Raw genomic sequence first — 288358 nt, forward strand, 5'->3', positions numbered from 1 at the left:
TGGTGGGGGGCAGAGGGGCTGAAAGGCCAAAGGGGCGTGGAGAGCCGGGGCCTTAGTTTGATGATCCCTGATGTAAATTCTGTAGGCTACAGAAACAGGTTAGTGTATAGGATAAATGTTGATGATTTTTAAAGTTTTTTTTTTTTTTTTTTTTTCTTAAGTGTAGCAAGTGAAATAGAGTTCTCTCAAAATAACTGCTGTACTGAACTCACGAGTACTGTTATTATTATTGTTGTATATATAAATATATTTTTTCTCTGTGCTGTCCAAGTCATGTTGACAGTCATACTCTTGGCATCATCATTTGTAAATTAGGATGATTTCACTTCAGCCTAAACCCGTTTGGTCGTAGTTTTATGTGAAATGTTTGTGACAGTCTATAAAGTACATGACTCAAGAAAATAAACTACTAATACTACTATTAATCACAGTGAGAGATTTATTTGTATACAGTCTCATGGAAACACATCGTTACGGACAGTTTTCAGTTTTCAACAAAGCAACAACACTCAGAAGATCAATTCATTTACTCCAGATAATGTCCTTTGGTCCATAAAGTAAATAATATCTAAAAGTCTTACCTGTTTAAAGGGCCTGAACCCAGTTTTAAACCGTGGATCTTTGAGCTGTTGCCTCTTTTCTCACTGGTCTGATACAGTTACAAGCATTTGTCTCTACATGGTTTTCATCCACCGATATGTAGCTGGTTCTGTATAATTATCATTCCACAAAATTTCACATAATCTGAATGTTTCCATGGAATACACATACAGTATATATACAAGTTTAAATGAGCACTATATAACTTTTCTGATAGGGGGTCCACGGTCCTGTTTTTCTCGTCTATATCCTTAGAGAAAAGCACCACCAAGCTAAGCCAGGTCAGATCTGTGGAGAGGCCACAGTAAAAATGCATTTTATTTCATTTATTTAGTTTATCAAGGTGTTTTTGTGTACTATAATCACAATAAATGAATGAAACAAATGCAAAAAACTGCTTGTAGCCATACTGCTGAACTTTCCAGACACAGAAATATATTATTAATTACTAATTATATAGTACACCTTCAATGTGGAACTTTCCAGACAGGGAAACAACATATACTCCTGGGATCCTTGTTAATTTTATTATTATTTTTTATTTCTAATTTGTAACATGTCCTCTGTAATGGACGCCAGGGACATTTTGGTGTTAAATCCATTTGACGTAGACAACCTAACAATAACAACTTTTCTGATGACCAACATCTCTGACAAGCTTCTACAGTCGCCTCAAAAGTTTTTATATTCCCTTTTCATTTTTTTTATGTATTATTTATTTATTTTTTTTTATCATAGTGCAGCAGCAAACTAACTCTTATTGAGTAGGGTGACTAGACGTCCCTATTTGTCTGGGACAGTCCAAGTTTTGAGCTCTGTGTCCCCTGTCACACCAGATTTATACAAAACCAGTGATTCATCCCAGGTTTACACAAGAAATGTCCCAGCTGTCCCTATTTTTGACCAGTTTCATAGCTGCCAACAGTACAGACAGGCATAAATTGTCATTTGTTTACTAGACTAGCGCCTCCACTCAACTTCATATCTCTCCAGCGACTAGGTCAGGAATCAGAATACACTAGATGGTTTGCAAGAACCCCAGAAGTGCAAGTCTGGACACCAGCCAATCAGCAAAGAGACATATATTCTGTGTTGGCAACGATTCCCGAGATCGAGGATTCAAGGCCGGAACAAAGAGAATGTTTGGTGAATTTTATCAAGGGGAAAGACGTTATTGCCCTTCTTCCTATAAGATTTGGGAAAAGCTTAATATATCAGTTAGCCCTGTGGTGCATTAGACACGTCACGACCAAATAGCAACGATTGGTTAAATTAAAAAAAAATAAATTATAAAAAAAAATCTCCTACCGTCGAGAGATCAAATCCTAATACTGCACGGAGTGAAACTGGCTGATGAATCAGGCTAGTAAAATACAGTAAAGCTGCTTAAAAATGACCAAAACACAAAGAAAACATGACTACACTGACACATGTTAGTCATGAATGGGCCAATTGCAGAACAATTCTCCTTAATTACGCACAACCAATTTTTTATTTTGAAAATCTGGTCACCCTACTATTCATTTTTTAATACTGGACATAATAGTACCCTATAATCTCTAGCCCTATTTAAGCAGAGGAATCTAGTCCCCCCATTAAGAGTTTATCTCAAAACACTTAAAAGATAGACTGGTTAAGTCAATGTCCACTATAATGGACACAAAAGAATGGGCTGGGTCTCAGAAGGATATTGAAGGTTGGTGTACCCCTCACCAGAAAAGTTGCATAGTGCATCTTTAATGATTGTGAAACATCTCCATGGAGACAAGAAAATTGCGAGTGTGCTCCTTTAAAATCTAAATGTTATTAACCTTGAGCACATGGAGGTTGCTGGAGGTGAGTATGTACAGTCTCTCGTTGGTGGCTCTGAATCCCAGGATGGGCCGGTCCGAGTCCAGACTTGACACCTGCTGTTTGGCCACCTGCCCCACCTGCCGCCCCTGCCGCCTGTTGAAAAGCACAGTCTCCACTGGGGCGGGCTGTCGGTAGATGAAGGCTCTGCGCAGGCATTCACACAGAGAGGCGTACGAGAAGTTTGGAGCACAGGTGGCAAATTTCTTATCCCGTTTGGACGCCTGGACGTAGCCTTGAAGAAGAAGAGAGAGATGATTTGAGATCAGCTGATGAGGCTAATTAAGAGAACTGGCAACTTATATTAAGAATGCTTAAACCTCTCCAAAGGAACACAGCAGACTAGCACAGTGGAGAGTTTTTAATTATAGTTAATTCAGTTTGAACATACAGTCAAGTGTAAACAGACAGTTTAAGAGAAACCGATGTCGTTAAAGCATGACACTGAAGTCTGTGATGATTACACTTAAGCGAAAAAGTGTCCTCGTTGTAACTTAATACTGTCTGAGTGAGGGTTGTCAAAGGTTTTTCTCTGTGGAGATGTTATTGCTTTGTCTGGAATATTTCACAGTATGGCATTAAACCTTTCTATCATGGAGACCAAACCAGACCAAGTTACAGATCAGATCTGTGGAGAGTCAACCCTGCTTAAGGCTGTGTAATTAACTGAATTTTGATCGCAATTTTGATTTGTGTGTCAAACGATCTCCAAACTCATATAAACGAGTTGAAATGATAAAGATTCACAAAGTTTATTTTGGGATATTTTTAAAAATAAAAATAAGTATATTTATTTTCTTTTTTAAATATAGAGGTTTTAGAACAGCTGGATATATAGTTTATTTTGGATATATTTATGTTTAAATGTATATTTAATTTATTTTATGTTAAATACATTGAAAAACTGCTCTAAGGTTCATATTTTTAGCCTATATTTATTTGTTAAGTTTTCTATAAATGATCAATAACAAACAGCTTTTTTTGAGAGAGCGAAATGCTGAATAAATGTGTAACTAAAAATAATTGTTTGAATAATCAAGGCTTCAATACTAACCAAAATAATCGCGATAATCGAGCAGCCCTAACCCCGCTCACAGTCAGAATGCCTGTTTTCTAGGTATTTTTGAGCTATAAAACCACCTGTAATTTAATAAATTTGAGGTGGAGATGTTTAATGACATCAGCAGTGACATAAACAAGCAGGTGACCCCCAAACAAAAGGTTACATAGTGCACCTTTAATGTACACAATGCTGTACATGACTTTTAAAACCAACATTTCATAACATTAGTAGATAAGTAATTATAATATGAATACATTTATTTATGAAGAAAAGATACCCAAGGTCACTTTACAAAGCAGCATAAAAACACAATTTAAGTGGCATTGAATTCTCTTTTGTTTTCCCCTCAACTGTATTAAAGCAATTTAAGGCTCTGTTCGAACCAAGTTAAAGTTAAAGAACAAAAACCCCTCTTACTTTCTTGACCAGTCTCATGCCGTCATCCACAAAAAGCACCTTCAACTTAAGGGTCAAAGAAAATGAAAAAGTTAAATGTTAAAACAGCCTGAATAAATCTGTTTGACTTCTCAAAACCGAGCCCAGGTCCCACTGAGGTAATTTAGTGAGTGTGATGAAGTCTGTGCTCTCTCAGACGGAGCAGCAGCAGATGGACCAAAAGCTTTGAGTTAAAAAAGAGAAAAGAAAATGTCAGAACAGTTATGGAGGAGATGGAGGAGAGACAGGAGCAGAGGTGGGTAAATGTCTTTTCAGAGCCACTATATGTAATCATATTAACAGATAAGTGACACTGGAGTCCTGGTTTAACCTTCAGCTGTACCAAGGCAATTTATATACAGGCTCTTTCACACCGTCACCTGCCCAGTTCAGTTTCTCTCAAAAGTGCGGCTCCTCATTACTTACTTATTAATTCTCTAAGATAAATTAGCCGAGTCTTGCTAAAATAAATCCATATTTAAAAGTTAGGATGCAGACAGCAGGTTACAGATGGATAATCACAGACAGCGTGTTAAGACCTTCACTACGATGTAAATACTTCACTGAACCGTGTTTAGAAAAATAACAAACTGACTATAATTATCCAAGCGAAAGCTGCTGTCTGCGTCCTGATATTTAAATATTGATTTATTTTAGCAAGGCTCGGCTAATTTATCTGAGAAAATGAATAAGCGAGGACAGCAGCTGGAAAAGGGCGCCGCTGGGCATCGATTCAGAGCACCGTTACATGTTTTCACGTAAAAAATGTAAATGTATGGAGAAGGGTCTTTAAAATCATTGTTGTGCAATTGTAATCTATATACAGTACTGTGCTTATGTAACAGATAATACTCCCTACAACTATACAACAACTCACCCTTATGTAACAGATAACCCTATGTCCTGTCAATAACCATATCATTGTTGCACTGTCTTCCTATGACCTCTTGTATAAAGCTGTGATTTTTATATTTTATTATCCTTCAATTTTTTATAGTTTATATTTATTACTTATTTTTCTATTTTATTTTTACTTGCACATTTACAATTATGTCTTATTTGACACCTGTCTCTTGCTATTTAGAATTATTTTACCATTTATATTTTTGCCCTTTGTTGTTATATTTACTGTGATGTGTGAGCTACTGTGTCCAAATAATTTCCCTTGTGGATCAATAAAGTTTGTAAGTCTAAGTCTAAGCCTTTTCCTCAAGTGTTGAAAATGAGTTTCAAATTTTAGATCACAAAAAATCTGGGGAATATGGATAAACCTGATTAACAAATAAAAGTTTAGAATAACAGAGGCCCTTGAAAGGTGCACTGTGTAACTTTTCTGGTGGAGGGTCTGCTACTACTTGTCTCCACAGAGATGTTATTGCTTTGCCTGGAATGTTCCATGGTATGACATTAAACACATCCATCTAGCATTTAATTAGTATGAGTTTCTATTATTCAAAAATGCAAATCCTTCTGTGAATAGGGGCAAGTCTCCACAGATGTAAACTGTAGTGTAGTGCTGTAACCTGCTTGTCTGCCTCGTGATAGATCGGTTTAATCTATACTGTGGAACAAGCAATAACATTTCCATGGAGACAAGCAGGTGACAGACTCTCTAATACAAATGTAGAGACTGTAAACTGTCTTACCAAGTGCGTTGAAAGTGGCCACGTGCTCCCACATGTGTTCAGGCTGTTCAGGGCGCGGCTGCCAAACCAGAGCGTCCACGTCGTGTCTGAGGCAGAGGCAGGGCATCTGGGTCGGGTCGGACTGCACCGTGAACAGGTACTGGTGACTCCCCAAATTAACCTGTGGAAAAAAAAGTGTATTTACAATCTACAGTATGATGCAGGATGGTCAAGGGATTTAATAGCAGAAGCATACACTGTATATGTAAATGGACATAGCGAGTGAGTGAGCATGAGGGCATCAACTCTGGCTCCATTTGACTTAAGATTGAAAAATTGTTGCCCCTCTCTCTGTAACTGCTGCAGTGATCCTCATTATTTTGGTCTTGAAATGTTTGTATTACCCCAGTCTACATGATCCTGGTGTTTTTATTTTGGTATTTTGTTCTGCTAGGATTGTGAGCTTCATTTGACTGGTGCCAAAATCTGTGGGTGACCTCACACTCCCTTAACCTTGGTATCCACTACACGATTTCTTTCATCTTATTTGACTGGATATCACACAACACAACAAGAGGAATTAAAATAGTACAACATCACATAGCCACACTGTGTGATGGTGCACACGATCAGTCATAGTTAAAATGAAAATTTCTCTGAGCGAATATCAAGGTCGCGCTCCGTGTGGTAGCGTCTCGGTTAGCTGAGGGTTGCCTTCCGTTACATAAAATGCCTAATCGTTCCATAATTGGAAAGTAAACCTGTGTTTTTTTAGCCTGATTCATCAGATGGTTTCACTTTCTGGAAACTGTCTGACCTTGCAGCATTAGGATTCATTCGCTCGACGGTAGGCAGGTACTTTTTTATTTAACTAATCGCTGCTATTTGGTCGTGACGTATGTAATGCGCCGCTAACGGGGCTAACTGGTATATTAAGCTTTTCCCAAATCCCGTAGGAAGAAGAACAATAATGTCTTTCCCATTGATAAAATTCACCAAACATTCTCTTTGTTCCAGCTTTAAATCCTCGATCTCAGGAATCGTAGCCAACACAGAATGTATGGCTCTTCGCTGATTGGCCGGAGCCCGAACTCGCACTTCCAGGGTTCTTGCAAACCGTCTAGTGTATTCCGATTCCTGACCTATTCACTGGCTAGTGGTTTTTGTGATGTTAATGAAATTTCCTAGTTTAATGAATGATATTTCTGAATGAATACAAAACTTCTCTGAACGTTGCTGCCAAGAGAGCAGCTCCAAGCACAAAATATCCCTCTCCCAGAGGTGTCAATCAAAACGCAGATGTGACCAAGCATTACCAACACGTTGCTCCCTGGGTCTGCTATAATAGTGTTAAGTAATAAAGCTTTTAGTATATATGTAACCGTGTAAGAAAGATTTGAAAAAAATAAACAGTTATTATTTAAAACTGTGCAATTAGTTCTTCACAAAACATAACTATGCCTAACTATGATTAAAATGCATTATAATAAAATAAATGTGAGTGACATAAGCACAAAAGGCCCAATGCAGGACATGATAAAATCCTGTTACGGTTCATTGCCATCGCCTAATGAAATCTTGATAATCTAACCTCCAAAACAGCTATTGCAGTACATCTATTTCTGAGTTTGGCAGTACACTGAAGGCCCCTCTCGTCACATGTACTTCACTCTGCTGCCTGGTCTGTCTTATAAAACCTATGGGCAAAAAAGTGTAAGAGAAATATAAATATAGCTAAAATCCAGTCACAGTGTCCAGGGCAAAGACTGTAGAAAGAACTATATCATTTACATATATATTGAACTTTGGATGATACTTTGATAGTTGGTAGGAACTTGTCGGTTTATGATGAAGGAAGTGACTGAAAGTTTTAATCTGACGCCAACTTTGTAAACAGAATATGATCGATGAGGTAATTAAACATTATACATCTCATCTGTACAAACACTTAATCTCCCTGATTTATAAATTATACCCTGTTAATTTAATATAAAACAAGTTAAACTTTCTTTAGATCAATCTAGCTCCAGTTTTCATAACACTGTGAAATACTCTGGACTCTGGGCTGATTACACAGAAGCTATTTTTGTTTTCTGACACAACACCTTTGTTTTTCTGTTGATTCAGTTCAGGCTCTTTTAGCTCGGACAGTGTCAGGTACAAACTCTGAAGTGTGAACAACAGAAATACTTTTCAAACAGAGAAATCCAAGACAACAAGACAATATCAGGGTGACTGCCACCATGTATATGAAATTCCTGGCATTGTAATTGATCCTGAAGCTAAGACAGGGGCGTCAAATAGGGGTCCCTTCATTCAATCTGTAATGTGCATTTTTCATTAGACATTCATTAGTATTTTCTGATCCAGGATCCACAATTTTGGGGTACACCCATGAAAAATTGTCACTGAAGTCCAGGCTTTGTCGATCCATCCAGTGACTTCCAGGAATGTTGCACGGTGCACCCTCCCGGGTATCGCAAGTTTCTCGCTCACTCCAAACTTTATTTCTGCTGCTTGATTACCGTTTTCGCCTGCATGTTTCACTACCTGCATCTTGTAATCTGCAAAATATGATTTTCTTTTTGGGGGCACTTGTGTCCAGTCTTCTCAGTTCTCTTTATAAGTTTGTTTAAATTAAAATTTTCAGTGGTACAAGAGTAATAGGAGTAGCAGATACTGACACACAGCCTAGAGCGCCCTCTTGCAGCTGTCAGTGAGAAAATTTTTATATATAAATCGCAACAGAGTATAAGTTGCAGGACCCCCCAAACCATGAAAAAAGTGCAATTTATATAAGTTGCAGGACTACTCAAACCATATAAATGTGACTTATAGTCCAAAAAATATGGTAGTTCTTAAATGGTTAAATCTTTTATACCAAACTTTAACCTCCAAAAAAACCAAGCAAAAAAAAAAAGTTGTGATTTAGTTAAACGGCCAAAACTAAAACTAATAAAACCATAGCACCCTTTTAGGTAATGTTTTGCGAGTTAAACTGAAATTGAAGTGCTGACCATCGTTTCTAGTAACGAACTTGCCTTGAGTATTGAGTTTGGATAGTAGAATCAATTTTAACAATGCTGATGGAAGCCCAACGGGGACAAAATAAACTGTCCTTTCAGCAAAAAGTCAAAAGCTCTGGAGTCTAAACCCCGTGTGTCTGTGGCTGTTCATTTGAAGCCATTACCTCCATCTGAAGACGTAGGAGGATTTCTCAAACTGTCATCGATCTTCACCTCTCCTCCCTCTAAATCTCCCCTCCACCTCTCCTCCTTTCCACCTCTACATCTCCTCCCTCTTCTCTCCGCTTCACCTCTCCTCCCTCTTCTCTCCATCGAGGACTCTGCTTTGCCCCCTCTGTTTCTGATTATATCACAATGTCAGCCTTTAACAGCTCATCCCTCCCTACACTCCTCTCTACCTCTCCACCTCTTCTCCACTCCACCTCTCCTCTTCTCCTCCCTCTTCTCTCCATCTTCATCTCCATCTCCACATTTCTGATGGTTTCACGGTGACAGCCTTTAAAAGCTCATCCCTCCCTACACTCCAAACCCCATTTACTGACACTGCACTTGATTCAGACCTCAGGATAACGACTGCAGGGGAGAGATGGAGAGACACAAGTGAGAAATACATTCAGGACTATAAAACTAAATGGGACACCCAAGCACTGGGTTTTAAATGACAACACTCTGTCATTATTAAAGTGCCCATATTTTCTGATTTATGTTATAATATTCATCATCACAAACAGACCTGGAGTTGTGTTTTGTGTCATTCACACATTTAACGCACAAACTCTGTGTATTTTGTCTGGGTTCTTCTCTCAAACAGACTCCACCTTGTGATATCATGTGGTAATACAAGTGCTCCACTGTGTTTTTAAACTCTATACACGTTCACTAGAATCATTTGGTTAATTTCAGCTCTCCTGAAAGATAAAAGAAAACTACCACTACCTGATATCACAAGGTATAACAGAGCATTTTGAGCTTTGGAGATGTAGACAGTAAGGGTGGGTATCAATAAGAAGTTGCTGATACGATACATACCTTGATACATAGGCCACGATACGATGCATAGCTCGATACAGTGCACTTTCAATATGATATATTTCAGATAGATTTGATACGGTTCAATAAAAAATAAAGACTCAATTGTGGCTGTGATACTAAAAGTCTATGTTAAACCACTTCTTGTGCAAAGTTCATATGAAACACAAACATTTAATCATCAAAACTGTGAAAATGTCAAACATGTCACATAAACAAGTTTTCTTCCTCTAAAGCAACAAAAAAAGCAACAAAACTGTAGCGCTGTAACAAAATAATTTAGTAAAATATACCAAAAAATACTCTTGGCGATATATTGATACAGCAGCCCACAATATCAATACTGTATCATCACATCAAATTTTTGCACACCCCTAGTAGACAGACTAATAATACAGGATTATTCAAAAATATGTGAATGAAACAAAACACAACTCTGGATATATTTTTGAGGAGGTCACATACAGTATATGATGGCTTAAATCTCACAAGAATCAATTTTGTGTAATATAGGACCTTTAAAAGCTTAATTTTCCATAAGGTGTGAAGTACCCAGGCTTATTTACTCTAAAATATGAGCTACAACACTTTCCTTTTGTGTGGTCATAATATTATGGCTAATGCGTGTGAACCTCCTGACACTGTTTTTCAAAAGAGGCCAGTGAAGTGGATTTTTCATTACAGCTGAAAGCAGGCGTCCATTGATCTTGTTTATTAGTTTCTCTGCACCAACGAAACAAGAATGAATCAAAGTTTGGACATAAAATATGTTTCAGAATGCTGACGATTTATTGACGCCAAGCTGTACAATCCCGAAACACAAAAACCTTAAGAAAATATTCTACTTCTCAATGCCTTTTCACTGTCTGTTGTGTAATCTTTGTAACTAGACACTGACCTTGAGGAAAAAATGCTTTGCAAAAAAAATGCTGCAAATGTGCACAAAGCTAAAAGACTTCATTCACTAATCACCAAACAAAATAATAATTAAACTCAAAATAAGAAGTAATTTTAGAACAATTGGAAATGTACAATTAGTAGTATGCTTTAAAATCACCCCTACAAGCAAAACAAAGATTCAAATTATGTTGTTCTCTCATCAAAAACATGCCCAAAGAGGATTTATATGTCATCCATGCATGTTTGAGTAATTTAGCGATCTCTCCCTGGCCTTATTTGACCCTCTTTACACTTAGCAGTAAGATTCAGTACAAAGGTCCGCCCACAAGGCTACGTCTCCCATGCTCCCACACGACAGTTTTCCATAAATATACAAAAACATGATAAAAAACAATGCACTACGACTTCATAAACATGATGCGATGCGTAGTAGTTTCATTAGCAGGATGCACGCTAATTGTATTTATTACATTAATTGAAATTAGCACCGCGAGGAGAGGTGGTGGTGGTGGTGGGCTCAGGGTCAAAAACAAATTTCAAAACAATGAAAGATAATGAGATGATCTAAATATGTTATGTGTAGGTGGTTAATACCCCATAGAAGTGTAACAGCCCCTCTTTAAAGGCACATTGTGTAACTTTTTTTTGGAGATGTTATTGCTTTGTCTGGATTGTTTCACAGTACGGTATTAAATCAAGTTACAGGTCAAATCTGTGGAGAGGCAACCCTGCTCACAGTCAGAATGTTTGTTTTTCTAGATATTTTTGAGCTATAAAACAATCTGTAATTCAGATTCAGATCCAACCTGTAGCTCAGGAGCCTTCCAAGTAGCTCGCGAAGGGATTTCTGAATTATACTTATCGGGCTGAGTAACTCAAATTTGATTGATTAAATTCCTGTTCCTTTGTAAATGTATATTTTTTATGCCAAATGTCATACACTGATATCTAGGTAATGGGTTACGTTTTATAGACACCTAACTCTACCTCTCTCATCTTCAGCTTACTATGGTGCTTTTATTTACAAAATTTCTGGTGACCCCCAAAATTAGTAGCTCTCTAACATTTTGGTTTTACAAAAAGTAGCTCACAAAAACAAAAAGGTTGAAGACCCCTGCGGTAATTTAATAAAAGTAAGGTAGAGCTGTTTAATGTCATACTGTGGAACATTCCAGATAAAGCAATAACATCTCCATGGAGACAAGCAAGTGATGGATCCTCCACCAGAAAAGTTGCGCAATGTACCTTTAATGTTTCTGCTTACAATACATTGTTAAACTTATAATAGATATCATAGATTTTTTGCCAAAACTGTACAGGATAATATTAAAGTTGTTGCACACATATAAAAAAAACAAAAACATATGACTTCTTTTATGTGTTTTCAGTTTCTCTTGTTGGACCAGAATATTGCAGAGAATTGTATTAAAGTGAACACAACAGAACAGAGATTATCAGAGCTGATAAAATACATCTTTGTGAAACCTGCCCAAAAGCCTCTTACACTGGAGTCTATTTGATCGGACCACACTCTAAAACACATATCTGCAAACTTCAAATAAAGGAAGAGAAATGTCATGACCAGATGTAGCTTCTTTCTCAAACAGTTGGAGCTTATTGGAGATTATTTACTTTACGGTACTATACGGTTGTATAAAGTCCAGGAGGAAGTCAGATGGTGTACCAGGCAAATTCTTATTGACACTGAAATAAACAAGAGATTAAGCAATATTCAGTGGTGGATGACATATAAAATTTTGTTACTTAAGTAAAAGTATCATATATAAAAATCTACTTAAGTAAAAGTATTGAAGTACCCATTTAAAAATGTACTTTTAGAGTAAAATGTAAAAAAGTAGTTCACATATTACATAGATTAAGAGAACTGTGTATGTGTTAAATGTAGTGATACTGATAAAAAACTGTGCAGATTTTTTTTTTCCTCAGGAGTAACAATTTAATAACTGTTCTGTGGAATTGAATGTAAATATTTAGTTTGCTCAAAGCGGACTTGAACTCAAAACCTTTTTCACTGACAAAATTTCAAAACTTTTCCTTGACTTTTTCATGACCTAAAGTGAATTTTCCATGACTTTTCCGGCACCTACATGTGTAGAATTGATCATACTTTTAGGGCTAAATATGAAATGTTAACCCTTTCCACTCACCTTATGGTTTGGTATTATAGTTTTTAACATTCAAAATACTGTCAGTGCATTTATTGTCGTCTCTTTTAAACAAAAGGTGCATACATTTAGAAATAATCATAATAGCCTAATGAGAATTTAACAGAACGCTGTAGTAGTGTGAAAGAGATAAAATAAAAACTCAAATTCCATTACTCTTTCAGGCCTGGAAAATGAGATTTAAAATTTCCATGACTTTTCTTATGACTGTGGGAACCCTCACAACAACCACTCAAATCACATAAAAAGCACTTTTTGCTTTAGCATCCAGTTAAAAAATTTACTGGAGTAGAAAGTGCAGATACTTCAATACATTTTAGATCAGGTAACAGTAAAAAGTGTCCACTGTAAAATTCAGTTAAGTAAAGCACAGATACCTAAAAATTTTACTTAAGTCGAGCACTTTTACTTTTGTACTTTTTTACTTTCCACCACTGCCAATATGAGAAGTGGTGGGTTATGTGGACATATGTAGCACTGAAAAGAAAAGCACTTATTCACAACAAAAGCCCTGCAGATTGGCTGATCACCTACTGTTTGCCTGTTTTATTTTTATGATAACAACATTGTATTTGAAAAGTAAAAACGCTTGGGTTATAATTAATCTGTTTTGACTGAAGAGGAATTGGCTGTGAAATAAATCGTCTACTCTTCACAGTATTTGCCGCCTGTTAATTTTCTCATTTTCTGATTAGGCTGAATGTCAACATGGTGAGATAAGAGGCTCTCCAGGTTTATCAGGCCCAGACGCTGTAGTATGAATGGTGTTCTAAAGGTGTGAGAGACTGGAATAATTAACAGATAAACATATGGCACGAGAGAGTAAGGATAGAGTGAGAGTGATTTAAATACAGGGTCAAATGGTCAGCAGTTTATAGATATCGTGCCATGGAATAATATCCTAATATATTGACTTTTCTACTTTTCAAATGACGTGTACATTTATTAGCACAAAAAGAAAGAAAAGAAAACTCCGATAACTTACTTGTGAGCAAGAGGGGGTGCTATTCTAAAGTATGGCATTAAACTTTTCGATCTCTATAGAAACACGCAGGTGATGCCAACACGACAATTTACAGGTGAGATCTGTGTAGAGGTGACTCCCTCACAGTGAGAATGCATGTTTGTAAAGATATTTTAGAGCAATAAAAACCTTTAAGTATTATTTAGTTGTTGATTACTGTTGGAACTTGGAACATAATGTACTTTAACATTTATTAAATATTCAAATAAACATGTTTTCATTATAATCTGTAATCTGTACACTGTAGATGAACAGACTGGCAGCCTTGCTAGTGTATCACCACGGGAGTGAATAAGTAATGCCATGTGACGAACATTGGGTGTCTTATGAGATGCTATACAAAAGCATTTCTTTAGAATCTGTGAAAGAAAGAAATCTGTCTATTACTATCTGAAATTACTTCAAATTTCTGCAATTCACTCAAAGATTAAATTCACATTTATAGAGCACTTCCAATGCACACTCAAACCATTGCACATAAAGAAACCAATCTTCCACTCGTACACACATTTACACAACCGTTTATGGAGAGACTGAAAGGACATAATATATATACACAATGCACTGGTATGACCGTCAACCGATATATCAGCCTGTCTCTAACACCGACGCGTTTCTATCACATGAGTGGTCTTCTTTGGGGCAAACAAAGATTTAAAAAGCAATCAGATGGCCTTAAATATAATATGAGGTGGTTATGTGAAAATCCCTGGAAGTGTGTTTTGTTTCATTCATACGTGTTTGAGTAATCCTTTATTATCACTCTACATCTCCAAAGCTCAAAATGCTGTTCCACCTTGTATTGTCATGTGTTGTAAGGGTAGTTTTCAAGTTCCCTTTTACAGCTCCCTTTTACATTTTGTTCAGTAGAGATTGACAATTCCTGGCCTGAACGATCCAAATTATTCTACTGAAGGTGGAGTGGAGTTTAAAAACACAATGGAGCACTTCCTGTATAACCACATAATAGGTGGAGTGTTTTCTATTTGAGAGAAGAAATCACACATCACACAACCTAAACACACGTGTGAAACATGTGTGAATGAAGCAAAACACAACTCCAGGTATGTTTTGGAAGAAGAAACAACATTATAATAACCTAGATCAGAAAATGGCGTAATATGGACCCTTTAACATCTAGCACACTGAAAGCCCTCCCATAAAAGTAAATTACCAGTTCTACTAGCAGTCTTCTACTCTCTCAATCCATTAGCAGTGTTTGTCCCTGGTATCCTCCTCACAAACAGCACACACACGAGACAGACCGAGTAAGTGAAAGTTCATACGTATTTCTCTCCGGATGTGAGCGCTACAAAAGCAGATGTTACGAGATGTCTGAAAATGCCAAACTCCCCTCAGTCTGTGTCATCCTCAGCTTCCTCTGGCTCTTATTCACAGGAAATAAAACCCCGTTCACTCACACAGACACAACTCAATACGCAAGGTCAACTTCAAAATGAGGAAAGAACCACAACGGAACAAGTTTAGTTTATGGAGTAAATTGGATTTCATCTTTCTTTTTTTTAAAGCACTCATATTTCATCATTTTCTGATCTGTTATAATGCTGTTTTCTCATCAAAAGCACACCTGGAGTTTTGTTTCATTCACACATTTAACACACAAACCCTGCATATTTAGGCTCAGTTCAAACGGAAAACACCCTGTTCCACCTTGTGATGTCATGTGGTAATACATGAAGTGCTCCACTGTGTTTTTAAACTCCATACACCTTCACTAGAATTATCTGGATGATTTCAGACCTGGAATTTCCAATCGCTACTGAACAAAAGGTAAAAGGGAGGTAAAAGTGAACCTGAAAACTACACATTCATGACATCACAAGGTGGAACAGAGCACTTTAAACCTTGTAGACACTGACAGACTTATAATAAAAGATTACTCAAACATGTGTGACTGGAACAAAACACAACTCCAGGTACGTTTTTAATGAGGTAACAGCATTCATCAACATGTGTTAAAGCTCAAATAGTCAATTTTGAGTAATATAGGACCTTTAAGTATCATTAGGCCATCAATGTAAAAGTACAAATATTAGTGCAATACTGCTACTTAGGGATGGATTGCAAAATATATATGTATCTTGATTTTTGTTAAACAACTGTTCCAAAATACATTTGAATTAATAAAGTAAAATAAAAAACTGTGATTATGTGCACAGAAAACCATTAAAAAATAAAAAAAACTAATGTCTTTCCAGAAAATGGCGGATCCTTGACTACAAAAGTTGCACAGTGAACCTTTAAATAAACAAAACTGTGCCCATGCAGCACTACTTGTTTCAACAAAGATTACCATATAAATCAGAGCACACACACTTGGGTCATTTGAGGAATACAAATTAAACAACAAGCTTCACTGAGACCATAACCTTCAATGTATAGATTCACATCACATGGACGGACATGTGCAAACTGTCCTTCAGTAGTATTATCCACAGAGAAACACTGAAGTCCATTTATTCAGTTCGGTTCAGAGCAAAACACTGCACCTTATACATAACAGTCATTAAAAGCCTTTCATTAAAATCAAAGGGTGAGAGTGTATTGACGAGGAGTAATTCTAGGGGCATAAAAACAGAAATGAAACAGCCATAATGGATCTGAACTGTGGGACACCTGAATACTGTCTCATCACACTGACTCCTATTGAAAATATTGTCTAATAAGTCCTAAAAAGATAGATTGTGTAATCAGATATGTTTACAAGAAACCGAATATTACATAAGAAACAAAGTGTGGTCCTGCCTGTAAACTGATGACGCAAAATGAGAGACTGGAAGTTCATAGGGATGTGGTTACTTATCCAAAACAGAAGCTTATATTTCCATTGAAATATATAGAGCAGGAATCCAAATCTTTTTCACTGAGAGACGCGCATTGAAACTTACATAAAGCGAACGACCTCAGATGACAGGACAATGAAGTGAATCATTCAAAATGTTATATTTGACGTAGGTTTGACTGAGTCTTCACATCCTCAATACAGTTTGATTATTTGTGTTAGGCTTATATCACATCAAAATGTTTGTGATGCATTTTTCTAACTTTGCAGTAAATGGTACTACTTTTGTAGCCTAATTCATCAGACGGTTTCACTTTGTAGAAAGCATCTGACCGTTAGAATTCGTTCGCTCGATGGTAGACGGGTACTTTTTTTCATTTAACCAATTGCTGCTATTTGGTCGTGACATTTGTAATTAATAAAATTCACCAAACATTCTCTTTGTTCCGGCTTTAAATCCTTGATCTCTGGAATCGTTGCCAACACAGAATGTATGACTGTTTGTTGATCGGCTGGTGCCCGAACTCACACTTCCGGGGTTTTTGCGAATCATCTAGTGTATTCTGATTCCTGACCTAGTCGCCGGAGAGAAGTTAAATTTAGCGGCGGCACTAGGTGACGCCAGCCTGGCTACTACTTTCGGCCATTAGGGACAATTGAGGACCAAGAAAAAAAACTGGTCTGAGGGCCTCATTTCATCTCTGGGCCATAGTTTGGACACAACAGACATAGAGGCTGGCTATATAGACGCCTTGTAACATTGAAAACACAACTAACCACAACTGTTTTGCAGTGCTCTAATGAATCGTGAATTGCTGATATTCCCAAAACAAGAGATTTATTGAGTTCATTTCATTTATTTATTTGTTGAGTTCATGCTATAAACTGTAAATGGACATAGCTTACCCGCTACCCACCTGCATTCCAAAGAGGAAGTGAGTATGGGGATGTTTCTGGCTCCATCGACTTCTACCCCAACTGACTTGAAAAATTGTCACCACTCTCTCTGTAATTAATGCAGTGAGCATCATTATTCTGGTCTCAAAATGTTCGTATTGACCTCTACATGATCCTGGTGTTTTTATTTTGCTATTTTGTCCGTAAATAAACTTGAGCCGAACACTGTGGGTGACGTCACACTCCCCTTAGTCCACTTCTTTATACATTTCATAGTTCACACCAAAGGATAAAAAGCCAACAGTGCAGATACTATGAGTCTAAATTGAATTACATGTAAATCAGAAGCCTGGAGATATGCAGAGACAAAGCTTTGACAGAAAAGGAGATGACTCATTCTCACAAATTAAAAGTGCGCTCCCTTTGTAAACACAGATTACAGACTGAAATTAGCTCGTCTCCTCTCTCAGTAATCAAGAAAAGGTCATCAATCCTCAGCAGCTCAGGTTCAAATGAGTCGCCTCCTCTGACAGACAAAGCAAAGATACCACCATTTAAAGGTCCTATATAATCTGAAATCAACTCTTGTGAGCTTAAAACCTTTAGTTCAGTAGAGATTTGCAATTCCAGGTCAAATTATTTATTAATTTATCATAGATTATCCAAATAATTCTAGTGAAGGTGTATGAAGACAAAACACAACCCCAGGTATGGTTGTGAGGAAAGAACATTATAACATAGATCAGAAAATAGTGTAAATCAACTGTTTTCAAAAAACATATGATCTTTTATTCATCGTACTGAAGATATTTTCCTGTGTGTTTGTAAAATTATGTCGACCTTTTTCCTAAGAAGCTAAAGTTATTTCCAGCTGCATCCGACACATTCATTCAGGGTCATTTTGATTTGCAACCCTGGGATTGCATTTGTGAAAGACTACATTCGCACGCACAGGCTTTCAAAAGTCTGGTATTTCTATGTATATCAGACATTTTGTAACAGGAAATAAGAAAAGGCAGACTGTTCAAAGTATGGCAGCAAATACATTTACAGGAGTTAGGGTCTACTGTTATAGCAATATGAAAACCATTCTGATCCTTCCTTTGTTGCCATTGAAATGTTATAATTTTGCCTAGAATGTTTCATAGTAAAGTATTTAACCTATCAGTCTTCATGGAGACAAGCTGATGACATCAATAGGCTCTATTCACGCTTATGTCACAAACCAGGGAGACGTTGTTCTGTCTGTTCATGGTAGTAAGTCTAACAAAATCTAGGAAAAATTAGACAATGGCCCAGTTTTGTTCATCTAAATGTCATTGTAGCGTTCTGTTATGTTCGGCTAATCAACAATTAAAACCATACCTCAGTTTTCATCATTTCCACTGATGCACAACTCAGAGCGCACTGGGTACATGCGATTAGAAGAGCTGAGGGCGCCAAATTCAAGATGATTCCAAACAGCACATACGTATGCATGTTACTAGGTTCTTTTTTCAGACCAAGAGTTTGTTTTCATACCTGACAGTTTCGACTGCTCATTAGTGGTCTTCCTCAGAGTGGTCACATGACTCTCTGACACCTTGAAGAAAGAACCTAATAACATTAATTATCGCAAAACCAAATTAACCTCATTGGATATATGTATGCAGTCTTCATTTTACCGCTGATGACAATTACTGCAGTGAGTTTTATCACAGTCAGTCAGCGAGTCCAGTGTCAGTAACTACACCGAAAGTTGTCATCTCATGTTTCCAAATGTCTTCCTGGTTTGTGATGTAATTGTGAATAGAGCCCATAGGTCAAGATATGGATCTGTGGTGAGGCATCCCCATTCACACTAATAACAATATACTATACTGTACTATAATGGTATATACTATATAATACTATAATAATAAAATACGTAAGATTTAGTACATGTCAATAAAGCAGTTTAATGTCTTGTACACAGTGGAACATTCTAGGCAAAGCAAGACAATATTTTCCTTGCATTCTATAGAGAGATTCTTCTGCTGAATATGAAACACAATTATATTGTAGATACTAAATTATAAAATTGTTGAATAAAAGCATTAAAGTTGTTTAAAAAGGCTGGAAAATAAAGGCTAAACATAAAAACAACATACATGCACAGTGCTATCTTTTAAACAAGGATATGAAGTCTTCTTTCTAAACTTTTGAGGCAAGTATTAGAATTCATTCACTATTAATTGTACAGTACTTATCGACATATTCAGGCATGTTTTCACACATTTCTAGACGACCATAATATTATCTGAATATAGTCATTTAGACAACTCCCCCAAAATATCAAGATATACATTTTCATCATGTTCACCAGTTTACTTTGTTCTTTTTAATGTTTTCAAATCTTTTTAGCTCCATTTTCCCCATCTTTGACATAGATTTTGGTTCTGAGATATGAACACTACAACATTTGTTAACACAACCCGCTGTATAACCATCATGTGTAAGTAAAATATTGTCCTATGTTCTTTAGAAATTCCAGATTGAATCCTGTTCTGATTATTTATGAATGAAATTACGTAGTGAGTTGTAAGCTGTGGCAGTCTGAATGTGCAGGAGCCTGTTATCTTTATGAATACGTTTGTACAAGGGGCCATAAAGCACACAGGACACAGGAGGAGCTACAGAGAGTTTTATCTATGTGTGAACATGTGCACAAGCTGCAGGCCTTACTCACAACATGTTGTCCCTTATATAAATATATGTAGCACTGATACAAACAAGTCTTAATTTTAACAAATCCCCCTTTCTCTTGATTTTTGGGGTGAAGAAACCAGGATTCTTTGGGAAATTATAAACAGAAGTATATATTTAAATGCAGTCTCAGTACTACTGCAGTTACTCAGAAACCTGTCATAAAATCTTAGGTCTTGCAGAAGCAATTTTAAAGGATTTTCTCATGCAATAAAATGGGACATTTTAGCTTTGCCTCTGCATAGATATATTGTAAAAGCAGTTCTTGGGGAAAAAAATGAAGCCGCCGTGTACTTATACATATCTCATTATAAAATGTATTATTCACAAACCTGGAAGTGAGTTCACATGCTATTTCTTAGCACTGTCATAATGATAAAACTCAGCTCTGGCCTCTGACAATTGGTCAAATAAGGCTGTTGTGGTGAATAATTTGTATGATAGGAATGTGTCAGGAAAGTGAGTTAAGTTTTTTTGTTTTGTTTTTTTTAACATTTTTAAGACAGTGCAAATCAAGTACAGCACATTTAAGTTACCCAAGTGCTTAGAATAGACTATAAATATAAACGGACATAGCTCACGCACTAGCCACCGCATTACAAATAGAAAGTTAGCATGCGGGCGCTTCTGGCTCCTTCTGACCCTGGCTCCCATTGACATTGGAATATTGTTCGTATTAACCCGCTCTACATGATCCTGGTGTTTTTATTTCACTATTTTTTTTATTAAAAAATCCTATTCCTAATATGAACCTGGCTCTAAATTTGCTCCTGTAACTGCTAGCATCATGAGCTTCATTTGACTGGAGCCGAACGCTGTGGGTGACGTCACACTCCCTGAGCCCACTTCTTTATACAGTCCATGAATGTGATGAAATCAAATTGCCATGCCTGAGCACATTTGGGAAAAACAATCTTGCGAGAACAGAGGAGCTGGTCCAGTTTTAGTCTTATAATTTTAATAATCAAAAATTAAGGGTAATGGATATTGAGTATTGAGTACATTGTAATAATCAGTAGTGATGCATGTAGAGATTTACACTGCAGAACTGATGTTTAAAGCTTAAAGAGTGTTTAATGCATTTAGGCCATTTAAAACATCAAGAAAATGACTTGATTTTGCTATTTTTATAACTATATCAACACATAAAACACATTCACGACATCATATAGCTTAGGGAAAATAAACCAATTAAAAATGATGTCACCAAAATTGTGAACGGATCCAGTTATTATAAATTATTTCAAAATCTCATTCGTTCTCATGGACCCTACCTCGTGTCTCATCTCATCCTGCCCCATTAGCATACATCTCACTTGTTGAACCTGAATAGTAAATACCAGGTCCAATGGGAGAAGAGAAGAGGTCTGACTCACCACCAGAGTAGGCTTCATCGTCTCTCCATCAAAATAAACCAGAGAGGAGCTGTCATCAGGGAAGCCATCGCAGTCTTCCAGCTCCTGTGAGTTAACTGGCGGTTTGTCCAGGTCTGAGGTCGCGATCTGGTACGGCAACAAAGAGAGGCCAAACTCAGGAATTCATTTGCATTAATTAACATGTAAAAGCACTCTGATTCTGCGTGTCTAAAGTGGGACCTGGATTTAATGAAGAGGGGCAGGCTAAAAATACCCTGAGCAGGTGAAGGAGCTAAGAGACCATTGTGACAAAGGAGAGATGGAGAGAGGGCCCAGAGGAAACAGGGCGTAATGAAATGTAAATCTACAGACTTCACAAAAGGAGGGCTGCTGGGAAAACAAACAACTCAAATTGAATTGTCTTTCTGTGAAACACAACCACTGAATTGTAAAAGATTCCAGGTAATGCGGGGGTTGGATGAGGACCTTTGTAACCATGTATTGAAAGGAGCTGTATAAAGAGATATGTTCATTCATCTGTTTTTAGAAAAATTATATAATTACTGTCTCTATAGTAAATGATATGATAATATATTCAGAGAGTAAATGTATTTAAATTCCTCTCCTCACCAGATCCTCTGAGGTGAGGTGTTTGAGTCTTTCGTGGATCTGGGCCGTCTGCTCGTCACTCATCACTAACTCTCCTCTTCGATCGCCCATCACCAGCTCAGGCCACAGTGCCCCCTCACTGCGCTTCTGCAGTGTCACCTCCAAACTGCACACACAAAAACAACAAAGAGCTGAGCATCCGAGCAAATGTTGACATCGATATAAATACAATGCATTTCAAGCATAGGGAAGAAGGACTTAAAGGAGCTGTACCCAAATTTTAGAACTTCTAATTGACACTTTGCAGCTGATGTTAATAAACATTTACCCAGGCTGACATCACCAGGTGCCCCTGCTCAATTTCATTTCTCTCCAGCGACTAGGTCTTTGGAATACAGTAGACGATTTGCAAGAACCCTGGAAGTTGCAGACCGCGCAACGGCCAATCAGCGAAGAGCTGTGAAGCCATGACGTCAAACTCAAGCACCTGTCTGGGTCCTTTTTGTGGTACAGCACAACAGTAAACAAAGCTGGCAAGATGGATGTAGATGAAGCCATACATTCTGTGTTGGCAACAATTCCCATGACTGAAGATTTAAAGCTGATAACAAAGAGAATGTTCGGTGAATTTTATTTTATTTTAAGAGGAAAGACATTATTGCCCTTCTTTCTACAGGATTTTGCGCAATACATACGTCACCAAATAGCAGTGATTGGTTAAATAAAAAAGTACCCTCCTGCCGTCGAACAAACGAACCCTAATGCTGCGAGGTCAGACGGTTTCCATGAAATGAAACCGGCTGATGAATCAGGCTAATCAACATTATCTGAGGGTGTGACTCTAAGTGAAGGTACTACTCAATCTGAAGCTTTGTTACTCAAGTTAGACTTTAATCTGATCTTTATTTTAACACAATCTGGCATCAAAGAACTGATTTAGCTGGAACTACAACAGGTGAGCTAATTTGTGCTATTAAAAGTTTCTCACACATACAATTATGGTCACAAACTACCTAAGTTGTCACTCTGCCCATTTTTGTTGAAAATCAAACACCTAAACAAAACCATGAATGTTCGTATTGATCACAGGCTCCTGAAAATGTGTGATTAAAATCCATTTTGTACTTCTTTCTTTTTCAGACAATGTTTTATGTGTGCATTGTGTTACCATGGAACACACACAGCACTGATCATCACATCCTGATTCTTCATGAGAAGGTTTTTTTTTTGTTTGTTTCACAACTTTGCTCATGGTTATAGTAGAATAAATGTCATTTTAGATGTATTTATTCAATAGCATTTTTGTACTAAAAAGGTTCAGGTGGTAAGAAACAAGAGCTGTAAATGTTTTATGAGTCTATTATTAAGCTTATTAATCATTGCTGCATTATTCGGTCTACTTCACTGTACCACATCACACAATAATCAGCTTAGCAAAACACAGAAGACCTTGGGCTCAAAAACTGGTTCAAGCTCGTTACAGTGTTAAAAGGAAATCTACTGGTTGTGATATGAGGTGGCTGTAGTTAAGATTACTTTAAAGTACACTTATAATCCCTGTATAGCACCTAATGACCAATCTCCGGATCTTGAGCTAGGTTCATAAGACAATTTAACCTGTTGATCAGTTTGTTTTGGTTAGACTACAGGATACAGGAGTGGTTCAATGTAGAAGAGGTCTGGAAATCTGTTTTTGCAATGTAAACGTTTTGGCTCCCATCCATAAGCCATTATCAGTTTGAGAGCAATGAAAGCCTTCTCTACTTAGACTAAAAGGTTAATATTTGTGAAGTTATTATTAAACATAAACTAATATATTTGCTTTTTTCACCATATCAGGTATCCGCTTTAAATCTCAAGCAACAAAGGCCAAAATTTAGTTTTGGCTGACCTGTTTTCTAAAGAATACACATAAAGCTACACAAAAACTACACAAAAAATGACTACAACTCTCTTATAGGTTTGTGGCTGTGGGTGGGTTTGAATTTGGGCAAAATAATCAAAATTGCGCCCACATATGAGTCAAAAATATTGGCGATTGAGTTCTCTGGATTCTAAGCAATCGATATCGGCCATGAAACAAACCCATATCTGTCGATTTCTAGTTATTATATTGAAAACCTACTGATATATGTCACTTTAAAGGAAAGACTCAGCTCTTTAGAAACAAAAAAGGAACATTTTCTGAAAATCTCTTTTAGGCCCGAGTCTGGAAACTTTAGCGAAAATGGTTTGATAAAGACACAATCGGCATAAACATCCAATCAGCCTCAGGGGAGCGGAGAATGAGAGAAGATGAGAGGGAGAGGTCAGAGGAGACAGAACAAAGATGGTCCAAACTCACTCACTCAGAGGCACCAGATAAAGGCAAAATAAAACAAGAAATCACTGTGGATGTTTCTCTTCCAGCCAGTTTGTGTCTATAGCAACAGGGTTCACGGCCAAATCGAATTCACAATAGAAATGGTCACAGACAGCTCACTGCACAGGCTGTAGTTTGGTAGACAATATTAAATCATCTTCAAACACAAAACTATCCTTTTATCTTTACACTTATAGCCTCTTGAATTTATATTTTTAATGTATAATAATGAAATTTAATGCTATTTGAGTTGGGGTGTGCAAAAATATCCGTATATCATGATACTAAATTTGGTGATACAGTATATTTATCATGGGCTGCTGTATCGATATATCAGCAAGAGTATATTTTAGTCTCTTTTAGCTTTTTTTTGTGACTGCTCTATAGTTTTGTTGCTTATTTAGTGTAAAGAAACTTGTTTATGCAATACATCTAACATATTCTGTGTGTGTTTTTTTTTTTATTAAAATAGATGCATTTCATATCAACTTTGCACAAGAAATGGTAAGAAGTAAAAATAAAAAATTTGCTAAAAAGGGGTGTGCAAAAATATTGAAATAGTGATATATTGTATTGTTTAATGTGATGATGCAGTATTGATATCGTGGACTGCTGTATCAATATATTGCCAAGAGGATCTTTTGGTATATTTTACTAAATTATTTTGTTACAGAGCTACAGTTTTGGTGCTTGTTCAGAGGAACTAAACTCGTTTATGTGACGCATTTGACATTTTTACTGCTTTGATGATTAAAATCTGTGTGTTTCATATTAACTTCACACAAGAAGTGGTTTAACAAAGACTTTTAGTATCATTGATTGAACCGCATTGAATAGATTTGAAATATATCGTATTGAATCAAAAGTGTAATGTATCGAGATATGTATTGTAATATGTATCGTATCGTGGCCGACGTATCGAGGTATGTGTCGTATCAGCAACTTCTGAATTATACTCATCCCTATTGCTAAAATGTATTTGGTTCCTAAAAAACAACAATAGATCACAGAGTATCATGTGCAATATATCGATTATCACATGTATCACCATATCGTGATAATATTGCATCGAGTATCGTGAGAATTGTGGAGGACCCTGTGATTCCCAGCCCTATCTATGAGTGAGAAAAAATAAATAAATCAAATAGCCAGAACCAAATATAACTTGCTTTGTGAGAACACTGTGGTCTGCGAGTTCATTGATCAAAAGGAAGCTTATGCAACCATTTGATCACATAAATCAAAACGCCAAAAAAATCTCCCTCTTCAAGACAAACTACCACAGTGTTCAACATAGAAATAGATAGAAATAGTTCTTATATTCTAATCTATTTTTCCTTTTATTTCACATGAATAAAATTACCGTACAGCCTGTTCCATCACGGAATCAACACATACGAATACTTTTCTACAGTGCATCTGATCTAGCCATTCCAGGGGTCTGTCTCCTTTCTCAGCTCGCGCAAATGATCCTAATGAACAATATGACCAGACATGTACAGGGAATGCAGAGAAATCCTTCATGCATTAGTAGAATATCTGAATGAGATTTGATTGCTTGTGTTCATTATTTTCTTCCATACAATTGGGCTAAAGCTCAATATTAGATTTGACAGGCAATTTCAATTACTGTCTCAACTAAACAACATGTGCAATCTGGTATGATAAGAGATCCAAGGTCTCTAAACAGACCTTCACATTAGTCATTAAAGATTTCACAATACATGTTTATGGTTGAATCAAATGTACATACAGCTTCCTGGGATAAAAAAGGGCATGTTGTATCTGTGTGTTTGAAGGCTGTCTCTAATACACAATACACATAAAAGACGAAGTAGTAGACTGATAATTTAGGTCCTATATTACACAAAATTTACTCTTGTGAGCTTTTAGCCAGGTCAGAATGTTGTTACCTCATTACAACATGCCTGAAGTTTCATTCACACAAGTTTGAGGAACACGTTATTATTACTCTGTCTAAGGCTGTGCAATTAACTGAATTTTGTTTGTGATTTTGATTTGTGTGTCAAACAATCTCCAAACTCATATAATCGAGTTAATAAAGTTTATTTTGGGATATTTTTTATATAAATAAGTATATTTATTTATTTTTTTTATATAGAGATTGTAGAACAGCTGGATATATAGTTTATTTATGCTTTTCTATGCCTTATTTCATGTTCAAACTATATTATATTGATTTTATATTTTATACATCACAAAACTGCTCTAATATGCATATTTGTAGCCTATATTTAATTTCAATTTGAAAGTTTTGCGTAAATGATCAATAATAAAGTGTTCTTTTAAGAGAAAAATGCTGAATAAATGCATCGTGTAACTAAAAAATAATCGTTTTAATAATCATGATTTCAATATTGACCAAAATAATCATGATTTTTTGCATAATCGAGCAGCCCTAACTCTGTCTACATCTCCAAAACTCAAAATGCTCTGTTTCACCTTGTGGTGTCATGAAACAGTAGATTTCAAGTTTCTCTTACCTTTAGTTCAGTAGAAATTGAAAATTCCAGGTGTGAAATTATCCAAATGATTCTAGTGAAGGTGTATGGAGTTTAAAAACACAGTGGAGCACTTCCTGTACACATGGAGTGTTTCTGTCTGAGAGAAGAACTCAACCTAAATATGCAGGTTTGTGTGTTAAAAGTGTGAATGAAACAAAACACAACTCTAAGTACGTTTTTGATGAGGAAACAACATTATAACATAGATCAGAAACTAGAGTAATATGAGCCGTTTAAACAATGAATATAAAAATATGAATCTATCTTTGCAATTGACTATTTCTGATTACACACTGACCACTATCTATTCAAGTCCTGATAAAGCAGCTAAAATCCATGAAAGCCTTTCAATGGGACTAAAATATTAAAAAAGCACCTCGCCTAAAAATATCTCTTTCGTTGATTAAGACCATGAAATACATTGAAGCGCTTTCGTCACCTCCAGCTGCAGACCAGAGCGCCTCATATTTTATTATCCTCGTAGATGTCATAACACTGCTTTATTTGGACTCTGATGAAAAGATATGAAGCGCACACAAAAGACAGGCTTCTTAATTCATTTGGGGCCCACAGTGTAGAGATGGTGCTCAGCTGTTAGTCTGAGAGAGCTTTGAAATGGAAAAATATGGTCAAACTAAAAGGATTTCTCATTGGCATTAGAAACAGATGTTGTAAGAATGGATGTTTTTTTAAGATATTTTTGAGCAATAAATAACACCTTTAGCTGAATAAATGCAAGGCAGATTAGTTTAATACCATAATTCGGACAATTTTAAAACAAAGTATTAACATCTCCATGGAGACAAACAGCTTGCAGACCCCCTCCAGAAAAGTTACACAGTGCACCTTTAAGTATGAGGCCTGTGCTCTTACTGTTTTGCGGTTTACTCATGGAAAATCAACTTTTTTTCATTATTCAACACTAAAACGAAAATACATCATTATCAGTTTTTACATTTTGGTTTTGGAGACAAATAATGGAGAAAATTTTTGTTTTTTCATTTTATTATTTTTGGTTTTATTTTGAAAAACACATGAATGAATGATACGCAAATTTAGGAACCTCCATAATTAAACGCCCTCCATTTCAGCTTTAGAACTGGCAGCCCAAAGAGACTCATGTGAAGCTAATTTGTTTCTTGAGAACCAAAACATCAAATTATATCACTGATAAATTGTGCATGATTTTATAATTAAGAGTAAATCAGCGATACAGTCATCAGCAAAAGCAATATCTGATTTGAGCATGTCTTGTATCTGGGGAAGCAGGTCTTGTGTGCAGAATTTAAAATACAAATCTTACATACAGCATAATTGCCTAAGTCTTTTTTTTTTTTTTTGGCCAAATTGTGATGTCTGCCTAGCTTTACTCTCCTATCACTGCTGCATCACCCTGCCTTATTGCCTATGTCCTCAACCTATCAGAACGCTTGTTAGAGTCTAAAATCACTGTCTGCCTTAATCATCTCTATACAACATCAATAAAAAATACCAACGTGCTTGCTAAAAAATGTGGGTTTTTTTTGTTTTCCGAAAACATTCAAATATGACTTAGGAAACTATGCTAGGTCCCCAGTATCAGATTATTGTCTTCATTGTTTGACTTGATAACAGTTTTATGCATGTTCAAAATAAATAACTAAATAAAAGTCCAAAGGATGTCTTAATTTAAAGGGATAGTTTGGATTTTTTGACATAAATCTGTATGGCATCCCCGTCATCAGTGTTGTGCATTCACACCGACTTACCCCCGAAAGCGTCCGATGAGCCGAGATACTGGCCCGTTTTGGTGCTGAGGAAAGTAGTTCGGCAAGTTGTGTGGGGACTGTATACTAAAGCGTTTTTCTTCTCAAAGCAATATGTGTTCAAAAGAGTGATACATTTGCATCACAAAACCATCGTCGCCAAAAAGTCAGATCTCATAATCGCTTGGCGCTATTTCCTCTCTCCGTACGTACCACTGCGCGCGGCCGCCAGGTGACAGCCGCGCACGGATCCATCACTTTCTTCAGTTGTTCGGCAGTGTTTACATGCGCAGACCGCCGCCACGCGAGAGAGCTAACGAGAGAGCTAGAGCCATAAGTATATGAGCTTGTATAAGATACATATGAATATATCTAAAAAATGGTGCGAACTCTTGATTATCCAGGCTGTAATAACAAAAATCTGGCTGAATCTCCATGCACATTTCACTGTTTTCCTGTCACGGACTTTGCGCTGAGGAAACTTTGGCTTCTTGCCTTTGGCTTCAATGTGGAAACCAAACCAGGTAAGAACGAAGAAGTGCTGCTATGTTTACAAGAGAACAGGTTCAAGAATCAGCTGTAACTCTGTGTGCAGTAAATCACTCAGTGTCATATCACCAGTGAAGCTTCTACAAAACGTAACTTTATAAATCGACTGTTATTACAATTGTAAATGTCACGTACACTATTGGCAGCAGCTACGTGGACGTGTGAATGATTCTATGTTTCTATTAGTCGTCCATGCTTCAGTCACAGTGGAGGCTCTATGTTCGCTGTATACGAGTTTATAAATGACGTGATGGTGATTATCGCTCACTCGGTCTCTCACGGCTCCAGCTTCAACTTGTACCACTTCTCTGTCTTTTCTCTTTCTCTGCCCGTTCTAACTCCATCTGGTGAAATTCGGCATCAGTATATTCGGGTTCACAAAGATCTCCCCTTGGGTTTGTGGTAAAGGCAAAGTCTTTATTGTCGGTGTCATAATCAGACATGTTGTCGCTAACATTCCGAGCAGTAAACAAAGTGAACCAAGCTCATATACTTCTGGCTCTAGCTCTCTCGTTAGCTCTCTCGTGTGGCGGCGGTCTGCGCATGTAAACACTGCCAAACAACTGAAGAAAGTGATGGATCCGTGCGCAGCTGTCACCTGGTGGCCGCGCGCAGTGGTACGTACGGAGAGAGGAAATAGCGCCAAGCGATTATGAGATCTGACTTTTTTGGCGACGATGGTTTTGTGATGCAAATGTATCACTCTTTTGAACAAATATTGCTTTGAGAAGAAAAACGCTTTAGTATACAGTCCCCACACAACTTGCCGAACTACTTTCCTCAGCACCAAAACGGGCCAGTATCTCGGCTCACCGGACGCTTTCGGGGGGTAAGTCGGTGTGAATGCACAACACTGATGACGGGGATGCCATACAGATTTATGTCAAAAAATCTGAACTATCCCTTTAAGGACTATTGAACAGTGTAATGCCATACTGTGGAACATTCTATCTAGACAATAATCTGCAATAACAGCAATAACAGAGATGAGCAGATGGGCGGACCCTTCGCTCTAATATTTGACAGTATTGTAAAATTTGGATTAGGCTGCACTGATATCACCAACATTACATTTAGATTCCATTTAGACACCTAAACAATAACTTGAAATAAACCAGAAAAAGCTATTTATTTCTAAAGGACTGGAGAGGCCGAGATTGGTGATGAAATGGACAATTCGATCTAAGTATTTCCTCTAGAATTTCCTCTTGCCACATTTGCAGCCCTATATGGTGTAAAAAGCCAGCAACATCTCAAATGTCCATAGCTACCTCCTCCTGGTTACATGCTGACATGCTATTCTGACATGCCGCAATTTAGACATTGACGTCTAATTGTCGGAGGTTTTTTTTTCATTGTCAGAGTAGCTGTGTTTTACTATTTTTCAAACATTCCGCTTTTCCAACATGAATAATATTAATGTGATAGCCTATTAAACTTTGCGCTCCCACGTGTCCTAAGAGAATACAGCGGCCACAGAGGATATCAGACAGTGGGAAAATGTCCTTACTGATAGCTGTGGGAAATCATCAATCATCATCAATCATTATGCATTTTCAAAAAGATGTAGGCAATCTTCAGAGAGCACTATATGGTATATGACGTGTTGGAACAGCGATACTAAAAAGTGTCGGCAAACCGGCACGTCTAAATAAAGATATGTCGTAATGAAGGGATAGGAGGCGGAATAGGCGGCGGACCCCCTCCTTAGTTATCCCCTTAGCTAACCTCTTGCACGGTCTTCTTCTGTTTTGTTTAGTTTTGGTCACATCATTGAAAAAGTACTTGAGGCTTTAATGAATGGGGCAGGCTCTTCAATAGAGATCTCTGGGTCTTTGAGATTGCCATTTCAGAGACAGACAAAGACCACCTCACACAATTTACACCCTGGATAACATAACTGTCCAAAAAGTAGTTTCATTCATTAGCAAAACATACAAGCAGCATAAAAGCAGCTTGGGCAGTTGTCATATAATTTTCCTTTACTTTCTTCTCTTCTATTTTCCTCTTTGGTTGCATTAATTTTGGAGAGATACAGTAGGTAATATGAGTGTTATATTACCTATTTATATACTATTTATATACTTTATTTATTTATAAGGACCTGCATCCAAATGTTGTATGCAGCTTGTGAGGTCAAAATAAGTGTGCTGACTGGATCTGATTTTATTGTCCTATAATCAGGAAATGCGCTGTTAGCAGGCTAGTGGTTTTCAGCTTAATTGTCACAGTATAACATATGAAAAACACTTATAAACTCATCGCAGAGAATAATTAGGATGCTATAAATTCATACGTCAAAAAAGGAATAATTGTTCAATGAGGTTTTGGTCTTTTAATCGCGAGGAATAACTTTGTTCCACTTCAAACCATTTCAAATGAACTAGTTAAACCAGAAAAAGTTGCACAGTGCACCTTTAAGTTTCCTAATTAACTGGTGAGCTTTCATTTAATTTGATTCATGTCATTAAACCTGTTTTGTTTAAACGTTTTCACACTGTGGTTTGTTTGGATGGTGAAACCTCCTTGGAGCACAGTCTTGCATTTAAAGTTGTATTTTTCTTAACAATGCTGCTCTGCTGGGAAAGAAAAGCCAGTTTGTATTCCATAAAAGTGTTTTGATAAAATATGGCGTGAATATAAAACACTGTATTAAAAAGTGAAAAATGCTAATTTAATTGAGTGTTAGGAGACAAAATATATTGTGCAACTTTTAAAAGGAGGGAATTAATACAGTTAGAGTTTTAAATTAGTCTGTGGTTAAAGTTATTGAAAGATCACCTTACATAATAAAAATGACTAATTGAAGCACTTTAAAATAACTTAATGACTCTTATATGTAACAATTTGTACAATTTTCACTGTATTTTCAGGTCATGTTTGAAGGTACAGACTTTCATTATGTAAAGTTATGTTTTTAGTGAATTTGTGATGCCAATTTTCTATTATGGACATTCAATTAAAAGGGCCAAAACCATGAGGGAAGAACATAGTATCTTGTCTCACACTGATGTTGAACCATAACAGAGGAGCTGTGTGAGAAAGCCCCACACAGTTGTTCCACATGGTCCAAAAGAATGATATTTTGAAATTTACAGGCATTATTCTGTATACATTTTTACATATGTCTGCTCCGTAGATTATATATATTGTATGGAGTAAAAAGGTACAGGGCCTGGGTGTTGAGGGTGCACGATTAAAGCCTTTTTCGGAGGAGTTTCTGCAACTATTTTATCTAAATGGAGATGTTCTTTTTTTGCCTATAATGTTCTACAGTGTATTCCTTCACAAGTGTTTTTATAGCTTCAAAATATACATTACTCTCCAAACACCTGACCTGTAACTTGGCCCGGTGGCGTCACCAGCTTGTCTCCATGGAGACAGATATGTTTAATAAGCAAGGAAATAACATGGTAAATAGTCACATTTTTATACAGAGCTTTTCCACCTTCAAGGCACTCAAAGCGTTTTACAGCAACACTCCCCCACTCACACAGACACACATACACCAGAGTACACAGACACTGGGGACAGGGTGGGTTACGTGTCTTGCCCAAGGACACAAGGATAGTATTCATCTGAGGGAGCTGCCAGCCTGTGGGTCAGTTGATCTAACTGCTCTCCCAATGTTTATGTTTATGTCGAGAGCAGGTTTCGAAGCCCCAACTTCTATCACTGGACCTACTGTCGCCTCAATCTCAAACTGTAGAACTAAGCAAGGAAATAGCATCTCCATGGAGACGCCCTGGTTCACCTTACACTGTAAATGTTGCACAGCACATGAGTAAGAGAGCAAATAAAATGAAGCCTAAACACCAGAGAAATTGTTTGTAGAGATTATAAAAGTTTTCAGTTCAGAGTAAGAAGTTGTGTCCTTCACTCTCTCATTGAAAAACTTGTCAGGACACAGATTTCTTGTAAAAATGTCCTGGAGAAAACATTTTGTTCCAGAAGTTTCTTGTTGATTTTTGCGGCACTTTTATGACCCTGAACACTGAGCCCCAGCTCCAGAACAGCTCCTTTATGCAACTCTGAAAAAGGTTCAGATTAATTATTCTCTGGCTTCACACACAAAAAATATGTTGATTTGTTTCATTAGATAGAACTACATTTTGTGAATATATTCTATTTTGAGGGATACATGAATCCATAAGACCACTGTACAGAAATCCAATTTACTTTCACAGCAAGGGCCTATATTATTTTCTGATCTTTGTTATAATGTTGTTTCTTCATCAAAAACATACCTGAAGTTTTGTTTTGTGTCATTAACAAGTTAAACATGCAAACCCTATACATTTAACCTGAGTTCTTCTCTCAGAATGAAAACTCTGTTCCACCCTGTGATGTGTCATTTGGTAATATAGAAAGTGCTAAAAACAAAAGCACCTTCACTACAATCATTTGGATGATTTCAGTCTTGGAACTGTCCATCTCTGCTGAACAAAAGACAAAAGGTAGTGGATAACTTAAAAACTACCACTACATGACAAAAGAATCCATTTTGTGTAATATAGGACCTTTAAAAAAATAACTTCCACAGTTTTTGAGTCCTTTCCGAGTTCGTTGAAGCTGGTCTTGTCAGTACTAGTTGGGACAGACGTCATACAAAAATAAAGCCTCATTTTTACACATTTTCAAAACAAATATTGCTTCTGAGGCTCGGAGCTGTGTTATATTGTTTTACTGTGTAATGTTATTCTGAGCTTTAATAACTACCACTTGGTTATTGTATTTTCTGAAGGAATTAGATTACCATATTATTTGGGTCAGATACATGCCTTAGGACTCAATAATCTAATTGCGTTGACCAGATCATTGAAGCAAGATAATTTTGAATGGATGCAAAAAGAAGCAGTTGTTTTGTGAAAGATAAACCGAGGTGGCCAGGAGATTTAAGTTAAGTTATGGTTTAAATCCAAAAGTCACATTTAAAACGCAAGATATGGCAAAATGTTTTAATAACGTCACGGAAACAGATTAGAAACAGATTAAAATTCTGATTAGTTCTGAGCAAGCCTTCAAATTTGTAAAATTTTTTCGGAAAGTCAATGGGGAAAAATAAATGAGAAATTTTATTACGGAACCAGGGGAGTGGGCGTTGAATGTTGAGCTCTTCTGGATTAATCACTTTTCAGTCACTGCTGTCTCTGACCGCATTCAAACTAACTGTGTGATTCTACAATGTTGTGTCCATTCCTTTAACTGTATATATGAATGGACATAGCTAACCCACTATAGCCAGGCTGATGCCACCTAGTGTCTCTGCTCAATTCCATTTCTCTCCAGCAACCAGGTCAGGAATCGGAATACACTAAACAGCTTGCAAGAACCCCGGAAGTTGTAGACCACACATCGGCCAATCAGTGAAGAGCTGTGAAGCCATGACATCAAACCTGTTATGGCCATTTTTGACCCACATTGGTTCAAGGTGTTTGGGGTGGAGCCTTAGGGGTGGAGCCTAGTGGCTCATAGCCAGGTGGCCTTTGTGGCCTGATTATTCTTTGTGTGGAAGCTGTAGGGGGTTGAGGCCATACAGTTTTTTGACCGTGTGATCAGGATATTTTGTGTATTCTTCAGTTATGGAATCTGCATCTACAATTAAACCTCATAATCAATATTCTGTAAGTTTGGACATTGAATCTTTCAGTTTTCATCTTAGACACATGAGTCAAGCTAAAGCCACACAGCCCTCACAGCTATAGTGGCAGACTGGAGTTAAACTGCCACTACAAAACCCAAGCGCCTGTCTGGGTCCCTTTTGTGGTACAGCACAACAATAAACAAAGCGGTCGAGATGGATGTAGATGAAGCCATACATTCTGTGTTGGCAACGATTCCCAAGATCAAGGATTTAAAGCCTGAACAAAGAGAATGTTTGGTGAATTTTATCAAGAGAAAAAACGTTACTGCCCTTCTTCTTACAGGATAACATAAGTCACAACCAAGCAGCAGCGACTCGCTAAATAAAAAAAGTACCCGTTTATCATTGAGCGAATGAATCCTAATGCTGCGAGGTCAGACGATTTCTACGAAGTGATACCAGCTGATAAATCAGGTTAAACCCACTAGCCTCCGCATTCCAAATAGGAAGAAAACATGGGGTCACCGATCTCTCTGCTGCTGTGAAACTCGTCGTTTTGATCTTAAAATGTACATGATCCTTGTGTTTTTACTTCACAATTTTGTTTGTAAATAAATTCTTAACCTGGAACTGTCTCCAAATTCGCCTCTATAACCACTAGCCTCGTGAGCTTCATTCGACTGGAGCGCTCTGGGTGAAGTCAAACTCCCTTGGCCCACTTCTTTATAAAGTCTATGAACTAAAAGAGAGTCTCCAGTGTTGTGTTCAAACCTCTTGTTATCTTTAATAAACCAGGCGCTGCCCTCAGGGTCCACGGCGGCGTACAGCTGACCGTGGAGCAGAGGAGAGAATCCTTGGACCCCGATGCTGAGGTGGTCCGGCGTCAGACTGAACATCACATCATCTTTGGTCACGCCCTGCGGCAGTCTCACGCACACGGTCAGGTCCTCGGCGGTCTGCTGCCACACGTAAATGGGATCTGAATACAAATGAAATTCCAAGTTTGAGAGGAGATAGGAGAGCTCATACATAACACATGGTATATACTGTCTGAGTGGTGGAATCACAGGGGATTATTCAGATACTAAGCAGAAGGGGACATGAGAGGAACAAGTGAAAATAACCGGATATTAATACATGGTCTGATACATATTAATACAATGGCAGTAACAGAAGGTAAGTGTTATTTGTATTTTAGTAGCTCTGATAATAGTAGTAGTATGTGTTTTGTTTGAGAATTGTTTGAAGATTATTTTGAGAAAACACAGCGATTTAACAATGATTCAGTTATTGACACGATAAGCAGACAACATTGAAATCATCATATTTTCTCTCATTTCTGTTTGCCTAATTAATATCATACCATTTGTGTAATCCAGTGTTTCCCAAATTTTTTTTCTGGGGGCCCATATTTTAAAAGTCACAAACCTTCATGAGCCAAGTCAACAGACATTATTCGTAAATCACATAATAAAGGTGGATTTGACCATTACTGAACATTAGTAAGGATATGTTATTGATATGTTATTGAATGATCGTGTCTCTCTCAACAATTAGTATTACTCAAGTTTTAAACAATGAAAAAACAGTAATTTAACCAACAGTAAAAGATATCCATAAGTTGCCTATTTGGACATTAGTAGTCCATTTCTTTTTCTTTGCAACATTCAATTGAACCAGCAGTACTGGAACAAAATAGTCTGTTGAACTGTATATTGCAGACCTAGATGCAGATCGTGACAAGGCGCCCCCAAAAAATATCTTGCGACCCACCTGAGGGTCACGACCCAGTCTTTGGGAAACAATGGTCTAATCTGTGACCAGCTTTGTGAAATAAAACTTTCTGAATGATAAAGGTAAGTCAATGTGACATGAACAGTCAGAAAAACACTTCAAATGTTAGCTTTACTTTTTTGGAGCGCTGACATGAAATTGTGTTCTAAAGTGGTCAATAACTCACTTATTATAATCTTTTAGTTTTTGTATGCCATATTTTGACATGAATAATAATGATGATTGATTTCCATAATTCTAACTAAAAGTAAAACTACGCTGAGTTAAGACTTTCAATAATGTTAAAACGTAGTGATTGTAGTAGTAATAGTACTTGACAGTGGCAGTAGAAATCGCAGTATTTACCATATTAGTTACAAGTAGTATTAGTAGTTTTGATGGTAGTTGTAGTTATTCAAGTTACATCTGCAAAACATCATAGTACAGCACTTTATAATAGGGCGAGGAATCAGAGGGTCCTCATGATACCGTATGATACATGGCTCAGGATACCATATTATCACGATATGACGATAATCCATATATTGTAAGAAATTCTGATATTTTGCTGTATTTTTAAGAGCCAAATACATTTTAGCAACAATATTTCTTTGTTAAACCGTTACTTGTGCAAAGTAAGCAACAAAATTTTGTACAGTCACAAAAAAATACCTAAAAACATACCAAAAAATACTCATGGTGATATACGCCTGTATCATCAAATTTAGTATCGCAACATAACGGTATTTTAATATTTTTTCATGCCCCTACTTTATAATGTACTAATTTGTTTGAGTTTATCTATAAGAGCAAATTCTACAGTAACAGTATTTTCCTACTTGTAAAAACCGGAAAATTTCTCACATCTAATGCTTTCTTAAACATATAAACATCTGCAAAAGAGCGTCAAGTTCACCTCCATCGGTTTAAAAAAGCTTTACAGAACACATTAAGAGCATTCTTGAATAATTGGACAAGAAATCATTGCGTCTGAGTCAGCTTTCCATCAACATCACAAAAGCTGTTGTTAGCCATTAAACAACCAGAGATGGAGAAATTATTCAACTCCGATGAGACTTTATTGATCTCAACATTTTAACAGCTACATTTGCAGGTCTATCAAAATACAATCCCAACGTCTTTTGTCCAGGTTTTATTTCACACACGTCACTGCTGCTGTGTTATTTGTTAAACCACTCAAGCAGTTGGAAGTTTGCGTCACGTTTTGAATCTAAACAGAGTCCTGATTGATTTTCCTCCGTGTCTTGAGTAAATAAGGTTCTCTTGTCATTATGGTGGATAAGAGGAACATGCAGTCTCTTTATCAGGGCTGTTGGTAAATAGATACTATAGATAGAGATGTTTGAACTCTCTCACAGTGTCAATACAGCTGTGCAAAATACATGATTGGATTGTTATTTTACACTGCAATTGTTATGTAATGTAAAAATACAACTTTTTTACAATATGATTATGTAGAAAAACAGATTCATGCAACTTTTTATTCATATTTGAGGTAATTTACAGCAACACTAATCAACAATCATCATCAGGTGGATTACATTTGAACCAAGTGGTCACAGGTCTGAGGCTATGTTTATACGACCTGAACAGAAGACGTAAAAGTAGCGTTGCGTCTTCACTTTATTCTGTGTTAAGATGAGAATCTGCATGCATATGGTGACGCAAAAGTGTGTGGAATTCGATTGGGTATGCATGCCATCGGACATATTTGTTTCTGCGTACTGTATATGACGTAAACACGTACGCGACGTGAGCAGATCTGACCAGAGTTTTGTGTCTTGGGCAGTGTAGATGGAAACGCTATGGTGGAGCATGTTCAACTTTTCCACTCTGGAGGGTGGTTTCAGATTTTTGCACTTTTAAGCCACAAAAATGCTGTCACCATCTAAATGAAAGACACTTCCGGTAAAATATTTTGTCGTTTTTACCCGCAAGTGTTCTCGTGTAAACAGGCCCTAAGACTGGGCAATAGGCTGTATTCATGCTTACATCACAAACTAGGAAGATGTTTGGAAAGATCACAATTTATTAGATTACAACTTCTGGTGTAATTACCGACAATGGGCTCTAACATGGATCTGTTAAAACCGAGTGTGATAAAACTCACTGAAGTAAACGTGATCAGCTGTAAAATGAAGACTGTATACTTATGTGCTTTTTCGAATCATCTGGAATTTGTCGCTTTCATCTCTTCTATGTACATGTCACGTGTTCCCAGTGCGATCAGAGTTGTATGTCAGTGGGGAAATTATGAAAACTGAGGTATGGTTGTAATTGCTTGATAAGCCAAACATAATGCTAAACGGAATGCTACAATAACATGTGAATGAAGAAAACTGGGCCTGGGAAGCTGTAATTGCATCTTTCCAAATGTCTTCCTGGTTTGTGATTGATCAAAATGGCAAATCAAATGTGAAGTTCAAATTAGATGATGTGGGTTTTCATGGTCAGTGCCGATACTGATTGTTTAGAATTAAGAGAAACGAATGGCCAATGAGCTCTGCTGATATTTTTGAGTCAATATGTGGGGCAGATTTTGTGTGCAAATAAAATTTTGCATGCACTGTACTCTTTATGCAGCAGGTCAGCCAAAACAAAATATCAGCCTGTGCTGGAGCTTTTAGGCCAATAGTCAATGTGCTAAAATGTGCCAATCTATATATATATCAGTCTACCTCTAGTTCAAATACATTTTCAGCACTTTCTGGCATTGGAAATTACTTTTAAGTATTTTATAAACTGCTTTTTTTTTTTACCAGTTATCTTCCGGTCTCTATCATTTTAAACCATTATTACCAAACCTGAACTGCACTGGCCTTCAATAGCCAGACGAGCTGCATTATGTAAGAAATGTTCATGTTACATATTTTAATAGTTTCCTCCTGTGTTTTGTGTTATTTGAATCACTTTACGTCCCTCTTGTTTGACGCACTTTGGCCAGCGCTGGTTACTGTAATCATGTTATAAAAAATGAACTTGACACACACTTCAAGTCTGCAACATTTTCTTCCTTGACATTGTTCACTGAAGTCTCTATTATCCAGCTATACATTCTTTTCATACTTCAGCAGCCCTTGAATCTCAGTGAGTGCAGCCTAACCTTCCACATAGCCTTTTATAACAAGGACAGAATCAGCAGCATTTCCGGTTAGATTTTTTTCTTTGGCTGAAATCTGTTCTCACTTTTGCCCACATTGTTCACAGGCTCCTCATTCCTCGCACTCAGCAGCAGAAACAGACTTCCGCTCACAACTCAGCGCCACACTTCTTATAACTATAATAGTACTATGCCAATCAAGACTTTTTGTAACAAGCTAAAAATTACACACTTTTTAAAGCTGTGTAGTTTTGATTGATGATTTGAAATGATTGAATTTCAAACTCAATGATCAGCTTTTTAATTGTCTGCTGTTAATAAAAGCATGTTGTTCAGACCAGAATAAAAAAAAAAAAAAAGAAATCAAATAAATAATTGTGATTGATCAATTTCAGGAAAAAAAAAAAAAAAAACTGTATTGCTAAGTCCCCCATTTTTAAAATACCTTTGTTTTCTCATTGTACACATTTGCAAAAGCTGATAATTTGAGATATTTCTTTTTTATTGCGATTAATAGTACTGAGACAATGAGGTCCCATATTACTTATTATTTTCTGACATCTGTTATAATGTTGTTTAATAATTAAAAACATACCTGAAGTTGTGTTTTGTTTCATTCACACATGTTTAACACTCAAACCCTGCATAATTAGGCTGAGTTCTTCTCTCAAATGGAAAACAACCTCTTCCACCTTGTGATGTCATGTGGTAACACAGGAGGGGCTCTATTGTATTTTTAAACTCCATACACCATCACTAGAATCATTTCAGGCTTAAGAATGCCAATCTCTACTGAACTAAAGATAAAAGGCAGTCGTTAACCTGAAAACTACTACTTCATGACATCACACGGTGGAACAAAGCATTTAGAGATGTGGAGATGTAGAAAGACTAATAATAAAGGATTACTCAAACATGTGTGACTGAAACAAAACACAATTCTAGGTATGTTTTTGAAGGAGTGACAACATTATAACATATCTTAAAGCCATAGATCGTATATAAAATGGACATAGCTAACACACTAGTCACCGTGTTCCAAATAGGAAGTTCGCCAGGAGGCTCTTCCGGCTCCTACTGACCCTGATTCCAATTTACTTACTGGAATATTGTCGCCCCTCTCTCTGTGACTCCTGCTGTGAGCATCATCATTTTGGTCTTAACATGTTTGTATTAACCCACTCTGCATGATCCTGAATTTTTCATTTCACTATTTTGTCCCTAAATCAAGATATGAACATAAATAACTGAACAATCAGACACCTTCATTCCACGAGATTGCTCCCGCTATGTTAGCAACAGGTTTGATTGACAGCTAGTGCGTTTCGTTGCTAAATAAACCCCTTTCCGCTTTTTGGTGAGAAGGGCGAGCACATTTAACAACCTCAGTCATGATTGGCTCTTGTGGTTGCAATGATACTCACGGTCGGATTTCCAAATATGGACTTGGCTCCAAATTCGTTCCTGTAACCGTGGCATTGGGAGCTTCATTTGAGTGGAGCTGAACGCTGTGGGTGATGTCACAGTCACTTAGTCAACTATTTTATACAGTCTACAGCCACGTTCCAAATATGAAGTTTGCATGTGGCTCTTCCAGCTCCTTCTGACCTAGGCTCCAATTGATTTACATTGGAATATTGTCGACCCTCCCTGTAACTGCTGCAGTGAGCCTCATTTTGGTCTTAAAATGTTGGTATTAACCCGCTCTACATGATCCTGGTGTTTTTATTTCACTATTTTGTCCGTCAAACCATCAAACCTGTAACCGCCAACATTGTGAGCTTCATTTGACTGGAATCGAAGGCTATGGGGGACGTCACACTCGCTTAGTCCACTTCTTTATACAATCTATGATCACAACAGAGTCAATTTTGTGCAATATCAGACCTTTTAAGCATTCACTCACAGACCACATATAGAGCATTAACAAACAAGAATCACATGTATTTCAGAACTGTTAGAGGTCTAAAATTACAGGGTTAGTGACTGTTCTTTCACATATTAAAGACCACGGGGGAGACAGAATATTATCCCATTTACAGAGGATATGAAATTGGCAAATAATGAGAACTATAATGATTTACTAATTGCACCGATTTAAATTGGACTTTGATTAGATTGTAATTAATCTTTACTCCCCATTATGAAGAAAATGGAAAGATAAAAAGATGCACAGACTATTAAATATTTATGGTGATATTAACAGGATTTTTAATCACTAGAGGAAACATTGGCAGCTACTCCAACTGGAATAAAATCAGCAGGAGCAGTTTTAAAGGGCTCATATTGTGCAGTTTTTTATGTTATCATGTAGTCACAAGGTGAAACAGCATTTTAAGCTTTGGAGATGTAAACAGATTAATAATAAAGGATTACTCAGACATGTGTGAATGAAACAAAACACATCTCTAGGTATGTTTTTGATGAGAACAAGACTTAAAAATCACAAGAGTCAGTCTGTGTAATAAATGAAGACCTCAGACAAATGTGACAAACACTGCAAGAACAGACAGAGAAGGTTTAAGATTTTAAAAACAGATTTTCACTTTTGTATTTTTATCTGTTTGTGATCAAGGCTTTTGACGCGCCTCTGTTTGTTTTCTTATCTCACTCATGTCTGCACAAGGTCAATGACGCTGTCAGTTGGCTTCATCAGTCTTATCGGCTTATATTGAACCTAATCTGTAGCTTCAGTTTAAAAAGTAAAAATAAAAGTAACATTTGGATCATTGAAAAAGATTAAAGACAACCATAGAACTGTATTTATTATCATTATTTAGTAAAGATTTGTTTCCATTTATGTAAAAAAAAAAATCTGTCATCTGTAGGGCTGTGCAGAAATATCAAAATACCGTATTGTTTAATGTGATGATACAGTATTGATATCGTGGGCTGCTATATCAATATCAATATATCGCCAAGAGTATTTTTTGGTATATTTCACTAAATTATTTTGTTACATCACTACAGATTTGTTGCTTGTTTATATGACACATTTGACATTTACACTGTTTTGATGAAAGACTTTTAGTATCACAGCCATGATTTAGCCTTTAATTTTTTATTGAAGCATATTGAATCGCTTTAAAATATATCGTATCGAATCAAAAGTGCACTGTATCGAGATATGTATCGTATTGTGGCCTATGTATTGAGGTATGTATCGTATTGGCAACTCCTTAAAAATACCCAGCCCTAGTCATCTGTTGTATTGTTTTATTCTCACTTGTTTGAGTAATGCATTATAACTGTCTTCATCTTCAAAACTCAGAATGCTCCATCACTCTACCTTTATGAAGTGGTAGTTTTCAAGTTAACAACTTCTTTTACATTTAGTTCAGTAGAGATTATGAATTCCAGAGCTGAAATCATCCAAATGATTGTAGTGAAGGTGTATGGACTTTAAAAACACAGTGGAGTCAAAGTGGAATACAATGTTTTCTGTTTGAGAGAAGAACTCAGCCTAAATATGCAGGGTTTGTGTGTTAAGCATGTGTGAATGAAACAAAACACAACTCCAGGTATGTTTGTAATGACAAACCATTATCATATTAAATCAAAAACTAGTGTAATGTGGGGGGCCCTTTAATGTATAATTGAAGATACCTGGTGAGTGGAGGCACAGCAAATTTTAGTCTGCAGTTTTAATAATTATATTATCAGTAACTATTCACAAAATTTTCAATAAATGACCTCGTTTGAATATTTCAGAGTAAAAAACACTCACTAAGCACTTAGAAAATGCAAAGGTTACAAAGATCTTTATAAAACCAGAAGTGAATCATTGGGTTGTTGGGTTTGGTTTGAACCTGGGACCTTCATGACACCATGAATTCAAGAACTACCAACAGGAAGTCAGATATGTGTGTAGGGCTGGATGATTTGGGAAAAACATCAACTAGTAATTCCAATTTTTCAAACAAGTATTTTTATTAGATTTGCGATTGTGATTTATAAACCTTAATATGCAATTATAATTTTATTATAGTCTAATTTTGAACACAATGTGCTTGTCATTTGAAAACTTAGTCAAGATTGAATGTCCTATGAAAATGGGGCAAAAGTCTTATTATTTTGACTTTAAGAACTGCTTCTACAATATCTATCTGTACTGGGAGAAGACTTTGCTCAGATACATGGAAAAATCAGGTACAGGGTATGGAAGACAATTTTTTTATCAGATTTTGAATTTTAAATGTCTATGAATTTCTCACTTCAACTCTGAAAAAACTTTTTTTTTTGTTGTCTGTTGTTGTTGTTTTTAGTTGTCGAAATTTTAAGTGTACATTTTCAAAGTGTTTCAAATTCAGTATAAAACAATAACCTTCTAAATACTTAGCACAAATATTTTCAAGCCCTCAAATTGTAAGAGTGTAAAAAAATTCTTCCTCAAGCACACATGATCAATTGTTTCAGCCTTGGCATCTTGGATCTTTGTTGTGAAATTTTTCAGCGCAAATTTTACACTCTGAATTTTGACCGTTGAATTTGAGGGTTTGAAAAAATAAGTGAATATTTAAAAGGTGACATTTTCAGAATGAATTTGAAAAATATTGAAAAATTACTTTAAAAATTAAAAGTGAGGTATTTAGGTGCTTTATTTAAGTGTAGTATTTAAAATCCAAAATCTAATTGAACAGATGATCTTCCATACAGGGCCTTTAATAGTTTTTATTACAAACAAAACTCTGTATTCAAATGTTGCATATCTACAGATCAGTTGCAATATTATATTTATTTTAACATCTCCCAGCTCCCAGTTACTGTTAATAGCACCTAAAAAAAAAGAGATTATATAGTGTTGTTTTGAACTCAACCCTGTGTCCGTATATTCTGCATCTTTTCTATTGATGCAAAATAAAGTCTAACCTGCTCTTACTGCAGTTTCTTATACTTTCCTCCATCACTTACAGAGCTCTCATCTCCCACATCTTATCTCCTGCATCTCCAAATGGACCGAGCTCTAAAGGTCTGTCCAAAAAGCCCCATTACTTCCATATATAAGACACACACACATATGCACACACTCAAACACACATAGAAGGACACAGACACACACTCACACACATCTCTGGCCTCGTGTGGACCGAGCAGGTTGATAAAATCTCGTTTCAAAATGAGTTTCGACTTCTATAGTTATTTTTGAAAGTGGAAAAAGTAGCATCAGGTAGGGTTCTGTTCAGGTCCAGTGGCGTTTCTATGGTGAAAACCCCTAAGCCACATGAGGACGATGTTTGTCAATGACGTTAATCAAAACTGACAATTCACAACAGGCAGCAAAATACCCAGAATCCAGAGCGTGTCAGAGTTAAAGACCCCAGGAAAGGCCTTCTAATAAAACGGAATGAGATTTGTCTGCATGTTTCACAACAATTATTCACTTAATATATTAAAAAACAAGCAGAATATTTGTAGAAAAAATGGCTAACAAATAAAAGACCCAAATAAGGCGTGCATATGAGCAACAAAACACAAAGCAGAACAGGAACAACTCAAAACGGCGAGAACCACATTATGGACTGGGACGGAGCAAGCATCATTGGATGGAAAGGAAAACAAATGCCAGTGGATTAAAGAGGCAATCGAAATACGGAAACGTGACCACGGGACTATAAACCTGGACGAGGGGACTTTTTTACTCTCACACACCTGGGATACTGTCCTGAGGAAGTCGGACTGCAGATGGCTCTGTCGTCCTGCCTTCACCGGTAGGAAGACAGCGCCAAAACCTGTATACATCAGCTGACCAAACAACGTCACAGCAACATCATGCGACCACTCTAAGGAAGACCGCTAGTGAGCAGTCGAAACTGTCAGGTATGAAAACAAACCCTTGGTCTGAAAAAGAACCTCATAACATAAACAAATAAGAACCTAAATTGCAATAACCTTCATCATTTAAAGTTCTATATTACACAAAATTGACTCTTGTGAGCTTGAAGCCATGTTGTCATGTTGATGCCTTGTCAAAAACATACCCAGAATTGTGTTTTGTTTCATTCATGCATGTTTAAGGAATCCTGTTTACATTTCCAAAGCTCAAAATGCTATGTTCCACCTTGTGACGACATGGAATGGCAGTTTTCAGTTAAACAGCTCCCTTTTACCTTTTGTTCAGTAGAGACTGGTAATACCAGGTCTGAAATTATCCAAATGATTCTAGTAAAGGTTTAAAACACAGTGGAGCACTTCCTGTATTACCACATGACATCACAAGGTGGAACAGAGTTTTTCCTGTTTGAGAGAAGAACTCAGCATAAATATGTAGGGTTTGTGTTTTAAACGTGTGAATGAAACAAAACACAACTCCAGGTGTGTTTCTGATGAGGAAACAACATTATAACATAGATCAGAAAATGGCATATTATGGGACCTTTAAAGGAGAACTTTGTAACATTTCTGGGGAAGGGTCCACCACTTCCATATCTCCAAGTTCCGCAGTATGGCATTAAACCTATAGCTGGAAGCAGGTCATTCTACCAGGCCAGGTTACAGGTGCTCACAACATGAATACAAGTTTACTGGCAATAAAGCTGACATAAAATGGGATTTTTAACATTTAAGGCCATACCGTGGAACCTTCGAGCAAAGCAATCACATCGCCATGGAGACAAGCTGGCGGCAGACCACTTATAACTGCATGTTTTGTTGCAAGGCCAAAAATGTGAAAAATCTGAGTAAGTGGTATTTTTCACACTAGGTGGAGGGCATTAATATTGAAGAAAGAGTTTTGGGTTCAGAAAGTTACGAATAACACAGTAACACTGATCATTTTCACTTCAGTGGTTTTCTATTAGCCTATCCTAGTCAGTAATTCTAGTGGTTACAAAGGTCTTCCCGCAAGCAAGCAAGAAACTTTTATTATTTTATTTCGAACAGAAGACGAGCAGAAGAGACCTCGACATGGTGCGAGTCTCTGCGGTAACGGTCCACTCGGGTGTTTCTATGGTGACCACCAAGAGTTTCTGCTTCAGTCTTTTAACAAGCAGCAGAAGTAAAGGACAGTGACACGAATATGAGAGTTAATATAAATAAATCATGCGAGCGAGTGCAATGAATGCTGTCAAAACGCTGGGCAAAACGTCACTTTTTATGAGAATTTCTTTTTCCTTTGCACTTCAAATTTGCGCTCAAGGTTAAACTCTAGTCTATGAACAGGCAAGCTACTGATACTTGCAGCTGATGTTGTCCACATTCCCTGGGGACGTGTGAAGCTAACTGGGAGCACTACTCTGTCTGAAGCTCTGTCACTCGAGTTAGGCTTAATGTGAGCTTTCTTTTAACTCAATCTGACTAGAAAGAGCTGATTTAGTTGATGTATTCAGTCTCTCACACATAAAATTACAGTCAAAAGTCACATTTACAGTCACATTTTTGTTGAAAACCAAAAAGCTCATAATGATCATAAGCTCCTGAAAATGTGCTGTTTAAATCCATGTTGTATTTTTTTCTCAAGTTTTCAAACTATCTAATCCGTGCATTGTGTCACCATGGTAACTGCTGAACACTACGCCAATAAAGATGCATTGTAGAACAGCCCCAGTGTGTAGGTGTACGCCAATATAAGACACTACTGATCTCAATCTCAATCTCTCCCATCTCTAGCTTCTGAAATGTTCTGAAAAACTGAAATATAAGCACTTTATCATAAGTAGGCATGTAACAATAACCAAAATATTGGGATATTGTATCGTCGAAAGTCTCACAATAATATCGTAAACCATCATAATATCAAATTAGAAGTTTCTTTGCTTAAATTTAAATTTATGGTGCAGGAATAGCTTAAAAAAAAACAAACTGAGAACTACATAAACCATGATCCTTTGGTGTTGTCAATAGAGACTTAACATTAATAACACTTTTAACAACATCAACAGTATCAATGTTTTTTAAAGAAGTAAGTACCATATTCACAGTTTTGTTAGCCTTCACAAATGGTGAGATATATAGTTACATTCCTCATCACAAGTAATAGGTTGTCGGATCAATGGGGAGACACAGTTAGGGTGTTGGTCCATAGAGATGTTATCACTTTGCCTTGAAATTTCCACAGTATGGCATTAAATGTATATATGTTCATGGACGCCAGCAGCTACAGGTAAGATCTGTGAAGTTTCAAATCTGCTCACAGTAAGAAGTTTGCTCTTTTTTTTTTTTTTAATCTATAACAATATCTGTATAAAAAGCAGAAAATATATATATTTTTTTTTTACATTTTTGAACTTTCTATGCAAAACAAAACATTGTCAGGGAGACAACAGGCAGACTACTGTCAAACATATCATCACATTTTTATATCTTATCCCTTTTTTTTATATAATATATCCTGTTAAGATTGTAAATGGATTTTAAAGCTGCAATATGGAACTATATGTGATTAAAGTTTAGCAAGCAAAAATAAATGACTAGTTAGATGCATGACAAAGTATTATTCGTGTTCAGGAGTTACCATGGTGACACAATGCAACATAAGTAATAATATTAAAAGTTTTAAGCTAGTCTGAAAACTGAAGAAAAACAGGTAGGAGATATGTGAGTTTTTTCATGTTTTGGGGCCATAACAAAACCTGTATAAAAAACACAAGCCAGATTTAATGTTTTTACATTTAATACCATACTTTGGAACCTTCTAGGCAAAACAAAACATCGCTATGGAAACAAGCAGGTAGGAGACCTCTTATCCTCCCACATAGTGCACCCAAAAATAACTGTTGTTCAAAAATGGGAGAAGGTGGTATTTTTCACACTCGGCTGAGGCCATTAAAAGTGAACAAAGTTTGGTGAGTCGAGTTCGGTCCTGATGTTCTCTTTAATACGATCCTCTTCTTGTCCTTGGTTTAGTCCTGGTCTAGTCCAGGTTTAGTTTCAGATTTAGTCCTAGCTGTGGTGTTGTGTGGAACCTTTAAAAATTCTAAAACAAAAAAAAAAAATCTGTCATTGAGGGAGCTGGACGCAAAAGTCAAGTGGAATATAATGTGATTTCAATAAAAAAAATTGGAATTAATCACAAAATATCACAAAATATGAAAAATCACGGGAAAATGAAATCCACTCAGATACACGAGAGTGATATCAAAGCCAAGTTTAAAACCATTTACAATTGTGTTTTTCATTATTTGTTCATTTAAGAAGAGGTTATAATACCCACTAAGCATTTTTGACAAAGGAAGAATCTTAGTTTTTACTGGACAAATCTTCACAAAAATGTTGAGACCACAAATTTCATCATAAATTATACTTTTTGTGAAGCTCAAACAAGATTTTGAGGTTAGAACATTTTATTTTTCCATCCTTCTTAACAGAGAAGCAAATTATCTAATATGTGTACCCTCAAAATCCAAAATTGCAGTTTATTTTTTGTTATAATATTTTAAAACCATGAAAATATATTGTGTCTGCTTTACTTTGCCTCCAGTTTTCTCCATTCCAGATTTAAGAACATTCTGGTGACTAAGATTTTATAGGGTCTATATGGTCAAGTCTGAACACTGTAGAGTCTCTATTATTTCTAAGGCAAAGCTCGGCTCCAGACTAGTCGCTGAACCTGTTCATTTTGGATGTGGCATCACAGCTCCTCACATTTCCCCAGTGAATAAAATAACTTTTGTTTTTTGAAGTTCCAAAAAGTCTAGACAACAGACAATGCTCGAAACTTTTGAAACTTTGACTTTACTCTTGCCTCTGTAAGTATTCATCAATAAACTAGAAAATAATGAGGCCATACAAAAATTTAAACAAAACTGAATCCTGACTCATGTATAGAAATAAGAACTGAATCGTGACACAACAGAATCAGAACTGCTATGGTCTATTGTTCATGCAAATAAAGGTTCTGAGCATTATTTATATAATTATGCCTTACCGGACACCTGACTCTTGCTATATTTTTGCTACTTATTTAGAATTTATTACTACCATTTATATTTTTTACTCATTGCTATTACATTATATTGTGATGTGTGAGCTGCTGTGTCCAAATAATTTCCCTTGTGGATCAATAAAGTTTGTCTAAGTCTAATTAATCACAGTGACGTTATTATTATTTATTTATTAAATATTAACCATATATATTGTGCTTTAAGGTAAGACATTTTGTTAATTTAAGGACGCTATGAATAAAAATAGAAATAAAAGAGTCTAAAATTGAGAATCGAATCATGACTTCAATGAATTGTCACATTCCTAGTATTGATCAATAAACGAGGAAATGCCCAGGCAAACCAATTCCTTTCTACTGTAGTTAACAAGAATAACTCAGAACTGACTTTTTCTAATCCTTTTTTAATAATACATTCTGTTAAGACTGGAAGTATATAGATTTTAAAGCTGCACTATGGAACTTTTATGGCAGAAGTCAGCAAACAAACAAATGACTGGTTAGATGCATGAAAAAGTATAATTCTTGTTCAAGAGTTACCATGGCGACACAATGCACACTGCACTACCAATAAAGGAAAATAAATAAAATAAAATAAAGATGGATTTAACCAGCACATTTTCAGGAGCCTGTGATCAATACAAGTGTTCATGGTCCTGTTTAGGTGCTTGATTTTCAACAAAAACTTGAGAGTGACTAAACCAGTTGTGTTAAAACAAAGCTCAGATTGAAGAAAAATTGAGTAAAAGAGCTTCTGACAGAGTAGTGCATTCAGTTAGTATTATACCCCCGGGACAAGTTCAAGGTTGATTTTTATTTCCCACACTGCGTTATACTATTGCTATACCGTGACCTCTTTCTCTGCTTCCTCCGCTTGTGTGTTCACAGAAGATTACCCATGAGCCTTTGCAGTGACCCACCTGTCTTCTCCACCTCCATGGGCTCTGGCTCCGCTCGCTCTATGGGCAGCCCGTCCAGGTGTGTGAACGTAAAGGGTTTCTCAGAGGCCAGCATCAGCCCGGTCCCGTGGGGCTCTAGTGCGGCGTAGTGGGGCACGGTTTTTCCTCTCAATGACCTCCTCTTCCTCAGTGAGTAAGACTTCTCCTGACCTGAACAAAAACCAGAGAGAGACGGGCACAAAGGCCAAGGTGATTCACTGTGCGGAGATATTCAGGAAATACTCAGAGGAATAAACATACACTACAAACATAAGAAAAAACATGCACATGAACGTAAAGCTGGAATAATAATTTCTCCATCTTCCCTTCTTTTTATTGATACTTTGCAGTTACATCGCGCTGGGGGTGTTCTACAAGCAGGGTTCCCACTCTATTTCACTGACAAAATTTCAAACCATGACTTTTTCATGACCTAAAGTGAATTTTCCATGACTTTATAGCACCTACATGTGTAGAATTGATCAGACTTTTAGGGCTAAATATGAAACGTTAACCCTTTCCACTCACCTTATGGTTTGGTATTATAATTTTTTAACATTCAAAATACTGTCAGTGCATTCATTGTCGTCTCTTTTAAACAAAAGGTGCAGTCATTCGGAAATAACCATAATGAACACTGTAGTTGTGTGAAAGAGATACTAAAATTCCATGACTTTTCCAGGTATAGGAAATTATATTTTCAATTTCCCTGACTTTTCCAGGATTTCCATGACCATGGGAACCCTGTACATTTATGTGTATTGGCGGAATGTTCATTGTTCACCAGTTACCATGAAGACACAATGCACATATTCGCAAACACTGCCAAAAAAGGTCTTAATATAGTCTGAAAACCCATGAAAAATACAAAATGCATTTAAACAACACAACTTCAGAAGCCTCAGACAGAGCAGTGCTTACAGTTAGCATCACACGCTCAGAGAATGTTGATGACTTCAGTTGCAACGTATCAATATCTGAAAAAACATGTATCTTACAATAAGTGGGCACACCTCTCCATAGATCAGACCTGTGATTTGGCTTGGAGGCATTACCTACTACTGAGATCATCAAGTATAATGCCATACTGTGGAACATTCTAGGCAAAACAAGAAAAATACACCATTTACCCTTTATTTAGTTTGAAAAGAAATTATAGGCCACACCATAGAAATAGGTAATGTTAAAATTATCAATGTAAAGTCAACCCTGTGACAGTGAATCTGCCATTAAAAATTACATTTACTGACATTCAGAGCACCAGAATACAGACCAAATGAAGTGATATTATAATTTTCCTTTAGGTCTTAACACTAGTTTTAAGTTAACACACACATATTTTGATACAGACAAATTTGGTATGCCATGTGAATCTCAAAAAGCTATAGGTTATAATATCTTTCTTATATTTGTACTATTTGATTTAAATGTGAAAATTAAACCCAGGTCATTCTGAAAGACCTGTAATGATGGTGACCCAGAGCTTTTAAAGAACAAAGCTAAAAGGCAGATGAATCAAAAATAGGCTCAAAGCATTCAGATGGCACAATTATGTTTAATCACTTCATGAATTCTTTGCATCAGAATTACAGATCAAGAGATGAAAGGAAGTAGCCATTTGTGATCTTCTTCTCCGCGCAGTACAGAGAACTGGGCAATATTGACAAAAATATAGTAGTCGATATAGTAATTCTGCGTATCTCAAACCCGTAATAGCAGGCTTTTTGACTACAGATGAAATGTAAAGATGTTTGTTATGGAACATACCTGTTATACCGTATTTTTCGAAATATAATTAGCACTTTTTTCATGGTTTGGGTGGTCCTACGACTTATCCTCCGATGCGACTTATATATTAAAATTGTTACACTGACAGACACAAGAGGCTCTGGGCTTGTGTGTCAGTATCTGCTACTCCTGTTACTCCTGTACCACTGTCACTTCACTCTACTGCGCATGTCTCCTGCAGAAAGAGCCACTGTCCTGCTGCAATTCGTTAAATATTCAGCCGAAAACGATAAGCGAGCAGCAGAAAGTTTGGAGTAGAGCCCGACCGATATATCGGTTGGCCGATATTATCGGCTGATATGGACAACTTTAGGCATATCGGCTATCGGTCGATATGCTTGCTGATAGGGGCCGATATTTCACGTGGGCATGTTATACCTCGTTATAAAGCTTAGACTCTCAACATTCTGTTCATTTAATCCAATTTACAGACAGATAAATGTCCTAATATGTGGCTCCACATCAGTATTTATCTACGGAGTCATTTGTGTGTGTCCGTACTGTCCCTGAACACACCACAGAGTCGTGTCACTCACGTGTGTTGTTTACACCTGCAGACACAGATCCAAACACTGAGATTATATTCTTTTTACGGACAATCGATTTGAGTCTGGATTAAAAGGACATTTATTAGTGCAGATGTGTGATGTGAGGAGGAGCCTGTATGAGCGGTGAGTGTTGGAAATATGTCGACTCTGAAGCTAGTTTTTGTCATTTGTTATGGGTTAGCTGCTGTAGCTCCCGCACATAAACAGACTGTTTTCTATTGGTCTGTTCTAAAGTGACTATATTGGCCATATATTTGCTACTGGACCTGCACTGATATGTAAATGAGCTGTGAATAGAGGTGTGAATTATGACATTTGCGCATATAATTAATTACCGCGGCGCGCACGTATTTACGGCTAAAGGCTAATAGCGCTACTTTCTTGAGAGGGGTCTGGCTGCAGACCAGACCGTCTTGCTACTTTCTTTACTAGTTATGGGTCCGTCGCGAACGAAATGACTCTTAGAACCGGCACTTTGAAGGGAACGACGGGAGACTGATCCTTATTGGGAGCCGTGTTTTCTCTTTTCTCTCACATTTTTTTTTCTCTTCACGCCGCGTGCAGATTCGTGGTTTGACAGCGGCAGCGGCTAAAAACGAAACTTTGAGAAATTTGCGTGTACGTAGGATTAAAAAAAATAAAAATTAAAAAAACGAGCCTATTTGACTGTAGTTTAGCATAAAATAAATAAGTCCCGGTTTAGTCCTTTTTCAGTCCTGGTTTAGACCTGGTTCAGTCCTGATTCAGTCCTGCTTTAGACGTGCTTTAGTCCTGCTTGCAACAAAACAATCTGAAGAGCCACTTGGGAGCCAAAAGAACCAGCAGCTTTTAGTGAGCCGAGCCAAAAGAGCCGGTTCTCTAAAAAGAACTGGAATACCCATCACTAGTGTCTAGAATGTGATGCAAAAATGCCATTAAGCCAACCTACTGTCTGTAAATATGATGTAAAGAGGCAGAATAACAATAAATGTTGCCCAAATAAACCCAATTTAAAATCCACCAGAGCCAAACCTAAGTTTTTTAAACAATTCAACATTTATAGGGAATTTTTACATCACTAAATATATCGGCGATTATATCGGCTATCGGCAGCTCCAACTCCCATTATATCGGTTTCATATCGGCCACTGCAAAATCCATATCGGTCGGGCTCTAGTTTGGAGCAAGCAAGAAACTTGTGAGGGACTGGCGGAAAACAGGGATGGAGAACAGAGCTTCATGGCAACAGAGAGGGTGCACCATGCAACTTTCCTGGAAGTCATTGGATGGATTGACAAAGCCTGGACTTCAGTGACAACCGAAACCATCCTGTCGGGATTCAGAAAGGCCGGAATAACTGGAACTGGAACTGATGCTGAGCCTGAAGACAGCTACGCAGAAGAGGAAGGGCACTCCGTTTACCTCTGCAGGTTGTGGAGTTGCTCCGAAGTGACACCAAGGATGAAGAATTCAATGGATTTAGTGATTTGGAGTCAGATGGAGAGATTGGTAAACTTATGTTATGTTGTCAATGCTGTAGTTATCTGAAGAACTGTTCATATGTGACGTTAACAGTCTGTTGTTCTCTGTTCTGTTGTTATTACAAAATAAATTTCCCCCAAAAAGTGCGACTTATAGTCTGGTATGACTTAAAGTCCGAAAAATACAGTATTCACCATTTTGTATTTCATATTAACTTTGCACGAGTAGTGGCTTAACACAGAAATATTGTTACTAAAATGCGTTTGGTTCTTAAAAAACATCAATATATCACAGAGGATCATGTGCAATATATCAATTATCACATTTATCACAATACTCTGATAATATCGTTTTGTGAGACATGCATTTTTGTGAGGGACCCTGTGTACAAATATTTAAAACAGAATCATTAATATGTTTGAATATTTTAAGAATAATAACAGTGGCTAATTAGCTTTATCAGTATACATGCATTTGTCGGTGTAATTAGGACAAAACCGGACATATCTTAACACCTCTTGAGATTTGCTTCTGGTCTTTACATCATTAGTGTCTTTTCAGTGTCTTCAGACAAATGAATGGAGCGCACTGGTGTCTGCTGCACTACACAGAGCGTTAAACTAATTAGCAACACAATCATTTAACTCAATTAGTAGCCAACCATGACTATTTTCTCCATCTCTCTGTGAGGTTAATAGAAAAATGCACACCCAGTGGAGATAAGACCCAGAAGTTGAACATTAAACAACTATATTAAAAGAGTTATTCTGATTCATTTCTGTGTTTTAATTAACTGTCACATATGCACACAAGTAGTCAGGACTCTAATGTAGTACAGCACGCAATTACTCGAACATGAATGAATCAAAATCAGAGACTGTATATAGACATAGCTAACCGCGAGACACTGCATTCGCAATAGGAAGTGATGATGGGAGTGTTTCCAGCTCCATAGACTCTGGCTCCAATTGATTTTACATTGAAAAATATGAAACTGCTGCTGTAAGTCTTGCTATTTTGGTCTTAAAATGTTTGTATTAACCCGCTCTACATGATCCTGGTGTTTTTATTCCACTATTTTTTTAAGTAAAAGTCTAGCCTCGTGAGCTTCATTTGACTGGAGCCGATTGCCATGGGTGGTGTCAGACTCAGTTAGTCCAGTTCTTTATATAGTCTATGATCAAAATACAACTCTGGGTAAGTCAATAGTAAGGTAGAATCTTTGTGACATCATAATATTGAAACTGCTTTATGCTACTCACACAAAGCTGGAGAATCACAGTAAACCAATTTTTTAAAATCAATATGATGAATCAATAATTAGCCATAGAAGTTATTTATTCAACGCTCTACAGTTCAAATATTATTGTATTACACCAAAGAAAACAATCATCCCTCACTTTTGCAAAGAAAATGTACATACAATTAATAATGAGCTCCGAAATATATTGTTCCGGCTTCACTATATTGAATGACAAGGTGATATAGTAATTATCGTGACAGGCTTAACCAATAGATTCAAAGTTCACACCTCTTCTCTATGTGAAATACTGTAGTGATTGGTGTAGGTAGTACCTTTTTCTGCAGTGTTGGAGACAGTGATCCACTCCAGGCCCACGTAGAAGCCGCTGCCCTTGGTCTCCTCTGGGTCTTTCTGGACTCTCAGGACCAGGACCTCAATGCTGTGGACTCCGCCCTCCACATGAGACACGCTGTGGAGGATCACAAATGGCTCCCCAATCGATTCACTGAACAATGGCTGTGGACAGAGGCATTAACTGTGGGTGTACAGTTGATTTTCCTTCATGGATAATGTATAGGTTTGTTAAGTCTTGACATTTTGTTGTCTCACTTCCAACTAGAACAAATGCATTTATTTAAAGAAGACATATTGTGACTTCCGTGTTCCAAAACTGTGGTCCCCAGTGGGAGCAGACATTAGTGTAAACATCATCAAAACAGTCTGCACCTTCAGTGGATAGCTACACATTACAGTACTGAGAAGTGGATTTTTTTCATTTGTACCAAAATAACTACGCAACACTGTTGAATCCTGCAGGTGTCAATGATTAAGAAAATAAAATAAGTACAGAGCAGTGGGCGTACGTAGGTGGCAGTGAAAAGAGGAGTTGATCTGCAATATGGCAGCTTGAAAATAAACAGTCAAACATGCACAAATTACTCCAAATACAACTTCAAGAGGAGAAATGAGAGGGAGAAATAACAATAACATGATTAAAATCTCTAAAGTCTATTTTGCATAATAGATCTAATTTAATAGGGACTAATCAGTAAATATGTTTTGCAGTGTACTACTCCAATTAAACCTGATGTTTGTAATCAGCAGTACAACATAGTCACGTAGAAAGTGAACCCCATTAGGATTATGATTCTTTTATTGGCATATACATCATTTAACAACCTGTCCAGGGACTGAAGGTGGAAATGAGCAATTTTGTTATAACCTTGCACAAACATAAGATTTCTTTGTGTAGTTCAATATTTTTATGTGCATTGTCCCTGATAAATAAACAAATAAATTAAACTAACTAAACTAGTGAAGATGTAATGTTTTCTGTTTGAGAGAAGAGCTTATGATAAATATGCAGGTTTGTGTGTTAAACATGTGTAAATGAAACAAAACACAACTTCAGGTGTGATTGTGATGAGAAAAAAAGCATTACAAGATAAATCAGAAAAAGTATTTTAAAGTATTCAAAGAGTGATCTGTTTAAAGTGTCTAAAGTTAAGTTTTGTCAATGCTGATTTGTGAGTGAAATTGTTTTCTCTCTTCATTTTATAGTCTTATTGAATCTGCCTGAAGTATGAACAGTTACAAATAATCTAGTGTTTGTTTAGCTCTGAGATTTGAACTTCAAATTACAGCGCTGAAAGTTGCAGACTCCTGGGTCTTGTGTCTTCATTACAGATTCCTCTCTTGAACTCCACTGCCAAACTGCATTGAGAGAGTCGGTCCACTGGGGGAGCTCTTATTTGTAGTATGTCCAAGAACAAGAGCCCAGAGACATGTCGTATCAAAGAGCTCCACACTACCACTGGCCTCAGCTTCTATGAACACTTTCCATAGCGCCTAATCAAATACTGAATTTAAAAGTTTGGGGGAATATACATAGACTGTATATAAATGGTAGGGATGTAACGATACCCAAATCTCACAGTACGATATTATCACAATATGCATCTCATGGTACGATATTTATTGTGAGGCTAATGTAATTGTAAATGGGACACTTTTTTGCTTTTAAAATACCTTGACAAGATTTTGGTGTAAATTATTTCCATCATAATCCCAAGAAATCAAGTAAAAAACATATTTCTTCATGTTGTCTGCACTGAAATGAATAATGGGATATGTAATTCCTGATGTTTATTAGCTGTTCCTACTGTAAAACATGCATTTAAGCAAAGGTACTTATGATTCGATATACTGTGACAGGCCATGATATTATTGTGAGACATTTGAGGATAAAATATCATGATATGCTCCAAATAGGAAGCGATCATGGGGGCGCTTCTGGCTTCAACAACTCTGGCTCCAGTTGACTTTACTTTAAAAAATCGTCACTCTCTCTCTCTGTAACTGCTGTTTGGTCTATTTGGTCGGTAAATAAATTCCTATTCCTAAAAGGATTTTATTTATTTATTTTTTTTTTTTATTGTGGTATTAAAACCTATATTTTACGTGTATTTTCCTTAGTATTTGAATATCTTGAAATTGTAGTATCATGATGACACTCCAGGGGGCAATAATCTTAGCATTTTTGATATCGTGAGCTGTATATGTAAACAGATCAGCACTTACTGAGTTGTAACTTTTGACTTTAAGATGTCCTTTTACATCTCCATTATTATAACGAAGCTCATTTGGTCATTTGTCTGCCCCATTTAGTGACTCAGACATGACGTGACGGATGCAGAGATGTTCTTTTTCTTCTTGTAAACATCATTACACACAACATTAAAACTCGTCAAAATTGGCCTCATTTAATCATTCAGAGGTGATCTAAATGTCACTGCTTTACGTCATCTTCAAGTGGAACAAAGAGATTATAAATTGAAAGAATGAACTCCTCTCTTGGAAAAATAGGCCAACGAAAAGGTACGTAGGTGAAAGAAGTCAAGAGCTACTTTGGTTCACATGGGCCAGTTATAAGATGGTGTTGGTTTTGTAATGAAATACATGTTAAAGGTCCTATATTACGCAAACTTGATTCTTCTGAGGTTTTCACATTGTTAAAATGTTGCTACATCCTCAAAAACAAACCTGGAGTTGTGTTTTGTGATGTCATGTAATACTAGTTTTCAGAGGTTGGACCAAGTCGTTGTTTTGAGAGTCTCAAGTAAGGCTCAAGTCTTTGACCTCAAGTCTGAGTCAAGTCCCAAGTCAAATACAGGCAAGTCCAAGTCGAGTCTCAAGTTACTGGTCCATAAGTCCAAGTCAAGTCCAAGTCTGCTTTGAGCTTCAAGTCATTTCAAGTCTTTAATCAAAGTAACAAATATAGCTTAGATTTGTGCAATTTATATAATTTTTTAAACTAAATTCTTCTTAAAAAGTCATGGTATATTTATGATTATTTATATAAGAGTTGTAGAAATGCTAATTTTTCCTTTTTAAATGTCTTGACAAGAGAGCGAATTATTACTGTCAGAACAGAAAGAGTTAAGATTTAAAAGTGCTTAATAACAGCTAATATGTCAACTAGTCTAAGCGTCAAATCTTCTCAAGTCACAAGGCTCAAGCCCAAGTCAAGTCCCAAGTCACTGACATTCAAGTCCAAGTTGAGTCCTAAGTATTGGTCCATTTTATCCAGTCAAGTCTCAGGTCCTAAGAATAGTGACTCAAGACTGATTCAAGTCTAAGTCACAACTTGCAAGTCCCCACCTCTGCTAGTTTTCATGTTAACAGCTCCTTTTACCTTTAGTACAGAAGAGACTGGCAATTCAGGGCTGAAATCATTAAAAAAAATTCTAGTGAAAGTGTATGACATTTAAAAACAAAGTGGTGTACTTCCTGTATCACCACATTACATCACAAGGTGGAACCGAGTGCTTTCTGTTTGAGAAAGGAACTCCTAAATATACCTAAATATACAGGGTGTGTGAATGAATAAAACAAAACCCCAGGTATATTTTTGATGAGGAAACAATATTAGAACATGGATTAGAAAATAGCATAATATAGGCCCTTTAACGCCAAAGTCTCGGCATCGGTGTCAAAATAAAAAAAGCTGGATCGGAGCATCTCTAGTTCCACTTCTGAACACTGACCTCCCACTTGTTGTGTGAGCCGTTTCCTCTCTTGCCAGTGCGGAGCAGGTGCAAAAGCCCCGTTCCGTCTGAGAGCGCCGCCCACGTGGAGGAGGTGAGGCTCAAAGACGCACATAGGCGCCCATCACAGGAGGTGGACTCTGGGTCTGTACGGTACACCTCCCGAGGCTTCCCCAATGCTGTGTCCTGAAATACAAACAACACCATTAAATTATACTGCTGGTTTAATTGCAATCGAATCGCAATTTGAATGGACAGAATTTTTTAAGGGTCCTATATTACACAAAATTGACTCTTGTGAGCTTTTATCTGTGTAATAATGTTGTTAAATTATCAAAAACAGACCTGGAGTTGTGTTTTGTTTCATACAGTCATGTTTGAATAACCCTTTATTATTAGTCTGTCTACATCTCCAAAACTCAAAATGCTCTGTTCCAGTTCCAGAGTTAACAGCTCCTTTTACCTTTTGTTCAGGAAAGATTGGCTAAAATTATCCAAATGATTCTAGTGAAAGTGCATGAAGTTTAAAAACACAGTGAAGCACTTTCTGTATTATCAAATTACATTTTCTGTTTCAAAGAAGAGCTCTTAACCTAAATATGCAAGGTTTGTGTGTTAAACATGTGTGAATGAAACAAAACACAACTCCAGTTATGTTTCTGATGAGGAAACAACATTATAATTTATATCAGAAAACAGTGTAATATGGGTTATTTAAGTACCATCATTTCCACATTTCTACATACAATAAAAAGTTTGGTCTTATTCCATATAAAAAACAAACAAACAAACAAACAAACAAAACATCTAAGTGTAGTTTAGATCACTACAAACAATGAGATTCTTGTATTAGTTTGTCACTTCATATCTCAGTCTTTTTGTCAATTCTTCTTTTACAATGTAAACTTTGAACAGAATCCTATTACTAAAATATAAATTGCAAATCTAATCACAATTGCAATGCTTATTAGAAAAATCTGATAAAGGTGCACTGTGTAACTTTTCTGGTGGCGAGCTGAAAACCTGCTGGTCAACACGAAGCTGGAAAATTCAACTTCATGTCAATAAACGAGTCTGTCTCCACGGCAACAATCAGACGACGTGACGCTATAAGGGCAAGAGATAAAGGTCAGGTCTGTGAAGAGGGATAAAAGGACCTCTAATTGCAAGTCAGACAAGTTTAATGCCATACAGTGGAATATTCCAGGTATAAATAAAATACAGTGATAAGGAAGCAGACAGAGAGCTGGCACTGAGCAATAGAAGTTTTCAGTCAAATTATTAAAGATGATTAAAGGTCTTATATTAGGCAAAATTGACTCTTAAGAACTTTAAGCCATGTTATAATGTTACCTCATCAAAAACATACCTGGAGGTGTGTTTTGATTCATTCACACATGTTTGAGTAAACCTTTATTATTAGTTTGTTTACATATCCAAAACACAATACGCTCTGTCCCACCTTGTGATGTCATGTAGTGGTAGTTTTCAAGTTAACAGCTGCCTTTTTACCTTTAGTTCAGTAGAGATTGGTAATTCCAGGGCTGAAGCCATCCAGCTGATTCTAGTGAAGGTGTATGGAGTTTAAAAACACAGTGGAGTACTTCCAGAATTGCCACATGACATCACAAGATGGAATAGAGAAAAACTCTAGTCTAAATCTAAGTCTAAATATGCAGGATTTGTGTGAATGAATAAAACATAAACACAACTGCAGGTATGTTTGTGATGAGGAAACAACACTGTAACATAGATCAGAAAATATTGTAATATAGGCCTTTTACAGATGCACTGTGTAACTTTACGGGTGGAAGGTATACTACCGGCTTGATGGACATGTTGTTGTTTTGCTGGGAATGTTGGACAGTACTGCATTAAATGTTTCTTTCTAACAAAAATGCATTGGAAAAAACTTGTATTATTGTCAGTGGGGTTGCCATTCCATTGATCTGACCTGTAACTTACATATTAGTTTAATACCATACTGTGGGACAGTCTTAAGAAATGCAATAACATTTCCATTGAGACAAGCAGGTTTCACTTCATGGAAACCTCTGACCTCACAGCATTAGGATTCATTCGCTCGACAGTAGGCAGGTACTTTTTTTATTTAACCAATTTAACCAATCGCTGCTATTTGGTTGTGATGTATGTAATGCGGCAAATCCTATAGGAAGAAGGGCAATAACGTCTTTCCCCTTGATAAAATTCACCAAACATTCTCTTCGTTCCAGTTTTAAATCCTTGATCTCGGGAATTGTTGCCAACACAGAATGTTTGGCTTCATCTACATCCTTCTCAACTGCTTTGTTTACTGTTGTGCTGTACCACAAAAGGGACTCAGACAGGTGCTTGAGTTTGACGTCATGGCTTCACAGCTCTTCGCTGACTGGCCGGTGCGCGGTCTACAACCAGGTTCTTGCAAACCGTCTAGTGTATTCCGATTCCTGACCTAGTCACTGGAGAGAAATGAAATTGAGCGGAGGCACTAGGTGGTACCAACCTGGCTAGGTGCCGGACCCCCCACCACAAAAAAGTTACTCATTGCTCCTTTAAAGTCTAACCTTGTACGTTTCTGTCTCTATCTCTCTCTCATTTTTCATTAGTTTGTAAAGAAAAAAAATACAGTGGCCATTGAGCTCTATATAAAACTGAAGGTCACATTGTACTGCAGCTGAGAGTAAAAATACTGTGGACTCCTAAATAAGATGTTTCTTTAAAAGTGAACAGCTGCACATGTGACTGTGTCCTACACACGTGTATCCCATTCATAAAACACTCCGACTCACTCAATAACAAAACATATAAAACATGTGGCTAATGGACAGAAGGAGGGAGCCGGAGTGAGTCAGTGCATGAAAAACAAAAATATCATCTGTACCATTTGGAATAAATTTAAAAAGTAACATGATGTCCTTACTAGTCTATTCAAGACCACATCAGATATTTTGTCCTTGCCGTGGATTCTTGTTCTTGTTCATCAATTAATTTTTCAAAAGTAAAATGTCTGTGTAATCCCTCAATCGTCCAGGTAGAAAAAATAAAAAATTAAACAAAAAAATACAAATTGTTAACATAATTGAACTCCACTTTTGTTTTTCAAAAGTAAATAATTTTATTAATACCAGAAATGAATCGATATAGTAGTAGTAGTAACTAAACTTGATACTTGTTTGAACAGAAGTAGATCACAGTAGTAGTTTTATGTTTATTTAATATAATTCCGTCTTGAAAATCAACTGACCCAAGCCTTCATATTCCGAACGATTTATTGATATAGGAATTACCGTGACAGACCTACTTAGAACAGTGTTTTCGTTCTCATTTTCAAAGAGCACCTACGTACAGCAGAGCCATTGAAATGTGAACCTTTTATGTTTTTCCTGTATAGGTTATCCCATCAAGTGTGCAATGATATGAAAATCAGTACAATACTCATCCATGTGCCTGCCTTTTACATTCAGTAACCTCCTGGATTCATTACTAATACACAGATATACCTCAACATGAGCCTCTATTACCGATGCTGAGAGCTACTGTCTATTGAAAAGCCGATGCTGTAGTTGCCATGGAGCGTGATACTTCTTCTACATCAACAGCTAATGCACCAACACAGTATTAACTTATAAATCTTTATGGAGAAGCAACCCTGTGCATAACAACAATGTATATATCAATTTAAAGGGCCCATATTATGCAATTTTTTGATATAAGTTATAATGTTTCCTCAGGGCAAACATTCCTGTAATGCATTATAAATGTAATGAATTACTGTCATCCATTGGTTTTTGCTGTCACGCAGTAATGTAAGCCATTACAGGGAAAAAAATGTAATATTTTACTTGCGTTACAATGCTTTTTCAACCTAGATTGAAGTGGTGGTTTTTTTTGTGTTTTTCTTCATACAAATTCGCTAAAATCACCGCAATATCAGCAGCAGTGAAACACCATCGTTACGGTTCCGAGTGTTAGGACGGGTCTGGAGGTGCGCCCATGTAGACCATTGGGTGACCATGGCTGAAAGGACCGACACAGAACTCTGCACTCCATGGAGCTAATCACAGCTGATGCCCAATCACACTTTGTGGAGGTTCCACGGGCTCAGGTTTCTCTCAGGGGCGGTCCTAGATTCCTGGTTTAGTCCTGGTTTAGTCCTGGTTTATCCTGGTTTAGTCCTGGTTTAGACCTGGTTTAGACCTGGTTTAGACCTGGTTTAGACCTGGTTTAGACCTGGTGCAGTCCTGGTTTAGACCAGGGTTAGTCTTGGTTTAGACCTGGTTCAGTTCTGGTTTAGTCCTGGCTGAGTTCTTCTCTCATGTGGTAATACAGGGGGTCCTCCACTAGAATAATTTGGATGATTTCAGCCCTGGAATTGCCCATCTCTACTGAACTAAAGATAAAAAGGTAGCTGTAAACTTGAAACCTACCTCTAAATGACATCACAAGGTGGAACAGAGCATTCTAAGCACTGAATATGTAAACAGACTAATAATACAGGATTATTCAGATATGTGTGAATGAAAGAAAAAACACAACTCCAGGTGTGTTTTTGAGGAGGTAACAACATTATAATGTGACTAAAAGCTCTCAAGAGTCAATTTTGCATAATTTTGGACCTTTAACAATACAAATTAAATAAAAATAAAAGTTGAGTATATAGGCAAAATACAATTAAAACAAAGCTGGAACTATAATTTATGTCCCTATATCTGTCCTATAGAAAACATGAGCCTGTATTATTGATGGTGAGAGTTACTGTCTATTGAAAAACCTTATGCTGTAGTTGCCATGGTGTATGACACTGCATCACCATTGGCTAATGTACTGACACTGAGACACCTTTAGACTTCCTGTACACTTGCTTTCACCTCGTTAAACAAGCTCCAAGCAGCCACTTACCTGCAAATGTATACAAAAGCTCCATCTGAGGAGAGTAATTATGTTGTAATAGTAGTAATTAGGACCAAACCAACACATTTCTGCACAAGAGTAAATTAACATCAGTCACATCTGAAGGACTAGAGTTAGAATTTTCAAAATGATGAGCTGCTGTGGTCCTCTTCCCTCTAGGAAAAAACACTAGTGCAGCAGTAATTATGTGTAATCATCTTCACGGACATGAAAGGAGTCTATGTAAAAAAGGTCATTTGGCTCGTTTGGCTCGTCTCACTGCAGATTTTAGGTATAATTAACAAGAAATGCAGCTAAAAGAGAGGAAAATTTAGGAAAGAAACAACTGTTGTTGATGGAGTGCTACGTCACATAAGACAATGCACTAAATTACTCTGAATTTGAATAAAGGTAATAAAATATGTTTATGACTCATAGAGGTTTGAAATATTGCAGGAGGAGATGGTTTTCTGGAGTTGATTCTGGGGCAAGCAGGCGCTCAAGCGCTAGAGAGGGGTTTGGTCGCCCCCTACTGGAGTGTCAGAGGATAAAGGGATTTAACAAACAATTCTTTGGCCAAAGTACGAGCAGTTTAACCAGGACAAAGTACAACAGCACTTCTGGGTTTTCTGCCTGCATCCTCCCTGAACAATATTTACCAAAATGTATATTATAATTTTTACATTAAAGGTGCAAAGTGTAACATTTTGGTTGGGGGTCCGTCACCTGCTTGTTTCTATGAATATGTCATTGCTCTGCCTGGATTGTTTCACAGTATGACATTAAACAGCTCTAATTTACTTTATTAATTCTAGGTGGTTTTACAGCTCAAAAATATCTAGAAAAACATGCATTCTGAATGTGGGCGGGGTTGTTTCTCCACAGATCTGACTTGTAACTTGGTCTGGTTTGGTCTCCATGGTGATCGAAAGGTTTAATATCATACTGTGAAAGATTACAGAAAAAGGAATAACATTTCCATGGAGAAAAGCTGTTGATGGACCCTCCACCAGAAAATGTACGCACCTTTAAAGATTATTATACATTAGATCCATCAGAAAAAAGATAAAACCTGCATGTGCATTTCTTTGTTGAGATTCAAGTAAGTGTACAGTAAAATTAACCAGAAAATACAGAAATATCTTTTACGATCAACTTCTTTTTCAAGTTTTTTCAACTTTTTTAATATATCACCTGTACCCTGCTCTATTATATAATTGTAAATGGCAACACATCACAAAGCTGTCTGAATGAAAAGAATTAACAATGCTCAATCAGGTGTTAGCTAAACCAACTAAAACCACCTGTTGTGCAGAAGTCTACTATCAGAAACAATAGAAAAGCAGGAGGTCACTGGCCCTTTTCAGCACCGCTTCCATGGCAATTGGCAACTCAAAGCAAAATATTGTATTATATGTTTAAATGGTCAAAAGCACTCAAAAATAACACGTATAAACAGGAAGCTGAAACCAAAGAATAGTTGATTAATGCATTTGTTCTTACCAGAGTGACTGTGAGACTGAGCACCCGTCCTTTACAGTCGACAAACAGAACGCTGTCCTCGTACCAGGGGTCTAAATGCAGGTAGTTAAACATGCCAAACGCCTGCATGTGCTCCAGAGTGTACTGAGAGTCCTTCAGCTTCAGCTCCTCCACAGCTGCACAAACACAAATACAGAGTATAAGTGTAACAAATAAAACAGCTGAGATATATTTATATTACAATATTTCTATATTTTATTTTAACTTTATATAATTATGCCTTATTTGACACCAGTTGCTAACTCTTTTTGCTACTTATTTTGAATATATTATTACCTTTTATATTTTTGCTCTTTATTATAATTTATTGTGATGTGTGAGCTACTGTGACCAAAAAAATTCCCTTGTGGATCAGTAAAGCTGGTCTAAGTCTAAGTCTACTACAATCTAATATAATACTGAGGTAAGCCACACATTTTAACTGTCACAACTTGTACCAAAGTAAAGTGTTTGTCTCCACGAAAGTTATTACTTGAGTATGATGAGATGCAGAACAGTGAACAATGAGAACGCACATTTGCCTGTATCAGTTTGATAATACAAACACTTGAAAATTGAATAACTGTAGGATATATATGAGACTAATGTCATACTTAGACTTGGACTTAGACAAACTTTATTGATCCACAAGGGAAAATGTTTGGACACAGTAGCTCACACGTCATAATATAATATAAAAAAAGAGCAAAAATACAGTGAAATAGAAGCAATAACCTTAAATATACTATTTATTTTAATTAATTATTACTGTGAACTGTGAGCATGTAGATAAATGCTCAAAACACTGCCTGATTCAAAGATCTCTACTAAAACAAATGGAGTAAAGTTATTAAAATATGACCATCAGTGAAGGAAAGGAAAATGTTCACCATAAACATACGCACTTCTTCTTATTATACCGCGTTTATAATATTCCTGATAAGAAATAACTGCGTTTTCCACATAGCATGAAGCAATTGAGCATATGTTTAATTTATTATAGTTTAACATCTAAACTGTCAGTGTAGTGGCTAAACTAAACTTCAGCTAGATGCTAACAACAGTAGCTCCTCACCTGCATCCAGCTCTATGGTGTACGTGGGAATGGCGTCCAAAGACAGTCTGTAACTTTCAAAGTGTGGGTCCAGGAGGTCTCTGTTCACTTTCAAGGAGTAGTTTGACACCGCCATGGTTTGATTTATAAAACTAAATAATGCTGAAGAAGATGCTGCAAGAGTGGTACACGTTTCCCTGCTTGAGTTCAACACGGAAACGTTTTACAGCGGACCGAAAAGCGGCGGGTGCTCATGGGAAATGTAGTTTTATTAAATTTATGCTATCAAATCACTGTTTAATATTTACATAAACAGTTATATTGATTGAATTCTATAAAAAGAACAATTTTATGAACAGAAATTACATTTTGACACTTTTTTTGTAGAGATTTGGCAATATGTACCCAACACGCGGAACCTTTGAGTCTTCGTTTACAGCACGAAACCAATTCAGAAAGGGACCGAGTGCTCCCCAGCTGATCCGCCTCGACAAAGGTATGTATTTTTGTTTTTATTTGGTAATTGTGATTCAAATATCGCGTGTTTTCTATCATTGCATCCGTCGCTCTTTATTTTCAGACAGATCATGAGCAAAGACTCACAAATGAGGGCAGCCATTAACCAGAAGTTGATAGAAATGGGCGAGCGGGAGCGGTGAGTGGTCCGTTTTTTTGCGGCAAATCAGTCTCAGCTCATTATTTACGCAAAACAAAATGTGAAAATACTCTGAATACAATGTAAACATGCGGTAAAACAGTTTTGCATGTGCTCCAGGTTAAAAGAGTTGCTCAGGGCGAAGCTGGTGGAATGTGGGTGGAAGGATCAGCTGAAAGCGCACTGCAAAGGTTGGTAATTGTTGTGAATCTGAATTGTTTTTTGTCTGTTTTACAACTTGTTTATGTTCTGCTCAGATGTGATCAGAGAAAAAGGACTGGAGCATGTCACAGTGGAAGATTTGGTAACAGAAGTCACACCAAAAGGCAGAGGTAAATTAATAATTCTTACAGCAAAGCCTGAAGATACAGATATTTTAAGTTACTTCAGATTCCAAGGCACAAATTTAAATAGATGTGGTTGATGCTTTAGTCTTATATTAGTTTTCTGGTTCTCAACATTGCTTTACGATTTTGTGCAGTACTCATTTGGTGACTAGATAAATGTAAAATAGTAGGGGTGTAACAATAACCAAAATATCGTGATATCGTATCATCAAAAGTCTCAATAATATCGTTGGCTGTCACAATATATCCAATCACAAGTTTCTTTGCTTAAATTCATTGTTATGGTGCAGCAATAGCTAAAAAAAAAAAACAGAGGGAACTACATCGACCATGATCCCTTTGCTTCGTTTTGGCGCAAACTACATGAAGAAATAGCAGTTCTAAGCACTTTTAAATCATAGTTCTTTGAATTAAGTCTTGTCAAGGCATTTTAAGAGGAAAAAGTAGTATATTTTGTTAGCCTCCACAATATATCACAATAAATACCGTACCGTGGGATGTATATCGTGAAAATATTGTACCGTGGGATTTGGATATTGTTACATCCCTAATGAATAGGCACACACCTGAGTTGGGATGGTCGGTATGAATCAGATAGTAAAAAGGCTGCATGAACGTTGTCCATTCTCGACTTGCTTGTGTCAGTCATAATCTGAGGCACTTCTGTTGGTGCATTTTTTCTGACAAATATGGTTTTCTGTATTTTAGCTAAACAGATATACAATATATTTCCCCCTTTATCGTTGGTGGGGATCAAATTAGTTAAAAATAAGGACATCTTGGGCATTTCTTGTATAAATCTGGGACAAATCACTTGTTTTGAATAAATCTGTTGGGATTGGGAACACATGACTCAAAACTGGAACTGTCCTGGGTAAATAGGGACATGTGGTCATAAATATTCATGCATGCCATACTAGGTGGTGTTTTGCTACTACTACCACAGCTATCTTGGGGTACACAAACACACACGCCACATTAATACACAGACATACAATGACGTTATGCGCCGGTCTGATTGAGTGTTATATCCCTGACCTCGGATTGGTGGAAAATGGCTGTAACCCCTGCAGCCCAAAAGCAAAAATTGCAAAAAAGTAGTAATGTTTCTAATTCTTTATACCAATTATGCCATATAATACAAATGTTATATGTCATCCTCTGTTGAGAACTAAATCTAAAACTTAACTAACTCTGGATTTTTTTTTCACTTTTCTATTTCAACACAATTGCAATACTTAAAATTACATATTTTCTCATAATGAAAAAGAATGCAACTGTATAGTGCAGTAAAATGTGTGCATGTGTGTATAGTTCAGTTTATGAAAGCTGGAACAATACTTTTTGGGGGTCAATAGGGATTTTTTTGTACTAGTGAGAATATGTGGGTTATTTTTCTGTACCATGATGAGATTCAAGCTGTAGTAAACTGAATTATTAACTTTTATGAACCATTATGGATACAAAGTAATTGCTTAAGTGTTCGGTTCTGTACTTTAATTTAATAATATTGCACATTTGAATTACATTTTTGGGGATAATTCTGTGTTATAGTTTGGTTTCAATATTATCCTCTATGTTTACTTCAGGAATCCATCACACTTCAAAATGTGTTATCCTGACAGACCTATGTAATTGTACTTGTTACTAAGAAGTCCTTTAGAGCAACTTGCGTGATGTCTCAGTTTAATCAAATGGCCCTGTATTTTTATGTTTTCCTTGTTCTTTTGCCCCACAGCTTTGGTTCCCGACAGTGTAAAGAAAGAGCTCCTCCAGAGAATCAGAGCCTTTTTAGCTCAACACGCCACATTGTGAAGACGGCAGCTTCTGTGTAGACATTTTCTATTCATTATTACAGTCACAATTACAACCTCATTGTTCCACATTGTGAGCCACGACAAAGTGTTATTTTTTATTTTGTATTGTGTGTTTTCATAATAACTTGAGTTTGTGATGCCGTAGGTTTGAGTATTGAATAAAATCATGCCTATTTTTGGTGACTTGTTTTTGAGTCGTCTCTCATTAAAGGTGCACTATGTAACTTTTTAGTTGAGGGTCTGTAACCTACTTGTTTCTATGGAGATATCATTGCTCTGCTTGTAATGTTCCACAGTATGACATTAAACAGCTCGACCAAAAATATCTAGAAAAGCAGGCATTCTGACTGAGCGGGGTTGCCTCTCCACAGATCTGACCTGTAACTTGGTTCGATTTGGTTTACATGAAGATAGCAAGGTTTAATACCGTCCCGTGAGACATTTACCAGGGTCCAGAGCAGGGAGGGGCCCTTCCCAAAATCTGTAATATGTAATTTTCATACAGAGAACATCAGTGGTGGAACGTAACAAAGTAAAAGTAGTGAAGTACTTGTATCTGTACTTGTGTGGATACTTTTTTACTTTTGATATGTCTTAAGAGCAGGTATCTCTACTTTCTATTCCATTATATTTTTGAACTGGACTGAAAAGTAAACACATTTTTCATTATTGTTTGAGACCCGCTGAAATGGCTGAGGGGATTATTTTTAACACATCTTGTAGTTTGAACAAACACAAATACACACACACACAAAAAAAAATGTTACAATAAAATGATCAGTTCAATTGTTTGTTGAACAAAATGCCACACAAATCTTTATCAAACATCACTAAGTTTGAAACTATTAGATGTCAAAATCTGCACAAAATACTTTTACATTTTACTCTTTGGGTACTGTATATTTTTAAACTTGAATACTTTTACTTAAGTAGATTTTTTCATATGATACTTTTATTTGAGTTTTTTTTTTTTTTTTTTTGCTCTGGTATCTGTACTTTTACTTAAATAACAAATTTGAGTACTTCTTCCACCACTGGAGATCATGTAATATAGACCTATCAAGATGATTTGTACTCAGGGCCCGGAAATGGTAAATGAACCAGTCTTATTGTATGTGAGACACCTGATCTCAGAGCTTTGAACCCTGAAATATCTGTGAGGATTACAACCTTCAAGTGAACCTATGTTTGTTTAGTGCATTCTTTAAATGACAGAAACACAAAACAAAATGATTTTGAAGACAAAGTTATTTTTTGACAATGGAATAGACGTATAATTTGACAGCATGTCTAACACTGTATCTATTTTTGTTTTGTAATTGTAGGTTTGGACTGTACATTACTCGTAAATATTATCTCTATGCATTCATAACTGTCAGCTTTGTTAGGTGTGCATATTAACTTGTCAAAATTCAGACATTTTCTCATCAACAAAATGCCTGTTAAATGTATGTGTTCGGGGAAGCTACACTAAATGATGAGGTATTATTTGTAATTGCACACTGTAATGGGATGTCTTAAGTATCTTCATCATTATTTTTTATGTTTTTTCATTCACACACATGTAAAATGATGATAGAATTACTACGGCTTGTTCCTGAACACATTTAGCTCAATACATTCTGACATGGTCTTGCATTCCAGGGCTGCTTTAGCTGTAATGAACATGAAAAAGCCTGACGTTCATTGAGATCTTATGTAAGTATCTTCTCTGCAGGTAACGTTTCCACATAGACACTAAAAACAAAACAAACAATGGCGTAGTATTTTCAGCTCAGTTATCACCGCACACCCACAGTCCATATGTAACATGCAGTAAAGACGGCACATAAAAATACACACAAGACCACCTGGGTACTAGAAACCACAAACCAGCTCAGTTTTTGTCTTATTTATTTATTCTTACAAAATACAGTTCACAGAAACAGGTTTGACAGCCAAACAGTAAAAAAATGCATTTGTATAATGAACAAAAGTTATCATGTGTAAGGGAAAGGTAGAAGCCAAAAAGTCTTTTGAAGACAAGACATTTTTCATCATCAAAGATCAGTCTTAGTCTTTAGTCAGCTTTACTCCTCACAGATCGACCACTGTGAAGAGATGTCTAAAATTATTAATCAAATTTTGCTGTTTAAACTTCTAATTTAGACAGTATAGTTGACAATGATAGAAAGACAGCATGGTGGCTGAGTGACTAGCACTCATGCCTCACAGCAAGAAGGTTCCGGGTTTGATCCCCGGGTCGCCTGGGCCTTTCCGTGTGGAGTTTGCATGTTTCTCCCTGCTCCAGTTTCCCCGATCAACCCAAAATAGGTGTCCATGAAGAACAGTTGATAGGTTGGTTGAATACAATCAATCAATGAACCTACCCAGGGACGACAGGTGGAAATTAGCACTGATGTTACAACCTGATACAATGTGCATCTCTCCTGTAAAGGTTAATGTAAAAATTATGTGCTGTCTCATTAAATACAAAAAAAAAAAAAAAGATGATTTTCACAAATATGACGTCCAAATAAGATCTAACAAAAACACTTAAAATGTACAAACAATATAAATGTTTTCTATTATAAATTTGTATGCCAAATATTGCAAATGTTTATTTTAAGACATGCTAATTAACATATATGACTGTTTAATACCGTTTTACTCAGTTGGATGATAAGAGGCTTTTAAATTAGCCTCTCATTATTAAAGGTGCACTATGTAACTTTTCTGAAGGAAGGTTACCTGCTTGCCTCCATTGCTGAAATATTTCATAATATGGCATTATTCATATATACTGCATTTATTCAACTACAGGTGGTTTTATCGCTATAAAAAAAATAATAAAAAGAAAAAGAAAAAACAAACAAAAAACTTTAAAACATGTTCTGTGAGCGGGCTTCTCTTCCCAGATCTGGCCCATAATTTGGCCTGATTGTGCAACCTGTGACTCTACTGAGGTACATACATACCTTAGACTAGACTAGACTTGGCAACATTATAGGTAAAAATAACTATGGGCAAACGCAGGCGAAACGTTACTTTGTGCACCTTTAATTTGGCCGAAAGTGAGAATAATATTCAATAAAGTTACATGACAGCTGCTGTCTGTTTAATTCAACAAACGGAGCTATTTATGAAAATGGCGCGTTGACTTGAGGACTTGACTGTTATTTAAAGCACGTAGGTCTTTACATCTTGTGCCTCCAATAGACTTTAGCAGTTTATTATAATATGGCTTTATTAGATCGTTTTGCTTGTTGCCTGTAGCTAACTATTAGTGAAAAATAAATAAATAAATAAATAATAAAATAAATAAAAATTGTGGCGCTGTGCGTTAGTTCCCAGCGTTACCTAACAATGAGCTAATCACGTGCGTCTCCTTTTCTCATAAGAACTTTGTCACTGTTCTTGGTTTTGTTGGTGGGCCGGGCCTCGATGTCCCTCTCGTGCTGTCTCGTGTCTCCTCCTCTCCGCCCCGAGGCACGTGCGTGCGTGCGTACAGGTGCGCGCCAAAGAAAAGCTGCCCACCTGCGCCTCCCCGCCTCACTGTGCGTCTGGATGACTTCACTGATCTTCTCCAGCAGGTAACATACTTTTCTACTCTTCTAGTGTACGGCGCGTGAGTTTCAGAGAAACAGTTACAGCTTGTTTGTGAAATTGTAAATATAAAGTTTTATCACCATACTTATTTTAATAAGTTTAGGCCTATGTTTTTTATAACGTATAATAATAATAATAATAATAATAATAATAAATAATAATAATAGTGAAAACGCTTCTGTCTCCATTCTGGAAATAGATTCTGAATTTCTCCTTCAGTTCATAGTGTGTATGAGGTGGGACAGCGGGGGATCCTGGGACACCTGCAGGATGAAGACGGTGTCCAAAAATCTCCTTATTTGTGTGACTCTGCTCTGTGGACCTTTGATCTGCTGCTGTAAGTACAGTTAAATCTAACTTTGGTCAAATTTTCAAGTTGCAAGAAAGTACAGTTTGAAAACACCTTTATTTTTCAGATGCACAAAAGGTCTTTGGAGTCAGTCCTTCCATAGGAAGCAAAGGTGGGGCCACAAGGCTGACCATTTCAGGAGAAGGTATGTTATTACTATATTATTATGTTATGATATTATATTATTAATTTGGATCCTAAGCATGATTTTCTCAACAAACCCAAGGAGAGACTTGTTTAAAATGTGTTTTTCTGCAGGTTTTGCTCAGGGATCCCAGTTTCAGCTGAACCCGGCCAACAGTGACTTTGGGAACCATGTGACTCTGGTTTCAAACACAATGTCATTTGTGTGTGACGTCGAGAGAGACTCCACACATGGAGACCAGATCCAGTGTTACACCAGGTACATCCTTCACTTCAGTTAGTTTGAGTCGTTTGACCACTACACACACATTGTTAAAATGACAATATTTTACATTTGTAATGCGCTTTACAAGCTTGACAAAGCCTCTCAAAGCACTAGATAGACAGACAGATAGATAGATCGAAAGATAGATAGATACACTGCAGTCATTAATTCATTCATTCATTAATCAATCCTGGCATTACAAAGCGCTTTACAGTTCATTGTTCGTTCATTTCACACTCAGTGGTAAGCTTCTTGGGTTCCACCCGGGTTCTGCCCTGGGTGGAACTGACTGACATTGTTAGATAAAAAGAAGCCTCCTATGCTTATTTTGCTAGTTTATGTTTCCTTTTAAAAGTCGGTCAAAGTCAAAAATGACATGTGCAGTAAAATGATCATAGAGAAAGTGTGTGTTGATAAATTGATTTTTCCTTTTCCCTGCAGAGCTATGCCTTATGGAGGATATTATGTCAAAGTCACAGTGGACGGTGTTCCCATTCCTGACAGTAACCTCTGTGGGGGCAAATGGTGGAGCTCCGCTTGTGTTTACCTTGTAAGTGCGTCTACATTGGACTAGTCATATATTTCTTTTATGCCTCAATATCTTTATGCTGATCTTCAGGTTCGATGGTCTCGCACTCCACTTATAAGATCATTGGATGAAATCAGTGGTTTGCCAGGTACCTTCTTTCATAAATATAACCACAAATACATAATTCTCAATTTCAGTATAATTACATAAACATAATTACATTTTAATTTTCAAGGGACTTTGTTGACCATCAGAGGAATGATCTTTACTGACGCTTTTGGAAGCAGCAATCGCACAAACACCAATACTAATATCGACAGCAGAATTCTCAGGTAAAATTATTGTTATATTACATTATGTTTAAAATGACCTACAGTATATTATTCCTTATTTTAGTTCCTCCCATGTGCATATGTCAAAAGAATTCCACAATTTTTCTATCTTTTGGAAGTAACTTGGAGGTTTTTAGAGTCACATTACCCAGCCCTAGAATCTGTTATCTGTTAGTGACAGTATAAAGTACTAATTTTAAGAAACCATCTTTGAATATCCATAAAAGTGCTCTATAAGGTTGATGCATATTATTATTTTTATGAAGATTTTTTGCTTTCCCAGAGCCTACATTGGAGGAATGCCTTGTGAGCTGCTTAAACCAAATTCAGATGAGCTGTAAGTGATATAATGTTGGAATAAAAAGTGAATACATTAAATACTTAAAGAGCCCATATTAATCTATTTTCTAATCTATGTTATAACATTTCCTCATCAAACATAGACCTGGAGTTGTGTTTTGTTTGAGCTCTTCTCTTACTCAAATATGTGTGAATGAAACAAAACACAACTCCGAGTTTGATTTTGAGGAGGTAGCAGCATTATAACATGACTTAAAGCTTACAAGAAGTAATTTTCTGTAATAAAGGACCTTTAATTGTAATATATTTGAAGGTATCGTTTGGAGCTGGACAGTGAAACGGCGACCTACGGCCACATGAGCTGTAAAATGACAGGATCCTACATTGGTAAGAATCAATACATCGCATCTGAAGCTCTCAGTTACTTAGAGTTAGATTTAGTTTCATTAATGTTTTCTTATTTCTTTGTAAAACAGGACACCATAACCTGAGCTTTATTTTGGATGGTGAATATGGAAGGTAAAGTATTTTAGTTCATAGTTTTCTGTTCATACTTTAGTAATCTGTAAGTGTAATTACAACCAACTCAAATGTGTAGATTATTTTTCAGTTTAGATACAAATTCTTAAAACACTGGCAAATTTCAAATATAATAGAAACAAGAATATATTTATAATAATGAGACTACTTTTAGTTGTTCAGCATTATTACATATTATTTATTATATGAAGCTATTTCTTACGATTACAATATCTATGAAGCGCTCCACTCAAAAATGTATAGATTATTTTTAAATTAGTTACAAAGAACTTTAAAATTCTTACATTTTTACAAATACTGGCAAATGCAAAGTATAACAGAAACAATATAATGACAGTATTTGTATGTGAAGCTAGAATTACAATGTCTATGATTTGCTCCACTAAATTTCCACATTTTTTTAGGAGTGTCCCTGAATCATACTTGTACCGAGCTTCTGCTTCAAATAAATTGGCGATGTTTCAGACTTTTGCCGGTATGTTTTTATCTATAAACAAAAGTCACATGTTTCTTTCAATGTCAAGTTTAAGACTAATATATTCAACGTTCACTTTACTCAGAGGTGACCGGAGTCTCACCGTCCCAGGGCAGCGTCAAGGGAGGCACCACTCTCACCATCCACGGACGCCATCTTGGGGACCAGACCGACTATCCTGTGCGGGTTGTAGTTGGAGGTGAAGTTTTTTCATTTGATGTATTTTTTATTTGTCATTTAAAGGTGCATTATATAACTTTTTGGTTGGGGGTCTGTCACCTGCTTGTCTCTATGGAGATGCCATTGCTCTGGCTGGAATGTTTCACAGTATGACATTAAACAGCTCTACCTTACATTTATTCAATTACTTAGAAAAAAACATATTCTGACTGTGAGCGGGGTTGCCTCACCACAGATCTGATCTGTAACTTGGTCTGGTTTGGTCTCCATGAAAACAGAAAGATTTAATGCCAAACTGTGAAACAGAGGTGGGACCAAGTCATTGTTTTGTAAGTCTCAAATAAGTCTCAAATCTTTAACCTCAAGTCCGAGTCAAGTCCCAAGTCAAATACAGTCTAGTCTCGAGTCACTGGCCCATAAGTCCAAGTCAAGTCTTTAGACCAAAGTACCAAATATAGCTTAGATTTTTGCAATTTATATGAATTTTAAGATAAATTGTGCTTATAAAGTCATAGTGTATTTATATATGAGTATTTATAGAGTATGTAAGAGTTGTAGAAATGTAAATTTTTCCTTTATAAATGTCTTGACAAGGTCTTAGTGTGAATCATTCTGGTCAGAACAGAACAAATTCAGATTTAAAAGTCACAGGCTTCAAGTATGAGTCAAGTCCCAGGTCAGTGATCTTCAAGCCCAAGTCGAGTCCCAAGTCTTAGTCCAAGTCTCAAATCATAACAATACTGACTTAAATCTGACTCGAGTCCAAGTCATGACTTGCACGTCCCCACATCTGCTTCCAGACAAAAGAATAAAATCTCCACAGAGAAAAGCATTTGAATGACCCTCCACCAGAAAAGTTACACAATGTACCTTTAAGCTGTTGTTAAGGTCAGGGAACATGTTTGTAGGTAGAATTCATTTATTGTGAGCTTCCAGTAATGTACAAAATGACTAAAATATCTCCTATATTACACAAAATGGATCGTTTCATGTTTCAGTAACACTTTATTATTAGTCTGTCTACATCTCCAAATCTAAAAAATGCTCTGTTCTACCTTGTGATGTCATGAAGCAGTAGTCTTCAAGTTAACAGCCCCTTTTACCTTTTAGTTCACTAGAGATTGTCATTTCTGGGGCTGAAATCATCCAAATAAGTCTAATGAAGGTGTATAGAGTTTAAAAACATCACAAGATAGAACATTTTAGATACGAACTCAGCCTAAAAATGCAGGGTTTGTGTTTTAAACATGTGCAACTGAAACAAAACACAACTCCTGGTCTGTTTGTGATGAGGAAACAACATCATAACATACTGTAGCTCAGAAAACACCTTGTGGGGTTCCATAAGCTTAATGCCACACTGTGAAAAATCCAGGCAACACAATAATAATATAATATCTCCATGAAGACAAGAAAAGCAGACCCTCCATCAGAAAGGTTACATAGTGCACCTTAAAGTTTTGACTACCTGTTCAGCTCACATGTTTTAATGGTGTCTGTCTTAAAACTAAAAAATTTCCCATAATAACTTTGTAACATAGCAACTCACAAACTGTACCCTTGCATCATTGTTCACAGAGGATTATCTCTGTCAGTCAACGATTTTGTGCTTAACATGTTTAAACAAAGACTCCTCTGCTGTTGTTGTTTTACTGCATTCAAAAGATGTCTTCTAGATCAGCACCAGTAAACAATGAAAATCATAAAGTCATGTTGTAGAACTGGTCTCTATACATTCTTTACACTACAGAGAGGCTGATACACTGATAAGGGTTAACTGTCCGTGGGTTTCAGCATGGGACTGTTGCCACAGCGATAAACAATTCAACACAAAATATTATTATATTCCATGAATCATTCGTTCATTCGTTTTTCAAGATAAAACCAAAAAAAGGAAAATGAAAAAACAACTATTTTCTTCATTATTTGACTCCAAAACCAAACCGACCGGGATCAGACCAGGACCAGACTGGGACCAGATGAGGACTGAGACCGAGACTAAGACCGGGACCAGACCGGGACCAAGACCGTGATTGAGACCGGGACCAGACCAGGCCTGAGACTGGGACCAGACTGTGATTGAGACCTGGACCAGACCAGTATTGAGGCCGGTTTAGTCCTGGTTCAGTCCTGGTTCAATTCTGGTTTAGACCTGGTTTAGACCTGATTTAGTCCTGGTTCAGTCCATATGCGGCGCAAAAGTCCAGCATTGCAGTTTAAATCACGGAAACGGGAAACATCTGTTATTCGTTTTTTTCCATTATTCATTTAAATACAAAATTTAAAACTGAAAAAACAAATCATTGGAGACAAATAATGAAGAAAAAAGTTGTTTTTTCATTTTCTTATTTTTTGTTTTATTTTGAAAAACAAATGAATGAATGGATTTATTCATGGATTCATGGATTTACTAGGCCTGTGACGATAACACATTTTGAAGTGTAATATATTGCTGAAGTAAATATAGATGATAAACGATAAGATTGAATCCAAGAGTAGATTTAAACCACAAAACTATTCTAAATCTAAAATATTGTTTAAAATCATGACATAAACAGCAGAATGAAACTCTTTACAATTTAATTTGCATCTGTAAAGAGTCATAAAAGTTATTAATTCAACATTTTACATCTTGAATCTTATTTTATAGCCAAAAAATAATCCAAAATATTTCCCAGTAGTGCAAAGAAAATGTATACCTGATAGACTGTTTTTTTGTTTTGTTTTTTAATCTATGTTATAATGTTGTTTCTTCATCACAAACCACCTAGAGTTGTGTTTTGTTTCATTCACACATGTTTGGAGATATAAACAGACTAATAAAAAAGATAATAAAGGATTACTCAGATGTGTGAATGAAACTAAAACGCAACACGAGGTATAACAACATTCTAACATGGTTTAAGCTTACAAGAGTTAATTTTGTATAATATAACAATTTAAGCTTAGTAATTACATGTAATTATTTACACCTATGGCAGTAAGTGTCATTTTCAGCATTCCTTTATTGATGCTAAAGACCTGTATTACCTGTGTTTACTTTACCCTGCCCGGGAACAATGAGACTGCCTAGTAAAATCGTTATTAGGCTTTGACCACATGTTCAATTCTGAAATAACAAATATATAATTAATCCTTAAGTATTTTTTGTTTGTTTTGTTTTCTTCAGGTCTGCCTTGTGAAGTCCTGAATGTTGAAGATGACAAGATCTTGTGCAAAACATCCGAGTGGCAGCCAAATGAACTGGGAGAGGCTGGAGTTGGTGAGAAAAACTTTTGGTCTTACTTAGATCAGGATTAGATCACTATAAAGAGGAAGTGATGGACTTTGAATGGACATGGACATATATTAGACACATATTAGAAATTACTAAACATTTTTGAACATCTTGACAGGCAGTGGTTGGGACTTGCAAGTTGTGACTTGGACTCGAGTCAGACTTGATCACTATTTTTAGGACTTGACTTGAAATGGACTAAGACTTGGGACTCGACGTGGACTTGAAGATCAGTGACTTGGGACTTGGCTCGGACTTGAGGCTCGTGACTTGAAAAGACTTGAGAAAGACTTTTAATTCAGAATTTTTTCTATTCTAATGGTAATGATTCAATCTAAGATCTTGTCAAAACATTTAAAAGCTCAAAGCAGACGACTTGGATTTGACTTGGACTTATGGGCCAGTGACTCGATACTCGTCTTGGACTTGCCTGTAATTGACTTGAACTTGAGGTCAAAGACTTGAGACTTACTTGAGACTTGCAAAACAAAGACTTGGTCCCACCTCTGTTGACAGGACAGGACATGATTGTTGAAGGTGCATTGTGTAATTTTTCTGGTGGAGGTTCCGTCAAATGCTTTTCTCCACGGAAATGTTATTGCTTTGTCTGGAATGTTTTCATGGGGACCAAACCAGACCAAGTTACAGGTCAGATCTGTGAAGAGGCTACCCCGCTCACAATCAGAATGTCTGTTTTTCTGGGTATTTTTGAGCTATAAAACCACCTGTGATTGAATAAATGTAAAGTAAAGTAATTTAATGTCATACTGTGGAACACTTCAGGCAAAGCAAAGACTTACCCAGAGATACAAGCAGGTGATTTGCCCAGCATTTTGTGTGTGTGTGTGTAGTGTACATGTGGAGTATTTTTTTTGTCTATTGCAGAATAAAAAAAAAAAAAAAAAGTCACAACTTTGGATTGGTCTGTAGAGTTCATTTTAAATTGGTTTGTATTGTAAAAAATACAGTTTTATTGTGATAATTAACAGTGTGAGATACATATATAAACTGGAAGATACAGAAATTCTATATAACCTAATCAAGATATTTTTCAAGTGAACTGGTACCTTTTATTTCAGTAGAGATTATGAATTCCAGGGCTGAAATTATCCAAATGATTCTGGTGAAGGTGTATGGAGTTTAAAAACACAGTGGAGCACTTCCTGTATTTCCACATGGCATTACTAGGGATGTAACAGTAACCAAAATATCGTGATATTGAATTGTCAGAAGTCTCACAATATTATCATGGGCCATCACAATATATCGAATCACAAGTTTCTTTGCTTAAATTTATCGTTATGGTGCAGCAACAGCGAAAAAACAGACAGAACTACACAGACCATGATCCTTTACTCTGTTTTAGTCCAATCTACATGATAAAACAACTGTTATTGAGCACTTTTAAATCTTAATTATTTGGATTATGACAGAAAAGTAGCAAAATATTGTATGGTGAGATTGTTTTCATTTTAAGAAAATAACTCAGCCTAAATATGCACGTTTTGTGTGTTAAACATTTGTGAATGACACAAAACATAACTCCAGATGTGTTTGTGATGAGGAAACAACATTATAACATAGATCAGAATATTATGGGGGTGTTTATCTCATAGTGAATAAAAACATTATAAAAACAAAATACATCACATGCCAGGTTTGTGCTAGTTAAATAAAAATAAATCTGTACTAATTCAGCAGTTAGTGGGTGGAATATTCTCATATTCTACAACATTATAACACAGTAACTAGTATTTGTCATGTTCAGAAGTAAATACATCAGCTATATTTCTCAACATGTCTTTTATCTTACCACTGATCTCATCTTTTGTACTTTGAAGACAGTCTCACTACTTTGTCACGAAGATAAAGCCTGCTGCCTTGATCTGCGGCACACTTTGACAAGACAATATGGAATGTCATCTTCATAGCACGTCATGTAGTTCATGTGTGACAGCGAATATGTCAAAATCACAAAACAATCACATGTAAAAGCTGTGAGATCTTCTACTGGTATTTCCTTTTTGAGAGTTGTTAACGGTTGAGTATTATGTTATAATGTTGTTTCCTCATCACAAACAGACCTGGAGTTGTGTTTTGGGTAACACTTTATAATAACTACAACTTACTTAGCCTTAATAAAGCATGAACAAAGACTTACTTAATAATGAACACAAATTTTATTAATAATGATTCACGCTTAGTAAATACTTAATAAAGCATAATTTCTCAAAAAGGTTTAACTAACAGATAACAGCTGCCTAAATTATCATTGCATTGTATTATTAGCAAATCATTCTCTCATAGCTTACTAATGATTAATAAATGCTCAAATGGTTAGTCCATGAGTAATTAAGTATGAAATAATTATGAGTAACTATTTACAGCACAGGCAAATTCAAAATTAAGGTAGTAATTAAATAGTTACTAAGCGTGAATCATTATTAATTAAGTCTTTGTTCATTATTAATTAAGCCTTTGTTCATGCTTTATTAAGGCTAAATAAGGTGTAGTTATTATAAAGTGTTACCCATTTTGTTCCACTTTGTGATGTCATGGGGTAATACAGGAAGCGATCCACTGTGTTTTTAATCCCCATGCACCTTTAAGCACCATTATTGTACTTGAACCTTTGATTTCTTTGTCAAAACTATTCCATAAATTAACTTGGTAACACTTTAATTTAGGGACCACACATTAATAGCTAACTAAGTGGTAATTGGTATGATAATTAGTTGTTACTTAGCTTTTAGTTGGTATTAACTCATAATTTACAAAATGCTTAATGCTTATTAAGATTTTAGTGTATTTCAGTGTATGCACAAAAGCATCTATTGTAATCTCCTCTACTTTAATGGGAAGAAAATAGTGGGTTAGTACTTGCAAAATACAGTCTTAGACAAAAATGCACTGAAAGTACTTTATAAACCCTAACAAAGATATAATTAAGCACTTATTATGCATTTTACTATGAACTAGCTATTAAAATGTGGTCTCTAATCTTAAGTGTTACCATTAACTCCTTCACAGCAATGCTTCATTCCATAATCTTTGTTCTGATTGGCAAAGTTTCACATGTTTAACACAAAAATCCTGCATATTTAGGCTGAGTTCTTCTCTCAAACAGCAGCAAGCCCCAGAATATTTTTTCTGCTAGTTTCCTCTATTTGTCAGGATACAGCATCCAAAATGTTAGGGTTATTAACCATTTTTGCAGCTACAGTACCTTAATATTTACAATTACATAATTTCGCCAGCAGCTTTTCCTAAATAGGGTATTTTTTGGGCCCCGAGACCAAATGGGCTGAGTTATGGGTGGTCCCTATCAACTTGTGATGGCCCAAGATATTAGATAACAGGAAATAATAGTGAAAAAAATGTCGCAAGAAAACATCCTGAGGAGTGGACCTGGCTCCAGCCTATAATCTTTTGGATAATTTCAGCCAATCTCATTGCCAATCTCTACTGAACTAAAGGTAAAAGGAGCTGTTAACTTGAAAACTACTGCTTAGTGACATCACAAGGTGGAACAGATCATTCTGAGATGTAGATAGACTAATAATGCAGGATTACTCAAACATGTGTGAATGAAACAAAAAACAACCCTGGACATTGTTTTTGATGACATGACTAAAAATCACAAGAGTAAATTTTGCTTAATACAGACCCTTTAATTACTTATTTTTGAGTTATATTTCTTTTCTGTTTTTAAGGTGGCCGAGGTCTGAAGATGCAGATTTGGAATGACACTAGACCAGACTCCCTTGACCATATCTGGACGTTCAATGAGAACACCACAGGATACTGGACCAAGTGGGTGGACTCCACACCTTTTCTTTTCCCCATTGAGTTCGACCGTTTCACCACCAGGACCTCGGGGTTCCTGGTTCCTCCCTCCACTGGGAAGTACATCCTCCACCTTCAGTGTGATGACCGCTGTGACCTGTACCTGAGCAACTCCAGTCTACCAGAGCACAAGGTACACACTCAGCTTTATTTAGTAGAGTTAGTCTTTTTTTATTCGTTGACTGGTATGTAAGACTTAAATTTAATTGTCATAAACAGATGCAAAGTAAACATGTTCAAATTAATAAATTCTGAGGTTTATTTATTCTTAACTATTTATTTATGTTATAATTTTGTGTTTTGGTTCTCAAGATGATTTAGTCAGAAAGCAGAATGGGGCTCGAATCAGTCTCTCATTTGTGTTGCAAGTTTCAGTGCTTAAATCCAAGTGGTTTAAAGTTAAAATGCCTCTCTGATCTGAATCCTCACTGTCTAAACAACAGCACCTGTGGCTAATCCTCACTCAGTGCTAGTGCAGCCTCTTCAGCTCAGGGAGTGAATTCTGGAGGCTCTGAGCTCTCACATGAGGCCTGGCCTGTTTATATACTGAGAAATGTGTATGTGTATTCTATTACATTGTTTCCTATAAGAGTATAGTATACTATAATAATTATAAACTAATCTTTTTGTAATTATTTTATTGACTATTTTGTTCCAGTATTGCTGGTTCAATTGAATGTTGAAAAGAAAAAGAAAAGAGCTACATTTAATGTCCAAATAGGCAACTCATGGATCCTTTTATTGCTGGTTCAATAACTGTTTTTCATTGTGTAAATCTTGAGTAATACTAATTATTCAGAGAGACATGATCCATCAGTCAACAATAAAATGTCCTCATTAATGTTCAGTAATGGTCAAATCCACCTTTATTTTGTGATTTATGAATAATGTCTATTGACTTGGGTCATAAAGGTTTGTGATGAGAAAACCTTTGCGACCCTAGAAAAAAGTTTGGGAAGCACTGCTCTGTTGTCTTCCTTTTTTTTTGGACAATATTCTTGAATTACTAGCCGACCAGTGCAGAAAATCAATTTTCCCAAGCAGACCTCCTTCTACTACTATAGTATAGACTATATTTCACCATGCTTTTCTGTAGTGTAAATTTGTATTTATTTAATCTCTCAAACAATTAAAATCTGTTTTTTTGCAGGAGAAAATTGCTTTCCAGACGAGTTATACAACTGCTTTTAAAAGAGATTCACAACAATCCAAAGATCTGTTTCTGGAGGAGGGGAAACCGTACGTTCAAGTATATACCTTATATACATTTTGAAAATATTTTAGATACCATTTTACTTTTTTCAGGTACTACATAGAATTCCTCCAACAAGAATACGGGGGTGCTGCATCTCTCACCCTGGCCATGTTCACAGAGAAGAGCTCGTACACAGAGGCCCAGACGTCCAACGCTAAAAATGAAATTCAAACTCTTATCGCTGAATATGAGGTTCATGATGAGACTCAGGTCAGTGGGATGGGATGATAAAAATCAGTACTGATTATTGATTATTTGTGTTTTGTTTAATTCACACATGTTTACCACACAAAGTTCTTCTCTCAAACTAAAAACACCCTTCTCCACCTTGTAATGATATGTGGTAATAGAGGAAGTGCTCCACTGTGTTTTTAAACTCCGTACACCTTCACTAGAATCATTTGGATAATTTCAGCCCTGAAATCAGGTGGAACAGAGCATTTTAAGTTTTGGAGACATAAACAGACAATGATAATATTGTAATAATAATAATAAAAGATTAATCAAACATGTGTGAATGAAACAAAACACAACATGTTTTTGATGAGGTAGCAACATTATAACATGGCTTAAAGCTCACAAGAGTCAATTTCACAAAATATAGGACATTTAAGCAATTACTAAGCTTGAATTATTCTTAATTATCTAGTTGTACATTATGAATCAAATCTTGCTTCATGTTTTATTAAGGCCTTATTGAGTTTATTGCAAAATGGTTTTAGAGCTGATTCTGCTTTCTTAATAGTTAATAATAGTGATTATAGAATTGTTGAAATGGGTAAATGTATGAAATCTTCTATAAAAATGCACTTTATATTTACCATAGATTGGATTACATTAGATATAGCTATTTTATTTGAAATGTAGGATTTAATTTACATTTTGTTGCATACAGGTGGTCACTTTTGAGTCGTGGACAAGTAAAACTGCTGTTAAAGAGGTCCAGAAGGTCACTATTGTCAGTGGTGGCCCCTACTCCTTCAGCCTGGGTTATGGGGCTGCACTAACTGGTATAAACACTGAAATATTTGTATAATAACTAGATTTTAAGTTGCGTATTTTTAATCTTTTTTAAATGAAATGTTTTTTTACAGCTCCTATGAGCGTGAGTGCATCTGCGTCTTTGGTGAAGGCGTCTCTGAACGATCTTTGGTCAATCAAACCTGATACAGTGTCTGTGTCTAAAAGTAAAGATAGTGATGGCACCCACTTTACCATAACTTTCAACTCAGTCAGAGGTAACAAGAAAAGATTTTATTATTTTTCATGATTTTCTGATTATTACTAGATTTGGTGGGATTGTTTACACACAAGAACCTTCATTCTACAGAATAAAGATGTTGTTGTTATAGATCTTTTTCACAGCGGCTGGAAGTGCCCTGCTGTAGGTTTGCAGAACTTCTGGGTAATGGTCTTTTATGGCACAATGCCTGTGGAAATGTCTCGCCTACTCTCCACCAGCTTCACAAATCTGCCTGTTCACTAATAACTAGTCGTTGTTCACCTTTGAGTTTTCATCTTTCTTACCTTGATAGTTGTGGATAAATTCTTTATGGAAGAATGTTTATCCTTTGTGGACATTGCTATTTGAAGATTTGGAGCAGGGGCAGATTTATTTGGCCAGTGGAGAGTAGGCACGACATGTCTACAGACATTTTGCCATAGAAAACCATTAACTGTAAGTTCTGCAAACCTGTAGCGGGGATCTTCTGGACTTTGTGAAAAAGGTCTTTATGTCCCTTAAGAAACAGTTATAGAATTACCTTTATGTATATCATATCTGCTGCTCGTGTCCAACCAGGAAGGAAAAGTGGGAGTAAAAAGACTAAATTTCATCTTAAAAAAAAAATAAAAAGAAGAAGAAAACTACAAAAAATTTGCTTTAGTGAAATTAGTTGTCAGACCAACTATATGCACTTTAAGCTGTTTTATAAGCTCGCTCATCCATTTTGTGTCTAATTAATTCATGATATATTTTCACAGGTGATTTTGCTCCTCTGACCTATAATAACTTCGGATCTGACGTCAACATTAGGGTTGTGGAAGTCACTAAAGGAGAGAGCAACATGGAGTCCTTCACACTCACATGGGGGGATGTACCCACCAAACCCATCACGTACAACGCAACTGAGGAAGAGGTCTGGGGACAAATACACAATATATTTAATTCCTCTCTGTCTCAATATTAAACTATAGGTTTTATAGGATATTATGACATTACAGTAACTCCACCTATTGCCATAAGTCTACAATTGATCTGGAATGAAGTTAGACACTATAGTATAGCTAAATTAGAGATGCGTGACTAAAGACTGAAAATAAATCTGATATTTCTTTTAAACACAAACACTGTATGGTAAAAAAAAAAATTATGCAGCTGTGTTTTTCTAACTGATTTTTGTCATTTAAAGTAACTACAGAAAAATACACGTTTAATATTATGACACATTTTCCAAATTATAGACCACAGTGACAATGTTAATACTTAAATTAATTGTAAACAGGTGAAGTCTGCACTGGAGGAGTTGTTATCAGCCAAGTGTCCGGGTGAAATTGAGACTTTTGAGGGAACCAACGTGAAATATTTTAAAGACTTTGAAGATGACGACAACTCCCAGGTAAGTCCAAATTGTATGGATCCGTAGTTGAAGGTGCACTGTGTAACTTTATGGTTGGGGGTCACTGGTATTTCACTGCTCTAACTGGAATGTTCCACAGTATAACAATAAACAGCTCTACCTTACATTTATTAAACTACAGGTGGTGTTATAGATCTGACCTGTCACTTGGTCGGGTTTGAATATATACTGTAAAGGTTTAATGCCATACTGTGAAATATTCCAGACAAAGCAATAACAAACATCTTCATGGAGAAAAGCATTTGACACAAGATCTCGTAAGACAAAACTGCCACAAGATTGTACACGGATGAGAAAAATAATTCTGGGAACTAAATCAGACTATTTACACATTAGAAATTATGTCAAAATCTCATCTTGTCTCGTTCTCGTGGACCCAGTCTTGTGTCTCATCTTGTCTTGTGGAAATTGTCTCGTCCCGTCCCAACGATACACCTTTAACTACGAATAATTTTAACAATAAACAACTTCAAGTATACAAAACATTGCAATACAAGACTGTTCTTCTCTTTTTACTTAAGTTTGATGGCACACCTGTGAAAAATGTAGCGTTTTGTGGTTTATGGTCAATGATGAACTCCAAGATTATTTTCAAAGACACCTACACTAAAGAGTCTGGTGGAAAATATGGACCTATACCACTCGACACATTTCCCTCGGTAAATGACTTTAATTTTTTTTTTTTTTTTTTTTTTTTTAATGTGTTTGTATTTTATTTTAATTTTTTATGTGTTTGTATTTTATTTGTATTTTATTTCATTTTAAATTTTATTTTTTATGTGTTTAATTTTTTATGTGTATTTTATAAAAAAAAAATTATGTGTTAATTTAATTTTAATTTATTTTTTTAATTTATTTAATTTGAATTTTTTATGTGTTTAATTTTAATTTATGAATACTTTTTTCTTGTTGTTGTTATAGCTTTATTTCAATTCATTTTACTTTTTTCCAGCTGTGTTTTGCTTACAAGGGGATTTTGAATGATGAAATTACCTTATCTTTCACATATCGCAACTCTGCGGGCAAAACTATTTCAGAAACGACCAGCATCCCTGTAGTTTTCAATAAGGGACCCAAGTCAGTAACATTTTGTATTATTAAAAATTCGCAACGCTTGTATCTTATTGTGCTAAATATCGTCTGTATCTTTTGCAGTTGGAGTTACAAATGCATTGACCTGCTCAGCTCTTTGCAAGGAAAATTTGTTGGAAGTCTGTATAAAATGGTCAAACTTAGTGTCGACTCTACAGATACCTTCTATATCGATGCTGTTCACGTTGGACGATCCCCCACTACATATGAAGAAAATGGTGAACCCTAGTTATATAATGGTATTGTCAAAATCAAAGAACAAACATGGTATTAATGATATTTTTTATTTTTTATTTAGCTGTACCATTGAAGAGGAGACCGCCACCCTTTGAGAGTTCTGGGAGTTACATTGATTCGTTTTCCATAACCAAAGAAAATTCAAGTTTGTCTTACCAGATCATGGCCACACCTGTAGACTGCGCTTTTGGCTTTCCCATGATAGAAGTGGGGTTCATACAGGTAATGTTAACTCTGTTGGATTAATTAGATTTGAATGCATTCCTGTTACTTCCCAAGATGCTAAAATAAAATATCAGTTACTAGTACTTAAGTAAGCCAAACTATCCAAACCCAATCCACTTTATTTATATAGCACATTTCACAAACCGTTTCCAAAATGCTGCACAAATAGAAAATAACAGTAATACAATGATAAAATAAACACTCAGATTTAATCATACTAGTCTTAAAATAATAAAACCAGTAAAATAAAATAAGAGCAAAATCCTAGAATGACAATAAATAAATAAAACCAGTAAAATACATTCAAAATAAATAAAATAAATAAAAGACACAGAAGACCACACAACTCATAATACTATCCAAATCCGAGTACCATTAGTTCAATCGTTTTTCAAAATAAAACCAAAAATAAGAAAATGAAAAAAACAAAAATGTTCTTCATTATTTGTCTCCAAAACCAAAATGAAAAAACATGACGATTCGTTTTTTCAGTTTTTGATTTTGTGCTTAAATGAATAATGGAAAAAACAGATTTTTCCGGTTTCCATCACTTTAAACTATGATGCTGGTATCAGTCCTGGTTCAGTCCTGGTTCAGTTCTGGTTTAGTCCTACAATATTTTAGTTTAATTTCTTTTTTCCTCTGCATTGTACCGTTACAGAAGACAAAGAGTGAAGAGGACATGGGAACATTCAGCGATGGAACAGCTAAAGTCACAGTGACTCGCCCACACAAAGCCACACCCCCTCTGAACGGGACCTTTGATGTGGAGATGTACGGCGGCCGTGTGGAAGGTACAGTCAGATTAATGGAACATGACATCAAAATACAAGACAACATAGTAATTTACCGATTTCAAGTTAATAAAGACAAGACTTAAAGGGCCTACATTACACTATTTTGTGATTTACTGTATGTTACAATGTTGTTTCCTCATCACAAATGTACCTGGAGTAGTGTTTGCTTTATTCATATTTAGGCTGAGCTCTTCTCTCAAACTCTGTTCCACCTTGTGATGTCATGTGGTAATACAGGAAGCGCTCCACTGTGTTTTTAAACTCCATACACCCTCTTATTAAGCCAAAGATGTTAATTTTGTCTTCTTATGTACTTTAAGACAATACAGTAAAGCAGTGTTTCACAAACTTTTTTCTGGGGACCTATATTTTAAAAGTCACAAACCAAAACCAAAGTCAACAGACATTATTTGTAAATTTGTCTTTTTTTTCTACATTCAATTAAACCAGCAATATTGGAACAAAGTAGTCAATGAAATAATTACAAAAATATTACAAATTATACAAAACATGTGTGCGTTTTTGCAGTAGTGAAAGGAATAAGCATAGAAAGACTGGCCCTACTGAGGACAGGATATTTTGATGAAATGCTTATCCAGAATGATGATAAGGTCACAGATCCATGTATACAACTGTATGTTGCAGATCGTGAAAAGGTGATCCAAAAAAAATCTCTTTAAAAATCTCCCAAAAAAAATCTCTCAACCCAGTCTTTGGGAAACAATACAGTAAAGTGTTTTTACCTTGTTGACCTGTTTCGGGTCCTAGCTGCAAGCCATCTTCACAACTGTCACTGGTTTTTGTGATGACGTGTCGAATATCGGCTGTTGTCCATGCGCCCACACTGGAATCATTTGGATAATTTAAAAGACCTGGAATCGCCAATCTGTACTGAACAAAATGTAAAATGTAGGTCTTAACTTGAAAACTACTCCTTCATGACATCACACGGTGGAAAGAGCATTCTGAACTTCAGAGATATAGGCAGACTAATAATAAAGGATTACTCAAACATGTGCAAATGAAACAAAACACAACTCCATTTATGTTTTTGCTGTATATTAAGGAGCATATACAGTATGTTTGTCAGTACTCTGATTGGAACCATGTATCAGAATATGTTACAAAACACATTTTAACGCAGGTATTCAGTATTCTGTAACAATATACATTTTCTTTTCATCACTGCAGGTTGAAAAATTATTAACAACAAGTTTGTCCTATTACCATGACAACGTAATTGTCATAATTACATGTTTAGTTGACTTATTATTACTATATATGCTATTATTCTGTAAATATGCTCTATACTTAAACTAAACCCCCATAACTGTAGCAGCAACTTTGTTTGTTGATAAAATATGCTATAGAAATAAAGAAATAAAGTGGAATATATGTCAATTTGTAATTTACACCCTTTCAATTCGACTCTTGACATGCTCCTGTAACCGCTAAAGAAACTGTTAAACTAAAACCAGCCTCTAAGAAGTATTTGTGATTTGTTTTAGGTCTCTCTATTGATATAAATGAGGAGGATTTGAAGTACGCGCTTGAAGGCATCTCTGAGATTGGAGAACTGAAGGTCGAATACAAAGGGACCTGCCGCAAGCCCAAATGGAAAATCGAGTTTCTCTCCAAACCTGGGGACCAGCCAGAGATACAAGTAAAATATACATGTTTTAACTTCTGATAATGCAAAAAAGTGAATTGTGCTATAACTTGTCAATAATAAAATACAGTTTAGCAGTTTTATTTTTAACCTAGCAAGAAAAACATTGCAGAGACACTATGTACATTTTCTGGTGGAGGGTTCATCATGTGCTTGTCTCCATGGAGATTATTTTTGCCTGGAATATTCCACAGTATTGCATTTAACTTCTCTGTCTCCATGGGGACAAGTAGGTGATGCCACCAGTCCACTCACAGTTAAAATTCATGTTTTTCAAGCACTTGATCAAAGTTAAATCAAAATGACATACTTAAATACATGATCAATCAATCAATTATGTAAAAAAAAATTCAAATATTCAAAAGTACTCAAAGCTCTTAAAGGGACTGTTAAAAAGAAGAAAAAAACAGCTAACTGAAATAAATACAATGCAAAAACATCAAATATTCATAAAAAAGCAGAAACAAAATGTAGTATAAAATCAGTTAGGGTTAGAAAAAGATATGCAATAAATATAGGCTTACGCTTATTATAAACACTGGATGCTACAAATTATTACAATTTATTCATATTTCAATGTATTTTTTCACAGGTCGACAGCTCAAACATTATTGGCCCAAACGTAAATTTCTTTTCAAAGGAGAGTAGCCAAGGAGGGATGCTGCACACGAGAGTAATTGGAGATCATTTCCGTGTGAAGGAGTCCAAGCCACAGGTAAAATCTACACAGAGGAACTTTCATAGTTTGATTTTCTGTTGTAAAAAGTCTGTTTTTATATTAGGGGTGTACAAAAATATCAAAATATAAATATATATACCGTGATACTAAATTAGTTGATACAGTATTGTTATCGTATTTTTTGGTTCTTTTAGTAATTTTTTGTGACTGCACTACAATTTTGTTTCTTATTTAGTGGAAGGAAACTTGTTTATGCAATACCCTTGACATATTCACAGTTTTGATGATTAAAATTGATGTATTTTATATGTAACTTTGCACAAGAAGTGGTTTAACAAAGAAATATTGTTGCTAAAATGTGTTTGGTTCTTTAAAAAAAAAAGCAAAATGTCTCAGAGTATCATGTGAAATATATCGATTATCACCGCTGAGAATATCGTATCATGAGCCATGTATCGTATCCTGTGACTCACTGCACTACTATATGTTTGTATGTTTAATATTGTTCTGGTTACTAGTTTCTAAAATGGTTTTGCGGTGAGACAGTGATGACAGAAGCAGGATTAACTTGACAAGAACATTTCCTGTGGGTGTGAAGCTACCTGAAAACAAAACTGTCTGAAGCTCTGTTACTCAAAGTAGACTTCAGCTTTATTTGAACAAAATCTGACCAGACAGGGCTGACTTAGCTGAATGACATCTCATTTTTGTTGCACCTAAACAAAACCATGAACAATTGTGTTGATCACAGGCTCGTGAAAATGTGCTGTTTAAATCCATTTTTGTATTTTTTCTTGTTTTTTTTTTTTTTCTTGAGTTTTCAGATAGTTATAGCTAATGTTAAGGTGACCATATTTTCAAAATTCTAAACTGGGACACACCCGAGTTGGGATGTTTGGTATAAATAAAATTGTGAAAAGAGCGTGTAACATTGTGAATTGTGTCAGTCATAATCTGAGGGACTTCTGACGCTGCATTTTTTTGCTTTATGGTCATTTGTAAACACGGATTTCTGTATTTTGGCTAAACAAATGATAATTTATGCTCCCCTTTAGTGTTGACAGGGATCAGACTAGTCCTGTTTTAGTCCTGGTTTAGATCAAATTGGACAAAAATAACATTACTTATATAAAACTGGGACAAATCAGTGGTTTTGTATAAATCTGCTGGGACAGGGAACACAGGGCTCAAAACTGGGACTGTCCCTGGTAAATAGGGACGTCTGGTCACCCTATGCTAATGTGTGCTTTGTGTCACCATGGTAACTGCTGAACTTTCCACCTATATACCGTACATACAGGCAGAACACCCCCAGCGCATGTCACTGTGAAGTATCAATAGATGTCATAGTTTAAAGGTGCTCTCTGTAACTTTTCTGATGGAAAAAGTTGCTCGCTTAGCTCCATGGTTGTGTGATTGCCTTTCCTAGAGCATGTTCCATAGTAGGCATGAAACTAGGGTGACCTTACGTCCCTATTTCCCCAGGACATTCCCAGTTTTGAGCCCTGTATCTCCTGTCCCACCAGATTTACACAAAAACAGTGATTTGTCTCAATTTTATATACAACAAATGTCCCAGGTGTCCCTATTTTTGACCAGTCTGATCCCTGCCAACAGTAAAGAGGCATAAATTGACATTTGTTGAGGTAAAATACAGAAAAGCTGCTTAGAAATGACCAAAACACAAAGAAAATGTGACTATACTGACTCAAATGGGCCGTGCACAGAACAGTTCTCCTTAATTACACATTTTATGATTTTGAAATTATGGTCACCGTACATGAAACTTTGAAGCAGATTATATCACTAGGCCAAGTTACAGGTCAGATCTGTGGAGAGGCAAGCCTGCTTACATGCATGTTTTCAAGTTATTGTGACTAAAAAAACACCTGTAATTGAATCAATGCTAGTTAGGTGAGTGTAAAGATAAAATATTGAACATCCGCAGCAAAGTAATAACATCTTCATGGAGACAAACAGGGAGACTATGTATCTGAAAAGTTACATAGAGTACCTTTAAAGATGGTGAAACTGATTGATGAGCATGATAGAGGTTTTTTCTGATGCTTTTTTCAGGTCCAGGTTTACATCAATAACATCCCGTCCTGGTGCTCTGGAGACTGTGGATTTGAATGGTCCCCAGAGAAGACCCCCGTCCTAACTGCAGTCACCCCATCAGAAGGTAACACTGCAAACTCTGAAACTATAACTGTACTATATTATATGATATCTTATATTATATTATATTATAGAAGAGGTCAAGGGCATCTAATAACTATTAAAGGGCCCATATTACGCTATTTTCTGATCTCTGTTATAATGTTGTTTCCTCATCATGAACATACATGCACAGCAAATTTGAGAGTGTTAATTCAACTCGTATATTGTTAATTTTAACATTTTTACCATGTCATATGGGGTCCACAATAAAATGAGTTAAAACTACACATTCCAAAGTGTAGAAGCCTCAACACTGGTTTTACACTGGTGTATAGTGAAAGACTAGTAACTCTATATTGCTATGTTTTAACAATTTATAACGTAGAAATAGTGTAGAGTGTTCTTCGTGTTACACTATTCGATAGTAACTCTTTCTTCACTAAATACAGTGTAAATGCTGTGGTCATTCTAGTTCATAATCCCTTTTACTAATGTAAAATAAAGAAAACCACCACAAAATTCCATTTCAACTTAACTTGTATTAAAACAATGCATATTATACAATCAACACACTTTAAATAAGTCATATGACACAATACTATTTGCAAAAACCAACTGAGAACAGGAATTCTCTGTGCCCTCAACAGCTAGTCACAATGATTGTCTTTTTTTTTTTTTAAAGTTGATTTTTCAATGCTGGCAGTCGATGGATGAATCAAGATCTTGTTTTGAATGGAATTCAGGCATGCTCGTCTCCAGAAATGAGATGTTCTTCCCATTATATAAACATAACAATGTTCACAATAGAGGCAGTGCTGCTAATTATGAAACATTAACACTGCAGAAGCTTTTTACCTTAAGAGTCAGTCTTGCATTCTTGGGGTTTCTTTTGACACATCCAACATCCATGTTGTAGACAGTTCTTTGAATACAGGTGTAAAGTTTGTGAGAGTCTGAGGACCAAGTGCCTTGAAGTGTTCACCAAATTCAGCCAGGTCAACGATGACATAAAAAAAAATCTTTGTCCTTTCCACTTCAGTCACAGGTAGAAAGGCCATCCAGGCTCAACCAGCAAGAAATGTGTCCATACCAATCTGTAAAATAAATACAGACTAGAATAAATATAACATATTTGAGTAACCACCTTGCAAAATGGGTTATGCAATATTTAATGAGCCATGAATAAAAATTTTAAAGTAAATATATAAAACCCGGACAACACGTGACAACTATGAAATAAACGTGGGAGTGTCCTAAAAAGGTAAAGTAATCCGGGGCATATGAGAGCTCACGTCATTGAACTCGAGGCTCGCTGAGTTCAGGTTCTGCTGAAAAACAAACGCTATTAGCTGTTAGCTGTTAGCTTAGCTTTGGACGGTGAAACCTGGCTTCTCTCTCGGACTGTAGTTCTCCCACTGGAAATGCTACAAAACTCCAACACTGATGTAGTGTAATTTTAAAAATAGACACTTTCTAAATGTTTGACGTTAACACTGTGAATCAACAGCAACTTTTTTTACTCTACAGTACTGTCATAGTTGAACTAACTCTTTACTATGTTGAAACATAGTGCTCCGTCCCATCAATTTTTGAGGTAACAGCTAACTTTTAGCTTTAGTTCTGTACAGATTGGCAATTCCAGGACTGAAATCATCCAAATGATTGTAGTGCAGGTGTATGGAGTTTAAAAACACAGTGGCGCACTTCCTGCATTACAATGTGACATCACAAGGTGTTACAGAGGAGAGTTTTCTGTTTGAGAGAAGAAGTCAGCCTAAATATACAGGGTTTGTGTGTTAAACATGTGTGAATGAAACAAAACACAACTCTGGGGATGTTTTTGATGAGGAAACATTATAACATAGACTGGACAATAGGACCAGAAACATAGGACCTTTAAATACTGCAAATCAAAATCAGCTAGGGATGTTATTATTGTAATTTGGATATTTAAGAAGTAAGAACTAAACTAAACTAAACTAAAGGAAATATATTGTTTTTCAGTTGTCATAGAAAAAAAATCTCTTTATTTCCAAAAAATATTGTTATGGTCATATAAATTATACATTAAAATCATTAGCCAAATTTAAATCTATATTTTAGAGGTTCACTGTGTAACTTTTTTGTTGAAGGTTCGTCCATTTTTTTTTTTTCTATGGATGTCATTACTTTGCCTGGAATGTTCCACAGTTTGACATTCAACAGCTCTACTTTACATGTATTAAATTACAGGTGGTTTTATAGCTCACACATACCTAGTAAAGAGTAGGAATGTAACAATAACCATGAAAAGTCTCACAATAATTATCATGGGCTGTCACAATATATTGAATTACAAGTTCCTTTGCTTAAAGGCATGTTTTTATCATAGCAACAGCTTTTAAACATTTGGAACTACATATCCCATGATTCATTTCAGTGCAAACAACAGGAAGAAACATGTTTTTTACTTGAATTCTTGGGATTATGACAGAAATAATTCACACCAAAATCTTGTCAAGGTATTTTAAAAGCAAAAAAGTGTCCTATCTACAATTATATTAGGCTCTCCAAAATATCGCAAGAGATGCATATCATGATAATATTGTACGGAGAGATTTGGATATTGTTACATCCCTAGTAAAAAGACATTCTGACTGTGAGGGGGGTGGCCTTTCCACAGCTCTGACCTGTAACTTGGTCTGGTTTGGTCTTCGTGAAGATAGAAAGGTTTAATGCAATACTGTGAAATATTTCAGACAAAGGAATAACATCTCCATGGAGTAAAACTTTTGACGGACCCTCCACCAGAAAAATTACACAATGCGTCTTTAGATCATAAATATTAATCACCTGTAATCACCTCATTCACAAATACAAACAAGAATTGCCATAAAATGTACTATAATAACAAAATGAAAGAAGTGCGGTTTAACAACCTAACAAAAATATTTTCCAGAATCCGAGGATCTTCAGACCGTCGTGACGATTTCTGGAACTGGATTTCCCCAGAATGAAAACGCTACAGTCATGATCGGGAATGTCAAATGTGATGTTACAGCTGTCACGGGTGCGTCCATCACAAACTCACTTTTATCAATTTACTGATAATTTGCAGCTGATGTCATCAACATTCCCTGGCGGTGTGACACTAATTGGACGCACTACTCTGTTAGAAGCTCTGTTACTCAAGTTAGACTTTAATCTGATCTTTATTTTAACACAAAAGCTGATGAAAGTTTGAACTGTAACAGGTGAGCTGATTTGTGCCGTTAAGCACACATAAAATTACAGTCACAAGGCAACTGTTTATCAGTTAGTCTACTGCAGTGGTCTCCAACATTTTTCCTCCTGTGAGGTACTTTTGCAAAACGAAAATGCCAGAAAGCTCTCTTTTTTAGCAGTAGCAGAGAAACTGAGAATATACCTCAACAAGCCATGGAACAGTTAGATGCCTATAAAACATAAACCATGATCCATTTGTCAGTGCACAAAGTTAGGGATGAAAATAATAAATTTACAATAGTAATTTATCAAATTTTACTTATTCAACAAAATACATAGGATTCAAAAATCCTTTGGCAAGCTACTTTCAAGGGGGTGGAGAGCTACTGGTAGCTTCCGAGCTACAGGTTGGAGACCCCTGGTCTAGTGTGACCAGACGTCCCTATTTACCTGGGACAGTCCCAGTTTTGAGCCCTGTGTCCCCTGTCCCAGTAGACTGATTTGTCCCACTTTTATACAAGAAATGTCCCAAGTGTCCTTATTTTTGACCAATCTGATACCTGCCAACAGGAAAGAGATGCATAAATTGTCATTTGTTCAGGTAAAATACAGAAAACCATGCTAAAAAAAATTACTAAAACACAAAGAAAATGTGACTATACTGACTCACGTGTTAGTTGTAAATAAGTCTTGAATGGGCCAAGTGCAACCATTTTTCTTCATTACAGACTTGTTTCACAGTTTTAGTAATACCAACCACCACAAACCGGGTATGTATGTTTTTGATTTTGAAAATTTGGTCACCCTAAGTTAGTCAGTCACTCTCACCTTTTATGCTGAAAACATAAAAAAATAAATAATAAATATATATAAATACAAATAAAAAAATGTATTTATATGATCTTAAAACTTCTTTAACAGTGTTTGCTTATGTGTGCATTGTGGTAACTCCTAAACATTCCACCATAGAGTTACATGCAAAATACCCCCAGCATGATGTCACTGCAAAGTATCAATAAAACAAAAGAAAGCTGAACTGTGCGATGCATTTTTGCAGAAAACCTTCAGACATGCAGTCCTGGACCATCTGTGGCCGGTACTTTCCCAGTGACAGTCACCTTCCCCTCCCTCGGAAACGCACAATACGCAGACAACAATGTTCTCTACTTCACCTACAAACTCATCGTCTCATCCTTCTCCCCAATGTCTGGAAGTCTGGCTGGTAACTATGACAACTTAAAACTTCATCAGAATCAAAGAACAATTTAGATGGATTTTTAGTTTTAGGTTTTGTTTTAGTTTAATTAAAAATGAGCTGTGTAGCGTTTTGGTTTGAGGTCCGTCACCTCCTTGTTTCTATGAATATGTCATTACTCTGCCTGGAATGTTCCACGGTATGATATTAAACAGCTCTACCTTATATTTATTAAAATACAGGTGGTATTATAGCTCAAAAATTATTAAGAAAAACAGGTATTTTAACTGCGTGGGATTGCCTCTCCACAGATCTGACCTGTAACTTGGTCTGGTCTCCGTGAAGATAGAAAGGTTTAATGCCATACTGTGAAACATTTCAGACAAATCAATAACATCTCTGTGAAGAAAAGCAGATGACGGACCCTCCACCAGAAAAGTTACACAGTGCACCTTTAAACCTGATTTGATTTAGATCTGTCTTCATTTTTTTTCCTTATCTAACTTTTAACATAGTGTCATATATTTTACTAATAGAATATACAGTCAAACTTGTTACCATCATTAAACTACAATGTACATAACCCCATGTTTTCTTTCAGGGGGAACGCTGTTGACAATCACAGGCTCTGGGTTTGACGTGAATGCCACTGTTACTGTTGGGGGCAGTTCTTGTGTGGTCGAAGATGCCACTGAAACTGAGCTGAAATGCAAAACACCCCCAGTAAGTCAACATAATACAATTTATTAAAGAGCCCATATTAACACAATTTTAAGATTTTATGTTACTATGTCGTTTCCTCATTAAAAACATACGTCGAGTTGTGTTTTGTTTTGTTCACACATGTTTAACACACAAACCTGCATATTGGATAAGGTGGAAAAGAGCATTTTGAGTTTTGGAGATATAGACAGACTAATAATAAAGGATACTACCCAAATATGTGTGAATGAAACAAAACCAGGTATGTTTTTGCGGAGATAACAACATTATAACATGTCTTAACCTTCACAAGAGATAATTTTGTGTAATAAATAATTTAAATATATTATAATATCCACAATTAGGCCTTTCACAATAATCACTATACTGACCAAAAACGTTTAAAACCATTCTTTGGGCCATTCTCCATAGAAACACAGTTGGAAATACATTTTTAGGCCGTATACTGTTGAACAGTATAGCCAAAGGAAAAGCAATTCCAACCATGTATGAAATGAAAAATGTATTCTAGTCTATTTTGGGCAAAAAATATCCATACTATGGTTTTACATGTGTGTTATTTGTTGTAGTGTTATAATATTTGAATATATGGACATGGATATTTGGATATTTATGGTTATTTATTATTGCAGGGAGTTTCTGGTTCTGCAGCGGTGACTGTGAGTGTGGGGAGCTTGAATACAACTGCATCTGCCTTTTTTATGTACGATACGAATCTGACAGCGCTAATCTCAAACATCAGCCCAAAAAGCACCCCTGTCAGCGGTAAGTTAAAGACATTCAGTTCATCTATTACTTCTTATTCAGTATTTTCAAAAACATTTAAAAGCTGATTTCTAGAACATGAAAGATAGATAGATAGATAGATAGATAGATATAATTAAAAAAAAAAGCCAATTCCAATTATTTTCCTCATAATGACCAAAGTTGATTTTTGAGCCTATTTTTTTTCTTAGTAAAGGTGCGTTGTGTAACTTTTCTGATTGAGGATCTATCAAATGCTCAATCAGTCAGTTTTTCTCTGTATTTTTGAGCTATAAAACCACCTATAATTTAATAAATCTAAGGTAGAACTGTTTAATTCTGTGGAACATTCCAGGCAGGGCAAGCAGAAACAACCTGTTGACGCACCTGCCACCAGAAAAGTTACACAATGCACCTTTCAGATCAAACTTCAAATTAGTGCCTCTTAAGATTCAGAACAATGTGAAAGTGCAGATAAGGGACAGCCGTAATACTGTCTGTACTTTGTCATGTGCAAACAGGTTGTAGTCACGCACAGTTGTGTTTCACTTGGTGATGAAATGGTTTATTCCCCTGAAATGTCTTGGAGTATTTCCTCTGGAAAGTCTTCTGTCACATTTGCTGCCACATATAGTGTAAAAAACCTGTAGCATCTTGGTTCAGTAAAGTTGCAAAAATTCAGTAATTACATGTATGTAAATGTATTTTGTTGTTCGTAACTTCAATATTTCAGTGCTGGCTCACAGTCCTTGTGCGTGTAATTGTCATTGCATTTTTTGACTCATACTATAGTCTCCACTTCACTGTGTCATGAGATGTACATAGTATATATAGTAGACCTGTCACAATAATTACTATATTGACATATGCAATATATAAAAGCTGGAGCAATATATTTTTAGAGCTCAAGATTTATCATGGGTATGTTTTCTTTGCAAAAGTGAAAGATTTTTGTTATTTTTGTTTTAAATGTAAAGGTTTGAGCTGTAGAGATTTGAGAGAATATGTGATTTCTATCTCTAATTATTGGTTCATTCTGCTTTTTATATGCTGCAGCTCATGTCTTTTAATGATACTTTCTGTTTAAAAATGGTTCAAAAGGATTATCTTGTATTATTGTGTTTGTGTCAGCAGTACAAAGTAATTTCAATATTATCGTTTGTCACAATATTTATCTTTAGCAATACATCATGACAGGCGTGGTACATAGCATATGAAATATTCTTCCTATCTGCATTGCACAGACACATTTGCTGTTGTTACAGACCACTGTTATATACCACTGTTTCTTACCTTTCTTTGTTACCTTGGTTTCTATATTCAACCTATACTTGACATGCCAGTGACAGGTACTGCGTAATTATGAGTGTCTAAGATAAGATAATTAAGAGGTTCAGTATAAGGACAAGTACGTAATTAGCTGTGGTTTTGACCTATGCAACCTAGCAATGTTGTCGTGCAGGTTTTCTATGGGAATCCTGGCTACAGAGATAACTATGGCTTTTAGCGTACATACAACAATAGAGGGGCTGTCAAACAAAACCTCTTAGACAATCAGTGGTACATACTATGCTATAATTAGACTCTTCGAGGTCCTATATTACACATGATTGACTCTTGTGAGTGTATACTGCTGTTACCGCATCAAACAAAGACCTGGAGTTGTGTTTTGTTTCATCCACACGTGTTTGAGTAACCCTGCATTATTTGTCTGTCTACATCTCCGCTGTTCAAAATGTTCTGATTCAACCTTGTGATGTCATGTAGAGGTAGTTTTCACCTTTTTTCTTTACCTTTTGTTTAGTAGAAATTGAGAAATTGATCTGTTTGAGAGATGAACTCAGCCTAAATATGCAGGGTTTGTGTGTTTAAAATGTGTGAATGAAACAAAACACGACTCCAGGTTTCATGTTTGTGATGAGGAAACAACATTATGACCTAGATCAGAAAATACCGTGACATGGGCCCTTTAAACAAATCCGTCTGTTCATCATTTTGACACTTGATTGACAGATTTTTATGTTCACATGTCTGAATAAGTAGTTTTTTCAGATTCAAGTGGTTTGGAACGTTTTGAGGTTTGAATAATGGCACTACTTTTTGACATGATTGTGTACAAATAATTTTACTTTAGATCGTGTATGCTTGCAGAGAAGACACTGAACCTTGTGTCAGTTTTTGTTTCATGTAGATAGGTACAGTAATTACAGAGATATTAACAGAGATATTAAAATTCGGCTGATGTAGTTGGATGTTCAAAATTTTAGAATGGAGGCCAGTGGAAACAAACTGAAGCAGACATTTTATATTTTCAACAACAGATGTCAACGCTTATGGTTTTTAAAACTTTAAAACAGGGTATAGATATAAGTTCACTTTGCTGTTAAGAAGGAGCTGTTAACTTGAAAACTACCACTTCATGACATCAAAAGGTCGAACAGAGCATTTTGAGCTTTGGAGACATAGACACTTTTAAAGGGTCTATATAATTTGTGTTTTGTTTTTCACAGAACCAGGACTTCTTATCATTAATGGATCGAATCTGGGAGTGGATGACGAAGGCAGTGTAGTGACAGTCGGTGGAAAGGCTTGTAATATGATCAAATGGACACAGACAAATATCCAGTGCAGCCTCCCTCTGCTCCCGCCAGGGCTGCACCAAATCGACATACAGATTGAGAAAAATGGGAAAGCACATTTAAGGTACAGTTACTGTACTGTCTTTACTCTATAATATATTGTGATGTGTGAGCTACTGTGCCCAAACCATTTTCTTTGTAATGACACAAATCCTTTTTTATTTTAAAGCAATGGTGTGAATGCCAGTATTGAGTACGTCCTGGAGGTCCACAGTGTCTCTCCGCTGGTGGGCTCTTTGATGGGAGGAACTGAACTCGTCATCACTGGATCTGGATTCAACAAAAACAACACTGAAGTTTCAATTGGTGAGTCATTTGTATCTGGACTGAGAAACTTATTACATAGAAAGGGTCCGTCAAATGCTTTTTTCCATGGAGATGTTATTGCTTTGTCTGGAATGTTTCACCGTATAGAATTAAACCTTTCTATCACCATGGAGACCAAACTAGACCAAGTTACCAGTCAAATTTGTGGAGAGACGACCTCACTCACAGTCAGAATGTCTGTTTTTCTAGGTATTTTTGAGCTATAAAATCACCTGTAATTGAATAAATGTAAGAACTGTGAACTTGAACTTGATCTTAATGTCATACTGTGGAACATTTCAGGCAGAGCAATGACATATCCATAGAAACAAGCAGGTGACCTACCCTCCAGCAGAAACTTGAAATGTTCCACAGTATGACATTAAACAGCTCTACCTTACATTTATTCAATTATAGGTGGTTTTATAGCTCAAAAATACTTAGAAAAACAGACATTCTGACTGTGAGCGGGGTCACCTCGCCACAGATCTGACCTGTAACTTGGTCTGGTGTGATCTCCATGGTGATAAAAAGGTTTGATATCATACTGTGAAACATTCCAGAAAAAGCAATTACATCTCCACAGAGAAAAGCATTTGATGGACCCTCCACCAGAAAAGTTACACAAGGCACCTTTAAAATACAGTATATACTTTCTTTTTGTTGCTATACTCTATTGCAGATTCTATCATCATAACACACTAAGGCTGTGCATTTAATTGAATTTTGATCTCAATTTCAATTTGTGTGTCAAACGATCTCCAAACTCATATAATCGAGTTGAAGCAAAGTTTATTTTGGGACATTTTTAATATAAATGTGTATATTTATTGTAGAACAGCTGGATACTTAGTTTATTTTGGAGACATTTATGTTTTTGTATTTGTATTTCTATTAAAGTTTTTTTGTAAATTATCAATAACAAAGTGCTTTTTTTGAGAGAGAAATGCTGAATAAATGCATCGTGTCACTAAAAAATAATAGTTTGAATAATCTTGATATCAATATTGACCAAAAATAATCATGATAATGTTTTTTCCATAACACACTTAGCTCTATAACACACTAGTTTTTATTGTTCTGAAACAGAGTTGTTGAGAAACATGTTATGCTCTGTAAAATTGCACTGTTTTCAAGTCAGTTTAAAGTTTTGTTTGTTTGTTTGTCCTGTGAAAATCCCATCACGTCACTTCCCACTATTCGGATGTATAATACGAGTATATATTTCATGTACATTTTTACCCTGTAGTGACATAACTCCTGTTTCATGCGTGACATCACCAGGTGGAGTCGAGTGTGAAGTGATGAACGCCACACCGACAAGATTGGAGTGTGTTTTACAATCGAGCCAAAATACTGTCACCGTGACCAACCAAGGCATCCACCAAGGTACGTTTTACATTTCTTCTTCTTTTGTTCAAACGTCAAATTGAATCTCCTTAGACTAAAATTGAACACAAAAGATGTAGTAGATCAACTTACAAACCACAGCTGTGAGCGCTGGAGCTGTCACCTGTAGCTAAAATCGGACACCAACTAGAGCAGACACAAAGAATTCTGTTAAAACTGGTGCAGTTTTCTAAAATTAGCTGTTTTCAAAGCAGGTGGTTGTTGAGGTGTTTAAACCAGGCAAAAGTAATTTGAGATGTATTAGTATTTTACAATATGTCACACTTACTAATATATTCAGTGTTGGTAGTAGTAAAGTGCTGTACTTAAGTAAATATTTTAGGTACCTGTACTTTACTTAAGTTAATTTAAAGTGGATACTTCTTAAATTTTACGTCACTACATCAGAGAGCAGATATCTGTACTTTCTACTCCACTACAATTTTGAACAGGACAGAAAAGTAAAAGTATTTTTATTATTGAGTGAGACCAGTTGAAATGGTAGAGGATTTATTTTTAACAAGTTGTGGTTTGAGCAAAGAAAATATACATAATGTGTATAAATGATAATTCAGTTGTTTCTGTTAAAAATGTGTATCAAAATCACTACATTTGAGATCTCAAAATGAGCCCGAAATACTTTTGCTTTTTACTCTTTAAGTAAATTTTTAAACAAGTACTGTAATACGTTTATTTGAGTAGTGATGTGAGACTTGTACTTTTACTTGATTTTTATTTTTTACTTATTTTTTTGCTCCGGTATCTGTACTGTATCTGTGAGTACTTCTTCCACCACTGCTTATATCCAAATCTCACAGTACAATATTATCAGGATATGCATCTCATGGTACGATATTTATTGGGATACTTTGAAGAGGATAATATAATTGTAGATAGGACACTTTTTCCCTTTTAAAATACCTTGACAAGTCTGAATTATTTCCATCATAATCCCAAGAATTCAAGTAAAAAACATATCTTTTCATGTCATGTCTTCCTGCACTGAAATGAATCATGGGATATGTAGTTCCCAGTGTTTACAAGCTGTTGCTACTATAAAACCATGCATTTAAGCAATGAAAGTTATGATTCGATATACTGTGACAGCCCACGATATTATTTTGAAACTTTTGACAATATGATATCAAGGTATTTATTGTTACATCCCTACTGTTTAGTTAACCCTCCTTTTATTTACTGTAGCCTTCTTGTTTTGTTTGTTGTGGGCAAAGAGAGATATTTCTATCAAAGCCAAAATCTTACTTAACTATAGTTTTTATTATTAACTATTTGTTTGTTGAAGTGATATGATAGAGACCGAATTGGAAGGGCAAAATAGTGAAATAAAAACACCAGATCATGTCGAGCGGGTTAATACGAACATTTTAAGACCAAAATGACAAACTTACTGCTGCAGTTACGGAGAGAGGGGCAACAATTTTTCTATGTCAACTCAATTAGAGTCGATTTAGCCTGAAACGCCCCCCATTCTCACTTCCTATTTGGAACTTGGTGGTACAGTCTATGGCTAAAACAACTTAATTTCTTTTACAGAGTTCGGACAGGGCTACGCTTGGGAACCTGCCTCCGTGACCATCCATGCAGGAGATAAGGTACTTTGGCGCTGGACCACTCCGACCTTCCTCCGGCTCAAATACAGAGTGTTCAGTGTCTCCGCCCCGAGCAAGAACCAGGATGAAGGAGGCCCATTCAACAGCGGCCCTGCTACAGCCAATGGTAAAATAACAGTTTACAGCTCAGAAAGTCATATGAACCATTTACACATGCAGACAAATCTCAGAATTTACCTGGAGACCAAATCAGACAAACCTACTGACCTGGTTCAGCCCAGGTTTATTCCTGGTTTAGACCTGGTTTAGTCCTGGTTTAGTCTTGGTTCAGTCCTGGTTTAGACCTGGTTTAGTCCTGGTTTAGTCCTGGTTTAGACCTGGTTCAGTCCTGGTTTATTCATGGTTTAGTCCTGGTTCAGTCCTGTTTCAGTCATGGTTTAGGCCTGTTTCAGTCCTGGTTTAGGCCTGGTTCAGTCATGGTTTAGTCCTGGTTCAGTCCTGTTTCAGTCCTGGTTTAGACCTGGTTCAGTCTTGGTTTAGTTCTGGTTCAGTCCTGGTTTATACCTAGTATAGTCTTGGTTTAGCCCTGGCTTAGACTTCGTTTAGTCCTGGTTCAGTCCTGTTTTAGACCTGGTTCAGTCCTGGTTTAGTCATGGTTTAGTCCTGGTTCAGTCCTGCTTAGTCATAGTTTAGTCCTGGTTCAGTTCTGGTTTAGACCTGGTTTATACCTAGTTCAGTCCTGGTTTAGACCTGGTTTAGTCCTGGTTTAGTTCTGGTTCAGTCCTGGTTTATACCTAGTTCAGTGTTGGTTTAGTCCTGGTTTAGACCTGGTTTAGTCCTGGTTCAGTCCTGGTTTAAACCTGGTTTAGTCCTCCTGGTTCGGTCCTGGTTTAGTCCTGGTTTAGACCTGGTTCAGTCACGAATGACTTAAAATCACTTTTAAAACAAACATCCCCACTACACCGCTGTATAAAACCACCTGTAATTTAATAAATGTAAGGTAGAACTGTTTAATGTCACACTGTGGAACATTCCAGGCAGAAAAATGACATACCCATAGAAACAAGCAGGAGATGGACTCTACACCAGAAATGTTAAGCAATGCAGTTTTAACTTTACCAATACTGCATGCTTTTGACACTTTTTGATACTCGAGACATTTGCAGAGAAAAAAACAGACAAAATACAGACACTGACTTCATTGTGTGGCTTTACCAGTGTTTCTTTACCATTTGCTTTATGACCTAAACAAAACCACACTCATTATATCCTGTCTCCTCTTCCTTCCCTAGGCCAGTTCTCCTATATTTTCTCTCGTCCTGGTGTCTATTACTACAGCAGTGGTTTGGTGGACCCCGCAAACTCCAGGTTTCTGCAGGGAGTCGTGAAGGTCCTCCCTCGAACAGAAAAGAACAGCAAAGTGATCGTCAAAGCATCTGGATTCGAAGCTATACATGTGCCCACTGGTAAATAAAGGTTCCATATTACACAGAAAACTGACTCTTGTGAGCTTAGAAGTTAGAATGTTGTTACCTCCTCAAAAACAAACCTGGAGTTGTGTTTTGTTTCATTCACACATGTTTGAGTGATCCTTTATTGTTAGTCTGTTTACATTTCCAAAACTCATGATGCTTTGTTCCACCTTGTGATGTCATGTGGTAATACTAGTGCAGCAGATTAATTGCATCGTCGAGTGAACGAATTTTAACGCTGAGAGGTCAGATGGTTTCCATGAAGTGAAACCGGCTGATGAATCAGGCTAGATTAGATCAGCTGTCATTAGAAAGACATAATGCTAAAGTCATCCTTCTGGGTTGTGGAATAGTTCCCTATGTAATTCCGACTGACCGCTTTGTCAGTTTTCGCTCTGTGCCCAACTTACAATATCCAGATATTTGTAGCTACTTAATTCATTCTACATTGTCCTACACCAACCAGCAACTGAAAAGTTACTAGAGGTTAGAAGCTTGTAAATATTTTGTAGCTGGGTGAGTGAGATCACCAATCTATCACATTTGTTCCTGATAACAGCCAGGGTAAGTAGAATGGGGATCATAAACAGAGCCACAGCCACCCCGGGCGGTGGAAATTTAGGTGGGATTCCGTGTCGGCAAAAGAAATACTACACGTTGGTCCAGATGGATAGGTCACCTGCTTTTGTGACCTAGATGCAAAACCTTAATAGATTCAAAAAACAAAGTGGTGCACTTACTGTATTACCACATGACATCACAAGGTGGGACAGAGTGTTTTCTGTCTGAGAGAAGAAGGTTTTTTGTGTTAAATGTGTGTGAATGAAACAAAATCCAACTGCAGGTGTGTTTTTGATGAGGAACCAACATTATAACAGATCAGAAAGTAGTGTAATATAGGCTGTTTAAAGAATAACATAGACCAAATTGGCTTAGGCTTAAGTATAAAGAAATTACATCAAACATTAATACATTTGTTTGCATTTTCTTCTCCTCTAGCTTCCTCTCGCTCTCGCAGATCGTCCCAGGACTGTGTAGCCTCCCCTCTGTGCAATCCGTCAAACCAGTCATCTTCTGGGGTCTCCTTCACCTCCTCCCCCTGCTCCACTCCCACAGTGGAGTCCATCTCCCCAAACCAGGGCACCTACCACCAGGTCATCCACGTCATGGGGAACAACTTCGGAAACGTCACCTGTGCTATCAAGGTAAACAATGACTATACGCTGCTAATAGTATAGGGTGACCAGACCAGTTCCAATTTTGAGCCCTGTGTCCCCTGTACCAGCAGATTTATACAAAACCATTGAATTGTCCCTGTTTTATACAAGAAATGTCCCAGGTGTCCCTATTTTTGACCAATTTGATCCCTGCCAACAGTAAACAGAGGCATAAATTGTCAGTAGTTTAAGTAATATGCAGAAAAGCTGCTTAAAAATGACCAAAACAGAAAGAAAATGTGACTATACTGACTCACATTAGTGCCAAGTTCATAACAATTTGTTTCATAATTTTATTATTATCAACCACCCCAAACCAGGGATGTTCCAGTTTTTTATTTAGAAAATCTGGTCTCCCTACCATTACCTTTTTGTTGGAAAAACCTAAACAGCACCTTGATGATTTGTATTGATCACAGGCTGCTGAAAATGTGTTCTTTTAATCCATTTAGTATTTTTTCTTGAGCTTTCAGGCAATCTTGTGTGATATTTTGGAGAGGCTAATGTAATTGTAGATGGGACACTTTTTTGCTTTTAAAATACCTTGACAAGATTTTGGTGTGATTCAATTATTTCTGTCATAATCCCAAGAATTCAATTAAAAAACATATATCTTCATGTTGTCTGCACTGAAATGAATCATGGGATATGTAGTTCCCAATGTTTATAAGCTGCTGCTACTATAAAATCATGCATTTAAGCAAAGGAACTTGTGAGTCGATATATTGTGACAGCCCACGATATTATTGTGAGACTTTTGGCGATACGATTTCACGATATTTCGGTTATTGTTACATCCCTAGTCACCATGGTAATTGCTGAATATTCCTTGATACAGATACATGTAGAACACCCCCAGTGTGATTTCACTGCAAAGTATTATTATTATGCATGTGTGTTTTACAGGTCACTATTGGAGACGAGCCTTGTCATGTGATCAACAGCTCAAACACGAACATCTACTGCCAGCTCGGGGCAGACAGCGGGCTCCCCGTTGGCATCGCCCACCCCCTCGCCCTCCACATCGACAACCTGGGCGCCGCTGTCGTCACAGTGATGAACGAAATGCAACGCCGCTTTGTCCTCCTTCCCGTCATTGATACGGTCTGGCCCCACATTGGAAGCACCAACGGATTCACTCGCCTTGTGGTCCACGGATCGGGATTTTCAGATGGATCCGTGAAGGCAGCGAGTAGAAGTTGTAGTATTATATCATTGAATTACAGCCATATTACCTGTGATACCTACTCATCTGGAATCAACATTGGAGAAGTTGTTTACCAAATCGGACAAATTAGCAGTACTTGTCATTCAAACTGCTCTTTTGAGTATTCTAGCACGATCACTCCTGTTGTCAACAAACTTTCGACTTATAGCATTAGCGCAAATAGCACTGTTGAGATATTAGGGGTTGGATTTGGTAACAAAAGTGAAGATGTGTTTGTAACCGTTGGTGATCAAGAAGCAATAATTCTTGCTGTGGCAGATGATAACATTACAATAACAGTTCCTCCATTACCAGCAGCAAGATATAAAGTAAAAGTTATCATAAGAAGTAAAGGTCTAGCGCATAGGCAGTTCACAGTAACAAGTGAAGCTAAGGCAGAGCTGTCTCCACTGGTGGGAAGTGTGGAAGGAGGGACTCTACTGGTTTTCACTGGGAACGGTTTCGCACCTGAGAATACTAATGTGACTATAGGAGGCAAGGAATGTATAATTCAAAGTGCGATGCCAAGTGAGCTGAGATGTCTGTCACCGCCGAACAGCGAGGGGGCTGCAGAAGTTGAAATCCTGGTGTTTTCTGAGGCGTATCCAGCACTGACTTTCAACTATTCTTCAGAGTACACTCCAGTCATCAACTCTATCAACCCCGCCACTGGTAAATAAACACTACAGTTATGTGCATGTTTTGGAAAAAGTATGAACAAAGACTTTGTGTTTAAAATACAGAGAAAGTGAAGTGTTATAATGTTGTTTCCTCATCAAATACATAGCTGGAGTTGTGTTTTGTTTCATTCACACATGTTGAACAAACAAACCCTGCATATTTAGGCTGAGTTCTTCTCTCAAACTGAAAACACTCTGTCCTACATTGTGATGCCATGTGGTAATACTAGTGCAGCAGATTAATTGCATATTTCAAGAGAATCGTTCAAATTGGTATAAAAGCATGACATTTTGTACTGATACTCTCAAAGGGTCACTTTTTGGGAATAAAGGCCTTGGCCACCCAAAAATTTTTAATGGTGGCAATTTTTTCAAGATGGCCGCTGTTTTTGTCAAATGCTCATTATGTCGATCATTCAAACTGTGATGTAGATGTAACATTTTGTGAAAATACTCTGTTAAGAATGTTTTTTTGGAAAATGGTGCTTGTCCCTCAAAAAATCAAGATTACAACATTTTTTCAAGATGGCCACCATTTCTCTTAAATCCTTATATCAGTTTATCAAATGGTGATGCTATCATCAAGATTGGTACAAACATTCTTCAAGGAACATTCTCATGGATAAAGTGTGTCCCACTCACAAATTCAAGATTGTGACCATTTTCAAGATGACCACCATTTTTATCAGCGCTCAGTTTAATGTGTTACGGAAGGTTTAGTTTAATAGAGTGAACGTCATTACACAACCAGGGCATTGGTGACTTCGCTGCTGTGAAACTCAGCGTGGGCTTCAGTGTCAGCTCATCTAGTTTTACTTACACTGTAGTTCTTGCCTAGTAGTAATAGTATAGCTAAGTTCAGTGTCCCAAAAGTTGTCTAACAGCCCCTCAACAATTAGTGACAAATATATGTAGTTAGATAGCCGCATCTGAATTGACAGATTGAGCTAGCGCGGGAGAGTAGAGCCAAGGTAATGAAATGTTGTCTTTGCTAGAAAGACACAAAGGAACCCCTCCACCGTCTACCCATCATGTTTCTCAACATGATGAGAGTATATGTGCCAAATTTCATGCTTTTATACCAAAGTGAATGATTTTTTTTTTTTACTAATCTGCTGCACTATACAGGAAATGCTCCACTGTGTTTTTAAACTCCATACAACTTAACTAGAATCATTTGGGTAACTTCAGCCCTGGAACTCGATTTTCTACCAAACAAAAGGTCAAAGATAGATGTTAACCTATGAACTACTGCTTCATGACATCACAAGGTCGAACAGAGCATTTAAATCTTTGGGGATGTAGTCAGACTACTAATACAGTACAATAATAATACTCAAACATGTGTAACACAAACGGGTCTGTTTTTGATGAGGTAACAACATTATAACGTGGCTAAAAGTTCACAAGAGTCTATTTTGTGTAATATAGGACCTTTAAGCTATTGATAATTGCTTGATTCATCTTTAACCAAACCTATTATGATGAGAAGCTTTTTCTACAGTCTTATCTTATCATAATTAAACTACAATGTAAACATGAAAAAGCATGTGATTCTTACGTGTTTCTTTAATATTTTGTTCTTCAGGCCCCAGTGGGACCATCATCACAATGACTGGCTCAGGATTTGGCTCTGATCAGCAGCTGGTCTCTGTTAGTTTAAATGACGTTGCCTGCTCCGTCTCCTTTGTCTCCGAGTCTACGGTTAAGTGCTCTGTAGGGAACAACCCAGGAGGACCATATCCCATCATGCTTCAGCAAAAGGTCAAAGGTTACGCCAAGTCTGAGGTCACTTTCAACTACGAACTGACTCTGAACACTGTCCAGCCTAACGAAGGTCAGTCAAGAATCATTAAATTTTCTCCAAATGTTGTGGCACTATATTTCAGAATTGTAATGTAATTCATAACATTTATAGTAGAGATCGACCAATTTTTCATGGCAGATGCTAATAATGATTGTTTAGAATTCAGAGAAACTGATAAGTGCAGATCAGAACCAAGGTTATGGAATGAAGCATTGCTGTGAAAGTCAATTTATGGAATAGTCTTGACAAATTAATCAAAGGATCAAATATAATAATGGCATTTAAAACTGTATGGAGTTTAAAAACACAGTGGAGCGCTTTCTGTATTGCCTCATGACATGAGAAAGTGGAAGTTTGAGAGAAGAACAGCAGAAATATGCAGGGTTTGTCTATTAAACGTGTGTGAAATAAACAAAACACAAGTCCAGGTTTGTTGGTGATGAGGAAACTATTTATAACATATATTTAATAGTGTATTATGAGCTTTTTAATGTCTACACTGAAAAAAGTAACTTGCAAGATTTACTAGAAAAAATCCTCGTAACAATTTGCAGTAGCACTTTTTAAGTAAATTTTACTGCTGTAATATCAGGCACAATTTACTTGTCACTATTAAGTAAAATGTACTCACCACCATGATTAACAGTCATGAATTTACTGAGTAATTCTTACATTTTTAATTAAAAGTCATATTCATGTAAATAAATTAAGTAAAATATATAAAATATTATCATAATTAGTTGCATTGCTGTGATGAAATAATTAAGTAAATATTATATGTCTAATATTTACTGATGTATAATAAATGGTACATTTTTATATAGCACTTTTCCACCATCAATGCACATAAAGCACTATACAATAAGGAAACATTCACCCATTCACACATGCATTCATACTCTAGTGTACGCAGACACTGGGGACGAGGTGGGTTAAGTGCCTTTCCCAAGGACACAACAACAGCTTTCATCTGTGGGAGCTGGAATCACACTGACAACCTGTGGGTCAGTGGATCTGACCACTCTCCCAATGATGTTTTTCTTTTTTTTTTCTTTTTTTCATCTTGAAAGCAGGATTTGAACCTTTGGGTCAGTGGATAAACGCTCTTACCAAATTAACTACTGCCACTCCAGCCCAAATACGTAGCCGGCGATAGCAGGACTTATCTAGAAGGACTTTGGTAGTACTTAGTATTTCTGACTTTGTGAGCACTGACTGTAAAACCTTTAAAACATATTGGTAATTCTAGTAGAACTTACTCATTAAACACAATACTTTGACTACATGAGTAAAATTACATTTTGTCCATTGCTATGAAATAAGTTATAGTTCTCACAGAATTATGTTATTTCAGTGCAAAAATTACCCCAGTTGATATAATATAACTTTATTAACCCCAGAAGTTATTTTTTTTCAGTGTATATATTTCTGTCAAATTGGGTTTCATATAAGTTTGTAGTCACATTCATATTTTTTAATAATTTTGTTTTCAGGTAGTTTTGGTGGTGGTGCCCTGCTTGCCGTGAAGGGTTCAGGATTTGACCCCCAAACTGCCAAAGTCCAGATCTGCGACAGAGAGTGTGAAGTGGACAGAGCATCTTCAACTTCCTCCCAGCTCTCCTGCTACGCTCCGTATAATAATGGTATGTTATATAAAAGTACTGAGTAACTTTTCTGATGGAGGGTTTGTCAAATGCTTTTCTCCATGGAGATGTTATTGCTGTGTCTGGAATGTTTCATAGTATCGTATTAACCTTTCAATCATGAAGACAGCACCTGACCAAGTTACAGGTCAGATCTGTGGAGAGGTGACCCTGCTCACAGCCAGAATCCTTATTTTGTTTTGTTTTTTAGGTATTTTTGAGCTATAAAACCACCTGTAACTGAATAAATGTAAGGTAGAGCTATTTAAGGTTATACTGTGGAACATTCCAGAGCGATGACATATCCATAGAAACAAGCAGGCGACGGATCCCCAACCAAAAATTACATAGTACGTCTTTAAATCTGAATTATTCAAATTTTTTAAATTTATTTTTCAAATTAGGAGTAAATGGCAATGCTTTCAAATGTGGAACTCAAAAGGGACAAGAGGCCAGAGTGCAATAAACACAACCAAAAAGAAAAAAAAAATACATGCTTTTATTTTAGTGGCTAAAAAGTTACATACTGTGGCTTTAAAATGAAAGATAAAACTCCAGTAATAATAGAACATTGTATTTGAACACATTACAAGACAATGTCTAAAAAATACAATTATACAGTGTACAATAATAAAAAATCCAGATACTCATGCTAAAATATTTATGAGTACAGGAAGTAGGAGTGTAAAAATCAATACCCAGATACTTATTAACACTAGTATCAGTATTCATTCATTCATCATTTCATTTCACAGTTTTAAAATGATCTTTATCTATTGCAGAATTAGTATGACAACATGGTAATCTATAAATAAAGTCTTGTTTTGTATTGAAAATGACTTTCTATTTTATGAAAATGGGGGTTTAATGATGGTTTTAGTAACAATATTGGTGTTATCACGACTTTTCGTTTGTAACGGGAATGTAAAATTTTAATATTATGACACTAACATACAGTGGGATAAGTCTAATTTAAGTATCTATATGTGTAAGTTAGTTTGGACCAGGAATTTGTATTGTATCAGCTACTACTGCTAAACGTTCTTCAGTAATGTAAAATATGAATAGATAGATATATTTAAAATAGTCTAAAGTCTAAGTTATTTTTCAATCAGTATTGTTACCTAATATTTTGAACAGGTTTTGTAACAGCTAAAACACCTATAATCCTGCTAATTTTAGCTTTAGTGACAGAGAACTTGTAAAAATTCCTGTTTTTAAAGTTGTCTAATTACATGTTCTTTAACAGATCTTACAGATGTCAGTGTAACTGCGTAAAGTATGAGTCTCTACCTGCTAGTGCACATTTGTCATAATTGGAAAACTATGAGGAAAGCTGTTTTGCTCTGAGCTAAAGAATTAACTGTGCAATGATTATAGGTTATTTCTGCTGTGAATATAAATTAAAGGTTTGCACCAATCAAAAAGCAATTTGTGAAGAAAAGTTGGAGTCCCATATTGATAACATCACACTGGGCAGAGTTCTATCCATAAATTCACAAAAAGGCACAATTTACATGCAAGAAACACATTTTTTTGATAATTTAAACTTTATTTCAACAAAATAAACGTGTTTTCTTATATTTTTATTTGTCAAATCTAGAAGTAGTAGTAGTGAGTAGTTTAACCTCTCATAGGCACTTGAAGACAGTATTTTGACATTTATGGTATCATTATGTCATTGTATATTTTAAAAACATAATTGTGGGAATGTACATTGAATTCATGATGATGCAATTTTAGTCATCCATCCATTTTCTTCCGCTTATCCGGAGCACTTTTAGTCAGTTTTAGTTTTATATGAGCCAATACATTTTCCAATGTAGACTCACTGTGGGCAAAAAGTATAATTGCATTGCCCCACTTTTCTTCTGGAGGGTCCGTCACCTGCCTGTCTCTATGGAGATGTGCCTAGAATGTTCTACAGTATGGCCCTAAACTTAAGAATCTCTATGGAGACTTGGTTAGATTTGTGGAGAGGCAACCCCACTCACAGTATGAATTAATGTTTTTGAAGACAATTTTGAGCAATAAAAAGCACATGTAGTTGAATAAATGCAATACAGATTAGTTTCATGCCATACTGTGGACGATTAAAACCAAAGCATTAACATCTTCATGGAGATAAAACAGGTTGCAGACCCTCTCCAGAAATGTTACACAGTGCACAGTGCAAGTTTTAATAGACTTAGACTTGATTGATTATTACATAAACCATAACAGACAATGGAAATACAGTGTTTTTGTTTTCTTGGCTGTTCCATATTCTTTATTAATCACTCCATCGTCTTTCTGTTTTACTTGTAGCCACCGGGTCAGAGGTCAGTTGTGTTGTATCTGTCTCTAACCCGACCCAGACCGTGGATCTCTCTAACGGTTACACGTACAAGTCTGCACTGACCCCCCTCATCTCTGACATCTCCCCCCGACGAGGAGGAACAGCCGGAGGGGTCCTCCTCACCATCACCGGCTCTGGTTTTAGGTATTTTTTATTATTTTTTTATTTTTATTTTTTATTAATATATTATTTTTATTTTGTATTTGTTTGATAGGGACAGATAAAAACATAGATTAACACTCAGTTGTCTTACACTAATTCTAATCAGTTAAAACACCCACAATTGAATAAATAGTATAGCAATGACACTTCCACTGAGACAAGCTGGTGTGGCGTATCCTCCACTAGAAAAGTAACACTGTACACCTTTAAAAATATTGACTATACCCAATTTTTGACTATACCCAAAGACTGTATGTATAAATGTATCTCTGGCTCCAATTGACTCCTCATTTTGGTGTTAAAATGTTCATATTAACCCGCTCTACATGCTTTTGTGTTTTTATTTTGCTATTTTGACTGTAAATGAATTCCTATTCCCAATAAGGAACTCGCCTCTAAATTCGCCTGTAACTGCGAGCCTCTATGAGCTTCATTTGACTGGAGCCGAACATTAGTCCACTTCTTTATACAGTCTATGGCAGGGGTGGGCAAACTTTTTGGCTCGCGGGCCACATAGGGTCCTAAAATTAGACTGAAGGGCCGGACAGAAGGCAGGACATGACGTGTTAAGAGCTCGGTTTCATTACATTCATAGTTCATGTAGGTCATAGGAGACACACTACAATTTTGAAGCAAAACATACAGAACACTTAAGAGTGTATAGATTTGCTCCACTACACATCAGAGGTGAATGTGTATAATGTGTTAACATCACACAACACAGTTAGGCATTCACACACCTGCAAGTGCAGTTGATCAGACTCTATGAGTTTCTTTACATTGAGAATCACATTAAGAGTCTATGAGGTATTCATGTTTAAACTTCAACAAATTAAAAGCCTTATATCTTGAACACCACTATTTCACTCATGGTCTGAATAACTCCTGTAAGAACACTTTCCCAAAAAGCCTTGCGGCCAACATAATACGCCGCACCTCAACATATATATAGTGCGCCATCTACTGGGAAACGCCGGAAATGCAGGACAAATAAAACATCAACAAAGTTTATGAGTGTAATTTATTCCAGTTCGGCGGGCCGGATTGAAAGGTTTAAAGGGCCACATACGGCTCCGGGCCGTAGTTTGCCCACCCCTGGTCTATGGCTATAACAATGTGTTCCTATGTATTTATTTCACTGTCTTTCTGTATTTCCTCTGTGCAGTTCGAATGTGAACGATGTGAATGTGACAATCGCTGGAGTAGTGTGTGATATTCAGTCCTGTAACTCCACGCACATCCTCTGTGTCACCAACGCTCAGCCACAGTCACAGAAATCCAAGGTCCACGTCAGCATCAAAGACCAAGGAATGGCACCACTGGTAAGAGTCATGTTATAGCTTAAAGAAAAGGTGCACTGTGTAACTTTTCTGGTAGAGGGTCCGTCACCTGCTTGTTTCTATAGAGATGGTCATTCCTCAGCATCATATTACTCAGCTCTACCTTAAATTTATCCAATTACAGGTGGATTTACGGCTTAGATACATAGAAAAACAGACATTCTGTGAATGGGGTTGCCTCTCCACAGATCTGACCTTTAATTTGGTCTGTTTTAGTCTCCATGAAGATAGAAATGTTTAATGACATACTGCGAAACATCCCAGACAAAGTATTAAGATTTCCATGGAGAAACGCAGACTCTCCACCAGAAAAGTCACACAGTGAACCTTTAAAAGGTCCTATATTACACAAATTTGACTCTTGTGAGCTTTTAGCTATCCTATAATGTTGTTATCTGCTCAAAAACATACCTGGAGTTCTGTTTTATATCGTTCAACAGTTGAACACTGTTGGATTACTTGAATAATAAAGTAATCCTTTATTATTACTCTACATCTCCACAGCTCAAAATGCTCCGTTCCAGCTAACTCATTTTCAGGTATCTATACTGAAAAAATATATAACATAGGATAAAATCTGACTTTTAAAAATGGTTTTAGAATCATCCTTATCTTTATCTATTATTTTTCTTTCCATCATTTTGAAGATTTTGCTGTGATACAATTGAATTGGATGATCTTACATTCCTGATCATTTCTACACACTCTTCTTTGTCCAGGATAAAGCAGACTTTTTCTACATCGATGTGTGGTCATCCCGGTTCACGTGGGGGGGACTGTCTCCTCCAGAGAAGGGCACTTTTGCTGTTATCACCAAAAACCAGACCATCCTCCTGGACACCAGTACACCTGTGCTCAAGATGCTGCTCATTCAAGGCAATACACACACACATCCACGCACTCAGCTTAATTATATTTTATCAACAGCTATTTTGTAACATTTTCTTGTCTTTTCTTAGTATAAGGAGAAAAATTATATATATATATTTTTTTAACGTTATTATGAATGCCATGAAGGAAATAATGTGTATTGATCACAGGCTCCTGAAAGTGTGTTGTTTAAATGTATTTTCAGATTCATACATTCTTATTTTGTTACTGTCACATCTATAGTGTATTCTTGGATAATAGTAAAATCAATTGCCATCCCTAGTTCCCTATAGTTGATATATGTTGTATTATCATATTTGTCGTGTAAATAACATTTTGGGGACAATTTGCCATTCAAAAGCTGTAATATTGAGTGTTTATTTGGTTATCACTATGACAACGATGCTCTTAAACCCATGGATAAAGTTGATAAATGTTGTATTGTCTCCAGGAGGGACTCTGGTGTTTGATGAAGCAGATATTGAGCTTCAGGCGGAGAACATCCTGATCACAGACGGAGGAGCCCTTCAGATCGGCACAGAGGAGCAGCCCTTTCAGCACAAAGCCACCATCACTCTCCATGGCAACCTGAGGTCCCCTGAAATCCCAGTGTACGGCGCCAAAACGCTGGGGGTCCGGGAGGGGACTCTGGACATGCACGGTACAAACACACACAAAGTATTTAAAGGTCCTATATTATGCAAAATAGACTCTTGTGATCTTTTTAACCATGTTAGAATGATGTTATCTCATCAAAAACAGACCAAGAGGTGTATTTTCATGTTCATCACATGTTTGAGCAATCTTTTATTATTGGTCTGTCTACATCTCCAAAGCTCAAAATGATCCATGTTTTAAATTTTTCGTTAGAGACTGGCAATTCCAGGTCTGAAATTAGCCAAATGATAGTCATGATAGTGAATCTGCATGGAGTTTAAAAACACAGAGGAACACTTCTTGTATTTCCACATCACAAAGTGTCAAATCCAAATCCACTTTATATTTCTATAGCACATTCCACAGACAAAGCAGTTTCCAAAGTGCTGCACAGACATCATAAAATTAAGACAAAAAAAAGTAAATTGCTAAAATTTGGTCATAACAGGCCTAAAACAATAAAACCAGCAAAATTAAAATAACAGCAAAAAACGTCAAAATCATAAAATAGCAGTAAATAAGTCAAATAAATAAAGTAAATAAAATAAATAAAAGACACAGCGTTAAAACCCAGAGAATAAAAGTTGGTTTTAAGACAAGACTTAAAACACTCCATTGTGGGGGCTGTTCGGACGCAGAGGGGCAGAGCGTTCCAGAGTTTAGGGCTGGCCACAGAGAAGGTAGTGTCCCCTCTGGTTTTAAATCTCGTTTGAGGCAACACGAGCTGGAACTGGCCCTCGAACCTCAAAGCACATGCTGGGGTGTAAATTTAGATGAGATCTGAGATATACTGTGGGGCCAGTCCATTCAAAGCTTTAAAAACAAACAATAAAATCTTAAAATCAATTCTAAAACGGACTGGAAGCCAGTGCAACAACACTAAAATCGGGGTACTGTGCTCACGTTTTTTGACGCGCAGCAGAATTTTGGACTAATTGTAAGCGAGAAAAAGAGTGTTTTCAGTCTGAGAGAAGAACTCATGAGGAAATGACTTTATAACATAGATCAGAAAATAGCTTAATACAAGTTATTTCTGTTATATTATGTATGTAAAGTTTCACAGAATACAGTTTTGTTACATACATAATAAGAAATAGAATAAAACACAAATATTTCACAGGAATCCAGTTAAGCCCTGATAGTATGTTCTGTATTTTGAAACACTGGAGCTGTGTCTTTTGAGCTGGGAGCGGGCTCATAATCGATAGCACTTCAACCCCTCCTCCTCCTGGGGGCGCTGCATTCATCATAACCTGTTTGTCCAGGTATTCCCGTTCCTGTCCCCTGGACCCGTTTGGCTGAGACCGCCAACAGTGGCTCCACTGAGCTGAAGCTGATGGATGCTGTGACCTGGAAAAAAGATGACGAGATTGTCATCGCCACCACTGGACATCGGTACAACTTCAGAATTATATATAAACAGTATATATAGTAAGAAAAAGTTAGAATTAGAAAAAAAAAAGATTGCCATTGTCAGTGAACACCAAGAATGTGCTTTAGTGAAATGGTGCAACATAAAACAATGAGAACTTATAGGAAAATAGGGTACAGTGTGCATAGAATATTGCAAAACACTGTTTCTATTTAAAAAGATCTATTTCTTTCATGCATAGAACATTGTTTTATCTACATCTGTTTAACTTTTCAATGCACCAGCAGATCCAGAGCCAGCTACTGTTTTGTTTTTTTTGTAAAATGGTCTGAAACTCCCTTAAGGACAGTATCAGGATAATACCAGGTCGACTTAATCCTGTAGAGTAACTGAATCTTGAAAAATGTCTCCAGTGTAATTTGAGTAATTTGAGAGCTAAAGCAGCATCAGGCTCAGGCCTTAAGGGGTGAATGGGGAAATACACAAATGTCAATGTCAAAAATGTATGTTTATAGTATAGAATATCAGTATATCATATCAATTGACCAGATATAATTACAATAGAAAAAAAAAACAAAAAAACAATGTTCATGGGTATCACACTGGGGGGTAAAAATGTACTGTAGCTCAGGGCAACAATGAAAAGAAAGGCATCAAATGAAATCTGAATTTGAACAGTCGCAATGTAATGCATTTATTTATTTATTGGTTTCTTTTATTACTTTTGTGAAGACTATTTTATACCCGGGCTCCATATATTAAAAACTTACATTGAGTGTTTTTTCAAACCCATTCACACCCCTTTAACAACTTCTATTTGAATTTTGATATTTTAATCATCAGAATGAATTTATGAAGTTTGCAAACAGACCGTGCCCTTTGTGTTGTTTATTTATTATTTAAGACATGTGTGGAATTATAAATAAATATAAATATATATAAATTGTTAAGTATTTTTAAATGGACCCTAGAAAGATTTGTTGGTTCTCTGGTACTGCTATTGGCGATATCAAGGATAGATTAGTTTATAGGCCATTTGTAGTTAAAAACCACATTGAAAAAGTATGTGCAAAAAGGTCAAAGTGCACCATGAAGCACTGAAAACACAACTATATGAACAACAATAGATAATCATTACAGAGGACATATGACACTGTGAAATAACCAAGATACAAAGATTAAGTAGCCAAAATATGAAGGTGCTAAGCTCAAAGTGCATTGTTTAAGATTATAACCGCTTGTGGGAAGAGGTTCTTAGCATGGCGAGACATCTTACATTTAGAAGTCTTGATAAACACACAAATAAACTAATGTCTTTAATATATTTTTTCAGGCACAGCCAGAATGAGAATGAGGTGCGGATCATCGCCTCTGTGTCTGAGGACGGTCGAACTTTGACTCTGACTCAGCCCCTGGACTACACCCACATCGGGGTCCAGGTCACACTCCCCGACGGGACCACATTTGAGGGGCGCGCCGAGGTGGGACTGCTCACACGAAATATCAGAGTGAGAGGATCCGAGAAAATGGAGTGGGCAGACAAGATCGAAGCTTGTCCCGATGGTTTCAATACAGGTTCAGTCTTTATTTATCTCTATTTTAGTCAATTGTATTTATTTATTTTATTTTTTTGAGCAATTTTTTACACAATGTAACTACACAAAGAAAACATTTTTAAACGTGTATTGTGTGGGGGGTCCGTCAAATGTTATTGCTTTGTCTGGAAACCTTTCTATCTTCATGGAAACCAGACCAGACCAAGTTACAGATCAGATTTATGGAGACACAACCCTCCCTCTTCATAAAGCTTGTCTATTTTTCTAGGTATTTTTGAGCTATAAAAGCACATGTAATCTAATAAATGTAAGCTGGATCTGTTTAAATCATACTGTGGAATATTCCAAGCAGGGCAATGACATTTCCATAGAAACAAGCAGGTGACTGACCCCAAACCAAAAAGTTAGTGCAGTTTGCTGCAGAAAACACAGCAATGGTCAATAAGGGTAGGCAGAAGCAAAAGCTTATATTGAGTCTAAACCCTTTCACATGTAACAGAAAAAGTTGTTGTTACATCCAATGCCACATCAAAAGGAGAAAGCCACATTCAATACCCACGTGTGGTTACAATGAAAATAAATAAATACGTTCAAAACAAAAAATGCTATTCCGTATATGCATTCTTTTGTAATGTATTTGTTGTTATTGTTTATCAATCATTTTGTGTTGTCTTTAAAAGAGGGCCTTATCATGTTTTTAAATATGATAAAACTCACTGAGGCCAAGAAACAACAACACAAATTTAAGGAAAATAACAAAAACATACATGACACATACAGTCTTAGCGCCCTCTTCTGGTCTTTTGTATAGATATTTTAAGTTGTACAGGGAGTACCTAAAGTATAAGTCTCCAAAGCAGTTGTAAAATGTCAAAAAACAAACAATCATCTAATTTAATAATAATTTTTTTTTAAATCATTTTATCCATAAGGAAGAAAAAGGGTAAAAATGTATGAACTCCAACCTGTGTTATAGTCTGTGTAGTGTTTGAATTGATTGTGATTTTCAACACCATGTACGTTTTTGACTAACATGTTTTGTTTTTTAGGTGAATTTTCCACACAGACTTGTTTCCAGGGCCGTTTTGGTGAAGAGACGGGCAGTGATCAGTTTGGGGCCTGTATAATGATGCACGCTCCTGAACCAAACAAGAATCTGGCCATAGGCAGATTTGAATATGTTGAGGTAATTGTTTTAAATTGTTCTGCCCTATTCTCAGCTGAAAACAACTTACTAAATAGTCTAAATAGTAGCAGTAGTTAGCATATTTATAGTACCAGTTGTATTAAAGGACCCATATTACGCTATTTTCTGATATATGTTGTTAAATGTTGTTTCCTCATCAAAAACATACTTGGAGTTGTGTTTCGTTTCATTCACACATGTTTAACAGATAGATCCTGCAAATTTAGGCTGAGTTCTTCTCTCAAATGGAAAACACTCTACTAAACTGAAGGTAGTGGTTAACTTAAAAACTACCACTTCATGACATCACAAAGTGCAACAAAACATTTTGAGCTTTGGAGATGTAGACAGACTAATAATAAACAAACTCAAACATGTGTGAATGAAACAAAACACAACTCCAGGTCTGTTTTCGAGGGGGTAACAGCATTCTAACATGGCTTAAAGCTCAGAGGAGTTGAATTTGCATAATATAGGACCTTTCATAAAAAAAAATCTCTTCTTATTTGTTCCTAGATCTCGCATGCAGGACAGGCCTTCAGGCTGGGCAGGTACCCCATCCACTGGCATCTGATGGGGAACATAAATTATAAGTCTTACGTGAGGGGCTGTGCTATCCACCACACCTTTAACCGAGCAGTGACCATCCACAACACTCACCGCTTACTGGTAGAACACAATGTAGTCTACGACGTCATGGGAGGAGCCCTGTTCATCGAAGACGGCATCGAAACGGAAAATGTTTTGCAGTATAATTTAGCTGTGTTTGTGAGGCAGAGTACGAGTCTTTTGAACGATGACGTCACCCCCGCTGCTTACTGGGTCACCAATCCAAATAATATAATACGCCACAACACAGCGGCTGGAGGTACTCATTTTGGGTTCTGGTACCGAATGCACGAACACCCAGATGGACCCTCCTACGACCCAGATATCTGTCAAAAGAAAGTTCCTCTTGGTGTATTTGAGAACAATACAGCTCACTCACAAGGCTGGTTTGGTCTGTGGATCTTCCAGGACTACTTCCCAATGAAAGACGGAAACTGCGGGTCAAAACAACCAGAACCTGCAATCTTCAACTCTCTCATCGCCTGGAATTGCGAAAAAGGGGCAGAGTGGGTTAATGTAGGCGCTATACATTTCAATGGGTTTATCATGGTCAACAATGAGAAAGCTGGAACAGAGCACAAGCGCATCCTGCCATTCGCTGTTAATTCATTCACTCCAGAAGGGGGCGCTGTGGTGTCTAACAGCACCATGGTAGGACATGTAGATGAACTGGGCCTGGGACAAAAATACTGCACAGGCAGAGGGATCATTGCCCCTCTAGATGATGGACTGAGTGTTATCAATACCAAATTTATAAACTTTGATCGACCTTCGTGCGCAGCGTTTGGAGTGGCCAGGATAGATGGGACATGTTTGGATAATTGTGGAGGATGGGCAGTGCACTGCTCAGGTATCCAGTACTTCAATACCCCAAATAAAGCAGGATTCAGGTGGGAGCACGAGGTACAGCTGGTGGACATGGATGGAACCCTCACAGGTAAATTATTATGGCAAAAACTACATTGAAATTAAAGGTGCATTATGTATCTTTTCTGGAGGAGGTCACCTCTCCACACATCTGACCTGTAACTCTGTGGCCAAACCTCCTTGTCAAAGCCGGATCTCATCAGATCTCAGAAGCTAAGCAGGGCCTGGTAGAAGCCTCACTTAAGAATAATCTTAATTATTAATTATTATCTTTTTCAAGGTGTTTTTGAGCAGCACCTATAATGAAGCAAAGGTCTCCTTCTAGAAAAGTTACATAGTGCACCTTCATTATTGATTATATATTAATAATGCATAAATACTATTGACAGTTATGTATTTACTTAATATTAATGAAACAATGCCATTAAAACAAAGAAAAGAAAAACTATCCAAATAGGACCATAAGCAGTAGATGAACAATTTTGTATTTTAAATGATAAATAAAGTTCTATCATGCACTTTTTTCTTCTAACTGCATGTATTTATATTTTTCACACGTTTTTCAGGAAAGAAAAATTACAAAGTCGTACCAACCAGCGGCCTCCTGGACCCAGCCCACTGCACTCAGAGCACAGAGTGGAGCGCTGCTTTTAACGGATCTGTCTGTGACGACTCTGTGAAGTTCCATCGTTTGGCCTTTAATAACCCTTCTCCCACTTCACTGGCTGGACACAACGTGCTCATGTCCAACAAACACGGTATAAACTCACTCCAAACAGACTCTAACAGGCAACTATGAATACATGAGGTGTGATAATTGCTTTGTTGTTTGGATGTACTTAGGCACTTAGTTTAATGGTCTAGAGACAGCTGTATTGTTGTGAATGGAGAGTATGACAGATTTAGATTCTTGCTTAAAGGTCCTAAATTACACAAAATTGACTCTTGTGAACTTTAAGCCATGTTAGAATGTTGTTTTCTCCTCAAAAACATACCTGGAGTTGTGTTTTGTTTCATTCACACGTGTTTGAGGAATCCTGAATGATTAGTCTGTCCATAACTCCAAAGCTCAAAATGCTCTGTTTACCCTGTGATGTCATGTAGTGGTAGTTTTCAAGTTAACATCTACCTTATAGCTTTTATTCAGTAGAGATTGGCAATTCCAGGGCTGAAATTATCCAAATGATTCTAGTGAAGATGTATAGAGTTTTAAAAATAGTGTGAGAGAAGAACTGAGCCTAAATTTGCAGGATTTTTTGAGTTAAACAAGGTCTAATCTATACTGAACTAAAATAAAGGGTAACTTTTAACTTGATAACTACCACTTCATGATATCACAAGGTGGAATTGAGGATTTTGAGCTTTACACAGACAAATAATAAAGGATAAAGGATTACTCAAACATGTGTGAATGAAACAAAACACACGCAATAAAATTATACCATGACTTACAGTTCCCAAGAGTCAGTATGGTGTAGCATAGGACCTTTAATGTATCCTTTCTTCACAAATATTTGATTTATATTTTAAATCTTCCCCACAGGCAGCAGCGTGGTCCCCTACATGAAGAAGAGGATGACTCATAAACTGGGCTGGATGGCCTTGTTACCTTCAAAGGACACCTTTCTATGGAGCTTCATTGATGGAGAACAGATCACAAACATCTCCTATGTCTCCACCTACTACGGATTCAAAGTATGCAGAAATATCAAGTCTGAAAATTATCACATATTATAAAACTGGAACATATATGAGTAAAGATGACTACGGTGTTTCATTTGAAATACAACTTTTTATTGTATTAAAGGTCCTAAATTACAAAAAATGCTCATATAAACTTTAAGCCATGTTATAATGTTGTTAACTCATCAAAAACAGATGTGGAGTTGTGTTTTGTTTTAGTCACAGATGTTTGAGTGACCCTATAATATTAGTCTTGCCATGAAGTGGTCGTTTTGATGTCAACAGCTACCTTTTACCTCCTTTAGTTGGAAATTCCAGATCTGAAATAGTCCAAATGTTTCTAGTGATGCTGTATTTAGTTTGAAAGCACAGTGGAGTGTTTTCAGTTTGGCAGATCTCAATATGCAAATAAATATGCAGGGTTTGTGTGTTAAATATGTGTGAATGTAACAAAACACATCTCCAGGTATATTTGTGATGAGGAAAAAACATTATAACATTGATCTATCTAAAAATACTAATTGAACTTTGTGTACTGCAGCCTGACGAGTACATAATCATGGGACATAACTTCACCCAGAGCCCGGACAGGTTTCACATTGTGGACGTCAGAAATGGCTCCTCGGCGCCTCTCTCCTTCAGTCAAAATGAAAACGGAGATTGGTACTTTGATGAGAGTAACAACATACTCTACTACATGGGTTTGTGCAGACTCATTATTCATCTATTGAAAATGTATTTACTGATTTATGTGTGTATGTATGTATTTATTTATTTTACTAAAGACAATGGAATAAAACATTAAACATTACAGTAAGAATAAACATGAAAACAAGACACAAATACTTAAAACGATACATAAAACAACAAAGCTCTCAACCCACTCCTTTCCCCAAAACACAAAAAATACAACATAAAACTAAATCAAGCAAATATATTAAAAAATGATTAATTAATACTGACATTATGGAGAAATATCACATTAAATTAATTATATAATTTCTAGCAATTTTATGGTAACACCTAAGTTTAGAGAACAGACATTAATGACTAACCCTAGGAATGGTCACTTTTGTACATTATTTGCTCTTCTTCCTTAAATTGTTAGTATTAATTATTAGTAAATAGGGATGTAACAATAACCGAAATATTGTGATATCGTATTGTCTAAAGTCTCACAATAATATCGTGGGCTGTCACAATATATTGAATTACAAGTTCCTGTGCTTAAATGCATAGATTTATAGTAGCAACAGCTTATAAACATAGGGAACTACATATCCCATGATTAATTTCAGTGCAGACAACATGAAGATAAATATTATTTACTTGAATTCTTGGGATTATGGCGGAAATAATTCACACCAAAATCTTGTCAAGGTATTTTAAAAGCAGAAACGTGTCCTATCGATTATAAAATATCGCAATAAATATCGTACCGTGAGATTTGGATTTCATTACATCCCTATTAGTAACCCTTTATTATTAGTCTGTCTGCATCCCCATTACAACGTAGATCGGAAAATAGTGTAATATGGTCCTTTAATAAGTACTTTTATAGCTGTTTTTTTAGATAAAGAATTTATAGTATTTATTTTTCTGTAGAAACTGTCATATTTATAAAATGAACTAAGTAAAATGGACTGGATTCATTCTAAACAATTAACCTAGAAATTACTGTATGTTATTCTGAGATCCATTTGTATTTTCTATCGTTCTCAGTGTCTGGTAAATCGAGTAACCCAGCGCCCATAGCCAGCGCAGACAGGTCTCTCGCTGATGTCGACGTCACGCTGAAGGTTTACAGATGTTTTTACCCCAAATGTGTAAAGCCCACTGGCCCCCCTCCTGCCACTCTGCCCCCCCTGCCCGACAAGAGGCCCGCCAACTTCATGTAAGACAATATTCAGTCTATAAATGTTTTTTTCCCATAGTATATTATTATTATGAAGAAGAAAATTTCATACAGAATTTTTGATGCAAAGACTAAAAACACTAAACTAAATTAAAATGCTTCATTCATTCTGACAAAATCAAATCAATGTTACTTTTTAAAATCTTCGTCAATACAATACGAAAATAAATAAATTAAACAGATAAACATGCCACAGTAAAATATATACTTTGAATTAAATATACTTAAAGATGCACTATGTAACTTTTCTAATTGGGGAAGCTGCAACCTGCTTGTCTTCATGGAGATGTTTAATGTTCTGCAGTATGACATTAGACTTATCTATCTCCATGGAGACAAGGAGGTAGCACCACCAGACCCAGTAACAGGCCAGATCTACGGAAAAAGGGACCCTGGTCACAGCAGAAAAGTGACATAGTGCCCCTTTAATGTACTAAATAGACTAAAGTGCAGTAACCAATTTAACCTAGAATTATTTTTTAATTCTTTTCATTGTTGCATCCAGCCGGTGGTCTGACTCGTCTTTCTGGACCAAGTCTCCTGAGAATAACAACACTGTACCAGCAGAGGGCACTGACGCGGTCATCCCAGCAGGTAACGTTCACTATTTAATCTCTACTTCACTTTTTCCCATTCAAAAGAGATAATATTTTGTTGTTGTTGTTATCGCCTAATTTTGTAATCATTCTGGTCCTATTTATATTGACAATCTATTCAAACCTGATTATTCTCCATCCTCAGGTCAGTGGGTGGTTTTGGACGCCAGCACACCACCTCTCAACAAACTCACAGTGATCGGAGTTCTGGAAATTCCTGATGACTTGGACACAACGAGCAGCAGAAGGAGGCGGTCGACGGGCAGCCCTGTGGTCATCAACGCCATTCACCTCATGATACAGGTCTGTCCAGTCCAGAGAGATCAAAGGCTTGTGTTATGATTGCATTATGAAGAAAAAATACAGATGACAGATACAGAATGCCAAGACAAAAAATAAAAGAAATCAACTAAACTATAAACTAATATAATTCACTACATTAAACATCTGGAGAAGTTTGCAAACAGGTCAAATTTCAGTTATACTATACTATAAGATGCTATATACAGTAACTATAATAGGCGAGCAGTTTCATTAATGGTCCTATATTATGCTAAATTGGCTTTTGTGAGCTTTAAGACATGTTATAATGTTGTCGCTTAGTCAAAAACAGACCTGGAGTTGTGTTTTGTTTCATTTACACATGTCTGAGTAATTCTTTATTATTAGTCAGTCTACATCTCCAAAGCTCAAAATGCTCTGTTCCACCTTGTGATGTCATGAAGCGGTAATTTTTCAAGTTAACAGCTAACTATTTACCTTTTATTCAGTAGAGATTGGCAGGTCCAGGGCTGAAATTATCCAAATGATTCTAGTGAAGGTTTGAAAACACAGTGGAGCACTTCCTGTATTACCATGACATCACAAGGTGGAACAAAGTGTTTTCTGTTTGAGAGAAGAACTCAGCCTAAATATGCAGTGTGTTTAAAATGTGTTAATGAAACAAAACAAAACTCTAGGTATGTTTGTGAGGAGGAAACGACATTGTAACATACATTAGAAATAACATAATATGGGCCGTTTAAATCCTTGTCCATGATTATTAAGACCATTAAAAGTGTAGTTATTATAAAGTGTTACCTAATATTTGAATGAACTGTATATTTCATTGTATCATTTTCGTTGTATTTGCAGGGAGGTCGGTTGATCGCTGGTTCTCCTGAGTCTCCGTTTAAAGGAGAGCTGCACATCAAACTGAGAGGAAACCACCACACTCCAGACTGGCCCCTCCCCAACGGACCCAACCTCGGCTCCAAAGCTCTCGGTAAACGCGTTTTATATACTGTATACTGTATATAACTCAATGTTTTATATTTTGTTGAACTTATTTTTAGCCTTTAAATCATGTTACAGTATTGTTCTCCTTCAAAACATGTGTTGTGTTGGAGTTGGACAAAAACTTTGAATGAAGCATACTGTAGAATACACCCTTTAAATGTTTCTAAACAAATACATTCTAAATTTCACAATGGAGGCGACAGAAGGTGGAAGTGGAAAATAATGTGACTTCAATAAAAATTTGAAACTTGTTTTAGTTTCAGAATATTACAGAATTAGAAAAATCTTTTTGGCGGTGAGCTTGGTTTGAAAACATGTACAAATGCATTTTTGTTTATTTAATAGATTTTTAGGTTTGTTAGTAGTTAGTTTACTTTGCATTTCAGGTGCTGACTTTGTAATAGTTCATCATTTTACAGATATCCTTTCAAATACAGAATGGAGATTAGTATTATTTATAAGAAACAATTTACCTTTCTGCCCTGGAAATTCAAAATTGTAGCTCCTTTATGTTGAAAAAAATATGTACAATTATTACCAATTTTTAGGGGCAGTGCCTGGGGGGCTTGAGGGGGCACTAGCCTCCCCTAGAATGGCCAATGCTCCCCCAAAGATTTTAATCTCTTTTTCATAGGAGATTCAGTCTCGACTAAAATTTTCAAATGGCAACGACAATGTTTAAAAAAAAAAAACATATTTAATTCATTGTTTAAAACAGCAAAGCAAACATGGTAGGGGGCGGGGGTGTGCTCACATAACATAAAAATGTTTAAAAATCTGAATAAAAATGTTTGTTTTCAGGCGTGTTTGGAATTCTGGAGCTCTACGGAAAACCACCAAATGTTTACCACACCAAACTGTCAGCCTCCTCTGCAGCTGGAACCAACACTCTGACCCTGGCCAAGGCTGTGGACTGGCAGGTCTGCTCAATTTCTACTTTTATTCTATTATTATTTTGACAATTTAGTTTTTCAAATCTACTTTACTTAAACAGCACATTTTACAAACAAGCAGTTTTCAAAGTGCTGCACAGAGATCATAAAAAGAAAACAACAAAAGGTATAATAGCTAAAAAATGGTGCATACTATTCCTAAAACAACAAAACCAGTTTAGAATCAAATAAAAGCAAAACCATAAAACCATAAAATAGTGATAAAAACAACTTAGCAGTTTTGATGTGTGCTTCAGCAAGGCACATAATCTATCTTGCCTTTAATATCTATGCCTGTGAATTGGAGACAAAGTAATTCGAACAGTTTGCAGCATAATAAAGATACATTAAAACCACAATACAAACAGATAAAAAAACATAAACTGGCATTATGAAATTTTTTGTCAACGATTTAAAGATAATAATTACTTACATGTGTGCAGGTTGGGGATGAAGTGGCCGTCTCCACCAGCAGCTACGACGTGTGGGAGACCGAGAAACACGTCATCTCTGCAGTGTCTCAGGACGGGCTGGTTCTGACTCTGGAAAAGCCCCTCGCTTACACTCACATCGGTCAGTATCAAACATCTACACAAAAAATAGGGAAGTTTACAGGTCCTATATTACACAGAATTGCCTCTTGTGAGTTTTAAACAAAGTTATTACCTCATCAAAAACATATCTGGAAATGTGTCTTTTTTTATTTACGTGTTTGAGTAATTCAGGTTTATTAATCTGTTCAGATTAACAGCTCCTTTTACCTTTTGTTCAATAAAGATTGGCAATACCAGGGCTGAACTTATCCAAATGATTCTAGTGAAGGTTTATGGAGTTCAAAAACACAGTGGAGCACATCCTGTATTACCACAAAACATGTGTGAATGAAACAAAACACAACTCCAGGTTTTTTTGTTTTTGATAAACAAACAACATTGTAACATACATCAGAAATAGGGTAATAAGGGTCCTTTAATGTGGCGAGAAAAAATTAGATAACCAGAATAATTAGATAACCCAATAATTAGATCTGATTTTTGACAGAGAGAAACATCTGGAGACATGTGTCAATTAATGAATGGATTTTAAAGTATCTGTTGTATTTGGAAAACAAAGTACAGTGAATTTTAAACCAACTCTGTCAATCTTTAACATTTTATCTTTCATTTTTGTGTTGTGTTTGTGTGATTATGTTGATGATATTTCAATAATCTGTTAACTCAGGAATCAGAGGATAATTTTTTGTGTGCATGTAAACAAACCCAATGACGTTTTAAATGATAATGTCTTTTTTCCTGTAGGTGAAACCCACTCAGTCCCTGGTACAGGTTACAGCTACACTCTGGCTGCTGACGTGGCTCTTCTGTCTAGAAATATTAAAATCATTGGTGAAGAATACGCAAACATCAATAAAGAATCGTTTGGGGCCAGAGTATTGGTGGGCAGCTTCTCCTTTGGGGGAATAGACTACAAAGGTACAGTCCCACATTTTAAAGGCTTCCATGGAGATCTTATTGCTTTAGAATGTATGTTAGTTTGGAATTAAACTTCTAACATGCACTAATTTTGTTTCTCACACTCACATTCTTATTGTGAATGTACACATACACATATCAGAATCAACTCTCCGCAGATATGACATGTAACTTGGTTCGGTGGCTCATTCTGCTCGTCTCTATAACATTCTAATCACATAGTCCACCTTTAAGATGACTTTGTTAGACATTGTTCTGTAATATTGTTATTTTTCTGTTATATTGTTGTGTCTGAAATGAAAATGTGTGTTTTTTTGTTTGTTTGTTTTTTCCAAAAGGCAAAGCTCAGATCAGAAATGTGGAGTTTGAGCGCACTGGTCAGGAGGGCTGGACCGATGACTACGACCCTCGATACTCTGTGGCCTTCCTCAGTTTGGAAAAGGTACAGAATAATTTAGACTTTTGACCTAGACCTACTTTGACTTGGCCTTGGACAAACTTTATTGATCCACAAGGGCGATTATTTGGAAACAGTAGCTCAGTCTTTTTCTAGAGAAATATTGTCGTATCTGTAATTTAAACCTCTACAAACATGTTTAGAAATGCATTAGAATCTTGTATTAGTTAGTCATGTTAACGCTCCTGTTAATCCTTCTTTTTAAACATATATTTTTTGCCAAAATTGTGCAGCCCTGTCCATTTTACATTTTACAGTAACAATGCTTTTATTTCTGATTGTGTTCCAGGTGGAGGACACGTACCTTCAGGGCTGCTCTTTCCATGACGGTTTCTCTCCGGCCATCGGTGTCTTTAACACTGAGGGACTTTTCATTGACGACAACGTGATCCACCACACCATCGGAGAAGGTACACACTACACACTATAAATTATAATAATATAATAATAATAATAATAGTAAATCTTTATTTGTAGAGCATCTTTAAAAATAAGGCTTACAAAGTTCTGTAAAAATAGCATATAGAAAAAGAGACAATGAAGCAGACAGTCAGAGAACTAAATAAATTAATAAAATACAAATAAATAAAGGATAGGGGTGTACAAAATAAACAGAATAGAACAATCTAATATTTGAGAAAAGAAAAGACAGATAGATGGATACACACGACACTCTGTTACTTCTTATAGAAAAACAAAGTAAAGTCTGTCTATCTGTCTATTTATATTAGATTATTCTGTTTAATTTGTATTTGTTTTGTACATGCCCATCAAAAGGGTGTTTCGTGGTAAAAAAGGGTTTGCAGGGGGAAAAAATTTTTGTTTTTTAAAATTTGCAACATACAACAAGCATTCAGACATTAGAAAGGACAAGACAGCACAAAAATAACACACAATACAACAGACGAAGTGCATGTGTATATAAATGTGTAAGGGTACGGGATTTCAAATGTAGATGACTATTTTATGTTCAGTACAGAGGTTCTACAGTATATTGTTTCTTATATGTAGGGATATTATAGAAAGGAAAAAAAAAAAACATGGAGAATCCCGCTCCTGGCATTAAGATAGTTGGTAAAGTGGTTTAAATCCAGCTCCCACAGACGCATACTATTGTTGTGCACTTGAGCAAGGCACTTAACCATTTTGCTTTGAGTGTTACATATACTGGTGTGTGAATATGTGGGTGTAACTGCTAAAGAAAGCTTATACCAGGCTTAAAAAGAAACTTATATGTATATATATTTTTTCATTTTAGGTATCAGAATTTGGGGGCACAACATCACAGCGAGGAGAAACCTGGTGATGATGTCCCTCTGGCCTGGATCGTACCAGGACCGAGAGGAGACCTATAACTTTGAGTGGAACGCCGCCATAGAGGTTCGTTAATGGGCCAATATCTGAGCTATGTCTCTGAGCTATGTTATAATGTTGTTTCCTCATCACAAACATACCTGGAGTTTTGTTTCATTCACACATGTTTAACACACAAACCCTGCATATTTAGGCTGAGTTCTGCTCTCAAACAGAAATCACTCTTTTCCACCTTTTGATGTCATGCGATAATAAAGGAAGTGTGTTTTTAAACTTCATACACCTCCAGTAGAATCGTCTGGATAATTTGAGCCCTGTAATTTTCTACTGAGCAAAAGATCAAAGGTAGCTGTTAACTTGAAAACAGTGTCTTATTTGGACTTGACTTTGACTTTGAATTTATTTGTTTGGAGGATAGGCCCCTTGAGATGTCTCGCAATCTCTTTTTTGAAGGGGTCATCAGAGTTACAACAACAAAAGACCGTTACAGTACGGCAGACAGTAGGCTGCATGAATTAAAATAAATATCAAAACAACAAAATCAACACCCGTTAGACACATAATAAATCAAATCTGAACAAAAACTAAGACAGTTCAGAGAGACAGTTCACAGAGAGTTCAAATATACTCATATAGTCTTCATGACATCAGAAGCAGGAACAGTGCATTTTGAGGTGTGGAGATGTGGACAGACTAATAATAATATAATAAATTATATACAATATGATACAATAATAGTGTTTATATAGTAAATAGAATGAAAAAAATGAAACAAAACACAACTCCAGGTATTTTTGTGATGAGTAAACAACATTCTAACATAGATCAGTGTAAAAGAGACCTTTAAACAAATTGAGAAGGTGATAAGTTAATTGTAAGAAATATTCATTCATTTATTCATTTGTAATTTTAGGTGAACAAGGGAACAGCTGTGGTCCTGCAGAATAACATTGTTGCAGGTTTTGAGAGAGTTGCATATCGCATCAAGGGTGAACCATGTCCAGGTATAACACCATAATTTGACTTTCTCCCCCAAAGTTGTTATGTGTTATTGTACTAAATGACCAAGAATTACAGAATGACATTTTCTTTTAATTGTTTTGTAGGAACTCCTAATGATAGTGAGATGTGGCGTCAGAATGAGGCCCATGGTGGTCTGTACGGAGTCTATTTGAACAAAGATGGCCTCCCACAATGTTCACTCATCAGGGACTTTTTTATATGGAAAAGTTACGACTACGCCATCTACTTCCAGGTATTATCCTATTACATTTACTACTGAACACTGAAGTTTTCTCTACACTCAGATACTCTCTATATAATTATAATTCAAGTATTGTATTGGTAGAAATTGGTACCACTTTAACATTTACATCTTAATTAGTCTTAATAAACATGAACAAAGACTGAATTCATTATAAAAAAGTACTTTATTACAGGGCCCATATTATGCTATTTTCTGTTCTGTTTTATATAATGAAATGTGAAGTTATGATAAAGTTTTAGCTAGAAATTAATCAGTTTTCCTTTTACAGGTGACTCAGAGCATGTCCATCGCAAATGTAACTCTTGTGGACAACGGCTTGGGCCTGATGCCTCTGATCTATGAACCGCCCTCTCTCGCTCACTTATTTGCAGATAAAAAAGTTACAGTTGAGGTGCGAAGACTTTTCTTATCTTAACTTATCTTTTTTGTTAATCCTTTCTGGAAAAAAAATAATAATAATAACAATAATACATTCAACATTAATACAATTTAAGAACATGAAAAACTATATGTACTTTGATTATATTTTTAAAGGGTTGAAAATGTGTGACGTTTATCCCCACAGTCTTCCCTGATCGTTGGGAGCAGCCCCAATTTGAACTGTTCTGAGACAGTGCCCAGTGCAGACTACAACATAATAAACTCTGCGAACAGCCGTGTTGGGAGACCACCCACAGGTACAAGCGATTTCTCTCATTTAGACAAACCTCTAATCTCAAAGTGAAACTAAACACTAAATCAAATTTGCTTTGCTACTATATAGTGTATATATATATTTATTTTTTCTCAAATATAACATAATTGTGAATCAAACATACAACCACCTACTCATCTATTTCCTTTAGAAATCTACAGAAAAAGTATTAACCCAAAATACCTAAAAAAGTATCTGAAAATGTTACCTATATAAATCCAGTACCAATATTAACAATTATCATTACAGTGACAATAGAAAATTTACATTAAAATGTACACAAATTGGTAAAACCCCAGCCCAAGTAAAGATACCATTTTTAGACTCAACGTGATTCTAATCTCATTGTTTTTCTTAAGGTGGGAGGTCCGGTTTGTGCTGGCCCAGTTTTAACTCTGGACACAACACAGCTCCAGCCAAGCCCCACCCACTCAACATGAACTACAACGCCATCAAAGGGTTAATGACTGTCACTGGTCAGTAGAGGTTATTGTGCAGCTTTAGCTGTTGTTTTTATTTGTTTTAATGCCACGGTCTGTTCCTTCAGACACCACCTTTGTCGGGTTTAAACCAGTTTGTTCTGGAGAACAGAATTATATGTTTATCACAAACGTCATGAATGAGGATCTTCAGCACCCGGTCCAAGTGTCCGGGATCAGGACCATAGACAGCTCCAAGGACAACAGAGTCTTCATCCACAGAGCCAGCCTCGGGTAAATACTCCCAATATGTCAGATCATATTTTATAACAGCAATAAAAATGTGCTTTTGGACACTTAAAGAAGCTTTATTCATTCACTTCACACACAGTGTGGTCATATACAGTTATAGTCACAGCTTACATGGGACAGATTGATAGAAGTTAGGCTGCCAATCTGCACCATCAGCCCCTCTGACTATCACCAGTCACTCACCACACTGATACTGGGCACTGAGAGGCTGAAGTGAACCTAAGAAATGATAGTTTGCAGTAGAGCCGCTGCTCCACTTTATATTCAATAAATCTAATTATTAAAATATTGTGTTTCCATCAATATTACTAATACATAAGTAGGAATACATGATTGATATACTAGTGTATCACATTCACTTTTATCGACCTAGAACCTGCTCTGTAGGTTCTTCTGGAGCTGGTAAAAAGTGCCTCTAACCTAATTCTCATGTTTCTCAGTAAAGTGAACCCCTCAGACTGTGTGGACATGGAGTGTGACGCTAAAAAGAAGACTCTTCTGAGGGACCTGGACGGCTCTTTTCTGGGGGTGGTGGGGACAGTGATCCCTCACTCTGAGTACGCATGGGACGGAGATGCCAGGAGAGGTCTGGGAGACTACAGGATCCCCAAGATGATGCTCACCCACCCCAACGGCAGCCGCATCCCTGTGGAGCAGATCGCACCCAACAAAGGTCTGACTTTTTTGTTAAAAAAAAAAAAAAAGAATTTTGATCATCTGCAAAACCACGGCATGGCCCGCGGTCTGAGCTTCTCTCATTTTAATTTTAATTTTATTCACTTAAATTATTAAGAATTTTGAATGATCACCAATGTACAGTACACAGTAAACCTGTTGACCCTGTGTGTTGTTGTTTCTTCTCAGGTGTGATCAGAGACCAGTGCACGTACATGGCCTCGTGGCAGAGTTATAACTGCACTTCACTGAACTACAGACTCATGGTCATTGAGAGTATGGACGCAGACACAGAGACCAGACGCTTGTCCCCAGTCGCTCTGCTCGGAAATGGATACGTGGACCTTATCAACGGTGGGGCTAAAATTATATTTATTTAAAGGGCTCATATTATGCTGTTTTATGATTCGTGTTATTGTTGTTCGTGTTGTTTTCTCAGAAAAAACATACCCAGAGTTGTGTTTGTTCTTCTCTCAAACAGAAAATACTCAACACCTTGTGATGTCATGTGGTAATTTAAGAAGTGCTCCATACTCCATCACTAGAGTCATTTGGATAATTTCCAAAATCTAATGAACTAAAGATAAAAGGAGTTGTTAACTTGAAACCGAATGCTTCATGACATCACAAGGTGGAACAGAGCATTTTAAGCTTTGGAAATGTAGACAAACTAGTGATAAAGGGTTAGTCCTACATGCATGACTGAAACAAAATACAACTTCAGATATGTTTTTGAGGAAGTAACATGGCTAGAGTATTTTTTTCATAATATTGGACCTTTAAAATATGATGAATTGCTCTATTCTGAATCCATGCCGCAAACATAATTATTTCTTTGACTTATAACTGCCTTTATAGCATCACAATCTCAGCTGAATAAATCATCCAATGAATGTATCCATTTGTTATTATTGATTCATTTGAAGTTGCTGTGCTCCTGTTTAGGCCCACAGGACCACGGCTGGTGCGCGGGTTACACCTGTCAGAAGAGACTGTCCCTGTTTCACGCCATCGTCGCCACAGACCATGCCTTTGACGTTTTCTTCAGCAGCGTCACTCCACAGAAACTCCGCCTCATGCTGCTCAACGCTGCCCCCTCTGATGTCAGTGCTACATGACAGCTTTTAATCCAGTCATTAAACAGATTTTTACTCTTAAAAACATGAAAAATAGAAACAGTACTATTCCATTTCAAACAGTTTACAGTGATCCAAAGTTATTCCTCACTTATCTTACACAACAAACCAATTAATTATTCACAGCAACCAGTCTATTGATGCTTTGTGGTGACATCAGGCTAGGGGTGTGCTACATGTATCTCTAAATATGGAATGCTTAGGAGTTACCATGGTGACACAATGCACACTTAAGCAAACACTGACAAAAAAGAAAAAAAAAAACAAATAAACAGAAAATGGATTTTACATACTTTTGGTTGCCTGTGATCAATGCGAGTATGGCATTAAACCTTTCTATCTTTATGGAGACCAAACCAGACAAAGTTACAGGTCAGATCTGTGGAGTCAGTCAGAATTAGGGTGACCAGACGTCCCTATTTACCTGGGACAGTCCCAGTTTTGAGCGCTGTGTCTCTTGTCCCAGCAGAATTATACAAAACCAGTGATGTGTCCCAGTTTTATACAAGAAATGTCACAGTGCTTAATGCATAACAATTTTCCTTAATTACCCACTCGTTTTACAATTTTATGATTACCAACTGATGTCCCAGTTTTTTATTTTGAAAATCTGGTCACCCTAGTTAGAATGCCAGTTTTTCTCTGTATTTTTGAGCTATAAAACCACCTGTAACTGAATAAATGTAAGGTAGAGCAATGACATCTCCATGGGAACAAGCTGGTGACATACCCTCCACCAGAATAGTTACACAATGCACCTTTAAGTGTCGATTAGATGTTATTTATTATTTATTGTTTGTTTTTTTACAGAGTGTTTTGGTGTCCGTGTTCTACTCCAAGCCTCAGCGTCTGGATGTTTACGTGAACAACAAACTGATCGCTCCGACCAATGCAGACTGGAACGACGACAAGACAGACTTTGATCTGAAAAAGCCCATGACACCAGGTACAGTGGAAAAATAACTAAGACAAAGCAAAGACAGGCATTATTACTGTGAGCAGGCCCACTTCTCCACAGATCTGACCTGTAACTTGACCTGGTGATATGGCCTGCTTGTCTCCATGGAGATAGTTCAATTAAATGCCATACCAGGAAAAATTATAACATCCACTTGGAGTCAAACAGGTGGTGTTAAACCAGAAAAGTTATATAGTGCACCTTTAAGAGATAATATTTAGTTTCTTATTTAAAGGTGGACTATGTAACTTTTAGTTTGGGGTCCATCACTTGCTTGTTTCTATGGATACATCACTGTTCTGCCTGGAATGTTCCACAGTATGACATTAAACAGCTCTATCTTAAATGTTAGGGATGTAACAATAACTGAAATATCTTGATATCGTATCGTCAAAAATCTCTCAATAGTATCGTGGACCATCACAATATGTCGATTTATAAGTCTGATTGCTTAAATGAATAATTATGGTGCAGTAATAGCTAAAAATCAGAGAGAACTACATAGACCATTATCCTTTGCTCTGTTTCAGTCCAGACTTCATGAAGAAATAACTGTTATAAGCACTTTTAAATGTTAGTGAGTTGGATTATGACAGAACCAAGGGCATTTTAAAAGGAAAAAGTATTCACAGTCTCCAAAAATATCTCAATAAATATTGTACCCTGAGATGCAATGTCGGGAAAAAATCTTATGGTATTATCACGATATGCATCTCATGGTACGATATTTATTAAGAGAATTTTGGAGAGACTGATATAACTGTAGACAGGACGCTTTTTTGCTTCTAAAATACCTTGACAAGATTTTGGTGTGAATTATTTCCATCATAATCCCCAGAATTCAGGTCAAAAACATGTTTCTTTATGTTGTCTGCACTGAAATGAATCATGGGATATGTAGTTCCCGATGTTTATAAGATGTTACATTTATAAAAACCTGCATTTAAGCAAAGGAACTTGTGATTCAATATATTGTCATAGCCCACGATATTATTGTGAGACTTTTGACGATACAATATCACAATATTTTGGTTATTGTTACATTGCTAATCCCCATTAAGTGTATTAAATTACCAGTGGTTTTATAGCCAAAAAAATATCTGGCATTCTGACTGAGCAGGGTCGCTTATGCACAGATCTGAGCTGTAACTTGGTCTGGTTTAATCTCTGTGAAGATAAAAGGTTTAATCCCATACTGTGAAATATTCCAGACAAAGCAATAACATCTACGTATATGGATAAAAGCATTTGAAGGACCCTCCACGATAAAAGTTACACAATGCACCTTTAATGCTGATGTTTTTTTTTCTTATTTAACATATAACATCAACAACACATTCATCTTGGCCTCTCTTATTGTGTTTTAGGTCAATACGTCCCTAAAATGAATGAATCGCTTGGAACCAACTTCTTTGACCAGAACAACAAAATGCTCAAAGTTCTTCTGCGAGGCTCCCAACCCGTGGAGATCAGAACATCTCCTGTGCTGGTTCTCTCGTTCGAACTCCCCGCCATGACGGAGGCAGAGTTCTTTGGAGACAACCTGGTGAATAATCTAGCCAAGTTCCTCAAAGTGCCCGCTAATATGATCCGGGTCACAAAGATAGTCCGAGCAGATGGAGGCCTGAGGAGGAGGAAGAGATCGTCTGGACTGACAGTGGAGGTAGAGATCAAGAAGCCCCCAGTGCAGGAGACAACCAACACCACCACCGGTAAGAGAAGGAAATATGTTGGAAGAATTATTAAAGGGCCCATATTACACCATTGTCTGATCTGTACCTAAGGCTGTGCAATTAATCGAATTTTGATCGCGATTTCAATTTGTGTGTCAAACAGTCTCCAAACTCACATAGTCGAGTTGAAACGATAAAGCCTAACAAAGTTTATTTTGGGATATTTATTTTATTTTTTAAATATAGACCTTGTAGAAGCTGGATATATAGTTTATTTTGGATACATATATTTTTTTCTATGCCTTATTTCATGTTCAAAGTATATTTTATTAATTTTTTGTTTTATACATTGCAAAACTGCTCCAGGTACATATTTGCAGCCTATATTTAATTTCAATTTGAAAGGTTATCTTAAATTATCAATAATAAAGTGTTTGGGTTTTTTATTGAGAGAGAGAGAGAAATTCTGAATAAGTAATGAAATAATAATCGTGTAACAAAAAAATAAGAATTTGAATAATCATGATTTCAATATTGACCAAAATAATCGTGATAATGGTTTTTTCCTTAATCGAGCAGCCCTATCTGTACCTACTATCAAGATCTATTTCATCTTCTGCGGTTTGAAAATCAGATTCCTCAGTTTCAACAGACAAACAATCGAGGGGAGATTTTCTCCACTGCTGCCCCCAGCCTCTGGACCTCCCTGCTCAAACACATCAGAGACCATAGGCAAATACCATTAGGCAAAAGTAGGCGGCCGCTTAGGGCCCCCTAACCTGGAGGGGCCCCCAACCAATTGTCGTTGCCATAATGTTCCTCAGAGCAATTTGATTTTCTCTCAGTATGACATTAAATGAGAGTAATTTGCTTTTAAACAAGAACCATCAAACCATCAAAATAGTCAAAGCATCCCCCTTTTCTCATTAAAATGGACCAGTCAGCTTGATCCTGATCAACACATAACACTTGTATAGCTCTTCAAGAAGCCCCCATTGCAGCAGACTATATCATAATCATATATAATGGATGTAAACAAAAATGTAATTGTACTAGCAAGAAAACTGAACTAATAAGACAAGTTTCCAATCCATCGTAATTCAAATAGAGATGTGCGTGTCTCAAGAACAATGGGGAAAAACTGAGAATAAAAAGACAATTTAAAAAATACAAAACTCCACCACTGACCTTTTATTAACTACCTGATTTCTTTTGTTTGCCTTCGTTTGTCCCTTCATGTAAAGCGTCTTTGAGTATCTTGAAAAGCACTATAAAAGTGTTGTGTATTATTATTATTATTAGTACAACAGTGTTAAAATTCAGTTGTTTTCACTCCCCAAATTGTTTTTTTTTTAAAAATTTCACAGTTCATAAAGTGGTGCCATTATTCAGTCACAAAAGCAGGAACGTAGGGCTGGGTAATTACTCGAATTAATCTGAGTTTGAAAAATTGCTAAATCATGAATTCGAGGACTCTTATGAAGCAAGTTTACTCCTAACTTTCTTACTTGCAAAGCGGGGGTTATTGTGCAGATATAATTAGATCTGTACAATCTAATCTCTACAAATGTAATTAAAGGCGGTTTACATTTTCTTACATAACAGCATATGATAAGAATGAAAACGTAAAGAGCTTCTGCTGTTTGAAAGATAAGCAGTCCTCTACTTTGATTAAAATTTATTGAAGTAAATTCAATTCTATTTATTGTCCAGGCATTATTTTTTAGCCATAAGAGGTTTTTTTGCCATAAGATGAGTAATTTGTCCATGAGTCTAATGCTTGTTTTATGCTTATTTGCTTTTTCTATGCATGTCACCTTTAATCAGAGCTCAGACAGTATCTGCACATGTCTAACTCTTGTTTTTTTGTGCGTTTTCAGAAGAAGATGACTTTAAACTTCTCCAAGACATTGCAGACGACCTGGGCCAGGCTGCTGTCTCTGGAAACCTGAGTCAATCCATTGGGTTTAATGTGTCCTCAATGGGCATGGTCCCTCCTCCGCCCTCCGCTTCCGACCCAGACTGGAACGAGGTAACAAGACTACGCTGATTTTAGGATTTATTATTGAATATTACAGGGTCTATGATAATTACATAAGAGAGGTCGTATAGTTTTGTATCTGTTTATTACTGTCTTTTGATTATATTTTTAATTTCTTATCTTTTCCAGTTTAATGGATACCTAAAGGTTCTGTGTTACGAAAAATTGACTTTTGTGAGCTTTAGCCATGTGAGAATGTTGTTACCTCATCAAAAACAGAGTTGTGGAGTTGTGTTTTTAATTTGTTTCATTCACACACCGAGCAACCTTTCATTATTAGTCTGTCTACATCTCTAAAACTCAAAATTGTCTATTTGACCTTGTGATGTTGTGAAGCTGTAGTTTTCAAGTTTACAGCTATATTTTATCTTTAGTTCCATAGAGATTGACAATTCCAGGCCTGAAATTATCTAAATGATTCTAGTGAAGGTGCATGGAGTTTAAAAACACAGTGAAGCATTCCAATCCACTCTAACCAATCCAACTTTATTTGTCTAGCACATTTTATAAACAAGACAGTTTCCAAAGCACTTTACATAGCAATGTAAATCAGCAGAATTATGTTCCAGCCATGAGGAAACTAATAGAATCAATCAGTAAAATAATAATAATAAAATTAATGAAAAAAATAAAAAATCAATACATAAAAGCAGTACTAAAAAACTAAAATGGAAAAAAAAAATCAATCAATCAATAAATAAAAATAATAAAAGATACAGAGGACCACACAATTCACACGGTGTTAAAAGCCAGAGAATAAACATGGGTCTTAAGACGAGACTTAAAACACACTGTGGGGGCTGTTCAGTGTCTGTTGTTCCCTGTATTACCACAATCAATTAAATCACAAGTTGGGACAATGTTTTCAGTTTGCGAGAAGAACTAAATACCTAAATATGCAGAGTTTGTGTGTTAAACGTGTAAATGAAACAAAACACAACTCCAGGTCAGATTGTGATGAAGAAATAACATTATAACTATAATAGTGTAATATAGGTCCTTTAAATTATTTCTTGCCTTGTTGATGCTAAATCAATATGTTTCTCTCTTCTTCCTGTAGGTGGCAACAGTGGAGGAGACGAGGGAGGAGACCACAGTGAGTTACGTGTCCAGTGTGTCTGAGCTACTGCTGATAGAGGAGCCCATCGCTGGTGTATATGTGGGTCCTCTGTCCCAACAGCCCAGTCTGAAGGCTGTGGATGAGAAAGTAAGAAACATACACAGCATACACACATAACTACTGCACTGCTCTTTTATCAGTGTCTCTCTTTATTTCCTTTAAAGGGGACGTATTATGCAAAATCAGTGATTTACTTAACAGTTTTCTGTGTAACATTTCATATATGAGTGATAAAGAGCAGCGGTTTTCAGTAGGTGAGGCCCACCTCCCCTGTGGTGCGCCAAAGAGCCACTGGGGAGGTGCAACACATGCAGACTAAACCCCAGACTGATCCCAGGACTAAATAAGGACTGAACTAGGACTAAAACAGGACTAAACCAGAGCTCCACGGCCCACGGAGCTAAGTGCAGCTGTCGGCTGATTGCAGTTTGTGGACACTCTGCTTTGCTGGCTTGGGGTTCTCCTCCTCTCTCAAGTCCATGATTAGTCCTGGTCTAGTCCTGGTTTAGTTCTGGTTTAGACCTGATTTAGATCTGATTTAGACCTGGTTTAGACCTGTAGTAGCCTCAATTAGGCCGGCATGAAGTTAGAAATGATTTGCTGTTGCAAAAATCATTTATGAAGGCACTTTTAAAAAATATGAAAATACAATATTTAAAAAATATAGGATCAGTTGTTATTGAAACTCATCACTGTAGGAACACAAAAATGCATTTACTTCAAAGTCCTGTGTGAGGCAGGGCAGGCGGATGGGATTTTGGGCAAGAGGGGGACGCAGTTGTCTTTACCTACTCACCTAATTTGAAAACCACTGATATAGAAAAAATACACTTTGCAGAAATATTACACAAAATCAACTATTTTTCACTTTAGCACATGTTGCAATGTTGTTACCTCATCAAAAATATACCCTGAGTTGTGTTTTGTTTGTCCTAAAGCGGTAGTTTCCAAGTTAACATCTAACTTTAACCTTTAGTTCAGTAGAGACTCAACAACTGACAATTCCAGAGCTAAAATTATCCAAATGATTCTAGTGAAGGTGTATGGATTTAAAAAACACAGTGGAGCATTTCCTGTACTACCACGTGATGTTTGAGAGATAAACTCCAACTCCAAAAACATTATTAGTATAACATAACAACAGAAAATAGTGAAAAATGGGGCTTTAATATCAAATCAGGTCTAAAACTGCCCCAAAGCAAGTCTACATCTTTTAAAAAACATTTGAATCAAGTGTGTACGTTTTTGTTTTCTTGACTAAATATAATCAAGTGCGTCTTTCATCCGTGACGTTGTACATGTTGCTGTTGCCAGGGCGACTGTGTCTCTGTGGGAGTGACGACGCTCACAGTCACCGCCAGCTTAAAGGACGCAGGCGGAAACGCAGTGGACGGTCTCCAAGGAAACACCACCATCAAGTTCAAGACCTGCTGGGCCAACTTCACCGACCTCGGCCTCTCCAACAGCGGTACACCTCACATACTCTGTTTATGTGGCGTCTCAAAGTTTAGACCTGGTGTAGTCCTGATTTAGTCCTGGTTAATCCTGTTTTAGTCCTGGTTTAGTCCTGGTTCAGTCTTATTTTGGTCCTGGTTTAGTCCTAGTTTAGTCCTGGTTTAGACCTGGTTTAGACCTGGTTTAATCCTGGTTTAATCCTGGTTTAGTCCTGGTTTATTCCTGGTTTGGTTCTGATTTAATCCTAGTTTAGTCCTGTTTTAGTTCTAGTTTAATCATGTTTTAGTTCTGTTTTAATCCTGTTTTAGTCCTGGTTAAGACCTTGTTTAGTCTTAGTTTAATCCTGGTTTAGTCCTGGTTTAGACCTGTTTTAGCTCTGAATTAGATTGAAATAAACAAGACCCAAAGAATTATTTTAAAAGTTTTACCAGGGTGAGGACTGCATCATTCCTGCTAATTTTAAAGTTGTAACTCTGTAACTTTTCCAGTAAAGGTTTTGCCACCTCCCTGTCTCCATGGAAATTGCATTAAGTCTGTCTCCCTTTTTTGCAATTATCAGTGTCTTTATCACAAATCAAAGTATATGTTGAATTCCTAAAATATTCCAGGCAATGCAATAACATCTCCATGGATACAAGCAGGTGTAAGAAAAGTTCCACTGTGCACCTTTAAACTATTGTTGTTATAGTTCTGTAAATTTAGAAAGCTGATTATTTTGAACCTTTGATTTTATTGTTGATCAAAATATGTAATACTTATATTTAAGTTAATGTAACTTCTGAAATACTGTATATACTAAAATTGTAAGCACTTTGATATATTGGTTTAATCTTTGTTTTTTGGTTGTTGTTTTTTTGCAGGAGAGAACCTGACAATGGTGTTTACTCTGAAGGACTGGGGCGCTGAGTCTCAGACTTTCTCTGTGAGAGCTATGCCCACCGTCGCCCCCTCCACCACCAGCGGCAACAGCACCACCAACAGCACAACCCCCGCTACTGCAGGAGGAGGTACGGGAATAATAACCACTCATGTGTCTATTTATTTTTCTATGGCACTTAAAGGTGCACTGTGTAACATTTCTAGTATTCACGAGATTATTAGTATTAATAGTATTTGCTCGTTTTCTCAGTTTGGAAGTTTTTTAGACTTAGACAAACTTTATTGATCCACAAGGGAAATTATTTGGACACAGTAGCTCACACATCACAATATATTATAATTTAAAAAGACAAAAAATATAAATGGTAATAATAAATTCTAAATAAGTAGCTAAAAAAAAGGCAAATAAGACATAATTATATAAATGTAAATGTACAAGTGGGGGGGGGGGGGGGGGGGGGGGGGGGATTAGGGAATTCCATAACTTTTACTCAGCAAAACGCCTCTGAACAAAGAAATTATATTTATTTTGAATATTATCTGACAGACACAAACATAAGAAAAGACCGTTATTTTGTTCAAATAATGTTTTAAGTATCAGAAAAAACTCTTTACTTCCTGTAAATTTTAAACATTTCTTCACAAACTGCTTCTTGATTTGGATAAAATTATAATTTAAAAATCTTATTTTATATTTACTATAGTTATTATTTCTCCATGGAGATGTTAATGCTTTGCCTGGAATGTTTCACGGTATGGCATTAAACCTTTCTATCATCATGGAGACCAAACCAGACCAAGTTACAGGTCAGATCTGTGGGGAGGAAATCCCGCTATAAAACTATAAGTAAAATAAAGCTATTTAATGTCATACTGTGGAACATTCAAAGCAGGGCAATGACATATCCATAGAAACAAGCAGGTGACGAGGATTCCACCAGAAAAGATACACAATGCACCAGTGTTTTGTTTATGGTGTAGTACTTAAATCTGACCCTCTGATTCTGACTCTTCAGGTACCTCAGTGTCCACCACAGACGGGAGTATTTTCAGCTCCAGCACAACCCCGGGGCCCACCGCTCTGTGCGCTGTCAGTGTCATCTACGCTGTGGCCTACTGCTCTGAAACGGTCACTCTCTATGGAAACTAAAACTACAAACACATGGTGAAAAAATACCACAAAAACTACAAATACCATGACAGCTTTCAGTGAAGGAAGAAAGCAAACGTTACATATATCTCAAAGAAGGGTTGGGGAAAATATTTGACTTGTAGTACCTCACTATTTTTATGTAGTTTTCTGAAGGAACTATATATTTTCTAAACTTGTAGGGTGATGTGAAGGATTTTGTTCTCTATATTGTGTTCTTACAAAATGCCAAAGTCAATTTATAGATAGACAAAAAGATAGAAATGTGTCTATAACTAGTCCATCCAGGAAAGTGCAATATAAACTATTTGTTAACTGTGAACATAATGTGAAGATTTTGTCACCTGACCAGCCAGAACCATACGCTTTGACAAAACTTTACAAAAACGAGTGGATTCTGTCCCCTTGATTTCAGAGAGTTTGACTGACAGTTGGATTAACCAATCAGAGAGGTGCATGCATATACCATTTGCTTCAAAAACAAACTTGGCGGTTTACATGTAAAAAAAAAAAAAAAGTGGAAAAAAAAAGCAACATAAACGATTGAGAAACAATCAAAGCATTCAACTGTTATTTATCTCAGGTAAAGTTATAGTCATAAATTTTGTTCTGAATATTATGTATGAATATTATATTATGTTTTCTGCATTTGAAACACGTGATACAAATTAGGAGCTGTGGTTGGATCCTCTCATTTTTTAAGATTTTTCACCCTCTATGATCCAACTCCAATCTCTTCTGGATTCAAACAGAATGTAGAAGGAACTGGCTGGTCAGGCAAACAAGTTTTCAGTTTTTAAGGGCCTGTCTTACATAAGAATGCTTGCAGGGTAAAAACAACAAAATATTTTATCAGAAGTGCCTTTCGTTTAGACGGTGATGGGGTTTTGGGGCTTAAAAACACAAAAATCTGAAACCACCCTCCGGAGTGGAAAAGTTGAACACGCTCCACCATAGCGTTTCCATCTACACTGCCCAAGACGCAAAACTTTGGTCAGATCTACTCACGTCGCGTACACGTTCACGTCACATACATCACCACCGAGCGTCACCACCAAGCCGCCTGGCATGCATACACAATCGAATTCCACACACTTTTGCATCACCGTATGCACGCAGATTTCCTCCTGAAAACATCTCATCTTAAATGCAGAATAAAAAGTGAAGATGCGACGCCACTTTTGCGTTTTCTATTCAGACCATCATCATATGAACGTAGCCTAAGAATTGTCTTGGTCGGCAGATTTTACATGTCATACTTATCAGTTTAAAGCAAAGGTTCCTGAAATATGTTTAGTATCAGCCCTAGTCATCAGGGGATACCTTCTGTAGTTGGATCAGGTGCAACATTTTTTCCTTGTAAACTAAATAATTGAAGGATTTATGGTTGTCTGTACGAAGTCTGTTTTATGGTGTGGTCTTTTTGCTTTTGGTTTTATGAGTGGAATAAACAGTTCTCAAAATATACAAGCCTCAATGTAATGTTTTTTTTTTCTTGAAGATATTTTGATTAAATCTCAAATTAGAAATGAAGTTGATTTTAGTTTGTGCATTTATATGTGTTAAGTTTAAAGATGCACTTTTGTGGTGGGAGTCTGCCATGTGCTTGTCTCCATGGAGATGTTCTAGCTGTGCTAGGATGTTCCACAGTATGGTATTACACTTCACTGTCTAGCATTATTTAATAAAAATTACCTTCAAAAATATCAGTTTTTTCTGTGAACACGGTCGCCTCTTCACAGATCTGATCTGAAACTTGGCTCCATGGAGGTAGATAAATCAATGCCATACTGTGGAACATAGTAATAACATCTTCATGGACAAGCAGGACCAGAAAAGTTACATGGTGTACCTTTAATGCTCCACAATTTATTAACAGTAATTGAAGCTCTTCCCGCAATCATGGAAATTGAAAATGTCATTTTCCAGACCTGGAAAAGTCATGGAATTTTGTAAATTCAATGAAAGTTTTGGAAAAGTCATTGAATTTTAGTATCTTTTTCACGCAACTACAGCGTTCTGTTAAGTTATCATTAGGCTATGATGATTATTTTCAAATGTTTGTGCCTTTTGTTTAAAAAAAGTGACAATAAATGCCCTGACAGGATTTTGAATGTTAAAAAACTATAATACGGATAAATAAGTGGAAAGGGTTAACATTTCATACTTACCCCTAAAAGTCTGATCAATTCTACACATGTAGGTGCTATAAAGTCATAGAAAATTTACTTTAGATCATGAAAAAGTCATGAGATTGAAACTGAAATTTTGTCTGAAATATGCACTACCTGTCAAAAGTTTTAGAACACCCCAATTTTTCCAGTTATTTATTACAATTCAAGTCATGCAAGTCCAATGAAGAGCTTGAAATGGTACAAAGGTAAAAACTGAACAGCCAGGGGTTAAAAAAAAAAAAAAGATACAAAACACAAGTCCAAGCTCTGCCAAAACTACCTCAGGAAAAAAAGAACAAGATGGTAAAGCTTGAAAACATGGAGCGTCCAGCACAGTCTCCAGACTTAAACCCCATCGAGCTGGAGTGAAAGCCAGGCAACCTACAAGTGCCACACATATGGGAACTTCTGCAACAGACTTGGGAAGAATTTTCTGAAGAATATTTGATTTCTATTGTAAAAAAGAATGAGCCACAAGTGTGTTCAGCTGTTATGTCTGCCAAAGGTGGACACTTTCATGAATCAAAAGTTTAGAATACGTTTTGGTCAACAGTAAAAAGTAAAGAATAAAGATCTAGAAAATGTGTGATGTTCTAAAACTTTTGACTGGTAGTGTAGATGATAAAAGTCTGAACTGTTGTAAAGTTTACCAGTGAAATCATTTAATTTGGTATTTTAATCTCAAATAAATAGTTTTAATTATCTCTCTAAACCTAAATCGTACGGGAGGTCACAGTTGTCCCTATCCGTGGTGCTGAATGTCTGGTTTATAAGTGTAATGATTGTTTTTGTCCACCAGATGGCCCCACACTCCAGAATAGGCCACACTGACAGGCCTTACATCTTAACGGGGGGAAAGTTGCCTCTACTTTACATTAAAACTAGACAGTGAGCGTGCACGGTATCAGTTAGAGGTCACGTTTTATGTCTCCTCATTTGTCCAGTAGTTGTGTTTGCGCAAATCCACACTGCGCATCTTTTCAGCACGCACATCTGTCTTTGGCGCTAACGGCTGACAGGGGAACAATTAGTTTTACAACCTTAATTTGTGAAGCCCATTAAACAGCGGTGTTAGGAGCACAATGCTGTGGGCGTGTACGGTGCGGGGGGCTTTTTAACCTTGCGCTATCTGTGCTGTTCTTTGCGGGACTTCTGCCACTTGTTGCGGGTGGGATGCAGGGTTCACCCGCTCGGAGGATGGATCTCCAACACCTGGCTCTTCTCTGCGGGGCTCTTATCATTTTACGAGACAGTGTTTGCGTCCAAAGTTTGTCCATTTTTCCTCCATCTGCGCCAAAACCGGGCAAAGTTGCGAATATTTTTGACGGTCAAGAGGCGTCGAAGTATTTTAAGGAGTTTTACGCGCCTCCGGGTTCGCACAACAAAGCGACAGATCTGGTGGAACCTCACGACTACATGCTGTCCATCTACAAAACCTTCTCCACTGCCGAGAAACTGGGACTCAACGCGAGCTTCTTCCGCGCGTCAAAAGCGGCAAACACCATCGCGAGTTTTGTGGACATGGGACAAGGTATCGCACAATTACGCACGCCAAATTACGCACATCATGAACGCAAGTAGCCTGCGCTGTATTGCACGAAAATAGATTTAAATTTTATGCGTAATTTGAGGATGTCTTTGGCCTCATGAAGTAATTTAATCAAGGGCCGCAAACCACCCAATCTCTGCTTTATGTAAAAATATTGCATCAGTGGAGGAATGTAGCCAAGTACACGCAGTAAAGTACTCTACTTAAGTAACAATTGTGGGTATCTGTACTTTTACTTAAGTAGATTTTACAGCTGGTACTTTTTAGTTTTACTTCACTACATCTGAGAGCAGGTAACTGTACTTTCCACTACATTTTTGAACAGGACTGAAAAGTAAAAGTATTTTTTATTATAGTTTGAGACCTGCTGAAAAAAACTGAGTTTTTTTTTTTTTATTATTATTGTCATGTTTATGATTTGAATTTGATAATATGAGCAAACAAAAATATACAAATGAAACAGCTAGAAAAAACGACTGGCTGAATTGTTTCAACCGAACAAAATTCAGCACACACTTTAATCAAAAACTCTTTGAACCTTTTCTAGATCTCAAAATCTGTGTGAAAGACTTTTAAGTTTTTAATCTTTACGTATATTTTTAAACAGGTACTTAAATACTCTTACTTTTCATTTACTCTGGAATCTGTACTTTTACTCAAGTAACAAAATCAAGTTCATCTGTATAGCATCCCCAGCTTTCAACAATTTCATAGTAGTAGTAATAGTTTTTTCTCATTAGTTAGGCGAACATGTTTTGACTCTCAGTCTTGGCCCATGTGAAAAAAGGAATGGTACATAATCATAAAATATTCTGTATTTGCTGCTTTTTGATCTGTGATCACCAAAATAAAGCTGTTTTGCTGTAGAGAACATCACGGCTGACAAATTCCAGAGCAAACTGCTGATAACTGAGTATTGACTTCATAAAGCACAATAGTTTAGCAGCTTAAATTAGGCTACTTTTTGTCATTTTGTTACTTTAATGCTTGACCTTTAATGGTGTGTCATGGTATAATTTTGAAACATATATAGGCCTATTCTGTAAAACAAACAAACAAACTAAAATATTCCAGTTTATGCTTCACAATTCAGTTTCAGTTTTGTTTTTTTTCCCCCTAAATTATTATTTATTTATGTATTTACTGGGGGCAAAGGCCTTTTTAAAATAAGTTTCTTTTAAACTCCATTTACTGTTGGGACAATCACCATGAATATAGATAAAAGGCCTGTTGAAAACTGTTCTGCCTTTAGGTTTCTTTAACTCTTAATTATACAGTTTATACTGTTGTCCCAGGACTAATCTAGCCTCTTTATTCACTCATATTATTTTATAGTGAAAAAGATAATGTAATGTAATTATGTAAAATGTTAAATATTTCTAAAAGATACAGAAATTTAAAGGTGCACTATGTAACTTTTCTGGAACAAGTCCAGCACCTGGTTGCACTGCAAAAAACAATAGCTAAGTAAGTTAAAATGACTTAAATGATGTAAATTTAGTAAAATTAGTAAAATTATCTACCAATGGAATAAGTGTGTTTTTCTTAATTCAAGCAACATTGGATTTTGTTTCTTATTTTAAGCACAAAAAGTTGTTACTTTTCTTATTTTAAGCACAGCAAGATGCATTTTCATAATTTAAACACAAAGTGTCATTGATTTGGCAGATAATTTTACTTGCTGAGTGGAATTTACTCAAATCGTGGCCAAACTTTGTTAATTCAAGTCATCTTAACTTGACTAGATTTTAGTTTTTACACTGTGTGAGATACACTTGGGAGGTTGCTTTCCTTGAAATGTACCACAGTATGACATTAAACCTGTGTATTTTGTAATTACAGGTGTTTTTACAATAAAACAATCCCTTGAAAAATATGCATAGTTTAGTGAAAGCGGGCCCACCTCTCCACAGCTCAGACCTGTGAATTATTTTGGTGCTTGTCTCCATGGAATAAGATACGTTTAATATTAATAAATGGGGAAAAAATAAATATATAAACCAGGAAAAGCAACTGCATCTCCATGGTGACGGAGCCTCCAATATGAAAGTTACACAATGCACCTCTAATTTCTCTTTTATTGTTCATGTTTTTGCAGAAATAATGTGTTCTGATAAATAGTTATGGAATAATGGAAATAATAATAATAATTTAATAGACCTATATCTGAAATTTAAGTCTCCCAAATTGCTCACGTTTTTACCTCTTGGACAAATGTGTTTTTATTATTGCAATAACACTTCACACATGATCAGTGGCATGGAGTTTCCCTTTGTTAATTTGATTTAGCACAGACTCCCAGCTCAAACACACATCCACTGTTAGTTCCACTTTATTCTAAATTGATTTCGACAGATATTTTTCACACTGAAGTCCAGACGATAAAATGGTGTTTCCCGGACAGTGTCTCATCTTTTGGATCTGCTCATTTCGGCCCCTTGAGGATTCATTTTAACTTTTTTATTTTTAATCTTTTCCACAGATGATGTACCCCTCTCCCCGCTCAGAAGGCAACGCTATATTTTCGACGTGTCCACTGTTCCGGATAAGGCTGAAGTACTGGGAGCTGAACTACGAATTTTCACCAAAACCACTGGGAATTCAAGAATTTCAGAATCGGATCCAGTTGAAGTCCAGTTATATTCCTGTCTTGACCAGCAGCTACTTTATACCAAAACTTTAGACCTTCAAGATTCAGGGCACAGACCCAAATGGGAGGCTCTTGACGTTTGGGAAGTTTTTCGAGACTGGCAAAGTTCAAGTCCTGGAAAAGTATTCTGCTTGGAGCTAGCGGCCATTTTGGATAATTCCGAAAAAGAAGTCGATTTGAATACTCTGGGATTGCATCGTCAAGGAAAACCGCAGCAAAAGAAAGCGATTTTGGTTGTTTTTACGCGATCGAAAAAACGTCAGACTTTATTTAGCGAAAGAAAAGAGGGGAAAGCTTTGATGGGAATGATCCGGAAAGCTAAAGAACGAAATGCGAAATTAAGCAGGAAGAGACGGACTGCGAGTTCCAAAACGCGCCATGGAAAACGCCACGGGAAGAAATCGAAATCGCGTTGCAGCAAGAAACCTCTACACGTCAATTTTCGCGATCTGGGTTGGGACGATTGGATAATAGCGCCTTTGGATTACGAAGCCTATCACTGCGAAGGAGTTTGCGATTTTCCTCTGAGGTCACACCTAGAACCGACCAATCACGCAATCATACAGACGCTCATGAACTCGATGAACCCCAATAATATGCCCCCGAGCTGCTGCGCCCCCTACAGGCTGAGTCCTATAAGCATCCTGTACATAGACTCTGGGAACAACGTGGTCTACAAACAATACGAAGACATGGTGGTCGAGTCGTGCGGGTGCAGATAGAAAAAAATGTCCAAAAATCTGTCAAGTTGGGGAACATTATTCAATAGGTAAAGCTGCATTGTGTAACTTTTCTGGTGGAGGGTCCGTCTCCATGGAGATGTTATTGCTTTGACCAATCCAGATCAAGTTGCAGGTCAGATCGGTGGAGAAAACCTGTTTTTTTTAGGAATTTTTGCACTTTAAAACCACCCATAACTGAATAAATGTAAGGTTTAATGTCATACTGTGGAACATTCCAAGTAAAGCAATGACATCTCCATAGAAACAAGCAGGTGATGGACCCCAAACCAAAAAGTTGCACAGTGCATCTTTAATCAAACTGTTCAAAAATCAAAGCTACACCGTAAAATCTAAATCAAGCCAAGTTAAGATGAATTGAATGAAGGAAGTTTTATCATGATTTGAGTAAATTTCGCTTGACAAGTGCAATTATCTGCAAATGGATCAAGACTTTTTGTACTTAAAATATGAAAATACATCTTGTTACACTTAAAATAAGAAAAACAACAACTTTATGCACCTAAAATCTAAATCTAATGTTGCTTGAATGAAGAAAAAAACACACTTATTCCACTGGTAGATAATTTCACTTGTCAAGTTACTCAAATAAAGTAAAATGTTCTTAATTTACATCATTTTAACTTAGATATTGTTTGTTTGTTTTTTTGGTTTTTTTGCAGTATAGCTAAAGCTGCCCAATGTAACTTTTCAGTTGGAGGATCCATTGCCTTCTTGTCTCCATGGAGATGATACTACATGTTCCACAATATGGTCTTAAACTTATCTATTCACACGACTCCAGGCCAATCATGAGTCACATCTGTGGAGACTGGAGAGGTGGGTTTTTAATAATATAACACCTGTAATTGCATAAATACAACATATATTTTAATGTCATACTGTGGAACATTCCAGGCAAAGCGCGAACATGTCCATGGAGGCAAGAATGTGGTGAACCCTCTACTAGAGAAGTTACATAGTGCTCTTTTTAGATTTTTAGAAAAATTTCAGGTTTGGTCGGTCAAAGTAAACCCATATGACCAGTTCAGGGCAAATATTTAGAAGCATACACCATTATTCACTACAGACAGTCAGCAATAGACTTTTTTCAAAATGACCGGAAGTGCCGTGATGTAGGGTAAAAGTCATGTTAAAAGTCAAGTATGTTAATTCTTTTCCATGGCAAAATATTTGTGGAAATGCCTCGTGTATTTTCCACCAGCTTCATAAATCTGCCCCATCACCAAATCTTCAATATTCTGTCCATGAAGAATTTATCCACAACAGTGAAGGTAAGAAAGATGAAAACTTAAAGGCGAACAACGACGAACATTAGTGAACTACTCCTGAGCAAAACTAACGCTACGGTCATGAATAAAACATAAGTAACTTTTGAATTAAAAATCAATTTCATGATATTGGCATGGACAGATAGATTTGTGCAGTTTAAAGGGACAGTTCTGAATTTTGGACATAAGACCTCATTTCCTAGTGAGCCAGAGTGTTGGCGACATGTGGAGACACTTTTTAAAATATTTCGTCCAGTCCTTGTATTTGCAGAGGTCACTGGTGCAAGGCAAGTGCATGTCAATGGCCATAGTTTTCCTGCCACTAAAAAAAGTCTTATCCACTCCACAAAACACCTGAAGAAAATTTATTATTACACCAGACTGTTGATGTGAATGTCTGTGTTGATAGAATAATGTTTGAAATAAAACTAACCTTGCATCGCATGAATTGTCGCATGTTGAGGGACTATTTTCTCATATATCAGTCCCCCGCTGCCAAACTTTCTATCAGGAAATACAACTCTGCTGCTGCTCAGACATAAATCTTTCAATGCAAGGCTGATTTACTTCTAAAATTATTCTATCAACAGAGACATTCACATCGACAGTCTGGAGTTATAATAGTTTTGCTTCATGTGTTTTGTAGAGTGGGTAAGACTGTTTTTAGTGTCAGGATAACTATGGCCATTGACATGCACTAGCCTAGCACCAGCGACCTCTGCAAATAAAAGGACTGGATGGAATATTTAAAAAAGTGTCTCCCCACGTCTCCAACACTCTGGCTCACTAGGAAATGAGGTCCTATGTCCAAAATTCAGAACTGTCTCTGAATTCAAATTTTAAATGCTTGACATGTAATCGGTGAACATCTGTAGCATTCGAACTGCACAAATCTCTCTGTCTATGCCAATATCTACATCATGAAATCGATTTTTAACTTTAATTCTAGAATCAGCCTGAGTTCACAAGTTACTTATTAATGAATGACTTATTACTTGTCGTATTGTGTTTTATTCACGACTATAACATTAGTTTTGCTCAGAAGTAGTTCTCTAATACTCGTCGTTGTTCGCCTTTACGTTTTTGTCTTTCTTACCTTGATAGTTGTGGATAAATTCTTCATTCGGATTTGGAGATGGGGCAAATTTATGAAGCTGCTGGAAAATATGCGAGACATTTCCACAGATATTTTGCCATAGAAAAGCATTAAACAGCAGTGACGTTTACCCTACATTGCTGCACTTGTAGCATTTGTGAAAAAGGTCAGTAGAAAAGTATATAAATTTAAACCATTAGAGGTAGAAGAAATTTGGCATTGCCCGAGTATATAAAGAATATACACTCCTCAACAAAGTCTGGTAATAACTGAACAAAACAGAGTGTAATGTAAAGTGATACAATTGTCTCTAAACAGTATTTCAATATGAGGAGTGATTGCAATACATTTAAGACTTAGAAGTATTTGGTCCACTGTATTTAGTTTGAATAAGATATAAAATAGGCAAACATTTTTTGACCAAAACACCCATTAATAATATTCTTAATCTCAGTGGATTAAATAAGATATTAGTCCAAATTGAAGTGATATTGTTATACTCAAAACATTTCATTTAAACATTCAAATTGTCAAGATGTATGTAGATTTTAAAGGAGGACAAATTATGCTTTTTCGTGTATGTAGTTTTATATAAGATAATATTTGACAGATTTTGATGACTCCTTTAAAATATTCTAACAGAGAAAAGTGTCCTCTGCATTTGAACCAGCCTTTAATACTCCCTCCAGTAAAGTTCAGCGGACCAGAGACCAGGATCTGGGTCGAAGTGCCTCATATGTCACTGCCAGTAATAAGTCTGGACACACTTTTCCATTTATGTTTCTTCTTTATTCTTCGTGATTATTTACATTGTAGATTCTCACTGAAGGCAACAAAACTATGAATGAACTCGTACTGTTTTTTTTTGTTTATGGAAACAAAAAAAACCATCAGAAATTGTTTTAGATTTTAAAAACAGCCTTTATGCTTTGGTTTGATCAGTGCTTTGTAGGGATGTAACGATATTCAAATCTCACAGTACAATATTTATTGCAATATTTTGGATTAATATAATTGTAGACACAATACGTTTTGCATTTAAAATACCTTGACAAGCTTTGAGGTGTGAATCATTACATAATCTCAAGAATTAAAGTAAAAAACATCTCTTCATGTTTTCTGCGCTGAAATGAATCTATGTAGTTCCCTATGTTTTTTAGCTGTTGCTACTATAAAACCATACATTTAACTAAAGGAACTTGTAATTCGATATATATTCTGACAGTCCTCGATATTATTGTGAGACTTTTGAAGATACGATATTACGATATTTCGGTTATTGTTACATCCCTATTGCTTTGGACACTTGGTATTCCATGAAGTGAAAACCATTTCAGGAGACTTTATTGTAAAAAAGCTGGTTTAGCTCAATTTTACGGCCACATCAACAAAGCAAAGTGTGGCTACTTTAAACAGCACAACTTTTCTGGTGGAGATGTTAGTGTTTTAGCTGTAATGTTCCATGGTATGACTTTAAACTATCATTACAGGTGTTTGTTTTGCTCAAAAATACACAAATGAATAGGGCGACTCTCCACAGATTTGACTTGTAATGTAGCATACTGCTGTAACAGCATGTATCCCTCGTGATAGACAGTTTTAATCTATACCCTCCACTAGAAATGTTCTGCAGTGCACCTTTAAAGATCACTGAGTTGCAGCACTGTCAACAAAGCAAGCGGTGGCTACTTTAAGGATTTAAATCCAAATGATTACAAATATTTAGTTGAGTTATTTCACTTTTCTTTTGTTTTCTTTGCTACTTAATCCCATACACCTTGGACCATATATTTGCTGTCTTCAGTATAAAAAAAAAAAAAGAACATTTTATATATATATATATATATATATATAAACAACACTAAATTAAAAAGTGTGTCCAAATTTAAGACTGGGAGTGTATATTTGACTATGGAAAAGCAGCCTACATTTACAGTACAAGACCAAATATAAGATTTAAGCAACATAAAACTCAGGGACCTCCTCCTCTTCCTCCATAAGAAGCACTGAATCCTACACGTGTACATATCTGAAGATTATAATTTATAACGTTTGATAAATTATTGCATTTATTGTGATCCTGAAGTGTGCATGGGCCTCACATCTGGGGGAGTTTGGACTGTCAAACTTTGGGTTGTACATAAAATAAGGAAATAATGTTGAGCGGATATCTTTTAGTTTATAGACCTTTTATTCATTATATGTTTCTGAAATTTAAGATAATATATTATACTGACTGTGCGACCATTTACAGGATTCAGTCTTAACCAAATGACTATATTCTTATATGTAGAGTAATAAATAAAATGTTTTCTTTCTTTTTAATTCTCCTTCATCATCTTTTTCAAATATTATCTGTTGTATCTTATATGGATTGAAGAAAATCATGTTCTCATCATCATTTGGTTCAGGATTATGACACGTTTAATGCCCTATTGAGGAACATTCCAGGCAAAAAACTACATTTTCACAATGTTACATAGAGCAGCTTTAAATCTAAACATGCAAAATATGAAGTAATCATTAACACACATATTTATTACGTAAAACAATTCACAAAACGCTATTTAGGACAATGCAGTTTTTATGATAATTGTTAAATGGACTACGAAGAACATATCATCTTTTTTTTTTTATATATATGGCATAATATAGCTGTGAAATAGACAAAATCTTCACAATATGAACATTTAAAATACATAAAATGTGCAAATTTTTTTCCAAAATTCACCACGTTTTAAATGTAATATTAAAGGCGAGTATTACAGTAAGCAGCATCTCTTAAAGGTCCTATATTACACTAAATACTTGTGAGCTTTAAAGGGACAGTCTGGAATTTTGGACATAGGACCTCATTTCCTAGTGAGCCAGAGTGTTGGAGACTTGTGGAGACACTTCTTAAAATATTCCATCCAGTCCTTGTATTTGCAGAGGTCACTGGTGCTAGGCTAGTGCATGTCAATGGACATAGATATCCTGCCACTAAAAACAGTCTTACTATTTAGTCACACCACAAAACACCAAAAGTAAATTTATTATTACTCCAGACTGTCGATGTGATTGTCTGTGTTGATAGAATAATGTTTGAAATAAAACTAACCTTGCATCGCATGAATCGTCGCATGTTGAGGGACTATTTTCTCATATATCAGTCCGCCTCTGCCAAGCTTTCTATCAGGAAGTACAACTCGCTGCTGCTGCTCAGACATAAATCCTTCAAATGCAAGGTTGGTTTCATTTCTAAAATTATTCTATCAATACAGACATTTACATCGACAGTCTGGTGTTATAATAGTTTTGCTTGGGGTGTTTTGTGGAGTGGGTAAGACTGTTTTTAGTGGCAGGATAACTATGGCCGTTGCCATGCACTAGTCTAGCACCAATGACCTCTGCAAATACAAGGACTGGATGGAATATTTAAAAAAGTGTCTCCACATGTCTCCAACACTCTGGCTCACTAGGAAATGAGGCCCAATGTCCAAAATTCCAGACTGTCTCTTTAAACCATGTTATAATGTTGTTAACTTCTCAAAAACAGACCTGAAGTTGTTTTTTCAATCATTCACACGTGTTTGAGTAAACCTTTATTATTAGTCTGTACATCTCCAAAGCTCAAAATACTCTCTTCCACCTTGTGATGTCATGAAGTGGTAAGTTAACAGCTGCAGTTTAGCTTTTGTTTAATAGAGATCTGCAATTCCAGGGTTGAAATCATTCAAATATTCAAGTGAAGGTGAATGGAATTTAAAAACAAAGAGGTGCACTTCCTGTATTACAGAGTGTTTTCTATTTGAGAGAAGGACTAATGTTGTATTTGTCCGTGTATGTTTGTGAGGAGGAAACAACATTAGATTACATAGACCAGAAAATAGGGTAATGTGGGCTCTGTAAATTGGCGTGGTGAGGGTTTTGCCTGTAACTGTCTAAAACTGGAAACAGCTGTTACCAATGAAGTTGAACGTTTAGCTTGAACAAAAGTGCAGAGTTACATAAGAGGTTAGTTACACTTTTCTAACAGGCCTGACTCACCTTTGACAGTGAAGGCATTCTGTTACCCGCCCCATTCACGATATATTAGCCTTCAGTGTACGGTTGTGGGCCTTAAAGCTCCTATATCACACAAAATTTACTCTTGTGAGGTTTAAGCCATGTTAGAATGTTGTTACCTCCTCAAAAACAGACCTGGAGTTGTGTTTTGTTTCTTTCATGTTTGAGAAATCCTGAATTATTAATCTGTCTACGTCTCTAAATGCTCTGTTCCACCTTGTGATGTAATGAAGTCGTAGTTTTCAAGTTAGCAGCTACTAGAGGTGTAACGAAATTCAAGTCTCACAATACGATATCGTTACGGTATGATCCTCACGGTATAATATTTATTGCGATATCATCGGAAAGCTCACGATTAGGGATGTAACAAAATCCAAATCTCGGTACAATATTTTCACGATATAAATCTCACGGTATGATATTTATTGCAATATTTTGTGGAGGCTAACAAAACTGTTAATATCCTATTTTTTCCTCTTAAAATGCCATGTCATTTCTTTTTCTAGTCTACACTGAAATGGAGCAAAGGGTCATGGTCTATCTTTTTTAGCTATTGCTGCACCATAACTCTTAATTTAAGCAAAAAGACTTGTAATTTGATATATTGTGATGTTCCATGATATTATTGTGAGAACTTTGACGATACGATATCACGATATTTCGGTTATTGTTACATCCATAGAAGCTGCCTTTTACCTTTTGTTCAGTAGTTTAGTTTAGTTTAGTTTAGTTTTAGTTTAGAACACTTTATTTATTTCCAAGGGACAATTCTGTTTGCAGCACTACAGCAGAAAAAACACACGCACACATTTCACACAGGTCAGGTGCTCTATCAAATTTATCTGTTTTCCTGCTGAGGGCAAAGTTGCGCCTCCCAGAGGGCATCAGGGAGAACCTCTCTTAGAATATGATCTGAGCTGCCAATGACACAGTTGGCCTCCTGCAGCCCCCGTCTGCTCCATAAAGAGTCAAGGTTGGGCATCTGCACACCTATTATCTTTGAGCACTTTTTTACAATGTTGTTCAGGCTGTTTTTGTCTTTGACTGACAAACCATAAAACCAACAGGGAAAAGAAAAGGTTAAAAGGCTGTCAATAAAAGAATGATAAAAAGTACACAGTATTGGTTTTGAGACATTAAAAGAGTTGAGTTTGCACAGCAGATGGATTCTCTGTTGACCTCCTTTTGCAACAGAATCCATGTTTTTGTCAAACCTTAGCTCTGGATCTAATACAGTGCTTAGGTAGTTGTAGGAGTCCACAATGTCCACATTTCCTCCATTTGTGACACTGACCTCATGAGCTGAATTTTATTTCCTGAAGTCAACTATAATTTCTTTGATTTTTGACACATTCAGATCCAAATGATTTTAGTGAAGCTCTATGGCATTTAAAAATACAGTGGAGCACTTCCTGTATTACCACATGACATCACAAGGTGGAATAGAATATTTTCCGATTGATAAAAGAACTCCTAAATATGCAGGGTTTGTGCATTGAACATGTGTGAATGAAACGAAACACAACTACTCCGGGTATGTTTGTGATGAGAAAACAACATTTTAACAACATATAAATCAGAAAATAATGTAATAATAGTGGCACTTTAAATTGTTAATCACTATGGCAACTGCCCGAATTTCGTTTACAGATGCTAAATACACAAATCCTGGATATTTAGGCTGTGTTCTTCTCTCAAATTGAGCACTCTACTGGGTGCTCTCTCTACTGGGTTTTTTAAACACCATACACATATTATGTGTATGGTGTAATAATAACCATAATAATTTGGATGATTTCAGATCTGGAATTGCCAATCTCTACTGGGTAGTTGGTAAGTGTTAACTTGAAAATTAACTTTTCATGACATCACAAGGTGGTCAGAGCATTTTAAGCTTTGGACAAACTAATAATAATAATTCAACATGTGTGAATGAAACAAAACCCAGTATAATACCTCTTCAAAAACATACCTGGAGTTGTGTTTTGTTTCATTCATGTTTGTGTGAAACCCTGAATTATTAATCTGTCTACATCTCCAAAGCTCCAAATGCTCTGTTCCACTTTATGATGTCATGACGTGGTTTTTAAATTAGCAGCTACCTTTTACCTTTTGCTCAGTAGAGATCGGCAGTTTCAGGACTGAAATTATCCAAATAAATCTAGTGAAAGTGTGTGGAGTTTAGAAACACAGTGGAGCACTTCCTGTATTATGACATCACAAGGTGGAACAGAGTATTTACCATTTGAGAACAGAACTCAGCCTAAATTTGTGTGAATGAAACAAAACACAACTATTTTGGGTCTGTTTGTGATGAGAAAACAACATTACAACAACGTATAGATCAGAAAATAGCGTAGCGTGGGCAATTTAAATTGTCAATCACTATGGCAACTGCCCGAATTTCTCATCATTCTTAACTCCCTGGATAAATGCATGTATCTTGAAGCAGTTACATGAAGTTAAACAGCTGTACCCATCCCCTTCGTAGCTAATGGGACCCTAAACGTCCCCTGTGTTAGTGTGTGTGCGTAAAGTGATAAGAAAGGGTCCCTGTGGTTGACTTGGGGTGAACCGGGGGTCACCAGACAAGAGTTAGGAGGGCGGCCATCTTACTGTGGGTGGGCGGTTGGGGGGCAGTGGGCGGAGCCAGCACCACCAGGTCTCAGCACAATGGCTTTTGGAGGATCGAGACATAAGATTAACCCTGGCCTTTTCCTCTGCGGGGTCAAAGTTCAAGTACCCCATTGTCTTCTGTAACTGTGGACATTAAACTACGTCCCGCAATCAAAGCCCCCCGAGAGGAATGCCGGGGAAGAACAACAAGAAGGCGAGATATAAAAAAGAGGCGGGGTTTTAAAGCAGATGCCCTGGTGAGGAGTGAATAGGCAGGAATGCAGGGAGGGTATAGGGGAGCGGGGGGCGTAGTCGAATGGGACAGTCTCTTGGCAGATTTAAAGTGAGACGAAGGAAATATTTACAGGGAGTAACAAAGAGAGAGTGTAAATCCAAAGAGGGAGCAGTCAAATGAAAATCCTGGTCTTCCGGTGACAAATTCCTGGTGAGGCTGATTGGTAAACATGTGTGAATACTGTTTAAATCAGAGTGAATAGAGCACATTCCTATTCCACAATTTAATTATGTCTGAGAATGGAAAGGCCCTGTGACTACAAGGCTAATTTATATTCTACCATAGAAACAAACAGAAACAACATAAAAAGCCTTCTATGTGTCTCTGTGCGGTTCGGTCCGTCTATCTACCCATGTTAAAATAAAACCACTTTTTTACTTGTAATTTCCCTATAAATCAAATAAAGGGATTAATTCAATTAATTCAGGAATGTCCAAACTATGGCATGTTCAAATGCGTCCCTCAGACAATTTTTTTCTTGGCCCAAATTACTGTGCATCAATGAAAACTGAACTTTTCATTGCAAGTTTTTTTGAAAATCTACATTGATAAAGCCAATATTTAATATTTAGTGTGTGGTTTTGAGGATCTTTAGCCAGGCTGGCGCCACCTAGTGTCTCCGCTCAATTTCATTTCTCTCCAGAGTCAGGAATTAAAATACACTAGACGATTCACAAAAAAGAAGTGCAAGTTCGAGAACCAGTCAATCAGCAAAGAGCCACACATTCTGTGTTGTCAACAATTCCCAAGATCGAGGATTTAAAGCTGGAAAAAAGAGAATGTTTGGTGAATTTCATCAAGGGGAAAGAAGTTATTGTCCTTCTTCCTACAGGATTTGGGAAAAGCTTAATATACCAGTTAGCCCCGTTAGTGGTGCATTACATACGTCACGACCAAATAGCAGCGATTGGTTAAATGATAAAAGTACCTGCCTACCGTCGAGCGAACTAATTCTGACACTGCGAGGTCAGGTGGTTTCTACAAAGTGAAACCGGCTGATGAATCAAGCTAGAGGATGAATGCATGAATAAAGCATGAATAAAGGACTGATGGCTCATTCTAAGGTGTTAAACACGCACATATTTCAATTATTCACTGTATTAAGCACCAGCCTATGGAACTCGATCAGTCCTGTGCTTCATCTGTGTTTAGATATGTAGCCCTTAATTAAAAAAGTTTGGACACCCCTGGATTAATTGCAACAGACAATTAACAATTAACTCAAAAATAAATCAAATCTAATTATATTTATTTATTCTATAGGCAATATTAGTAAAGATTTGATCTAGTTATAACTTACATTGACTTAACCATCACCTGTTTGTCTTCATGGAGATGTCTTTGCTCAGAGTGTTCCATAGTATGGCATTAAATTTAAAGATGTTCCTGATGGTTTTAGCTGTAACATCTGCTCGTCTCTAGAGAGTCATAATGTGGCATTCCAGACAAAAACTTAAAGGTCCACAATTACACTCTTGAGAGCTTTAACCCATGTTATAATGTTGTTACCTCCTCAAAAACATACATGGAGGTTTTTGGTTTTTGGTATACTCTATGGGAAGTTGTCCTCTCCATTTCACTCATTCTTTCAGGAGCAGTGGGCAGCACATGGGGCACCTGGAGACCCATCTCCGTGATTTTGTTTCTAGGCTTGGTCAGGACTGCCGTAGCCGAAGGATTTTACCTAAGGCGCATGTTTTTGGGTTGATGGCTGAAACCAGAGTGCCTGAAGGAAAACCAAACCCAGACACGGAGAGAAACATGCAAACTCCACACAGGGAACCTTCTTGCTGTGAGCCACTCAGCCACTGTGCCATGTTTCATTCACACATTTGAATAATCCTTTATTAATAGTCTGTCTACATCTCCAAAACTTAAAATGCTCTCTTCCACCTTGTCCTACCAGCTATAGAGGTGTAACAATATCCAAATCTCACAATACAATATCGTCACGGTATGAACCGCACAGTACAATATTTATTGCGATATCATGGGAAAGCTCATGATAAGGGACGTAACAATATCCAAATCTCTCTGTAAGATATTTCACAATATACATCTCAGTACGATATTTATTGCGATATTTTGTGGAGGCGAACAAAACTGTTAATGTGCTATTTTTTCCTCTTAAAATGCCTCGACAAGACTTAATTCAAACAACTAAGACTTAAAAGTCTGTTAACTGTTATTTTTTCTTGTAGTCTACACTGAAATGGAGCAAAGGATCATGGTCTATGTAGTTCCCTCTGTCCTTTTTTAGCTAGTGCTGCACCATAAATCTTAATTTAAGCAAAGACACTTGTAATTCGATATATTGTGATGGTCCATAATATTATTGTGAGAACTTTGATGATACGATATCACTATATTTCAGTTATTGTTACATCCCTAACCAACTATCTAGTAGAGATTGGCAATCATAGAGCTAAAATCATCCAAATGATTTTAGTGAAGGTGTATGGTGTTTAAAAACCCACTAGAGTGCTTTCAGATTGAGAGAAGAACTCAGCCTAAATATGCAATATGAGTTTGTGTGTTAAACATCTGTGAGGGAAACAAAACACAACTCCAGGTCTGTTTGTGATGAGGAACCAACATTATAATATAGATCAGAAAATTGTGTAATATGGCCCTTTAACAATTCCAAGAAGACAAAAGAAAAGTTATAAAAAATTATACAGCGCATCTGTAACCAATGATCTTTATTACTCGTTTTAATACAGAAAATGTCCAAATTATACTAAATCAAACCTTAAAGGTGCATTGTGCAACTTTTCTGGTGGAGGCTCCGTGAAATGATTTTCTTCACGGAGACTCATGGAGGTCAAATCTGTGGAGAGTCGACCTGGTTCACAGTCAGAATGCCTGTTTTTCTAGGTATTTTTGAGCTCTAAAACCACCTGTAACTTAATAAATGTAAGGTATATAATGACATCCATACAAACTAGCCCTAGACAGAGCCCCAACCCGAAAAGTTACATAGTGCACCTTTAACCTGCCCCAAAACAAAAGTCTATAAACAAAAACACTGAAAACCACTGGACAATACTGCATTTCACCCAGAACTTGTATCCCATCTGATCTTGCTTGGGTCTTTATAATCTCTTAAATCTCCAGAGCCTTTCGGACCATTGCATTTCATCAGTGTGAAGACCATTACTACTTCCACACTCACTTTACTGTTCTTCCAAGTCAGGCTCAAAAAACTCTGGCTCACTTTTAAGTAAATATTTGAGTCGTGATTAGAGAGCCTTCTGGATGTCATTGTGTGAACATATGTGGAGCATTCAACTTCACAGAAAAACAAGATCTCGAGATTTTTACTGTCACTTATTACAACACAAAAGACTCACAAATAATCACTCTGTTAATGCAATGTGTTCGACCTGATTACAAATAATAAATGAAAATAAATAGTCTTTAAAGAGGAAGTACGAGATTTTTTTAAAGGGCCCATATTACGCAATTTTCTAATCTGTGTTATAATGTTGTTTTCTTGTTAAAAACATACGTGGAGTTTTGTTTTGTTTCATTCACACATGTTTAACAAAGAAACAATGTATATTTAGGCTGACTTCTTCTCTCAAACTGAAAAAAAAACCACACAGTTCCACCTTGTGATGTCATGTGGTAATGCAGAAAGTGTGTTTTTATACACCTTCACTTGAATCATTTGGATAATTTCAACTCTGGAATTGTCAATCTGTAATGAGCAAAAGGTAAAAATGTAGCCGTTATCTTGAAACCTACTACTTAATGACATCACAAAGTGGAACAGTGCATTTTGAGGTTTGGAGATGTAGATAGACTAATAATAAATAGTTTATCAAACATGTGTGAGTGAAATAAAATGGGTATGTTTTTGATGAGGTAACAATATTCTAACATGACTTTGTGGGGAAGCTGACCGGACGTGGTCAAAGTAGGAGGCAGACGGCAACAAAAAAAATTCTTTAACCAGACAACATTTATTTTAAAACAGACTTCTGGAATTAACACAAACAAAAGTACAAATAAACAGAAAATAAGTAACTCAAATTAAAAGCACAAAACAATCTGCAGAGAAGTCTCTCCACTAATTGCCAAAACCTGCTTTGCTTTATACCCCGCCCTGCAGGAAGTACCTTCCCCAGGTGACTTTCCAGGTAACTTTCAAAGCAAAGCGAGGATTTCTTTTCCTGGGATTAAGTCCCCTTTCAAAATCCAAATGTTTAACATAAACTAATGTTAATTTAAAATAGGACAAAGGCCCACTTTGTCACAGACTTAAAGCTCACAAGAGTCCATCTTGTGTAATATAGAACCTTTAATAAAGTAAAATTGTCTTTCCCCAGTAGATTTAAGAGTTTAGTGCTTTACATATTGAAGTTAGTCATGTTGATGTTGTTTTTTTACTTGTAAGTTGCACGTTTATTGACGAGAACAGACCATGTGTTTTTCTGATTGGCTACTCCACCTGTCAATCACACCCAATGGAAACCTGGGACAGGATCCAGCCTTGTCAATTTGGTCTTAAAATGTTACTGCTTTTATTTCGCTGTTTTGTCCTTAAATCAGTTGCTTTTCCTAATATGTAATTCGGCTACAAATGCAAACCAATAACTGCTAGCTTTGTTGAGCTTCATTTGACTGGAGTCGAACACTATGGCTGCCGTCACACTCACTTATGCCGGACCTACACTGTGCAATATTTTTGATCTTTTCCCTCAGCCCCAGCTCAAACTGTTTGACCAAATCACAGGTTTAAAAGTTCACAGCTCACGATTCATGCACACTATACAAACTACTTGAACAGTGTAAAACCCTCACGAGAGGCGGCTGGATTTCAAACAGGTTTGATATTCTTGTGACCTACGATTGCCGATCTGGTCGTGAGTAGGAATGTCAATATACTATATCATTTAATGTGATGATACAGTATCGATATCGTGGGCGTATCAAATCGAATTTGAAATATATCATACTGAATTGAAAGTCCACTGTATCGAGATATGTATCGTATTGTGGCCTATGTATCAAGGTATGTTTTGTATCGGCAGCTTCTTAATGATACCTAGCCCTAGTCGTGATGTATTCATTGCTAAAAATCAGCCCGATCCCAAAAAACTGCTGAAAAAGGGCCAAAAATCACACAGTGTAAGCCCTGTTTTAGTCTACTTCTTTATATAGTCATTGTACCTGACCCATGACTCTATAAAGAACTGTCAAAGTGTGTGGTTTGGCCAGACAAGAAAATCAAAGTAGTCCATGAAAAGTCCACAGTGTTAGAGACAATGAAAACAGACTAAACTAACAAACACACATGAAGACTGTGTAGAGACAAACAGAGCGACGTACCTGTGATAATATTGACCCGTCCCACCATTGTCTGTGTCACATGAGGACATACAAGAGACAGGATACCAGCGCGGGTTTACGGGGTCAAGACCTTTTACATTTGGACTAAAGTGAGGAGAGTGTGGACACAACTTACAGACAGTAAAGGTGCACTGCACAACCTTTCTGGTGGAGGGTCCGTCACCTGCTTGTCTCCATGGAGATGTTTTGCTCATTTTAAATATTTTCATTTAGCATTTATTCATTAGAGGTGTTTCTATTGCTCAAAAATACAATAATTCCTTCTATGAATAGGGGTGACTGTCCACAGATCTGAACTGTAATGCGTAGTGCTGTAACCTGCTTGTGATAGATAGGTTTAATCTATACTGTGCAACATTCTAGGAGATGGACCTTCCACTAAAAATGTTATGCAGTACATCTTTAAATACTAGAACTGATGTTGCTAGATTTTGAATTATAACAATGAATGCCTGAAAAATAGCCTAAATGTAAAATAAACATAAATAAATAAATAAAATTGGGTTATGTTTTATAAAAAGAAATAAATAATAAATAAATAATAAAAAAAATAAAAAAAAAAATATATATATATATATATAATATATATATTATATATATATATATATATATATATATATATATATATATATATATATATATATATATATATATAATAAAACACTACCTACATTTTAGAGTAACCTAAATATATATTAAAGTTGCCTCTAAATTCTAAAATTTTATCCATAACATCTTGATTATCATACAGTGTACAGGTGAAGACACTTTTTTTTTTTTTTGCTATTATTTGTTCCTATATTGTTGTATTTACTTAACAGATATTTTGGAACCATAATATCATAGATTTTTGGATTTATTTTGTGTTATTTTTCACATAATTAATAACATGTTGGCAATTTTTCATTTATTTATTGTGTTTGTTCCTTTGGCAGACTCTAGTGGTGAATTTAGAGACTGCAGATATTCACAGTCGCTCACATGACCAGGGGTGTAGTGGGCGTGGTACCATTCCGCATCATTTTGAGTAAAAAAACATCAAATATTACAGATTTTTACTACACTGGCACCTTTATGTTTGTACTGAAAGTGATTTTGTATTTTATCTGTCAAGCTTTTGGAGGTGGATGAGGGAGGGGAGGGCGTCATCGACTATGTCACGAATCACGTACCCCCACTTATAAAATCCCCACTACACCACTGCACATGACTGTTCTTATCTCTTTGCAAAGAGGAATTTGAAGCATATTGTTTAAATAACTTTAAAAGAAAAAATACTGAATCCTTACATCTTTTTTTCTCTATCTCTTGGCTCTTTCTCGCTTCAGGCTAAAAAGTCATAAAAATACAGATGGATTCACATTTTATACCAGTCACAATACCTCATAATGGACACGTTTATAGACAGTAAAAGCCCAGGCTACATATGGATAGGATTGTGCAGGTGCTGTAGTAATGAAACTATGACTACGACAAACTTTAAAGATGCACTGTGTAGATTTTCTGGTGAGTTCGCCACATGCTTGTCTTTATGGAATGTTTACAAGTTAGATGTGTGGAGAGGTGAGCCCACTTTCTGGAAGGATGCATGTTATTCAATGTATTTTTTGGCATTTAAAACACCTGTAATTAAATAAATCCTGTAATTAAATAAATTCAAAATAGAAAAGTTTAATGCTGACCGAGGTGAAAGGTGAGATTAGAGAGTCTTTGTTTACAGAACGTGTGGAAGAGAGAGCCCGAGGGAGCAGGAACATCCCTATTAACATGCCGTTTGTCTGGAATGTTTCACAGTATGGTGTTAAACCTTTCTATCTTCATGGAGACCAAACCAGACCAAGTTTCAGGTCAGATCTGTGGAAAGGCAACCTCGGTCAGCCAGAATGCCTGGTTTTGTTGGTATTTTTGAGCTATAAGACCACCTGTAATTGAATAAATGTACAGTAGATGTGTTTAATGTCATACTGTGGAACTTTCCAGGCAAAGCAATGATATGTCCACTGAAACAAGCAGGTGATGGACCCCAACCAAAAGGTTACAGAGTGCACCTTTAACCTAGCCTGATTCATCAACTGGTTTCACTTTGTTTTGAAACGTCTGACCTCGCAGCATTAGGATTTGTTCGCTTGACGGTAGGTGGGTACTTTTTTATTTAACCAATTGCTGCTATTTGGTCGTGACGTATGTAATGCGCCAAATCACGTAGGAAGAAGGGTAATAATGTCTTTTCCCTTGATAAAATTCACCAAACATTCTATTTATCCCAGCTTTAAATCCTCGATCTCAGGAATTGTTGCCAATACAGAATGTATGGCTTCGTCTACATCCATTTCGAGCGCTTTGTTTAGTGTTATGTTGTACCACAAAAGGGACCTAGACAGGCGCTTGAGTTTGACGTCATGGTTTCACAGCTCTTCACTGATTGGTCGGTGAGCGGTCTACAACTTCCAGGGTTCTTGCAAACCGTCTAGTGTATTCCGATTCCTGACCTAGTTGCTGGAGCAAAATGAAATTGAGCGGAGGCACTAGGTGGCACCAACCTGGTTACCTTTAACCATGGTCACAGACAAACTCAATATGCCACCCAAAATTTTAAGAGGTACTGTAACTTTTTTGATGAACAGCCCACCACCTGCTTTTCTCCATGGATAATTTATTGCTTTGCCTGGAATATCCCACAGTATGGCATTAAACTTATCTATACCATGGAGACAAGCAGATTTATGGCTGCTCACAGATGGGGTGCATGTTTTTCAAGGTATTTTTAGCAATAAAAATAACTGAATAACTGTGATACTGTGGAACATTCCAGACAAAGTAACAAGATCTCCATGGAGACATAAGTGGCTATTCCCTTCCAGAAAAGTTATATAGTGCACTTTTATACTTGGTAAATAGGAAGGGCATCCAGCGTAATAAAACCCTGACCCCCCACAAAAAGGGAGTAACCAAAGAACAGATCATATAAAGTTAGTATTTAAAAATGTTTGAATATAATCCCTCATGTTGCTACAGCCGGCACGGTTTTGACCTCACAGCGAGAGGAACCCGACCAGGACTAGACCAGGACTCAGACTTGGTCCTGCCTCAGAGACCCATCTATCAGGGTCCTGGCAGCACAACAAACCCAAACTAAGCCAGAGTTACTTTTGAGTGGGTTTTCCCCTTTTTTAAACAGCCTTTTACTGTCACACGGGGCTCTGAATGATGAGGACACGCACCGCTCACACATGTTTGTAATCTCTCCCAGAGTCCCGACCGCACCTGGACCTGGTTTGGGCCCAGATACGGGCTGTAGCGTGTGCACTTGACATGTCGTTTTTATGTCCAAAGATACTTAAAGGAGGAGGGGAGGGAGGCTGTGAGCAAACTGAAAACAGAAAATGTAGCTCACACGAATAATGTAAATAATCATTATGTATTTAAATCTCTCAAATTTCAACTTTTAAAGAACATACATTGTTCTTAGGCCTGCTGTAGTTATAATCTATGACACCCGTGGCTCATTATGTTCTACTTTGCACGTTTTAAATCACAATATTCATCTAAAACGACTTAATAAATGAAACAAGTGATTAAAGATTGCTCAAACATGCAGGAATCACTCCAAAAACAACTTTGAGAGGATAAATGAGAAGGGGAAAAAACTATAACATGGTTAAAAGCTCTGAAAAGTCAATTTTGCAGAATAGGTCTGCTTTAACAATAATATTTACACATTAGTCTTAGATGACTCACTGAAATAGAGGCTTATTTACTTATTTTTTACGTTGTTAATTATTGTTTTTTAACCGTCATTTGACACGGACATTAATCTTATTAAGGTTCCGTGACAGTATTAAAAATAATCGGGTTTAAATAAAAGCATCACCAAATGAAAATTATAAACAGATAAGTACACTGGCACACTGCAGTTTCATCCCCTCACACAATCGCGGCCTGTCTACAGTGGTAACCCTGCCAGGCCCCCAAGACAGTGCACTGTTCCTACTTTATAAAGATGTGTAGTCTGGGAACAGTCTTATACAGTAGTTCCAATGGGTTTTACTGACAGAGAGATTAAAGGTCTTATATTACACAAAACTGACACTTTTTACCTCCTCAAACATATTTTTTTGGACTATAAAGTGCACTGGATTATAAGATGCATTAAGCAAAACAAACAGATGACACTTGAGACTGATCCTTTGGCCCAGGCAACCACGATCCATTGGCAGATCGTGGCGTTATTCGGCCATCGCTGCCTCCCTGTCTTGGTGAATGTGTATTATGAATGTGAATGTCGGTGGATAATTTAAGTTTGGATTTTTATTTCCTACGAGTACGACTCAAACATACATTGAGTAATAATGTGTTTAATGCAGCTTTGCGCACATTTGTTTACGTTTTACAGAAATAAAGCTTCAAACCTCCTGCTCCTGTTTTCGATAAAAATATATTTTTGTTCTATGTACTTTTTGTTGAACATGGATTTGCTTTTTTTCTTCACTAATTTACAAATATAGATGTGGGGATGATAAAATCAGAGAGATGTATATCTTAGGATCCCGTATTGTATAGTATGAATGTAGTCTGTGTGTTGTGTTTGTCTTTTGTTCTGTTTTGATTTGTTTTTTCTTTCTTTTCTGTAAACGCTATTTTTATTAATGTACTCAAGGGGCTTTACTTATAAATAAATAAATAAAACCACATGGCAAATTTGCATAAAGTATAAGTGCTAAAAAACCAGCTCACTTCTAGTGCGCTGATGCGGTCAGCTTCATTTGGACTTCTGACTACGGTAGCCATAATGCTCCGACAAACTATCAAGCGGTGTGGCTTCGTAGCTTACCAAAGTTGTACTAATACATTTTGACAGATTTTTAAGTGTCGTGTACAACATAAAATCGGTTCAAGATCAGCAAGCACAACCAGAGTTAATACATTAGACGCACCAGATTATAAGGCGCACTGTTGAATTTTGAGAAGATTTAAGGATTTTAAGTGTGCCTTATAGTCCAAAAAATATGATACCTGGATTTGTGTTTTGTTTCATTCACAAATGTTTGAGTGACCCCCCCTGCATTTCTAGAGCTCTATTCCACCTTGCGATGTCATGTAGTGGTATTTTTTAAGTTAACAGCTACTTTTTACCTTTTCTTCACTAGAGATTGGCAGTTCCAGGGCTGAAATCATCTAAGTGATTCCAGTGAAGTTGTATGGAGTTTAGAAACAGAGTGGAGTTTTCCGTTTGTGAGAAGATCTCGGCCTAAAAATGCAGAGTTTGGGTTAAACATGTGTGAATGAAACAACTTCAGGTCTGTTTGTGATGGGAAAATAACATTATAACATAAATCCAGAAAAGAGGATAACACTGGGAATGCAAACAGAACAGGCATCTACAGTTGTACCCTATTCCAAAGGCAAGCACACGGACTACAGAGTGATAAGTGATGCTTTAAAGATACAAATCAGACTTTTATTTTTGACAGCAGTATCAGTCTGAGAAGCACAACAGACCCTCCTGCATTCACACAGATGGGAGAGCGGCTAACCAGGCTACAGTGGCCCTGGAGGGTCACGGGGAACAAACTCCAAAGCACATTTAAAACAAACCAAATTTTGATCTCAATAAATCACCGGCATGATCTAAGTACACCTCTTTCCCCTGCGTCCACCTCCATGTGAAAATACAGAGCCATAAGGTTTGAATAAAACCAAAAAGTTGAACCCAATCCTGCACAGAGATACTCAAAGGAAAAGCAGGCAGGCAGCACGCAAACTAAAAACAGAAAATGTCGCTCACAAAATGATAATGACTCTCTCTCTTCGGTATCATGTGACAGGCCTGGTCGGGTTGGCTTACAGTTCGTCTGCAGTACAAATCGGAACCATACGAGGCAGCGTTCACCCCCTTTTGGGTAATTAAAAATGCCTGCTCCAAGGTTTTTACTGCAACAGATCATCACGGGACATTCACATCAAAAGGGGCCTGACAGGGGACATAAGGCCAGCCATTAGCGACTGCGTTTAGACCCCGAGATCACAGACGCACAGCAGGGGGCCCGGGGCAGTTAGGTTCTCTGTATCAGGACAATCCAAACAGAACAAGGTTAACAATGTAACCTGAATGTGTCTCAGGGTTTGATTGACATATGGGCAGTGGAGTTCAAGTTGGATTTGACAGTAAGTGAAATACATAATGGGTAATATCCACTTTAGGTTTGTTTGGGAGAGGGGAGCAGTGTAGATGTTCAACAGGTGGGCTCCACGACAGATCTGGGCCACTCAAAGAAAAAAAAAGGAAGATATGTTTTTACCAGGAGCAAATCATTCTGTACTGTAAGCACTATATTGCCATGGCCAGCCAAGAATGCACTTCCAAAAGAGGGAATATCAGACTACTTCACTTCTTTTCTGCCGCTGTCATGTCTTGTATCCATGAATTTTATACTTGAAAATGCTTGTATCATGTCAGTGTCCTGTCGATTTCAGGCTCTCTCGGGGCCGAGGCTAGGTGTGTCCATCAGCAGAGGCGGCTCTACCATTAGGCAAAAGTAAGCAGCTGCACAGGGCCCCCAAACCTGGTGGGGCCCCCAAACAATTTCCCTCAGTGCCACGAATGGTCAAGGCCTCAGAGCAATTAGATTTTTTGTCAATATGACATGAAATTAGTTTGCGTTTCAACCCAAAACACAGGTACACAGGTCTCCAGGAAGAATAGCTAATAAATAAGGTCAATTAAATAAAATCAATCAATAAACTTGCCCAGGGCCTACAGGTGGAAATTAGCACTGGTGTTACAACCTGGTACATGCATCTCTCCTGTTAAGGTTAATGTATATTGTGCACTGTCCTTGTCTCATTAAACAAACTAACTAACTAACTAAACAATAATCATAAGAAAAAATAATAATCATAATAATATGTAATGGATGTAAACAAAAATGTAATTGTAGTGCCAAACAAATCAAACTACTTTCAGTTTTGGTTTTCTAGTAGGCTACCGAAATAATAAGACAAGTTTTCAATCCATCATAGTTCAAATAAATAGAGATGTGTGTGTCTCAAGAACAATCGGGAAAAACAGACAATAAATATATTAAAAAAACAAAACAAAACAAAACGGTGCATTATAGTGAGGGCCCCAAACTCAAGTTCGCCTAGGGCCCCCAAATTGCTAACTCCGCCACTGTCCATCATGTATGAATTCGATCAATGAAGTTTGGGACATTTCTTCTCATCATTTACTCACTCACTGACATTTAACACATATGGCTCAACTTTTTCTTTTTTTTTTTTTATTACACGATATATATTTATTTGTACATGGACAGTGCACGGCAATACATTAACCAAGACAAAAGGCAGAGGAAAGACTTTGCAAAGACGCCTGGACACCAGTTTGTGTTCAGATGGGAATGAATGACTGAGGTGAATTAGCCAAACGGGGACGGATGGTCTGTCAGAATCAAAACAAACACGGTTACTTACGTGGAAAAAAGAAAGGAAATAGGGATGATCTACCTTTTTCAGTCCCGATACTGATTTCAATATCATGGCTTTAAAAGACAGAAAACAGCATTTATTTTCTTAAAACTAAACTAAAATGAGACAAAACTGATCCAAACGTGTTAAGAAGCTGTTATTTAGCTTCCAAGTAATTACAGAACAACTTTGTGTAAATAAAAATCAAACATGGAAGCTTTAAGTGTAAAATCAGAAGCTTTTCCAGGGCAAGTGAATATCATTAAAATACAAAATCAGCCTCTTACTGCTGTAGCACAAGAATGTGTATGAAAACATGTTGGTGTCCCATTTGAGAGAATCAAGGAGTTTTATTTTTGTAATCAGAGTGACATTTTATTGAACTCCTGTGAGATACACTGTACATTGTGCTGTGACAGTAAGCTGCTGATCTTGTATTTAAAATAACACTGGAATTGGTGTTGGAAAAACGTCACTCTTTTCTGTAGAAACAATGAGTAAGAAACAAAACGACTCTTTGAGGACAGAGAAATTAGATTTTGTTTTAAATAATAAATCACCAATAATGAGCTCATCTGTTTTTGATGCTTCACTGAAATAAACAAACAACCAAAATAGTATAATTATTCTTCTTCCTCAACACGCTTTGTTTTTTGTGGCACCATCTCGCTGAAGCATGTTCCTGATGTGTGAGTTTGTTCTCTAACAATACTGTAGTTATTAATCTTTTTATGATTTTGATTCTAATACCTGGTAGCCTCAAACTTGACAAACATTTATTTTTTTGCCCAGACAAATGAAACTCGCAGGTATAGGGGTGAATTTGGAGCCAAGTTTGATATTAAGAAGAGGAATTTATTTACTTACAGACAAAATAAAAACATCAGGATCATGTAGAGCGGGTTAATGTGAACATTTTAACACTAAAATGACGAAGCTCACAACAGTAGTTTCAGAGAGAAGTGTGACAATTTTTCGATGGAGTTGGTTTTATCCTATATCCATTTATAAATATACAGTCTATGGGTTTGAGCTAAGTTTATTATAGTCACCACAAACAAATTAATTCACTGTATTTATCATCTACTTCAGAACATGCAAACTCCACACAGAAAAACCAGCTAGTTCCAGAGGGGGACTTGTAATTCTTGACTTATACTCGATTCAGACTTGAGCCACTATTTTTATGACTTGAGGCTTGACTTGATAAAATGGACTAAGACTTGGGACTCGACTTGGACTTAAAGGTCAGTGACTTGGGACTTGACTTGGACTTGAGGCCTGTGACTTGAGAAGACTTGATGCTTCTCCTAAAAAATATGTTTTTAGAAAATACTTTTCTCTTTACAGTTGATAAATGCGATGGTGAATTTTACAGGAACAAACAGGAACATGTCCCTTCCACCTCTGTTTGTTACTTTGGATGTAACTGAAGTACTGTGATACTTAAATGTACTACAGCAATATACAGTACAATACAATATATACAGTACAATGGAGTGCAATACAGTAACATAAAGTACAATAAAGTAAAACAGGGAACTACATAGAACATGATCCTTCCATTTCAGTGCAGATTACATGACAAAATTAACTATTGTTAAGCATTCTTAAATCTTAATTCTTTCTGTTCTGACCATAATAATTCGCACTAAGATCTTGTCAAGACATTTAAAAAGGAAAAATTTGTATTTCTACAACTCTTATGTAAATACTCATATAAATATATCATGACTTTTTATGTACAATTTCATTTAAGTCATCAAAGCTACAGTATATTTGGTACTTTTTTGTTTTAAAGACTTGAAATGACTTGAAGCTCAAAGCAGATGACTTGGACTTGACTTGGACTTATGGGTCAGTGACTCGAGACGCGACTTGGACTTGCCTGTATTTGACTTGTGACTTGACTTGGACTTGAGATCAACAACTTACTTGAGACTTACAAAACAAAGACTTGGTCCCATCTCTGTCCAGTTGTAAGTAAATCTTTGAAATTCAACTTTTTTAACCTTCAAAAAATCCTCAAAATCCAAAATAGCAGCACAAATAACTGGTGTAATTGTCGTGTGTGAGCGGTAACAGGTTTGAGCAGAGTGTCGTGTGAAGCTGGGACTGCGTGGTGGAACATTAGCACTTGTGGGGATCAGATCAGAGCTGGGACTAACCCGAAGAGTCATGATGAGGTTTACACTGTATTTCTATTAGGCGTGTGGTCTGAGTGTCACAGAGCACAGCAAAGTGAAAACAGTTACACAAACATAAACCAGGAATTAAATGTGTGAACGCTACACAGAGGTCAGGTTTCAAAGCCCAGTGAAGAGGAGATGTATTCTGGCAGGTTTAAGGCTCACATTTGATCTATACAAGTGCTGGATTCACCACGAGAAAACTGGAATATATAAGAAAGTAAAGAGCTTTGAGTCACAAAAAGGGTACATTAAAGTTGTGTCTTGTTGCCCTTTTCAGTTTGCGTCATAGTTTAGATGTTTAAAAGTGTTATGTGTAACTTTTCTTCATCAAGATGCTTTTTTTTTTTTTTGCCTGAAATGTTCCACAATATGGCATTAAATATGTCTATGTCCATGGAGATAATTAGGTGACACCGCCAGGTCATGTTATGGGTGACGTTGTTGGAGAATAGATGTTTTTCAAGGTATTTCTGTGCATTAAAAAAGCTGGAAATGAATAAATGTATGATAGACAAAGCAATAACATTTCCATGGAGATAAGCAGGTAACAGAAAAGTTACACAGTGCACCTTTAAATCTATTTACTCGTATATTTTAGGGGCAATCCAGATTAATCAATAAGAAATGTTTCAGAGTTAATCAGTTAATTATTTTTTGTCTACAGACTGCAGTCTCTGGACCATAAGATAAACAGGATAATTAAGAGATAATTAAGGAAACAGAGAGGAGAAAATAAAGGAGGGGAGAACGTATGGAAGAGAGAGAGACAGAGAAAGACAGAGAGAGCGAGGAAGAGAGAGAAAGAACTGATTTAGTGACAGAAAAAATAAGAGAGAGACAGAGAGAAAGAGAGATGAAGGAGAGAGAGAAACTGTATGAAAAGGAGAGAGATAGAGAAAGACAGAGAGAAAGATGGAGACAAACACAGAGTGAGAGAAAGAGAGCGAGAAAGACAGAGAGAGAAAGAGAAGGAAAGAGAAGAGAGAGGAGAAAATAAGGAAGGGTAGAAAGTATGGGAGGGAGAGAGCTAGAGAAAGAAAGAGAGATGAGGGAGAAAGGAAGTACTTGGGAGAGAGGGAGAGAGAGAGAAGGAAAGAGAGCGGGGGTAAAAGAAGTGAGGGAAGGATTTATTGAAGGGAGAGATAGATGATACGAAAGAGAAAGAGAGATTAATGAGAGAGAGGGGAGATAATTAGGGAGACAGAGTGGGGTAAGAAGAGAGGGGAGAATATATGGAAAGAGAGAAACAGAGAGAGTAAGTGAGAAAAATAGAGGGGGAAAGAAAGAGAGAGAAAGGTGGCTGCAAGGAAGGGTAGAATGTATGTAAGGAAGAGAGATAGAGAAAGAGAGAGAGTGAGAGAGAGAGAGAGAGAGATGAGGGAGAAATTACATGGAAAAGCGAAAGGACAAGGAAAGAGAGAGAGAGGGGTAAGAAGAGAGGGGAGAATGTATGGAAGGGAGAGAACAGAGAAAGAGAGAGTAGGTGAGAGAAAAAGCGACAGAGAGAAAGAAAGAGAGAAGGGAAAAGACAGAAAGAGAGGGGGAGAACACAAGGAAGGGTAGAATGTATGGAAGAGAGAGAGAGATAGAGACAAAAGAGAAAGAGACAGAAAGTGAGAGCCAGAGAGAGTAAGCGAGAGAATGGGAAAAAGCGACAGAGAGAGAGAGAAGAGAGAAGGAAAGAGACAGAGAGAGGGGAGAAAACAAGGAAGGGTTGAATGTATGGAAGGGAGAGGGATAGAGAAAGAGAAAGACAGAGAGAGTAAGGGAGAGAAAGAGCGAGAGAGAGGGAGGGAGAAGAGAGAAGGAAAGAGACAGAGAAAGAGAGGGGAGAGATGTATGAAAGGGAAAGAGAATGTATGGAAGGGAGAAAGAAAGAGAGAGACAGAGAGAAAGAGAGAGAGAGAGAGAGAGAAGAGAGAAGGAAAGAGACAGAAAGAGAGGGGAAAAACAAGGAAGGATAGAATGTATGGAAGGGAGAGAGAAAGAGAAAGACAGAGAGAGTACGTGAGAGAAAGAGCGAGAGAGAAGGAGAGAGAGAGAGAGAGAGAGAGAGACATAGAGAGAGAAGAGAGAAGAAAAGCGACAGAGAGAGAGAGGGGAGAGATGTATGAAGGGGAGAGAGAATGTATGGAAAGGAGAGAGAAAGAAAGAGAGAAACAGAGAGAAAGAGCAAGAGAGAGAGAAAGAAGAAGGGAAAAGGAAAGAAACAGAAAGAGAGGGCAGAAAACAAGGAAGGATAGAATGTATGGAAGGGAAGGAGATAGAGAAAGAGAGAGAAATAGAGAGAGAAAGAGAGAGGCAGAGAGAGTAAAAGAGAGAGAGAGAGTGGAGGTGGGTTTGGTTTTGTGTCCGATCAGACTGTGAGCTGTAGTGATTGACTTTGAAGCCCTTTAGCGTTCGGGGGAAACTTTAGCCTGAGCTGAACGAGGGAGTGAGTCCACAGAGGAAATGCAGCCTGACACTAACAGGCCCAGGAGGAAGTGTTGATGGACGGAATTAAACAAAGGGGAAAAGAGCCCGGCGGGGGGGTGGAGTCCAGAGGGGGGCTATGGGGTCTGGGGACAGAAGGGGGGGTCCACACTCATGTTTTCCATCGAAGAGAAAGAAACCACTCACACACAACGCAGGTTTAGGGTCCAGAAATACACAAACACAAACAAAACTAAGACAAACATGCACAAATACTCCCCACACTGGCTCTGAAATGACACGTTGGATACAAATATTCTTGTTTATTTAATTTTTAAATAATTTACCAATTGATTTACACTACTGACAAATATAAATGGACATAGCTAACCCAATACTCTCCACGTTCCAAATGGGAAGTGAATATGGGGGTGCTCCATCGACTCTGGATCCAACTGACTTTACTGAAAATTTGGCCTCCCTCTCTCTGTGACTGCTGCAGTGAGCCTCATCATTTTGGCCTTAAAATGTCCGTATTAACCCACTCGACATGATCCTGGAGTTTTTATTTCACTAATTTGTTCGTAAATCGATTCCTATTACTAAAATGAAACTTGGCTCCAAATTTGCTCCTATAACTGCTAACCTCATGAGCTTCATTTGACTGGAGCTGACCTATGGGTGAGCCTTAATCCACTGCAATAGGCTCTTCCCATGTCAAAGGTAAATAAGCTCGGAGAAAACAGAGCCATGTTGTATTGTGTCAGTGTTAGCAGTGAAAGGTACGTTTTACTAGCCAGGCTGGCGCCACCTAGTGCCTCAATTTCATTTCTCTCCAGCGATTGGGTCAGGAATCAAAATACACTAGATGGTTTGCAAGAACCCCGGAAGTGCGAGTCCGGGCACCAGCCAATAAGCCATACATACTGTGTTGGCAATGATTCCCCAGATCGAGGATTTAAAGCCAGAACAAAAAGAACGTTTGGTGAATTTTATCAAGGGGAAAGACATTATTCCCCTTTTTCCTACAGGATTTGGTGCATTACATATGTCATGACCAAATAGCAGTGATTGGTTAAATAAAAAAAAAGTACGTGCCTGCCGTTGAGCGAACAAATCCTAATGCTGCGAGGTCAGACGCTTTCCACGAAGTGAAACTGCCTGATGAATGAGGCTAACATTTCATGGCCCGAACAGTAAAAGTCTAATAATCCACCAGCTCTGGAGTTCAGACCAAACCCAAGACATGCTGCTCCTAACAGGATTTGACCTGCTTGAATAATGGGTCAAATGCCAAATAAGTAAATAACTAAACAACAATAAATGGTAAACAGTCAACCTCAACAACATACTGTATTTGGAGTTGTGTTTTGTTTCATTCACACATGTTTGAGTAAGCCTTTTAATATTAGTCTGTACATCTCCAAAATGTTTTGTTCCACCTTGTGATGTCATAGTGGAAGTGCTCCACTTTTTAAACTCCATACACCTTCACTAGACTCATTAAGGCAAAAGGAGAAATTCAGTCAAGTCAGCTGTACAAAAGGTTATTTTGGTTTAACACATTTCGCAGCTCATCCAAGCTGCTTCTTCAGTTCTGGTCAAAAACGACCAAAATCAACTTTTGTCCAGCTGACAAATTGAATTTCTCCTTTTGCCTTGGATTCTACCTGGACAACTGAGGGATTTTACAAACATCTTAAAATCATTAAAATAATATCAACCCTGGAATTGCCCATCTCTACTCAACAAAAGGTAAACTACCACTTCATGACATCACAAGGTGGAACAAAACATTTTGGAGATGTACAGACAAATAATAAAGTATTACTCAAACATGTATGAATGAAACAAAACTCCAGGAATGTTTTTGAAGAGGTAACAACATTATAACATGACTTAAAGCTCAGAGGAGTCAATTTAGAGTCATACAGGACCTTTAAATATTTGAGTCCTGAATTTGGAGATAGTAAAATATAACTGCACATTGACATAGAGCCGACTGGGACCTCCCACAGAGATCAGGTCCAGCTTCAGTCTGTGATAAAGACTTCATTCAACAGTCTGAGCAGCAGCAGCTTCTCTCCATCAGGAAACACAGTCTTATCATGAAACTGTTTGTGCACCTGCTTATTTATGCTCAGTCTTATCTTTATTCACACGGCTTCACAGTCATTTAAATAAATACATGTGATCTCCAAGCTGGTGCAGTGTTATTCTACTCGACTGCTTAAGGCAAACACCACCTATACAAAATACACAATTTAGTTAAGATTTCTTTGTTTTGTTTTTTTGGTAAGACTTAGCGTATTTAAGGTTTCATGTGGAAACAACAAAACTGCCAATTCTGCACTGAAAGATGTTTTAATATTTAATTGAATCAACTTGTGCCCATAGACTTATAGGGACATACACCAAACAAAAAAACAAGAAATTTAAACTTTACTTTTTTCTGTTTTGAATGTCCCCAAAATGGACTGTTTTTACAAATAAAATGCCCTATTTTGATGTGAAAAATAAATTTTAAACCTGTCCAGTCTTGCAGGACATAATAAGATGCATGTTTTCAAATATATTCAACATTTATTCTAATTAGCATGTACAAAATGTCATATTATAAATTACTAAAGTTGATTTTTGTGTGATGTTATACTTTTAATTCAACTAGTGTATTTTGAGATTCAGAATATCTTACAGAACAAAACAAGACTATCTGTACTTTTATTTAAGGGGGCACTGTGTAACTTTTTGGTTGGGGGTCCGTCACTTGCTTGTTTCTGTGGAAATATCATTGCTCTGCCTGGAATGTTCCACAGTATGACATTAAACACCTGTACTTTACATTTATTAAATTACAAATGGTTTTATGGCTCAAAACACAAGCATTCTGACTGGAAAAAAATGCATTTTTTACAAATAAAATGCCCTATTTTGATTGATTTTGAGAAAATGTCATATTATAAATTACTCAACTTGATCTATTTTCAGTCGAGTATTTTGAGATTCAGAATTTGAGATTCAGAATATTTTTCAGAATATTTTAGAGAATGAGAGATTCAGAATATTTATAATATTTATAATTTATAATGTTTATTCTAATTAACATGTAGAAAATGTCATATTGTAAATTATTTAAGGTGATTTTTCATGTGATATGTTTACTTTCACTCGAGTATTTTGAGATTCAGAATATTTTAGACAAAAAAGCGAGTTTATCTATACTTTTCTTTTTTGATTGGGGGGTCCGCCACCTGCTTGTTTCTATGGAGATATCACTGCCTGGAATGTTCCACAGTATGACATTAAACACCTGTACTTTACATTTATTCAATTACAAGTGGTTTTATAGCTCAAAAATACTTAGAAAAACAGGCATTCTGACTGTGAGTGGGGTCACCTCTTCACAGATCTGACCTGTAACTTGATCTGCTTTGGTCTCCATGGAGATAGAAAGGTTTAATGCCATGCTGTGAAACATTCCAGACAAAGTGATAACATTTCCATGAAGAAAAACTTGAATTTCTGCTTGGGGATCAATAAAGTACTAACTATTTATCTATAATAAAGTATTTGACAGACCCTCCACCAGAAAAGTTACACAATGCACCTTTAAGTAACAGAATGGAGTTAATGTAAGTAAATGTACTGAAGTGAGTGACCTGTGGACTGTTGTTTGTGACCCCGCTTCTTGTTGTTGCAGATTGTTTCCGTCGACTGGACCAGAACAAAGCTCGGGGACATCGCACACTGACCTGTGCTCTCTCCTTCACCTTTAGGCGTTGATTGCTCCAAGTCCAAACCAGGGCTTTTCCCATGAGGCTTAGCTCCGGTTTAGAGTCGTTTCAAAAGGTCGGCAGGGTCAAGGGTCAATTACAGAGTAGTGCCTAATGGAAGCAAATAACGTCAGTCATTTTAAAGGGACTTGTGCCTCGGACTTGGAAGGAATGTGGAGAATCTGAGGATATAAGATGAAGCAAAGAGAGGAAGATACAAACTCAGATGAAACTAGTGCAGAGAAAAAAGAAAGAAAGAAAGAAAGAGAGAGAGAAAAGAGAGAGGGAGGACAGAGGGGAGAGAAAGAGAGAGGAGAGAGAGAAAGAAACAGGCAGGGAGAAGATAAGAGGGGAGACGGGGAGAGAGAAGAAAGAGAAGAGAGGGAGGAGAGCGAGAAAAGGAGGACAGAGAAAGAGGGGAGAGAGGAGGAGAGGGGGAAGAGAGAGAAGGGGGAGAGAAACAGTGAGGAGAGAGAAGAGAGAAAGAAATGGACAGAGAGAAGATAAGAGGAGGGACAAGGAAAGAGAAAAGTGAGAGGAGGGAGAGGAAAGCAAGAAAAGGAGGAGAGAGAGAAGAGAGAGGGGCAGAGGGGAGGAAAGAGGAGGGAGAGAGGGAGAGAAGAGGAGAGAGAGGGGGGGAGGGAGAGAGAAAAGTGGGAGAGAGGGGGAAGAGAGAGAAAGGGGGAGAGAAAGAGAGAGGAGAGAGTAGAGAGAAAGAAACGAGTAAAGAGAAGATAAAAAGGGGGATGGGGAGAGAGAAGCGAGAGGAGGAAAAGGAGGCAAGAGAGAGAGGAAAGCGAAAGATAGAAGAAAGAGAGAGGGGAACAGGGGAGGAAAGAGGAGGGAGAGAGAGAGGGAGAGAAGTGGAGAGAGAGAGAAGGGTGAGAGAGACAAGAAAGAGAGAGAAGAGGGGAGAGAAAGAGGAGAGAGAGAGAAAGAGAGGTAGGGTAGGGAAAGAGGGAGAGAAGAGGACAAAAGAGGGGAGAAAAAAGAGAGGAGAGAAAAAAGAAAGGAGAGAAGAAACAGAGAGAAAGAGAGATGGGCAGAGGGGAGGAAATGAAGCTCATGATGCAGTTTTAGGAGCAAATCTGGAGCCAAGTCAGGAATAAGAACTGATTTATGGACAAATTAAAAAATAAAAATAAAAATGTGGAACTGGTTAATACAAACATTTTAAGACCAAAATGATGAGGCTGTTCAATGTAGTTTATGATTTCAATAGAGAATCTGAGAAAGGTTTTTCTGCAAAAATATGATATAAAGTTGGTTGATTTGTGTAAAAGTTAATTCAATACTGCTCTGATTCCCTGGGAAGCTTTAAAATGGCTTTATAAAACAGATTAGCACTTATTTGCTGTTAAGATCTGCAGCCCCATACAAAATAATACAAACAAATAATGATGGTAACCTCTGGAATAAGGTATTTACTGTACATTTATGCCCCCTTTAATCCATGTTTTCTCGCCCTAATGCACTTGAACATGTCTACATACATTTGCAGAAACCCAAACAAGCTTTTAAATCACATAAACCCATAAGTTAAATAAAGAAAATAAACATTCTCTCAGACAAATTATTGGGAAAGTCCCGCTGACCTGCTGCAGCTGGTGGTCTGGAGTCTGAAGCCATGATTTCACCCACAAACAAATGAGTCTGAATCAAACTGTTTATGAAGCATGGGTTTTGTCATTTTGTCAGTGGGGGGTAAAAAACACACACACATATATGTATAAAGTCCAGACCACCGCCAAGGAAATTCTCCTGTCTCGCAATGATTAAAAAAGGGGGTCTGGGGTCCCCACTAACATAAGGCATATTTCTTCTGGTTGTTTTGTATCAAGATAATTAATGTACCATATTTTTTGGACTATAAGTCACTCCAGAGTATAAGTCGCACCAGCCAAAAAATGCGTAATAAAGAAGAAAAAAACATATATAAGTCACACTGGACTATACGTTGAACTTTTTGGGGAAATGTATTTTATAAAATCAGACATTTCATCTTGAAAGGCAAGTTATAGTAAAAACAATAAAACAGAGAACAACAGGCTGTTAACATCACATATGAACAGTTGTTCAGATAACTAGCATAAACAGCAGAACAGAACAAGTTTACCAAACTCTCCATCTCACTCCATCGAATTCTTCATCCTCTGTGTCACTCGGTGTCAACTCCATGACCTCCAGAGGTAAACGGAGCACCTCTTCCTCTTCTGTGTAGCTGTCATCAGACTCAGCATCAGTTCCAGTTAGAATTATTTCAGCCTTTCTGAATCCCGACAGGATGGTTTCAGTTGTCTTTATAAGTTTAAATTTTAAATTTTCAGTGATACAGAAGTAATGGTGCAATCGACTGACATGATACAGACAGGACAGAGGCTCTTTCTGCAGGAGACATGTGCAGTAGAGCCAAGTGACAGTGGTACAGCAGTAATAGGAGCAGCAGATACTGACACACATGCCTCTTGAAGTTGCAGGACGATCCAAACTTTGAAAAAAAGTGTGACTTATCATCTGAAAAATACAGTACATGAAAAAGTGAAATTATATATTATGAAATATTTTTAAAAATGCTTTAAAGGTCCTATATTTAGGGCTGGGTATCATTAAGAAGTTGCCGATACGATACATACCTCGATACACAGGCCATGATACGATACATGTCTCGATACAGTGCACTTTCGATTCGATATGATATATTTCAAATCAATTCGATATGGTTCAATAAAAAATAAAGGCTAAATCATGGCTGTGATACTAAAAGTCTTTGTTAAACCATTTCTTGTGCAAAGTTCATATGAAACACAAACATTTTAATCCTCAAAACAGTAAAAACGTCAAATGTGTCGTATAAATGAGTTTCCTTTCACTCCACAAGCAACAAAACTGTAGCTCTGTAACAAAATAATTTAGTAAAACACACCTAAAAAATACTCTTGGTGATATATCGATACAGCAGCCCACGATATCGATACTGTATCATCACATTAAACGATACGATATATCGATATTCCGATATTTTTGCACATCCCTACCTATATTACACAAAATTGATTCTTGTGAGCTTTAAGTCATGTTATAATGCTGATCAAAAACAGACCTGGAGTTGCGTTTTGTTTCATTTACATATGTTTGAGTAATTCTTTATTATTAGTCTGTTTACTTCTCCAAAGTTCAAAGTGCTCTGCTCCACCTTGTCATGAAGCGGTAGTTTTCAAGTTAACATCTACTTTTTGCCATTAGTTCAATAAAGACTGGCAACTCTAGGGCTGAAATTATCTAAATGATTCTAGTGAAGGTGTGTGGAGTTTTAAAACACAGTGGAGCACTTCTTGTTTTACCACATGACATCATAAGGTGGAAGAAAATGTTGTCAATTTGAGAGAAGAACTCAACCTAAATATGCAAGCTTTGTGTGTCAAACATGTGTGAATGAAACAAAACACAACTCCAGGTCTGTTTTTGATGAGAAAACAAATTCCTTTAAAGCTACCATCCGTAATTATACTGACTGACCCGCCCCTGTTGAAATAAACATGCAGATGGTAACTTTAAGTAAACACATTTTACTTTTAGACTGATTTATATGAATTAAACAACTATTTTAAATCAAACATAAACTTAAATTTCCAGTATGCACCATGGAAAAACCTGAGAATATGAACAGATCTCACCATTCTCTTTCCGACCAACTTTGTTAAGAATTTCAGATATGTTCAGCATCTCCACAATAACTGCTGCTGACTCTTTGTTTTTTGTTTTGAAAAACCTGCTTAGAAACAGTGCACAGTGTAATAATGTAGTTTTATGACGCCCAATCTTCCATTCAAACAGACTGGTGTAAATGACTCAAATGTCTGACCTGCAGCTCCCACTAAAGTCTAAAGTGTGGTCAAAGCCAACAGGGGAAAGTGTCTGTAAACTTGTATTGTCTAAAGAAATGTACAAAAATGACATAAGTGAAATAGCTGAAGAGTATTATGCATTTTTCCCCCATGTACAAAAATGACATAAGTGAAATAACTGAGGGGTATTATGCATTTTTCCCTCCGATACAGATGGACCATGTGTGTCCCTGATTGACTAATCCACCCGTCAATCACGCCAATCTGAAAATGGGGAGATTCACAGGTGAACAGACTCGCATCTTTGTAAATTCGTAAATATTGAAGAAGCGTGTATTTTGGATCCCAGGCAAGAATTAAACATAAATAGATAAATAAATGAATGAATTAATTAATTAATAAATAGCAGGCAGTTAAATTCTCTATTTAATGTCCAATAATAAAACCAAATTGTGGAGAAATTTTCATGGAGGAAAAATTATATTTTCCAGGACATTTGGCATTTTCTGTTTGTAAAACAAGCCAATTATTTTCCAGGTTTTCCAAAATTTCCAGGACTTGTGGGAAACCTGCTGTCATGTGTCAATCTTTTATTTATTTTTTTTTAAATTTGCTATGTATTTATTCAGTGCTATTTTTTATTTTTAAGTCACAGTTATATGTCTTTTTTCCACACATAATATTTATATAAATGTAAAAAAGTACATTAAAGAAAAAGTAAAATGACTAAATAATAATAATACAATAAATAACATAATGATAGATGATACATAACGTGTCAATCATTATCTATATTGTAAATTTTGATTGATTCTATTTCATTGTTCAGAATCACTCTGTAATGATGTCTGTAAAGATTCATTAAAGATAAAGACTTGCCTTCCCAATATTTATATCAATGGTCTCATGGTTTTGACAAGTTCAGATTTCTTAACTTGATAGAAACCAGATCATGTTTCTTATTCAAAGCCAAATGTCCTGAAACCTGAAACTAATTGAAAATAGCATGAAACCATTAAAATAATAAGTCAAGTAAAACAATAATAAAGTCTAAGGAATTCAGATTGAGAATTTAAGTTATTTAAGTAACTTTTTGGTTGGTTTTCTGCCTGGAATGTTCCACAGTATGACATTAAACAGCTCTACCTTACATTTATTCAATTACAACTGGTTTTATAGCTCAATAATACCTAGAAAAACAGGAATTCTAATTGTGAGATTGTGATCTGACCTGTAACTTGGTCTGGTTTGGTTTCCATGAAGATAAAAAGGTTTAATGCCATACTGAGAAACATTCCAGACAACATCTCCAAAAGCATTTGATGGGCCCTTCACCAGAAAAGTTACACAATTCACCTTTAAGAATATATAGAAATCAATTTTTGTCTTGTTTTTCAGGGCAGTTTTTAAATATATTTGCCTATTACTTTTCACAGCACTATAATCACAGAATCCATATACTACAAATACTATATAACAGTACCAGTCTACATAGGAATTACATATATTTTTTGTCCAATAAGGAAAATATCCACAAATTTGCACTACCTCCAGAAATGCTCCAAAAGTCCACAGTCAGTGAAATAGTTTGAAGACTTGTTAGCTGCTGACCTTATAACCCCAGTACTAGACGATTTACAGAGACTACCAGACACTACTGTTGTAAACTCAGTGTAAACCTGACCACACCAGCCCATTCACAACACAAGGAAGTATTTTTAGGGCCCCGAGCTCCAGTGAACAAGTTTAAAGCGGGTCATTGAGTAGATGCATCTGTGTGAGGAGGAGACTGCAGAGGTGGTACATGTTAAAGGTCCCATATTAACGCACAAGTAACTGTTGTTTCCTCATTAAAAACATACCTGGAGTTGTGTTTTGTTTCATTCACACATGTTTGAATAATCCTTTATTATTAGTCTGTTTACATCTCCAAAGCTCAAAATGCACTGTTCCAAATGCCATGTAATAGTAGTTTTCAACTTCCTTTTGTTCAGTAGAGACTGGCAATTCCACGACTGAAATTATCCAGATGATTCCAGTGAAGGTGTATGGACTTAAAAATACAGTGGAATACTTGTGAAATAAAACTTGGTAAGTATTAAAGGTCCTACAGTATATTACAAAAAAAAAAAAAAAAAAAAGACTCTTTAATCTTGAAGTCATGTTATAATGTTGTTATCTCATCAAAAACATACCTGGAGTTTTTTTTTTTTTTTTTTTTTTAATTCAGGCATACTTGAGTGACCCTGAAGTGGTAGTTTTCATATCAACATCTACCTTTTACTAGCCTGATTCAACAGCCAGTTTCACTTTATGGAAACCGTCTGACCTCACAGCATTAGGATTCATTTGCTTGACGGTAGGCGGGTACTTTTTTTTTTATTCAACCAATTGCTGCTATTTGGTCATGACGTATGTAATGCGTCAGTTCCTGTAGGAAGAAGGGCAATAACGTCTTTCCCCCTGATAAAATTCACCAAACATTCTTTTTGTTCCGGCTTTATATCCACGATCTCGGTAATAGTTGCCAAAACAGAATGTTTGGCTCTTCGCTGATTGGCTGGTGCCTGGACTCGCACTTCCGATTCCTGACCTAGTCGCTGGACAGAAATTAAACTGAGCGGAGGCACTAGGTGACACCAGCCTGGCTAAGCTTTTAACACTTTTAGTTCAAATTCCAGATCTGAAATCATCTGAATGATTCTAGTGAAGCTGTATTTAGTTTGAAAACACAGTGGAGCACTTCCTGTATTACCACATGACATCACAAGGTGGAACAGTTTGAGAGAATAACTCAGCCTAAATATGCAGGATTTCTGTGTTAAACATGTGTGAAACAAAACACAACTCCAGGTGTGTTTGTAACGTGGAAACAACATTATAACAGAGATCAGAAAACAGTGTAATATGGGCCCTTTAATGAATCTCTAAAGGTTTTCATGACCAAACATAAACATAATGTAGCTCCAAATACAAACTTTGCAGTAAAACTATTTCTACTATAGGCCATATAGGGTGAATGAATATGACTACATTATTGCTACTGATTTTTCCTGATTTCTGCCGGGCTTTTGAACACATCTCAAAGTTCAAAAGTTTAAACCCGGGTCGGTCCTTTGTTGGTGGGAGACTTTAAGAGACTTATGGACTTAGGCTGCAGTAATCTTCAGTGTGTAACTGATTTAATGAACAAAGTAAAAACACAGTTCATCTTATAATCCCCAAAACACTGCCAGCCACTTGAAAAACACAATTTATTCTCCTCTATTGATGTTAATCAGAGCTGAAATAATCCATAATCAAATCGAAAACAACATTTGAACAGACGCAAATTACCAAATAGAGTTAAAAGTGCACTTGTTTGTCCACAAATGAGTTACTGCTTTGTCTAGAATGTTCCATAGTATAGATTAAACTTATCTATCACCGAGGAGACCAGCACTATGCTACATTACAGTTCAGATCTGTGGAGAGGCGCCCCTGTTCACAGAAGGAATGATTGTATTTTTGAGCAATAGAAACACCTGTAAAGAATAAATGCAAGATGGAAATGTTTAATGTCATATCATGGAACATTCCAGGTTAAGCAATAACATCTCCATGGGGACAACTTTCTACCAGAAAAGTTGCGCAGTGCAGCTTTAAAGACAGACAAACTGCAACCAAAAAAATAAAATATTCTGTCTCTCTTTGTGTGTGGTCTAACGCTGTAGATTCTTACATTAGATTAGCAGCATAATTCTGTGCACTCTGATCTCAAACTTGATTATACTAAAATTACAATAATAATATTCTGTTAGTAATTCGTGTTTCATATTTCCAACATTTTTAGAGATTGTGACTTCTTGCTATTTAGTAGTTAAATAAAGTGAAATAAATAATTATAAAGAAGGTAATTTCTTATGGAGCATACACTGCAAAAAAGAAAACAAAATGGACACATTGAAATGGTTTGAACTATATTAGATTTATTTATATATTTATTGAACCTGGTCATTTACTGTGTTTTATTATCACCCTGTATCAAGTTTAATTGCCACAAGGTAAAAAAAATAAGTTAAATTAAGTAGTTTAAGTTAAGTAATTTAGTAAAATATCCAGGTTTAGCCAATTATCTTGACTTGAAACCAGTCTCCTAGTAAGTACTGTACTTAAGTATAAATTGTAGGTATCTGTACATTACTTACTGTAAGTGGGCTAAATTTTAAAGTGGATAATTTTTTTTTACTTTTACTCCACTACATTTTTAACTGCACTGAAAAGTAAAAGAATCTTTGACTAAACAAAAATATTCAAATAAAAAACAGTCAGTCAGAATCAGTTGTTTCTGTATCAAAATCACAACATCTTAAGCTTTATTAGACCTCCAAATCTGCACAAAATACTTCTACTTTTTACTCTTTAAGTACAGTTTAAACTTAAGTAGATTTTTCATGTGACACTTTTAATATAGTATTTTTTTCCTCCAGTATCTGTACTTTTACTAAACTGAGTACTTCTTCCACCACATCTTGAAACCAAACAAAAACATTAATAATCTACACGAGTAAAACATCTGAGTAAAAAACAAAACTACAAAATAAATATACTATAACCTGTAAGTATAAATGTATTAACTTTACAAATAGAAGCAATATGTGTTTTTGCAGGGTAGTTTTTAAAGGGAGAGTGTATACAGGCTAAGTACGTGAGAGGTTGAACCCATGTGAAAGAGATTGTGTTTCGTAAGGAGATCTGCTGGTAATTCTCATGTTTATCTCAATGCAAAGCTCTGGACTCAATCTGAACCAAATATATGATTCACAGAGACATTTTTTATCTCTGCAAAGCTCCTTGCGTCTTTTTATCCCCTTTAGTCAAATACTTTTCATGGTTTTGGCAGCTCATATGTGTAGAGCGTAATCTTCACACTTATAGCAAGAGCAAAGTTGGAAATAGTAATGTGTATATAATAATAATAATAATAATAATTATAATAGTGATTCTGTTCAGGTGGTTTTCAATAAAAATGCAAAAAAGGTTGATTTAATCGTTTATTTTATCCAAGTCAAAATTGAGTTAAAGTTGAGTTTTAATGTTTTCTTTTTTCTGTTTTTGTTTTTTGGGTTTATTATTGTTCTACAAATAGACTGCTGTTGTATGAAATAAAAATAATTTATGTCTTGTTCAGTAATAACATTTTTAACCTATGAGAAAAAAAAATATCTTCCTATCTATGTAAAAATACTGTACAATACTATACGATATTACACAATAATTTACATGCGTTATTATTATTACTAACAGTAAATCGAGTTTCACAGATGAAGTTATGTTTAGAACTGAAGTCGTTTAAATTTCACAGTTGAGTCTTTAAAACAGGTTCCTTGTAAACTCCAAGCTTGGAGTGCCCCCTTGTGGCCAGAATGAATATTGTCATTGAAACTGTCACAGCCCAGAAATATTGTTTAGCCAAAAACAAGAGGTGAATATTGTCAAAATAAACAGAAATAATACATTCAGTTTTTAGGAAATTCAATTCTAAAGGTTCTATATCTTATGAAAAAATTGACTTGAGTGAGTTTTTTGTTGTGTTATAATGTTGTTCCCTCATGAAACAAACAAACAAACAAAAAAACATAGTCTGAGCTGCGTTTTGTTTCATTCACAGAAGTTTGAGTAATCCTGCAATTTAAGGCTGTCTATTCTATCTAGCTATAAAGCTCCAAATGCTCTATTCCACCTTATCAACAAGTTAACCTTAAAAGAAATCTATACTCCTTAATCAGTGTTAGGGAGTAACATATTACATGTACCAGAGTTACGTAATCAGAGTACAAATTATGAGTAACTGTATTCAGTTACAGTTACTGTTTCAGTGAGTGGTAATTGGATTACAGTTACTTTGTTGAAATAAATGGATTACATGGTGGTATTTTCCTGTTTTCACATTTTGGGCTATATCCTCTCTTTTTTTTTTTTCGGTAATTCCACTCATTGCCGGAAACTAAACCAGGTCTGAACTAGATCTAAACCAGGACTAAACCAGGACTAAAACCAAGTCTAAACCAGGACTAAACCAGGACTAAATCAGGATTAAACAGGATTTAACAGGACTAAACCATGCTGTGTGGACGTGTCTCCTCTTCTATCAATAATATTTTTAATTTGGTTGAGTAAAGTCTGGGCTTTTCATTTTCTTTTAGCAAACAAAACATCTTATGTTACGATATCCTTGTCTTGCTTCTCTACAGCAAATCAAGTAATCCAAAGTATTCAGATTATGTTACTCATTTAAGTACTTTAATGGATTACGTTACAAACTACATTTTGGTGTATGTAATCTGTAATCTATAGGGGAATACATTTTAAAAGTAACCTTCCCAACACTGCCCATAATACATTGTAGTCTTTTTTTAAATAAAAGTTTTAACAAGGCTAAAATAATAAATGTATTACTGTAACTAAAATGGATAAATAAATGGATATGATTAACTGAGGTTCAGGAGCTGGACTACGTCTCAACCTTCTCTCCAGCCAACCACGGCTTATCTAAACCACACCTTCAATTACACAGAAACCCTATTTATACGTTTGTTTGGATCAGTTGGATGACCATTTTGGATTGGAGACAGAGCCCCCAATCTGAGTTTCCCCCCCGGCCATTGCAACTATCCACCTTCAATAAATGTCTCTTTATCGTATTCCATTGTCTTGGCGTGGTCCTTGCTAGGAAAATAGCTTTAAAGTTTGGCAATTCCAGGGCTGACTTGACATCACAAGGTGGAACAGATAACTCAGCCTAAATATGCAGGGTTTGTGTGTTAAACATATGTGAATGAAACAAAACACAACTCCAGGTCTGTTTGTTATAAGGAAACAACATAGGAAATAATAAGGAAATAACATAGATCAGAAAATAGTGCAATATGAGCCCTTTAAAGTCTCATCTTATTCCGTTTCACAGTGTCCCTCGCTCATTCTCCATCAGTCCTCAGGCGCAGGCCACATCGTCGTAGTCCTCCCCAGAAGAAGTGTCTGAGTCTGGGCTCACAGGGCTGTACACCGGACCCTCCTCGTCCTCGTCCTCATCACCTGAAAACACATACAATTTTGTTCATTTTAAGAGGTTAAATTAAAGGTCATATATCACATAAAATTTACTTTAGGCCATGTTAGAATGATTTTACATCCTCAAAAATATTCCTGGAGTTGTGTGTTGTTTCATTTACACCCTTTATTAGAGAACCCATTCATTATTAGTCTACATCTCCAAAGCTCAAAATGCTCTGCTCTAATTCTAGGGCTGAAATGATTCTAGGGAAGGTGTACGGCATTTAAAAATACAGTGAAGCACGTCCTGTATTACCACATGACATCACCAGTTGGAAGAGAGTGTTTTTTGTTTGAGACAAAGCCTAAACATGCAGATTTATCTGTTAAACATGTGTGAATGAAACAAAACACAACTCCAGGTATGTTTTTGACAAGGAAACATTATAACATAGATCACAAAATAGTGTATTATAGACCCTTTAAATTAAACATTCACAACAATAATGATGATATGAATTCATAAAAAATAAATAAAAGTTTAAATAGTGGCTTACAGGGCGGAGGTGGGAAGTCAGGGGTTGTGTTTTTGTAGGTTTCTTCAGACGAGGTGCTGGACTCGTCAAATGAGTCATAGGCCTGTGACTTTGGTCTGAAGTCTGATCCATTACAGCTCGTCACTGCTCCGTGAACAGGCTCAGACGCTGCCAAAACACACAACACACAACAAATGCATCAAATATAAGTCTCCATACTGTTAGAAGTGAATATGTCTAAAATCTAAACCTAAACTTTTCTGATTGTGTTTCAAATCATCAAAAATCTTCCAAAGGCTACTGAACAGGAGCCCAGACAGACAAGTTTGTGTTTTCTGTATCTATAAAAAGTTTCTATACACTGTTAAAGTTTCTGTATAAAAGAAGATAAAAATAAGTTTCTATATAAAAAGAAGACAAATTATTTTTTTTAAATATAATGACTGTGATGATGATAAAGTTTAGTTCTTATATTTAAAGGTGTACTATGTAACTTTTCTGCTGGAGTGTCTGCCACTGCACGTTTCTATGAAGATTTTATTGCATCACTGGAATATTCCCCACTATGGCATTACATTTATCTATCTGGTAGGGAAGTAACGATATCCAAATCTCTCTGTATGATATTATCACGATATTCATCTCGCTCATTCATTTAGGCTGAGTTATTCTCTCACACTGTTCCACCTTGTGATGTCATGTGGTAATACAGGAAGTGCTACACTGTGTTTTTAAACTCCATGCAAAAAGACTAACAATAATGCAGAATTACTCAAAAATGTGTGAATAAAAAACAAGGTATGTTTTTGAGGAGGTAACAACATTATAACATGGCTTAATGCTCACAAGGGTAAATTTTGTGTAATGTAGGCCCTTTAAAATCTATAATTTTCATGATATTTTGACACTGCTGCACCTTCTTCATGGAGGCGGTCTAAATCTGATGGTCTCATCAAAGGATTCCTGTCAGCTCGGTGTCTCTGAGAATCTGCACAAAATGAATAAACTGAAGTCACACACGCCCTGCACGCTGCAAAACATGGAAACATACTGTGCAAAACACTGCAAATTACAACCACAACACAATGCACCAGAGATAAGGAATCCATCTGAAGAAGCAACTGAGCAAAGGCTGCAAACTTCGGTGAAGACAGCAAAATGAAATGTTTCTCACACATTATTATATCAATTTTGTGCTTTAAAAATAAATGTAAAAATACCTGATGGATTACTGTAGTTTACTTTTAAACAGTGGCACCTTAATTATATTTAATAAAGCTTAATTCATAACTAATATTCACATTGAATAAATAAATATTTTATAAAGGATGATTCAGGTTTAGTAAATATCGGGAGTTAATTCAAGCTGCAGTACCCAACTTTTTCTCATAAGTAAGTAAATTCTGTTTTTCTGTTTTTAAGTATTGTAAAATCAGAACTTAGGGTACACAGTGCCTAATCTACTTATAAAACATTTAGTTTATTTCAAACATGATCCTCATTATATGACACTTATGAGAGGTGATTGGCTGTCCGAAGGTGGTCCACCCTACTTTACTTTTCTATCTGAAAATGTGTTTGTTATGAAATGAAATAAAGTCTCTCTTCATACTTTATTAAGCCTATTAAAACTGTTTTTAAAGTGCAGATTTAAATTTCAAAATCAGAATTCAGTTCACAGTGCACATTTTAAACTCATCCAGGAGCATTTGAGAGAAGACTGAACTACTAAACTAACACAAGAATCACATGTTTTTCAGTGCATGTTTGTAGAGCTTTAACTAGAGGGTTAGCAGGTTTTACATTAATAATAGGCTCTGTGCACAACAGTGCCCAGCAGCCACAGTCTTAGCATCACTATTTCTTACTTTATTTTACTTAATTTGAATTTTAATAAATAATTTATTTTATATTTTAAGATTTTGATAAAAGTGACTGTTAGCTTTGAGACACAGTGTATATTGCACCCTGTGATTTGTTGAGATTACAAACTTTGCAAACTTTGCTACTTTGACTATACTGTGAACATCCTTGAAACCCCAGATTTTCTTGTATGTTATAAATAAACGGGGAGTAAATAAAGGAACATGGCTCACTGTGAAATGTGGAAAAGGACGGTTTTTCTACTGGAGAGTCAACACTGAGCTGCATCCACACAGGACTCTTGGAGAAGGCTTGAGACACAAAAACACTTTATCAGATCACTAATGTGATGACCTTTAAAGGTGCACTGTGTAACTTTTCTGGGGGACGTGCATCTGCTTGTCTCCATGGAGATCTTATTGCTTACTTGGAATGTAGATTGTGCAGTTACCGAATCAATAGGTAATTAAATTAGAATAGAAACAACCAAATATACTTTTATGGAAAAAGTTAACCCTGTCATTTCAACCTGTACACACATGTTTTGAAACGCTTGTGATTCTTGTTTTAATTAATGCAAAAGATAATGCTGACAGTGCACTGTTAACTTAATTTTCAGTTAAAAAAAAAAAATATATATATATAATATAAAAAACATATTGCAAATCCAATTGCACAAAAAAAAAAAAACCCCAAACCAAACCAAACCAAACCAAAAACAAAAAACAGTTAAACTATTTCACAAAATCGTGCAGCCCTGTCCCACAAAGGTATTAAAATATTTATCCAAACACAAGTGGTCACACCTTTCCACAGATCTGACCTATAACTTGGCCTGGCACCATCACCTGCTTGTCCCTGTGGAAACAGATATGTTTGATGAAATACTGATGAACTTGCAAAGCTATCTCCATGGAGACAAGCAACTGCCGCACTCTCCGTCAGAAAAGTTACATAATTCACCTTTAATATTAACATGAAATAAAACTTCAGCAGGGTTACAAAAGCAGTGATAGTTAAAGTAGTTTACCGTGGTCAGGGGCTGGGTTAATTGAGACTTTGGTGAGACCCACGGAGTCTTCGTAACTGCCGCGACGATGCCTTGTTTTGGACTGACTCGTGTGTGACTGCTGGATCATGAATGCTGTCAAGAATATGTTATATAAATGCAGGGCCGTATACGCAGGGACAAAGGGGTCTGTTGTCCCGGGCCCTAAGGCTTTAGGGGCCCAGAATTGGACCAGCTTCCTATTAATTTATATTACAGCGGGCCCATGTGAGTCTTCCTGCCCCGGGCCCCCAAATTTCTGTCGAAGGGCCTGCATAAATGTACAAAATTTACAAATATGAAGGCATGTTAGCAGCCATGTAAGGAAAATACTTACTGCCCCATCTTATGACAGTATGAAATGTATGTAAATGTAGTAAATCAACCTCAAATGCTACAACTACCCAAGTTTAACTCAAATATAAAAGCTACTGGTATTTGATTATTACTGTAACTGCATTATCTGAAATGTTCCACAGTATGGCTTTAAACGTATTATTATTGTGGGTACATTTCCCTTCAACAGAAATGTGGGGATCCAGGGCAAGACACACCCCCTCTGATATAAATGAATACAAAAAGAGTCAAATTCTGGGCCCTTAAGTTCCTGGGACCCTGGACAACAGACCCTTTGTCCCCCCCAATTAATTAGTTAATACATTTAATTTACAGTACATTTAATTTACAATTAATTTACAATACCTTATCTGGAAAACTCTTTAAAAAATGACATAGTGCATCATTAAAAGTGCCAGTACACTATTTTAGAGTTTACAATCAGCCAGATTCTATTTATATTGCGATCACCACGAAATCCTAAAAACTGTGTGTGTTTTGAATTGTTTTTGTATTTCTTTTATTATTATTTTGTATATTTTTTTTCCACATACCATGGCGGCTCTTGTAGTGGCAGCAGAGCACAGTGTTCACGATGAGAAACACCAACAGGAGCAGACACACCGAGGTGAGAGAGATGAGCGGGACAGAGAACAGAGAAGAAGAGTCCATCACCGTGGTACCCTCTGAAGACAATATATAAGGTTCATATTTCAATTTCAGTCAGTCAATGTCTTTTTATTTCAATCTGACATTGTGTTTTACCTGTAACCATCTCAGTGGTTGTTACTGTATTGTATTCGACTGTTGTGGGGACTGGAAACCCAAGGGAACCTATAACATAAAGAGTCACATCGCTCACAACTGCACAACTATTAAAGGTGCATTGTGTAGCTTTTCTAGTTTTTTTTAGGGAGATGGTATGTTCCACAGTATGGCATTAAAAGTCCATTCATCCTTTGTTTCATTAGAGGTGATTTTTGTTGTTCAGAAATACCTTTAAGAACATGCATTTTTGTGTAAATTGGCCTGCTTGGATCCATAGAGACAGATAAGTTTAATGCCATACTGTGAAACATTCTAGGCTGAACAGTTATATCTACATGGAGACTAACATGTGGCCTACCCTCCCCAAGAAAAGTTACACAGTGAAACATGTGGATACACGTTGAGGTGGTCAGTATATCGCCTAAATAAAAGTAAAATCAAAGTCTTGATTATTATAATGAGAGAATACAAAAATATTGGATACAAAGAAAATAAACTAAGGTTACGTTCAGACTGCAGGGCTCAATTCGGATTTTTTGCGAGATCGTACACATTTCCAATTAAATGCGACTTGTTTGTCGTCTCCAATGTGAACTATAAATGCCCCCAAAGTGTCCCGCATGTGCAATGGAGGACATTTCTTTGGCAATCATTTCAAAAACCGCCCAATTCCGATAAGACTCCTCCAATTTGGCCTGAATACAGCGATCCCCCCAAATATTAATAAGCCTGCTAACCTCATATTCCCTCCATTGACTAGACTCCGTGCCTGGCTTATAGGCGGGATTAATGTGACCTGACCGTTCAGACTGACATGTCAGAAGATCGGATGTATAGGTTTTAGGAGCACATATCCAAGTGGCCTGGGTCGCATTTGAAAAAAATCTGATCTGTATCATTCAGACTGTCATTAAAAGATCAGTTACAGGTCACATAGGGGCAAAAAAATCAGATTTGGGTCACTTCAGGCTGCAGTCTGAACATAGCCTAAGTGTAATCTGTGTCTAATATTCTAAACAAGGATATTAAGTTCTGGTATTTAGTAATAAACAGCAATATTGAGCTAAACCAATTTAATAACAGAATAGAAAATATCTTGTTCAAAACCATGCAATATTATTTATAGATTTATATGGAGAAATGCACTTTTTTGATGCAGAACTGTCGACGGGGATAAGGGGTAAGTGCAAATGTAAATTTTCTGAGCACCCAAATCTGGACAAAACAGAATAACTCAACATGTATTATATTACACTAAATCAAAATACATCTCAGAATAAGCCAGTTATGAGGCAGAACTAATATAACATCCTCCTCCTTAGACATTAGACATTAGTCATTACACTACATAAAATAAAATACATTATTTTATTTATTTGGCTATGTTATGGCTATGTTATGTTTTGTTGCTGTTGCCTTTTTTCTTCTTTTTTAATTTCCTATTATCTTGTCTATACTGCTTATATCTGTGAGATGTAGCAGCTCTCCCCCATGCATAAAAAAATAAATAAAAAGTAAATGTATCACAAAAAACACCCACAGTCCTATTCCTTACCGTTGCATATGACCCCAGCAGCTTTGCTTTCTTTGCATAAGTGTGGCTGGTTGATTAACTCAAGGCAGTCCCACAATGTATTGGCGCCTGGGTGGCAGTGGTAATAGTAAAGTGGCCCAGGGTTGTGACTCAGAGGTGGGCTGAACTGGGAGAAGCTTTTGGGGTCCGAGCCACATTGGAGCATAGAGCAGATCATGGAGGCCAGGTCTTTGTTCCAGCAGTTGTCACACACGGTCCCCCATGTCCCATTACGATGGATCTCCACCGTCCCTGAGCAGTGGTCCAGCCCTCCAGACAAACGCACAGCTTTCATCTCTGCAAGAACCAAGGAGGGGAAAAATAAAATAATTTACAGCGCTCGTATTACAAAATTTTTTTCTATTTTCTGTTATTATGTTGTTTCCCCATCACAAACAGACCTGTAGTTTTGTTTTGTTTCATTCACACATGTTTGACACACAAACCCTGCATATTTAGGCTGAGTTCTTCTCAAAAGGAAAACATACTGTTCCACCTTGTGATGTCATGTGGTAATACAGGAAGTGCTCCACTGTGTTTTTAAACTCCATACACCTTCACTAGAAGCGTTTGTATAATTTCAGTCCTGGAATTGCCCATCTCTACAGAACAAAAGGCAAAAGACAGCTGCTAAATTGACATCACAAGGTGGAACAAAGCATTTTGAGCTTTGAGGGAGGGTGAAGCTGACTAGAGGCACAGCTCTGTCTGATCTCTGTTACTCAAATTAGACTTTAATCTGGTCTTTGTTTTAACATAATCTGATCATAAAGAACAGCCTACTACAAAGGTGAGCTGATCTGTGCTGTTAAACCATAAGTTAAACACATTCGTCTTCAAGCTGTTGTTTAAAGCCATTTTATATTTTTATTGAGCTTTCAGACTGAATTTAAAGGTGCACTGTTCAACTTTTCTGGTGGAGGGTTCACTACCTGCTTGTCTCCATGGAGATGTTATTGCTTTGCCTGGAATGTTCCATGGTATGACATTAAACATATAAATCAAGCATTTATTCATTACAGGTGTTTGTATTGCTTAAAAATGCACAATCATTTCTTATGTGAATAGAGACGCCTCCCCACAGATCTGAATTGTAATGTAGCGTATTGCTTTAACCTTTCTTCCATGTGATAGATGGGTTTAATCTATGCTGTGGAATATTCTAGACAAAGCAATAACATTTCCATGGAGACAAGCAGGTGGGGGACCCTCCACTAGAAATATTACACAGTACACCTTTAACAATAATAACAATAATACATGACACTTGTATACTGTAGTGTTTGCTAGGGATGCACCAAATATATTTGGCAACCCAATATATTCGGTGGCCGAATATTGCAAGTTGCGGAGTTTATTCACTGTACTTCTCATATGAGTAATGGCGGTCCATGCCTGGGCACAGTGCTAAAGTCTTAGTGTGAGTGCACCCTAAATGTATGAGGTTACAAGCACACACTTATTATTATAAGTGTAAGTATTATTATTTACTTGAGCCTTCTGTTTACATTATTATCCTATCTACTGTGGGTTTATCTACTTTAACGCACTTAGTTTTTTTTTGTTTTTTTTTAAATTGTTTTGTTTAAAGGCCTAGCCTAATATGAATGAAAAACTTACTGGTATACTTACTGGAAAGGCTACTAGAATATTTTAAAAATATTAAATAAACATTTACTTTCTTTAAAAAAAACATGTTTAAAAATGTATTCTAGACTATTTATGCAATATTTTAAAAATTGTGAAAAACTTAACCGCTGTTGGTATTCGGTTTCGGTATTTGGGAAGAATGTAATTTTTATTTGGTTTCGGTTTCTGCCACACATTTTCAGTTCAGTGCATCCCTACTTTTTGCCAATATTTGCATATTTGCATTGTGTCACCAGGGCAGAAGTTGGAGTCTGTTCTCCTGAGCCCCAGATTTGGACCCTCTTCGCATTATTATATATTAGAGGGGGATCCATGTGAGGCTACTTGCCCGGGCCCCCAAATTTCTGTCGACGGGCCTGTGTGTCACCATGATAATTGCTGAAAATCCCGCCATAGACATACATGCAGACCCCACCCCCACCCCACTGTGTGATGTCACTGCACCATATGAATTATTTCTGTTACCTGAGCAGACCACCCCTGCATCCTCCTTGTGCCCACAGTCCGATTCCTCAGTACCGGGACAGTCCCACAGGTTTGGTTCTGTCCCAGTGCAGTTCAGATCGTCCAAAAACACCGGCCCAGCTTTGCCCGGGGGGAAGAGACCACCTTGCCCGCTCAGGTTTAGGGCATATCCACAGCCCGCCTGAGCACACACCACCTGCGCCTCCTGCAGGTCAAAGTCGTCATCGCATACGGTGCCCCAGTGCCCCCTCCTGAACAGCTCCACCCGCCCAGCACAGCGGTCCTTGCCCCCAGCCAAACGCACCATTTGGTCTTCTGTAGAGGACAAGAGCGTAACATGTGTCATTATTATATTTATATGTTTATTATGGGGCATAGTTGGCATTCATAATTATTTGCAACAGTTAAAAGACCCATATTGTGCTATTTTCTGATCTATGTTATAATGTTGTTTCCTCATCAAAAAACAGACCTGGAGTTGTGTTTTGTTTCATTCTCACATGTTTAACAAACAAACTGCATATTAAGGCTGAGTTTTTCTCTCAAACTTCTGTTTTTAAACTCCATACACATTCACTAGAATCATTTGGATCAGCCCTGTAGTTGCCAATTTCTACTGAACTAAAGGTAAATGGTAGTTGTTAACTTGAAAACTATCGCTACATGACATCGCAAGGTGGAACAGAGCATTTTGAGGATTACTCAAACATGTGAGAATGAAACAAAACACAACTCTGGACATGTTTTTGAAAAAGTAATAACATTCTAACATGGCTAGAAGCTCACAAGAGTCAGTTTTGCATAATATAAGACCTTTGACAATTTTAGGTAATGTTTTGTTATGTTTTGAAAAGGTATTTGCTTAAGAACATAGAGAAAAATCACACACACTGTATTACAAAATGTGAGATTTGATAGGACATACAGTACGTTCAGCATGAGGCCTTCACATAGCTTTTCAGGTTTTGCCTAGTGCTGAAATGTTGTACTGTACGTCCTAATAAATCTCACATTTTGCAAGTAAGCTGGTGTGTGGGATTTTTGCTCCCATAAAGATGAGCAGATGAAGCACCCATATAATCCAGAACATTGTTTATTACACCACTACCAAACAAATCAATCAATCAATAAAGCACCATACCACACAGAGCTTCAGAGATCACCACGCAGTCCGGGGCATTTTCAGTGGAACAGTTCTGGAGTTGTCCCATTTCAAATTGGCATTCAGATAAACAGGAGGAGTTTGCGGGATGTTTGATTTTCTTCACGTCATGGACTTCTCCACAGCCGAGCTCGAGACAGATCTGCTGAGCTAGCCGATCCACTGAGTCTGTATAAACCATCACATTCGCCACAGAAGAGCTTTCAAGCTTTTTCAGAGTCCAGTGACATTTTCCAGAAAGAGGTTCAATGTATGGTGTGTCTATGAAAAGAAAAAACAACATGCTTATTTAAAACACAGCTGTAAAAATATTTAAGAGCTGTCATGTATTTTACACTGGTGATTTTTAAAGATTCATTATGAACATAGAAGAATCCCGCAGACCATCTTACTTGCAAATTGTGAATTTTATTAGGACATCAACGACATTTCAGTACTGAATCAGGCAAAAGATGCATTATGAAACTTTTCTCTAGGAGCGTCCGCAACCTGACCAGGCACAAGAAGATGGATTCTTGTGGTATTTGTGACTTCACAAACTTACGTCATGGGACTCCATCTTGGCGTGTGCCCACCAATCACAGAGGAGCACTGAGGTTTGTGCTGAAGCCAAAGATTCAAACAATCATCATCAGCCAGGCTATCCGCAACCTGCTTGTCTCCAGGGAGATTATTGCTTTGACGGGATGTTTCACAGTATGGCATTAAGTGTATCTATTTCACATTTATTTCATTATTTCATTATTACAGGTGCTTTTGATTGCTCCAAAATACCCTGAAAAACATGTATTCTTACTCTCCTCAGATCTGAACTGTAACTCGGCCTGGTGGCATCCCCTGGCCGTTGAGTCATTGCCACAAATGCCACAAAAACTCAGATCAAAATACTGATTCCCCACACACTTAGGCTAAGTTTTTATGATGACAGTCTGAAAAGAAGCTGCAAAAATGGCGTCGCGTCTTCACTTTTCATTCCGCATTTAGATGAGTGTTTTCGGGAGGAAATCTGCATGCATATGGTAATGCAAAAGTGTGTAGAATTCGATTGGGTATACATGCTACATGTTTGTTTCTGTGTACTTTATGTATGCGACATAAACACGTATGCAACATGAGCAGATCTGACCAGAGTTTTGTGTCTTGGGAAGTGTAGACGAAAACACTTTGGTAGAGCGTATTCAACTTTTCTAATCTGGAGGGTAGTTTCAGATTTTTGCGTTTTTAAGCCCCAAAATATGCTGTCACCGTCTAAACAAAAGGCACTTCAGATAAAATATTTTGTCATTTTTACCTGCAAGCGTTCTCGTGTAAACAGGCCCTTACTGTAGAATATACTCACATTTGAGTTGGTGACTTGGGGCATTTTGGGGACAGAATTATTAAAAGGAAAGCTTCCTCACTAACTGTACATGTTCTCAGTGTACAGTATTTGTTTTACTCACGTATAGAAACCTCTTCAGATAACTATCATTTCATTGGTTTAGATCTCTATCTGTTATGTGATTCTTTTGTTAGCAGTTTCATATTTCAGTCTCTTCTGAAATATTCATGCTACGTTGAAATTGCACTGAGAGTTAAAAATTAAAAGAAAAAAAAAAAAGCACTCACAATACTTACAGAAAAAAATGCTGTTAGAAACTTAACCTTTGTAAGTTGTTCAGCCCTACATTTCAACACCTTTAATTGTTATGGGTCATACACATTGTTCTTAAAGGCACACTGCATAACGTTTGTAGTGGAGGATCCGCCACTTGCTTAGCTCCCTGGAAATGTTATTTCTTTGTCTAGAATGTTCCACAGTATAGATTAAACCTATCTATCACAAGCAGGTTAGAGCATTGTTTCCCAAAGACTCTCAGGTGGGTCATAAGAGATTTTATTATTATTTTTATTTTTTTGGGTCGTCTTGTCACGATCTGCACGTAGGTCTGCAATATAAAGTTCTCAGACACTGATATCTGTGTTGCGCTCTCCTACTGCACCCTTACTGGAACACTCTACAAAAATGCAGACAGGCCACCTATCTCATTGGAAATGTTGAAATGTTGAAAGATGTTGAAACATGTTGAAAGACATGTTTTGTATAATTTTTTATCTTTTTGTAATTATTTCATTAACTATTTTGTTTCAATATTGCTGGTTCAATTGAATGTTAAAAAAAAAAGAAATGGGCTACATTTAATGACCAAAAAAGGTGACTTATGGATTTTTTTATTGCTGGTTCAATTATTGTTTTTCATAGTTTAAAACTTGAGTAATACTAATTGTTCAGAGAGACAATGCTCAACAACACACATCACTCAATAACAATAAAATATCCTCATTAATGTTCAATAATGGTCAAATCCATTTTTATTTTGTGATTTATGAATTACGCCTATTGACTTGGGTCATGAAGGTTTGTGACTTTTAAAACATGGGTCCCCAGAAAAAATGTTTGGGAACCACTGGGTTAGAGCACTACCCTACATTATAATTCAGATCTGTGGAGAGTCGCACCTATTCACTGAAGAAATGAATGTATTTCTGAGCAACAGAAACACCCATAATGAATAAACGCTAGATGGATATGTTTAAAGTCATACCATGGAACATTTTAGAGTAGCGGACCACCACCAGAAAAGTTGCACAATGCACCTTTAAGTTTGTCTAGTCCTATTATAAAAAAAAGTGTTTCATTTTAGCATGTGAAGGCTGTGGTGAATAGTTTTAGGGTCAGACACACCACACGTGCACAGAGTGGGTTCATGTGCAGAAGCAGCAGAAGACGGGGGATGGGGGGGAGCAAAGCTATTCAAGGACTTTGCACCTGCACCATTTCCTATTGACAACAGAGACACACTGCAAAAAAGGAAAATCAGCATGTTCTCATGTTGGATATTTAAAGACCATGTAAGACCATATAGGAGAAATATGAATGTTGTGCAAGGCAAAAGTTATGAGAGCGTAATATAATTGTAAGTAGTGAGAATGTCTTTCTCGTCATGGTAATTAACCACAAATCTGCAGGCATCTCAAACTAATAATAATTGTCATTGTTTGAGACCACATTGCTTCCTCCCTAAACCTTTTCCATTTTAGATATTTCTAATTAAAAGACAATGTAATCTTATTGTTGTATCATGTGTGATAACTATTCCTCTATATAAGTCTATATTTTATATACCACCCATACTTGGAGGAGGACATCAGGTCCTCAGACCTGGAGCAGGACATTAGGTCCTCAGACCTGGAGCAGGACTTCAGGTTCTCAGACTGAGAGAGGGTCTCAGGGTCCTCAGACTCAGAGAGAGGCTCAAGGTCCTCAGACTGAGAGAGGGGCTTGGGGTCTGGTACAGAGAGCTCCTCAAACTTGGAGGAGGATGTCAGGTCCTCAGACCTGGAGCAGGACATCAGGTTGTCAAACTTGGAGCAGGACTTCATGTTCTCAGACTGAGAGAGGGGCTCAGGGTCTGGAACAGAGGGCTTCTCAAATCTGGAGGAGGATGTCATGTCCTCAGACCTGGAGCAGGACATTAGGTCCTCAGACCTGGAGCAGGACTTCAGGTTCTCAGACTTGAAGCAGGATTTCAGGTTCTCAGACAGAGAGAGGGACTCTTGGTCCTCAGACTGAGAGAGGGACTCGTGGTCCTCAGACTGAGAGAGGGACTCGTGGTCCTCAGACTGAGAGAGGGACTCGTGGTCCTCAGACTGAGAGAGGGACTCGTGGTCCTCAAACTGAGAGAGAGACTCGTGGTCCTCAGACTGGGAGAGGGACTTGTAGTCTGCAATTGGTGCTGTGTAGACATCAGCATGTTTCTTTCCTTGAAAGAGCTCACAGACCTGTGCAGCTATGGCTCGGGTCACCAACATGACCAGGCCTTTGGAGGAGCAGCTCAGTTCAGTCTGCAGCCTCTGTATGGGGACTATGTGTGAGACTGTGTGGAGGACAGTCTGCACCATGAGGTCTCTGAGCGAAACAGTGAAGGACACAGTCTGCACCTGCTCTGTGCCCAGGCTTTGGAGAACTTTGTCCATTACAGCCTGGGCCAGGCTCAAAGTGGGAGCGCTCAGCTGGCTGGAGGACGTGCTGCTCAGGGCCGAGGAGGGAGAGGGTGGCCACAAACTCTCACAGACTTTAGTCACCAGTTCCAGGACCACGTCCTGAGGAGACAGCTCAGACTGAGACAGGACACCCATATCCTCAGACTAAAAGAAGGACTCAGGGTCTGGAATAGAGGGCTCCACAGACTTGGAGGAGGACTTTAGATCTTCAGACTTAGAGCAGGACTTCTAGTCCTCAGATTTAGAGAAGGACATCTGGTCCTCAGACTTGGTGGACATCTGGTCCTCAAATTTAGAGGAGGACGTCTGGTCCTCAGATTTAGAGAAGAACGTCTGGTCCTCAGACTTGGAGGAGGACTTCAGGTTGTCAGACTTGGAGCAGGACTTAAAGTCTGAAATCAGTTCTTGGTAAACATCAGCATGTTGCTGTGCTTCAAAGAGTGCACAGACCGGTGCAGCTACGGCTCGGGTCACCAACATGACCAGGTCTTTGGAGGAGCAGCTCAGCTCAGTCTGCAGCCTCTGTATGGGGACTATGTGTGAGACTGTGCGGAGGACAGTCTGCACCATGAGGTCTCTGAGGGAGACAGTGAAGGACACAGTCTGCGCCTGCTCTGTGCCCAGGCTTTGGAGAACTTTGTCCAATACAGCCTGGGCCAGGCTCACAGTGAGAGCGCTCAGCTGGCTGGAGGACATGCTGCTCAGGGCCGAGGAGGGAGAGGGTGGCCACAAACTCTCACAGACTTTAGTCACCAGCTCCAGGACCACCTCCCACGGAGACAGCTCACAGGGGAAGCTGGCGCTGTATCTGTTGGAATGCAGCTGCATTTGTCCACCTTAGGTGTCTTTGTACACCGCAGTGTCCAACATCTCCTTAAATACCCTCACTGGCTCAGTGCCATTGTTGCTGTTGTTACTTTTAAGGACACCCATGCTGCCAGCACAGTGTTTGTTAAAACAAGCAACAGTAAAAACACACAAAGAGACCAGTGAATATCGATAAAGAACCAAACGAACAGAGAGACTGAAAATGCGACCTGCACCAACGAGTCCAACTCAAGAAATTACTGTTTACTGTAAAGGTTGGTGCATTTTGGTGAAAACGGAACACTCTGGTTGCCATGGCGTTGCCAGGCTACAGGTCCTGGAATTTGCATATTCAGATATTCTACACAGGTCCTGACTGCAGCAAATACAAACAAAATAAACAAACTGTGATAAAGGGCCCTCCCAAGCCTTGTGGCAGTGGAAGGGTAGTAGGGGGGGCTTCATTTCTGGCTTGATTTTAATTAATATATATAAGACAAAATTATTGCAGTTGTTTCATAGCATTTCTATATAATGTACGTTCAGTTTGAATGGTTCAAAATTACAAATGTTTCAGTGACACAATTTTCTCTGCAAACAAATAAATATTCCATCTTATTGGTCTGTTAATCTTGTACTTTAGACTGAAATACATAGAAGTCTTGGGTTATTTCAGGCCAAATTTCAATCTTCTCTCAAATGGTAACAGACAGTAAAGATGGCCATGCTTGTAATGTAAACACTTAAAATGAAAAAGTAAAAAGCTCTCATTTAGAATAAAACTCCTTTAATGGTTACATGGGACTAGTCATCTCCATCGTCTGTCAGCTTTTGAGCATTATTCTTGAGGAGGACCTGTGTGGACTTTTAACTAAGATATGAAGCTCTCACTTCCTCTGTGTGCTTCTCTCAAATATGTTTAAAAGTTGCACAAAAAATCTAAGTCTAACAATTATTTTACTAGCCGATTTTTTCAATTAGTAAACTATAGTCAAATGGTTATTTCCATTGTACAGTGAAAAAATGTAGTAAAACGTAGTGTCAGTGAGTCAACGGGGTGATCTACAGGTGCTCTGTTCAGATGTGGCCAAAAGATATTTTAAAAACGGAACACGACTGACCTGGCCAATGCTGCCAAAAGATGTGCAGCTATCAAAAAGAGATCTAAAACACTCATCTACATCTATCTGTCACGCATCTATGTGATACTGGTTTCGGTGATGATACTGAAAAATTTCCTGGATTCAACTGATATTTTGTTTGGACATACTTGTAAATTTATGTAATAAGAATATTTACCTGGGATGCGACAATATCCACATTACTTGTTACGAAAAATGTGAATATGGTGACTGAAGACTTGTAAATAGAGAAAAAAATAAAAAATAAATGTAAATGTATAAATGTACAGATTAATTAAAAAACATTTAGATTTAATAACATTTACATTTTTAATTATAAAAACTGATATAATGTAGGTCCTTTGTATGTGTTTGTATGGTCCAGATAACGATGTTGTTGCTTTGTTTATATTCCACAGTATGGCAATAAACACATTTATTTTGCATTATTCAAGGAATTATTCAAATGCCTTGAAAAACACGCATTCCTACTGTGCATAGGGGTCGCCCCTTCACAGATCTTTCCTGTAACTTGGTCTGGTGGAACTACCTACAACTATCTACATCCTCAAAGACAAGCAGGTGACATCACACCACAAGAAAAGTTACATAGTGCACCTTTAAAATACAACTATGATTATTTTTTATGGTCGACTAGGCACAATTAATGGATTAATCACTGCAGCGCTACTGTCAACAGAATCCTGAAACTAAAACAGAGAAATCTATAGACAAAGGCTCAATTAAATGCTTAAAGCCATATTATTATTGAAAAGTTATTGAAAAAAGTCATAAGCATCTACAGTCAAATAATCAAGGCCAATCACAAACAAATACTCAAATTAAGATCCTGAATTCAAGTCATTTTAACTAATGTATATTTTCCAGAGGTGGGTTAGTTACATTTACTCATATACTTGTAATTGAGTAACTTTTTAAAGTAATTGCACTTTTCTAGCAGCATACTTTTACTCTTAAAAGTAAAGATTTTGGTTACTCCTCCCATTGTTCGGTAAGTCTACAAGTGACAACAGCTTTACTATGGTGACAATATGAAATGACATTTGTGTTTCTTGCACCTCTCCTTCAGATATAATGTAGTTTTTCTTATTTAAATTTTTGAAAATACCAGATTTGATGCATTATTTAAAGGTGCGCTGAATGCTAGTGGAAGGTCCGTAGGGTAATTCAAGACAGCCCCGAAATCTAAGAAGTTGTCCCGAATCCCGAATCCGGCCCTAAATGTCCCGAAAATTACACTCAAACTGAATACTGAGTTATTTTCTGATAAACATTAAAAACTGTTCATAGAGAAGCTGAGTTGACTGTACACAGCCCCTGACGGCTTCTAAGAGGCCACGTGCAGCCCCGATATATTTTGTTTATTTTTTGACATTCTACAATTAGGTGCATGCGAGACGACGATAAGATAATTTTTGATTACTCTCCCCAGCTCAGAGATATTCCTGTTTTGCAGTGTATTATAACATCTAGAACAGCTGTGTTTTTGTTTGTGCAATAACAAAACATGTGAAATGCCAAATTACCGTTAACTTCTTCTTCGGGTTGTGTAAAGTTTCCATCGGGCACCACTGACGAATTTGTTGGAGGCACTTGTGTCGTTGAATTAAACAAAGCTGAAAGAGAAAAGAACGTAAGGTACAGTATGAGAAATTTTGATTCAATTTGTATTAAAGGTCCTCTATTATACAAATTTAACTCTTGTGATCTTTTAGCCATGTTAGAATATTGTACTTCATCAAAAACATGCTTGGAAGTCAGTCACACATATTTGAGTAATCCTGGTTTATTAATATTCAAGGTCTGAAATCATCCATATATTTCAATCCAGATGAAATACGCAGGGCTTGTGTATTAACTATGAATGATGTCAATAAAACACAACTCCAGGTATTTTTGTGATGAGGAAACATTATAACAAAGATCAGAGAATAGCAATATATTGGCTCTTTAAAATATATAGAAAACTATGAAGTGCCACTTTAAGGAGGACATGCTAAAAGCCGTGAGTGATGTGGTTTAAGTTTTATGCAAATACTTGACCACCCTGCCACAAAACAAACCAGAGACATTATAATATATACGTTATATAATTACATAACTTTACATAATAACATTAATTTGCTGAGGGTAAATAGGCTAAACAATAATATTAAGAAAACATAAAAAATAAATATTAACTTTGTGCATGCTAAGGTTACAAAAATAAATAAAAGTAGAAATAGAACAAAAATATTCATTAAGGTTTTAGTGGATTTAAATTACAGTCAAGTGTTAATTCTACATTCTGCATATAACTATAACTCTAGTAATTAAAACTGTGTAAATTTTAAAGCGTATTACCTTGACAAATAGAGCTGAGTTGAAGAAGTAAAATCCATTTAACACACTTCATGTTGACAGTGACAGTTTCTCGGTGAGCACAAAGGGGCTATAGTTTTTGTTTTCCCTGACGGCTCTGAACAGGAAGTGAAATTCAAGATTCTGACACTGATAAATCATTCGCTGTCAGTCGTCCCTTTTATTCCGTTTTAAACTTTGACAAAATAATATGGAAGCTGTAAAATGTTTTTGATAAGACTTTTTTAAAAGGTGCACTATGTAAATTCTAAGGTGGAGGGTCAACATTTACGTTGGAGTATATAACTCATGTTAACAAAAATAAAATATGAAGGTGCTACGAGAATAAAGCCGTAACATTTCAACATTAAAATCTAAATTTTATGAGAATAAAATCATAGTCAAAGTAAAGAGGGAATTTTATCAAAATTTAAGGGCTGGCATCGAGGTCAAACACAAAGGAGCAATTTGCCATCATAGCGTATAAGACGCGCTTATTTGAGCTACAGTTTTTTTTTATCGTCTAACTTTTTGGATAATTTTGGTTTAGTTTGATCATGTGATTCAAGCATATATCTGAACAGGAGCACAGGTGGTCAGATCATTTGTAACATTTCTCTTCAGTTCACACAGTTCTCAGCTTTTGTTCTTCTCATGCTTCTAAAAGAGCACAGAAAAAGACAAGACCAGAGTATGAACATTTTGATGGTAAAACTTGATTTCGGGAGATCAGTTTTGAAAGAAAAACTGCATTTTGCTCAATTTTGTTTAGGAAAATAAAAGCGACAAAGCAATAAAAAATGTAAAAGCTTAAGTCAAAACCTATGTATGATGGATGTAGACTTTTTATAATGCGGGTCTCTTTAACAATGTCCAGAATAATTTCCCGGGACTGACCCCCATGTGCTGCTGTAGCTGAGTGCTCCTGGGCAGGACACCGTGCGCCCATCAGAGCCAAAAATGGAGACTCACCATTAATCTGTTCCTTTGGCTTTGAGCTTTCGACCCTTGTTTTGAATACAACTTTATTCTTGTACCGCCCATGTAATTTATTTTTTTAATCTGACCCTTATACTCTGTCATAGATATTTGCTTGTCTCCACTGAAAATAAACATTTACACATGTCTAACGCACAAATCCCGCATATTTACGCTGTTCCTCCTTGTGATGTCATGTGGTAATGCGGGAAGTGCTCCACTGTGTTTTTAAACTCCATACACCTTCACTAGAATTTATGACATCACAAGGTGGAACAGAGCATTTTGAGCGTTGGAGATGTAGACAGACTAATAATAAAAGATTACTCCAATGTGTGTGGATTAAACAAAACACAACTCTTGGTATGTTTGTGATGAGGAAACTTATAATTGTAATATAGATCAGAAAATAGTGCAATATGGGCCCTTTATACTTTTATCTTAAGTTTTACTTTTAGTCAAAAGGACATACCGTTTGGGCCTGTGGGTAAACGTCTTTCTTGAGCTTTATTTATGTCGAGTCTAATCTTTTGGCGACATCAGCTGGAGTTATTGAAGATTGCATTTACTCAAATTTTCATGTAGATTTTCTTCTTCTTCTTTCATATACCTGCAGTGTAAAAATAAGTTCAATGATAATTCCAACTAAAAGAAAAGACAATACATGTAGGTAATCCACATCCTTATAGTAAATAAAGCTCACCTTTGTTGAAATTTAGCACTTTAAAATCTCATATCTCCTTTGTTTACATCCGGCTCAAGCACCACGCGCTCAATTCCCCTCTCTTTCTGATTGGTCCCCTCCTTAGCTATCAGGAAGTAGCCATGTATCTATTAAATAAACTACATTGAAAAAATTAATTAAATAGGCCTAATAAAAACCCTATTTACGTTACAAACTGTCGTAAAAAATAAATCTCTGTAATTATTGTTATGATTTTTTTTATTTATTTTTTTTATTAAGACTGTTGGCGCATACTCCCAATGTTTAAAAGCATGCTGGATGGAGATTATGCTACATTTTATTTCCAAATATATAGAATAAACGGTGTTAAATGACTCTGGTCTTCACTATCAGGAGACTAGAGTAGATTTTGCGTTATTTAGCATTATGACAAATTCCCTAATCTAATTTACAAAACAAATTTACACTAAAGTTTAGTTAAAATGTTAAAATAAAGACAATCAAATAATTATAACAGCGAATAAGTGAAGTGCAAAACATAAACTCATAAAAACGCACAAAATTCATAAACATACCTTATTTTACGCGCGGCTTGTCGGGGCTGGTCGTACGCATGCGCAGTTCCTGTCTGTGGTTCTTTATTTGGCGGCAGCGGCATCTCCAAACTTCAGGACTCACAACAGCGGAGGTGAGGAGCAAAACTGGGCTTTGTAGCATTTAAAGGGCTTTTATTCTCACTTTTATTGCACATATCGGTCTGCTGTAGCGTTATATTAGCGGATTAGCCATAGGTTTGTGCAAAGATAATATAGTTGAGTGGTTATTTCTAGTGATGCTTGGCTGCTTCATTTATATTCTGCAACTTTTGGATTAAGTTTTACTAAAATGTATAATTTGAGTAGTATTTTGTGAGTATGTAATGTGTGGTTGCTTTTCTTCAGACTCATCTTGCTATAGTTCATAAATGCTTTGTTATAATTAGAAATATGCACATGTGTAGTGGACTTAAAGGTGCATTGTGTAACTTTTTTGGTGGAGGGTCTGTCAAATGCTTTTCTCCCCCAAATGTTTGTCTTTGTCTGGAATGTTTCACAGTATGGTGTTAAAAGTTTCTATCTTCATGTAGACCAAACCAGACCAAGTTACAGGTCAGATCTGTGGAGAGATGACCCTGCTCACTAGGGGTGTGCAAAAATATCAAAATATTGATATATCGAATAGTTTAATGTGATGATACAGTATCGATATCGGGGGCTGCTGTATCGATATATCTCCAAGAGTATTTTTTGGTATATTTTGTTTATTTATTTTGTTACAGTGCTACAGTTTTGTTGCTTGTTTAGTGGAAGGAAACTTGTTTATGCAACATATTTGACATTTTCACTATTTGATGAGTAAAATGTGTTTGTGTTTCATAAGAACTTTGCACAAGAGGTTTAACAAAGGTTTAACAAAGACTTTTAGTATCACAGCCATGATTTAGCCTTTATTTTTTATTGAACTGTATTAAATCGATTTGAACTATATCGTATCAAATCAAAAGTGCACTGTATCGGGGTATGTATCATAACGGCAACTTCTTAATGATACCCAGCCCTACTGCTCACAGTCAGAATGCCTGTTTTACTAGGGATTTTTGAGCTATAAAACCACCTGTAACTGAATAAATGTAAGGTAGAGCTGCTTAATGTCATACTGTGAAAGATTTCCTGCAGAGGAATGACATATCCATAGAAAAAAAACAGGTAACAGACCCCCAACCAAAAAGTTACATAGTGCACAGAGTCATAATATGTGATATTTATGCTTTAACTTCTTTGCTGTTGCTGTGCTTTGTTTTTGCAGGTCACAGTAGTGGAAAGAATGACAAAACACAGGCAAGTCATTCAAGGTCACCCCAAATATGTACAGCTACTCGTATGTATTGTGAATTTGATGGGAACTTGTTTTTTTCAGCAGTCGTCAGCAAAAACGTTCTGAAAAAGTGTCAACACACAAAGCCAAAGCTGTGAAGGTAAAATTACAATGTTTACAAATGTATTTACAAATAATAGTAAATAAATAGTAAAAAGAAAAAAGGACCTAGATATACAAAATTAAGAAATGAAAGTGAAGAATTTGCCTTTGTGTGCTCTTCATATATCTGCCAACTCAACATATTTTCATAAAAACAAGTTGTGCACATGAATTCACATTAATGTATGGGGAGGCCTGTCACGATAATACATTTTTAAGTTCAATATATATTGCTGAAGTAAATATAGAAGATAAGCAAAAATATTGAAACTAATTTATGCCACCAACACGATAACGATAAGAGCAGATTTAAACCACAAAAAACTATTCAGAATGAAACACTTTAGTACTCAGTTTGCATTTGTAATGACTCATAGAAGTTATTGATTCTAAATCTTATTATATAGTCAGAAAATAAACACAAATTTAGTGCAAAGAAAATTTCACATGATAAATATTGATCCCAAAAAATGTTGTTCCGGCTTTTATATATTGAAAGATGAGTTGATATCGGAATTATCTTGAGAGGGCTACGTATTTATTCTATGAATTGGATTAAATCGCATGTTAGACCTTCAACATTAAACAACATTAAAACTATACTGTGTTTCTGACAAGAGAATTGGATAAAAAAAGGTTTATTTCAATAGAATTATGCAAAATGTACTTTTTAAGCAAATTATAATTCCACTAATATGTTTTGTAGAGTAATAAGAAAAAGTCCCAGTCTTCTTCAAACCCACAGTATGAAAAGGTATTTGTTATCAGTTGGACATGTCTCTTTTGTTTGTTGTTTTTTATAAAAATGTAGTGTTTAAAATGTTGTACTTTTCAGAGCACCGTGATTCTTGAAGGTGTCGATGTCCCTTGTGTCCTTGTTTCGTCTCCAAAGAAACAGAATCATGTTTCAGAGGCAAATCACACGGAGGTTTCTTCCACACAAACTCCTCAGTCCAATCCTGTGTAAGTATTATGTAGTTAATTTCTTCAGTCCTGTTTTTTTATTGTGTAGTTAATTTCTTTAAATCTACAAAATTTTAAAATGCATTTGTCTCACCCTGCTGTGGTCTCCCTCGAGGATTGGGACAAACTTTACTTTAGGGGGGCGGATGTATTCAGTTGAAATCTCACCCTACTGATAAGAGGGTAAGATTTCAACTGAACACCCACCCGCCTAAAGTAAAGTTTGTCTCACCCTGCTGTGATCTCCCTCGAGGGTTTTTCTGGGGTCTAATTGGGACAAACTTTACTTCAGGGAGGTGGTTGTATTTGGTTGAAATCTTATTAAATGCTATTATTGTGAGATGAAAACCTCACAATTTACAATGATTCACAATTATTAACACCACAATGAAACAACAACCGTGGAATTCTTAATTCACTTTCATTACAGTTTAACATTGGCTCACACCAGACTGAGGTGTGTGTCTCTCTAAAGTGAGTTCTAAACACTATCAGTTTGTTATGGGTCTTGCTGAAAGGGAACAGAGAATGCAGAACATCATGACGACTATTTGAATATGATCAGTCAAAGCTTCACAACAGCGGAACAAGCTGAAAAATCTGACTTTTGTTAAATCCAGTTCAGAGAAAAGTACAGACAGCTTCCCTCTCCATAAATGCTCAAAGCGCTTAACCTTCTGCATGTTTGTCAAGTCAAGTCAAGTTAGTGTGATGTAAATGCAGGGTTCCCACGGTCATGGACATTCTGGAAAAGTCATGGAAATGAAAATGTAATTTTCCAGGCCTAGAAAAGTCATGCAATTTTAGTATCTTTTTTGCGCGACTACACCGTTCTGTTATCATTAGGCTATTATGATTATTTCCGAACATTTGCACCTTTTGTTTAAAAGAGACGGCAATAAATGCAGTGACAGTATTTGACAGTAAATATATATATATAATCCCAAACCATAAGGTGAGTGGAAAGGGTTAACATTTCATATTTAGGCATAAAAGTATAGGTGATTCTACACATGTAGGTGCCATAAAGTCATGGAAAATTCACTTTAGGTCATGAAAAAGTCATGGAAAATTTCTGGAATTTTGTCAGTGAAAAAGAGGTGGAATCCTGTGGAAAAAAAAGCACTTAACATTTAGAGCTACATTTTTGGATTTGATGATTGCATTTTTCCCCATACTGCTCAAACTCAATTTTAGACACCATTTTATGCTGACTGTCTTTCTCCTCTGTTGCTCAGATGGGGTCCCTGTAACGTTTGGGTGAAGACTGCTGGTCATAAAAAGAGCAAATGTTTCCAGCTCAAACATCCCAGAGTCAACCCCAACACGAGATCCATCCTGATCGACTGGCTAATGGAGGTACGTGTTCACAGAAATACATTAATAATACTCTAATTACCCCAAAGAATAATGAATAATGAATGTATCAATAGTTTAAAAAGCTTTTATTTCATCTGACTCTGTAATTTGTGGTAGGTTTCTTTTTACCCCTCCTGGCAACTCAAAAACCCATATTGCGCCATTTTCTGATCTATGTTTATAATGTTGAGTTGTGTTTTGTTTCATTCACACGCTCAACTCAGAAACCCTTCCTCTCTCAAAGAAAAAAACACTTTGTTCTACTTTATTGATGTCATGTGGTAATAGAACAAGTGCTTTGCTGTGTTTTAAACTTAAACTTAAGAACTAAACACTCAAAGTTTAGAGTCAGTTTTGTATAATATATGGGTTCTTGAATGAAATAAGCAATTGACCAAAAAGCAGTTTAGTTTTAATGAGATAGCTCTGTCTCTCTCTGATTTTGTATACGTTTATTTTTTTTTATATATATAAATATTTCTTTTCTCTGCTCAGGTGAGTGAGGCGTACACTCTACACAGACAGACCTTTTATTTGGCGCAGGATTATTTCGACCGCTTCATGTTGACGCAGAAAAACATCGAGAAGAATCTTGTGCAGCTCATTGGGGTCACCTGCCTCTTCATCGCCGCAAAGATGGAGGTGAGCTGAAGAATGGAAATTATGATGAGTCTATAAACGGCAATGCAGTGACAATGTTCCACTGGTGCCACCATAGACTGTAGAAAGAAGTGGACTAAACTAACGGAGTATGACGTCATCCATAGCACTTGACTCCAGGCAAATTAACTCGAGGCTAGCCAAGATCCATATTAAGAACGGACAAAATTGCTAAATAAAATCACAAGGATCATGTAGAACAGGTTAATACGAACATGTTAAGACCAAAATGACGAGGCTCACAGCAGCAGCTACAGAGAGACAATATTCAATGTTAAGTCTTATCGGAGCCAGAGTTGATGGGCCGGAAGTGTCTCCATGCTCATTTCCTTTTTGAACACTTCCTTTTTGAACACTGTGGCTATCGGGTTAGCTATGTCTATTTATATAAACAGTCTACGAGTCCCATGTGCAACTTAGATTAGAAGACCAAGTCAAGTTTTCTATTTGTTCATTTTTTGGCATACATTTTGACCATACGCATTCCACTAATCACAGCAGAGAAAGGCGTCCTTAATTATTCAAATGTTTTGCAGGATTAAATTGTCAAATTAAAATATTTATCATAATTTGTATCCTGTAGAGGTGGAATAACAATTAATTTTAATAGTTCAAGTGCTTTTGAAAGACTTAGCAATACAAAATGACAAACAAATCCAACATTGTAATAATTGTATAACTGTAAAATAATGGTACAAACATTACACAGAGATGGGCAGATCATTACAGATATTATGAATGTTGTTGAATATTGAGTATTTTGTTTATTTTAAAAAATGTTGCAAAAAGAACCGATTAAAAATAGGGAAGTTGTAAACCTCCAAATAAGGGCGTGACCTGATATTTCTTCACTTCAGGCTAATTGTAACTGATACTTTCACAACAGGTTTTAGCACATTTCTGTTGGGTTAGGGTTTTGTTGGGGACATAGTATTGACACTCTGCAGCTGATGCCATCAACTTTACCCGTAATGTAGACTCATTCGTTACTCTGTTCAATAGGATAACTTTTTTTTTTCTTTTTTAATAGTGGGAAATTTGTTATATACTGCATATTACCAGTCAAAAGTTTCATTCAGTGTTTTGTTTCTTTTTTCTTACTACTTTCTACATTTGATATACACACAGACGACATGAAATATATGAAGTAAGATGTATGGAATTATTAAGTAAAGAAAAAAAGTTGCTGCTAAATATTTTTTGACAAAGCAAAAGGTATAAATATTTAACTTTTTTTTTTTGCTACATAAATCCATATGTCATATATTTCATGTCTTCTGTTTGTATATCAAATAAAAATAAATAAATAAATAACTAAATGGTAAAACAGAAAAACAAACACTGAATGAACTTTTGACCTGTCGTGTATATTATGTTATTTATGTTCTGTGTTTTAGGAAGCCTGCCCTCCCAAACTCTCCCAAATGGCTTATGTTACTGCTGAAACCTACTACGAAGACGAGATTCTTGAAATGGAGATGCTCATTTTGAATGTAATACTTACTTTTTAACCTGCTTGTTATAGGTTAATCCTGTTTTGTTTCCTAGTTTAGGTTATCTTGTCTATATTTTTTAGACCACATTTATTATTCTACCTTTTGTTACCTCCATAACCTTTGCTGAGCTGGGTCGTGACACCGTCATGCCAATCGCTATTTCATCTTTGCACTTTTTTGTTTGTTCTTACTCACCACTTGTTTATAGCTGAGATATATTTGTATTACTATATTTCTATATTTAGTTTCTAATTGTGCATATACATTTATATAATCATGCCTTTTTGACACGAGTCTCTTGCTATTTTTGCTATTTATTTTGAATATTTATATTTCTGCCCTTTGTTATTTCATTATATTATATTGTGATGTGTGAGCTGCTGTGTCCAAATAATTTCTCTTGTGGATCAGTAAAGTTTGTCTAAGTCTAAATATTTTATTCATGAAGATTTTGCCTTTATGAATTTACCATATTATATTTTTCTCAGGCCTTAGAGTGGAATCTCTCCCCAGAAACGGCAGTCTCGTGGCTCCAGCTTTATTTCCAAATGGTTTCTATGAACCCAAACTCAGATCTGATGGAGCCACAGTTCCCCCAGGACACATATGTGCAAATGACAAAGGTCTGTTACAAAATGGTTTATTTCTTGAGACAATAGTGGCCCCAGTTGGTCAAAACCGTCTATTTATCTATTGATATGATGATATAGCTCAATAAGATAAGAGAGCATAATGAAAAAGAAACTTGAAACTAAACATTATTACATTATTAAAATTAATACATTATTTTCTGATCTACTGTATGTTATAATTTTGTTTTCTCATCAAAAACAGACCTGGAGTTGTGTTTTGGTTCATTCACACATGTTTAACACACAAACACTGGATATTTAGACTGAGTTCTTCTCTTAAATGAAAAACACTGTTCCACTTTTAATACAGAAAGTGCTCCATTGTGTTTTTAAACTCCATACACCTTCACTAGAATCAGTCGGATAATTTCACCCCTTGCATTGCCGATCTAAACTAAAGGTAGAAGGAGCTGTTAACTTACAAACAACCACTTCATGACATCACAAGGTGGAACAGAGCATTTTAAGCTTTGGAGATATAGAGAAACTTGAACATGTGTGAATGAAACAAAACACAACTTCAGGAAGTAACCGTATTATAACATAACTTAAAGCTCACAAGACTGCAATTTTGCGTAATATAGGAATAGAGTAAAGACACAAAAGGCATCAAATGAATAAAAAAATGGCACAAGGCAAGTAAAGGAAAAACTATGAGGCTACAACACTCTTATATACAACAAGTAAACACGACTGATTACAGTACTGCATATGGGCAACTAAAGAACAAATTGCCAAGTGATTTCAGTGTCATTAACATTTTTTTAAGAACTGTGGTTTCTTCTAAAAATGTTACTAGATATGGGAAGCAAAATGTATAATTTATTGTTCTCCTTGTATTTATGCATTCATATTTTTAAACATTCTCATTCTTATCTTTTTTTTTCCCCCACAGCTTTTAGATTTGTGCATCATCGACATAAACTCTATGGACTTTGAGTACAGAGTTTTAGCTGCTTCTGTTTTATGTAATTTTGTGCCGCAATCCGCTGTGGAAAAGGTTTCAGGTAAGGGCCTGGATAATTTTTGTCAGTACTTTTTACGTTTGAACTAATTTGGTTGCCGTGTATATCTTTTGTATTATGTTTTTCTTTTTAACTATGGACAGAGTAATATTTGTGTCTGAAATAAAGAATACATTTTTAAAATGCACCATTGTTCACATAAGATAATGTTGAAATGCTGAACATGGTAGGTGTATAAAATGATGTGATTATTTATTTTGGGGTTAAAGAGCTCATATTAAATTATTTTCTAATCTACGTTGTGTTTCCTCACCAAAACAGACCTGGAGTTGTGTTTTGTTTGATTCACACATGTTTAACACACAAACTGCATATATTTAGTTCTTTTCTCAAACTGAAAACTCTCTATTACACCTTGTGATGTCATGGGGTAATACAGGAAGTGCTCCACTGTGTTTTTAAACTTCATATGCCTTCACTAGAATTATCTGGATGATTTCGACCCTGGAATTGCCAATTTCTATAGAACTAAAGGTAAAGATAGCTTGTAACTTGAAAACTACCGCTTCATCACATCACAAGGTGCAACAGAGCATTTTGAGGTTTGGACATTATAGAGACTAATAAAGGATTACTCAAATATGTGTGATTGAAACAAAACACAACTCCAGGTGTGTTTTTGAAAATGTAAATGATGATATGGCTAAAAGCTCACAAGAGTCAGTTTTGCACAATATAGGATCTTTAATTCTTTACATTTTTGGCGTTTGATTCAGGTTTGTCCAAAGACGTTCTCCAGCCCTGTTTGAAGTGGATGGCTCCTTTTATGAAGGCAGCTCAACTCTTTGGTAAAGTTCCACTGAAGGACTTTAAAAATGTGAAGCCAGAGGACAGACACAACATCCAGACACACACAGACTACCTGGGCATGCAGGTGAGTGAACGCTTCCTCTATAAGTTAATGTCAGCAACCAAATGCTGTAGATCACACTTCAGACATTTGAATTTGACCAATATTCCTCCTGACTATGACTTGTTGTATTAATACAGGTAAGATTCCTGTCCAGACATAGACTACATTTTAAATAACTTAGTGAATAACTTAATTGAATCTCAATGATGATTTTTAATTCCAACACCTCATTCCAGTTGTTTTAAACCTATAATATATAAACTAATACCTAAACCCCATCAACCATATATTGAGAATGAGAAAAAAGGTTTTAGTTATTTTTAAAACATTAAGAGCACAGGCTATATATCCTCCATTTAAAACTCCAATTTATGTGTATCTTTTGGAGAAAAAAAACAAAAAAAAAAAGGCTAAGTAAACTAATGACAAATAAATATATAATGACAAATCTTTTTGGGAATTTTTTTATTTTTCATTTTTGGTTATTTCTATTATGATTTCATTAATGTTACATGTTTCATTGTATAAGAATGTAAATCTCTTACTTGCCCAAAATAAATACATAAATAAAATGACCATTAAATAAACTAAACTAAACTAAACTGTCTGACCTGGTAATTGGTGAAAGTTTTTTTATTATTCAGTGTAGGAATTTCAAAAATATATTTCTACAGACTTACAAAATTACCAATTGAGCTAAACCCATACCCACTGTATAAATGGACATAGACCCCCTACCAGCCTTGTTCCAAATGGGAAGTGAGCACGGGCACGCTTCTGGCTCCAATTCACTTTGTATTGAGAAAACGTGGCCCATCTCTCTGTAACTGCTGCTGTCATGCTCGTCATTTTGGTCTTAAAATGTTCATATTAACCCGCACTACATGATCCTGGTGTTTTTATTTTGTTAATTTGTCTTTAAATAAATTCCCAGATAAATTCCCATTTATTATTATTATTAATTTGTCACTCATTCAGTTCACTTTTTTTATAGTCTATGGCTAAACCTGATAATGAATAAGTTGTATACACTCTTATGTCTAATGTGCCATTTGTCCCACTTTATTTTCCAGATGATCGCATGTAAAGACCAGTAAAAAAATGTCTTAACTCTCCCAAACCGCTCAGAGAAAATGCACTGAAAATGAACAACCAACAAAGTATCACAGGACTGATAAAAGGAAGCAACGCCAAACCTGAACTTGATGTGAAACCTTTTTTTTTTTATTGTGACCAAAGACTTTTTGCTGCTTTAGTAAAAATGTATTTGTGTGTTAAATGTGCAATGTTCCTATCAGATGTTCTTGGTTTCAGGGTGATTTGAATTGTAGTTTTAAATAATTTTAACAGTGTATATAGATAGATTTTCTCCTAATTATGTGCATTGTCTTAAAGGTGCTTTGTGTAACTTTTCGCCATGTAGATATTATTGCTTTGTCTGGAATGTTTCACAATATGGCATTAAACCTTTCTATCTTCACGGACAACAAACCAGACTAAAGTACAAGGTCAGATCTGTGGAGAGGCAAACCCGCTCACAGTATGTTTTTGTAGGTATTTTTAAGCTATAAAATCACTTGTAATTGAGTAAATGTAAAGTAGATACTGTGGAACATTCCAGACAGAAAAATGACACCCCCATAGAAACAAGCAGGTGATGGACTCTCCTCCAGCAAAGTTACACAATGCACCTTTTAAAATAGTGCGCTGTAATGAAATAACTCAGGGTATTAATTGCTTTTTGAAATGAAACAAATGTACTGCTGTATTTATAAAAGAGGTTTATTTTATAACACAAAATAAATGTACATCTTTTTTTTTTTTTTTTTTTTTAGAAATACAGTTTGGCCATGGCTTGTAAAAAACGCTTTTTCCTCTTCTGAGCAGCCAGTTGTAGCACCTCCTCAGGGTTACTGGTGTTAAGCTCACTCTGTCCAATTGCTTTGACCTGGAATAAAGGGAAAATGTAAAGAAACTACAAAAACGTGTCTTTAGGATCCGTCAGTTTGAGATTTGTCCAAAAGGCAGGTACATTTTCTGAAGCTATACAGGGTATTGAATTGCCAAGGTTATAACTGTAAGGTTTATCTTTTTTTTTTTGTGGATAAATCTACTTCAGTGTAATAAATATTCATAATAAGCATTAATTCATGTTGCTCGTTTGTTAAAAGTACAAAAACTATTTAATTTCAAGGACTTATAACGGAGATCAGAGCATAGTGTAATATAATATTTCCTCACCACAAACAGACCTGGAGTTGTGTTTTGTTTCATTCACACATGTTTAACACACAAACCTTGCACACCAAGTCTGAGTTCTCTCAAAAAGAAAACACTGTCCCACCTTGTGATGTCAGGAGGTAATACAGGAAGTGCTCCAGATAATTTCAGCCCTGGAATCTACTGAAATTGAAAACTACTGCTTCATGACATCAAAAGGTGAAACAGAGCTTTTTGAGCTTTGAAGATGTAGACAGACTAATAATAAAGTATTACTTAAATGTGTGAAAGAAACAAAACTCTACAGGTCTGTTTTTGAGGAGGTAACAGAATTTAAACATGGCTTATATCTCACATGAGTCAATTTTACGTAATGGCTTCTTAATCCAAACAATTTGCCATTTCAAAGATGAGGTTTTCTCATGAATTTCCATATTTAGTGGACAACAAATTATATTGGACTTATGATCAAAATATCAAGAATAGTTAACCAACCAAGCCAAAATTAAACATGATTAAGAAAGATTTGCTTACTGCAATCTGTCTCTTCTCAGCCTCTCCTCGTTTGTGGTGGATGTCTTCAGTACAAGTCAAAGATCAGAACATCTAAAAATTTCCCCATTAAAAACTTTTGTACTTCTGGTGATTTTTATGTATTTTATAGAACTTGAACTTTAAAGGATACGTGTGAGGTATTCCAAGATGGTGACGTCCCAGATGTAGTCGTAAAAAGAATCCATGGCATCGTGACTGAAAAGATAAAAAGAAATTTCAGTGTACAAGTTGTAAATAATAAAAGTAAAAGTTGGGGGGGGTGAAAGGACAGAGAAAGTTTAATTATAATTTTAGCTTTACCTGTTTTGTTCCTGAAGAGCTTTGAATGCCGTCATGTAGTCCACTTCTCTCAGAAACTGGCACAAAACAGCCACCTGTGAAAAACATTGATCAAATTATCAGTGGTGTGAGAAGTACTTAATTGTATTACTTAAGTAAAAGTACAAATACTGGAGCAAAAAAATAGTAAGTAAAATTACCACATGAAAAAAATCTACTTATGTATTTACTCTATGTACCTGTTTAAAAGTGGACTTAAAGAGTAAAAAGTATATATTATAGTATTTCACACAGATTTCCAGATCTAATAAAGTGTTGATGTACTGTGATAAAGATTTGTGCTGAATTTTGTTCAATAGAAACAATTGAATCAGTATTTTTTTTACTACCTGTTTTTATTTGTATATTATTGTTTTCTCAAAATATGAACATACTAAAACTAAACCCAGCCTTTTCAGCAGGTCTCAAACTATAATAAAAAAAACATTTACTTTTCAGTCCGGTTCAAAACTGTAGTGGAGGAGAAAGTACAGACACCTGCTCTCAGATGTAGTGAAATAAAAGTGAAAAGTACTTCCATTTTAAAATGTACTTAAGTAAAGTACAGATACCTAAAATCTTTACTTAAGTACAGTACTTTACTACTTTTACTTTGTTGCATTTTACCACTGGAATATATCCATTAAAGTACAAGCAACACAAAATCTAGGACATGATGGGCAACAGTTTGTGAATCGTAATACCTGTGTGTGACAATTCATCATCGAACAGCACTTTATCATCCTTTTCAACACCTGACAAAACAAGTAATAGTGACAAACGTAAATATTGTGAAATCAAACAGGTATATTTTTGAATGGCAGACTTGCACATGCACAAAACGATTTGTTACATACTTAACAAATGCAAAAGGTAAGTTTGAAATATGTTTTTCACCTGATCTGTGTAGATGTCAGGTGGAACAGGTTTTGTGAAGAAATCAGAGGACACAGCTCCAGCCTGAAGATAGAAGTTCAGAGCAGCCGAGTACTGATTTGTCACTGTAACAGGAAATAACAAAATGGAGATGACAAAGCAGATATACAGGAGGCAAAAGGTGAAATACAAAGCCTTGAAACCCAGTTAAGTTTAAAATATGTTGTTTAATTATGAATTAAACTGTGTTGTCATCTGAAAATAATAGGTTGAATTTCTAATCAGGATCAGAAAATGACAATGGGGGCATTTCCGACTCCACTGACTCTCGTTTCAATTGACTTTATATTGAAAAACTGTCACCCCTCTCTCTGTAACTTCTGCAGTGAGCCTTGTCATTTAGGTCTTAAAATGTTCATATTAACCAGCTCTATATGATCCTGGTGTGTTTATTGTGCTATTTTGTCCATAAATAAACTCCTATTCCTATAACCACTGCATTGTGAGCTTCATTTGACTGGAACACCCTCACTTAGTCCATTTCTTTATACAGTTTATGGTCTCCACTGACATCACTTACACATCAGTATTCAGCAGCTGTAAATGTCTAGCAAAAAGACACATGAGCAGTATGTGCTTGTTTAAGGTGAGATTGGACCACCAACAGAAGCCGCTTTAGAGTCAGTATTGCCTAATTTTGCATCTCCAGAGGTTGTAGAGAATATAGGAACTCTCACCAAAGTAAATATCGGCCTGTGTGATGAGCCACGACTGATTATTGGGGTTTAGAGTGAGAGCGTAGGACACCAGCTCCTTCACTGTAACAGCCACCGCCTCTACATCTACAGCCTGGATACTGAAAAACACAACACAAAATATAAAAGTTGAAAAGAGTAGAATCACACAGAAAATGTTTTATCTTCTTATGGTTTCTTCAACTTACTTTGCCAGTGTGGACGGCCATATGGAGAGGTGTTCAGCGGTCACCTCATTCACAATATCGTCCTGGAAAAATATATGCAAAAGGATTAGTTTTTATGTTAATTTAAAGGTGAACTATGCAACTTTGGGGTGAGGGGTCTCAAATTGTTTTAAAGAAAATTTAAATGTATTTTTTTTATCTGTGAATGGAGCAGCATTTATAAGATGAATTTTCTTCCTGTTCCTTTTGTATATGTGGCAAAAACAAGGCAAATAATTGAGAACTGAGAACAAATAATAAATGTTCTCCTTAAATTAATGCCAACAAAATAATAGCATGAGCAATAAATACATTTTAAAAACTCTTATCCATCATGCATTTATTCATTTAGATGTGACCTGTAACACAACCTGGTGGCATCAACTTGTTTCTGTGGAGTTACACAAGTTCAATGCCAAATTATAGCTTCCAGGCAAAGTAGTAATATCTCCATGGAGACAAGCAGATAGTAGACCCTCTACCAGAAAAGTTGCACAATGCACCTTTAAGTACTTCATCAAGATTCTGTTTTTTTTACCTACCCGGACAATACTGTGGAGTCTAACAAACAGAGAAATGAGTGTTGTCAGCACTAGTGGTTCCTGGAAAAATAAATAAATACATTAGAAATGAAAAGTTCAGAGATTGTGATGGTCACTTATTTTATCAAATATTGGACTCACCCGAAGTTTCTTGATAAATGTGATGAATTTATTCCTGAAAGAAAACAACACAAAGGCAGGATAAGTTAGAACGAGGCACTGATCGATTGAAACAGTGAAACAAAAACACCAAAAAAGTTACAAAATGAACTTTTAAAAATAGACAATACCTCTGTAGGATGCCCATGGAAGACTCTCTGTGTTTGATGAGCCCCACTCTTCCGTCGCTGCTGCGTTTGTGTTGGACTGAGACACTGCAGATCTGGACCACAGCCTCCCACAGCTCTTTGGCCGTGCGCCTGCTCTCCTTCGGCCCGGGGAGCTCTTTACACGTGGATGCAAGCAACTGACCCAACTACAACAACACACAAACAACATACAGTTTAAGAAGTCAGATTTTACATATGATGATTTAACATATTATGTAAAAGCTGCCACTACATGACATCACAAGGGGGAACAGAGCTTTGGAGATGCAGACAAACTAATAATAAAGGATTAATAAAGTAATTTTTCAACAATAAAAACGCAATTGAAAACTCTGCTGCTTATTACAGTGAAATACCACTATAAAGGGGCTAGATTTCCCAGTTCTGTAGTTTTGAACAGGGGGTCTGAAGTCAGAAAAAAGCATAATATGTCTCCTTTAACACTGGATAATTAAGAACATGAAAGTATTTCCAGTAGCAGTTATGTTTACCTTAATATAGGGGTTGTTCATGACCAAAGATTGCGGCACTTGCAGAGTTAAATAATCATTTTCTCTCCAGTTCAACATGAAGGCGACGCACTCCTCTCCAACCACCTGACGCAGCGGCAGATCTGTGAAACATGGACAAAATTTAATACATTTATTAGAACTGGTGTGAAATGCCAAAAATAATTATCTTATTTCCAGTCTTAGTGCCAGAGGTTTTTTAATGCTATAAATAAACAAAAATATACTTCTGATACATGAGGCCTATGTTTTTGCACATGTGGAATATTAATTTAATTTGAATGTATCATTTGTACAAGTAGTGCAAGTCATCACAGTAACTTTTTATAGTGAATGAGTGTTAGACTTACAATTTACTGCTAAATGTTGAAGAAAAAAATACAAATATACTAAGCTCTAATTACCATGAATCCTCATCTCCAGGTATCCTCTGACCCTGCTGACCAGGTCTGGGGGCGGCCGCTCCCTGCTGCCCTCTGCTGCCTGCGTCTCGTGAGCACGCACGTCCAGCAGAAGCATCTCATTGAGCATCACCTGCCTCAGTTTAGGAGAAAACTCAGTGACCAGCTCCAAGCAGGCCGAGAACAGCTGACGCGCATGAGCAAAGTCCTGAGAGGAGGAAAAAGGAAACTCATGTATATACAATAAAGTGTCTTGGATAACACCTTTTAAGATAACACCACTTATATCAATTATTTTTATATCAGTTTTAAAACAAAAATAATATATTATATTGTAAGCCTTCAATCACCATCATAATCTTCCTTTGGTTAAAAAAAGTATTTTAAAAAAGTGGCAAAAATAAACACATCAACTTTCCAGTTTTAAGATGACCACTGCCACATGTGCCAAAGTGACCCCAAACTAAAACACTTTTGACAATAAAAAACTGTACCAGTATACAAAAAGTTACAGTGAAGGTCTTGTCATATAGGGAGAAATTAAAACACAATGTTTAGTTTATTCAAATCATAAAATGGTTAAAATGGTTATGTATAAATGTGTACAACATTGATCAATCTTCTGACCTTTATGAAGATGCAGTGCAGCCCTTTGGCCATGAGGATGTAGACCAGGTCCTTGGTCAGACTGTCTTTGATGCCTAGAATCACATTGATGTAATCTGAAGGAACCTCCCACTGAAACACACAAAACTGAATTGTTACAAACTCTGACACCAACATAAAACTATGTAGCTCTGCATGAGTGGTGTAAGTCCGTGCCTTGCTGTTGACTCTCCAGTAGGGGCGCTCTGACATCCCATGGAGCTCGATGAGGATCTGTCTGATTCTGCGTGGCTCCAGAGACAGAATGAGCTGCTGCTCCAGCTGCCCAATGTTCACTGAAGCTGAGGCTGACGAGAAACACAAAAGGTGCTGAAAATATCACTTCATACCCTTGTTTGGAATTTTCTTTTTTATGTTATTTTTAACAATCTTTATAGACAATATAAATGAGTATTGTTATTTTGCATATCTTCAAAACAACAATTGTGATATTATCAATTTTCTGGTTATTCTGCAAACCCTTTAGATTTGTCAAAACATGTTCTGAAACATGTGATCTGTTTTTCTTTTAGTTTTGTGTCAATTCTTCTGGATGCATTTAAAATGTGAATTTTGAACAAATCTGATCTTGCTTTCCAGATCCTTCAGCCGTACCTGGGATGTCGTAGAAGGAGGGGAGGGGTTTGGCACTCAGATTGACCGTGGCAGATCTCTTCCTCATCTGCTCCACCAGGACTTTCCTCTGATCATCACTGAGAAGCTCCACGAACAGTTTATGAGACGAGACCGAGAAGACCAGAGACAGGTCTTGCAAACTCTCACACAGAGTCCTGGAAAAAACAAGGAATCATGTCAAGAAAATACATCAATTACTACCGATATTCACTGATATGGACAAATGGCCGCTAAACTATTCTACTAAGAACTGCCTCTATCTAAGGATAAATCAGACTGTAAAAAGAAGTGGACAAAGTTCCTGAAAGCAGCAGCTTTCAGGTTAGCTATGTCCATTTATACACAGTCTGTGGTTTGTCCTGCATGTTGGTTTTGTAATAAAAGAGTTGTGTATTGACACCAACTAGTTTACCTCAACAGATTCCCCATGTTTGTTCTGTATGTTTCAGACGGGTTGTTCTTTTCCAATGATCTTGTGCAAACCTGCAAAAACACAAGCATTCTCATTTCAAACTAAATTAAAAAAATGTTTATCAGACAAGCGATTTCACCACACGTGATTCAGTATTTATTAGATATTAGTTAAATTGTGTTACCTCTAAAATGAAGTCCACCATTCGTTTGCTGGGCCTCAGGAGCAGCTGGTGAAACCTCACACTGAGCACTTCTCCCTCTAAAGTGTCTCTCACAGCGTTACACACACACAGCTTCTGACAGACCTCCTCCAAACCAGACTCCCTACAAGTACACACAAAAATGTAACTATGGGTAAAACTACAGTCTATGCCCAGGTTTTGTTTAAGGTACACTGTGTAACTTCTCTGCTGGAGGGTCTGTCATCTGCTCGTCTCCATGGAGATGCGCAAAGAATGTTCCAGAGTATGGCCATAAACTTATGAATCTCCATGAAGACTTGCAAGTCAAATTACAGGTTAGATTTGTGGAGCAGCGACCCCACTCACAGGAAGAATTTGTTTTTTTTAAGATATTTTTGAGCAATAAATAATAGCTGTAGTTGAATAAATGCAAGACAGATTAGTTTAATATCATACTGTGGACAATTTAAGATGAAGCATTAACATCTCCATGGAAACAAACAGATTGCGGACCCTTTCCAGAAAATGTACACGTTTAAACTTGGTGAAGTTTATGATCATTCAAATTCATGAACAGAAAATTACAGTGTCTTAAAAAAAATTAAATGCCTACAAACAACAAAAAATATTTCCATGAAGAAAGGTATTTGAATGGCCTTCCACCAGAAAAGTTAAACAGCGCACCTTTAACACCTAAACTTTGATTTTACACCTTCTTTAACCATCCATCATAACTCTTGCAATTACACCCACGCAGCAGTGCATACCTCTATTCATGTCAGTATTTTACTGTTTAAACGTTCAGTCCTCACCCTTGTTGAACTTTGTACATAAACTCTCTGAGGACAGATCTCCTGAAGTGAGTGGGCAGACTGTGGCTGATGTTGTCTTTGATGAACGCCTCAATCACAGCCTGAAAACATTTAAACCAGATTAGTTCACAGATCACTGAACATTTTTCGGTTGCCTCAGCAAAACATACCCAGAGTTGTGTTTTGTTTTATTCAAATAACTTAATCAAAAAACCCTTTATTATTAGTCTCTCTACATCTCCAAAGCTCAAAACACTCTGTTCCACCTTGTGATGTCATGTAGCGGTACTTTTCAAGTTAACAGCTACTTTTTTAGTTCAGTAGTTATTGGCAGTTGCAGAGCTGAAATGATTGTAGTGAAGGTGTATAGAGTGTAAAAAACAGTAGAGCACTTCCTGTATTACCACATGACATCACAAGGGTAGAGTAGAGTCCTTTTTTTCCTTTTGAGAGAAGAACTCAGCCTAAATATGCAGGATTTGTGTGTTAAACATGTGAATGAAACAAAATCAAACTCCGGGTATGTTTTTAATGAGGAAACAACATTATAACATACTGTAGATTAGAAAATAGTGTAATACGGCTCCTTTAAATCTGCCCTGACCTGATAGTTGTGTGCTCGGATGAGGCTGTTGATCTGGTTGTATGGGGTCGTCTGAGAGTCCGAGGGGTCACTGTCTCCGGTCAGGGCTCTGCATGCATTCCAGTATCCGGTCAGTCTCTTCTCATCCAAATGCACATGAACAGGAGAAACCAGCTGAAAGAGGAGCAATAACAAACTCAATATAATGTCCTGGGTATTATAATTTTAAAGCCACTAAATAAACTGTCAGCAAATAAACCATTAAGAGTAGATGCAAAAGTGTATATAAAACATGTACTCAACCTTCTTGAGCAGTTCTTTAGTTTGTCTGAAGTGATCTCTGGCTTTCACATAGGCGGGCTGGTCTGTGCTTCCTTGTTGGAAGAAAATGCCTCCCAAATCATAATGGACCTAAAAGAGAGAAAGCAAGTCAATTATAATAACATGTTTTCACTAATATCGATAAACTAAAGACAATCCTTATCAGTGAAACAAATAAGGATGTAACTTTTACTAACATCAATACATTTACAATACATAGTGTGTATCCTCCTGTGGTCTGACCTGACAGTGGAGTTCGTCAGCGCTGATGCGGAGTCCGGCCGTAGATGACTCAGTTTCCCCATTTGCTGCAGCATCTGAGGCCAGCAGCTCAAGAGTCCTCATGGTGTGAACATAAAAATCCTTCTTCAGGCACAGTGCCCCCTCAAGGACACTAATTGAGTCTGCAGACTGCTCTTTCAGCTACAGAGAGCAAATGAAATACAGTTGGTTGGTATTAGTTGGTAGTAATGATATTGTTGTGTTGTAGCATTGTAGGTTTCACTGACCACAGTCAAAATGTTTTCAGTCATTTCCTTCTCTTGTTGCACAATACTCAACCTAGAAAGATACAAAATGGGGAATAAGTCTGTTACTAGACTTGGGGGCAACAAACACGCAAATAGCAATAACTATAAAAAAATATTTGAAATGATCACGCTTATAACTTTAGTCTAATTCACAACACTGAAATAGACAAAAGTATGGACCATATAGATTATATTTTAAATTGATTTAAAACAATGCTGTCAATCCCACAGTTGATTTTAGACATTACTCACATGTTCATTTGATGTGGTCCGGGTTTGGTTTGTTTTTCTGGAAAACTACTGAGGACAATAGTTCTGATAGCCCTATAAAATAATCATAAAAGTATGTTAGTAATTTGCAGATAAAAACGTAAATGTGCATTATGTAACTTTCTGGTTGGTGGTTCATCACTTGCTTGTTTCTATGAATATGTCACTGCTCTGCCTGGAATGTTCTGCAGTATGACATTAAACAGTTTATTAAATTACAGGTCGTTTTAAAGGTCAAAAATATCTAGAAAAGCATGTCATCTGACTGTGAGTGGGGTTGCCTTTCCAAAGATCTGACCTGGTCTGGTTTGGTCTCCATGAAAAAAAGGTTGAATACCGTACTGTGAAACACTCCAGTCAAAGTAATAACATTTCCATGGAGAAAAGCATTTGACGAGCCCTTCACCAGAAAAGTTACACAATGCACCTTTAAATAGAACTGGAATGAAATAACATAATTCCTGACCAGCGGTTATAAATAATGACAGCCATGGCGGTGGTGGGGGGCAGAGTGGACAGCTCCAGGTCGACGTGTTTCACTCCTGGAGGCACTTTGCTCACACACAGCAGCTCATTCAGCAGCATGTTCAGCACAGGAATGGTCAATCTGAGAAAAACAGATCAAACTATTTACTGATAGTATTGTCACCATACTAAAATCCTTCATACTCAATAATGGTTCTGATACCACCATGATAATAAAATACACTCTTTATTTAGATAATAAAATGTGCATTCAGTGATCCAAGTATATTCCCACAGTGGTCCATGGGCATATATACTAGTCTTTGTGCTCTTATACGTGTTCTGATACATCTTAAGATGATTTTAAAGCTATTCGGGAAAGGTTAATGTCTGTCCCTGGAATTATTTTAATATTGATACCTGCTCAAATGTGTATCTTGTCTCGATACTAGTTTTAGTATTACTTAGTATCTGATTTTCGATACTTTTGACAACACTTACTGATGATCATCAAAAGACAAATAAACAGGGGTACCGGTAAATAGGGTTGGATGATATTAGTAAAATAATTGCAATATTTCTGACAACCATTGTGATTAGATAACAAAAATCATTTCAGAGCATTTCATTATTAAAAGGAATGATTTGCTGAGGTCCACAAAAGGTTCAGTATTCCTTTTTATAAGCTATAATGTATTAATCTTGTTAAAGCAATAATTTAATTTTATAATAATTTAATAATGTATTTATATTGATGTTTTCTTCTATGAAACACCAAACACTATCAATGGAACACAAGTTTTTGAAGATACTATATCTCATAATTCAGACTTTTCACAGGGATGTTATGTAAGTTTCACAAACAATAATATATTACCCTTTCTCAAGAACATCCAGGTCCCACTTCATATACGCTGCCACCTTCAGAGCGAGCAGTTTGAGGGTGCGGTTTCTCCTGTTGTCCACTGGAGGCTGGACCTGGTTCTGTTCATTCACTGACGGCTTCGAGGCCTGCTCCAAAAACTGCACGATCAGCTGAACTGGAGGAGGATCTAAAGAAAGGAAAATACTCCCTTAATCAAGGTGCAAAAGATTAATTACATCAGCATAATATATTTGAAAAGACGAGTAACCTGGGTTTTGCTTCTGAAGATGTTTCTCCAGTAAAGTCCCATCCAACAGAAACTCAAACCACGACGTTTGGAGAGGCGTACTGGGCCGACTGTTCACCGCAGCCACACGATCAGCTGCCTCGGCACTCATCCTCCCCTAAACACAAGAAATAACACATCATGATGCAAACCGTGAAATAATTTTAAATACAAATATTATTTTTTATTTGAACTTGTACATGTATATAATTATCCATTATTTGACACTAGACTCTTTTTATGTTTGCTACTTATTTTGAATGTATTATTACCATTTATATTTTTACTCTGTTATTATAATATATTGTGATGTGAGAGCTATTGTGTCCAAACAGTTTCCCTTGTGGATCAATAAAGATTGTCTATGTCTAAGTCAAAATAAGATACAACAAATTGACTTTGCACATTCTCTCTTTTTTTGTTGTTTTATTCATATTAATTTATTTCCTGGGCATATTTTGCCAGTAAAGCCATAAATAACACCAATTTATAGAAACCATGTATATTATCTGCAGTTAAAATTCCACTTGTATGTATTTTATGAGGATTTTACAAGGACTACAAAAGAACCACTTTGGGCATTTATCAAATAGCATATGTCTAAAGTGTGATTGATTGCTTTGAATATCACCTTAGGACATCACCAGAAGGGCGATGTTTGTCTCTGTACATCTGTACTTAACCAAAATATATTCGACTTTTATGTTTTCTCCATCAGCTCTAACACACCTCTCCCATCCGCTCAGTTTTCCCTGATGCTAACCAAAACAAAGCTAATATTTCAAGGTATCCGCCTCACACCACGGCACTATACTGCACAAATAAGTAACAGGACATCCTTACCTTTATTCAAACGTAAAAACACCAATATAAAAAGACGATAAAAACAAATAAACCTACATTTATCGGGGGCTACAGAAACATATTCGTGCTCACATATTTCATTCTGCGGCTCATTCTGCCCCGTGTTTCCGGTTCCGGTCCGTCGTCAAGGAAACGCAATGGACGCCAATTTTGCGTTTTTATGCTTTAATTTTATATATTTTAATGCTTCTATTACTTTTGGTTATATACTTAAATAGAATAGACATAAGTAAAAAAAAATAATAAAATAGGACTTTATTTTTACTTTAATATTATTAGTGGTAAGTCTTATTTGATGAGAAATGTTTTTTTTTTTTTTGTTTGTTTGTATTTTTCAATTGAAATGAATACACTTTCACATTTCATTTAATAATAATAATAATAATAATTTAAAAAAATCTATTCTGCTTATTTCTCAACACTTTTCAACTTTTTTTTTTTACATAATTAGAAAGGAACACATTAGAAGTAGATACAATACTAGTAGATACCAGCCTTTATTTTTGAAGTGTGAATGAGGATGAACGATGATGACTTGACAGTGAAGCATGACACAGTGTCGTGATATTATTTTATTTTTTGACTTGCATATATCCAGTCAGTAAGTCACTTTTCACTACATGGCCATTTGCAAAGGACGGTTGGACCAGTAGCACCAAAATACTTAAGGTAACAGCAAGAGATAGATAAACACACAACATAAGGCAGTGACAAAAGACAAAGTAAACAGAACAAGAGTAGCTTCAAAACCAGCATAAAGTACTCGGAAAAAGTGTGATTTTGGTTCTTTCACAAAAACATCTCCAGCTGAACATAATGTTGTTGTACAAAATAACATAACAGCAACAGTGTTCATACAAATTACATGAAATACCTTGCTTTGACTCTGAATAGAGAAATCAACAATGCTTACTGATCAATTTTTAAGATTAATTCTGGTTAATTTTAAGAGGTATATTTGCAAGATTGTAAGAACTCTGCAAGGCCCTTTACCATGTATAGCCTACTAATAGTAAAATCTACTAACCCAATATCTGCTTATAAAGTTGTCTATTGCTTAAGGCAAGTTTAAAAGGCATTGTTTGGGTAAAAAGCAATTGCAGCGATTATCAAGTTAATTGCTTACTATTATTCTTAAGTTTTTTTTTCTTGTTAAATAGTTTTAAAAATTCCCTTTTATAATCAGTTATCCTGGTGCTGGTTTCCTGCCCAGGTATATATACCGTATATAGTCACATTTTAAGGCAATCATACATCAGTTCATACTATTTAAAAGAGTGTAATAAAAACAAACTAAAATATGTTTTGCATAAAGTTAAGATTCACATAATAGCTCAATGAAAAGTAATGCATGGCTTATGACAACAGTACAATGACTTTTTATGGCATAGTTCATATCCGTTTTAATTAAAGGTGCACTGTGTAACATTTTGGTTGTGGGTCCGTCACCTGCTTCTTTCTATGGAGATGTCATTGCTTTGCCTGGAATGTTCCAAAGTATGCCATTAAACAGCTCTTCCTTACATTTATTCAATTGCTGGTGGTTATATAACCCAAAAATACCTAGGCATTCTGACTGAGTGGGGTCACCTCTCCACAGATCTGACCAGTAACTTGGTCTGGTTTGGTCTCCATGAAGATAGAAGGGTTTAATGCCAAACTGTGAAACATTCCAGAAAAAGCAATAACATCTCCATGAAAAAAAGCATTTGACAGAACCTCCACCAGGAAAGTCACATAATGCAACTTTAAGATGCAGTGTATAAGACGTGGACATCTTTATCTTGAGTGTCTGCTGTTTTTATAAAAGTGTGATTGTTTGTGCCTTCATTTAGAGGCACGAGGCCAGGGTCAGTACTGAAACGAGATGACGGAGTTGACTTTATAAACGTGGTACGAACGGTTCCAAAAAACTCGAGTGAAATAGTTTATGTACGGGGAGTAGTTCATTTTTATCTCATTGCAAAATCTTCCATGTTTGGCAAATGAGTACATCTCCCCTTTGTCATACACCACCTGGAAGAAATATGAAAAAATCTGTGATAAATGGGACAAAGTATGTAGACATTAAGTTATATGTAACAGTTAAAAGCATTAAAACAAACAGGACTAAAAATACACAATCACAACTGTTCAAATAACAAAAGTTACACAAAACTTAAACATATTACACTATTTTCTGATCTATGTTATAATGCTGTTTCCTCATAACAAACATACCTGGAGTTGTGTTTTGTTTCATTCATACATGTTTAAACACACAAACTCTGCCTATTTAGTTCTCTAAAGATGTACAAACATAAAAACATGACACATAAAACATGGTTGTACTATACTAAATGATTAAAAGCTTAAACATGTCTTACAATCTCTGAAGTTGATTTGAAGTATGATTTATGAATTATATCTATATTTACCTTGTCACACCCATTTTAAAAGTCCTTTATTGAAACTGACTCTTGTGAACTTTAAGATATGTTATAATGTTGCCTCCTCAAAAACATACTTGGAGTTATGTTTTGTTTCATTCACACATGTTTGAGTAACACTTTATTATGAGTCTTTCTACAGAGTTTCAAGTTAACAGCTCCTTTTACCTTTAGTTCAGCTGATTGGCAATTCCAAGGCTGAAATGATCTAGATGATTATAGTGAAGGCGTATGGAGTTTAAAAACACAGTGGAGCACTTACTGTATTACCACAAGACATCACAAAGTGGAAGAGAGTGTTTTCAGTTTGAGAGAAAACTCAGCCTAATTATGCAGGATTTGTGTGTTAAACATGTGAATGAAACAAAACACAACTCCAGAAAATATGGGCCCTTTAACATCTGATTCACCATGTGCTGTTACATATGGTTGCTGCAGAAATAATGAGATAAATAAAAAATATAACAATAAACAGCTCGTCTTACATGTCCGTTGGAGATGTCCAGGAGGTCTTTGATTCTACAGCCTCGGTTCAGACTGAGCTCATTGCAGATGGCCTCCTCTATGATCACATAGTTTGTCTTTTGACTGGTGAGAAGCTTGTAGATTTCTTCAGGCGACCTCATTGCATAGACCTGGAAAGGCTACAGAGGGAAACAGAGCATGGTAAATAATAAATAAAGGTGCACTGTGTAATTTTTCTGCCACTTGTTTTGCTTGTCTCAGTTGAGATGTTATTGTTTTGCCAGAAATGTTCCACTGTATTGAACCTAACCAGCTTAGATTTATTCAGTTTGAGTTTCAGTTTTAAAGACAAATAATACCATGCTTTCTTCACTTTGTACTGGGAAAAAAAAAACGTTGTCCCTTTCTCTGTAACTGCTGCAGTGCGCCTTGTCATTTTGGTCTTAAATGTTCACATTAACCCGCTCTACTTGATCCTGGTATTTCACAATTTTGTCCCTAAATAAATTCCTATTCCAAATTCTCCCTTTTGGGTCCCTTAGTCCACTTCTTTATACAGTCTATGGAGTGGGTTCACCTTTTCACAGATCTGGCCTGTAATTTGGCCGGGTTGCGTCACCTGTTTGTCTCCATGAAGACAGTCAAGTCAAGCCACACCACCGACCACTGCAGGCAAAGCAATAACATCTCCATAGACACAAGCAGATGGCAGACCACTAGAAAAGTTACATAGTGCTGCTTTAAAGTTGTATATAACTCTCACTCACATCTTCAGTCCTCCGGAGCAGGCCAATGTCGGAGTAAAGTGGTAAACTGGTCACAATGGAGCCTGAGCAGAGCTTGACCGTCCCCAGGAGCTGAGGGCTGCCCGCGAATACTGCTGCTATAGGAGCTTGTGTCCTGAAAGAAAACACAAAACCAAAATAATCGTAAGTTTGACGATAAGATGAAAGCCCAATCATGTACATTTTATGAAGAGGATCTGCCAGTTGCTAGTCTCCATGGAGAAGTAAGCGTTTTGCCTGAAATGTTTCAAAGTATGGGATTAAACATACTGTATATCTTGCATTTATTCAACAGGTGTAATGAGTGGCAGAGTGGGCTTGCCTCTCGCTCCAAAAGTTAATTTAGTCATTGTAAATTTTAACACCTCTTACAAAAATACACTACTAGTCAATAGTTTGGATTCACTCTCTCATTCAGTGTTTTCTTTTCTATAAGTTTACTACTTCTGACATTTTATATACATACAGAAGAAACCAACAATACAAAGTAAGAGTAAGTGTTCAGGTTTGTATATACACGACCAGTCAAAAGTTTGGACACACCATCTCACGCAATGTTTTCTTATTTCTTATTTCTTACTACTTTCTACATTTTAGATACATACAGACGACACCAGGTATATGAAGCAAGATATATGGAATTACTTAAATTAGTAGTAGAAAGTAGTAAGAAAAAAAAAAAACATGATTTCTGTAGCTATCTGGTCTGGACAAGGAATTGACCATATCTCGCAAAAACACAAGAAAATAGTTATGAAAATGAAAAGCTCACTTGATCCAGTTTATCAGTTCCACTGTGTCTGGATCATAAAACTCCTGAAGATCTGCCAGCTCCGACATCACACGAGGACAATACTGTAACACAAGCGTGAGGAAGTGGGCATGGAGTTTCAATACAATAAATTCATATGAACATTTTGAATTAATAAATCGTACCTCTCTCCACAAACTAAAAAGGATGATTGTGGGAACAGCAGTGCTCAGAGTTAAAGACTGTCAAGTTAAAAGACAGACATATAAATTAATCTATGAAGGTGAAACATTTTTAGTTTTGTTTTAAGCAGCAGAAGCAAAAACAAAAAGGCCTCTTACCAAAACTACAGGGTCAAGAGATTTCAGGTTCAGCCATTTAAACAGAGACATCCACATCTTGGGAGAACAGACCCCGAAAGCAGTGAACATGCACACATATGGAGTCCACAAATACTTGGTGCTGTTAAGGAAATATGTGGAAATATCAGAAATTCAGCTATTAAATATGATCTATTGTATTATGTATGCCAAGAGCAGAGGTGGGGCACTACCCTTAGTACTGCAAGGACAAAAGTTGTGCATGTTGCTATACAATGAAGCAATATCCGGGGTATACATAAAATAATCCTCCATCCATTATATGGTATAATACATGTTCATAGTATTTATGTTATAAGAAATATCCAAAAGAACAATCGAGCTTATCCACAATAGTTAGTTTTTATTTTGCCAGCCTTGAATGTCAATACCAGTGACGGCCTATGGATTCATAGTAAACAGACCCGATTCTATAAGCTTACATACAGAAGCTTCTAAGGCTGTCCATGTTTTTCACAGTGTCACATATATTGGCATTATTACATGTTAAATATGCACTGCAAAAAGCTTGGCCAAAATTTAAGATATAAACACTTAAATCTATCAGAAAATGGCTTAAAAGTAGTGAAATTATATGTCCATGCAACAATTATTTTAAAATAAACTACCTCTAGACTAGAATTAAGCGGTCTCAGAACTCGTAAGTAGATAATAAATCTGAAAACAAGATAAATAACCTGATATAAGTTTTGAAATCTTGGCCAAATCAGATCAGACAATTTGCAGGATGTATTGTGTGTGCGATATATAAACATTAAACATTGTGAAAAATAAACAGAATTAAATTTAAATAAATTACCCATCAAATAGCAGTGCTAGGCCTCCAAACAGAAGAGTATGAAAAACATGGTAGGTGACCTCAGGGTGCTCTCCTATCTGCCCATCTTCAAGTTTGAGTTTATCTTTCATTGGCTGCCCCCTAAATAAAAAAAAAAAAGAAGTTTCATACTTTATAAACCATAGTAAAATTGGATTTACTCAAACTAAAATCTTAGGTGCTTACCGTAATCTCTTATAGACCGACTCCAGGGTGGAGAAAAAACAGACCGCAAGAACCAGGAAGTAAAATGGTAAAACTGAGGCCTGGGTGAGTCTGAGGAACAGGTCCTGGCTTGGTCTCTGGAAACCGTCTTGACACAGGAGGAAGTTGGTCACAAAATCACTAAAACAGAACAAAACACTTAAACTAGACTTAAACAGCATAAAGCATAAGTTACAGGCTGGATGACATAACATAAAGTCAGTAATTTAATATTTTTAGATATACTATATGGCTATTTAAGATCAAATTCTGACTAAATAAAAAATAAAAAAAATGCACAAAATAAAACATCCTGTCTCCATGGGGTGTAATCCGAATAAAACCAATGAAGTTTAAACCTGTACTGTGCTAACATGCTCTGAGATTCTTGTACAATTTGATTTAAAAAAGTTTTTGGAGGTATTTAAAATTTGCACTGTGAGTTGTATTGTGATGATTAAAAACATAAAACTACATTTCTAATCACATACACTACCAGTCAAAAGTTTGGACACACCCTCTAATTCTTTCCATTTATTCTTTCTTTGTCTTTATTTATTTTCAAATTTAAATTTTATTTATTTTTTTATATATATTGTAAGTGATATAAAAAGACAATTAAAATGTAACATGTGCGGTGTTATTTCCACCAATTGTATGCAAAACAACAATGAAAATAAAAGGTCAAACTAAATCTGGTCTTACAGTTTTGATTATTTCAGTCCACCGTTCCCATTTGTTCTTAAATTTGTCTTGTTCCCATCTGATACTTAATAATTAGTAATTCTCTCCATCTTAAAAATATCACACCCTGTCATTCAAAGTTTTTTCTTATTTTTTCTCGCTACTTTCTACATTTTCTTACTACTTTCTACATTTTAGATACATACAAACAATAATGTCAGATGAAGAGAGAAAGTAGAGCGCTTCACTGGGTCATAAAAAAGTTAAAAATAGCAGTACAGGTGTAAAATGATGGAAAAGGGTGACTAATTTGAGGATTTTGTTATAAAATATTGACAAAAATATTTAGTAGAGTTATTTAACGTTTTGTCTTTGCTAAATAATTCCATATAGCTTACTTCATATATTTGTTTTCTTCAGTTTGTATATAGAAAGTAGTAAAAATACAGAAAAAAAAAACTGAAAGAGAGGGTGAGTCCAAACTTTTGACTGGTAGTGTACATATCAATTACGAATACATGTAATAGATTATAAGCCATTTCAAACCAATATCGTAAAGTAGTTGTGTAACTCACGTAGTTGTATTGAGTCCAAACTTTGCCTCGAGAAACTTCAATATGAAGTCGCTCTCTGTCACAGGTAATACTTTCTGTTCATAAAAACACAGATATTAATATAAATGTGGATGAATTATATAGACATAAATGAACACATACACAGAATGTTATAATTAATCTATATCCAGCTATACACTACAATAAAAATGTACCTTTATCAAATAATTGAAGGTGATACTTGTTGTGAAAACTAGATAAAAGTGAAGAAAGAGTTTTATTATTCTGGCCATGACGGGACCTCTCTTCATATTTTGCTGAAACACACACACACACAAAAAAAACAATGTTATCTTTCCTAACAAAACTTGAAAACTATAACAATATAATTGGCATAAGAAATATAGCAGAATATAAAGTGTTGTTGTCTGTACCTGAAAGTATCTGGCCAGCATGGAGCCGAACAGCAGACTGAGCAGAGGGGAGCCGAGCAGAGCGGGGTTTTGAAATTGGCACCAGTACGCTCCGAGTAAACAGGAGAGGTACAGTTTATGCATGTCAGCCACCTGGACAATCAACCAGAGAAAAACAATGAGGGGCATATATAATTATAATAGAATTAACATTAACATAAAAAAATTCCCCAAAAATGAAAAAGCTTGAAGTTTTTTTGTTTTTTAACATAATATCATGGAATTTTAACCATCTAAGAAGTGCAGCACGTGCAGTTCAAAGGACACAAGTAATGCCACATTGTTGGCAGTCGATAAATCCGAATCAGTTCTCCCAAAATCCATTGTAAATGGAAAATATGGATGCCCGAGAAAGTTTAATGTCCAACCAACTCGGTCTGCAGCAAACTGACCCAAGTTTATGTTTTGGATTTGACTGGCCGTTTGCCATTGCACATTTCTTAAGGTGGTGGTCGGTTTTCCCCGGGTCCCGAGCACAATAGATGAGCTTTAAGGGACTGTTGGATTTCGTAAAATGAGCTGTTTGTTTTTCCTGTATCCATGGAGACCGTGTAAGAGGCTGGAGAAGGAGCTAGGTAAGGAGATGGCTTTGGACATTTGAGATGCTAAAGGCTTTTTATACCATATGTGCTTTTTTTTTTACCCTATAAAGAAAAGCCTTTACAGAATTATTTATGTTTTCAAACCAAAACTAATGGATGACCAAATCCACACTTCTGAAATTAATAGAGATTTAATATTTATACTTTAGGACTATTTTTGTGTGTATTGTGTATTACAGCAGCATAATTTAATATAATAGATGCAATACCTTTCTTAGAGGGACCAGGTCAAATGAGTCGAGCAGAAACAGACACAAGGCCTGGACAAAGAGGACGTAGTGACTGTGCTCCCAAACCAACAGGAAGATGAAGGTCACGGCACTTATCATGAGAAAACAAAGCATCTACAAAGAAATGGAACGGTTATAAGGTTTGAAAATGAAAAGGGCCATGATACACTGTTTTCTGATCGATTTTATAATGTTGTTTTTACTCATCACAAACATACCTGGAGTTGTGTTTGTTTCATTCACATGTTTAATACAAGCTTTGGAGAAGTAAACAGACTAATAATAAAGGGTTACTCAAACATGTGTGACTGAAACTAAATTGCTTCAGGTATGTTTTTAAGGAGGTAACAACATTTTAACATGACTAAAATCTCACAAGAGCCAATTTTGCATAATATAAGACCTTTAAACAAATCTGTACTGGGTGTAATATGATAATGATGTACAGTGACAATGTTTTCCTTCTCAAATTTCCTATCTCTTTTGCAGCGCCTGTACATTGTCGTCATCTCCACTGTATGCAAATGTTAAGCAAAGTACTCCATTTTATAAGCATAGTATAAAACCATTCCCTCAGTAAATTAAAGTGCTTTATAAGGTGATATTTTAAGTAATAATAATAATAAGGAAGTATATAAGAACCAAAACATGAATGTGTAATGTAATTATTGCTTTGGAGTTTTTGTATTTATTCTCCTGATCATGATCATTAAAACAATATTGAGACTCCATCATAAATGTAATAAAATCTGCCAGTAAATGTAGTTGTGGTACTGAAATACTGCCAACAAAACATTAAAGCTGCATTGCGTAACTTTTCTTGGGGAGGGTACGCCACATGCTACTCTCCTAGTCTGGAATGTTTCACAGTAAAGCATTAAACATTTCTATCTCCATGGAGACAAGCAGATCAAGATACAGATCAGATCGGTGAAGAGGCGGGCCCGCTCACACAACAATGCATGTTCTTAAAGGTTTCTGTATAATAAAATCACCTCTAATGAAATGAAGAATGAATAGACTTTTAATGCCATGCCAAGCAAAGCAGTAACAAAAATGTTGGTGTATCCTCCAGAAGTTACACAATGCACCTTTTTAATAATTTTTATTGTAGAATATATAATACATTTTCTAATTTTGCTACCTCCAAAACAGAGATTTTAAAATGTTTATATATATCTCCATATCTTATAGCCATACCTCAGTAGCAGCGCTGATGTTGTTACACAGATAACCAGTCAGAGCTGCAACTTGACACGAAAAATACGGAAGAGCCCAGTTTTCTCGGAGAGGAACAGCGTCATCCACTCTGGTTGTGTCTGGTCTGTAAAGGTTGTATTTTAATTTAATAGATCATAATAAGTTACAATAAAAATGTTAAAGGGCCTACATTATGCTATTTTCTGATCTATGTTATAATGTTATCTCATCAAAACATACCTGGAGTGTTTTTGTTTCATTCAAACATGTTTAACACAAATCCTACATATTTAGACAGATTTTTTTTTTTGCCTCAAACTAAAAGCACTGAAACCACCTTAGGATGTCATACAGTAATACAGGAAGTGCCCCACTGTGTTTTCAAACTCTATAAACCTTCACTAGAATAATTTGGATTTGCCGGTCTGTACTGCACTAAAGTTAAAAGGCAGCTATTAACTTAAAACTACATATGATCACAAATAGAACAGAGATTTGGAGGCAGACAGACTAATAACACAGGATTACTCAAACATGTGTTAATAAACCAAAACATAACTTTGGGTATGTTTAACATTATAACATGACTTAAACCTCACATTAATCAATTTTGTGTAATACAGGATCTTTAACATATATAAAAATACAAAAAACTCACCTGTTAATGACATACCAGGCCACAGCGAGCATACCGGCCACCCAGGTCCTACTCAGAACCCAGCTACTCACAAACAGAGCTGTTACATAGACCGCCTGAAGTCCAAACACCATTCCAATGTAGAAATAAATTGGCTCCACCATATCCTGAAACACAAACACTAACTAATATCAGTACAAACAAGTTTAAATGTGTAGAGATTAACATTTAAAGGTGCACAGTGTAACTTTTCTGGCCATGGAGATGTTATTATTGTTTTGTTGGGATTATTTTTCAGTCTCCACAGAAACAAGCAGGAGACGCCACCGTGCCAATTTACGGGTGAGGTCTGTGACGAGGCAACCCCACTCACAGACAGAAGTCAGGTTTCTAAAGGTATTTTTGAGCAATTAAAGCACCCATAATTGAATAAATGCTTCTTATAAAAGTTTAATACCAAACTGTGCAACATTACAGGCAAAGCAATAGCAAACCAAAAAGTTCACAGTGCACCTTTAAAGTTGAGAAAGTCGTATATTAATTAATCTAATAACAAGTTCCCTATTTATTCACCATTAATTAAGTGTTTGTCAAAATAAAATGGGACTAAATAAGAAAGAAATTAGTTGCACAGTGGCTTTTAGGTTTACAAAGTAGTAAATAGACCAAGGCCACAATACAAATAAAACAAGAAGTGTTCAGGGAAACATGTTTAAAGGTCAATTTTCAGTGAGAGACTGAAACTGTCTGGTGAACCAAACCATAGACTGTATAAAAAGTGGAGAGAGTATGAGGTCACCCATAATGTACAGCTACAGTCAAATGAATCTCACGATGATGACGGTTACAAAATAGCAAAATAAAAACACCAGGATCATGTAGAGCGGGTTAATACGAATATTTTAAGACCAAAATGACAAGGCTCACTGCAGCAGTTACAGAGTCATCCAAGTTGATGAAGCCAGAAGAGCCCCCATGAGCACTTCCCCTCTTGAACGTGGCGGCTGGTGGGTTAGTTATGTCCTTTTATATACACAGTTTATGATTGAAACCTTGCTTTGTTTACTATTAACAAGAGAGGTCCTTTCAAGTTATGTTTGCAGAGGCATTAATTACATCAAACAGCACTTTATTGGGATGCGTGAGAATAGAGATTTTTACAGCTTATGACTCACAACTCACAAAGGCCAGAGAAAATTACTCACCTCACCGCCAAAGAGTTTGTAGGTGAAGCTTGTGAGGAGCTCAGGATACAGAGACAGACGCTCCACTGCGTTAATGGTCTGACCTGACACAGTTCTGTTATCTACAGTCAGCTCATAAAACCCTTTAGACAAGATTCATGAATTCAAGTTAGGAATATGAAGTTTAACAAGCAAACTTTCATGTGTGGCTAAGAAATAAGTACCTCTTCGAAATGAGGGAGCAGCTAACATATGTTTATAATAGTAATACATCCCACTGCCACCCTGGAAGGTGATCTCCCTTTCCAGCTCCTGAGACACAAAAAAAATAATAATATTGAAACAAAAAAAAAATGACCATGACCACATGATGAAGGAAAATATGAAACATTAAAGTCAACCTGTCGTGCTGAAAACCAGAACTTCCTGTCATGATAGGCAGACAGATAAGCCGCATAGAGCATCCCACAGGCCACAGCTGCCACACATCCGAAAACCCCCCTCACCAACCGCTGAAAAAAAGTACCTGTAAGAAATAAAATATAAAATTGCTTAACACTGTGTGACGTGATCTGATCAAATAATTCAAGGGACGAAGGGATCAAGTAATCAAGGGAGGGTATTTCACTTCTGTGGGCTATTAACTGCTAACACACAACATATTTAGATAACCACGTTACCTTTTATGATTTTGAAAATGCTACATTCACCGAAAACAGCAAATTATCAATCTCTTTGTGCGAAGTTACTCTCCACTCAAAGCACACAATCACCATCACAACATAATCAGGTCTGTGAAGCTGTAGTGTACAGTTTTGTATCATGCATTTGTATATTTATGGAGCATTGTTGTGCAGGAGAAGGCTGACGTAGGCTTGTGAACTGAGCATCAAACAGAAAAAGTAAGTAAGGTTCGAATAGGGCCCTGGAGAGATCGCAAGGTTACTCAAACATACATGGATGACGTGCAAAACCTCTTCAGACATGTTTTTGATGAGGGAATGTTATAACATGACAGAAAGCTCCAAATAATCCATTTTGCAAAACATTCCCTCTTTAAGGAAATAAGATTGTCCATCCCAGCAGAGAAGGTTAAATTGATAACATGAAGATGACCTGTACTTACTTCTTCTTCTGCATTTCTTCTCAGGCTGCTCAGGGACTTCTTGGTTTGGAGTGTCCCCTACATCTTTGGATTGCTCTTCATTTGTCCCTTCATTTTCCTCTGTGCAACTAGGCTCACTCGCATCTGACAAAAATGACAGACAGACAGGAATAGTTTCTATGTCCACAACAGATCTCAAATGACCAGACACCTACATTCAAGTCAATTAAAACTGTCATAAATGTACCTTTACTGTTTGTGTCGTTATCCCGTTCTCCTTGGACTTCCTCTTCTTGTGCTCCATCCAAAGTCTCAGCCTTCCTGCATCTTAATTCCGTCATGACTAAATTAAACTGACACAATGTTATGATACCAACATGCTAGCTAACTACCAGTAAGCGTGCAAACCCGAGCCTTTAGAAGCTAACTATTCACTTATCACTGTAGGTACATGAATGACAAGACGATTTATGGCGTGTTTCTAATCAGATGGCGCATTTCCTGGAGTAGCATGTTCAGAAAAGCTGCACAGATGCTTTAGGGGGGTGTGATGTTTGCACAACGCCCGGCGGACTGAGGCAGGGCGGAAGTGGTGACTCTGGAAAAGCGTCGAAGAAGCGCAAACTTCCTCAAACCGTTACTATGGAAACCAAGTTCAACATAATTTATCGTTTATTTTATTTTTTTATCTCTTACTTCTTATCCAATAGTACTTTAGTGACAGACTCTTCCTTAATTATTCTTGGTCTGATTTTAGATGTTCTGTATTTGTGTAATAAAAAATAATTCAAAACATTAAAAGGTGCACTGTGTAACTTTTATGACACCTGATTGTCTCCATGGAGATGTTTTGTTTGTCTGGTGCACAGTGCTACATAAAACCTTGAAAAGCCAACTGAGTGGTCAACTCTTCGCAGATCTGACCTGTAACTTCATCTGTAGGGAGACAAGCTGGTGGCGAACATTTTACCACACCAAATTGTGCACTTTTAATTTAAAAAAATCTGAAATTAATGACTCAAAATACACAAACAAAGCAGTTTATTCTTGTTTTTTTTTTTGTTTTTTTACACTGCTACAATGCACGACTGAATATTTTCTTTAAAAGAAACGTGACCAAGATCAAATACCATTAAATAATTGTGTATAAAACTTGACACAATAATAAAAACGCAGTCCAATTAACAAGATAATACCCATGACAATGAACCATTTTTACCAAAAATACAAAATCCTTAAATATGGCTGAAAGTAAAAATATAAAATAGGAATGCAATAAGTGACTTCATAAATTTCAATTAATTTTTTCACCACTTCATTTCATTTCAATCGGACTTGAGTGCGAGTATAAAATCATTCTCCATCAGATGAATTGGCTGAGACTTCAAGATTTTTTGTAGCTGCTTCGGGGACTTGTGTTTCTGCTTCAAATAAAAAAGAAAACAGTAGCATTTATGTGTGAGTATATAAATAATATATAAAAATGTATATTACAGATATAAAAAATCATAATTACCTTTCATGTCACACTTTTCAAGCATAATCCTAATCATTTTATTAATTTCAACGTGGTCTGCAACTTTTACTAAGGAATCATCATCTGGAAGACATTATTCCAGTTAGTTACTTTAATAACAATAAAAAGAAATGTCATCGTTCTTAACACTTTTAGACATCAAGTGACGGTATTAAAGGTGTACAGTGTAACTTTTCTGTTTGTCTCCATAGGGATGTGATTATTTTGCCTGAAATACCTGACGTCTATTTTGTATTTATGTCATTACAGATGTTTTTATTGATTAAAAATGTCATGAAACAAGCATTTGTTTGATACAGAGACGCCTCTCCATAGATCAGACCTGTTACATGGCCTAGTTTAGTTTATCTGCATAGAGATAGATAAGTTTAATGCTTCACTGTGGAACATTCCAGGCTAAGCAGTAACAACACCATGGAGACAAGCATTTGGCAGACCCTCCATGGGAAAAGTTACACATTGCACCTTTAAGACAACAACTAACTAAATCTGAAAGACTTTTAAATGATTTTCTATTTCTTACTGTAAATGAAAGACAATACTAACAAACACCAAACCCAGTATTTCACAGTACCTGCTACAAAACTCTTCCTTGGCTCCTCCTCCTCCTCCTCTTCCTCTTCGGAGGTAGTGTGTTTTTTTGTCTTCTTTGTCCCTTTTCTCGCTTTTTCCACGAGGTTTATCAGCGCCTCGTCATCAGAACTTTCACTTGACAATTCTGTACAATAGTTAAAATGGTAAAAATGAGCTTGAGTTGAGTCTTTACAATATTATTATGACAAATACCAGTGACACACAAAATTGACTGAACTTACTTTGTTTTGATTTTGCAGATGTCCTTCTGGCTGGAGTCGTCCTTTTATTTGCAGGTTTTGTTGTTTTAAGTTTTGCTAAAGGTACATCATCATCTGAGCTACCGCTGGACTCTACATATTTACCTGGAAAGACAAATCTACTTCAGCAAATAAAGATCCAATATCTAACTTTTTGGCCATAAAATAGAATAGTTCCTTCTGCATGTTACCATGGAAATGTTGTTCCTTTGACTATAACCTTAAACAGAATGACACAAAACTGTTCTGTATCTATAGAAGTTTTAACTTCTCAGGGAACATGCCACCTCCAGAAAGTTACAAACTGTTGCTTTAAGTTGACAAGATTTTACAGTAAAAATGTATGAATTACACTGGATCAAAGTCAACGAAAAAGGAATTAGTTACTTATTACATTAGTTATATTATTATTATATCAGGTCAATCACAAAATATGACATTTACTTGTTTTTGCAGATGTCCTTCTGGCTGGAGTCTTCTTTTTATTTGCAGGTTTTGTTGTTTTAAGTTTTGCTAAAGGTACATAGTCATCTGAGCTACCACTGGACTCTACATATTTACCTGGAAAGACAAAAATAATTTAGCAAATAAAGCCCAACATGTAACTTTTTTCATAAAATAGATTCAATGAAAGCATGTGTTGTTTTTCAGTTTGGTTGCATCTATTGCACTGAAAAACTTAAAGTGCCTCTTCCTGCTTGTTTTCATGGAAATGTTGTTCCTTTGACTATAATCTTAAACATACTGACATAAAACTCATGTCTCTATAGAAGTTTTAAGTTCTCATGGAATGTGCCACCTCCAGAAAATTACAAACTGTTGCTTTATGTTGACAAGATTTTACAGTAAAAAAATAATGAATTACACTTGATCAAAGTCAGTGAAAAGGGAATTAGTTACTTATCACATTAGTTATATTATTACTACATCAAGTCAGTCACAAAATATGACATTTACTTGTTTTTGCAGATGTCCTTCTGGCTGGAGTCGTCTTTTTATTCGCAGGTTTTGTTTTAAGTTTTGCTAAAGGTACGTCGTCCTCTGAGCTACCACTGGACTCCACATATTTACCTGAAAAGACAAAACTAATTTAACAAATAAAGCCCAACATGTAACATTTTTCATAAAACAGATTAACCAAAAGCATGTTTTTGTTTTTTACTTACATTATTATTACTACACAATTCAAACTACATATTTTTTCCAACCACAAAATGTTACATTTTCTTACTTTGTTTTGATTTTGCAGATGCCCTTTTGGCTGGAGATGCTTTTTTATTTGCAAGTTTTGCTAAAGGTACATCGTCCTCTGAGCTACCACTGGACTCCACATATTTACCTGGAAGAGGGAAAAAACTCATTTAGCATTTATCTTTAAAATATGAATCAAAGCCAACAAAAAGAGATAAGAATTAGTAGGTTATAATTACTGATTGTATATTTCACTCAATGCTACAAAGTACTTTACATTATTTCAACTCACAAATATTTTTTTCATACCACAAAAAGTTAAAATTTACTTACTTTGCTTTGCTGGTGTTCGTTTGGCTGGAGTTGTCTTTTTCTTGGTTTTAAGTTTTGCTAAAGGTACATCATCATCTGAGTCATCACTGGACTCCACATATTTACCTGGAAAAAGACCAAAAACAGTTCTGTATAACTGCTGAACAACAGTGATTTTAATTTGTGCAATTTACATTTACAAATGACTATGAATAAACCTTTTCATTGCTACTCAAACGTCAAACTGAAATGCTTAAATCAACATTATTTATTTAATGTTCTATGTTCTTCATCTATTCAGTAATTGCGGTTTCAGAAATACTGAATCCTCTTACTTTGTCTGGATTTTGCGGGAGTGCGTTTGTCTGGAGAGGATTTGGATCTTTTTAGATTTGCTAAAGGTTCATCGTCGTCCGAGTCGTCACTAGAGTCCACATCTTTACCTGGGAACAAAAACAAAAACATTTAAAAGGAGGCCCATATATTATTTCACCTGTGGAGTTGCCAATCTCCACTGAACTAAAGGTAAAAGGGACAGGACAAGGCCAAGTTACAGGTCAGATCTGTGGAGAGGGCAACCCCACTCATCCTTTGTAAGAATGCATGTTTCTTGAGCATTTATTTGTCAATTAAAACTCTTGTAATTGAATAAATGCAAGGTTACTTACTCTTGCTTTTTAGTTTTGATTTTGTGGGTGCTTGCTTGGTTGTAGACGACTTTTTCTTTGCAGAAGTTTTTGATGTTTTTGGTTTCACTATTGCGTCACTGTCTGTGCTTTCACTGGAAGAGTCCACATATTTTACTGTAAAAAAAAACAAAAAACAATTTAGGCAACATAATAAATATGTGTAAGAAAAATGTTGCTATATACCTTGTTTCTGAGCTGCACTTCGCTGGGAAAGGCGAGTCTCATCTGAAGGTGCTGTTTTCTGTTTGAGTTTTTTTACAACTTCACTCAGAGGTTCGTCATCAGAACTGTCACTATTCAAAGCTGAAAATACAAAAACAAAACGATATAAATTGCATTTCAGTATTACAAACTTGGATACTCAAGCTGTACAACTTGGTGTCTTGTGGAAAACCTTGCCTTGTTTTTATCATCATCTGAAATTAATTTTTTTTAAATAAAGCACTTAAATTCAATAGAGCTTGAGATCAAACATTAAAATTCATATTAGCATATCCCACTATTTTTCTGACATGCTTAAAATGTCCTGTGACATTTGCCAGAACCATATAAAAAAGTAAACAAAAGAGCTGTGGAACAATCAGATAAGCTACTTCACTTAAATGACGTCAGAATACTTTAAACTGAACTCTACGGCTGCGTCTCATTTCTTATTTCTCATTTCCTTCTCCTTGATCTACCATTTTTCAGCTGTCAATCAAATGTGTCATATTAAGTCGTGCCCCAAAGAAATCTGTAAACCTAAGGGAGGCTTCAGGAGAAGACATCGGAGAAAAGAATCAAACTTTATTGGTCTCAGTGAGGAGTTTAGATCCTCTCTCCTCCCTGCGTCTCCTCTATGGGTGGGACTTCTTCACCCATTTTCTGCAGAATCCAGAAGAGGAATCAAGAAGAAGGAAGCGAGGAAAGAGAAATGAGACAAGGCCTACTCCTGTTGTGTCCACCTGGCGCCCCCTGGAGGCCGCGGTGATGCTGCAGGACACAGAGGAAGGACATTTTTGGCTCTGCCTCTCCTCAAATTGCCCTGACACAGATCTGACCTGACCAGTCCTCCTGTTAAACTGAAGAGCAGTGTAAATGTTGCTGCAAATAAACTTGAATTTCCCTCGGGATCTATAAATTATCGCTTAAAATACATCTCCTCCCGATCATCATTAGGCAAACTGAAAATTCTGTGAGGTGACAACACAATCCCGAGCTCTATACCTTTTTTTTTCTTTGTTTTTGGAGCAGATTTCCTCTTAGTGACGCCGGCTCTCTTCTTTGCTATAAAATAAACAAAATTACTTCACATTAACAATATAAACTATTCAGTGAGAAAGTATATACTATAAAACCCGCTCACCTGTTTCCTTTTTTCTTCTTTTGCTCGATGCTGGAGTGGCCATTTTCTTCTTTATTAGAGGCTCATCATCAGAAGAATCGGACTCTGTTAGATTACATTATAATACATTTTTATATCAAGGCTTTATTACTAAGAACATCACAGTATTAAAAACTCAGAGGGGTATTTTTATGTGTTAGTCTCATTGTAGAATATTAATCTCAAATTTAAGTGGCAGCTGAAACTATTGTAGAAATTATTTTTGTGTATGTATAAAATGTCGAAATTTGTAATAACACTTCAAAAATATTCAGACTTTAGACTTTTACTAAATTTTAAAAACATAATGTTGCAATAATGTGCTATGTTAGACTCAATACACCATTCAATTGATTGTACTGTAGTTTCTGATATTTGTGTGTTCACGATTCTACTCACCACTTTTGTTGTCGTCTGAAAGTTTCTTGCGTTTAGACACTTTTCTCTTGGCCTCTGTTTTGGTCTTAATCTTTGACAGAGGAACGTCATCTTCAGAGTCTTCATCCTCTGTCAATACAAACAAAAAATGTTCATTCAGTCATTTTGCACTTATGAGTTTAGATTTTCTTTTGTTGTTGTGAATTTTGTTAATTTACAATAGTAATATTACTTCCCTGAAATCAAACCATAAAACGAAAACATGTGAATACTGGGGCAATTTTTTATTTTAAAGGTGCATCTATCTCCATGGAGTCAAATATGTGATGCCAGCAAGCTTATGGTGAAATCTGAGGTTTTTTTTCAAGTTTTTCAAAATATACCTCATTACAGTGGCTGAGGCTTTCCCCAAAAAACTTTCTCACCTTTTGGATCAGTTTCTGAACTTTTCTTTTCAGGCGACTTCTTTCCAGCTTGCTGCTTCCTCACAAGATCTGAAAGCGGTACATCATCTCCTGAGCTGTCATCTTCTTCTAAACAAACAAGTAAACATTTTGTTATGACATTCTTTCAGTTTAGGTCCCTAAACTGTATTAATTTAAATACTGATTATGTGCTTTAATATTTTTTTACCGTTCTTATCGGTCTGTTTTTTTGTCATCTTTGACAGAGGGACATCATCGTCCGAACTGGAGCTGTCTTTCCCTAAACAGTTAAGTAAAATAAGTTATTCAATTTCACAAAAGGATATTTAAAAATTTACAACATTTTAATATAAGCGAAATACAAAATGACAGTTACATAACAGCTTGACATCTAGTCATTTCTAACTTTTGTGTTAACATAAAACAATGTTTAAAGTTATGTGTAGATATTTTATCTTTTTTTTTTTTTTTTTTTACCATTTTGATCCTTGTTTGAAGTTCTCTTGAGATTTTTGCTTGATTTCTCATTTTCCGTCTTCGAAGCCAACTTAGAAAGAGGTACTTCATCGTCTGAACTGTCCTCGCCTGAAAAGAGAGAATCTTATTTAATGCATTATGTTATATAGTTAATTCAATGCAGTTAATTCAAAATTTGTCTCGCCATTTTTACTTTTACTTGATGCAGTAACAATTTTCTCATCATTTGTTTTTTTCGTCACCAACTTTGAAAGAGGAACGTCTTCTGAGCTGGAGTTGTCTTTACCTGAACAGAAAGACAGACAGAATATTGTATAAATAGTCCCTTGATCTTCAACCAATGCTTTGGAATAACAGTGTGGTTTGAAAAAAATTCTAAATTGAGTTTAAAGATTTACATTTGACAAATATCTAAGCATTTTGAAGTATCCTGAGTAATCTTGTAAACCAGAAAACAACAGCAAAATTCAATGCAAAGATGCAAGATCCAGAAACAGCGACACAGATACGGTTACATCACACATTTTAATAATTTAATTTGCGCTGTTTGATGTTTTGGTGCCTGCTGTGTGTGCCCAGCTGCACAAAAGGCTGAAAATGACTGAAAACAGAGCATTCACTTTATTACATAAATACTGATATATATGTGGTGTGTGTTTCACCATTTCCATTGTTGTTTGAAGATGTCACACTTTTATTCTCACTCTGTTTCAAAGACACATCTGAGCTACAGCTGTCTTTTCCTGAAAAAAATAGAAATTCACAATAATTAACAATTTTCTAATTGACAATTTGTCAAGGCAATTTTTGGGAAAACCACACATCTTACTTTGTTTCTTCTTCACCAATTCTGAAACAGGCACGTCATCATCTGAGCTGGAGGCATCTCCTTAAAAAGAAGTTAAATTTAGAGACATACTTTGGACAGCAACTACAAAACATTTAATTTTATTTTTATTGTAAATTCTACACTGTTTTTGTGCTGGCATAACCCTTTTCAGATGTTTTAGAGGTCTTTTGATAAGATTAGTTCTTTTAATTTGCTTTCTTTTCAAGAAAGATGTTCCCTGCTGAGCTAGAACTATCTTGTCAATCACAAAAATAAAAATATGTTGCTTTTTAAGATGTGTGTACTGTGTGTAAAAATGTGTTCAATAAATGATCCTAAAGCAAAGCACCACTTAATCACAAATATTCCAGTGCTCTTATATTTGTCACATCTGTTCTTACCACTTTGGTCCATTTCATGTGACTTTTCTGTGCTCTGTTCATTTGTTACTAGTTTTGCAAGTGGCACATCTTCATCGGCGGAGGAGTTGTCTTTACCTGAATACAGAAATTCAAAATAATTACAAATTTGACATTTAACCACTGAGGTAATGCAATATGTGTTTCATTACCATTTTCATCACTGTATGTTGGTGTAAAACTTTCCATCTCGATTGGTTTCTTTGTCGTTAATTTGGTCAGCGGAACATCATCATCTGAGCTTGAACTTTGGTCATCTCCTGGAGATTATAAAAATATTATGAAAAATTGTCAGATCTTAATGTTCAATACATGAAACCTTGAAGAATATTTTTAAGACTTAGAAAACTTTATTGTTCAAAAAGGAAAATTATTTGGGGGTTAGTATTGTACGTGTGTACATTTTCTTTGCACTACTTGGAAATTGATGGTTATTTTTTGGCTATACAATAAGATTTACGCCACAAAAGGTTGAATTAATAACTTCTATGAGTCATTACAGATGCAAACTAAGTACTAAAGTGTTTCATTCTGCTATTTATTCATTGCAACTCATTTATTTTTACAATGTTGGAGATTTAGAAAAGTTTGGGTCATTGTGTTTGTGGCATTAATTAGTTTCAATATTATCGTTTATCGTGTATATTTACATCAGTGATATATCGAACTTCAAAATGTGTTATTATAATTTATACTTTATGGACTAAATGCTATTATTATTGTGTTATAAATTACCACGTAGTAAAACTGTATGATTGAATAGTTAAAGTTTGTGATATTCAGTAAGTATGTATAAAAAATTATTCCCGGTTTTGGATTCTTGTTTTCACCCACTTTATTTATTAATAGGTCATAGATTTATTATCAAAATAAACCAAGCCTTTTTAATTACAATTACAGTGCAACAACTAATGTGATTTTAGAATAAGAATGTAGTAGTTACCTGAATGGCTGACTTTGTTCACTGGACTGCTCATCATTTTCGTCTTAGAATTACACCGAACTCTCTCTCCGAACCAGAACCGAGCCTTTTTCCGGGGAACACCAAGTAATAATGACGCAACAAAAGTAAAAACGACTAAAAGAGACACGCAGCCGACAATTTAAAACGCTAAAAACAATTAATAAAAGGCATGACAAGGCCAAAAGTCGTAAATGGCAGCTGGAGGGAGAAGAGCGGGATGTTTTGGACAGGGGGGAAACTGCGTCGACTGTTGATGACGTCACTCGAAAACTTTTACCGATTTCATTTTTTGGGCCAAATTTTTTTGTTTCGTTTAAAATGAAAACTACAACAATGCTTAAAGTGAATATATTATCACTTATCACTTAAAGAGTTTGGAAAATTAACAGACAAATTAATAACTATTGAAGGTAGGGTGACCGGATTTTCAAAATAAAAAACTGGTTGGTAATAATAAAATTGTGAAACGAGTTTGTAATTAAGGAAACTTGTTCTGCACTCGGCCCTAATGTGAGTCAGTATAGTCATACTTCCTTTGTGTTTTGGTCGTTATTAAGCAGCTTTTCTGTGTTTTATCTAAACAAATGACAATTTATGCCTCTCATTACTGTTGTATGAATCAGACTGGTCAAAAATAGGGACATCTGGGACATTTCATGGGACAAATCACTGGTTTTGGATAAATCTGCAGGGACTGGGGACACAGGGCTCAAAACTGAGACTGTCTTGGGTAAATAGGGATGTCTGGTCACCCTAATTAAAGGTGCATTGCGTAACTTTTCTGGAGGGTCTGTCAAATGAGTTTCTCGATGGAGATGTTATTGCTTTGTCTGGGATGTTTCAGAGTGTTGCTGGAGCTGTTTATTGTCATAGTGTAGGCACTTTTCCGACAAATCAATAACATCTCCATGGAGAAAAACTCTACCAGATAAGTTACATAGTGCACACTTAATATGACAAATGCAATAACATTTTGATTATAATAATACAGCACTTATCTAAACACTCAACGACACTGCACAAAGAATACAATACTTTCACAAATAGGCTAAATAAATCACCTTGCCAAATATTTCTTCAAAATGAGTTCATAAAATATATTTTTTTAAAAAGAAGAAGCAGAGTAGTGGTCAATTACGGTTGGCAGTCAACAGCTGACTTTATTACACACATACAAGTTAAATATTTTTATCACGCTATTACATTAGGACATGATCAAACAGGTGTGACTGAAACACATGATTTCTACATAAATCATAAAACAGACTTTGTTGTGTAGATTTTAGGAAAGCATTGATCAAGTACAACTTTTTTTTATATCATGATTTAGTGTTTTTGTATCAAAGATTTCATTTTCTGCCCTGATCATACCCTGAGAATTGAGACAGTCTTGTTTAAACCAAATACTGTTTTTAGTCAAACATTCTAACGTAATAGTGCTATCAATACCCCTACTATACTAAGCCATTCATTACCACATAAACAATGACAATTAACACACAATATTTAAGTTAATATGAGTGTTTTGAAAAGTAGAAACTCCAACACCACTCCAGAAAAAGAAATTAATCAATTTTCTTGCATTTAGACAATTTTAGAGTAATTGATAACTGAAGTGTTGAATTTAACTTAAAGTAACATACTCCTCATTTGCAGAGGGAAAGTAGAAATTTCAAATAGAAGAAAGTGATTTCTTCAAATAAATTAGACATCAATATTTCCCCAAGCCCTTGAGAGCCAAACTCGACTCAGTCATGACACAAAACAGTTTTAACAGACAGGTCACAGTGAAATGAATGAATTTTCAAGTGAGGAGGATGCAATTTCTCAGGTTAGATAACAGTCTTTAGTTGCATTTTGGGGCCGGTGGGCAGTGCTGCTGGTGATGTTTTGGGAGTTTAGATATATTTTACTATACTGCCGTCATCTTGCTGGCCTCCCTCACTCCGCTCAGATAGGCTCCAGTTACAGTCTGTGGGAAGTGTCTGTTGGTGGCCTGAAGAAAGGACAAGAAAAAGTGATGAGAGAGAAGTCATACTGGTAAATGGTCACACTTTTACACAGCGCTTTTCCACCTTCAAGGCACTTTACAACAAAGAACCACTCACCCATACACACACACATTCATATACCAGTATACACAGACACTGGGGGCAAGATGGGTTAAGTGTCTTGCCCAAGGACACAACGGCAGCAGTCACCTGTGGAAGCTAGAATCGCCTCGCCAACCTGTGGGCCAGTGGATCTGACCGCTCAACCAATAATGTTTTTTTATGTCGAAAACCTTCGGATCAGTGGACAAACGTTCCACCAACTGAGCCACTACCGCCCAAATATTATAGATGCATTGCACAACTTTTCTGGCAGAGAGTCCGTCACATTCTTGTCTCCATGGAGATGCTATTGGTTTGCCTGGAATGTTCCATGGCACATCTATGTAGCATTTAGTCATTAGAGGTGCTTATTTTGCTCAAAAATACAACCAGTCTCTGTGAATAGGGTTGTATCTCTGCAGATCTGACAGACTTAATCTCAACCATAGCACATTCTAGACAAAGCAATAACATGTCCATGAACACAAGCAGGTGGTGGACCCTCCTCCAGGACTTAAATTGACTTTTAAGAGCTTCAAACTATGTTACCCACTCAAAGTTGTGTTTAGAGCAATTCATGCATGTCTGAGTAATCTTTACTCTCCTGCAATCAAGCCACCATTGCCATTAAACACTACAACCTCTTGGATATAGCTGAGATATATTTATATTACTTTATTTCTATATTTAATTTTATTTTTACTTATACATCTACATTTATATCATTACGTCTCTTGCTCTTTTTGCTACTTATTTACAAATTATATAGCGGCTGTGTCCAAGTAATTTTCCTTGTGGATCAATAAAGTTTGTCTAAGTCTAGTTCAAAACTACCATTATTAAAAGGTGCACTATGTAACCTGCTTATCTCCATGGAGATGCCATTGCTTTGCCTGGAATGTTCCATAGTATAGACATAAACATATTCAGCTCCACAAAGACAAGCAAATGTTTCATGGTAATTTTTAGCAATACAAAATGATTATTTGTGTTTTGATTTCTTTTTGTGACTTTAATGTATTTTTTATTCTGTAATTAATGCCATAGTATTGAACCCTCCACCAGAAAGAGTCCATAGTGTATCTTTAAAGGTCAAAATTAACTTATCTCTTGTTGTTTTGTTCATCAGTGTTACCTCTCCAGCAAAGAAGACTTTCCCCTGTATATCTTCAGCAAGGATGTCATACGCCTCACCACTGCCCCCTGTCTTCACAAAGCTGTAAGACATCTGGGCCCACATATCTCTGCTCCAGTGCGTCACAAAGTAATTTAGAGGATCTGGAACTTCCTGAAAAGAAAAAAAAAAAAACAATATGAGATTAGCCATAATAAAACTCTCAATACTTCTACTAATCTAGTTTAAAATGACTTTGTACCTGTTCTTTAAAAAGTTCCCGTAGGATTTTCATACAGACGTCAATGCCTCTTCCTCCATGTCTCTGACAGCGGCCACAGCGTCTCCAGAAATAATAGACATAAGAACAGCATGCTTTCCCTATACACACACACAAACAGAACAGACTATAACAGAATGTACATTTAAATTTGTTTTTATACTGTATGTAAAATGAATATTCAGTGAATGAATCAAACCACAGAACTATTTAGAGGGCAGATATTGCTTTAAAAACACACACATTCATCAGTAAATGCACACCAGAATTTAAATAGGAGTTTTCTCTTCAGAGCCAGAATAAGAGGTACATTTAGACGTAGGGTGGGCAACATAACATTAAACAATATTATTTGACCTCAAGAGAATCCGCCAATACAGAGAGATTGTGATTTAGTCCATATTTAACCAATCGCAGTTAAGCATGAACACAGAACAAATGAAAAGCATACAAGAATCAAATATTTGACCTATTTAGGCTACTGTAATATTATGATTTATTTAAGATCAAACAAATTAAAACATGGATCTCATTTTTAAATCTGTTATTTTTATGAATTCTACTTTTCATTTGTTGTAAATCAAGAATATTTGTCTATTTGAAAAACGATGACTTGTAAAATGAACAGTATGTAAACTCCTCACCTGTGGGTTCATGTCATAAAAGACGCTGAACATGCCTCTGTGGTCAGGACTTGGGGGGATGTGACCAAAATAATCTGCTCCTTGGATTTTACTGTCCCAGAATCTGAACGGGAACTGAAGAGCAACCTGAGCAAAAGATAAAATAAATTATATTAACAAACAAATAACAAATATAATAGCAACAAATGTACACACTTTACCTTCTCAATGATGCCAGCTCCAAGACTGTGGATGGCTTTCATTTTTCTGTCCGAAAGGGGAGGTTTGAATTGAATGAAGTTTTTCTGAAGCAGTGTCAAAGGAACTGTAACCAAAACCTAAAACAGACATTACATGACATCACAAGGTGGAATAGAGCATTTTGATCATTCAAGATGTAGACAGACTAATAATAAAGGGGATGATGTGTGAATGAAACACAACATAACTCCAGGTTTGGAGGAGGAAACAACATTATAACATCAAGAGTCAATTTTGTGTAATTTACCTTTAAAAAAAACATATAAATTCATAAGTCATTATTTAATTAAGAAAATTACTTTCTAAATTTCAGGTTTGTTGATTCATTTATAATATATATCCAAATAGTAATTGTTACCTTCTGTGCTGTCCACTGTGATCCATTGACTGAAGTTACTTTGACGTGATCTCCAGAGTAATCAATGGACTGAACCTGTAATTTAATCAAATAAAAAATAACTAATAGTTTTCATTTTATCATTACTGTATAAACATTACACTTCTAGATAAATGACCTACAGGACATTTGGTTCTGATGTCCAGCCCTTCTGCGAGTTTGTGCAGTAACACAGCGTATCCTTTAGTGAGGAGGGTGTGGTCTCCAGAGAACTGGGCGAAGAACTCATTGTGGTCCCAGGATCGAGCAGAGACCTGCAGAGAAGATGAAACATTTTACAGGTTTAAGAATGTGATTATATCCAGCCCATGGGCGATTTTGCCTGAAAATTGCAGATTTTTTTTTCTCTCTGCAATTAAATTACATCATGTTGATGCACTATGTAACTTTTAGAGGGTCCACCACCTATTTGCCAGAAATGTTCCACAGTATGTCATTTAACTTGTCTATTGTGTATTTATTTAATTACAGGTGTTTTTATTGCTCAAAAATACCTTCAAAAGCATAGGCGCGATGGCATATCTTGTGTGTCTAAATGGAGATGAACATGTTTAATGCCATATATGGAATATTACAGGTAAAGCAACAACATCTCCAGGTATGCAACCACAAGATTGACCCTCCAGCAGAAAAGTTACATAGTGCACCTTTAATGATTGATATAGTTACAATGACGGTGCTGTTTGTGTTTTTCAAACCTGTCCTAGTGGACTTCCACAGGCAAACTCCAGGTTACTGAGATGAAACTGAAGAACTTTTTCCTCCAAATCACTGAACTGCATCCCAGACTCCTGCAGAAAGTTCTTCTTCACTTCTTGAACTTTTTCTACAAAACAAAATGCAAAATTAATTGTTGGATTATAGGATATATATACATTTTATTCGATCTATTAAAAGTTCTTTATTATAAGGTCTAGTTAGATATTTAAAGATCCTACATTACACAAAATTGACTCTTATGAGCTTTAAGCCAATGTTGTTTCCTCCTCAAAAACATACCTGGAGTTGTATTTTGTTTCATTCACACATGTTTGAGTAACTCTTTATTATTAGTCTGTTTACATCTCCAAAGCTCAGAATGCTGTTCCACCTGGTGACGTCATGAAGCGGTAGTTTACTAGTTAACATCTCCTTTTACTTATAGTTCATAAAGCCTGGCAATTCCAAGTCTGAAATCATCCAAATAATTCTAGTGAAAGTGTATGGAGCCTAAATATGCAGGTTTGTGTGTTAAACATGTGTCAATGAAACAAAACACAACTACAGCGGGCATGTTTGTGATGAAGAGACAACTTTATAACACAGATTAGAAAATAGCATAATATGGGTCCTTTAAAGTTTACTGGTTATTAACAAAATTTCTAAATGACAAAGTAAAAGGAAAGATACAGGTCCCTGGTTACAGAATGAATTTTATAAACATGTAGTCCCTGAGCAGGTGGATGAAGAGAAAGATTCTATAAATAGTAAAGCATATCACACAAGTATTTTATAGATAAAGGAAATCAAAAATAACAGTGCACCTCCTAGTGGCGTGTCCTGGTTTTGCGATTTGTCTTTCCTCCACTCTGACACCACGTCCAAAATTGCGTTAAAGTGAAAGTCCATCCGTTTGTCAATGGACGGATCAGTGACCTGTCCTCCCTCCCGGAACAAGTCACAGCGCTCTCCCAGTTTATGCATCTTTATCCCCATCTGAAAACAAAACAAACAAACAAAGTAATAATTTTACTCAACTAATACTTCTACTGTTTAGAACTTGTTACAGGGATAAAATCTGTTTCATTTATATATGTTATAATGTTGCTTTTCTCACTTTAACATTGATTAGTGTTCATTTTCAAGTATCACATAAATAGATAGTTAAATAGATACATTATTAATCCTGAAGGAAATTCAAAGTTCCGCAACAGAAACACAGAAAAGTAGAAAAATGGTCACCTGTTCACACATGAGTGCAATAGGGTTGTTCACACAACCATTGACAATCTGAGCCCCATGACCCACAGTGACCCCCATCGAGGTGTTATCCCAAACCCGACCTCCGATCCTCTCTCTCGCCTCCAGCACAACTACCTGGAAAAACAGAGGTCATGTCTGTGTTTATATGCAAACAAAACATATGATCATTATCTGATTTCTGGACTTATCAGATTATTGAAATGTCATGTAAACAGTAGGCCTGAGCAGTTAATCTAATTTCATTAATTTTTAATAATCAAGATTTTAAAAAATTGCAGAACTGTAAAATCGACAATTATTATGAAACAAGTTTACTCATGTCTTTCTTACTTTCAAAGCAGGAATATTGTGCAATTGTAATTAGATATCTATACAAATGTAACTGAAGGCAGTTTACAGTATCTTAAATAATAGCATATGAAAAAGTAAAGAGCTCCCCCTGTTTGAAAGACTAGCAGTCTCTGCTCTTACTTCCAAGATTTTATTGCCCAGCCCCAATAAACATTTACATCTAATGTGAGTAATCTGATTTCCTTCTGACTGTTCATGTATGAAGGTTTCGACAATAAAATTATGCAACAAAGGGCAAACTGGAAAAAAATGAAAGAGAAATGTGGAAAGAAAAAGTTAATTAATTGTACTTGTACTACTCAGCTGTCTTTTGTGCATGTAAATATACACCAAAAATCAGATATAATTACCAAGTTATCTGATTTTTACTGCCCATGTAAATGTATCTACTGTTTCTAATGGTGTAATATTGTGTTTGGCCTGTCATAATAATGAAGTGTGATGTATTGCTGCTACTCGGTCCCTGTCTGGTTGTGAGTTTGTGGTGTGGTATTTACCTGAGTGCCAAAGTTGTGCAGTTGTCGTGCTGCAGCGAGTCCAGAAGCCCCTGCTCCGATGATGATAACATTTTTCTGCAAGTTAATACAGGCTTTTATTAATATGAATTTATGAGTAAAACTTCATAAACACAGTTATAACACAAGTGTCCAGTTATCTCCAGTCAGTGCATTTATTAAAAGTCCTGTTACTCAATTATTACGCAAAATTAATTCTTGTGAGCTTTTAGCCACAAGAAGTCTCCGAAGCTCAAAATGCTCTGTTCCACCTTGCGATGTCATGAACTGGCAGTTTTCAAGTTACCTTTTACCTTTTGTTCAGTAGAGATTGACAATTTCAGGCTTAAATTACCCAAATGACTCTAGAGAAGGTGTAAGGAGTATAATAAACACAGCGGAGCACTTCCTGTATTACCACATGACATCATAATGTGGAACAGCGTGTTTCCTGTTTGAGACAACTATCTGAATGAACCCAAACACAATTCCAAGTGTGTTTTTGTTGATTAAACATAACATAGATCAGAAAATAGCAGACCCGCTCTATCAGCGAACAGATATATGTGTCTATCTGTAGTGACTTACACAGCGCTGCGTCTCTGGCAGCAGCGGCCTGGACACAGACAGGACCCCAGTGTTGATGAGGCCTTTCCTGGTCATAAAGTGAAGCACTCGGTCCATCTCCTGAACACAGCGGATTCTAACCAAACCTCGAACTATCACGTGGAGGGCACATTTTTCAGACGTCAGCACCTCCTGTGGAAAATAACCATATTTATTTATAGACATAATTTATGTTTATGTAGTGACGTGTTTGCAGGTTGTTTTCACATACTCAAACTGTTTATTTCTAAATTGAGCAAAATAACTCAAGAGAGACAGTTTTTTTTATAGGACATATATAAAGTTACAAATGTTACAACTGTTGAATATAGTTGTTTTTTGTTACGGTGCACACATTTATTCATATTCATCGTGGGTTTCAGCTTCCTGTTATATGTAACATTTTTCCCCATTCTAAACATATACTGTATTTTGTTTTTGCTGTCAACAGTCCTAATTTCTCATCATTCTGAAACCCATTGTTATTAATCGTGTATCTTATTATATATACGGTCATATGTGGGTCATACGTATATATTTATGTTCGTATGAAATTTTGTTCAGTTGTGCTGACAGAGTTTACAGCCTATATAAAGGAATATTCCCATCTTGTATTGTTTAATTTTTTATGTTTTTGTGCAAGTATTATGTTAAATCTACTTTTAATGTTTGTTATGAGTGGAATATTGAAATGACATAATATGAAAGTTCAGAGTTATTATGTTTACCTTACAGTTTCGGTGCCAAGAAGCTAGAATGAGGTTTCTCAAAGCCAGATACATGGTCGGGTCTCGGGAAAATTCAGGAAATTCATAAAGTTCATCCAGCTCCATCATGTCCGGACGCACACACAGAGCCTTACCACATTCATTTGGCTGGTAAAACGGCTGGAAGTACGGGCACAGACCTGGGACTACAGAAAAGACACATGTGTTACACCAGCCTCACCTAAACTAGTAAAGTAAATATTTGGCTTAAGTTTTGTTAGATCTTATTTGAGCCATGTTAAGAGGGCCATATCAGGGCTAACCCAGAACTGAACTTGACTAAATTCAGATAATAAAAATGACAAGTACAATAAGGACTCAATTTCTTGGAAATAGAACTCTGTAGTCTAACTGTATATAAGTGTAAGTAAATATGTGATAGTGGCAAAAACTGTTGGTGGTAATCAGTCAAAGTAGATAATATCCCATGTTCGATCACCCTCTTCCACATATTTAAAAACTTTAAATTAAAGATGCATTGTTTAACTTTTCTGGTGGAAGGTCCAACACCTGCATTTCTTCATGGAGATGTTATTGCTTTGTCAAAAATGTTTCACAGTATGGCATTAAATCTTTCTAATGTCATGAAAAAAGGTCAAACCGCTCACAGTTAGAATACCTGTTTTTCTAGGTGTTTTTGAGCTATAAAACCACCTGTAATTTAATAAATCTAAGGTACAGTTGTTTAATGTCATACTCTGGAACATTTCAGGCAGAGCAATGACATATCCATAGAACCAAGATGGTGACGGACCCTCAACCGAAAAGTTACATAGTGCACCATTAAAGCAGACTTACTTTGTGGTTGTACAGTTCGACAGTGGTCCGCTCTCAGTTCATTGGGAGACACAGAGGAGCCAGAGGGACTCATGCCCACACAGTCTGGGTAATACGCTGCCAGGAAAGGACTCGCTGGACTGTCTTTGAACAGAGGGGGCAAAATGAGCATCGACTGCCACCAGCTTTCACTCACCTCTGCCACTCTCTGGAGAAAGATACAAAAGATGAGTGAGTGAATGGATGGACAATGTTAAAGGTCCTATATTACACAAAGCAGATTCTTGTGAGCTTTTAGTCATGTTATAATGCAGTTACCGCCTCACAAATACACCTGAAGTTATGTTTTGTTTCATTCACACATGTTTGAGTAATCTTTTATTATTAGTCTGTCTACATCTCCAAAGCTCAAAATGTTCTGTTCCACCTTGAAATTACCACTTCAGAAAAAGACTTCAAAAAAGAGCATAATATGGGCTCTTTAAGCCTTATATCTGTCTATACAAGTATATATACAAATATTTTAAATTAACTCACCAAGTCTTCGGGTTGAGAGCAATGGTCGGCTCCTTCAGTCTTTGAATTAAAGACAATTAATAATATTAGTAACAGTATTCAAAGATCTTTTAATATATATATATATTTTTTTTTATAATACATTTATGTAATTTTTACCTTAACATTGTTAAACTTCATGCCACATCGGTATGATGCAGCAAGAGAAGCTGTGAGTTGAATTTCTTTGGTCAACTGACGCCACTTCCTGCAATCTGGGTTTGTGCACTGAATCTGAAACAAAAAAATAGCAACAATGTGTATCATGCCATTAAAGATCAATATCAAATCGACTTTGCTATGTGAAGTGAAATGTGATGTTTCTAGTGAAAGGGTCGCAAATGGTCTATAAGTGAAAAATTACATAGTGCACCTTTAAATTAGATAACATGAATGAACTAACCCAGTACGGGAGTTGCTGGTCAGCCATGAAAGCTTTGAGACTGGGTTCACTTTTGCCATTACTGGTCCAGACCTTTTTCCAAGCAGAAAACGTCTCATAGCCATCTTTGTGACTGAATGAATACAACATTATTAGTTTCATTTACTTGACCTTTATTTAAAGGTTGTATAGAGGATTTTCCAAGGAACGAGAAATCCAGCGACTGTTTGTCCTTTTTCAAATGTTGCGCATGCGTGAAACCACCCCCCCTCCCCTACAGCTCCCTACGTAGAAACGCCTCCTCCCGCCTCCTCCTTACGCCAGAAACAGGTTTGTTTACAGCCGGTGCACTGCACATGACTTGTAAACAACTAACTACAGTGTTGGTTAGGCAAGGCGGAGAAGTGAGGAGCGGGGGGAGCGGATGCGCGGACATTTCGTGCGCGGACGAGAAGTGAGGAGTAGGGAGAGGAGAGGAGAGAGGAGAGGGGAGCGGTGCACGGAGATTCCGTGCCCGGAGAAGTGAGGAGCAGGGGGAAGAGCGGATCGGGCAGCGGGGAGAGGAGCAGGAAAGGGGTGCAGAGAAGGTTGCGCGGAGATTCAGTGCGAATGAACTAGCTACAACACGCAGCAGCAAGCAGACTCTTTCTTTGCCTTGAAAATTACGTTTTCAGACATAGGATATCGCTTTCGTGTCCTGAAAAACGTTTGACTAGCTCTTGGAAATAAAGTACGTTTTCATAATAAGCAGAAGTGACCTGTCCAGGAGTAATTTGGCAACCAGTGCGTCAGTCTTTAGCAGTGTTGGGAGTAATGTATTATAAAAGTAATGTATTACAGTAATGCGTTGATTTTTGCTGTAACGCAGTAATGTAAGGCATTACAGGGGGAAAAATGTTTATATTTTACTCGGTACAAATGTGAGTAACGCGCGTTACAATGCTTTTTTAACCTGGATTGAAGTGGTGGGTTTTTCTTCATAGAAATTCGCTAAAATCACCGTGAAATCAGCAGCGGTGAAACGCCGGAGACGCGGCCGGATAGACCTTCAGTTAACCGCGGGTGAAAGGACCAACCCAGAACTCTACGCTGTTTAGACCTGGTTTAGACCTGGGTCACTTCTGGTTTAGACCTGGCTTACAGTCGTCCCTCGCTCTAACACGGTTCACTTTTCGCGGTCTCGCTGTTTCGCTGTTTTTTAGAATTTTTTTTTGTGCAATTTTGCATGCCTTTTGTTTTTAGTGTATGAACACGTATTGCGTTCCTCCCGCTGTGTCCTGATCGGCTAAGGGACTCCTGTCTCCTGTACAGTACAGTACAGAATGTGTTCAGCTGCCAAATTTAAATACATGTTCAATCTCTAGCAGTGTGCTTCTGAAGTGCTGTATGTCTGCAAGTTTTCTCTCCGACAAAATCCACGTCGACGAAATGTTCTGCACCGACAAAGTCTCCTGCGCTCACACCCAAAAGACAGAGGACGATGCAAACCATCGCACAAAAAGTTGGACTTCTGGACACGTTGAAGGAAGGTAGAAGTTACGCGCTGTAGCAGAGTTTTGCACCGGGTCTTGTACCCGCAAATAGTTGCTGAAATCAGGACCGTGAGCCTGAGCAGCAGGGTCCATAAAGCGCGATCGGGCGACACCCGCTCTTACCTCCGTGAGGTGCGGAGCAAAGCCGGTCCTTTCTCCTGCGGTCACCTTCGAGCCCATCCTGACAGTGAGTCCTGTTTTAGTCCTAGTTCAGTTCTGGTTTAGTCCTCCTCTTCAGTCCAGGAATCAGTCTGAGGTTAGTCCTGTTATAGTCCTGGTTTAGTCCTGGTTCAGCTCTGGTTTAGTCCTGGTTTAGACCTTGTTTAGTCCTGGTTCAGTCCATATACGGCTGAAAAGTTCAGCTTTTTCGCAGTTATTTTGGTGAGAGTAACTTAAAGTAATGCAATAGTAATGTAATGCCTTACATTTTAAATGCAGTAATATTGTAATGTAACGAATTACTTTGAAATGACAGTAATAAGTAATAAATAACGCATTACAGTTTTAAAGTAACTTGCCCAACAGTGGTCTTTAGACCCTGCGTCTGCTTCAGTTGCGCCATCGCTGGAACGAATCTTCAAGAATCACCTTAGTTTGGCTTCGCTGCTTTTCCCCTTGTCTTCTTCTTTCAGCAATCTCAAAAACGGACTTTCTTTTGCGGCTAACTGCTCCTGGATTCTTGTCTGCCATTGCAACAAACTTTGTGCTAACTGTGAGGAAGATATAGGTCAAAAAAAGCCGCTAAGAACTGTGGAGTAAACAGCGTCTGTGCGGCTTGCGTCTGTGGACTGCGTGACAGGCGTACGTAAACCACGTACCGGCGGCGCGCAGGCAAGTCAGTTAAGCTAGAAACGTAGGGAGATTGATTGACAGCCTGTCAGCTAACAGATAACGAGGCAGTGTCGTTATCTATTGGCAAATGTTTAGCTGGCCCCACCACGTCCAGAGTTGATGAATTTTTATTCTCTTTTTTTTGGTCATCATAATTACAAGGCTACTGCATCTCTATAATGCTATCATTGACAATTTGAAACAAAAAAAAATCCTCCATACAACCTTTAACTAGATAAAAAAAAATTCAGAATACAGAGAAACTTGCCTTCTATAGTAGTGATCAAAACACTCATTGCAAAAATGTTCCCCACAGGACAAATGATACCAGCGAGACGTGTATCCATTTTTAGCACACCTAGAATAATAATACAAATAATCTTTTATATTTTTCAAATTATTATTTCAATAGTTATATATTTTATTTTATAACAGCTGAGGGGTACCTTTCAGAAGCACTTGCGAAACAAACTGGATACGTAGCTGAGCACCCGGACTTCTCACACCTTCTGTACTTCTTCTCTGACTGGTCTTCTTCCTCTTCTGTGTCTGTGGCCTTTCTTTTGATCTAAAAACAAAAATCCCTAAATTTAACTAAATATTTACAGTATGTTCTGTACACATGTCAGACAAACAAAGTGAAAGCTGTAAAAACTGTAGATTCCCAAATAAATAAATCTTGTATTTCAGTGAATTTGTAAATGACAAAGATGCTACAATACTGCTAACACGCTATCAGAAAGTTCAACTTTTTAAATGGTGGTCATTCCAGAGTATCATTAATATTACTAATTAGGGTTCTTTTATTCTTAAAAGAATTATTGTTACTGCGATCAAGCTTGCTTCTCCATAAATCTGACCTGTGACTGTTCCAGGCAAAGCAATAACATTTGTATAAAGGCATGAGGAGGACTCTCCACCAGAAAGATTATATAGCTCACCTTTGATTATAGGGGACTTTACACCACAGGCAAAAAAACATGATTCCAACAAGAATCGCCTATGTCACCTTTATATTAAGAAAATTCATTTAGTCTTCTATAGAAACTTTGTGTTTTCTTCTAATAAAACAAGCATTGTTAAAAGCTAAATAGCTTATTTACCTTAGGTTACTTTAGCTTACCTTAGCTTATTTACCTTAGATAAAGAAACATTGTGTTCTCTTCTAGTAAGTTTAACCTGTGTCACCATTGTGTCAGCAGACATATAAATAGATAGATATTTTATTGTCATTGTGGATTGAATACCTGTCCTGATGGTGGAGGGTTACTGTTGCGTTTGACCCTGGAGTTCATCTGTCGTCCTGCAGGCCGCACTCCGTCTCCAGGTGACTCTCCTGAGCTCCTCTTTCGAACCCGACGGGAACCAGAGGCATTTCCCGAGTAGTCTGAAAACATCACAGGGCTCTGGTTTATACACAACATGTGGTAATGAGTTTTTAGGGCAAGTCCTGCTAAAATTATAGACTTATGGCTGGTTAATGACAGGTTTGACAAACACACAATGTGCAGGATTTGGAAAAAACAAAAAACTAAAATAAGCTTTTTCTAAAGACAAATGTGTTATTCAGGGAAACCTTACCCTTATTCCCTAAAGGGCTCACTGTTTCTTTATGGTCATTTGATATTTTTAGTTAGATGGTGCAATGAGCAAGAAATTATTTGTGTGTAAACAAATAAGTCCTCTTTGCAGTGCTTAGGAGGAACAAAGAAACAGTTATTATTTAGTCAGTTCCCTCCTGAAACTTCCCAACATTAACAGTACTCACTTTTAGTCTCACACAGAAAATGTAGCACTCACTGTTTATAAAAAACTACAAACTAAAGCAACATCATTCCATAGAGCTCAACTATAAAACATGCCAGACTAAGCTATTGTCTTGTAAAAGGGTCAATAGTTTGGAGATTCCCAAGAATTTTTGCATGCTCAGTATATTTTTAAAAAACACGAATATATACTACTTGAAAATGTGTTAATAGGTTAATACGCCTGTAAGCAAACAGCATGCAAAAAATGACGGTAAATACAACAACAAAAAGCCCTTTAACACCAGCTAACCCCCTGTCAAATGTAGCATGTAGCCAACCATGCTATCGTTTATTAAACACTGACCTGCGTCCGACAGCATTAGTTACGCCGGTGCCCTAGTTCAAGCAGGATTTACACTATCTTTGCAATCCTGTGATAAAATGTTTAGTATCTGTGTATCTTTTATTGTTGTGGGCGAAATCAATGCGACGATACGAGCAGAGAACCACTTCCTGTTTAAAGAGGAAATGGGCGTTTCGCGTTTATCGCATTTTGGCCGCCGTCGCTCTCCGTAACGCTACTACTACTGCTACACCTGCGGTCACCATGGCAACGTCAGGACGCCTCTAGGACTTTGACAACAGCGGCAAAAGCAGAGATCCGGCACGAAAAACACAACACAAGACGCTTTTATCGACTTTTAACATTCTTTTTCATCATTTGACATGACTTCCCAGTATGCCAGCAAACTTTACTGATTAGTGTTATAATTTTAAAACAGAGACACTTGGTTTTTAAAGTGATTGTTATTAGAATCTAAAGTGAAATGTAGCGCTGTCACGTTTTCTGGAGGAGAAATTTTACATCAAATAAACTGAAACAAATGGATTCAAGAAAACTACTGCAAAGAAGAAAACCGGAAATTCCCACATTTAAATCAGCAACAACTGACAGAAAACAACTAGAGGTAATATATAATGTGCCTTTTGTTATGATATGTTAAGTTAATTCCTAAATTGTTTTCTAAATGTACTTTATGACGCTAGATTGACTGCTATATTGCCTACACTAAATAAAATATCTTCTTTTAGGACAGTGCTAAAAATATTGAACTTAGCAAGGTGATTCGCCTTCTTGAAGATCCTTTGACAGTAAGTGAAAATCACAGCTTGACTTTCTCGGTTTATTTAAATTAGTATTATAACCAAATTGTGTCTGTTTTAAGGGTAATTTAAAGGAGAGACACCTCTTTGTATTGAAGAAAATACTGAAGAGAAACCCAAATGGCTTTGTATCCTTTTAACATAATTAGCATACAATTTTTTTTTCAAGATACATTTTATTTGGTAAGAAGACAATCTGTTTTTTACAAAGTTGTGTCAATATAATCCAAATATTTCAGTAAAATCTGTATTTCTATTAGAAAAATGCAGTTTTAATATATTGTTTCTACCTTTGTTTAATATGGCATGTGTGACTGCTGTTTATAGTTTGCTTTCTTTTAATTGTCAGCTAGATTGTCACATTTTCCCAATGGGTGTCCCCTGGTACTGTCATGGAAATATATGTGATCTTATGCACCGTGAGCTCAGAGGCAACCACCATCCCCAGGCTCCAATTTAGCCCTGACGCAGCTCTCAGCAGTTTCCCTGTTCAGAAATAACCTCTGCTTTGATGACAACACTTCACATCTCTCTATGGGGTTCACGTATTATGCATTTATAACCAGACCTCAGAAAACCTCCTGAACTATTTTAAGCTCTTGAAGGATCTGAAAGGCTTGGCAAAAGTATTTGACATCTGCGCAGAGAAATCAAAAGAGGATCCAGTCTATTTGCCATTCTTGTGTGAAGCAATTAAATTATGCAGGTTAATTTACATACTGTATTTAATATGCACTTACAATTAAATACATAATATAAATAATTCAAATTCAATCTTCCATAGGCTTTCCTTCCTGAAGGAGAGGGCATCAGATGAACCTAACTATGCCCAAGATGTCATCCATTTTTTGTCACAAATTGGTGAGCTATAAAAAAATATAATAATAATAATAATAATAATAATAATACAAATTAAAAAAATTTGTGAGTTATACATTACTGTACATCACTACTTGACTGTAGAAACACTGTATTAACCGTGTGTTTGTGGAAATACACTATATTATCCAAAAAGCACATAATCTTTAATACTAGTGTACTTAGATTTCTACTTAATAGAAATTGCTCGTACATATGTAAATTGCTTAAAAAACACAAAATTGTTCTTCCTTTTCTGGAAACTAATCAAAGAGTCTGTATTACACTGTTTTCTGATCAATATTATAATATTGTTTACTCATCAAAAACATATCTGGAGTTGCGTTTTGTTTCATTCACACAACACATAAACCCTGCATATTTAGTCTGAGTTCTTTTCTTAAAAAGAAAACACTCTGTTCCACCTTGTGATGTCATGTGGTAATACAGGAATACACCCTAATTATAATCATTTGGATGTTTTTAACTCTGGAATTTCCAGTCTATACTGAAAAAGGTCAAAAGTAGCTGTTAACTTGAAAATTACCGCTTCATGACATCAAAAGGTAGAAAAGACTAATAATAAAGGTTTACATCGGCTATGTTTTTGAGGGGTAAACAATATTCTAACATGTCTAAAAGCTCACAAGAGTCAGTTTAGCATAATATAGGAACTTTAAAACACTTATGTATCTACTTCTAGGTTATCTGATGCGCGTGACTTGTCCAGATGTCAAAGTGAACATCATTGAGTGTGTGAAGTCCTTCTATCAGTGTGTGACTCCCCGGCAGCTCCCCGATGGTACGCAGAGGAGACATGGGAGCACAGCCAGGCCTTTCCACTTTGAGAATCGATTTTCTAAACTGACGCTACGTGAGGCTCTGTGGCTCCTGTGGTGAAGCAGTTGTGGTTTTGTGTTGTTCTGTGATAGTCCTAGAGGTGTTTTTGTGTTGGTGATATTGATAAAATAATTTATGGAGTACTGTTATAGTAGATTTAAGTTGTTTTTGTTTTTGTATTGTTTTTTGACAGACTTATGATACATTGAGACATTAGTGACATTGTAAAAGCTTCATTGTCAGTGTAGGGATTAGTCATATTCAAATAAGGAGTAAGAAGAGCAATGCATTACATACATTTGCTTTAAGGAGGTGCCTTATTTAATTTTTATGTTTTTATTGGTATTTTTTGTAATGTTTTCAGATTCAAGAATTTGATAATGTCTCTTATAATGTCTCTTATCTCCCCAAATATCCTAAAGCAAAATTGCATTATTTTTCTATTAGTGACATGTTTGAATTTAAATGTATTCAACCACACCACACTTTTCTTCCAATCCACTGCTTTCATAATGATGAAAAGTTGAAAGGCAATTAACAATTCAAAATGAAACATTATTTATTTTGAATGGTTCTCAAAATGGCATAATATAAGGAAACTGATACCCATCAATATTATGTACAAGTGATAATAGTAAGTTCCGACATTGACATGTTATTTTTGTCAGGACCCCAGCCCATGTCTCCGGGGTTCAGGCTTCAGCTGCTGGACAAAACTGACTTGTCCCAAACACTGGTTTTGTCTTTGGCATCTGTGGACCATCGACCTGACATCAAACTACAGCTGCTGCAGGTTCTGAAGCTCCTCTCTTGCTCCTCCGGTCAGTATTTAATATTGATAAATTTAACTCAGAAATCATAGAGGGTTGCACTTCTGTATGTTTACTATGCATTTAAAGATGAAATTAGACATAAAGCATTCTAAAACCAGAGGTAAAGAGGACCAAACCAGGACTAAAACTATATAGACGTGTAGAGACTAAACCAGGAGTTGCAGCAGAACTGTACAAACCATGTATAAACAAAGAATAAACCTGGACCAAATAAAGGAAAGTTTGTTTTATAGCACAAGTAAGATCTGGTGGTTAAAAAAAAAAAGGATTGACCTGACATTAGACTCACTACAGCTGCTGTAGGCTCTCAAACTGCTCTCCATCTCCTCCAGTCAATCTTCATTAGAAAGGGATTAAAACTGTATTACTATATTATGAATTTAAGCACTCATGACTCTGGTGTTCCCCAGTTATAACCTTGACTCCACCAGAATCAAACCAGGACTAAAACAGATATAAATGATCTTTAGCTCCAAACTAAACCATAATTTGAAGCAGGAATAAACCAGGACTAAATCAGGTAAGAATAAAACCAAACTAAGAATAGCATGACAATCTATCAAGATGACATATTTCAAAAAGTCAGTGTACAGCCCTGCTTGTTGTTGATTGGTCAAAGTATCTGAAGGGTATAATGTGTTTGACTTAAACAAGCAAAACAGTGATTTAAGTGTCCTTGAGTCAAAGTCAATGGATGTCAATGGGCTTGTCCTTAATCACGTCTTATATGTTTAACAGACTTGAACTGTGGGCAAATACTGAAGGCCCGGGGAGCTGAGAGCATCTGTCTGCACATGAATGAGTCGGAGTCTACCGGGCCAGTCCTGGTTCGCTCCATCGAGATCCTCTGGAACCTTCTGGAGAGTGGAAATAAGCACAGAGCTGTGGCCCAACTCAGCACCATCGAGTGTCTAGTGTATGTATGAAGATGACATGGATTTTTCATGTCCTATACGAGGGTGTCAAAGGAATAAAACAATCACACTAATAAATACTAAAACTTGTATTGAAACTAGATCTGGACCAGAGAGGGATTACAGAGATGTAACTCCACACAGTAATATCGAAGAAAGTACTTTTATTTATTGTTGGAAATGATATTATATTGTCTAAATAAGGAGTGATTTTTATTATTATTGTGGTGTTGAAATCAGTATCAGAATCGGTACTGAGTATTGAGTCCACTCTTTAGTATCAAATTCAAGTTTGAAATCTTAATGTGACAACACTCTCTTATACATTACACTTTAGTCTATAATCTACATGCAAATTTACAGAGGTATCATGTAACTGTGAGTAGAGTCTTTGGGTAATTGTATTTTTAAACCTGTACTTTGTAACTGAGTATAATTCAAGGAAAGTAATTGCTACATTTCGTGAGTACAGTTCAAGGTCCAAGTACAACAGTCTCACCGCAGTGTGTGGTCCTTTATATGCCCATAAACACGCATAACTGTACTATTACTATAATTTAATACATTTTTAGCCTGTGTTTTTAATTGAGAACAAGCTTGCAGTCCTTTGTATATTGAGACCATACCTACAGGGCTATGGCAGGGCTCTCCAACCTTTTTCCACCTTTACAAAACAAAAATGCCAGAGAGCTACTAAGTTTATCCAGGGCAAACCTTAGATGGGGTACAGTGAGATGACTTTGAAACATAAGCCATTATGTTACCTTCTTGGGTTCTTTTTAAAGACAGTACAGTAGGAGATGTACAGTATTTACCTTGTTGTCATGTTTCAGTTGCTAGCTGCACGCCATCTGAAAGCCGTTAACTAGGTAAATACATCTCCTTCTGTACTGTCTTTAAACAGAACCCAAGAAGTTAATGTGCAAAAGAAGACAAAATGAATGTCTTTGGACAAACCATTATCAACGTATTAGTGCCAGTTATGCATCAAACAATACATTTACAGTGTTAAAAGGCATTTCATTCATCAAATTCAGCACTTGGAAGAGGATGGAGAGCCACTAGTAGCTCCTGTTGGAGACCTCTGGGCTATGGGGTTGTTGTAATACCATAACATATGTACTTTTAGTATATATATTTGTTTTTGGGTTTTTTTCAGATCTCTGAAAGAGGCTTTTCTACACCAGCTGTTGACAGCGGTTCACCATTCAGAGCTGAGCCTCAGAAACGACCTGCTCGTCCTCACAACACTAATCGCTGAAAACAGCAACACTTTGCTCATTGTAAGTTCACATTTACTGGAATCTAAAAGTAATTTTAAAACTACTCATATGTCTTTTTTTTCAGGAGAGTCTCTTCGCTAAACTGCTCATATCATTGTCCACATACCCAGAATGTAAGGTACCATTCAATGTTAATAATATGCTTTGATATATTTCTTTGTCCACTTAACTGCTCTTTTTTATATATTTTAGTAAGACCCACCAATCCTTTGTTCATCAATTTAAAGCTGAACTACTGTCATGAAGACTTGAAAATGAAAAAGATGCTTCTAAATCTATTGTCCTTGATGTCTGTTGATACGACTGTTTTGCAGGTACATTATAATACCCTAACACTAACATTTATAACATTTCTGGTGGAGGGTCTGTCATCTGCTTGTCTCCATGAAGATGTCACTGTTTTGCCTGGTGTTTTACACAGTATGGCAGTAATCATTATCTATCTACATGGACACTAGTTACAAGTCAAATCTGTCGAGAGGCAAGCCTTCTCCCAAGACATTTTAAGGAATAAAAACACCTGTAATTGATCCCATGTTTGGTGGATCAGTTTAATGCCATACTGTGACACATTCTTGGCAAAGCAATAACCTCACCCTGGAAACAACCACGTGGTGGACCTCCCACCAGAAAAGGTGCATAATGCACCTCTAAATTATTGTTGATGTCATAATCCCAGAAGAGCAAGCGCTAGTTTACAATTTTCAAAAGAAAATCTAAAATAAATTCACAAATTTTGAGCCTAATAATTTCTCAAGTGAACTTTCTATGTTACAGCAAAAAGTTTCTCGCCATCTGTGTTAAATAAGACCTGTAGAATGTTGTGATGACCTGACCTGAAAACCTCTCTCTACATTTTTGCATTGCTCTTTTCTTGAAGCTTTACAAAGAGGAAAACGTGCTCCTGTCTCTCCTGCTCCTCACTAAACCTCTGCCCGTCTCTCCCCGGATTCACTCTGCATCTCGAAGCTGGTCCTCAGTCCAGTCTCACGAGCTGTGTCTGAAGGCTCTGGAGACTCTGTGTTCTATCGCCCCCTACCTGCTGGACGAGTACATGTCCTATCACGGCAACGCCTTTGTGCTGAGGCTCATGGACTGGTGCACTCATGATGGTCAGACAGCACAGGGGGGAGTCAAAATGCAATACATGTGGGACAATACTATTTGCACCTTAATGTTATGTGTTATAAAAGCAGTTTCAGTCAATAGAACCTGGTCTACACATCTTAAGAGAAGACAGGAGAGTGGATTTGTATTTCACTTTTGGATAGAAAAAGCAGTTTTGTAGTCTCTTGATAAATCCTTATTGTTGGGACTGAAGACACGTTTCACACAAGAATAAGACAAGATTAAATTTTTACATAATATATAATGAATCAATTACTTGTTAAATGTGTTAACTCTTTTTTGTCCAAAATTATCAATATGTTTGCTATTTTAACTTTGAAGATTTTGTGGTATGTGATCTTATGTGTATGTGAAGTGTCATAGCTGTATTTCTCTCTATTTCAGATGAAGTCCCTGATACGATCCGAGGCTCTACTGGTCTCATAGGAGACTGCAGAAAGACCCTGCTGCACTTTTGTATCAGGCTCCTCACTGCAGTCACTTCACAGGGAGAGGAGACTGTCAACCAGGACCTGTGTGACCAGGGCTCCATCGGTGACCTGCTGGGTATCTCATCACATCCTTTACACTGCACCAAACCTAGACTATAACTATAGTTAGTACTCAAACCACATTATTCCAATCTCCCACACACACATTCAGCCCATCACTCTCTTGTCTCATGAAAATGTTACTGCTTTTCCTGGAATGTTCCTTGGTCAGTGTTGGACAGTAACTGTAACTAATTACAATTGAAAATTAGATCCGTGTCATGACTCCTGAAACAGTAAAAAGACAAACAGGAGCACAGGATCTTCTGACGTCAGAGGCAGATCAGCTGTGAACCAAAACACAAATATTGGTTTAAGGAGAACTTTAGTTAGTTCCTGAGCGGTATGATTAAGTTTTTTTTCAAAGTAACATAGTAATCAGTAATCAGATTACTTTGGCAAAGTAATATGACCAACACTGTCTACAGTGCGGTATAATCTTATGTTTTGCGCCGTCAAATGACAAAAATGACAAAAATACTTGGTTTGCTGAAATTGCATGTTCGTCTCCATGGAGATTTATAAGTTTTATGCTATACGGTGGAACATTCCAGGCAAAGCAGCAACTTCTCAATTTGTATTCAGTTTGTTCTAATTACCAAAAATGGATAGACACTATTTGAAATGAGCTTCCATTTTTGTATTCTTAAAGTGCTGGGTAATGTGCCCTCTCTCCCAGGTGTGTTGATGCAGATGGAGGCAAGCTCTGATGAGGACGACGCAGTTTCTTTGGAGATAAAATCCAACATTCAGTTCATCCTCTCTACTCTGTGTGAGAGCGACATGCACAGGAAGGTACAGTATTTTCACTGGTCATAAAGTTATACTTCTTGAGCGTATTATTTTGGTTAGGGTTTGGTTAGGTTCAGTAATAGAATAAATACTCTGTTTTGTTACTTAAGTAAAAGCTTAATTACTTCATTACATTCCATCACTGATTATTTGCCATTTATAGTTAAAAACCACATTGGAAAAAAGCGCATGAGACATATGAGACATTAAAAACATAGTTTCAACATCTTGTATTGTTTAACACATTCCTGCAACACTTACAGGAGCTGTTTGGGTCTGAAGGAGTTGAAATGGTCATTCACTTCCTGAAGAAAGGCTGTGATCTGTTTTACAGCGGTTTAGGGCACAACAAACTCCTCCTCTCCACTGTCGACTGTGTTTGGTCAGTATAGCACCTTAAAGTTTCTCTTGATGTTCACTTGATGTTCACTTGATGTTCACTTTTTACCTATTTTCATTTTCAAACATTTAATGGTATCATTATTTATACTTTGTCCTGCCATAGGTCTTGCATTGTTGGCTGCTACACAACTGAAGATTTCTTTCTGGCCAAAGAGGGAGTCTGTTTACTGCTTGATCTGCTATGTGTATGTTATTCTTTTCACGTTTACTCACTCACTTGTTATTGCTTTTCCTATAATGTTCCACAATATGGCATTAAACTTACATATGCCCATGGAAACAAGCAGGTGATGCCACCATATCTAGTTACAGGTCAGAACAATGGAGAGGCAAGGCTGCTCACAATAAGACTGCATCTTTTTTAATGTGCTTTTGAGCAATAAACACCTACAGTGAAATAAACGCGAAATTGATACGTTACGTGTAATGCCAAACTGTGGATTATTTCAGACAAAGCAATAACATATCCATGGAGTCAAACAGGTGGTGAACTCCCATTCAGAAAAGCTACACATCTTTAAAAAGTATGACATAGAATAAACGTGTCTGTTGTAAAATATATAAATAATATGTTTTTTTTCTTTTTTTTTCTTTTTATTTCTTTCAGTCGAGTCCCAAATGTGTCCACAGCCTGATTTTGTCCACCCTTCTGGAGTTATGTGAAAACCCAAACACAGGGTCCCATCTGAGGAGCTGGACAGATCGAGCCGGACAAACAGCCCCAAGAGTTCTTCTGCAGATGTGGAGGGACGAGGAGGCTGAGCTCGGGGTGCAAAGAAACCAGGAGGGGTGCATCACAGGTAAGTGTGTGATGCTAACTGTTGGCTCTGCTCTGTCTGAGGCTTTATTAGCCTTTATTCTGGGCTTTATTTTTACACAATCTGACCATAAAGAACAGACTAAGGTGGAACTAGCTGATTTGTGCTGTTAAACAAATCTCTCATACATAAAATTTGTTTTTCAGTTACTCACACTCACTATTTTAGCTGAAAATCAAACTCAGGACCGTGAACATTTGTCTGATCACAGGCTTCTGAAAATGTTTGAAACTGTGTCACTTTTAGACATTATAATTAAAACACACACACAAACACACTCATTTTATATTTTAGTTTATACTTTTAGATTTGTATATTTTTATTTTGTGATTTTTTTTTTAAATAATTCCATGAGCCAGACAAATTGGAGAGTTGTAATCCTTTTGTAATTAATTAATTTATTTATTTATTAATTTTTCTCGCTAAGCAGATCCCAAAAAGCCACTTTATCATAAGCAGCAGGAGGAAACACAAAGCCTGTGCCTCGATGGATCATCCAGTGCTTCAATTCTGGAGATAGGGGAGAATCTGAGGGCAAAAATTTACCTGATCTTCTGTGCAGTCGGTAAAGTCATTCACAGAACGGCTCTCCTTTTTATGTCTACAGAAATATAGCTTTTAAAGTACATATTTTATTCTCCTTATTGTTTAAAAGCAGTGAATGTTTATAATTGTAATAGATGTTATTTTCAGGATTTCACGACCTTCCTGGGTTATCAACTGAGGACTATGTGACATTGAGAATTGTTAAGAGATATCTGGATTTTAAGGTACGTGCATTTTAGTAATTTTTGAAATCCACAGCCAGATTTATACTGTTAAGACTAACACACACGTTTAATATAAGACTATGGTGGCACAGGAAATTAAAATGTCAGTAATTTAATTTTATTGTCTACGTGTTCTGGAGTAAATATCTCTCGGTAGGGATGTAAGGATATAAAAAATCTTACGATACGATATTTTCAAGGTATACATCTCACGATACGATATTTACTGCATTATTTTGTGAAGGCTAACAAAATATGCTACTTCTTTAAAAAAAACATTGATACTGTTATAATGGTACTGTTGTAATATGAAGAATTAAGATTTTAAAGTGTTATTAATGTTAAGTCTCCACTGACAACACCAAAGGACCAATGGTCTATCTATGTAGTTCCCTCTGTTTTTGTTTGTTTGTTTGTTTGTTTTTTTAGCTATTGCTGCACCATAACAATGAATTTAAGTAAATAAACTTGTAGTTTGATACATTGTGACAGTTCACCATATTATTGTGAGACTTTTGATGATACAATATCATGATATTTCGGTTATTGTTACATCCCAATTAATCTGCCCAGACACTTAAACCATGTCGCCCCAGTGTCTGTGTACACTGGTGTATTAATGTGTGTGTAAATGGGTGAGTGGTTTCTTGATGTAAAGTGCTTTGAGTGCCTTGAAGGTGGAAAGAAAATGTGACATACAGTATATATGATAATGAAACAGACAAACTTTTATTTCTTAGCTTGTTTTAGACTATTGGGAGCCACCATAGTCCCCTGTATTAATGGGAAACCCTGGTACAGATATTTGTGTGTTTTTGTTGCAGGTTGGAGAGGTGTGGGACGAGGTCAGTGCAGAGCTGACTCATGTGGACATCAGACCCATAACTCCAGACAGAGAGAATTTAGAAACTATTTGTCAGATATCAGAGGACAAGGCCAAAAGAGTCATGGAGGAGCAGAGCAGCCTTCTACAGAGACAAGAGAAGGAAAATCTGACCCAGGAGCAGCTCATGTACACCGAGGTGAGGGGACACATGTTTAAAACACAAACCCTGCATATTTAGGCTGAGCTCTTCTCTCAAACAGAAAACACCCTGTTCCACATTGTGATGTCATGTGGTAATGCAGGAAGTGCTCCACTGTGTTTTTAAACTGTATACACCTTCACTAGAATCATTTCAGGCTTAGAATTGCCAGTCTCTACTTAATAAAAGGTGAAAGGAGCTGTTAACTTGAAAATTACAACTTGTTGACGTCACAAGGTGGAACAGAGCATTTTGAGCTTTGAAGATGTAGACAGACTAATAATAAAGTATTACTCAAACATGTGTGAATGAAACAAAACACAAATGCAGGTATATTTTTGACGGGGTAACAACATTATAACATGGGGGTCTATTCCATGTATATATTCTGTCTGGTATGTTCCACTGTATGGCAATATTTCATGTAATAACATATCCATGGAGACGAACAGTTACACAGTGCGCCCTTAAAATGTAGTATAGCGTGTATTTAAACCTTAAATTTTGTACTGACTGACACTGGATTTTTTGACAGATCAAATCTCACAGGAAACAACAAGAACTTGTCCAAAAATCTTGGAACGATTATGTTTCCAAGACGTCCAACTATGAGGTTCTCAAGGTAAATCAACAGAGTTTTGGACATATAAAGCTTCCACATCTTGTGACTGTGGGTTGTCATAAATATTCAAAAGAAATACTAATATCAACTGTTACATGATTACTTTAAATCAATGGATAACTCAGTATTTTCTTAAATAGGAGGTGAAAGCTCAGAGAGAGTTATCCAGAGCTAAGGTGAAGACTGAAGAGGACGGAATTCACCCTGTAAAGGTATTTTCAGTCATGTTTAGGCGTAGTTATATTGAAAATGTGTGTCACGATTATCATGTCCAAAAGTACTTGTATAAAAATGAAAATAAAGGGAAATAAATATACTTTAATAATTCTACCAGTCATGAAGTTGAGCTTAAGATCTCCTGCAAATATTATAGTATCGTTATGAGGTAAAACAAGAATGATCTATAAGGACATCATGGATAATTAGCTTTTATATTGTATGACATTAAACAGCTCAAC

At 36.5% G+C, this 288358-nt stretch overlaps 11 protein-coding genes across 20 annotated transcripts in view; 5 read left to right on the forward strand and 6 right to left on the reverse strand.

Annotated features, from left to right (window-relative positions):
• Positions 1 to 419: 419 nt before the first annotated feature.
• On the reverse strand, positions 420 to 67358 carry nudcd1 (NudC domain containing 1). Its single transcript, XM_020934417.2, has 10 exons — positions 67174 to 67358; positions 66081 to 66235; positions 59688 to 59873; positions 55974 to 56157; positions 50584 to 50772; positions 35664 to 35871; positions 22149 to 22293; positions 21540 to 21665; positions 5596 to 5755; positions 420 to 2686 (listed from the first exon to the last, which is right to left on the reverse strand). Exons 1-10 carry the CDS (start codon positions 67286 to 67288, stop codon positions 2397 to 2399), a joined length of 1758 nt encoding a protein of 585 aa, XP_020790076.1. The 5' UTR covers positions 67289 to 67358; the 3' UTR covers positions 420 to 2396.
• Positions 67359 to 67595: 237 nt separating this feature from the next.
• Positions 67596 to 70154, forward strand: LOC110168936 (transcription and mRNA export factor ENY2-2). The gene is made up of 5 exons (XM_020934434.2): positions 67596 to 67648; positions 67733 to 67807; positions 67928 to 67998; positions 68065 to 68139; positions 69893 to 70154. Exons 2-5 carry the CDS (start codon positions 67740 to 67742, stop codon positions 69967 to 69969), a joined length of 291 nt encoding a protein of 96 aa, XP_020790093.1. The 5' UTR covers positions 67596 to 67648; positions 67733 to 67739; the 3' UTR covers positions 69970 to 70154.
• A 3360-nt stretch (positions 70155 to 73514) lies between these two features.
• On the forward strand, positions 73515 to 149502 carry pkhd1l1.1 (PKHD1 like 1, tandem duplicate 1). Its single transcript, XM_055157661.1, has 78 exons — positions 73515 to 73543; positions 73759 to 73896; positions 73976 to 74053; positions 74167 to 74311; positions 74759 to 74867; positions 74937 to 74994; positions 75082 to 75178; positions 75462 to 75515; positions 75792 to 75865; positions 75955 to 75997; positions 76423 to 76493; positions 76579 to 76692; positions 79843 to 79935; positions 83664 to 83929; positions 84947 to 85035; positions 85102 to 85261; positions 85947 to 86061; positions 86146 to 86289; positions 87035 to 87189; positions 87556 to 87669; positions 88212 to 88349; positions 88643 to 88767; positions 88846 to 89000; positions 89081 to 89241; positions 89906 to 90038; positions 91550 to 91704; positions 92303 to 92425; positions 94466 to 94571; positions 97488 to 97598; positions 98811 to 98975; positions 99550 to 99671; positions 100304 to 100436; positions 102926 to 103118; positions 103224 to 103360; positions 104645 to 104749; positions 106304 to 106486; positions 107613 to 107786; positions 108792 to 108997; positions 109916 to 110888; positions 112485 to 112733; positions 114197 to 114346; positions 116654 to 116828; positions 118012 to 118168; positions 118906 to 119062; positions 119508 to 119717; positions 120979 to 121108; positions 122419 to 122660; positions 123691 to 123827; positions 124344 to 125373; positions 125870 to 126061; positions 126847 to 126998; positions 127528 to 127687; positions 128709 to 128880; positions 129407 to 129495; positions 129643 to 129800; positions 130632 to 130761; positions 131577 to 131695; positions 132151 to 132280; positions 133006 to 133179; positions 133518 to 133621; positions 133926 to 134046; positions 134895 to 135016; positions 135864 to 135954; positions 136057 to 136205; positions 136486 to 136608; positions 136783 to 136894; positions 137271 to 137387; positions 137459 to 137624; positions 138083 to 138315; positions 138507 to 138671; positions 139263 to 139420; positions 140264 to 140399; positions 141779 to 142123; positions 143965 to 144116; positions 145186 to 145332; positions 146560 to 146713; positions 147561 to 147707; positions 148596 to 149502. The coding sequence occupies exons 2-78, from the start codon at positions 73791 to 73793 to the stop codon at positions 148727 to 148729; spliced, it is 12672 nt and encodes a 4223-aa protein (XP_055013636.1). The 5' UTR covers positions 73515 to 73543; positions 73759 to 73790; the 3' UTR covers positions 148730 to 149502.
• A 2598-nt stretch (positions 149503 to 152100) lies between these two features.
• Positions 152101 to 155824, forward strand: gdf6b (growth differentiation factor 6b). The gene is made up of 2 exons (XM_020934373.2): positions 152101 to 152434; positions 154935 to 155824. Exons 1-2 carry the CDS (start codon positions 152101 to 152103, stop codon positions 155822 to 155824), a joined length of 1224 nt encoding a protein of 407 aa, XP_020790032.1.
• A 38336-nt stretch (positions 155825 to 194160) lies between these two features.
• On the reverse strand, positions 194161 to 215090 carry LOC110168929 (T-cell differentiation antigen CD6-like). 3 transcript variants are annotated; one of them, XM_020934422.2, is made up of 12 exons: positions 214984 to 215090; positions 214167 to 214256; positions 206627 to 206908; positions 205486 to 205800; positions 203353 to 203667; positions 201795 to 201863; positions 201584 to 201715; positions 200676 to 200789; positions 199879 to 199956; positions 198699 to 198770; positions 197804 to 197950; positions 194161 to 197288 (listed from the first exon to the last, which is right to left on the reverse strand). In XM_020934422.2, the coding sequence occupies exons 1-12, from the start codon at positions 215033 to 215035 to the stop codon at positions 197188 to 197190; spliced, it is 1767 nt and encodes a 588-aa protein (XP_020790081.2). In that variant the 5' UTR covers positions 215036 to 215090; the 3' UTR covers positions 194161 to 197187. The 3 variants fall into 3 exon arrangements, with proteins under 3 accessions (XP_020790081.2, XP_020790083.2, XP_020790084.2); XM_020934424.2 differs by lacking the exon at positions 199879 to 199956 and having other exon boundaries at positions 214984 to 215054; XM_020934425.2 differs by lacking the exons at positions 198699 to 198770; positions 199879 to 199956 and having other exon boundaries at positions 214984 to 215054.
• Positions 215091 to 217269: 2179 nt separating this feature from the next.
• Positions 217270 to 227794, forward strand: LOC110168883 (G1/S-specific cyclin-E2-like). The gene is made up of 12 exons (XM_020934374.2): positions 217270 to 217331; positions 218489 to 218520; positions 218600 to 218657; positions 219366 to 219413; positions 219495 to 219622; positions 220861 to 220981; positions 221477 to 221623; positions 223039 to 223134; positions 223626 to 223760; positions 224665 to 224776; positions 225511 to 225668; positions 226721 to 227794. The coding sequence occupies exons 2-12, from the start codon at positions 218507 to 218509 to the stop codon at positions 226742 to 226744; spliced, it is 1041 nt and encodes a 346-aa protein (XP_020790033.1). The 5' UTR covers positions 217270 to 217331; positions 218489 to 218506; the 3' UTR covers positions 226745 to 227794.
• ints8 (integrator complex subunit 8) lies at positions 227414 to 239330 on the reverse strand. 2 transcript variants are annotated; one of them, XM_055157508.1, is made up of 28 exons: positions 239211 to 239330; positions 238350 to 238485; positions 238094 to 238268; positions 237218 to 237358; positions 236734 to 236805; positions 236461 to 236512; positions 236195 to 236374; positions 235934 to 236041; positions 235652 to 235804; positions 235048 to 235148; positions 234236 to 234377; positions 234052 to 234122; positions 233619 to 233794; positions 233181 to 233311; positions 232986 to 233096; positions 232362 to 232566; positions 231940 to 232061; positions 231410 to 231594; positions 231261 to 231294; positions 231120 to 231179; positions 230560 to 230621; positions 230354 to 230472; positions 229638 to 229741; positions 229445 to 229495; positions 228723 to 228796; positions 228553 to 228617; positions 228402 to 228445; positions 227414 to 227595 (listed from the first exon to the last, which is right to left on the reverse strand). In XM_055157508.1, the coding sequence occupies exons 2-28, from the start codon at positions 238477 to 238479 to the stop codon at positions 227479 to 227481; spliced, it is 2985 nt and encodes a 994-aa protein (XP_055013483.1). In that variant the 5' UTR covers positions 238480 to 238485; positions 239211 to 239330; the 3' UTR covers positions 227414 to 227478. The 2 variants fall into 2 exon arrangements, with proteins under 2 accessions (XP_055013483.1, XP_020790034.2); XM_020934375.2 differs by having other exon boundaries at positions 239268 to 239322.
• Positions 239331 to 239790: 460 nt separating this feature from the next.
• LOC110168917 (dpy-19 like 4) lies at positions 239791 to 252322 on the reverse strand. The gene is made up of 19 exons (XM_020934406.2): positions 251979 to 252322; positions 251753 to 251875; positions 251028 to 251152; positions 250851 to 250938; positions 250648 to 250769; positions 249464 to 249609; positions 248806 to 248929; positions 247585 to 247719; positions 246735 to 246866; positions 246516 to 246617; positions 246322 to 246395; positions 245045 to 245203; positions 244841 to 244960; positions 244003 to 244123; positions 243847 to 243903; positions 243683 to 243765; positions 242893 to 243025; positions 242146 to 242304; positions 239791 to 241247 (listed from the first exon to the last, which is right to left on the reverse strand). The coding sequence occupies exons 1-19, from the start codon at positions 252070 to 252072 to the stop codon at positions 241083 to 241085; spliced, it is 2262 nt and encodes a 753-aa protein (XP_020790065.2). The 5' UTR covers positions 252073 to 252322; the 3' UTR covers positions 239791 to 241082.
• Positions 252323 to 252757: 435 nt separating this feature from the next.
• On the reverse strand, positions 252758 to 261388 carry LOC110168934 (nucleolar protein dao-5-like). Of its 7 annotated transcripts, none has more exons than XM_055157560.1 (23): positions 261128 to 261388; positions 260337 to 260444; positions 260167 to 260262; positions 259766 to 259825; positions 259641 to 259679; positions 259130 to 259222; positions 258937 to 259044; positions 258668 to 258739; positions 258460 to 258567; positions 258056 to 258163; positions 257639 to 257722; positions 257500 to 257559; positions 256477 to 256596; positions 256273 to 256407; positions 255940 to 256047; positions 255626 to 255730; positions 255333 to 255440; positions 255059 to 255172; positions 254546 to 254662; positions 254084 to 254206; positions 253843 to 253986; positions 253248 to 253331; positions 252758 to 253155 (listed from the first exon to the last, which is right to left on the reverse strand). In XM_055157560.1, the coding sequence occupies exons 1-23, from the start codon at positions 261162 to 261164 to the stop codon at positions 253085 to 253087; spliced, it is 2202 nt and encodes a 733-aa protein (XP_055013535.1). In that variant the 5' UTR covers positions 261165 to 261388; the 3' UTR covers positions 252758 to 253084. The 7 variants fall into 7 exon arrangements, with proteins under 7 accessions (XP_055013535.1, XP_055013533.1, XP_055013534.1 ...); XM_055157558.1 differs by having other exon boundaries at positions 258937 to 259059; XM_055157559.1 differs by having other exon boundaries at positions 259121 to 259222.
• Positions 261389 to 262282: 894 nt separating this feature from the next.
• LOC110168914 (lysine-specific histone demethylase 2) lies at positions 262283 to 276448 on the reverse strand. Its single transcript, XM_020934402.2, is given in 22 exon segments — positions 262283 to 263144; positions 264377 to 264529; positions 264618 to 264664; positions 264667 to 264736; positions 265280 to 265405; positions 265480 to 265596; positions 265878 to 265952; positions 266039 to 266170; positions 266615 to 266742; positions 267440 to 267611; positions 267858 to 267992; positions 268727 to 268801; positions 269312 to 269482; positions 270058 to 270242; positions 270895 to 271081; positions 271411 to 271449; positions 271549 to 271662; positions 271832 to 271943; positions 274442 to 274531; positions 274620 to 274741; positions 275421 to 275560; positions 276286 to 276448. Coding segments are annotated over 22 exon segments (2490 nt in total). The 5' UTR covers positions 276302 to 276448; the 3' UTR covers positions 262283 to 263060.
• Positions 276449 to 276581: 133 nt separating this feature from the next.
• The window catches only part of LOC110168886 (cilia- and flagella-associated protein 69-like), a 13301-nt gene continuing 1524 nt past the window's right edge, over positions 276582 to 288358 (forward strand). The window contains exons 1-22 of the mRNA XM_055157434.1: positions 276582 to 276889; positions 277014 to 277073; positions 277148 to 277213; positions 277682 to 277791; positions 277870 to 277946; positions 278647 to 278817; positions 279452 to 279604; positions 280355 to 280532; positions 281690 to 281813; positions 281878 to 281926; positions 282006 to 282127; positions 282694 to 282925; positions 283326 to 283487; positions 284151 to 284266; positions 284527 to 284645; positions 284769 to 284850; positions 285273 to 285465; positions 285914 to 286048; positions 286177 to 286253; positions 287078 to 287275; positions 287814 to 287900; positions 288041 to 288112. Of these exons, the coding sequence (XP_055013409.1) occupies positions 276806 to 276889; positions 277014 to 277073; positions 277148 to 277213; positions 277682 to 277791; positions 277870 to 277946; positions 278647 to 278817; positions 279452 to 279604; positions 280355 to 280532; positions 281690 to 281813; positions 281878 to 281926; positions 282006 to 282127; positions 282694 to 282925; positions 283326 to 283487; positions 284151 to 284266; positions 284527 to 284645; positions 284769 to 284850; positions 285273 to 285465; positions 285914 to 286048; positions 286177 to 286253; positions 287078 to 287275; positions 287814 to 287900; positions 288041 to 288112 (2667 nt within the window). The 5' untranslated portion in view covers positions 276582 to 276805. The remainder of the gene's footprint in view (positions 276890 to 277013; positions 277074 to 277147; positions 277214 to 277681; positions 277792 to 277869; positions 277947 to 278646; positions 278818 to 279451; positions 279605 to 280354; positions 280533 to 281689; positions 281814 to 281877; positions 281927 to 282005; positions 282128 to 282693; positions 282926 to 283325; positions 283488 to 284150; positions 284267 to 284526; positions 284646 to 284768; positions 284851 to 285272; positions 285466 to 285913; positions 286049 to 286176; positions 286254 to 287077; positions 287276 to 287813; positions 287901 to 288040; positions 288113 to 288358) is intronic.

This window comes from Boleophthalmus pectinirostris, unplaced genomic scaffold, assembly GCF_026225935.1.
Source record: "Boleophthalmus pectinirostris isolate CB_2022bp ecotype Guang Dong unplaced genomic scaffold, ASM2622593v1 HiC_scaffold_21, whole genome shotgun sequence".
Classification (NCBI taxonomy): Eukaryota; Metazoa; Chordata; class Actinopteri; order Gobiiformes; family Gobiidae; genus Boleophthalmus; species Boleophthalmus pectinirostris.

Coding starts and splice junctions, on each gene's coding strand:
- nudcd1 (XM_020934417.2), bottom strand. CDS start 67,288: ATGGCGGTGTCAAACTACTCCTTGAAAGTGAACAGAGACCTCCTGGAC. Junction 5,756..21,539: donor CGATGAAGCCTACTCTGGTG/GTGAGTCAGACC, acceptor TTTTTTCCACAG/GTTAATTTGGGGAGTCACCA. Junction 2,687..5,595: donor GGCCACTTTCAACGCACTTG/GTAAGACAGTTT, acceptor TTCTTCTTCAAG/GCTACGTCCAGGCGTCCAAA.
- LOC110168936 (XM_020934434.2), top strand. CDS start 67,740: ATGAGCAAAGACTCACAAATGAGGGCAGCCATTAACCAGAAGTTGATA. Junction 67,808..67,927: donor GAAATGGGCGAGCGGGAGCG/GTGAGTGGTCCG, acceptor CATGTGCTCCAG/GTTAAAAGAGTTGCTCAGGG. Junction 68,140..69,892: donor AGTCACACCAAAAGGCAGAG/GTAAATTAATAA, acceptor TTTGCCCCACAG/CTTTGGTTCCCGACAGTGTA.
- pkhd1l1.1 (XM_055157661.1), top strand. CDS start 73,791: ATGAGGTGGGACAGCGGGGGATCCTGGGACACCTGCAGGATGAAGACG. Junction 92,426..94,465: donor TGAAGGAGTCCAAGCCACAG/GTAAAATCTACA, acceptor TGCTTTTTTCAG/GTCCAGGTTTACATCAATAA. Junction 125,374..125,869: donor CATGGATGGAACCCTCACAG/GTAAATTATTAT, acceptor CACGTTTTTCAG/GAAAGAAAAATTACAAAGTC.
- gdf6b (XM_020934373.2), top strand. CDS start 152,101: ATGGATCTCCAACACCTGGCTCTTCTCTGCGGGGCTCTTATCATTTTA. Junction 152,435..154,934: donor TTTTGTGGACATGGGACAAG/GTATCGCACAAT, acceptor TCTTTTCCACAG/ATGATGTACCCCTCTCCCCG.
- LOC110168929 (XM_020934422.2), bottom strand. CDS start 215,035: ATGAAGTGTGTTAAATGGATTTTACTTCTTCAACTCAGCTCTATTTGT. Junction 206,909..214,166: donor ACCCGAAGAAGAAGTTAACG/GTAATTTGGCAT, acceptor TTCTTTTCATAG/ACACACCATACATTGAACCT. Junction 197,289..197,803: donor TGACTTCCCACCTCCGCCCT/GTAAGCCACTAT, acceptor ATGTGTTTTCAG/GTGATGAGGACGAGGACGAG.
- LOC110168883 (XM_020934374.2), top strand. Junction 219,623..220,860: donor ACTCCTCAGTCCAATCCTGT/GTAAGTATTATG, acceptor TCTGTTGCTCAG/ATGGGGTCCCTGTAACGTTT. Junction 224,777..225,510: donor CGCTGTGGAAAAGGTTTCAG/GTAAGGGCCTGG, acceptor CGTTTGATTCAG/GTTTGTCCAAAGACGTTCTC.
- ints8 (XM_055157508.1), bottom strand. CDS start 238,479: ATGAGTGCCGAGGCAGCTGATCGTGTGGCTGCGGTGAACAGTCGGCCC. Junction 233,097..233,180: donor ACTGGAGAGTCAACAGCAAG/GCACGGACTTAC, acceptor TGTGTGTTTCAG/TGGGAGGTTCCTTCAGATTA. Junction 232,062..232,361: donor CCTGGAGATGAGGATTCATG/GTAATTAGAGCT, acceptor CATGTTTCACAG/ATCTGCCGCTGCGTCAGGTG.
- LOC110168917 (XM_020934406.2), bottom strand. CDS start 252,072: ATGACGGAATTAAGATGCAGGAAGGCTGAGACTTTGGATGGAGCACAA. Junction 246,618..246,734: donor TGCTGGCCAGATACTTTCAG/GTACAGACAACA, acceptor TGTGTGTTTCAG/CAAAATATGAAGAGAGGTCC. Junction 243,766..243,846: donor TTTTTAGTTTGTGGAGAGAG/GTACGATTTATT, acceptor CTTGTGTTACAG/TATTGTCCTCGTGTGATGTC.
- LOC110168934 (XM_020934431.2), bottom strand. CDS start 261,164: ATGATGAGCAGTCCAGTGAACAAAGTCAGCCATTCAG. Junction 260,445..261,127: donor GAACAAAGTCAGCCATTCAG/GTAACTACTACA, acceptor TATAATCTCCAG/GAGATGACCAAAGTTCAAGC. Junction 257,723..258,055: donor TTCAGACGACAACAAAAGTG/GTGAGTAGAATC, acceptor GTAATCTAACAG/AGTCCGATTCTTCTGATGAT.